General features: G+C 50.6%; 1 protein-coding gene and 1 non-coding gene across 4 annotated transcripts; both read right to left on the reverse strand.

Annotated features, from left to right (window-relative positions):
* Positions 1 to 4090: 4090 nt before the first annotated feature.
* GRK5 (G protein-coupled receptor kinase 5) lies at positions 4091 to 224166 on the reverse strand. 3 transcript variants are annotated; one of them, XM_061189544.1, is made up of 17 exons: positions 223902 to 224166; positions 121646 to 121741; positions 70661 to 70720; positions 69342 to 69454; positions 57370 to 57447; positions 33520 to 33620; positions 31676 to 31768; positions 26419 to 26482; positions 25378 to 25518; positions 23618 to 23808; positions 20829 to 20866; positions 18980 to 19069; positions 17184 to 17392; positions 12568 to 12705; positions 11610 to 11747; positions 10867 to 10998; positions 4091 to 8610 (listed from the first exon to the last, which is right to left on the reverse strand). In XM_061189544.1, the coding sequence occupies exons 1-17, from the start codon at positions 223951 to 223953 to the stop codon at positions 8512 to 8514; spliced, it is 1833 nt and encodes a 610-aa protein (XP_061045527.1). In that variant the 5' UTR covers positions 223954 to 224166; the 3' UTR covers positions 4091 to 8511. The 3 variants fall into 3 exon arrangements, with proteins under 3 accessions (XP_061045527.1, XP_061045617.1, XP_061045700.1); XM_061189634.1 differs by lacking the exon at positions 70661 to 70720; XM_061189717.1 differs by lacking the exons at positions 69342 to 69454; positions 70661 to 70720; positions 223902 to 224166 and having other exon boundaries at positions 121646 to 121720.
* Positions 194109 to 194181, reverse strand: TRNAR-UCG (transfer RNA arginine (anticodon UCG)). The gene has a single exon. It is a non-coding gene; the product is annotated as a tRNA-Arg (tRNA).
* Positions 224167 to 237719: the final 13553 nt, after the last annotated feature.

The raw sequence follows: 237719 nt of genomic DNA on the forward strand, positions 1-237719 counted from the left end.
CCAGAAGCCCTGGGTCCTTTTAGTGGGAAATGGTGTATGGAGGCCACAGTCTGGGTCCCACAGGACTCCCTGCTGTGGTCAAACCCAAGTTTGTGTGCCTGACACACAGTGAGGCCAAACAACCAAAAAGTCAGAGTCTGGAACAGAAAGGTTTACTTCAGGGCCAAGCAAAGAGAACAGGTGGCTGGTGCTCAAAAAACCCAAATTCCCTGATGGCTTTTAGGGAAGACTTTTTAAAGGCAAAATTTGGGGTGAGGGCTGCAGGGCGTGTGACTTTCTTCTGATTGGTTGGTGGTAACAGGGTGATGTCCCCGGAATCTCAACCTTCTGGCTCCTACCAGTCTGGGGTCTGCGTGCTTGTGGTCAGCATGTGGTCACCATCCTCCCCCTGGGTGGGTGTCTTAGTTTCTGCAGAACAACTCAAATATGTTCTAGATTGTTATCTCCATCCCTTCAGGGGAACCCAAAGTCCTGTGACTCTGTCCTATTAACTGCCTGAGCCTGCTCTCTGGAACTTGGGGAAGGCCTAGGAGACTAAAGCCTTTTTTCTGCGAACAGGGGACATGGAGGGGCTTTTGTAGCTGGGAGGGCCCCACGGGGTCCTGTTCAGTTTCAAAGTCACTTAGGAATGTTCTCTGTGTGATTACTCCACCAACTGCGTACCCAGATAGGTTTGTTTTGTCTTTTGATTTTTAGGGAATGCTTTTAAAGACGTTAGTTTTGTTTTATAATCATCTAAAGCGTTTACAGGTGACAGTGTGGAATTTTACCTGAGCCCCTGGGCTCTTGCAAAACAGTGACTTTAAAGAAACACCCCTCACCCTTTTGAGTTCCGAAAGAAAAACAAAACAGCTCACTGCAAAGAACCTCCCTTTCCATATGACTTGGATAAGACCCATGGATGTCCCCCTCGTTTGCCTAGGACAAGGCCAGATACAGACCCTCCAAATTCCCATCCTTTGCCTCCTAAATGAATAGCTGAACTGTCGGTCCTCACTGGCCCATCGGAACAAAATGCTTGTCAACCCAGCTTTGGTTACGTTTCTCTCCTTCCTCCAGACCCTGAACTCTGTCCCACCCTCAGCCTGAGCCAGCACACAGCCCCTTGGACAATACGCTGGCCTCTAAAGCGTTCTCTTCTGGAAAGAACGAGGGAGGGGAAGTGGGATGAGAGGCGGCTTGTTTACTCTCCTCCAGAACGAAAACCCCTGAGCCCTTGCAGATCTTAGGGTCAAAGCGGCCTCTCTTCTGCGATATTCTCCATCCCCCTGTTGGCAATAACCCCTTCTTTCCTCCTTTGCAAGAATCCTTTTGAATAAAAATCTCCCCTAAGTTCAGATGTATTTTGTATTTGACCCATAGCTTTCAAAGTCAAATCTACAAGACAGGCACATTCAGAGAAGTCTGGCTTTTACATCTGTTCTCCCACCCCACTTCCCTGTTGGCTACTTCTCCCTCTAGGTAATTTTTTCTCTTTTAGTGTTCGGCTTATCCTTTCATTTTTAAAAATATAAGGCAACACGACCACATGTTACATCCTCGCTCTCGTTTTTGAGGAACAAGGGCAGCCAACCACACTCACCTTCTCCCATTTATAGGTATGAACCTCACCCACGTGAACCCTCCACCATCTCAGCTTAACAAGCTGTCCACGGGGAGACCGTGGGCTTCAACGAGATTTTAAGGAGATGAAAGCACTTTGTAAATCAGTGTCCCGCAAATTTGAGTGTGCCCCCGAATCACCTGGAGGGCCTGTTACCAGGTCCCACCCAGAGTTTCTGATTCAGTGGGCCTGGGGTCGGGATGAGGATTTGCACGAGCTCCCAGGGAGGCTCCTGCTGCTGGTCCGGGGACCAGACATTGAGAACCACTAGCTTGAGCCCCTCTGAGGGCAGGGCCGACATACCCGAGTATTCCTAAGACATCTATACCTCTGAACGCAGGGCCTGAAGGGGACAGCGGTGGGAATGTAGGCCCTGGCTTGGCCACAGACCTTGGCCTGACTTCCCAGTTTGAGGTTCTCTCCTCAAAGATAGCCCGCGGACCAGCAGCTGCCCCAGGGAGCTTGTTAGGAGTGCAGACCCTGACCCAGGCCTAGTGAATCAGAATCTGTAGTTTACAAAGCTCCAGGTGAGGCTATGCTCCTTAAGTGTGAGAGGCACCGGCCTGAGTCTCCATCCCCCCTGGTTTATCTACGGGGTTGGGGGACTGATGCCACCTAGAATACAAGCTGGAGAGGCAGGGGCTTTATCTGATTTATGGCTGAGAGGGGGGAGCACTCACCCTCGAGCCAAGTGAACGGCCTCCTTCCTATGGTTCCCTCCACCCCGTCTCCCCCGACAGCCAACCCGGCCAGGCAGTGCTTGGCTTGAGGGACAGCTGGCCAAAGTGGTGCCAGGAGCCCTGACCTGCTGCAGCTTGAGTGCCCGTCCCCGAGGGTCGCTTGTTTCCTTCCTCTTCACAGTCTCCAGGGGTGGCAAGTAGATCCCGCCACCCCGATAGACCCCCTCCCAGAGGGATAGCTGCCTGAGGCTCCTTGGTGCCCTGGGGGTGCCCACTCTGAGCCTTGCTGAAAATGAATCAGTTGGAGGCCATTTCGGCCCCCACTTGCCATGTCTACGGCTGTCCGGAGTGAGAGGAGGTCAGGCAGGGGCCGTCTGCCCCCGGCCCGCCCCTTCTGCCCGGGAAGGGGCCCAGCGGTATCAGGGGCGGGGCGGCCGGTGTGCGGGGCTGGAGTTTCTCCCTCAGCCCCTCTGTCCCAGGAGGATGGAGGCTCTGCCTGCCTGGGGGGCCGGCTCAGGCGGGGAAGGTTCCCGGGACGGTGGGAGAAGGTCCCAGAGGAAGCGCCAGGGCCGCGGAGATAACAGCCCCTGTAAGGAGGGCGCTCCCCGCCCTGTGATGGGACCCCTGTCCAGAGGCTCAGAGCACTCCTGCCACCCCTCCTTTTTCTCCAGGAGACGCCCCCTCGGGCCCTCAGCCAGCCAGGTCCCCACGCCATCCCCACTGCTCACCAGCCCCCCTCTCTCGAGCCCCTCAGTGAGCAGAATCTCCTCGGTCCTCCTCCATCGTGAGGAAAGACACCTGCTCCGGGAGCCATGGGGCAATACGATTCCAGTTCCTACCTTCCCTGTGAGGCGGGCGCTCGAGCCTCGACTCCCGGCTCAGGGCCTCCCTCGCCAGGGGCCGGGACTGCCGCCAGCTCCCGGGCTGGGCCCAGGGGCCGATGTGTGTGGGTCTAGGGCCCCTGCCCTGTCCTGAGGTCAAGGCTCAAAAGGGGTCCAAAGACAGCCAGGGCGACAGTGGCAAAGACCTCCACGGCAAAGGCCTCTGTGCTGGGCATCACACGTGTCCCCCTGAATCTTCCAGGAGAACCTGCACCCCAGCAGGTGTTACCCCATTTTACACACGAAGCCACTGAGGCTCCGGGTTAAGTGGCTGCTCAAAGTCATACTGACTGTCAGTAAGGGGTTGTTCGAGCCCAAAGCCCTGCTCATTGTCCTACTAAGCCAAGCAGGTGAAGGGGGACTGGCGGGGTCTCCGGTCCCAGATTGGGACTCCAGGTCCTAAGGCCATCCCGCTGTGCTGGTGAGCAGTTCTAACGCGCGGCTCCGTGAAGGCTGAACAGCCAGAAGAGGCCCTCTCTGTGGAGCCCACATCCGAGTTACGGCCTCTGTCAGGTAAAACCTGCCAGGTGGAGGTGCCCCATCTGACATCTGGGTGCCAGCACCAACTCAGGCCCTCTCACCCCACTCCTGCATGGTACTATGTGGCAGGAACACTTCTGGAGCCATCTGCTGGGTCTGGGATCAGAAGCCAATCAACCTGGAAAGGGCTCAGGTGGTCTCCTTAGACCCTGCCCCCTGGAGCTGGGCCAGGGCAGGTCGGGTGGTCAGCATGGGGGGCCAGCATTGGGTGGGGCTGAACCGTCCACCTGAGGAAAGGTTAACTCACAGACTGAAGTGGCACGTCCTGGCATCTTGGGGGCAGCTAGCATTGGCAGAAGAAATAGAAGAGCTCAGCAGAAGGGAAGAAATGCAGCTGTATTTTCATTAAGGAATTTATTTCTCTTAAAAAAACAACAACAGTGGTTCGATCTAGATACAGCAGCACAGTGACATACTCGAGGGGACATACAAATGTTCAAGAGCAGCAGGAGAACAAAAGCCGTCTCTTCAGGAATGACCTCCAAAATGGAACTATTTTTATTCACCAATGTTAAAATTTCCCTGAAAAAAAAATTAGAAACCTTTGGATACTAGAAGGATTATTACTTTAACACTAATTATTTTAACAGCCATTAAGCTCTTCTAATTGAGAACATTTGCTTTTGATCTATTACAAAAAATGACTTAGTGATGGACCAGGGAAAGACATCTAGATTCTTCTTTTGGGGAGTGTCTTTCCCTCCTAAGGAGAGCTAGTGTTTCAAAGGTTTTAGCCACTGTCCACAGCACAAGCCTTTAAAGTTAGACCAGACGAGGTACCTACACCTGAGCAGGGTCTGACCCCTACACGTTGGAGCTTCAAAAGCTGGGCTGGTTGGTCCTAAAAGTGGGTACAGAAGGTGCCTAGGGGGACGAGGTGTCACCACCGTGGTCTGTTGTGATCAGAAAGCGAGCTCTCTGCCGTTCATGACTCACAGTTCTGCGCTTGGAAATGCACAAAGATTTCACACTCTTTCCATACAAAGGCTAAAAAGTTAGGAGGCCCTCCCTCAGAGTGCGGAGCTCGAGAACAGGAGACAACCAGAGGGGTTGTCCTTGGATACGCAAGCACACAGCAGCCCCAGAGGAGAGCTGGGTGTCACCCCGACTGGCGCTTCCTCTTCATCTCGGGGGACTTCTGGTGGTCCGCAAGGCCGCTGTTCCCTTTGGCAAGGCCTGGGCCACCAGGCTCAAGGAGGCTGCAGTGTTCCCTCTGTATTGAGGTCTGGGTCAGCAGTTCGCATGAGAAAGTTGGTGGGAAAACTTTGGGGGAAAGGACACGGGTGTAGAAGGATAAGGAGGCGCTTCCACGGAGGGCTGGGCTCCTTGACCCCGGCCTCTCGGAGGCCAGGCCCTCAGCATCACCAAGGATTGCTAGGTTCAAGGGCAGGCAGCCGCATCTCACTTGTGCTTTCAATGCCAAGGCCACGTCCACATACGTGTCCCCAGAACTCACTGCCATTTGCCCCCGTGGGCTGCCTGAGAAGCGTGCACACCCCCGGCCACACCGCTTGCTTCCGTGCAGCATGGCCTCCGAGACTGAGCACTCCCCTTTCTTAAGAGCAGTGCATTTCGGGAAACAAGCCCTCCTGGGGCGGCTCAGGACGGAGCAACCCTTGGCTACTGTGCAAGTCAGCCGCCCTCGCAAGCAGCCTCGTGGTTTAAAGAGTGATGTTCCCGGCCTAGAAAGATCAGAGGATGAGTTGATGTGGGAGGTGGTGCCATCCCCCGTGAAGGTGGGGCTGGGTCTTTGTGATCTTGTGGGTGAGTATCATGGGAGCCGCCCAGGGGGCTTGAGAAACACTCACAGGTCATGGTGATCATGGCAGAGATCACCCCTGTCCCACTGGGGACAGCGGCTTGGCTCCTGAAAAGGGGAAGCAGAGGTGCTTCTGTAAGACCCTGCGTCTCACCTCAAAGGCACGAAGTCAGAGAAGGTCCGGTGAGAAAAACGTGATGCTCGGAGGAAGAAAGTCTCTTCCGTGAAGAGCTCAAATGCAGTAAAAAGATTTAAATCCACTTGCTGCCCAAATATGCCTCCTCCCGGACAGGTAGATGGTGGGAAGGTTTTTTTTTTTTTTAGTTAAAAAATCTTTTTAAAAATGCAGCCATAGAAAACAAGCTGGAGTAGAGGTTGGCGGTGGGTCGGGTCGGGGGGTCCAGGGACAGGACCTGTGGTAACTGGGGACCCAGAGGGGAGGGGGCTGGCTTTCAGGCACTGTTCTAAATGAAGACGCCCCTTCTCTGTACAAAGCAATGGACCGAAAGGAAGAGGAGGATTGCAAAGGCCAGTGACTCTGACCCTGTGCACTTCGGGGCACTCAGGGGACAGGCGGCGAGGGTGAAGGAAGACTCCCGTTATTCTAAGAGCCACGCAAAGTTCTGTGCTTTAGCCTCCGTGCTCTCACAATGTAGAAACACACCGAGCAGATTTATGTTTTCTTTCTTGCTCCTTGAGGATTCTCTACCGCAAACGGGCAGTGCGTTGGCTTTAAGATGTAAAGAGACTGGCTGCTCCACACCAGTCCATGTGGAAAGGTTTGAGCTGCTGTGAATCGGGAAAAATGAATGACATTTCTGGACAGGAGGGTGGTGGCGTGGGCTACTGACTGTCCCAGGAAGATGACTGTCCTTCTTTTCGCTGAGAAGGGTCAGTGAGAGCTTGAGGATCTTAACATACTGGTCAAAGAGCTTTCCACTTCCTCAGCAAAAACTGAATACGGCTGTTTGTATTAATCTTGTACTCAGCTCAAGAAAGGTAACGGAAGCAGCCTCGGAGACAAGAGCTGGTCTTGAAGAAAATTATACTGCACATTAAAGGGATCTAAGGGAGGCCCAACTGTTTCTTTTCTTCTCTTTGCTTGTAAAATGACCTCAAAATGGTCAGTTTCAACGGTCAGGCCCCTGTCTAGCCTCAGGACCCAATGGCAAAGTTTGGGGAAGGAGCATGGAAATTGGGACGCAAGGCTGACACGCTGGCTTCTCTCTCCTCACTAAAAGCTCAGGCTCCAAAGTTGCCTGGTCACCTAGAGAAATAAGTTTGGGAGGATCCCATCAAAAGCCCCACCGATGGCCTAAGGCAGTGGTTCTCACACTCCAGGGTGCATCAGAATGACCTGGCGAGCTTTTTAAAGATGCAGATTCCTGGGCCCTACTCCCAGGGAATCCCATTCCGTAGGTTTGGGGTGGAGCCCAGAATCTGTATTTTAACAGGAGATGCTGCTGCAGGAAGTGCAGGGCCCACGCCGGGAGAAACCCTGGCAGCTGCCCGGTGGCTGAGGCCAGGTCTGACTGAGGGTGACCTGGCAGGCAGGGCAGCAGGGAATTCAACCGTTCACCCTGTCCCGGAGGGGAGGCAAAGACAGATTTGCTCCCTATCACCTTGTGAAGGCAGCAGGTGGGAGGCTGGCCACTCCCTGGGGTTGGACAGCCCTGCTCAAAGGGCCTGGGGGCTGCCTTTAGAGACCCTGGTCTGGCAAAGCCACCAAGTTCTCCTGGGGCTACTTGTGCCTGGAGCTTTGAGATGCCCGATGAGAGCTCGCCTCTGCTTCACCTCTCCCGGAAGGGACAGTGAGTTTTTCTTGAGCTTCTGTGGGTGGCCCGGCCTCTCCCATTTGCTTGGAGAGCCAACCTCATGCATCCATGCCACCTGAGCCAATGAATCTGCGGGGCCCCAGGAAGCTCTCAAGGCCCTATGACCCCATAAACACTCAAGGGACATGCCCAGAGATCCTGGGAGAGCCACCTTCTCCTCTACAAGCCCAAGACCTCCGCTCCCTGACGCTTCTATGGGCCGTAAGCGTTTGGGACTCTTGGGGTTCCATGACTACTCCTTATCGTTGCTATGCGTCTCTTAAAACTAGAATAAAACAGTCCCCACATGCAAGCCTCTTGAAAACATACTGGCTTTAGCAGTCAGAACCTACTCAGAAAGAAAGAGGCCTAGACACTCTTGTGCTGAGGACCCTCAGCTCCACGTACCGGCCGCCTTCCAGAAGGAAGAGGAGGCCGAGGCCAAAGCAACAGTGGCATCGTGTTCCCCCGAAGGAAAAGTGCACATCTTGACGGAGCCGGGCCCAGGCAACTCCACGGACCCCAATGGAAGACACCCTGGCTGGGGGTAAAGTCCCAGTGGGTCTTTGAGCATTTAATTCAGATTGTTACAAGCCAACAGAATGGTGATACCAATGCGAGGGAGGGAAAGGTTATAGAGATGGATACAATCAATCCTTTAAAGGTGAAATGGGAATCATTTTCTACATTTAATAAAAACATTTTCTCATTTGAGGCTCTGGAAGTCTTAAGTCACATTTTTTTTTTTTACACCCTTCCCCGCCCGCCACCCCTCTAAAATGTCTTAAAACACATGGCTTAACAGTGGCTGCACAGAAAATATACACCCTCAAAGTCTGACTTTCATTTAAATACAAATATACAAAATGTAAACTGAAACAATAGAGAAATTTACAAAACTTTTCTTTAAAAATAATAAAGACAAAATTCAGTTCTAGTTATGACGCTGTTAAAATACGTGCAAGTTGTATCCAACTGGATTTCTATTGCAATGTTCGACAGAGACACAGCCAATCCACCTTGGCTTGAGGGCCGCCTCCGAACACAGACCTGAGTGGAAATCTCTTTGAGGAACCTGGAGGCTCCCCATCTCGGGGCTGGACGGCCTCCTTCCCTGGCTCCTGGAGGGCTCCCCCGCCCGCCCGCCAGGGCGGAAGCTCCACCGGTCACAAGTCCGCTTCTAAGGAGAAGGGTCTAGGCTGGTCCCACCGTGGACTTCAGGCCAGAGCTGCAGCTAGCTGCTTCCGGTGGAGTTTGAACTGACATGGTTTGAATTTATGTGATGGTTAAAACTGGTCTTGGAACTGGGTGAACTCTTGGAATTGTTCTGATGCTGGGAGGGGGGTGAGCAGGGAGGAGAGAAAGAAGGAGAGAGAAGGTCAGTCATCGCAGAGTCGAGCCTGGGGGACCTTGCATCACAGGGGCCTCTGAATCTGAACTGGAGAGGAGCTCAGCTGACCAGCTCCCCGTCTTGCTTTCTGCTGCCTTCTGTTCTCCCCCTGCAGACCCAGGTCCAGAGGCCACCCCTTGGGGCAGAGGGCTTTACCTGATTAACAGACACCCAAGGCAGAGAGGAGGTGGTCCCTCCTATAATATCTATCTACATGGTTAGGCCTGCAGGCCCAGAGTTAGGCTGCCGGGTTCGAATCCTAAATCTGCCACTTCTTAGCTGAGTGACCTCGAGAAAGTGTCTGACTCCCTTGGTTGCCTGGCCTGTGATGTGGGTTAGGAGCCACTTCTGCGCAGGGCTGTTGGGAGAAGGAAACAAGGCTGTGTGTGCAAAGGGCTCTAGCAGGTGCCCGGCTTGGGAACCACGAGCTGCTCGCCCTCAGTATCCCTGGCACCCTCTTGGCACCCCCGTGGGCGCGGGCCCCTCACGTTGCAGAAGAGAGCCGGCGTGTCTGCTCCCCTGGTGGCAGTCGTGGTGCCAGGCACTGTGCTGAGGTCACCGTCCTCCACCTCACTCACCCTGGGCAGCCGGCATTTCCATCCTGATTTTTCAGGTGGGCAAACAGAGGCCTGGAGGTGGGGGGGGGGCGGTGCAATACGCTGCCACCCAACCGAGAAGGGTCAGGGCTGGATTTGAACCTGGGCCGTGAGCTTCCACAGCAAATGCTTGTCCCAGGATCCCGGGGCATCCTGGGGGGCTCGGCCACTTCGGGGATGGAGGTCATTTCTTTCTGGAACTTCAATTTTATTTGATGGAAGCATTCGAAAATTATATTTTTATAGTAGATGGATATGAGTATATTATGGAATAGGAGGTGAAACTCACATGAAGTTTTTAGATAAAACTGCAAACTCAGGCCTCAGTCTGCATTTTCTCTCAGTGTGCCTGATCCGTGCTGCCCGCCCTGTTATCCGGGATCCTCCGCAAGGGCTCACTGGCTGTGTGACCTTGAGCAAGTTCCTTAACGCCTCTCAGCCTCAGTTTCCTCATCTGTGAAATGGGCTAATGGGAGCACATCCTGGGCTCACACTTCACTAAGATGCCCCAAAGGAAGGAGGCAGTTTTGCTTGCTGATGCATCTTAAGTCCTCAGGTAACAGTCTAGCATGGAGTAGGTGCTCAATACATATTGGTGGAATGAATAGTTGGATGAAGGCCTGGGGTTTTGTGAAGATTAAATAAAAGACGCCTTCAAAAAGTGCCCAGCACAGCGCCTGGCCCACAGTGGAGTGCCTCGAACAGCCACCTCTTCCCTGTTATCTAAGCGGGAGGGAGCTGGGATGCCCGGGGCCTGGGTACAGACCTGCTGCTGCTCTCTTGGGGGGAGGAGGAAAGTAAGGAACCAGGGGCCTCCCAGGCCTCAGGATGGGGCCCTGCCTTCTTGAAGGGCCAGGCCAGGAGGCGGCGCTATTGTGGCCATCTTCTTGGTGGCAGGGATGAGGTTAGGGGTCTCTCACTCTAGAAAGCCTGCTGGGTCCTTCCTGGTACATTTCTCCCATGTGGCCCACACCAACCCTTGATCCAGGGACAGGCTCTGAGGGAAGAATACCTTTTCCTGAGGGACAAAGTCTCCTCTGGCTGCCAGCTGCAGGGCACAGCATCAAACTACGGGAGCCCCACCTCAGGAGCCATGAGGGTCTTCGGGGATCACCTCTCCAGCACCAGCTCCCCCTGTTCTTTGTCAAATCTTTACCTACATAACTTGCGTCGTCTTTACAATGGCTCTCAACCAGGGGCGTTTTGTCCCCAGGGCCATTAGGCAGCATCTGGAGACATTTTTGATTGACACACGGGAGTGGGTGCTACTGCCATCTACTGGGTGGAGGCTAGGATGCTGCTAAGCACCCTCGATGCGTAAGTCCCCGCGACAATGAACTAACCCAAAGCATCAACAGCGCCAAGTCTGAGGAACCCTGATGACCGGTTAACTTTGGGCTGGCCCTGCCCCTTCTGCTCTGGGGACCCCATCAGCCAGTGGGTCTCAAGGCACTTCAGACAGGCTGCCCGTCCCTTCCAGGCTGCTGCTGCCCCCAGTCTTCCCAGCCTGCAAGTTGGCCTCAGTTGTCTGCAAGGCTCAGATCTGGGGGTTCCCAGGGCTGAGGCCAGGACAGCAGGGTTGAGGTGGGAGTGAGGGTCTCACCTGACGCTTGAAGAGCCTCTGGAGCAGCCCTTTCTTTGGCGGTTCCGGAGGGTGGCTTCTGTTCAGGTCCGGTGAGAGGGTACCGTTAGGTCCAAACACATTCAGTTCCTTGAAGCACTCTGTTTCTATCATCTGGAGAAGCGGTCAAAACACGGGTGGTGTGAGGGGCTGCGCTGGTCATCCTGGGTGGATAGGAATCCCAGCAGCCCAGCCCTGGGCGACACTGTCCCGAGCCTGGTCCTGCCAGGCTCTCCGCCCGCCCTCCATCTCACAGGGCTGAGACCCAGGCAGCAAGGCCCGACCCCCGCCTCTCCCTGACGGCCTTGCAAGCCGCCCTCTCTGAGAAGCCAGTAGCCGGCCATGAGGGCAGCGGCAGGGAAGCGCTCATCTTCCAGCCACGGAACTCACCCCCCAGCTTCTCCTCTACCCCAGCGCTCTGGACCCTCCCCCTTCCAGGGCTGCAGGCCCACTGCCCCATCACTGCCATCTCACTCGAACCAGCTCGAACTTGCCCCACCTCCAGCCCCCTTGTGCCTCCCGCTGCTGCCCCATTTCTCTTGTTTCCCAGCCACGCTTCTCCAGAGAGGCATCGAGACAGGCCTCCTCTTCCCCGCCCAGCCAGCTCCCGACCCAGCACCACACCACGCCCCAGTCTGCCCACAGGGACGCCCACCCAGCTGTCCCTCTTCTGCCCTCGTTGCACCCTCCCCTCGGGGTGAAGCTGAGGGCCCCGCCGTGCTCACCTCGCTTTGCCAAGGGATGGGTACGGAGCCCGTGGAGAACTTGGAGTAGAAGTCGTCGTCTGTGTGGTCCAGGTTGACGCCCTTCACGGTGGAGAACTGCTCGATGTCCAGCACGTCCTTGCAGTACACGGCCCGGGGCTGGGAGGGCAGGGTGCTGGTCACCAGGAGCCCTGCCTGTGGCTCTGGCGGCCCCCAGCCAGGCCCAGAGGGTTTTGATGGGGAGCAGGGGGGTCTCCCAGGGCCACCCCCGCCCCGGGAACCCGGGCTGCCCTTCGCTCAGAGGGGCCAAGGGGCCCCCAGCTGGGGTGACGAGAGCTCAGGGCCCCTTCCTGCCATCACTGCCCCACACAGGATGCAACGGGGGTATGTCCCAGGAGGACCTCCCTGGCCCTTCTCGCATTGGAGGCCAGTCGGGGGTGGTAGGTCAGCACGCAGGCTCGGCAGCCACACAGACCTGGGCTGGGGTCCCAGCTGTAGTGCTTAGGTGCTTTGTTAAAGTTACGTATCCCCTGGAGGCCTCAGTTTCCTCACCTGCAAAATGGGGCAGTCAAGGCACCAGGCCATGGGGCTGTCGTCAGTGCTGCTATGGCCCCGGCACCGTAAACCACAGTGATCTCTTTTATCTCACTCATCCACCAAACAGGCTCTGGGGCTGCCGTGCAGGGACTCACAGAGACAAACCCGGGCCCTGCCCTCTGGGAGCTCGAGGTCAGTGCGGGAGGCCTCCCAGGGGCTCTGGGAGCCTGGGATTCTGGAGATGAGGACTTTATAGAGGTGATGATGCCAGGGTGGGTACGGAGAGACCCCCAGACCGGGCAACACCCTGCTACTGGAAGACAGGGGCCACCCCTTGCCCACAGGTCTCAGCCTCTGACCTGGGGCCCAGCACAGATGTTTAGTGAAGTCGAAGGTCATAAATCAATGCACAGGCTCAATCTAGGCTGGGGAGGCTACTTACATCTGGAATAAAGGGAGGGTCCAACATCCCGGCTTCTAAGCGCTTGAAATTCATGTTCCTGAAGAAGGGGTGTCTCTTGACCTCTGCTGCCCCTTCCTCCTGGCAGCCCAGCCTCTGCTTTGCATCTTTGGTGAGTAGCTGTGACAGGAGAGCCCCATGAGGACTTGTCTGGGGGGCCTTTCCTCCTGCCCAGAGGCCCGAGGGGCAGAGGGGCTTCAGAGAGCTTGTGGTCACCTCCCTTTCACACGAGTGTCCCTGAGCCCTCCCGAACGTCCCTCCTCTCTCCTCCACAGTGCCTGCGCCACCCCAGGTACCCAGCGGACACTGCCTGCTCAGGCCTCGATTCAGGGTGGCCTCCTGAGCCACAGTGTGCTTTGTGGTCCCATGTTCCCAGCATGCTCAGATGCCTGGAACCCCCAGGAGAGCAGGAATCCTGTCTGTTTCTCCAACGACTACACATCGCTGCCTGGTGAGTACCCAGCATGCACTAATGTTTGTTGAATTGGTGTTAACTCTTCTGTTCCAGGTAAGCTACAAAGGGCAAGGACTGGCCAGTAGGTTCTTTCATTCGTTTACTCAGTTCATAAGTACATTGTAGACTTGTACCCAGTAGGTGCCGAGAGAGGATGCTAAGGGTCTGGCCTCAGAAAAATCATGTTCAGAGGACCCATCAAGGCAATGCAGATATGACACCACGGTGGCAGAGGAACAAGAACTGGCTGCCAGCTGAGGCATCGGGAGGTGTCCTGGGGAAAGGGGGTCTGAGACAGGTTTTCAAAGGTGGGAGCAGGCATCGGAGGGACCTGTGGCATCAGGAGCAGGGCGGCAGGGACACTCACGGCGTGTCTGGGGAACACCTGTCCTTGAGTCTGAGTGAAGGATGAGGGAGATGGGTCAGGGGGAAGGGGACTGGTTGGGGAGAGTGATGGAGGGTCCTGAAGGCCAGGTCCAGAGGTAGGATTTTAATACAGATGTAGTGGGGAGACAAGGATGGTTGGGGTAGAGGAGTGTCCTCATCACAACCAAAAGGCAGGATGGTTAATAGGAGAGGAAGGGGCTGCAGGAGCAGAGACAGCTGGACGGGAGGAAGGTGTGAATGAAAGAGAGGAAGGGGGGAAGGTGAGGGGCAGGCCTCGGCTGAAGATGGGGCAGGGCCGCCACGTGACCGCAGGGCATCAGTCCCTCCCCGCAGTCCCAGTGTCCCTGGCTGTGCTTCTCTCTCGTCCCCGCCTCACTGAGCACTGCACCATGTACACAGCTGGAATCTACTAAGTGTCCGCTTTGAGACTAAGATCAAAGTGGGTGGTCTGCACCTTGGAGGGAGTCCAGCCCTTTCTTTTACCAACACCCTGGCGCCCTCTGCATGTGCTCATTTAACACACATTTACGGCTGCCCTGAGAGCCAGCAGGCAGGGGGCCTCCTGGGGCCCAGAGTCTGGAGGGGAGGCTTGCTGGGACTGCCCCCCCCAAAACTGAGGAATGAAAGGTGGCAGTGGGGCAAGCACCAGGTCACAGCCTTGAAGGGACTAAGCCATGACATAGCCACTCACAATGTCACCCTGTGGTCCACCAACCACCCAAGAGTGTTTTGCCCAGTGGGCTGGCGGCTCGGAGCCCCAGCTGCTCTTCTCCTGGGGCTTTGCTCTGCTCTGCGTAATCCCAAGAGGCTGCAGAGCCCAAAGCCTGCAGGGGCTGGCCAGACAGATGGCACAAATGAGAGCAATAAGGTGAGGGGTGGGCGGGGTGGGCTGTGCCAGGCTGCCCGTCAGCTCCTGCCAGGCAGGGATGCTGGCCAGTGTCCAGGGCTTCTGCTTTTTTTCGAGAAGCCAGAAAATCCGGGTTTTTATGTGAATTTGCCCCATTTAAAAATCTTGGCAATTAACCCACCATTCACCTCTCTCTAAGACACTGTGCAGGCTGAAATAAACACCCACCTACATGCTGCCTGTCTGCAACCTGGGCATCAGGTAAAGAATTTACACATGTAATATCAGTATAAACCAGGAGAAGTGAGAGGGAGAGACGGTGTGAGCTGAGGTGGATGGGGCAGGCAGAGAGGGCTTCCTGGAGGAGGAAGACTAGAGATGGGCTGGAAGGACCGGTGAGACTGAGAGGGCTACAGGGCCAGTGGGGAAGAACCAGTGCTGGGACTCAGTAGGGGCCTGAGAAAGGTGGGGGCTGAGGTCTGGGCCTAGGGACGACTGGACCCAGGGGACAAGGCAATGAGATGCATGCATTTCTGGACACCAGGGGCAGTGGAGAGGGCCTTGTGGCTGCCAAGATGGAACGAGGAATAGAATCTGGGGGCCAGGGACCAGCTTCCTTGCTGTTTGTAGAGAGACCTTCCTCGGCAGGTGGCGCTGGAGCTGCCCCGGGGCCTCCATGGTCTCCTTACAGTCAGGCCCTGCTGTGTCCTGAGCTGGTGTCCCTCGGTGGTGACAGCCTGGCTGCCAGACCAGATGGGCTGTGGTTAAGGGCACAGAAGAAGCCCAAGACCAGAATTCCAAGACCCCAGGGTAAGGAGGCAGAGGAAGGCCAGAGACCTCCAAAGGTTCTTCTAGCTGAGAAAGACAGGGGACCTTGGTTTGACACCTACGGACCCAGGTCTGCCTGGAGCCCCAGGCTCAGATGCCACCTTTCCTTCAGTGGCCACCAGGGGACAGCAGAGGAACAGCAGTGCCCCCGGTCCTGGGGCCCCAAACCCGGGCGCCAAAGCCGATGACTGTGGGCAGGGAGGGGGCGCTCTGTGCCTCTCTGTCCTCTCAGCACATCCCATGTTGCTGCTGGGCGTTTCCCAAGACCTGCTTCTCTGAATTCCCTGACCTGGGACATTTGGTGATGCTCTGACCTCCTTCTTCCCTTGTCCAGTTAGGTCCCTCTGGACAGATACCTGACTGTGACACAACCAAGTATTCTTGGCACCTCCCCAGCCCCCGGTTTTCAAACATCCCTAGGACCCCACATTTCCATGTACCTGCCTTTTGCTGCCTTGCTCCTCTTGTTCCCCGACCCCAGCTCTGGCTGCCGTGACTACCTGTTTTCTTGGAGGTCTCCCAGCTGCAGGCTGGCCCAGGCATGTGGTCCGGGCGTGTGTTTGCTTGTGTATACACCACACCTCCCTCACTGTCTCTCACACATGCCAATGGCAGATCTACGGTTCCTCTTCCTTTGGAAGTGGTCAGATGGCAGCTCTAGCCCAAATCCTTCTTCCCATGTCTCTGTGACGTCAGACCGAGGCTGGTAAGAGGAAGCGGTCAGGCAGCAGGCGGACGGCTCCAGGAGCGTGGCCTTCTGGGGGTGGGAACTATGCCAGATGGTTTCTGGGCCCCTAGCAGTGCAGCCTCAGGTTTTCTAGAGGCAGAAACTCTGCTACTTTTCATCAGCTCTCCGGGCCTGCCCTTCTCTGCACTCTAGCCTGGTTTACGCTCATGATTCAGATCCTGAGGGCCAGCCGGCCTGTCCGCTGCTCCAGGTGCAGCGTGCTCCAGGGAGAGGAAGGGGATCTGTGGATCCCCAGTGCCCAGAGCCAAGCGCTCAGGCCCCTCCTGTCCCCGAGGGGCTGGAATAAGAGGGCAGCTGCCTGCGGTGGAGGTGCTAGCACAGCTGGGCTAGCACCAGAGGGAGGAGGGCCCTGGGGGGCACAGGTGGGCCTTGGGAGCCTAAGAGCCAAGCAGGAAAGGAAGCGGGCCCACCTGGGCCGAGAGGAAGGGCCGCGGTCCAGGGGCGGACTCTCTCCAGCTCCACTTTTTTTTTTTTAAGATTTTTTTTTTGATGTGGACCATTTTTGAAGTCTTCATTGAATTTGTTACAACATTGTTTCTGTTTCATGTTTTGGTTTTCTGGCCGTGAGGCATGTGGGATCCTAGCTCCCCGACCAGGGATCGAACCCGCAACCCCTGCATGGGAAGGCAAAGTCTTAACCACTGGACCACCAGGGAAGTCCCCCAGCTCCACTTTTGATGGCTCCTGTCACTCCTTCCTCTATCTGGCTTCCAGCCCCCCAGTCTGGCCCCGCCCACCCAGCCTGTCTAAAGGTCATTCCCCGAGTGCGCCCCGCCTGTGGCCGGGTCAAGTTCACTATCCATGGATGCTGTCACGCAGGCCCCCAGCAAGTGTGACCAACATTCCATATAGTGGGTGGAAAACTCGAGTATAAGATGTTCGAAGACTGAAACTATCACCACCCACCACCTGCAGCCCCTGGCCTCAAGCCAGCACCCAGGGGTCCAGAGCTGGAGAGAGCAGGAGGCCCAAGGTCAAGGGTAGGGGCTGCCTGGATCCCTCTGTGTCTTGGGGACGAGCCAGGATCATCCCCTTTCTCCCCCATGCTGGCTTCCCCCACAGAGCTGGACGTGAGGGTGTCTCCCATTGCTCACCACAGCCCCCCTCCCTTATCACAGAGCCGCCCTGCTCCACCCCAGGCTCCCTCCTGGAAGCCTTCACCGCCCACCCCCGTCCACAGCCTGCTCCTCCAGCCTGGTGGCTGCATCGCCCACACCCTAGCGGGCCCCGACCCTGTCCCCTTCAGCCCGTTTGCTGTTCTCAGCTAAGGGCCGGGAGGGGAGCCAGCACTGGACACCAGCCCCGGGGCAGCGTCTGGCTCGCTGGGAGCTCACCATTTTGCAGATGGACTTGGCCTCCTCGGAGAACTTGTGCGAATATACCTCCTCGGTCTCCAGGACCCGGCGGTCCACCTCCTCCCTCTTCACCTTCTCCTTGCGGCCGCGGAAGGGCGACTGGCCCTCGATCATCTCGTAGATGAGGCAGCCCAGACCCCAGTAGTCGGGGCTCAGGCCGTACCTCTGGTTGTTCAGGACCTCTGGAGCTGGGGGCAGAGCAGGGAAGCGAGGAGAGGTGAGAGACAGCTGGTGGCAGGTCAGAGCCCGGGCAGACGGGGCCAGGACTGTGACGTCAACGGGGCCTCAGGGCGTCCTGCAGCCAGGAGTGATGGTGCTGCTCACAGAAGGCCTGGAGCTTGATGGCTGAGACCTCTTCCCTCTGCCGACTCTGGCCCACCAACTGCTGTAAATACCACCTCTTCCTGGGAGCCTGCCCTGGTTGCTCTTTGCTGTGCTCCCAGGACTCTGACTGTGGCTTCAGAAGCCTGACCACAGTGGATGGAAACAACCTGTTCCCTTGATGTCTCCCCCACTAGACTGTGAGCCACCTTATTCCCTGCTGTGCCCAGTAACAGGTACGACGCCTGACACACAGTAGGTGCTGCACACATATTCGTTTCAATGAATGGTGTGTCCACCCAAAGTAAAATGATTTTAAATTTAGCTGGAATTCAAATAGCTTCTCTAACATTTTGATAAAATGAATTATAGATTCACCATAGAAATGCAAAAAAGATAGTTTCAGGTCATCAGGCAGGCCACATACATCCAGGGAGGCAAATGCATCCACACATGTGCTGGTATGTGCTGTGCAGACACCCTGTGCAAGAGGAGAAGGCGCAGATGCACAGGCAGACACACACAAAGGTGCACAGATGGATCTATCTATCCACCACCCATCTATCATGCATCCACCCATTTATCTATCCACCCATCCATCCATCTATCCACCCATGTATTAATCCATCCATCCATCATCCATCCATCTGTCACCTATCTATCTATTTATCTATCTATCTATCATCGGTCCATTCATCCCTCAGCATTCACATGGGTATACATACCCCCAACATACACACAGACACACACCCCAGAGGTCCTCCAATGTCGTGCAACCTGAAAAGGACCCTCGAGCACTAGAGACCAAGTCTAGAACCCTAAGCATGTGTTGCTGGCACAAGCCCCGTCGAGGAAAACAAGGTCCCCACCCCCCAGAGCTTTCAGGAGTCCTCTGCCTCCTGGTGTGAGTGGGCTTGTGAGTGTGAGGTGTGCAGAAGGAAGCCCAGGGAATATCCCTTATCGGAAGGAGCATTCCAGGGGTCAGTGTAGCTCTGGGGCTCTTCCCCGTAGCTCCCGGGATGATGGTCTCAGAGAAGGCTCAAGGAATGCAGCGCAGGGAGCCCGAGGCTGGTCTCTCCTTAGAATGGTACTTTGTGACACAGTAGGTGATGTGCTCCTCTCCTTTCTGGGCCCTTCCTAATGATCTCCCCCCTCTCGAGGTCACCCTGAAAGGCTGTCTGCCAACTCAGCAGACCCCTACTCCACCCACCCCCAGGCAGCGCTGTTTGTCAGCTCTGCCATTGACCTTGGGAGGGGCTTGCCCTTGAGATATAGCTGGGGCTAGGAGTGGGAGCTGCAGAGCTCAGTGAAGTCAAGTCGCACCCTGGGGCCCCAAGGCTCCCCCAACCCTGGCGAAGACCTCCCATCTCCCAGCATGACTACTTCTTCTAGTTGCACAAAGAGGCCAGTGGCTCTGAGGGTGGGGCTTGGTGAGAAGCCGCGCCTACACTTACCCATGTAGCCGACAGTGCCCACCCGGCCGCGGATCAGGTCTCCCTCCGGGATCTTCACGGCCAGGCCCAGGTCCGAGATCCTAATGTGGCCTGAGGGAGGACAACAGAGTCAATAGGTCCCTGGGATGGTCATGTGGACATCTGGTCTACCCTGGGCAGGGCCCCAGACTTGCCATGGGCCCCGGGCATTTCATCTGTCCTAGAAAGAGTGGTACCCAACCTGCCATGGCAGGGTGACTGCAGACCCTTGGGAGAGTCCAGGTGTCAGAGGACAGGGGTAAAGTATTACTTTTTAGGAGAAAAACTTAACAATGAAAAGGATGCCTGGATTTGGGTGGACGATGGCAGACCTGCCTCATAAAATGCCCTAATGGGCTTCTTGGAAGGCTGATGTCACAAAATTGAAAATGCCTTGGCCTGATTCTGGGATTGCTTCATGGGAAAATGTAAGATTCTCCTGACATTTTGCAACAATTTGCTTAAGGGGAAAAATCATAAAGCAATTTGGGAAGCAACTCCCTATTCTGCCTTGTTGGTCTTTGGGGGTTGTTTTCTCCCTTTGGAGACACTGCCACCCAGGCTTAGCAGAGACTGGGAGGAGGCATTGGAGCTCCTGGACCAGGACTGACCCCCAAAGGCAGAGACGACGTGGTGCTGAGAGCTCGCCTCAGTGCTGTCTCTCCTAGCAGCCCACTGGCAGGGTTGTGGCCTCATCTGACCCTGCAGGGAGGAACACTGCCCTCCTTCCCAGCCTGGACCTCAGCAAGGCCCAACGCCAGAGACCCTGCTAGGCTGCAGCTGAGTGGATTCCCCTGGCTCAGTGGCCCCTGACAAAGGCAGGAACGGTGGGGGGCGGGGGTGAGAGCACACAGATTCCAGCCATTGGGCGACAAATCAGTGGTGGGCACAGTCCTGGGACCAGCAGGGAACAAGAACCCCTCCGGGCACTGGGCGCATCCAGAGAGGGGCAGTGGGCCCTGAGCCCTCTGCCTGCGCCGCCACACGACAGTATCACAATCAAACCTCTTCTCTTGGTCACGAACGACCTCCCTCCTTCCCTCCCTCTCTCTCTCCTGTCAGCCTGGGGCTGCCTGATGTCTGGGGCATGCTGGCAGGGAGACCTGGTTTCTGGTCTCAACTCCCCACTGATATTGCTGGGTGAGTGACCTTGGCAGGTTGACTCCTCTGAGTCTCAATCTTATCATCTGTAAAATGGGCACAGGGGTGCCAGCCCTGTCCCCTCTGTAGAGATGAGAAGATCTAGTTAGATAGAAGATGTGACAACCCCTTCCCAGGCATGAGTGGCTAAACAGTCATGAGGGGCTACTGTGGTGGCTCCTGTTATCCGTGCGTGTGTGCACAAACACATAAACACACAAGAAAATAACAATGGTGATAGACAAGTAATAACGCCTAACACATTTATAGCTGGCTATAGTTGACAAAACAACTTCTCCTCAAGCTATCTTGTCAGAACCTCACCACCACCCTCCACCATCTGAAGCAGGCAGGGCAGGACCCACTGTTTCTATTTCACAAACAAGGAAGATGAGGTGCAGGGAAGTTGTGTGAGAGTTAAGTACTGGCCCAGAGTCTCTGGAATTCTCGACTCCTCATTCACCGCTCTCTCTCTCGCGTGCGTGCTCTCTCTCTCTCCCTGTCCTCCCTCTCAGCTGAGCCACACTGCTTCTTTGCCGGGTAGGAGCTTTGTCCATGCCCTCTGCCCTCCTGTGGACCCCGGGTCAGTGTCTCTGAGTCTCTGCTGGGGGGCCCGCTGCTCCCTTTGGGTTGCGACGCTCACCTCAGCTGCAGAGCAGGAGAGGGATCCCCAGGCCGATGCCTGACTTACCGTAATCGTCTAACAGGATATTTTCAGGTTTCAAGTCTCTGAAAGGGAAAGATCACCAGCATGTGAGTGTGGCTGTTCTGGGAGGCAAGGGCACACCAGCATCTGGGTGGACCCCCTTGGGCCAACCCGGCCTGAGTGTTTCCTTCCTGACTCTGGGCTCAGGAGGTCTGGTCTCTCCCTGGGTCAAGACAATCTTGTGCTAACTTCTCTCCCTCCAGTAATTTAAAACAAATGCTGCTTTTTGCCATAGGTGCCTTCCTGACCCTGGAGAGTGACTGAAAAGGAAGTTAGGCAAAGGTTAGTCCTGGCACCTGTCCACACACTGATGGCCCCAGGGCTAGGAATACTTCTGGCTGGAGTGGTGACCGACTCCTCCAGGGCTGAGAAGACCCTGAGGTCTCAGGATGCCTTGAAGGCAGAGCAGGGTCTGGGAATGAAAGAAGAGAAGTTACTGAGGACAAAGAACCAGCTGCAGAATTGGGGCAGAGAATTGTAAGGGAGAGAATGGTAACCTCCAGGGCAAAGACCCCCTTTGGGAGAGGGCCCCCAGGAGCCCGGCACATCTCCCAACTCCAGCTGAGCCACAGCCTGGGAGAAAGCACAGCCAGAAGGCACGGCTGTAGATGCAGCCACCTCCTTCTGTCCCTAACGTCTCTCTTCTCTTTGATGAAATGATCATGCTCATGAGAAAGGGAACCTCTCCACTCCCACTGGGGGGGGAGGCAGCAGAAGTGTCTCGTTTTATTTTATTAGTTAATGTATTAATTAATTAAGTTTTGGCTGAGTTGGGTCTTCGCTGCTGCTCGCAGGCTTTCTCTAGTTGTGGCGAGCGGGGGCCACTCTTCGTTGCGGTGCGCGGGCTTCTCATTGCAATGGCTTCTCTTGTTGCGGAGCACAGGCTCTAGGTGCACAGGCTTCAGTAGTTGTGGCACGTGGGCTCAGTAGTTGTGGCTCGCGGGCTCTAGAGCGCAGGCTCAGTAGTTGTGGCGCACGGGCTTAGTTGCTCTGCGGCATGTGGGATCTTCCCGGACCAGGGCTCGAACCCGTGTCCCCTGCATTGGCAGGCGGATTCTTAACCACTGCGCCACCAGGGAAGCCCTGGTTTTATTAATAAAAGGTTTTCTCCACGAGTTAAAGAATAACAGGATAGTGTGTGCAACTCAGTTAAGCCATCGGGCAGACGATACATGGCTTCTAGATTGAGGATTCGGTTCTCACCAACTGGCTTTGTTCATCAAACGGAGGGCAGCTCTCCTCATGGGGAGCAGTTCCTGTGCCCAAATCCAGTGGTGTAGCCTCACAAAGTGATAACTGGTGTTTGCATGTAGTTATTTATTACAACATACTTTTGTTGCTGTTGTTAACTTGCATGCTTTTGGTGTGTTAACCATTCCAAATAGGGGCAGGAGTCATCACTGCAATTAATCAGCCACCACTGACCACCGGGTTGGAAAGACAGCTGGCTAGTGGGCACAAACCCACACCCCTAGAGAGGCTCTGGCAAGTGGTCGGGGCCGGGGAGGCACCATGGCTCTCTTCCTCCATAGAGGAAGGGCTAGAATTTGGAGGGATGCCTTTTTTCTTTTTTTAAGAGAAAAGCAATCAAGTGGAGGATTCTTTTTTCAACCCTCAGGGAAAATTTTCGGACTCTCTTCTCACTTGAATGAAAACAAAACAAAAGCATAAATTGGGAGATGGTGTGGGGGGAAGGGCATGTCATCAAGACCATTCCTCTTGCTTTCAAAACCTTCTCAGGCTCCCAAGATAATCTCCGACAAAAGCCCCATGGCAAAGGTCTTCAAACTGGGGTGTGTGTCCCCAGCGGCTTGGGGGGGGGTCCCCCACGTGCTGGTGGCTTCGGTTGACAGAAGAAGAGCAGGTTCCTCCCCACTCCTAAATGTGACTATGGTGACTGGCTCCAGAGTCCCAATTAGAGGTGGGATCTAGTAATCATAATTACACGGTCAACTCAACGGAAGAAATTATTTTAACACTTAGAGCCTTATGGTCAAAGGAAATTTTAAAAAAATCTTATATACATCCACTTATTTCAGAGTGGAATGCTAATCGATAACTTTTATGCAAAAAAATATTACATTATAATAACTATTCTATCGGGGTGGAGGGGAGTAGAGAAGAAAATGATAGAAAACTCCTCACCATTAAGGAGTTTTCATGCATTTTTTTAGCTGCATGATGGTGGAAATCAATTTGCTACAGCAATTAGATTCCACTGGATACCTTTAGAAATGTGATGTCACTTTAGTTCTATTTCAAAATATCAATATTAGCCACTCTTTTAACATATGATGGACAATTTCAGATGTCTACTTAAAATGTATGAGGGCACACAGATTTTCAAAATTCTGTGAGGAGGCCTGTGAGAAGAGTCTGAAGGTCACTGCTCACAGAATCTGGACACCTGGTCCTAAAACGCTGGACGGTGTGGGAGGGAACGGGGTCCATTCTGATGCCTGCTGCGGTGGTGATCCTACTAAAGTCTTCCTGGAGTTTGCTCCGGATCAGGCCAGCAGGCTCCACTGAGCTTCGCAGGCGCTGGTTGGGAAGGGAACAGTGGCCCGACCTCATCACCTCTGAGGGAACACTTGGCCTCCCTCCCTTCCTCGGTTCCTGGGTGGGAGCCTGTCTGACTCAAGGGCAGTGCCCGGGCCTCGACTCCCAGGGTGGGGATGAGCGTCCAGTCCAGGGCATGGAAGGGTCAGCCTCACCTGCTCAGACTCAGACGAGGGGACCGGGGTTGGGGGGCGCTGGGAGGGCAGCCCGCTCACCTGTAGACGATGTCCTCACGGTGGAGGTCTTCCAGGCCGCACAGGATCTCTGCCGCATAGAACAGGGCACGTTCCTCCTCGAAGCCAGGGTTCCCCATGTTGTAGATGTGGAACTTCAGGTCCCCCCCGTTCATGATTGTCAGGACCAAGCACAGCGCATCCTTGGTCTCGTAGGCGTAGGCCAGGTTGACCTGGGAGCACAAGACAGCCCTGCGGTGGGGTTCCGGGGACCCCCTGACCATGTCTGCTCCTCCTCCCGGGCCCTGAAGCTGGGCGGGAGGGCTAGGGTGCGGGAGCTGCAGCAGCTTCACGCCACCCCCTGCGCCCTGACAGCCTCCTGGTGCCCCTGCCGCTGCCCCTCTATCAGATTCGGTGGCTCTAGGTGAGGAGGCAAAGCCAGAAGGGGCAGGCCAGCACCTTTCAGGGGTCCCGACAGGACGGTGTCTGCGTTTTTATGTCACAAAAGCATGTATGTGCATCAGGTGATTAAAACTTCTGCCCCCTTTGGGTATCACCTTGTAAAGCCAGGCCCACTCTGGGGAATGACAGCGGCACCACGTGGATGGCGTGGCCCGCCCTCACGCACAGCTGGTGGGAGTGAAACTGGGGGACGTGCACACACCCTCTGACACAGCAATTCCTCCACCAGGAATCCATCCCACGCACACCCTCACAGAAATATGCCAAAGGGATGCTGAAGGATGGACACGGTGGCCTTATTTGTTGTGGAGGCTCCAAAACCAGAAACAACTTCTATCATTGTTGTGACTGGCTGCACAGGTCGTGGCCTAGCTCTTCCCTGTGCATCTGGGGAATGGTGCACAGCTTTAGAAAAGAGGTGCAGCTGTTGGTCTGGTTGTAGAAAAAGCTCTACAATTTAAGGGAAAAACATTGCAGCCTAAGATTTGTAGTAAGATCCCGTTGGCTAAAAGTAATAAAATCTGTACATGAATCAAACACGTCTGGAATGGTTACTCAAAGAGGGAGGCTTTTATGTTTACTTTGCGTCCATCTGTGCTGTTTGACTTTTTACTGGAGCATATATTATTTTTTATAATAACAAGTGGCAGTGACACTGAGAGCTGGCCGAATACCCACGTCCTCCTCCACATTTCCCAGCCTCCCCTGCGGTTGGCTGGTCCCTGGCCATGACTGGTTCTGGCCGAGGACTGTGGGTGGAAGTGAGGGGTGTCACTGCAGCCGAGGCAGTGCCGAGCCCCCAGCATTCACTCTCCACACTCCCGGGGAGGGAGGCGTGCGTGGCTGGAAGATGAAGGAAGGTGGCCTGATCTGATGGGATTTTGGGTGAGAAACAGGACAGCCTTTGCCATTTTCAGCTACTTCAAGTTGGGGTTGATTTGTTACCGCAGCAAAGTCTAGCCTGGATGGAGTAACACACGAATATAAACCAGATGGGCCTCTCTAGGATCCTGACACTTCGGTCTCCTGTGATGAAACCAGCCTACAGAGGTCTGTGGAAACAAAGCTCCTTGGCTGGGCCCCGCGTGGGCCTCTTTTGTCCATGGAGGCGTCCAGAGAAGCCTGGTCTCACGCCCAGAGGGGAGCCAGGCTAGCTCGGTGACCAATGTCAGCCCCAACTGACCCCCAGGTGCCTCGTGATGGAGGGAGTGTCGGGCTCCTTTCTGAAGCCCACTCCCCTCACTGCATCCCATGCCCTGGGGGATGAGGACCTGTCACACTTAAGGGACAGAAGTCCCAGTCACCAGGAGGGGGCCTGTCCCTGGGGCCCTGACACTCACCACAAACTGACTGTTGACCTTCTCTAGGATCTGCTTCTCATTCAGTGCCATGGACTCCCCTTTCCTCTTTTTGATCCTCTTCTTCTCCAAGCGCTTGCAGGCATACATTTTACCCGTGGCCCGAACCTGGCAGGCACAGACCTGAGGGGCAAGAAAGAAGCCAAGGGCACACGGCACGTGAAACAAGGCCAGTGTGAAGCTCCCTCAAGGCCAGGATGCTGTGTCTCCGGGGCTTGGATGATGCCTGGCCGTGGACCCACTGCTCCCAGGGCCCTGCCCTTGAGATCTGGCTTTGGTGGCACCTTAGGCAAATCCTAGCCCTTGGAGGTGCAGAATCAGCCATTTACACCAATGTTTAGATGGCTGGCCGAGGCCAGTTCCTCTCTCAGGGGCAACTAGATTTTCCCTGTCCCAAGCTTCCAGCCAGATGCAGCCATTGATAACTGGGGACTTTCAAGCACCAGCTGCTGGTAGGAGAGGCTTGTTTCAGGGGGAGTGATGGGAGACCCCTGCGAACCCTGACTGTATAATTCAGAGGAATGGAAACCAGGGCATTTGGGTCTGGTCTTAGTTCTGCCCCTATTCAGCTGTGTGACCTTGCCTGGGTCACCTAACCATTGTGAACTTCAGCTTTCCTCATCTCTAAAATGGGAATAACAAGGCTTGGGAAGATCAGATTAAGTACAACGGTGCATACTAACAGCATGGTGTGGCCAGGATGCTTAAGCCCCTCACGCCCTCGCTTCTCCCTCCAAACACAATCAAGAGTGCCCATTTCTCCTCTCCAGACTTGACTCCTGCCTGAGGCTGGCTCCAAGAGCACCTCCAGCTCACCTGCCCTGCCACAGACACCCTCCTTCCCCACCTCAGACACAGCAGACCTTCCCAAGGCCCTGGCCTCACCCTCCTTCTCCATCGGGGGCGCATGACCAAGCCATTCGCTCGGAAGCCATGCTTAGAACACTTCAGGCCAAGCCAGAAGGGACAGAAAAGGTGACAAGAGTCCAGAAACTTTTCATGAATACGTGGATGTTCACTTACCTCCCCAAAGCCCCCTTTTCCTAGTACTCGGTACTGCCTGAAAGTGTTTTTGGTTACCGGTTGCCTGGAAAAAAGCAAAAATCCAACATGGGGCTTGTAGTATTAAGATGCAGAATCCAGAAGAAATAGACAAGGGCAGCATTGAAAAGAGCCAGTGCCAGGCGCAAACCACCAGACCAGGCCCCGGGGAACCCCTGGAACCATCGCTGCAGATGGGACCCTCGAGGACTTGCTCTGGGGCTGGGTGTTCAAATCCCAGGCTGCCGCCCTCAGGCCTGCACTGGGAGGGAAGAACAGGAGGCCCGAAAAATGTGAGCGGAGGCTGTTTCACCACACTTTCCCTGTGGTTCCCCTCTCTCTCCCAAATGCAAATCATGCGGCTAAACTCAGGAGGAAGCTGTGTCCTCGGTGCAGGGAGAGGGGAGGGGGCCAGGAGCCACAGAGGCTTGGTGTCCCACGGAGGCCACAAAGGAAACCGCAGCCCTCCCTCCCACACCTGCCAGCAGGACGGCAGGCCGGCAGGCGGCTGCACCTCCCGTCCCGGGGCGCCGGAGCTATTCCTTCCTGCAGACTCGCCCCAGGAAGACCCGGCCTCCTGGGGCCAGAGACTGCTGGTCCCCAGGTCCAGTCTGGTTACTCTCTCACGGCGGTTCCCAGGCTTCCCGCCACCGAGGGCACTGTGTTATATGTAACCCCAGAAACCCAGAACACGAGAAGATCCTGTCTGCCAAAAGCCGTATTTATGACTAATCTTTTTGTGTCTCCCGACTCCCCATTTTAATTAGCCAAAGCCATTTTAAAAAAAATATTTATTTATTTATTTTTGGCTGCGTTGGGTCTTCACTGCTGCGCACGGGCTTTCCCTAGTTGCGGCGAGCGGGGGGCTACTCTTCGTTGCGGTGCGCGGGCTTCTCTTGTTGCAGAGCACGGGCTCTAGGCGCGTGGACTTCAGTAGTTGTGGCACGCGGGCTCAGTACTTGTGGCTCGCGGGCTCTAGATCGCAGGCTCAGTAGTTGTGGCGTATGGGCTTAGTTGCTCCGCGGCATGTGGGATCTTTCCCGACCAGGGCTCGAACCCGTGTCCCCTGCATTGGCAGGCGGATTCTCAACCACTGCACCACCAGGGAAGTCCCACCAAAGCCATTTATAATGTCTAATGAGACAAGCCTCTGATCAGGAGCCAAGGATGGGACTTGTGGAGTAAATAAATAAATGGCCATTTAGTTGCAGCAAAGGACTCCACCTTGCAGATAGCTTGTGCTTTTTCATCGCTGGCCTGTTTGGCTAAGGAAAATCAGGTTTTCCCCCTCTTCTTTCTGGCTTTAGTGAGGTATAATTACAAAGAGTGTACAACTTGATGTTTTGATATATGTATACGTTGTGAAATGAATACCCAATCAAGCTAATTAACATTCTGCCACCTCACAAAATTAACATTCCCCACCCATCCCTTTTTTCCGTCCTTTCTTCCTTCCTTCCTTTCTTCCAAGAACACTTAAGATCTACCCACTTAGCAAATTTTAAGTAAGTAATACAGTACCGTTAACTACTGTCCCCATGTTGTACAGGAGATCCCCAGAACTTTTTCACCTTGCATAACTGAAACCTTGTGCCCTGGACCAACCTCTCCCATTTCTCCAAGCCCTCCGCACCCCTGACAGCCACCACTCTACTCTCTACTTCTATGAGTCTGCATATGTTAGATCCCACATGTAAGTGAGGTCATGCAGTACTCATTTTTTGTGTCTGGCTTATTTCACTTTAGCACAACGACCTCCAGGTCCATCCATGTTGTCATAAATGGCAGGACTTCCTTCTTCTTTTTTAGGCTGAGTAATGGTCCATTTATAAACATTAAATATTTTACTCCTGCATTCATTGCAGAATTATTCACAATAGCCAAGACATGGAAACAACCTAAATGTCCATCAGTTGATTCATGGATAAGAACAAGCAGCTTTTACGACGTTAAAATTGGTTCTTGGCTCTCTAGGACTATTTTTGAGCATCCCCCAACCCCACCCCAAGAGTCTTAACCAGGGCGGGGATTGGTGTGAGACTGAATTGGGCCAAAGAACTGGGTCAGCTCGAGAAAGAGCAGTGAGCCTCTGGTCACCCAGCAGCTGTTGAATGACTCTTCTGTGGAAACTCTTCTCGCTGCTGGGTCCTGAAGAGGATTTGGGTTTCACCGGAAATCACAGCTTCGGCACCACGCTGTTCTCTTAGGACAGCCCTGAAACCTCCGGAGCGCTCCCTGGCACGCCTGTCTCGAATTCATGTGCTGTGACTCACTCTCTCTTCTCCGGTGTTTCTTTAGGAAGCGGGGCCCAGGCTGCCCCTGGGCAGGACTCCCCCTTGCTCTGCATCTTACACATGAGTGGCCGGCCTAGAGCAAACCTGCCATGCGCCTGCATCCGCCATGTGGCCCTGGGAAGCGTTTCTTCCAGCTGCCCTCGAAACCACATGAAGGCGTCCAGGCCTAACAGTTTACGATACATGGAGAACAAACAGTCGGTCGACATTACCGCAGAGCTCCTCTGCTGGGGGAAATGAGTGTAATACAATTTCCGAGGAATTTCTTGGTTAACCTTGGGAGGGAAAAGAAACCCCTTTAATATTTCAACAGTACAGCACCAACAGGCCATGATCTTTTTAGCAAGAAAAAAAAGGGAGGTGGGGGGGGAAGGCAGGGTGCTGTCAGTCATTTAGGGCATTTCTAGGCCAGGGTCCTGCCCTGCTGGCTTCAACAGCTTAACGCCCTCAAAAGGGCATAACTCCTTTGAAGTCAGCACACAGATTTTAAAAGTCCATTTCTCCATCTCATGTGTTTGGTACTGACAAAGTGAAAGCCAGTGGCCACGGTTAAAGACTTCCATTGGAACAGGAGTGCTGGGTGGACCAAGAGTGAAGGACTTGAGTGAAGGACCTGGGCTTCAGGTTCCACCCTTGACAGGCCATTGCTGTGTGACCCAGGGCCAACCCATCCACCTCTCTGAGCCTTGCATCTTCAGTGAAATGGTATATGCATCTGAAGGCTTTTTGTAAGCTGCTGAATGTCAGATGTCATTATTAGAACTCTTGGGATAAAGGACACAGCCCCTTCTGGGGGTCTCTATGGTAACAATCCCCATTGCTCGAAGCAGCTTATACATAGACTCATGTAATCCTCACATCAGCCTCAGGAGGTGAGACTATTACTGTCCTCATTCTGCAGATGAGAACGCTTAGGCTTTGAGAGGTGAAATGAGATGCCCAAGGTCACGGCTGGTAAGTAGTTGGGTTGGAAGTGGAGTCCAGGAAGCCTACTGCAGAGCCCACTTTCAGTGTCCTGACTCTGCCACCCCAGGAAGGTGGGGTTGTGTTACACAGCCCAGGGCTCCAGAGTGGCAGGTGGGGCAAGATGAATACCTACCCACCAGACTGTCCTCCGCAAGGGTCAGCTGCTCCCTCCAATATCAGAAGGGGGAGGTGACGGCCATGGTGATGCCGATGTGCTCAGTGACGACTCATCCCAACAATTACATTCAGCAGTTTACTTCCCAAGGCCCAAAGGCTGGCTTTGTTGATGTGTGCTGTGCTATCTCACCTCACCCTCACCCCATGCCCATAAGGCAGGCAGTGTTATTATTCCCACGTTACAGGTGAGAAAACCAAGACGTGGAGAGCATCCCTCCCCCAGCCCCTAGGGAGGAGGCAGAGCTGGGACTCAGACCCAGGCTGTGGGCTCCTGGTGGCCCACGCTTGGCTTTTCCATCTCCTGGAGGCATGACGGGCACGGGCAAGGCGGCCAGTGGCAGGCAGTGCACCAACAGAGAAGACCGTCCACTGCTCGCTCCGTCACCCCCATGGGTCAGGGTGGAGAGAGACGTCCCCCAGAGGCTACAGGGCAGGGTGTTTCCTCAGGGCTTCCTGAAGTGGGCAGGGAGTGCCGTGAATTCGGCTTTTCGGGGGTTCCTGTCCCGCAGGTGTGTGTCCTAAGCGTCTGCAGGGGACTTGGCCAGCACAGATGCCGATATACATGCAGGAGCAGGAGGGCTCCTTGCTTTCTGACCACGGCCCAGATGCCCAGATGGCAGTAAGTGCCAGGCCCCCGGGGCACAGGAACCCTGGGCGGTGGGAGGGGAAACTCCCACCCTCACCTACCAGCTAAACCAGCATGGATTTAATGTAAGCATTGCCCTATCCTGCAAATCCTGGGACACTGTGGTGGGCAGAGTACCGCTCTGGGGGTCCTGGGCCAGGGTCCCCTCCTTGGCTGCACTAATCCCTGCTGGGTGACCCAGCAAGCCACATCCTCCCTGCCTCTCCTTCCTTGTCAGTCACACGGAGGTCACCTCTGCCCGGCCAAGTCATCACCGTGTGTGTGAGAGCACTTTGCAGAGAATAAGGTGGCAAATGAAACACATGAAAAGATGCTCGGTCTCACCCGTGATTAGAGATGAAAAGACAAACAAGAAGGAAACCCGGCTCTCACGCACCAAGAAGAGTGTTGCTGAATCCGAGGACAAGTGGGCGCCCGGGCCCTGGCAGGACCGGGAATCGGGCAGCAGTTTGGGAGGGCAATCTAGCAGCCCCTCACCGTGCAAAACCTTGCCCCTGGAATTCCTCTGTTAGGAATTTTTCTTTCTTTCTTTTTTTTTTTTCTTTTGTGGCCACGCTGAGTGGCTTGTGGGATCTTAGTTCCCTGACCAGGGCTTGAACCCAGACCCCGGCAGTGAAAGCACCGAGTCCTAACCACTGGACCGCCAGGGAATTCCCATCTGCTAGGAATTTCTATGGATGTATTTGCAAAAATACATAAAGATGTATGTACAAAGTTATTCACTACTTCGGGAAAGCTGCACACAAAATTGAGGGCAACCTCCATGTCCATCAATAGGGGGCTGGGTTACATGAGGGATGCGCACATCTTTCTAAGAATACGGCAGCTCTTTATTTGCTGGTAGAGAAAGAATTCCTGAAGACGGTGAACCCAAAAAGTACGAACAAGAGGCTGAGTGTATGCGTGTGTGTGCATGAGTGTGTGTGTGTGTGTGATGTTAATAAGCATAGAGCATTTCTAGAATACACAAGAACTTAATTAACAGGCGGAGAACGCTGAATTTTATCTGAACCATGGCCCATGGGAGGTAAGTGACTTCTACACGACTTAGGTGAAAAACCAATACCCCCGCGCGCCCGCACACACACACACACACACACACACACACACATTGGCACACACTCGTGTGTGTGGGCTGTGCCCAGGGAGCACTCACCTTTCCAACCACTTCCACTGGAGAAACCGATCAAAATACATGCCGTCCAGGTACTCGTGGAAGGGTTCTCCCCTCAGGTAGTCGTGGACAGACCTAGCTCAGAGGGAACAAACAGATGAACGTTTTACAACCCTGACCTTGGAGCAGGTGGGCAGAGCCATCCAGCAGATTATAGCCCGGCTGCATCCACTTCCAGACTTTGGAAATGCAAATACACAGGGGCCTCCAACAGAGGCAGCAGGAGTGGAGAGAGGCTCCACCATTATACAAAGGTTGTTTGAGATTGACTGACTGACCCTGCAAACATTTAGTAAGTAGTTGTCGTGGGGGTTTGCTCTAGTTCTGGGATACAGCAGGGAGCATGATGGGGGACACACACACGGCAAATAACAAACAAATAAACGACCCCAGGGGCATGTTATCGTGAATTGGGGTAAGCGAGGTCCCGGGGGGTGTCAGGGAGATCTGTCTGAAGAAGGGACGGGCTGAGATGAGAACAGAGGAATATTTAACTATGCGCAGTGGAGGGATTGGGTGTCTTGGGAAGGGGCAGAGGGGCGCACGCCCTAGATTTGGTCGGGACCAGTGAAGGCCCTGGGAGGTTTTCAACCCTGCAGCAGAATTTACTGGTCACCTGCTGTGGGCCAGGCTCTAGGCCAGGCCCTGGAGGGCTCTGAACTTGGCTGCAGGCAGAGCTGGGCTTCTTCCCTTTAAAAAGCGGCCACGCTGACCAATCGAGCCCAGACGCTTGGGACCCAGGGAAGGCGGGGGCGGGGGGGGGGGGCGGACACGCAGAGTTGGGGCTCGCTGGAGGCTGTATCCTGCCAGACCCGAGAACAGGGGCTGGCGTCGGGGGCCAGGATGGCCACTCCCTCAAGGTCGGGGGGCAGCCCAGGGACCTCACCCGCCGTCAGAGCCGACCCTCGGCCATCTTCAGGAGGGCAGCAACCACAGGCTTGTTTCTGCTCACGGTGGGCTCTCTCCAGCACCTACCACAGGGCTGGGCCCCAAGCTGGCGCCCCTGAATGTCCCAGCTCTTCCCACGGCGAGCGCATGGGGCACTGGCAATAAGCCGTGGAAGCAGGACTGGGTTCTCGCCCACAAGGCCTCCCCCACGCAGCATCGTGCCAGGCACACAGCAGGCGCTCAACTAATGTCTGGGGTGCAGAGTCTGAACACGGGTGCAGTCACGCCAGCTGTGATCTTGGCACGTACGTATGTTCGTGTGGCTGCACGTCAGCTTACAGGGAGGGTGCGTGAGTGGGCGCAGGAACGGGTGTGAGCCTAGCTGCTCAAGCCTTCACGGCACGTGTGTGCACGATGACGGCGCTTAATTGGTGCACGGCTCACCCCACACCCACCGACTTGTCTCACGTCCCATTATGGTTGCCGTACAGCCTGCAACGAGGTGATGGGGTGTGGCTGAGAGGGCAGCCTGCAGCCCAGCTCTTGCAGCAGCGCTGATGGGTGGCAGTGATGGGGCAGGAGTGGGCGGGGGGGGGGACCTGGGAAGGATTTCCAAACCACCCAGACTGGGTCAGATCTGTGCACATTCCTCTGTCTCCACAGCCTGGAGAGCTACTTGCTTTCGACACCATCTGAAGCAGATGTTCTCTTTGGACTTGGCACCCTGGTATCTTTTCCCTTCACAAGAAGTGTACAAGCGCTGGGTGGCTTGGCTGGGCCCTCAGGCACTGAAGACCTGCCCCGGCTGCCCAGCACTCAGGTGGAGGCTAGAGGCAGCCCCTTGCCGGGTGACTGTGTGGCAGCCCGAGGGGAGGTGGAGGGGCCTGACGCCCTGGGGCCGGGAAGGAGGGAGGGAGGCCAGCGGCCGGAGCACTTACTGCACACAGGCAGAAAAGAGTTCTTTGCAGGGTTTCTGAAAGAGCTTCTCCTCCGTCTGGGAGACCAGGTCCCGGCCAACTTGGGCGATGAAAATTGGGGACTGCAGGGGGGAAGAGGAGAGGAGGCATCAGTGAGGGAGGGGGCAGGGCGCCGGGCGGCCTCGGGGGCCCCTCCTACCCGCACCTGGTCCTGGGCCCCTGCACCGTGGTAGGCGGTCTGGCGAGGCGGCTGGGCTGGAAGGTGGTGAACCAGCCGGGACTCAGGGTCAGATTTCGGGCTCTGCCACGGACACCGCGTGTGACCTCGTAAGGCTACGTGGCTCCTCTGAGCCCCGCTCTGCAGACCATGGGTCACGACATGCCCGCGTCCTGGACTGCGGTCAGAACCGAGTGGGAGGTGTGAGCCTCACAGTGTAGGGAGCCCCTCGGAGCTGCCCCGGTCCCTTAGCCACTGGGGTGGGGGGCTGCGTCCCCAGAGGGCAGACGTGAGACGGACCCCTGCCCGGCCTCGAGGCCGTGTGTGAAAGGGTCTGGACTAGGCAAAGGGGCAGGTGGATCAACGGCTCAGCGGCGAGGGGAGGGTTGTGACACGGGCACGGCCTCGGCGTTGGCAGGTCTGCGTGCCACTCCCACATCTGCCGCTGTAGCTCTGGGACCCTGGTCCTGGTACAGCCTGGCTGGTATCAGGAGGATGGTCAGTAATGTTTCTCCAGGAATGAACCAATGAAGCCTTTGGGTCAAGCATTTGGCCCGGATCCTGGCAGGTAGCAGAAAGCATGCAATAAATGTCAGCACTGTCATTTCGTCCTCCTTCCAGTAAAGCTGCTGCCTGGCCTGAATATTTCAAGTTTGAAGGGACAGTTCCAAGAGGTTCTGGTCCTACCCAGGAGCAGCAGCCCCCCTGGGAAGGTGCGGAGACAGCCAGAGGCAGCCCGGCCACCCCTTCCCCTCCCCCCGTCATTCACCCTCTGCCGGCTCTTTACTCACCAGGTGGGTCTTTAATAAACTACAGGGATAACAGAGAAAACTGCCAGGAGTGGGCTCCAAAGGACAGGGTGTAGACACATCTTTCTCCCCCCAAAGATGCTGAAATCTGAAAGGCTTGCTTTCTCTTCCCAGCTATCGAACTGTAACTTGGGGGCTGATTAAGCCCACTGGGTGGTGTCTCTGGGGGGGTTTGATCCTGGGGCTGGAGGGGGTGCCCGCAGCAGCCTGGCATGGCCCTGGTGAATGAAATCTCCCCAGTGTTCTGAATGCCCAACATTCCTGAGTTCTTTCCTTCTTTCTTTCTCCCCTAGCCTGGCCCTCTCCTCTCTGGTCCTCTCTGCAGGCTCTGCCCTAGCCCCTGCGTGGGGGAGGCCTCAGGTGTGTGTGTTGGGGGCGGCCGCTGTGCCAGTACATACCGCCTGCACACCCAAGCACAGGCAAAGCCCGTTACACGATCCCGCAGACTCAGAGCGCATCTCCCCAGGGCTGCTGTCGCCAATCCTGGGTGGCGGCACCTTCGCCCCACCTTCCATCCCACTTTGCCCTGGACCATCCCCCGCTCCCCACACTAAAAACTCAATGAACGAGACAACAGAAGAACAACAAGTAGAGCGCTGGCTTCTGGAGCAACTGCTGCTCGTTTTGCAGAAAAGACGCTCACTGCTGGGGAAGAAGTCCTGAGCTCTGGTCTGACCTCTGCCCTTGGCCATTTCATGCCTCCATCTCCTCCTCTGTAGCAGGAGGGAACAGCTCCAGAGATGCCCTACAGGCTCTTCAAGATTTGACAGTTGGGGGTTGGTCATTTTTGCTTCTGAGACGTGGGGAACTTGCTTCGAATCCTGGCAGCTGTCTCTTGGGGATCAATGATTCCAGGCTACTTCAAAGCAATCAAATATCAGGACAAGCCACCGAGGCCATGGGTGAACTGGCTTCAGGAAGAGACCTGACGGCTGGGGCAGTTTTGGTTTGAAGGGCCCCGTGCCTGGCACAGAATTGGTGCCCGGCATATATTTGTTAGTGAGCAAGATGAAACACAGTGTGCCAGGGTGTGGCCTTAACCCTGCCGTGAGTCAGCAAAGAGCAGAGACGCTGGGTGGGCGTGCCACGGGGAGAAACAGAACCATTTCTGGGACCTCAGAAAGGCACCCGAGTTGCCACCTGTAGGCACTCAGACGCACACTTTGTCATGGAGTTCAGCCAGGGAGGACCCACCCTCACGCGCAGTGGCCCGGCCTGGTGTTGGGCACATGCACAGGGAGGGGTGCTAAAAGGTGAAGCCAGGGTGGTTCTTGACCTCAAAGCACTTTTTCTCCAGTAAGACATAAATAAGGTCATATCCACACAGAAAAGTTCCTTTGCCTCTCTTGGCTACAGGTGATGTATAAAATGAGCTGGATGGAACTCAATGGCTCTCAAACTTTTTTATCAGCAAATTTCTTTTCTCCTCCACCAAATGAAATGTTTCTATAGGCCCATTTAAAACCAATATAAGTAATATAATAGGTAGCAATGGTTCCCTTCTATTGAGGCCAACTCTCAGGCCAACACATTCTTTCATTCAATCTTCCTTCTGGCTCTATGAGGTGGATACTATTATGATGTTCATTTCACAGATGAGGAAACTGAGGTTCAGCAAGGTTAAGACATTTGCCCAAGGTCACCCAGCCAACAAGCGGCAGAGAGGGGATTTACACCAGGTTGGGTGGGTCTAGAGTAAGTCTGGTTGGACGTGGTGGGGTGTCTGGGCCACCTGTGCTGCTGTCACCCACCCCCATCTCCCAGGAGGCCCCTGAGGTGTGACCCTAGCCGTGGGCTGACCTGGCACCAAGACCCTCCAGCAGAGGCAGCTAGAACTTATATAGGAGATTTTGCAGCTCAGGGCAGTGAGCCACTGGGCTCAGAGAGGGGGTGGGGATCATTGCGGGGCGGCAGGGGTCATCTGGGAAAGCTTCCCAGAGGATGGGGTCAGAGGCAAAGCAGAACGTGGCCTCAGACCACCCACCCTTTCTGGGCCCTCCCATCAGTCAGCCACACTCCTAAGCAGATGGGAGGGGCTTCCAGGGTCTGGGGGCGGCCCAGCTGTGCATGAAGTCACAGCACTCTCATTCCTTGGGGCTGGCTGGCAGGAGGGCTCTGGGGAAGCTGCCCACACTCAAAGCCCTGAGGGGAGTCAACAGCGGGTAATAACGCGTTTGGTTTAATGACCACGGGTTTAAACTCAGTCTTTGGCTCGACATGAAGAGACTAAGTGATTCCAACCAAACCTTCTCTCAAGTGACTCCGGGGAGTGACACCTTTGCCAATAAGAAGGGAATAAGAAGCTGTTGTCTCGTTTAAGTTGGGAACTGAAACCCAAACCTGCCAGGAGGGTGGGCGGAGCCGCTGCTCAAATGGACATTTGCTATTTGCATCAGTGGAATCTGAGGGTATTGGTCCGTCCCCTCCAGTTCAGAGAAGTCGATGGCAAAGGCAGACCCCCAGAGAAGGCTCTCCCCAGTCCACAGGTAAGGTCTGATGCGTCACGTAAGAAAAAGGGCCCTCAGACACTGAGAAGGCTCTGGGGTCCCGGTAACCACAGTCCGTCCTCTGTGGCTTGAAGGCAGAAGAATTCCACAGTTTCAGATCTCTTTCCAGGAAGCTAATCCCTTCTGGTCCCAGGAGGCCTGTGAGGCCGGCTGGGGAAGGGAGAGGGGTGTATCCTACAGGCCAGGTGGGCTCTGGTCAGGAATGTCACCCTCGCTGCACTGAAGCCTCAGAAATGCCAGGAGAGCTATGGTGGGCAGTGCTGTGGCTCTTTCTAGCAGGGACTGTCCCTCTGGGATGAAGCTGAGGGTCAGGTTGGGGAGGAAGGATTGGGGGTCATTCTCCTCCATGTCAAAGATGTTCCCCTAATTTCTAACCAAACAGAAAGGACCTCAAGGCCCTCAGATATTTGCAGGACTGAAAGCAGCCCGGAGAAGGGGTGTTGGTGGAGGGAGAAGGGGTGTTGGTGGAGGTCGCCGGTAAAATTCCCCCTGGGGCCTCGGAATCCCTCAGGCCAGCCGTGGTTTGAAGCGACACTTAATTTCTTTGGTCACCAGGTGGTCTCTTCAAGTAGCTCCAGCCTGCAGGCCCAGACTTTAACACAAGAGTGTGAATTTAGGCACCAAGTTTCCTTTGAAATGTGTGCTGGTGTTGCTTCGGAGGACTGGGGACAGGGTTTCTCTGCTGGAGGCCCCACCGGGAACACTTGGCCTCCTGATGGTCTAGGGCAGCTGAAGCCAATGGCTGGTCAACCTCGATGTGACCAGCCTGCCTGGCCCCGCCAAGAAGTCCACTCTGCTGGCAGTCAGGATGAGCCCCAACTGCCCTTAAGGAGGGTTCTACGGCCAACTCCAGGAGAGCTTAAAACAGCAAGACATGCCTCTGGGACACGGCTATGTACGCCCTGGGCCGCTAACCACAGAGCTCTCTCCCCCCCAGCCTGATGAGACGGGACTTGGTTCCCTGAGGAACTGTAGGCTCAGGGCCACCTGTCCTGCCCCTGAAATCACACATGGAGCAAGGGAATAAACCTCCCCCTCCTCTTTGGCTAAGACTCCTCTCCATTTCTTCTCCCTCAAGGCTGGCAGTGGGAACAGACGTGGCATTAAAGCTTGGGTGTGCTTTATCCACTCTCTGTGGGTCTGTGCCTCTGGATAAAAGCCCCTGTCACCAGAGGGAAAAGAACGGGCCCCAACCTTCCCTGTGGAATGTGAAATTGACCTTGAATCTGGTACCAGAAGAACTTGGGGCTGCACTTGGATGGGGCCAGGCGGCCAGCAGGCCCAGATGGTAGGACAGACTCAGCACACTTGCCCCTTTGTACCTCCAGCCCCGCTACGGCCCAGACTCACTCTCTGCTGTTCCTGATGCGTATGCCACAGGCTCTAGGCATCCTGCTGCGTGTTAGCCAGAAGGCACATTTCAGGCAGCGAGAGGTGAAGGCTGCATGGGTGCCCTGAGCACACTGAGAAGAGCCCCGTGTGTTGCTTTGAATGTGAATGGGGCAGGCCAGTGACCTGGGTGTAGGGGCCCAGTGGGCTTTGCACCTTCACACCTCCCTAAGCCCTCTCCTCCCTTTTGTCCCCACTCCCCTGTTAAATTCTCAGTGCCCTCATGCTGCCTCACTGCCTGTGACCCTCAACTTCAACATGTGGCCTAGGCCAGACCTCTCATCCTCTGCTTCATCAACACGGAGACCTCTACAATATTCAGGCATGGACGGTATTGATGGCCAGTAATGATTCAGGGCACTGGGGTTTCTAAAGAGGAGAGAGTTGGCGGGAGGATTGGGGGTGGGAGGGCGTCTGCTTAGTTAGAAGAGCTAGGACTTGTCCTGAAGCTGCATTTGCATGGCAATGGATTAAGAGGGAGCATGTGCTGGGTCTGGGGTGACATACAGGCTAACAGAGATAACCGGGGTGCTTCAGGGACTAAGGCTGGGGAGCAAGGGACGGTGGTGGGGAAGGCATGGGCCTGGTCTGGGCATGAAGCCTCCCGTGGGTGCTTAACTCAGCACTCAACCCAGGCAGCCTGTGCTGATCATCCACCACGCCCAGGCTCTGCCTGCCCCAGAGAACTCCAGCGAGAGGGACAGAGCCCCAGAGGCAGGCCGACAGCCCAAGCCCAGCTCGGCCTCCACAGGTCATCCAGCCTGGGCCGGGCCAGCCGTTGGTCCACCAGGTGGCACTATGGAGCCCCTTGCTGCAGACACCCCACAGAAGACCAGCCTCCCCGGCCTCTAGAGTCGGGAGCGATTGATTACCACGTGCTGCATCTCAGACCTGAGGAGGGCGGCCTCTTCAATAAGAATTTAGGGGAGAAATGAGAGAGCAGGTTGGGAGGGAGCCCTGGGGAGGGAAGACTGGAACTGGACCTTGAGGGAGAGGTAGGATTTACACCAGGGGAGGGGCACCGCGCGGGCAAAGGCCTAGAGGCTGGAGCAAGCAGGGAGCAGTCAGGGCGCTGCTCCGAGTGCAGAGGACTCATCCAGATAAGGTTAAATAAGCGGGGCGGCTGACAGGATCAGGTCTTGCCAGGCTGGTTCTCACTGGCTGCTGAGTCACCAGCCCGACGGTGGCATCGTGAGGGTGAGGGCGGCTGCCTTGCTCTCCCTGGCGCCGCTGCTGCGAGGTGACCAGCAGGATGAAGGGACCTCATTTCCTGCATCGGAGAGAAACTCCACGTGTCTGAGGACCTTATTCCCGAAGCATCTCCTGGCTTCCAAGTCCCTTGTTTCAAGATGTCAGAGTGGAAATGGGATCCACTGTATGTGGCCAGCGTCCCTGGCAGCGCCCAGGGATAGAGGCAAGGTTGGGCCATGAAACAACCCTCCACACCTCCTCAGTAGCCAAGACTCCCGAAGCAAGCGCCTCTGCTGTCGCCCTTGGAGCCTCCTGGAAACACACGCCCTGCACTTGCTCAGAGGTTCAGGACCGAGACGGAGCAGGAGGAGGAGGAGAACACAGAGGGCTCTTCTGGGAACACCCCCAGGGCCTCACTGACTCAGCCCACTCCTGGCACCGATGGGCAACCGAGAGAACGGACCCCTCCGAGTCAGTGCTGGCCAGGGTCGAGCCGGACCAACACCGGAGGGGCTCCGTAGCGGGCAGAGTTCGGGGAGTGGATCTGAGCTGCACGGGCTCTAACCAGGTGTCCTGAGCCAGCTCCAGGGAAAGGACACAGCCTTGGCCTCCCTGGCCCCACTCGAAACCAGCTTTTCCCCACTTCACAGACGGGGACAGGCACACACGGCAATCTTAGCCCTGGTATGTCATCCACCCAACCCCTCTCCGTCCCACTGCCCTGGTTTCAAGAATTCTCTTCTATCACCTGGACTAGCCAGTAGGCCCCTCACGAATCTCTGCAACCACTTGCTCTTATGTGGACACAACGGCCGCCAAGGGAGTTTTCCGATACCACACAGTGGAAATGATCTCCTTGGCCAGAGGACCAGAATCCAGCGCCTTCTCGGCCTTGGTTCCAAATGCCCTTCTCGACCTGCTTCCTCATCATGCCCTCTGCTCGCCAGGGCTTTCACCCCATACTTGTTATTTCCTGGGCGAGCTCTGGCTTTCCAGCTGCTGAGCCTTTGCTACTGGAAGGAGCCCTTTTGGCCCCCTCACGGCACGTTGTCCAAACCCTACCCCCTCTTCAGGACCTGTTTCCAATACAACCTCATCCAAGATGATTCTTTTGAGCAGGCAGGGTCTTCCACCCAATCCCACCTCCCAGTGACAATTGTGGTCACCATCGCTACTTCTTGAGCACCTAATATACGTTAAGTCCTAGGAGCTTTACGTGGGGTTATCTTTTTTAATCCTCTCAAAGTAGGTTTTATTATCTCCATCTTATAGATGCAGAAATAGGCCCGGAGAAGTTAAGTAACTTGCCCAAGATCACACAGCGAGCGTGGGAGCAGAGACAGGATTCAAACCCAGGCAATCCGGTCAGAGAGCCTTATCCCTAAGCATCATCAGGTCCTCCAAGGATGCCATAGTCTTTCTCGAATAGTGAAGAGGATGTGACTTTGGCCTTGGAGAGCAAGCCCTCTTTGGAGGCTGGATAATGAGGTGCAGCGGACTCTGCATGTTTTGGCAAGTGCTATTTGTATAGCACTGTCATATGTATCTCACACACACACACACACACACACACACACAGGCTAATGTCCAGCTTATGTTTCGCTTCAACATATGAAAACATCCCTCCGAGGAGCTCCGCACTCATTAGTAGCAGTTCCATCAGTGAACAAAAGGTCAGCCCAGGTGACTGTCCGCTCTATCTCCAGACGCAAGCACTTAGGGCTTAATGATGTGTATATTTTCATACGTGGGCAGTTGACATTCCCCATGTAAACTATTTGCAATTTCTCAGTGTGGACAGACTAGGCTCAGGAAAAGCTGAGCAGGAGAGAGGCAAGACACTCTGGAAGATAGGGGTTTTAGGGGGTCTCCTTCCTTCCAAACAAGGGGCTTCCTGGGGGTTTGCCTGTCCCACCCATACCAGGGTGGAGGCAGCTGTTTCTTGGGGGGCAACGCCATTTCTCCTCCAGGACAGGAACCGGGAGGGGCACTCCCACAGCGGTACCCTGGCCGCCCTTTGACCCTTAGTGAGGGGATCTGTGTCAGCTGCGGGAAGCTCTGCACACGGGGCTGCCAAGGCCTGGCCGTGGGCAGGGGCAGGGGTGGGAATCAGCCTCCAGCAGGATCCAGGGCCAGAGGCATCGTGGGACCCTGGGAGAGGGGCTGGCTGATAGTCACTGGCCCCTCCATGTGAGTTTTCCTACAAATTCATACTTCTGTCGCTCCCTGGAACGATGCCATAGGTGGGGCTTGTTCCAAGGTCACAAATGTAGACGCTGAGCCTTAGAGAGCTCTTTGAGGGGCAGGAATGTTGTTCATTCCTGTCTCATCAGAACTGAGTGCAGCGCTTGGTGAGCAGCTAGTACTCCGGACATGCCCCTAGACACAATAATTAGTAAACACAGGACCTGAGATTCAAATCCAGGCCTGCCCGGCTCCAAAACCTGTAATCTCTCTACTCTGCTTGGCTGATATGAACTTACAATGTGCCCTGCATGTAGTAGGTGCTCAATATATTTGTTGAACAAATGTGTGTGCACATGCCTGTTCATAGCAGAAGTAGCTTCAGGAGGTCATCTGGTCTACCCCCTGCCTTTGGGACATCTGGGCCAATCAGTTCTTTGGGATTTTCTTAGTTACAACTAGTTGGAGTGCTTGTCTGGGGCAGAAACTGTAGGCTGGAGGCTTGGGGGCGGCTGGGGGAGAACCCGGAGCTGCCTTGGGTAAAGCGTCCTGGTGCCAGGGGTTCCTGAGCCCACGTACAGCCGTGTCTCTCTCATGGTTTCATTTAATCGTATCCCCCACGCCTCCAATACATTCCTCCTTTGTTTGAGCAACTGGGAGTTAAGTATCTGCCACTTGCTGCCAAGAATCCAGACAAATTCACCATCTGTAAACTCAGGAGTTGGGCCAGGTGGTGAGGGGGACCCTCTAAAGCCTTCCCCTCCCCTCGCTTTTCTCTCCCCCCGCTCAAGTTTGCTGGTTCCGAGTTCCGTAAACTAACTCAGCCCAGTCCGCTGGACTCTAGGAACAGGAACTGGGTGAAGAAAGCAGGACGGGCAGGAGGTGGGCAAAGGAGGGTGCTCATTCCAACCCCAAATCCTGGCTTGAAATTAAACCTGCTTGTACAATCACAACTGGCAGACAAAGGAGAGCATTTACTGAACGGCAGCTTTGGAGAGCATTTACTGAACGGCAGCTTTGGACAGCATTTCCTCACTCCAGGGTTGATTTAAGGTCTGGCTGACAGGAAGAAAAAGCGCCATTCTTCCACCTTTTAATCAAAACCTTCAGTGCCATGTGGAAAAGCCACGGCCACGCAGCCTGGGTCCATCTGGAGTAGCTCGTCTTCCACATCAGCCAGGCAGCAGGCACAATCCATGAGCCCCAGACAAGAACAGAACCAGAGGAAAAGCAGGGTTTTGTTATCTTGGTCACTGGGGAAAAGTCAATCAGCCAAGCCAAGTGCTCGCGAGCGAAGGGGCTCTGGCCCCTGCTACTCTGGGCCTGATGTCTGTCCCCTGCAGCTCTCGGCCCAAACACCAACTCCTCCCTCAGTGTCCACGTGGTCAGCAAGGCTGCTGGACTGCATGGCCTGAGCACAGTGCCAGATGCAGCCCCCTTGGGCAGAGACATGCTGGACAGGCAGCTGGTTGCTGGAGGTCCTTGGGGTAGAAGCTGGGAAAACGACAAGTCTCATGGCACCTCTCTCAAGCTCTAAGGAAATGTGATGCTCACCTCTGGCCATCAGGTGGGCAGGGTCTCCAATCAGAAGCAATTCACCCTGAAGCAGAGGAAGCTGAAGCTTTGGGGCCCTTTACTTGCAGTCCTAGGAGCTACAGAGTTTTCTAGGTGAGAGAGGAAGTATTTCTGCCCAAGCACTTCTGGTAAATTGAGATCTCAGGTGAAAAGGACGGAATCTCCAAGCCTCCAGGCAGTGGTTGTGGTTTCTTCTCTCATTCTCAGGAAACACTTTTGTACCTAATGTTCTGTTCGTTCTTCTTAAAGAGCATACTTCACATGCTACTTAAGCTTCAGCCCCTACAAAACCTGGATCTTCCCTTGTCTCTGATAGACAGCACTCGGTCTTGAAGGGCCCTTCTCTAGGGGGACATCCATGGGTCCACCTCCTGCCCGACTGCCACTCTGCACTTTTATCTTTTTGTGATGAACAGCCAAAGACCCAGAGTCCAAGGGGCTCCCGGGGCTCTCTGGGGCTTCTCATGGTAGGAGAAGGTGAGGAAGGCCGTTGCCCTGACACTGTGCTGGGAAGCAGCCTGGTGTCCTACGTAAGGCCCACGGTTCCATTATGATGCAGACACACGCGGCCACCCTGGTGATCTCCTTAAGTCTTTGGGCAACGATCTCTTACACCAGTTCGGGGGTGACCCTGGGGATAGCGGGTTACTCTGCCAGGCCAGGAAGACATCGCAGGGCACGGAGCTGCCTTTGTGAGCAGACCCAGAGGTGGTGCCACTGCTGTGACCAGTCAGAAAGCAAGGAGCCTGCTGCTTCTCCCGCTGGGGTCCGAGCTGATTCAGTCTGTCAGCTACAACAGGGTCCCTGAGTGTCCATTCTGTGCCCAGGTCATGAGCTCCACCCCAATGACCTCATAAACCGACTCACTTGGCCAATGGCAGGAGTTCAAGGCTGGTGGGGACTGAGGGTGGCGGAGTGTGGAGCTGCCTTTCAGCCCCTAGAAGGGTGAGCTCAGAGCGGTGGCCTCATGGCTGAGGTGAGGTCTGATCAAGGCTCAGAGGACGAAGGGCATTTGGCTAGGCAATGAGGAGGACCCTCCAGGTATCTGTACCCTGGGAAGTATTCTGAGAAGGCCAGGGCTCTGAAAGAATCAACTTTATCCTATGGCAAAATCGACACTTGTCTGGACAAATTTAAGATGGCAGAGAGCAGGTTCACAGAGACCATCAACTGCGTGAGGGGCCACGGGGCCAGGTGGTCTTCTGAGCAAGGCTGCTCTACAGGGGGTTCCAGCCCTTTCCGAGGGTGCCCCTGCTGACTGGGCCGCCCCAGGTCATAAGGTATCACATTCCCTGGGTCAGCAAAGTGGAGAAACACAGCCCTTGAGACATAGCCACGACCCTCCAAGAAGGGAAAAGCAGATAGGGACTGAAAGGGTCTTGTCCCTTACTTCCTTTGCTGTTCAAGTGGCTTCGCAGAAATCAGGATGAAGGATTTTTAGGGGTCAGGAAGTGAGAGAGAACATTTTTAAACACTAGCAGAATTTAGCCAGAGGCCCTGAGAGCTGGGCAACTTGAATGAGAAAGAAAGGAAAACATACAAGTGGCCCTGACCCAGACCATGACTTTTTACGTCAAAAGCAAAAAAGGATGATTAACAAAACGAAATCTGCCTGGACGTGGAGTGAGAGGCCAGCCGGGCTCTGTCAACTTGATAATCTCCGGTCAAAACCTGTGGGCCCAGGGTGTGCGATGGGAGAAGACTCGCTGTTTACACAGGCGGTCCTGGCTCTCAGGACCCAGAGAAGCGGGGTTTTTCCTGGCGAGCGGTTTGAATTCGGCCACCTCTGCTCTGGGTCAGGGCGGCCACGTGCAGGTAATTCACGGGTAGAACTTGGGTCCTAAGGGGCTGAGGTGCAGAACGCTCACGGCCGGGAGTGTCTCTCGTTCCTTGTGCATGAGAGGTGAGGGCACAGCAAGCCGACTCTCCACCTCCCAGAACACCCTCCCAGTCCACAGCCTCCAGACCGGCTTCAATTTGAAGCTGTGTTGGAAATACCTTGGCCCGGGAAGATTTTTCTGCAGTCAAGATTTCATTCCACGCGGCTTGGGAATGAAGGAGGGGCAGGAATCTCCTAAGATCCAGGGAATTCGACTGAAACCCCCATGATGTCATTTCTCTGCCCAAGGCCCACGGTCAGGGAGGGCCGGTCAGGGAGGGTCTGTCAGGCCACACGGATGCGGCCGAGCACAGGCATCGCAGAGACCAGCGTCGCTGCCTACCCAGGGCAAGGCTGAGGGGAGGTTGTCCTCAGGAAGCCTGTGGCTGGTTTCTCTGTCTCCAGACACTCTAAAAAGAGGAATTCTGGTCAGGAAACACTATACACACACACACACACACAAAGGAATGGGGGTCAGAGATAGCGCCGGCTCCACTGGCATCAAAGGAACATCCAACTTTCCGACCTGGAAGGTCACAAGAAAGGAAGAGGGACCCCGATGGGCATGCTCTGGCCTGCTGTGAGAAGCCCCGGCTGGCAGAGCAGCCTCAACGATGTCGAGAGGGGCCCAAAGACATCAGGCAAAGAGGATGTGTTTTCCAGGAAAGGTTGGGGGAGAGAAATAAATGTATCTATTTGAAGGACAATTACACAGTCTTTAAAAATGTTGTGCAGGGAGATTGTGACATGAGAAAAAGCTAATGACACAGCGCAAAGGTTCAGAGCCAGAAGGTGGACCCGGCGCAGGAGGGACCAGCCAGTGTGCACATCCTCCAATCCACCTGCCCTCCCGGACTTGCTACTTCGTGCAGCAGCTGGGAAGCTGATTCGGGGGGATTTTGTCTTTGGTTAACCTCTGAGAAGACGACACAGTGGAAAAGAAAGATCCCAGGTTCTAGAATCGGACAGACTGGGGTTATATCTCATCATCACCTTTTTTCTGTTGTTGTTCTTTTTCTTTTATTGTGGTAAAATAGACATAACAGAAAAATTGCCATTTTAACCACTTGTAAGCGGACGATTCCACAGCATTAATTACATTCATAATGTCGACTATCACCACCATCTTTTTCCACATTTTTTTCCATCATCCCAAACAGAAACTCTATACCCATTAAGCAATAACTCCCCATCCCTCCCTCCAACGAGTCCCTGGTAAGCTCTAATTTACTTTCTGTCTCAATGAATTTGCCTATTCTAGACATTTCATATAAGTGGAATCACACAGTATGTGGCCTTTTATGTCTGGCTTCTTTCACTTAGCATAATGTTTTCAAGATTCATTCATGCCGTAGTATGTGTCAAGACTTATTCCTATTTATGGCTGAATAATATTCCACTGTGTGGACACACTACATTTTGCTTATCCATTCATCCGTCAATGGACACTTGAGTTGCTTCTACTTTTCGGCTATTGTGAATAATGCTGCTATGGATATTTGCATACAAGTTATCTGTGTCAGTCCCTGTTTTCAACTCTCCCAGCTTTCACTCTTAATAGCTAAAGGCCTTTACCCAAGGTAGAACAGGGACAAATGTGTCTATTACAAATGAATGTCATGAAGACAGGATGCGATAAAGATGTAAAGCACACAGCATACAGTAGGTGCTAAAATAATGTCACTTTGCCCCACCTCCCCCTTTAACACCCACCCTTAGTAAAGGAGTGTGAGAGGGTTAGATTCAGTGATGCCCCTCAAGGGCATCTCCATTTAAAAAGTGTGGATACTTAAATGGTGGAACTTTCGGCACCAGCAGCCTTCTCTGCTTTGTTGGCACACTACAAATGTCTCAGCATTTAGACAAGTACTGACGCAAAGAATAATAGCCTCAGGGGAATTCAGGCCCAGTTGCAGGCCAACCAGGGTGGGAGGTGGTAAATGAAGTCAGGAAGCATTCCTTTTCGTGCCTTTGCGCCATACTTGGAGCACAGGGGTGTGGAAAGCCCAGTGAGGAATGTTCCATTCTCCTCCTCCAGCTGTATGACCCTTCAGGGGTCCAGCTCCTCTTTGAGCCTCAGTTCCCTCATCTAGGAAATGAGGAGTTTGGCTTAGCCCAGTAGTTTTAAAACTGGGTTCCAAGGAGCCACAAGTGTTCTTCTCAAAGCCAGGGCCCAGGACGGGGAAGGGAGCAAAAGGGGGCCCAGTCCTAGGCTGGTCAACCACAGCAGATCCACGTGTCTTCGCATCTGGAAATCTACAGCTAAAACTGCATGCAAAGCCTTGGACCAGGTGGCCCCTGAGATCCCCTGGGTGCTGTAGCCTACTCTAGGTGGTGTCCTCTTTCCCCTTGGGATGAACTAGAGGAACAGTCCCTGAGGGTGGGCTATGGAGTCATCTCCCAATGTACCAGGATTGCTGGCTCAAGCAGCAGGGGCACTCCATGGGGAACCATGTAGTGCTGGGTGCTGGGGCAAACTTGAAATGACCCAGGAGCCCTGCTGCTCTCCAAACGGCACTGGTTTGCCAGTCTCCAAAGGACTGGTCATTAACAGTCCTTCAATCAAGAAGAGATGTGAGTGGAGCTCAAGGCAGGGAGCCAGGTTAGGTTATCTTAGGAGAGCAGGATGGGGAAGGGTCAAGAGCACAGACTCCGAAGTCTCAGCTTCCTCCATCCCAGCTGTGTGACCTTGAGCAAGTTACTTAACCTCTCTGTGTCTTCACCTCCTCATCTTTAAAATGGAGATAATAATCTATGGGGTAGATATGAGGATTAAGTGAGTTATTTAAAGCCCTGAGAACAGTGTTTGGCACACAGTAAGAGCTGTTCCCAGGAAGTTCCTTTCTCAAGTTTTCTTTTCAACCCTCTTCCAGCCTTGAGTCTTCTTGCAGTGCTGTGGCAGAAAGTGGGAAAACCTGGGGTGCATGCCCCACAGGTCCTTCCAGCTGGACCCTTCCAGCCAGACCCTGCCCAGGAGGGGTTCAAGCAAAGGTGGATTCTGAGCTCACCAGATTCACTGACAACAGGATGGAGATGCCGTTCGGGCTGCAGGGAGGCAGACAAGAGCCAGGTGATCTTAGCAGAGATGAACAGCTGGCTCTGGGGCCAGAAGCAGGGAGCTCAAACCCCTGGAGGGCAGGCCGGGCACGTGGAAGGGAGGCATTTACCCGAGCCACCCGTATTCCATGGCCTTGGGTCCCTGGAGACTAAGTGTTGGTTAGATGGTTAGGTGGATGCTAAGCTAGCTCCTCAAGGCCCCAGATCCCAGGAAGGGAGATCCAGGAGCGAGCCTCAGCCCTAGTGCCCTTTGCTTTAGGTCATGCTGTCTCTTCCAGCAACAAACCAGCATTTCTAAAATGCATCATAGCTGGGAAGTAGACAGCCCAGCATTTTCCAAAGATGATGAAGTGGTCTTAGCCTCGAGGTACAGGGACACAATTAAATAATACTGAATCACTCAGTGAAAAAAGTGTTCCCTTTTCAATTTTCTTTCAAGTCTCCCATCGTCAAGAAGAAAGTCTCAGTGTGATGCTACCTACCATCTTGCTAACCTGTCTCTAATACTCGCTACTTGCCCTTCAGAAACAAAGAGAAAGGAGGCTCCGAGCGTTAGGTAAGCGAAAGAGTATCCAGCTAGGATAACTTTTCCAGTTATCTTTATGTACAGCAAATCAATACTGGCTTTCCAGGTAATTCCTGATAACAAAGTTTCCTTTTGAAACTCATTTATTTCAAGTTAAAAGATGAGTTGATTTAACGAAAAATGAGCCCATTTGGGCACCACTGTTATCATCCCCATACTCAGATGGGGAAACTGAGGCTCCAAACATGCCCCACTGGAAAGTGGCAGAACTGGGTTCCATGTGCCCCTGAAGACAAAGATTGAAGCCTCTGACTGCCCCAGAGGCCGAGGAGCTGTCCCCTTTCGGGAAGCCAGCTGTTTGGGTTAGCTCAGATCCTATGCTACTGCCTGGTGGGGTAGGGGGAGGCGCCAGTGAAGGGAGGCTGTGAGCCGGGGGCCAGAGAAAGAGGAACTTGGAATAATTATTATTTCCTTTCATTCAAGCTCCTTACTTTTTGAAAAGTAGATGTTTTCCGGAGAACCAAACGAGCACTAGGAATAGATTTCTTTTGTGCAGAAACTCAGACTGATAGGTAGTTTCCCCCTTAACAAGAACAAACTTCCCTGCCTTAGCCTACCATTGTTTTCAGAAACAAAGAGGCCCGCATCTCTGGAGGGCCCAGAGAACGCCATCCTGCCAGTGGACCTCCCGCAAGAAATGCCCTCCAAGAGCTGCCTGCTCTGGGGCATTCCCAGGATCCCACAGAGGATGCCAAGCGGGTTCACGTCAGAAGCCTGTCCCAACCTACCTGCCCACCTCATTGTCGGAGGAAGCCCACGCAGGCCCTTTCAACAGGACCCTCTGCCAGGTCTGAGCTTCCACCTGGCATCCACTGACACTTCCTAGCAAAACCACATTGAAACTGGGTGCCACCTGCCAGGCCTTAGTGATTGGAGTGGAGACCTGGCACAGTTGCTGATGGGCACAATTAAAATGCACAGAGCAAGATGTCCTACAAACCACACTGCCGAAGCAGGACATTAAGAAGCTCCTTTTAAGCCCTGCTTCCGCTATTCTAAGCCAGCCTCTTCCCTTCCCAAACCTCAGGTGCCTGATCTGTAAAATAGACGCACTAATACCCATCTTGGGGAGTTGCTAGGAAGATCCAAAGCAGGTCATTGCAGTGCTAGACTCAGGGAGCCTAAAGAATATGGTCATGTCAACCAGGAGAAGGCGTGGAATATTGGTGAAGGACCAGACCTGGCCCTGCTCCTTACAACAGGCGATGGGGCTTTGGTTTTGCAGAGGAAGAGAGATTTATGGGCCTAACGTTTCTCCATATACACCCTGTTCCTCAAAAAACTGAGGCCTTCTTACAGGGACAGATAAGACAACATGAAGACAAGTCATTTAAAAGCAAGTAACAAAAATAAATCTGAATGTCATCAAAATGAAAAATCTTTGTGTTTCAAAGGACACCATCAAGAAAGTAAAAAGACAACCCACAGACTGGGAGAAAATATCTGCAAATCATATATCTGGTAAAGGACTTGTACCTAGAACATAAAAAGAACGCTTGGGGCTTCCCTGGTGGCGCAGTGGATAAGAATCTGCCTGCCAATGCAGGGGACACGGGTTCGATCCCTGGTCCGGGAAGATCCCACATGCCGCAGAGCAGCTAAGCCCGTGCACCACAACTACTGAGCCTGCGCTCTAGAGCCCGCGAGCCACAACTACTGAAGCCCGCGCGCCTAGAGCCCGTGCTCTGCAACAAGAGAAGCCACTGCAATGAGAAGCCTGCGCACCGCAACGAAGACCCAACATGGCCAAAAAAAACAAAAAACAAAAAAAAAAAGAACCCTTAGGATTCAACATTAATAAGATAAACGACCCAATTTAAAAATGGGCAAAGGATTTGAATAGACTTTTCTCCAAAGACGATATACAAATGGCCAATAAGCACATGAAAAGGTGCTCAACATCATTAGTCATTAGGGAAATGCAAATCAAAACCACAATGAGATACCACTTCACACCCACTAGGATGGAAAAAGAAGACGGAATATGCCAAGCGCTGGAGAGGATGTGGAGAGATTGGAACCTTCATACACTGCTGGTGGGAATGTCAAATGGTGCCGCCACTTTGAAAACAGCCTGGCCATTCCTCAACTGATTAAATATCAAGTTACCATGTGACCCAGCAATTCCACTCCTAAGTATATACCCAAGAGAAATTTAAAAACATGTCCATGCAAAAACTTGTGCATGGATGTTCATAGCAGCATTATTCATAAGAGCCCAAAAGCGGAAACATCCAAGTGTCTATCAGTTGATGAGAAGATAAATAAAATGTGGTTTATCCATAAAAATGGAATTTTATCCAGCCATAAAAAGGAATGAAATACTGATACCTGCTACAACATGGATGAACCTTTAAAACATGCTAAGTGAAAGAAGTCAGTCACAAAAGTCCACATATTGTATGATTCTACTTATATGAAATGCCCAGAACAGGTAAATCCATAGAGACAGAAAGTAGATTAGCAGTTGCCTGGGGTGGGAAGAAAAGGAAATAGGGAGTGATGGTGATGAGTACAGGGTTTCTACTCAGGGAGATAAAAATGTCCTGGAATCAGATAGTGGTGATAGTTGCACAATTCTGTGACTATTTTAAAAACCATTGAACTGTGGACTTTAAAAGAGTAAATTTTATGATATGTGAATTATATCTCCATAAGTTAACATTTTATTTTATTTTTTTTTAACTTTTTTTTTTTTTAATTTGTTGACTGCATTGGGTCTTAGTTGCAGTGCTCGCGCTTCTCTCTAGCTGTGGCACGCGGGCTTAGTTGCCCCGCGGCATGTGGGATCTTAGTTCCCCGACCAGGGATCGAACTGGCGTCCCCTGCATTGCAAGACGGATTCTCAACCACTGGACCACCAGGGAAGTCCCCATAAGCTAGTATTTTAAAAATGATGTCTGTAGTGCTGAATGATATATAATACTGTTTTCAGGATCATCCATTATTATTATTTATTATTACAATTAGGAATATTTCCTGGTCCATCTTCAGCTCAGAGCAATCCTGCACCTGAATACCTGCCACCTGTATCACCTCTGATCTGTAGGTACCTGGAAAGTGAGCTGCCCAGATCTCTACAGAGCCCAGCACATATGTCTGATTCGACCAGCTTCTGGGCAGCTTCTCTGAGCTGTCTCACCAGCACTAGAAATTAGCCTGCCAAACAGACAATGTTTTCAGTTTGGGGGTTGGGGAAACGCAGGCGGGAAGCAATTTTCCATATGCTCCCCTGAATCCCCCAGCCTTCCTTGCTGGTCGGTGGACTGAGAGAGAAAGTGATGTGTCACATCGGGACCAAGGCAGTTAAAGCTCATGTGCCTCTTTCACTCCTCTCTTCCCCCTTGGTGGTGGAGACAAAAAAGCAGCCAGGACCCCTGATCTTCATCCAGAAGAGACCCAGGCAGAGCATGCATGAGAAAGAAAGAAATTTCTGGTGTGTGAAGCCCCTGAGATTTGGGGTTTGTTTGTTGTGGCAGCTAGCATTAATCATCCTGACCAATGCACTGCTGTTGGCCAGTCTCTCTGGCCAGCCCTCTGAGGCTGAGGACCCTGCGGACCCCTCCTTGGCCTCTCACAACTCCACAGCTGGAGTTCGTGTCTGAATGATTTCCTCATTCAACGGCCTGAATTTGAAAACACAGACTAGGAAGGGGAAAGTCAGATGAGAGCCACTGCTTAGGGAGAGTCTTATTCGTACCAGCTCCTGGGCTCTGTCCTGCTGGTATTTATGACCCTCGCCCACTGGACAGAGCAGCAGCCTGAGGCTCTGGGAGGTTAAGTAACTTTCCCAAGGCCACACAGCTGAAAGAGGCCAAGCCTGGCTTCCAACCCAGGTCTACCAGGTTCTAAAACTCGCCTCCTCACAGCACTCTGCTGCCTTTGCGTCAGATCTCAACAGCTTTCAGCCCATCCCAAAGCCCACCCCGGGCTGGTGTCCTCTAACTGCCCCCAGAGCAAGGCTGGCCGTGTATGGGCAACTGACACAGGATTCTGGGCAGCGTCCAAAGAGAGGACTTGGCCTCTGAGATGGATGCCTTCAAGTCAGGGTTTGGAGAGCATCATCGCACGGGGAGAGAGAATCCGGCTCCGGGCATGAGCTTTGACTTTGAGCAGGGATTTTCAGCCAGACTCTCAGCAAACACACTCCGTCAGACACTGGGGGACACAGGCCAGCCAAGTGTCAGCTCGCCAGAAAAAGACTTGAGGCGGGAGAGGGAAGGGGCCCATAGAGGGAAGCTTCCCAGGGCCCCTCATTGTCTCATTCAAACCAACTCACAATGGATGAGAGCCATGTGTCCAACACTGTGCACGGGGCAGGGGACACAGAGAACAGATGCCATCATATCTGCCCAGTGAGCTACTAGCCTGGCCACCTACAGCAATGGCCCTCATCCTGGGTACCCTGCCTTTCCTGGGGGCACCTGCACCCACTCAGTGACTTGAGATGGAAACCAGAGAGTCACTTGGGACTCCCCTTGCTCCCCTTCCTCATGCCCCACACCTGCCATCCCCCGAGAGCTCCTTCCCCCAACATTTCCCAAGGCCCTTGTGTCGTCCCACCCTCCCTCCCCCCTCCTGCCCCAGCTGCAGCAGCAGCTCCCAGGATGGCCTCCTGCCTCCAGCCCTCCCCCTCCCCTTTCTCATCTGCGTTGGGGGAGAGACCATCCTAAACTGCAAATGGCATTCAGAGCCCTAGGGGCTCCCTTAGGATGGTGTCAAACTCCCCACCATGGTTTTCCAGGTCCTGCTACCCAGAGGGCCCCTGTAACACTGACCTCTCCCCCGCACACACACCCTTTCCCACCTCTGCACCAAGGCCGCTGACCCTCAGCGCTACTGACATTTGGGGCCAGATAACTCCCCTGCCCATGTGCGTTAGATGCCAGTAGCACATACCCCCAGTTGTGTCAATCAAAATTATCTCCAGACACTGCCAAATGTCCCCGGGGCGGGGCGGGGGGGAGGGCAAAACGTCCCCAGGTGAGAGCCCCTGCGCTAGACCTTTGCGCATGAAAGGCCCTTCTCCTTTTCTTTCATTCGCACCTGGCTTCCCCTCATCATCACATTGAAATTTGATTCCGCTGCATCAACTCCCAGAAGGCTCCCTGGCTCGCCCAGGCCGGTCTAGGACAGCGTCCCCAGACCTTCCCACCCTCACACTTCCCTGTGCACCGTCCGCCACTGCTCCCATCACACTGCATTCCACCGATCTGTTGACGCCCCGTCACCCTCTCTGGAAGGCGGGCTCCTCAGAAGCCACCTCCTCCGGGGCGTGGAAGCACTGACCCCATGGACCTACAGAGGCACAACAGAGCAGCGAGCTCGGAGACCACCCAGGTGGGAGCGATGGCTTCTGACCAGAGGCAGAAAAGGCTCTGTGCGGAGGAGCAGAGACACAGCGGGAGAAAGACGGAGGGGGGGCAGCCCCTTCCGGGTGCGGGGCCTTGCAGGGAACAGACGGCCAAGGGCGACGAGACGGGGACATCAAGATGAGGCTGGGAGGTGGCGTCGCTGGAGCCCAGCGTGGGGCCTTTGGGAGAGGAAACTGGAGGCCAGGTCCTGAAGACCCCTGCATGTGTTCTGCAGCCCAAGATGTATTCAGCAGGATGTGAAATTGAGAAAAAAAAAAAAAAAGTTTGGGAAATGCTTTATTAGCAGTTAAACAGGTTTCTTTACTGAGGGACTTCTCAGAGCCTTTAATCTGCTCACAGGCCGGGTGAATCTTTACAAGGGAGAGACACGGCGAGCAGTGCTGCCCACAAGTAATTGTCCACAGAGGTGTTTTTTTCCCAGAGCCTCTCGAATGGTCAGTGTCGCACAGTCTACCCTTTGGAAAACGCTGCCTGGAGCCGAGACACGTGAGCTGCACCTTGAGGAGGGGGTACAAGGTGAGGACGACCTGGGTTTGGGGACAAGCGTCCTGGGGGCCGTTCGAAGGCCTCAGAGCCAGTGCTGGGGCCTCAGCCACGTGGCTCCTCTCCCAGTGCTCGCTCCCCAGCACCCGGGGCATCTGCAGCGCTGAGAAGTAACACAGCCTCCTGGGAGGGCGAGTGCAGGAAGGACTGGGAAGGCAGCGCAAAACTTATTATCAGAAAACAGTCAACCCACGGGACCGCTTCGACCACCTTCCCCAGGCCCCTGGGCCATAACGTATGCTGTGGTTTACATTTTTTTAATTGAGGAGTACTTAAGGAAAAAATGCTGGCAAGCTCTGAGGCACCTGTGAAACGGTCTGAGCTGATGGGGGAGGCTGGGCCCCATCCCTGCAGGAGACAGAGGCGGCGCTGAGCAGGGGTAGCGAGGTCCGGAGGGCCCCGACTGGGGTCCGTGAGAAGAGGCTTCTGGTCCAGGTTGGCCAGTGGGGGAGAGAGGGAAGTGGCCCCTGCAGCAGCCCTTGGATAGGCCAAGCGAGCCAGCAAGGCCAGGCAAAGGGACGACCTCGTGCTCACCACAGATCATGGCCAGGCCGGCAGATGCGCGGGGGCGGGCGGGTGTGCGGTGGGCACAGTGCAGCACAGGGGCAAAGCCAAAGGCTCTGGGATCACCGCGACCTGGGCCCAACTCCCAGCTGTCACCTGGGACAGTGACGGCACCTCCTAAGCCTCCCTGCCCTCGTAAGATGCAGCCACCTCACACGGCGACAGTAAGACTAGGTGAGACTGCGCCTGCACACACTGGGTCCTCAGTACAGGTTAGCTGCCACCGTTTGAGGGGGAACCCCAGCAGGTGGGCAGCCCGAAAGGGGGGCGCAGATGGAGAGCTAGACGGACAAAGCTGAGCCACTGTGGAAACCACCTTGGCCGAGGGCAGCAAGCGTCTGTCAGCTGCGCGGCCGTAGCAGGTCACTCCCTGCTCTGGGCCCTGGCAGCCGCCTGTAAACGGGGCTGTCTATCCACCTCTCATCTCATGAAGGCCGGAAGCGTCACAGACAGTGTCTAGCTGGTGTCTGGCTTGCTTTAGGTGCTCAGCAGTGAGCTGTTCTCTTCCCCCGGGGCTGTTTACGCCCCTCAGGCCTGTCATGCCCGGAGTGGACTCCCTGGGTCAAGTGGTGGCCAGGAAAACATCCACCTGCAGCCTCTCAACAGGTCAGCGGCTGCAACTGCGGGCAAAGGGGGACACTGCTCAGACACGTCTCCTCCTTGACCATTTTCAACCTAAAGACTTTCAGGCCCGTATCTGGAACAAAGCGAGGCCACGCAGCCTGGTGGCCCTGCAGATGGAGAGGGCAGCCAGGTGTGCCCAGGGCCACGCCTTGTGCAGAGCGAGCCAGCCCTGTCCAGCGTCTGGAGGAGTTTATGAACATGAATCCACTCGCTTCTGAAAAGTGCAAAGGCCCTGGGGTTGCTTGCCATTCCATTAAGAGGTGTGTATGATTACGACGGAAGCGGAAGCAGAAAAGGGAAGGAACCGGGGGTGGTGGCTCAGCAGGAGCAGGAGAAAGGGACACGGAGACACCTCTGGGGTAAGGCTGGGCTGGCCGCCGGCGGGCGCTGGAGGCGAGCACACCTGCTCCGGAGCAAGGGCTCAGTGTGGCATGCGCGGTCCTCATCACGCACTCAGGCCCCTGGGACCTCCCGAACATCCCAGGGGGCAGCGAGGGTGTGAGGTGGGAGCAGAGCTGCCAAGGACCCCTGTGACCCCTGCTGAGAACGACAAGGTGACTCAAGGGACTTTCATGCCATGTGAATAAAACATATAAAACTGTGCAGAAACCATCCATACGTACAGGGAGAGGAGGAGGCCTGGCTGTAGACTCGGAAGGAGCTACTGTGGGTTTAACCCCCTCGTGTCACCCTGGATGCCTTCACCAGGGGCTTTCAGCAGCCCACCTGTTGCTGGAGGAGCTGGTGTGTGTGAGCTGGATTCCTTGTGTCCACAGTCCTGCCTCTGATTCCTGAGTGGAACGCAGCCTGGGTAGCTGCAGCATCCATGTTTAACTGCATCCAGCGTCTGTGCCACCATGAATGCACCCAGGCCATGGGGGTGACCCAGCCCTGAGGCCCTTCAGCATACTCCAGAACACTTCAGAATACTCTGCATTCTGCTGTGTGTTCAACTGACTTTGCCTCTGCCAGCACAGCTTCAGCCAGCTGCTTTCCTTCCCATCACCCCTGGACCCTTCCCGTCACACTGACCTCTCAGAGCCACCCCTGCCGTGCCCTTTCTTCTGGGCACTCTGACCCCTGCCTCAGCCGAGCCTCTACCTGTCCTGTCACAAACGCCTGGGTGTGAACAGTGGGAAGTATGAGGGCCCCTGGAGGGCACTGGGCCCCCAAGAAGCAGGCCTCCCCACCCCAGGCCTGGTGTGGCCTGGACCACTGCCTTGGCCTTGCCAGGCTTGGGCGCCTCTGGAGGAGGATGAGAATTCTGGATCTGGAGACCAACGGCACCACCGGCTGGGCACTCCTCACATGGCCTGGCACAGACCTGGGGGCCCATATTCCTCCTGCTTTGGGGTTTGGGCAGCCTCTTACCTTTGGGGTGAGGTACTTGGTCATAATTTCCTTCCCTTTTTCTCCCAGTTTTTCATCTGGAGTAACTTCATATTCTGCCTAAAACAGAAGAAGGAAAAGAACAATAATAGATTTGTTCACGAGCTTCTCATAGTTGTAGAACCTTAGAGGCCCCTGGAGAAGACACCCTGGAGGTCACATGATCAATCCCCTCCTTCTACAGGGCAGGGAGTGAGGCCCAGAGAGGGGAGGAGCCCTGACGTCCAGTCCAGCCCACCGTGATCCACCGCGGACACATGCTCAGAACTGGGGCGGCACATAAGAATCACGGGGGAGCCAACGATGGTGCTCGGGCCCCGCCCCATGCCCATGGAGTCAGACCCTCTGGCGATGGGGGCCAGGCACCCAGGCAGCTGGGGTTGAGAACCACCAGCTTAGGAAAATAAAGGAAGCTGCTGGCAAATAACAGGAGCCACCAACCTGGAAGATCCTCGAGAGAGGCTGCCTGAGGTCACACACCTTACAAGCTGTGTGACCTTGGACAGTTTCCTCAACCTCTATAAAGTGCAGATGGAAAAAGCACCTACGTGTAGGGTGATTGTGCAGAGAGAACGTGACAAAGACAGGCACATAATAAATACTCATTGTAATTACTACACCTTGCAAGAGAAGACAATAATATGCATTCTGTACCTTTTACAGCTTTTCAGTTTACAAAGGGAACATACAGAGATATTTCAGATGCTCGTATATGAACCTGAAAAGGGCCCAGGTAGCGACACAGGAGGGCAGGGGCTGCTGTCATACCCCTTCATCTGCAAACGAAGAGCAGGAGGCTCAGCAGAGCTGCCCCGGGTCCCTGGGAGGTGGGTGGGGTCGGGGGGGCTGCAGCGAGGCGGCAGGGCTGGGACTTGGACCTCCAGGCCCAGACCTCCTTCTCAACAACACCAAGGAATTTAGGACCCTGATGGCTGGCCAAGCCAGTGGGACCCGGGCTCTAAAGAAAGAAGTGAGGCCTTCACTGGAGTGAAGCTTGGGTGAGCTTGCCTTTCTCATTTACACAAGGGAACTAATTGCAAATTGTTTATAACCATTTCAAAATCCACCACCCAAGGACTTGTCAGCCTCCGTCCAAAAGTACAGCTATTTCAAAAGAGACAGGAAATGACATCAGCACAGAGGGACTGAAACTCCTTCCCCAGCCACCTCGCTGTGAAGTTAGACCCCAACCTCCACCCCCCACCCCCTGGCCTGGTTCAAAGCAACCTCTCAACCCAGTGTCTAGGGTCCAATTTCTCCCCAGGCCAGCCCGGAAGACCCTCCTGGGCTGGAGCTGCATCTCCAAAGGGGCTGAGGGTTCTAGAGTACAACTGCGCCCCTATTTTCCAGGGGGAGAAGACAAGCTCCCAGTGTCCAGCCACCCTGGAAACCCCTCCTGGTGGTCTGGCACTATGGGAATTTACCCAGACTGCTTTGCAGGGCCCAGGCCACAGGCAAATGCCCGACTACCTTTTGGGGGTAACTCAATCCCACGCAGAACCCTGGATTTGCACTGTCCCAAAACACATCTGTGAAGGCGGCTCTATTTAACCAAATGGAGGCCTAAGGCTCACTAATCAGCCTCAATAACCAGCTGAAAATATTATTGCTCTGGGTACTAAAACCCACGTTAAAAAAATAACATCCCTTTCAGGTCAGCTCCCTCTCAGCAGAGGCCCGGCTGGGCGGCTGGGCGCCACAGTTCCACAGGGCGGCAGCCGGGAGCACGCGGGGACAGGCATCCCCAGCCCGGCATCAAAAGGCCTTTCTTTGAGAGTCCATGTCAGGTCGCCACCACTTGAAGAGCATTTGTGTTGGGAGGCAGAAAACCAACAGAAGGCTTCCAGCTGGGCTTTCCACACCGATTAAGTCACCTGGAGTGACAGGCCAAGTCTCCACGGTGACCCCCGAGAGGGGCTCATGAGGGACCCGTCCTGAGAGGCCACCTACAGAGAAAAAGCACCATGGCAGCTCGGCTGGGCAGAGCTCAGGCCGATCACACGACCAGAGGCGGGGGACCACCCGGGAACCCGCTGCTACGGGAACACCCTTGCCCAGGTAGCGGGCCAAAGCTGCTGAAATCAGCTTCAACCAGAAAACACAGGCAGCAAATAAGAGGCTGGGCTGGGCCAACAGCCTAGAATTTTACTATTAGAGTGGGCTCTGGAAATGGCAGCCAGACAATGACTTCAACGAACAGAGAGGTAAACCACATGCCAGGATGCCCCCGCGACCTCCACCCGTAAGAATTCCCTCCAACCAGGGAGGGTGGTGGGCTTGTCCCCTCCTCCCAACAGAGGGGACACACACTGTCCTCCCTGCTGTGTTGCCCATTTGAAAGCTTCTCCTGCCCAGAGCTCAACCCTAACAGCCAGAGCGCCAAAGAGCTGCTGTGTCAGTCCACGCGGAGGGCATTTCTCTTCCCCAGATACATCCATGGTGCCAACGGAGGGAGGCATTTAATGAGCCTTCTCTCTGCACGGTGGTTTATGCCAAACACAGGAATGGCCTTTGGGGAGGAGATGCTGTAACACAAAGAGCAGAATACTACATTGAGTTTAAGGCGAAAAGAATTATTTACGTATCCGTACTTGCCAAAGAGTATAAACATCTGTGTACATCCTAGTTTATAAACCTAATATTTCATTCTCTTGGCTGGCTCTAATTGCATCATCCATCTCAGAAAATGCTAATAAAAATATGTCCTCTATTAAAACACATTTCCCTCAGATGAGTTTTTAAAAACATGAAGACTGCAAACCGGTACAAGGGGCCCTGCCACGTTTTCACAGAAGCCGGCACTGGTTTACAGAGCAGAGTCTGAGCTGAATTCCTCTCGGCCTCTGACCAACTTGAGATGTCACCTCCTCCTCCCAGGAGCCCTTCTCCTGCCCTGGCAGGAAGATGAAGTCAGAGAGGCTCTGAGGTCTCGCCACCTCCGGCTTCTGTAATTACCGATCTGGTCAGCTTTTCCAGAGTCCTCGCAGCAGGGACAAGTGACACGCCCGGCTGGCAGGGCTGCTCCCCGGGGCTCTTTCTGGAGAAACACCCGGCTCCTCCCACCTTGGCCTCAGCGTCTTGCTGGTGCCCGACCATGGGGGTGGGGGTCTCCGTTTGCCCCTCTGGAGTCACTCCCCACCCTGCTGCGGGGCAGGTTGACAGTGAGGGTGGGGAGTTCCCTGCGGGCTCCCTCCCTGCCTGGGCACCCGGGTTCCTGGACCCACTTCTGAAGACCCAGCTCCTGCAGCTGCCTTCTCCCACTCCTTCCTGTATCGGCCCCTCCCCTGTCCCTGCAGAGCTGCAGGTGTGTACATCGGCCAGGACTGCTTTCCCTGCCCTGCCCAGCACTCTGTCAACTGTCCTCCATTAAACTCTACTTCATTCACACATGAGCGAGCCATCCATCTCCGGCCAGGCCCCTCACTGATGCCTGAACAATCTTTCAGATGGCTGGCATCGCCAGCCCCCTCCCAGCCCCCCAGCTAGAATGAAGAAGCACTGCAGATGGGGGTGTCCCCCCGGGGCCCCAGGATCAGATGGGCCTGGTCAGCTCCACAGCCTGTGCCCACCTGGGCAGACAGAGTGTTCTCTGGTCTCTGGCTGCCATGTGAGGAGCCCTCGGGCCTGGGTCAGGAAGGGATTCCGTGGTCCAGGTTTCAATGGGATAGGCCCCGAGAAAGAAGGGAGGGAGAAGAGGACCCCTGGCCACGCGGGGTACAGACAGAATGGTAGGAGTGACCCCAAGGTGGCGGCACCACGGCCACCAGCTTGAGAGACACATCTTGGTGGAGGCAAACTCAGAAAAGAAGTTAGGAGGAAAGGGTGCTGACCCTGTCTTGGGGCAGGGGTGGGGGGGAGGTGACAGATTTACCAGCCGCTGTCAGAGAGCACAGAGGGGCTGTGCTCTCACCTGCTGTCTGCCCATCATTCAGAGAGCCTCCGCCCTGAGTGTCTCTCTGCCACCCCTGCACGGCCTAGCTGCTCCTCCTCCTCCTCCAGCCCCTGGAATTATTTCTCTGTCCTCACTCCCCCCAGCGCTCACAAGGCCACCGTGCAAAGGTCTTTGACTCTCCCTGTTATTCTTTCAATTCTAAGTGAAAAGAATCCCAACCTAGCCTAATTCAGGCAAAACCGTAATCTCTGGGCTCCTGGAATCCAAGGATGGGTTGAACAACCAAATTGTGGGGAAAATGGAAATGCAGCCTGGCCCAGAGCACCAGGAACCAGGGACATGAGCACTTCTGGAACCCACTCTCACCTGGGTGTGTGTGTGTGTGTGTGTGTGTGTGTGTGTGTGTGTGTGTGTGTGTGTTGGCCTCATTCTCCCTCAGTGCTGCCTGGCTTGCTCCAGTGGTAGGAAACATGGCAGCCAGGTTTTTTATTCTAAGCCTCGTCTACCAGAGAAGGACTTCCCCTCAAGTCTATAAACCCCAGAGAAAGGACTCATTGACCTGCACTGGCTCACAGACTCATCCCTGCTCCAATCAGCTGTGGTTTTCAGGTGACATCATTAAGAACATGGCAGCTTCTACGAGAGCCATGTTGTTTGGGAGTATAGGTGGGACACCCAGGAGACTGGACAATCCCACAGATGTCCAGTATATGAACCTACATTATAAGTGGTACTTTTTCAAGATGATCCTGCTCCCAGGCTTTACCAACTGCTCTGAGGGTCTTTATGTCCACCTGAAGAATGATTACCATTCTCCCAAGAATGATTGGGAGATCACAGCAGTGATAGAAAGACAAAAATAAATACTGGGTATGATTCAAAAATAAGAGAAGCAGAATATTTAGTTCCACTGGTGAGGCATTTCAGTTCATTTTACAACAAAATTCCAGGATAACCAGACATATCTGAAACCAGGTGATAGCCCACTAATTTCACGTGCCATAGTTCTGAGCTAGAGTGACTTTTAGCATTTCCTGATATGAGATTCCATTTGTAGTCATATTTGTAGTCGCCAGTCTCCAAAATGCACACTTTAATAATCCTCACGTCCTGCTATTCATGTTCTTGAGAAGGCTCTTTCCATACTGAACAGGGCTAACCCATGTAACCACTACAGTATCAGGGATATGGCAGCATGGAACCTCTGAGACCAGGTTATAAAAGACATTGCAGCTTCTACCATGCTCTCTTGGATCACTTGCTCTGGGGAAAGCCAGCCATGTTGTGAGGACACTCAAGCAGTCCATGGAGAGGCTCACATGGAAGACAGCTGAGGCCTCCAGCCAACAACCAGCACCAACCTGCCAGCCATGTGTGCAAGCCTGGAAACAGATCAAGCCTTCAGATGACTGCAGCCCCAGCCAATATCTTGATGTAACCTTTAGAGAGACCATAAGCCAGTAGCACCTCAGTTAACCGCTTCCAAATCCTTGACCCATAGAAACTATGAGATGATAAATGTTTATTGTTGCTTCAAGCTGTTAAGTTTTAGGTAATTTCTTACCCAACAATAGATAAGAATACTTGACAGGTGTCTGAACTTATAGCTAGTATCTCTTAGTTCATTAAAAAATGCTCTTTCTTTCTTTTTTCAATCTTGGGTTTAATCAGAAAGCAAGCTCTGTGAGGGCAGGAACTTACTTCTCCTGCTCACTCTATAGTTTCCAACTGCTAGAACAGAGTGTGACACATTGGAGACATCTCATAAATGTGTGTTGAGTAAATCTGGTTGAGTATCTGCCAAACATCCCCTAATCCCAAAGAGAAGAGACCTGAAAACTTTAAGTTGCACCCATGCTTGGGGACAGGAGGGTTTCATATGAGCTGAGATGCCATCAAGGCTCCCAGAAAACAATTTAGAGAAGAAGTACACCAGTCTTTAAGAGGTCCATGGCCAGACCCTATTGGCCTGTGGAGGTTGACATGAGCCTGGAAGCCCTTCCAATCCCCTGACCAGCTAGGCAAATCTTCTTGGCCCTCCAGAAGCCAAATCTACTCAAGGCCTTGACTTGGGTCACTGACTCCATTTCCCTGGAGGGGAGGGCAATGGGGGAGTCCTTCTCAGGCTCCCAGAAGCTGCTCGACAACCAAGACTAAGGGCCGAATTGCCCCTGCAGTCTGATGAATGATGCACAAACAGTTCTGCTGCCCCCAAATCACCCAGGCCCCATTTTAAAACAGCCGATGGGGCTTCCCTGGTGGCGCAGTGGTTGGGAATCTCCCTGCCGATGCAGGAGACACGGGTTCGGGCCCTGGTCTGGGAGGATCCCACATGCCGCGGAGCAACTAGGCCCGTGAGCCACGATTACTGAGCCTGCGCGTCTGGAGCCTGTGCTCCGCAACAAGAGAGGCCACGATAGTGAGAGGCCCGCGCACCGCCATGAAGAGTGGCCCCCGCTTGCCGCAACTGGAGAAAGCCCTCGCGCAGAAACGAAGACCCAACACAGCCATAAATAAATAAATAAATAAATAAAGAGTTCCTTTAAAAAAAAAAAAAAAAAAACAGCCGATGTCTTCTGCTTGACTCGAGAATCTCAGTCTTTAGGACTGTGCAGGGGAGCAGCCTTTCCTGGGGGCTACGTCAGAGCCGACAAAGACAGGTTAGTTTTAAAAAACTCCACTTGGTAGAAATTCAACACAGAGGTGGGAACGGCGCGTATGGCTCTGACTGAGCCAGGGGCGCCGGAGCGGCGCGCAACACCAAGGACACCGCCACCTCTTCCCTCCTCAGAGTTCCAGTCAGGATGGAAGAAAAAAGGTATTTCAGACGAGCATTGCGCCAGCCCTGGAAAACTCAGTAAAGTCTTCATGCGTAAAAGAGGTGTTCCAAAGGCTGTTCATTTGACACGTCAGGATGGGCGATGAAAGGCCTTGCTAATTCCCAGAGATGCAGACAAAAACGCCAGGGGATGGGGTGAGCCTCTCGTGAGGGGCGGCAGCGTTAAGGCATACGTAAGGAGCATTTGACGCGTCAACACAGGGAGCCAGACTCACATTTCCTTTCCAAAAGAGAGATCTTGGTACAGGCCCAGCAAAAGAGAACGTCTGCACGACCAGAATGAAAATAGGCATCCACTGGATTTATTTTCCTTCTTCTTCTCAAACTGACTATAAACATCTAATAAGACACGTGGCTGGAAAATTCCACTGGCTCCTGGGTTTAGCCTTGCCCTGCTCTGCCTCATCAACTCTCCAGACAGGTCCCAAAGCTGCCGATGCCTCATCTTTTCCAAATGGGGAGGAGCCTTTGTCCGGGGCTCAGACTTTGGTCCTCAGCTCCTGCATCCACGTTCATCTCCTTGGTGAGCTCATCCAGCCCATGGCTCTAAGTACCAGCTCTATGTTGACAACTCCCAATTTGCTATTTCCAGCCCAGACCGTTCTCACAAACTCCGGATTCTGACACCCACCTCCACATGGACATCTCCACTGGGCCGTCTGGTAGACATCGGAAGCTGAGTGTGCCCCAGATGAAGATCCTGACCTCCCCCCAAACAAACCTCCCACAGCCTTACCCTCATTCCATCCTTCCACTGGTTCAGGTCAACACTTTGAAGTCACCGCCAACTCTTCTCTCTCACCCCCAGGGCATCAGAAAATACTGTGAGCTCTGGTTCAAAACATGCCCCCAATCCTACCACTTGTCACGACGGCCGGCTGCTTCCACCCTGGCTTGAGCAACTACCCGCTCTCACCCATCAGAGCTCCCCACTCTGACCCTTGCCCCCCATAGCCTTTTCCCAACACAGGAGCCAGAGGGATCCTTTAAAAACCTAAATCAGACCATGGCATTGCTCTGCTCAGAACCCTCCAGTGGCTCCCCTGCTTCACTCAAAGTCAGAGTTCTTTAATGGCACAAGGTCTTGGATGATTGTCATCTCTCCTAGACCCCTCTGCCCTAGCTCCCTCCACTCCAGCCATGGACACCAGCTCCCAGTGAGTCCTGAGCATTGATCACCTGTCAGGTTCAGTGTTGTGAGGATTCAGAGATGATGAGCGATGTCTGTGCCACCCATAGACTTCCAGTTAGTGGAGGAGAAAGGCACACAAATAGAGCCCTACTGGCTACATTCATCAGGCGTCTGTGACATGCCAGACACTGCCCTGAGTGGCATGAACTCATTCAGTCTCTCCTCAACACATCCAACACCATCAGGTACAACTACGGCCCCGCTTACAGATGAGACATGGGGCACACAGGGGTCAAGCACCTGCCCACGGTCTCCCTGGCAGCTGAGGTGGCGCCAGCATTGCCTCAAGGTCTGTCTCAGGGGCCTGCACCCCCCCGACGCACCATTCTGCCAGCACCGCGCAGTAATGAGGCTCAGGTGCGTGAGGCTCAGGTGTGTGTCGAGGCCTGGAGCAGAGGGCACATGGGGAGAGAGGGCGGATGGGGAAGGCTTCTGAGAGCAGAGTGCAGGGGGATGAGCTGGCATTCACCAGGCAGAGGGGGCCTGGGAGGCATTTCGAGTAGTGAGAGGGAGGGAGTCAGGGCTGAGAGGCTTTAACCAGCCTGGCCAGTCAAAGCCACCAGAAGCAGATGGGGGCCAGAATGCAGGGCTCAAGAAAGACCCCGTGAAGCTCAAGGATGAAAGGGTGGGCAGGGGCCTGCTGGTGGAAGGTCTAGTAGGTCAGCCTCAGAACTTGGACTTTGTTCTGGACGTCAGTGTTTCCCAACCCTGGACATACACACAGTACAGTCCTGGGAGATGTGAAAACTGCCAATGTCTGCTACAAACAGTGGCCAATCCAGTGGGAGGTAATGAGCACCCCTAGTGCCAAACTGTAGTCTCTAAGTACCACTGCCCAGTAAAAGGAACCAGGGCTCCTTGGAGAAATGACGAACTCTAGGTGGAGGGCAGGAAACATACAAGATGAGCCCGGAACACTGCATCACACCAGACAGCAAGGAGGCTGCCAGTGACCACTGGGGTCCTCTCAAGGGCCCAGAAGCCAACCTGAAGGGCTCCCACAGACCAACAATGAAACCATGGAGCACCAATGCATCAAAATGCCCCACGTTTATCATTGGAGGATGCTAGTGAACCAATTTGGTACTCTGAAAACATAAACATGGGGAAAGAATCAAGCAATTCCTATATGAACTTTACCATTGGGTAACCAAACAGTAATTGGAAGGAAGTGTTTCCCAGTTAGCAAATGAAGAAGGAATGACAGAATGTCGCCATGTCACAACCCCTAATTAATCAATAGATTTGGGTATTGAATATCAATGGCTGCTGCCATCTCAAACAGACACCAAATATTATAAGTCCCCTAGCAGGGACTTCCCTGGTGGCGCAGTGGTTAAGAATCCATCTTCCAATGCAGGGGACACGGGTTGGATCCCTGGTCTGGGAACTAAGATCCCACATGCGGCGAGGCAACTAAGCCCGCGTGCCGCTACTAGAGAGAAGCCAGCGCACCGCAACGAGGAGCCCACACGCCACAATGAAGGATCCCGTGTGCCGCAGCTAAGACCCAACACAGCCAAAAATAAAATAAATAAATATATTTTTTAAAAAGTCCCCTAGCAGAAGAGCCTGAAACCATTTATGAAGTCAGTCCCCTACCACCACCAGATTGAAACTGAATCTGACCAAGTTTCTAGATTCAATGAGCAATTTACAAGAAATACAGAGGAACTTATTAAATGACACATGGGGGTGAGAACACAACATTCAGACTATGGGATGCTCTTGGAGATGGTTATAAACCGTTAAGACATGCATTTACAAAAAGCATGAGAAAATCAGAAATTTGAACACTGATGATATTTGATTATTAACATTGATTATGTGATGATAGCAAAGAATTATTTTTTTTAGCTGTGATAATGGTATTGTGGGTTTTTGGTTGAAGAGCCCTCATCATTTAGATATACATCCTGACATGTTCACAGATAAAATGACATAAGTGAGATCAGCTGCAAAATGCGCCCGAGGGGAGGATGTGGGTGAAACAAGGTTGGCCTTGAATCCATAATTGTTGAAGCAGGGTGAAGGGTGCATGGGGGTTCATTATGCTATTCTGTAGACTTTTACTTTTTATAGTTTGAAACTTTCCATAATAAAAAGTTATGAAAATACCAGGCCCCATCCCCAGAGATTGAAATTAATGAGTCTGGGCTTCAGCTCAGGCATTGGTATTTTTTTTAAGGCTCCCCAGGTGTTTCTACTGCTCGGCTGAGGTTGAGAACTATGGTAATCACTTGTACGCGTCATGCGAGAGCCTGCATGGAGACCAGGAGAGAGGTTGTAGAGGGAAGGGAACTGGGCTAGGAGAAGTCAAGGAGCCAGGCACATGGTCCTTGATCGGGCTGGGTGCGGAATGACGAGAGGGAGGGGTCAAGAACAATGCAAATATTTCGGGGGTGGGTGATGGAGGGGTGCTGGTCACTGGAATAGGGACCATGTCAGGGCTGGTAGCCGTGGGGAGCTGGGGGAGGGTGCTGAGTTTGTTAAGGATGTGTTGACTTCAAGGGGCCCATGTGACTTCCGGTGGAGAAGTTCAGGGGACAGTTTGGCCAGTGGGTCTAGAGATCCACCTTGAGACCCTGAAGCAGACGCAGAAAGTTGGGCCCCATAGGGCTGTCCCCCACACCAAGCCAGAGGTCAGGATGGCTGCAGCCAATGATGGCATTAGGGCCTCTAGGAAACAACAGCACCTTGGCCCCCTGCCTTGGAAAGGGGGGCCCAAATGACCCCATTCCTTTCATGACTGACCATGATTCACCTTTCACCTCCCCACTCCTTGCCCACCTTCCTTGGATAGACACCCAAAGGGCAGCAGGCCAGGCTGAGGTGCCCTGTCCTCCCAAGCAAGTGTTGAGGGACTCCTGTGTGTTCCTACATCCTGTCCTAAAAGCCCACACAGATCAATCAGCATTTGTTTTTTGTTTTTTTTTTTAAATTGAAGTATAGGCGATTTATGTTTCAGGTATATAGCAAAGTGATTCAGTTATATTTACGCACACATATATATTCTTTTTCAGATTCTTTTCCACTATAGGTTATTACAAGATATTAAATATAGTTCCCTGTGCTATACAGTAGGCCCTTGTTGTTATCTGTTTTATATATAGTACTGTGTATCTGTTAATCCCAAATTCCCAATTTATCCCTTCCCCTCCCTTTCCCCTTCGGTAACCTTAAGTTTGTTTTCTATGTCTGCGAGTCTATTTTTGTTTTGTAAATAAGTTCATTTGTATTATTTTTTTACATCCCACATATAAGTGATATCATATGATATTTATCTTTCTCTGACCTACTTCACTTAGTATGATCATCTCTAGGTCCATCCATGTTGCTGCAAATGGCATTATTTCATTCTTTTTTATGGGTGAGTAATACAGCATTTGTTAAACAGATGAATGACCAGCACATCTGAAGGAAGTCCCTGTGGCGTCAGTCACAGCTGTGTATGCCAGCAGCCAGCGCAGCCAGCAGCTGTCAGATTGCCTTGAAATGGTCAACACATGTTCCTGCCACAAACGTTTACTGAATGCCTGTATGGGCTAGGCACAATGCCAGGCAGAGATGAACTGGAAGTCCAGGGCCCTGGCCTCAGGGAGCTTGCATTCTAGTGGCGAAGCAGACAGTAAACAAGCACACAAAGAAACACAGGCTTTGGAATTTTAGGAAACGGGTTCTCAGCTGGAAGAAGGGGCCTGGGAATCCAACACCTTGGGGTGTTGGGAAAACCATCCAACTTCCTAGGTACTACTGCACAATAATCCAGGCTCCCAGAATCAGAGAACTGACAGAACCTCGTGTTAAAGCAGCAGCAACCGAGGCCCAGAGTGGGAGGTGGCCCCCCACGGTCATGCAGCAGGTGATGACCTGGAGACAAGTCTGCATTCTCAGAGTCTGCATTGGCAGTTTCTTAAGCGACAAGTTTATTCTTTATCCACATAAGCCATGTGGTTTATCTTTTCCTCTGGACAAAAACGATCGCTGATCATAAAGGACCAAAGGGCTCTCCCCCCAGTGACGGGACTTACCACTGAGTCCAGGAACTGAATGTAAGACTCCAGCCCAGGTCTGGTTTCGCAGAACTGCCGGAAAAGCAGCCTCCCAATTGGCTGCTTGTCACATAAACTGCAGTAATCTCTGTCTAGAGATAAGAAAAGAAGAATATGGTGAGACTCAGAAAGGGCCAGACAGAGCCATCAACCCACACCTGGGTTCTTGCCTCAGATAGATGGAGCAAGGTGATTGGCAAACTCTCAGGACCCTTTATCCACCTCCAGGCTCAGCGGACTCAGAAGAGTCAAGGTCAGTGTAGAAAGAGGGGCCAGTTATGACCTTGCCTCTATTCCCCAGCCCACTCCCTTTCCAATGTCCTGATTTCTGTATGGAGATGCTAGCAGTTCTGGGGACTATCTATCACTCTGCCCCTGACTGCCTGATCAGCATGTCACATTCCTCGGTTACAGTGACTGGATAAGTGCGATGGGCATGTAACCCAAGCCAGGAAAATCAGCGTGAACCACAGACGTTGCCTGCGCACACTAAGCCAAGGTACTCCCTCTTCCTCTGGTGCTGGGGTGCATGGGTGTGAGGCCAGGGTCTGCTGCAGTGTTCTTGATACTGCAAAACAAGCTGCTGTTGAGGATAAGGTTGACATACAGAGGAAGTCAGAGCTGGGAAAATTACAAGTAGGTGCTCTGGTGAAGTTATGAATCTCTGGATCACACTATGCCTGCAGTCCAAACCACATCTGAGAAGCTTATTTATGAGCATTATTTAGGGCAATTTGAAAAAACTTTAAAATGACTTGTAATTCAAATATTCTAATGAATACAGTAAACAAAATTTCATATTTGCCCAACTGGAGCAAAGCCCAGTCTTAGAATGCTTCAAACTATGAAAACCCTGTATTTTCCAGCTGAGGAGCTAGAGGCACAGAGACAGGATGTGACCAGACCTCAGCCACTCAGTAGCCAAGAGAATTCTGAAGAGGAAATACAGTGCAAGACTCAAAGCACAGAGGCCTAGAGACCAGGGTTCTAGCCAATGACTTGCTGTGTGACTTCAAGCAACACACTTGCCCTCTCTGGGCCTTAGTCTTCCTCTTGAAAATGAAGATGCATGTTGGAGGTAAGATGGGAGGGTCCCTTCTGGTTCTTCCTGCAATGACTCTGCAAGAGGCTTTCTCTGGGCAGAAAGATGCTCAAAGGTCTAGCTGAGACTTGTTGCCTCAGACCCTCCAGAGCACTGAAAATTAGCCCTTTGATTTTGTGGCTGCACCAGGAAAACTCAGGTGACTTCGTGGGGAAACCAGGAAGAGGGTGAGGTAGACCTCAGTTAGAAGAGCTACCTGGGAGGATGGAATGACTGTGTCCTTGCCAACTGTAGAGGAGGAGCCAGGAACCGCCCCCTGGAGATATGGAAAACAACAAGGAGACAGGAACAGAACCATCATGCCCACTCATTTTCATACCCAAAGAGTTTATCCACAGGAGGTACAGCCATTACTTGTAGGGAGGGTGGTGGCTGTGAGCAAGGGCTCTGGAGCTAAACCCAAGTTCAGATCCCAGCCTCACTACTCACTGCCTGTGTGCCCCAGGGCAACTGACCTGACACTTTATCCCTCAGTTTCCTCATCTGTAAACTGGGAACAGTCATCGTACTATCTCTTAGGAGCAGTGAGAGCCTGGCACAAAGGAATCGCTTAATAAACACCGTCTGTTATCATCGTGGAAGTGGGGGTTTTGGTCTGTTCCATCTCCCTTCCTTTGGGGAAACCTCCTCTCTGTGAGTCTGTAAAATACCATCATAGGGTCCTAAGGGAGCAACTCCTCCCAAGCCTCAGGGATGGGCACGTGACTCAGTCCTGGCCAATCAGAGCCCTCTGTTTCATGGCCACAATGATCGGTTCAGGGCATGTGACCCAGGGGGCCTTGGAGTCCTTCCAGGGTTTTTGGTAGAACTTCCAGAAAAGACACTTGTTCCTCTCTGGGATGACAAGGCCTTAGGACTGGTCAGCCAACAGTTGCCACAACTGTCTTTCCCACCAGCGAGAGCCCATGGAGAATGAAGCCAGCGCAAGGGAAGGACAGCTGAGTGAGGAAGAGAAGCCTGGAGCTGTGAATATCACAGGAGTCCCCGAAAGGCAGCCTACTGAGGCCCGCCCAGCGCCTGCACCTTTAGCCATCTGTCTTTGCTTAAGCCAGTCGGTGTTGGGTTTTTGTCTCCTGCAACTGAAAGAACAACTGACTGGGGCTGGAGAGTTTTATAGCCCATTTCTCCTTTCACGGGTAAACTGCTTGAGGGCAAGAATGGTTTATGTAGGAATCCACCAGTTCTAAGTACACCTTGTATCAGAAGGCACTCACAAATTTCTCATTCTCTCGAGAGGATACTTTGGTCAAGTGGATGAGCCACCTTGCAAGTCTCCCCTTGGCCCCCTCCTCAACTGGTTTGGGGGCTGAAACTAGCCTTGAACTATTGCCTTAACTCAGCTTACCTTTCCATGCACAGATGGTTCAGGAATAGCCACTCCAACAAACATTTAACTCACCTCATCGTGTGCCAGGATTGGTGGGGGTCGGGAGTTGGGGGAATGGGACATGGTCCCAGCCCTCAGCGATCTTGGATTCTGTTGGAAAGGGGGTGTGTGTGTGGGGGTGAGCAGACAAGATCCCAAGTGACAGTAATAAAATGTCAAGTTATCATCAGCCACAGGAGGGAGTCTGGGTTGGAGGGAGCCAGGAGGGTGACAGGTCGGGAGCCCGCACCTGTTAGCACGATGCCCTACAGACACAGCCTGCGTTCTCACCACCTCCCACTCAGCCTGATCCCCCAAGGAGAGGAAAACAAACTTCCCTGTCCTTCCCGAGTCAGCTGAGCTTCCCCAGCACAAACACAGCACAAAGGAAATTACCTTGTGTGAAACTCCCGTTTTATTCAATTATGGCAGAGAGCGCCACATTGCTTATGTGATTTGAGCAAGGGGCCCTCCCCCATTTCCAAAAGCAATTATGAGATTTCATGTACCATATTGTGATTCCTCAAGGGTTCATCTGACAGGATTTTTTCTCTCCATATGGCGTGTGCTGTCAGTATGGAAACAAAGCCGTTATAAACTCACAGCACAGTAAACACCATGTGATTCCAACACAAGCTGTCAGCACCTCCGTTCCATGCCTCTCCCAGCTGTACAGAGGATCCCAGGCAAGAAAGCCATGCGTTGGAAGCCCAGGAAGAAAGAAGAGGATCAGTAATCATCTATTTGGATGTTTTCTCAGCTTTAAATAAAGATAAATGGGCTTATCCTCTGAGGAAGCACCACCACCACTAAAATCAAAGTGCAAAGTCTGCAATTCCTTTAGAAATGGAGAACGAGGCCACAGAAGGAAGAATGTGCATTTGGGATTTGATCAAGGTAACAGGAAGAGGCGCAGATCAAAGTTCTTAATGTGTCAAGGGCAAGTCCGAGGGGCAGGTCACTTCGAGAAAGTCAGAGGACACTGAAGTTGAAAGCACAAGTTGCTCTGTAATGCATCTTCAGAGCGGGTCCTTTCTAGTCGGTTTCTACGGAAGCCAGCCATGCTGTAGAAATACAGCTTGGAAGGGCCCTGCCCACAGCCCTTCTCCCAAGGGTGTCCTGTTTGGGTTAGTGGGGAGGAGTACCCAGCACAGAGGGGCAGGGTTCTCCCTGTCTCTGAATCTCTCTCTCAGGCTGGGAGGCCCCTGGGATGCTGTGTACACAGGCACACATGCACGGTCTACACACAAACATACACACCAGCTCTTCTGAATGTGAAAATCCTGCTTTTGGCCACGTCCTTCTTTGATCTTGCCTTCCAAGCCAGAAAGAGTCTGTCGTTACGTAAGATATGAGGGGCATCAGGCTCCCTGCCCCCAAAGTATTCACCAATCATCTAATCATTCTAGCCTTATTCTTTTGGTTCCTTCATTCATTCAACAAACTCTCTTCCAAGGTCTCTTGCTTTTTGATACTAGAAGGTTCCTTCAATTTTCAGACTCTCTTATTGAACACCTGGGGGGGGGGGGTGGATGAGTGGGTGGGAGGAGACACACCTCATACCCATTGGCAGGTTAATGATCCAGAAACAGGCTTGGAGTTAACAGCTGGCGGTCAGCTGAGACCAAGAATAGGGGTGTGGTCTTTGTGATGTGACATTTGACCTCGGCTGCAGGAACATTGGTCTGGTGGACACAAAACTGAAGCATGTCCAGAGGAAGGTGATGGAAAAGGGGTTCCAGAAAGCCCATTATAAGCTCTGAACTTATAGTGCCCTGGATCAAGGGGCAGACTGCCCCAGGGAAGGCTAGGGCCCACCAGCACCCAGGAGGATGGGGGGCAGATGTGCTGGAAAGGCAGCTGGGCTCAGACAGGAAAGGGCTGGACTCCAAGGCCAAGGAGACTGGAATGGATTCACTGTCCCACTGGGGCATCAATGATTTTAGAGCACAAATGATTCAAGTGCAGTGCATGGGAAGGTGGACAAAAATGGGGTGGGAGCCACGAGCCTGAGACATTTACGGAGGAGGTCGCTGGTTTGGGAGCCATTCCCACCTGTGGTTCAAGCCCTGGTCTTTAGGCAGGGAGGGCGCAGCCCCTGTGGTTAGGATCCTGCTTTGGTGAGAAGCCGAACTGAATTGGCTTTAAGGAAACCACATGTCATTTGCTTCTTCGAGGGCTTGACGCCTCCCAAGCACGCCCACGGCTGGCCCAGGAAGACAGGACTGCCACTCCTTCCCACAGCACACCGAACTCCTGCCATGCCTCAGACAGAACCAACGTTCCCTTAGCAAGTTCACAGACACTGGCTGAGCCCCTTCTGGGCACTTCATTCCAGGCCCTGTCGCAGTGGGGTGTGGGGAGCACCCCTTAAAGGAGACAGGCTCCGCAGGCTTTGTCTTTGTCCCAGCAGTTTGCTTACCAGCCCAGGCAGGAGGGAGGCACATTCACAGACAGGGCTGGGCAGGGCAGCCACAAACAAAGCTGCACACGCAGGGCTGCCGGAAATGCCCCGGCTGCAGGGGCACACACACTGCTCTCCTGGTTTGGATGGGTTTCAGGGGAGGTGCCCAGGGGAGGGCTCGCTGGAGCATGGGAATGGGAGTGATGGGCTCGCCAAAGTCAATGCAAATTGTCAGCAGGGGAGAGGCTGAGTGCTGGGGAAGGAAGAGAAGGTCAAAGCTTGAGAAATAGGGCCAGAGGCTGGGAGGAGGGGCAGGGAGAAGCCACAGGGCAGGGACAAGCCTGGGACAAGTGTGTTAGGGCAAGAATTCAGGGCTAGATCTGTGACCACTGCAGGGAGGCTTCAAGAACGGCTTCAAGTGTATGGAGGTTCCTCAAAAAATTAATATGATCCAGCAATTCCACTGCTGGGTATTTATCCAAAAGAATTAAAATCAGTATTTCAAAGAGGTATTTGTACTCCCATGTTCACTGCGACACTATTCATAACAGCCAAGATGTGGAAACAAACGTAAATGTCCATCGACCAATGAATGGATTTTTAAAATGTGGTATATACATACAGTGGAATATTATTCAGTCTTAAAAAGGAAGGAAATCATGTCACGTGACAACATGGGTTAGTCTTGATGACACTATGCTAATTGAAATAAGCCTGTCACAGAAGGGCAAATTCTGCATGATGCCACCTTTATGAGGTATCTAAAAGAGTCAAACGTGGACTTCCCTGGTAGCCTAGTGGTCAGGATTCCGGGCTTTCACTGTAGTGGCATGGGTTTAAACCCTGGTCGGGGAATATCCCGCAAGCCGCGTGTTGTGGCCAAAAAAAAAAAAAGAAAAAAATTTTTAAATAAAATAGTCAAACTCATAGAAACAGTAAAACAGTGGTTGCCAGGGATTGGGGGAGGGGGAAATGGGACGCTACTGTCCAATGGATATAGAGTTTCAGTTATGCAAGATGATTAAGTTCTAGACATCTGCTGTACAACACTGTGTCTGTAGTTAACAACACTGTATTGTGCACTTAAAAATTTATTAAGAGGGTAGATCGCATGTTAAATGTTCTTACCACAGTAATTTTTAAAAAAGAGAATGGCTTATAAAACACGATGAAATATTGCCACTTGCAGCAACGTGGATGGACCTAGAGAATATTATACGTAGTGAAGTAAGTCAGACAGAAAGACAAATACTGTATGATATCACTTGTATGTGGACTCTAAAAAATAATACAAATGAATCTATATACAAAACAGAAACAGATTCACAGACATAGTGTAACAGCGAAGAGCTAAATCGGACTCCATGTCTGATCTGTTTCTTTGACTTTAACCTTGGCTTTCCGTTGCTTTTGTTATTATAATCATACATAATGGCCTGCCTCAGGGAACCCTGCCCCTCTGCCTGAAATGTTAAACCAAAGTGCCTCTGTTCAGCTCACAGGGAGACAATCTGACCCCGCCCACCTGTGGATGGCTGCAAGAAAGAAGAAATTAACACATCCCCTCCCCCTCCCCCTCCCCACCCCCCCCCCGCCCCCACCCCCAGGCTGGCCATTCCAGGGGATATTTGCAAAACTTATGGCCTTTTTACTTTCCTACCCCGTCTCCTCCCCCTCTCTGTGCTATAAAAGAAACTGGCATGCAAACCCTGAGAAGATTGTTTATCGGAGACCCTAGTCTGCCATCTTCTTGGTCTGTCGGCTTTCCGAATAAAGTCGTATTCCTTGTCTCAACACCTCGTCTCTGATTCATTGGCCTGTGGTGCGGTGAGCAGAGCGAGCTTGGACTCGTTAACAATAGGAAACAAATTTATGGTTACCAAAGGGGAGAGGGAGAGAGGGAGGGACAAATTAGGAGTATGGGATTAACAGATACAAACTACTACACATAAAATAGATCAGCAACAAGGATGTACTGTAGAGCACAGGGAGTTATATTCAATAGCTTGTAATAACCTATAATGGAATATAATCTGAAAAAATATATGTAACTGAATCACTTTGCTGTATACCTGAAACTAACATAATATTGCAAATCAGTTATACTTCAATTTAAAAAAAAAAAAGAGAGAGAGAACGGCTTAAAGAAAATGGACAGAAGTGATAGCTTGCTTGGGGATAGGAGGTGAGGCACAAGGGGACACGAATCAGCACAGTGTTATCTGAGGGGTTGGCAAGTAAATTTACTTGGTAATGAAGGTAACTGCCTGAGAGTACATGTGCAAAGCATGCCAACATATGCATTTTTGCAACAAACATGTCCTGAAGTTTTTAGGCACAGCCAAGCCTACCTTAAAGGTCGGGCATGACACTTAACAAGTTGTCAACCAACAGAGGGCACAAGAAGACAAGGGGCCCTGTCCTTACCACCACCTTGTGATGTTTGGGTGTTTGCCAAGAGCTTCCTCTTGTCTCCTAGCCTGTTCTTGTAATAAGCCATTGACAGTACCCACACCTCAGGACCATTGTGAAGGACACCTGCTATACACTAAATGTGTCCCCCCACAAATTCATACATAGAAACCTAATGCCCATTGTGATGGTATTAGGAGGAGAGCCCTGGGAAGTGATTAGATCATGAGGGTGGAGCCCTTGTGTATGGGATTAGTGCCCTTTTAGAAGAGGCCCCAGAGAGCTCTCTTGCCCTTTCTGCCATGTGAGGACACAGAGAGAAGATGGTCGTTTATGAAGTGGCACCTGGACTTTCAGCACCCAGAACTGTGAGAAATAAATTTCTGTTACTTTTAAAAAAATAAATTTATTTATTTTTGGCTGTGTTGGGTCTTCGTTGCTGTGCATGGGCTTTCTCTAGTTGTGGTGAGTGGGGGCTACTCTTTGTTGTGGTGTGTGGGCTTCTCATTGCGGTGGCTTCTCTTGCTGCGGAGCATGGGCCCTAGGTACATGGGCTTCAGTAGTTGCGGCACACGGGCTCAGTAGTTGTTGCTCGCGGGCTCTAGAGCGCAGGCTTAGTAGTTGTGGCGCATGGGCTTAGTTGCTCTGCGGCATGTGGGATCTTCCCGGACCAGGGCTCGAACCCGTGTCCCCTGCATTGGTAGGTGGATGCTTAACCACTGAGACACCAGGGAAGCCCCAGTTTCTGTTATTTATAAATCCACCCAGGCTGTGGTATCCTCTTGCAGCAACCCAAATGGACTAACATGTTATCTAGTCTTGGGCACATCCCATAACCTGAGGCCCAGGTCCTCACGCATCACACGGGCAATCAGAGGATCAGCAACACACGTGAGTGCCCAGGCCAGTGTCAGCACATAGTGGGTCCTCACAAATGGTAGCCATTTGGCCATCACCTCTCCTCTATAAGATTCAAGAAGTGGTGGCTTTTACTTCTCTGAAGATTCAGAAAGGAAATGGGATGTAGCTGGTGAAAGGGGGACAACTGTATCAGCACCAAAGAAGGCAAAGCAAAGGCCACTCCTCCCGGCGAGAGCCATTGGTTCTGAGCTCCAGGAGGGCAGAGGCCAGGGCTCTGCGGCCCTTCTCCTCCTCGCTCTGAGCCTCCCTCTCAGAGAGAAGACACATGTATCCCCACAGCACATGGCTGGGGTTAAAATCTCACAACCCACAGTCAGTTCCTTCAAGACTCATAACCCCCAGTGGAATTAGAAACAGGAATGATATTGATAGTGAAGATAAATAAATGCTGTCACTGTTTTCATTCTTTTCGAGTGACATGAAATGGGAACATACTTTCTTAATTAAGAGCCTTTGGTATGCGGATGCTTGGAGGGTCACCAGATTTTCCCAACTGAAAGCCAGAACTCAGGCAGTGGGGACAGCATGGCTCCCCTCATGGTTACAAACCCAAGTGAGGGAGGTCGCCACCCCTCCCTCCCTACCCCTCCCTCCCCATCTGGCGTCAATCCCCAGAGGATGGGGAGCAAGAAGTCACGGCTCTGGGGGAGGGGGTGTCCTCTGGGGGAGGGGGTGTCGACCACCGACCACGGAGACCTGCTTGGGACCAGTTTTTCATTGTTGCCCCTAGGCACTCCTTGAACTTGGGCCAATGAAAATGCACATTCCATTTCAGAAGTAGGAGGAAGAAAGGCAGCTTCCTGAGGAAATGGAAATGCTAACACGGGAGCCCTTGTTTATTGTACACGGAGCGGGGGTGGGAGAGCTAATCCAAAAGTGATTCCTGATTCCTGGAGCCATCTCTCTACCAACTGGAGCTTTCTTTTCTTTTCTTTCATTTTATCTTCTTTAACACCGTTTCACCAAAATACCAGGTTTTGTTGTTTTTTCTTGTTGGGGGCAGGGGTGCTTATAGGTCCTGAGGCAACTGAGGAAAACAGATTGGAGGAGACAGGATTAGACTGAGGCCTGGAGCCCCTCCCTTTGCCGTACTCCAGGTCTAAGACAGAGACAGAAAAGGGATTCGAAAACAGCTTTCTCTCAAAAATTCCTGCCAAAGCTGGAAGAAACATCCGGGCGTTTGCTCTGAGGAAAAGGCTCTCTGAAAGGCAAGATAGCATCACGGATAATGGCAATTCTTCACAGCCCGCCTCTTGGAAGGAGCAGGAGAGGAAAAAGGAAACATTTGGTATTTGGTTAGCAACAGCCGAGTGGGTTCCTATTGCTTCAAGAAAGATGTTTTTATGTGAATAAAAATGACATATGGCACATTACACAAACACACCCAAACCGAGCCCCATCTTCCTGTGCTTTTTGTTGCCCTCCTGCTGGTCTCGAGTTTTACTGAATGTCTTGTACTTGTCACGTGTCTCTGTAGGATCAAAACTATTAAGGCTGAGTCTTATAAAGGTTAGTGACACCTGGACAAGTCACATGTAAAAACCACTGAGCTGTAGGGTGTTTGGGCCTGGGCTGCCAGGTGGGGGAAGTGGGGACGGGGGTGGGGAAGGGGGAGGAAAGGAGGGTCTGGTCTGTGGATCTGTGAAAGGAAGAGGGGTGGGTGGAAGTGTACTTGTCGGGGGACCCATGCAGCCGCCCAAACGAGCCCCACCTCTTTGTGAGGGTTCAGGTCTCTGCCCTGAATCCACTGGGTGCAGTCAAAGCCCAGGAGATACCTGGAGCCTAGGAACGGCCTGGGGGCTGAGCTGGAAAGGATGTCAAGCCTCTGTTGTCACCACAGGGCCCTCTGGGCAGTGATGGGGCCCCAGAGTCAGGCAGTGACCTCTCTCTTATCCTCACAGCCAAGAAAAGCGAAGAATTTAGATATTCCCTTGCAGTGAGAATGGGACGAAGAATCGGGTGGGTAAATGGAGGGGTGGGGTGGCGGAGGTGGACCCAGGGAATGGCCAGGGAGGCACGGACACTGTGTGGCAGTGGCTGGGATGCCCGGCATGGTGGAAGAGCTGGGGACAGAACTGGGACCTGGGTTCCAGGCCTGGCTCTTTTACTGGCCATCTCTACGTGAGAGGCCCAGACCACTGGGCTCTCAGCCCTCTCCCGGGCTGAAAGCCCCCACTCTGTGACTGTGAGCATTCCTTCCACGCGAGCACGGGAGGAGCGTGAGAGCCACGAGGCATCCGTAGAAAAGGCGCCTGGTTCATCAGCAGTGGAGGCTCTTGAAAATGCCAGGCAAAAAGGAGACAACTGATGTGTGTGACCTGTGGTGGTTTCTATTTCTGAAGATTTTAAATCTTTACAGATGAGGGGAAAACAACTATTCTAAAAAGCTGGCTGTAGGATCACTGAGATTAAGAAGGCCCTGGCAAGCAAAGGAGCTGTGGCCGCCAGACATGTCCCCCTTGGGGTGCAGGGCCTGGGTCACAGGCGGGTGCTCAGAACCCCGTTTCACCCTGCTGGGCTTGCGGCAGAGCCTTCCGGGAGCTGGGACCGGGCCCACTGTGGTGCCGGCACCTGGGAAAGCCTGGTGGATGGTGAACGACCCGGGGCCTCCCTTCACTCGGGCTCTGCTCACAACCATCCGCTTAGAGCCACATCCTTTCTACAAGCTTTTTTCCTCCTTGAAAAGAAATTTCCATGTGGATACAGGCAATTTTAGAAATTGAAACACGCAGGCCACACCCAGGCCAACTGTATCAAATTTCTGGAGATGGCGTCAGTAGTGTTTAAAGCTCCCCAGGAGATTCCAAGGTCTAGTTCATCATTTTATCCCCAGCATCTGGAACAGTGCCTGGCCAAGCAAGAGCGCAGGTGTATATGTAAAACAAATGAAGATAAAACAAAACAAATGAACAAATCAGTGTGAAGTGGAGGCCATAAGCCTCCAAGTTGGGGAGTAGAAATCCCAGGCCCACACCCCCCTCAACACCTCCCCCCGCCACCGAGTGGTTAATCTGCCAGAAATGAAGGTCTCCCCGAAAACACTAGATGATGAAGAGCTGTCCCTAGCAGGACTTCCATCTAAGGTTAACAAAAGAACCCGTGAGGCTTGCAGGGCTCTGGGTACCCAGGCCGAGGCGAGGCTGGGCCAAGCTGTCTGCTGCAGCTGTAGTGGGCCTCGCCCCCAGAAGCGAGGCGGGCGTGAACACAGGCCCTGCCTGACTCACTGTCTTCCAGAAAGCTCAGCCAGGGCCATGGGGCTGGGGCCAGGGGACTGGACTCTGCCTCCAGCTTCTCCTCTGACCCCTGTATGACTTCAGACCCATCATTCTGCTCTCTGGACCTCGGTTTCCCCTTTTACAAAATGAAGCTGATGAACTAGGGGAGCGTAAATGTCCCCGCCTCCCAGTTGGGTGCGTCCACAGGCAGGAGCCTGGTGGGGATGGAGATACCAGAGGGCACGGCCTTTCTCCAGCATCAGAGCCGCAAGCAGAGTTCACGACTGTTGAGGTCTTTAAGGCCACCCGGCTGCGGCCCCTCCTGCACCTGCGCTGTGGCCAGAGCGGGAGCACAGCGAGCTGGAGCTTAACAGCAGCGTTTCCCGAAGGCCGGGGGAGTGTGCTGCTCCGTGGGCCGGTCCCCGGCTTCCACTGCAGCCCTGCCGGTTTGCTGCGGGACCCCGGGGCCGTGACCCCCGCTCTCTAGGCGTCAGTCTTTCTCGAGTGTTTTTCCAGTTTAAGCCTGGATGACAACGCCTGACGCACCCTTACTGTGGGCTGCCCTAGCCTGCCCGGGAGGAGAGCAGGGAGGCGTGCAGGCTCTGCAGCTTTGGAGGCTGTGCCCACTGTGCCATCCAGGGCCCCGGGGCCTGGCTTTACCTGGGGCTCTGAGCTAATGAAGCAAAAGCCACAGGAGGGCAGGGCCAGGAAGTGGCTGGGCAAGCAGGGGCCAAGGCAAACAGCAACCTCCATGCAGAGGCAGTCCTGCTTCTTCCTGGGCCAGTGGCCAGGGCCTAGCGAGGCTCACGGCTGTGCTGGCCAAAAGCGGCTTAAGAAGTGAATGCCTGGGAAGGTGGAAGCAACTGATGGTCTCCCCAAAGTCCTGATGTCTCAGGTTCCAAAGACACCCCCCACCCCCCATCCTCTGGATATGATCCCCATTAGTGGCTTAGCCAACCTTAACTTGTGCCCTTCCGGGGACAGTAAGCACTTCACCTACAAGGTGTCCAGTACTCTTTATCAGCACCATGTTAAAACTCGTTCTTATTTTGAGACCAAACCTGTCTTTCTGTAATACCCGCCCCTTAGTCCTTATTCCTGAGACAGAGAGGGCAAATATTTGGTGGCAGTTATTCTGTGCTCCTGGAGGTCTCTCTCAGATACACGTCCAGTTCCGCCAGCTGCCCCGTCACGGCTCCTACAAGACCAGCCGTGTGATACACCTGCACTCTGCTTCCCCAAGGAACAGCGTACGGACGGCTTGGCCCACTGGTACCCGATCTAGGTCTCTGGTAATGAAATATAACACCATGCCAACTCCTTCCTTCAAGCCACCTTTGCTTAGCTTAGCCCCAGACCCAAGAGGGGCTAGAGTCGGGAAGAGACGAACATATTCCCAGGCGCACAGTTTACCCGGTACCCATGCTGCAGATGAGAAACAGGGGAGAGGTGTGTTGCTTCAGCAGAAACCAACAGAGAGAGGTGGAGCCTCAATTCAGACTTCACTTAGCTGAGTTACAGCCCAGGGTGGGTCGGGATTTTAGACATGAATTTTCATAGAGTTCAGCTAAGCTAGTTTTCAGAAAGACATGACTTTTGGATCAGACGGTAACCTTCCGACTTCGCCACCTGATGTGTCATAATAATAACTGAACGATAGCAGTTAACAAGAATGGGGCGCCTGCTGTATACCAGGCACCACGCGACACACTTCGCCTGCTTTTCTCTTGCATCTACGAAATAGATGCTATTATCAGCCTATTTTTCAGATGTCAAAAAATGAGGCACTGAGAAGGAATTAGCATAAGGTCCCAGAGCTAGCAAGAGGTGGAGATGAGATCTGAACTCAGCTCTTCCTGAAAAGACAACAGATCTTCTGCATTTCTTAGCGTCCAGGGAATCCGCAGCAGCAGCAGGCGGGGAACGGGAACACTGAAAGGTGGATGGCGTCACACCAGCGGCATCATTTCGCAGACTCCGGGGGTCCACGGGGGAGAGAGGCACCCTGGTAACCTGGACGCACCCATGACCTGTCATACCATTCCCACGGGCCCAGGACTGCTCTGCATACTGAGTCCAGGGCTCAGACTCCAGAGACTAAGGCCTGGGAAAACCGTGGCAGCTCAGGGGCTGGCTATCAGCCGGACAGCTACGCTCCACCAGCCGGGCCAGCAAAGGAGAACTACGTAGAATACCCTTCTCTCCCCTCCTTCTCCGGAACGCCCCCTCCCTGGAGCTCCTTCAGCTCTGCGGCCAGCACCACACCTGTGATCAAGTAACGTTCGTAGTTGCAAGAGGGAAGAGATATGGGAACATATGTATATGTATAACTGATTCACTTTGTTATAAAGCAGAAAGTAACACACCATTGTAAAGCAATTATACTTCAATAAAGATGTTAAAAAAAAAAAAAAAAAGTAACGTTCGTGCTGTGTCATTCCCTCGGCCACTGTCCTCAGAGTTGGCCTTCACGCTCACTCACACTCACACACACACACACACACACACACACATCCATCCATCCCCAGCTGAGCTGTAAATTCTCTGCATCCCCGGCAGAGCCTGGGACAGTCTGGACACTTATGAGATCACCAATAAATATACAATTGATTAAAGCAGGAGCAGCCATGAGAAATATTATTCACTAGAATCCTGTTTACACTTCCTTTGTCAAAACAAATCCCTTGCTCTTTGAAGGTAGAAATCTTAAAGGCCTGGGTGTCCAAAAGTAAATGCTTGGCTTTAAATAGGCTGTTAGAACTGCACTTCACAGCACATTCCTGTGCTAGGACTGACATAGAGGCAAGTCCTTAAGCCAACAGGAGGGGAATCCAGACAGGACTGGACCCCACCTGGAGCAGGCAGGGCCCAGGCTGCCTTGTTCCCTGCACACCCAGCTCCCCATTCAGAGCCTGGCATAGAGCTGACACAGTAATATTTGAGTGCACAAGTATGAATGAATGAATGGATTAACGACCTATCTCATCAATTTGCTAGCTGTTGGCTACATTCTAATTTGTCCCTGGGCTGGGTCAAGTGAATGAATGGATCTGCCACATGGGAAAGGGAGCCTCTTCCCAACGCTGGCATCCTCATTCTTTATAACACAATCATAGGGCAGAGGAAGGGCGTGCTGGAGGGAGCAGGGACACAGACCCTGAAGAAAACCCGAAGGAAAGCCAGTGCGGTGCCCTCATTGCTCAGACGGGGAAACTGAGGCCCGGGTAGGGGAAGGTCTGGTTTTGTTCATCAGCGCAGGGCTTGCTTAGCCGCTCAGCTGCTCTAAGGCCCTGGCTCAGCGTGAACAGGGAGGGGAAGTTCTTGATTAAAATTCAAAGACCCTCACCCTAGGGTCCCACCCAGGTCTGGCACAGAGACTCCCGGTCCAGCCTGTCAAAACTCCCTCCCAGGACCTGGCACTTTGAACACCGTGCAGGGTAGCTGCTTCTGTCAGCCTGAAGGCTGGTGGTGGATGCCACACAGGTGTCTCATATAAATCTTCAGGGGCCATCTCTGCGTGGAGCCAAGTAGATGCTTTTAATCATCAAGAGGGAAAAAAAGCAAAATGCCTCCTGCATTTTCATCTCAGTAAAAGAGCACAATCAATTTGTCAGCAGGCAGTAACACTTCTTGCCAAATACCACTTATTTTAAACTAAAGCTTTCTCAGCTATACAAATACAGAATAGAAGCACGCAGAACCCAAAACACATGTTTTTCTTTCTTCCCTTCTTTCTTTTTTAAGAGTTCCACATATCTTATAACTGTCTAGACCTCGTAAGCTCCGTCTCAGCCTGAACACCGCTCTCTGGGAACACTTTTTCTCTTCCTTCTGACTGCCAGGCTCTGAACAGACGTTTTGACAGATATTTAACTGATGCCGAGACTAATCGGTATCCTCTTCAGTTACTCAGCACAAGAAAGAGAACTGCGAAAAAGACCAAAAAACCACTGGGATGATCAAAGAATACCATTGTGGTGAAACCTCTGTTTCTAAATGGTCTAAGAACGTAACCTATAATGGCTGTTCGTTTTCAATCATTCCTTGCCAAGAACAAGGTTCAAATGATTGAAAAATCCCACCCTGGAACCTCAGACGCTCACTGATTTTCCCTTCTGAGCACCTGCATGGAGAGAAGCTCTGTTCAGAAGGTGTAACTAATAACGGGGACCGGAGAGCTCTCAGCTCCTCACATTCAGTGTGTCGTCTCAGAAAGCCCTCCAAGGACTTCGGAACGGGGCCTGGGTTCTGAGAGGTTGTTCTAGCTGAGTCAGGGCCAGTTCGAGCAGGCAGCTGGAGCACAGAGGGAGAGAGGCAGAGACCCTTCCTCACAAACCAGGGGCCAGCAGCTGACAAACCCAGACCTCCGTGTGGCCAGAAAAGAATCAGGAACGTACAGGGCACAGCCCAAGAGACCACCGCTAGGGGAGAAGCCACTCAAAGCAGCCAGTTCCTCCCAAAGCGGGCATGGAGTCGAATTTCCAGTCTGGAAGCACAGCTCATAGATGTCTTCAAAGTTGGGGTTAAGCCAGGGCAGCCAACAGGATACCCTGAACCTCTCTGTGGTCCCAACCAAAGCAGCTGGGAGCTCCACCCTGCAAGGGAATCCTTCTAGGCCCAGCTGCCTCCTGGCAGTTGGTCACTGCAGTTTCCAGCCCCCTTATAATTCACATCCAGATGTGCTCATCATATTTAGCTGGGGCTGGATCTGGTAGGTCAGGTCCCTCTCTACTGCTCTCCCTTTAAGATTGATTTACTGAGCACCTACTTGTTGCCCTGCGCTGTGCTCGCCCAGAGGATCAAGGGATCGGCAGAAACACCCACCACCGTAAGCACCCAAGGAGCTGACAGTCCAGCTCTGGGCTCCTTGCCTTGGAGCTGACCTTGAACTCCTCGGGGATGAGAGGTGGTGGACAGGTAAGGGACATGAACTCTGTACACCACCTAGACTCATCCCAGTCATCCAATGTCCATTCATCGTGTTTTCTGTTGTAATAGATCTCCCACTTTTAGCCGGGCACATGGCCACCCAAAAGAAAGACTACAGGGCTTCCCTGGTGGCGCAGTGGTTGAGAATCTGCCTGCCAATGCAGGGGACACGGGTTCGAGCCCTGGTCTGGGAGGATCCCACATGCCGCGGAGCAACTAGGCCCGTGAGCCACAACTACTGAGCCTGCGCGTCTGGAGCCTGTGCTCCGCAACAAGAGAGGCCGCGATAGTGAGAGGCCCGCACACCGCGATGAGGAGTGGCCCCCGCTCGCCGCAACTAGAGAAAGCCCTCGCACGGAAACGAAGACCCAACACAGCCAAAAATAAATAAATAAAAATTAATTAATTAGAAGAAAAAAAATTAAAAAAAAGAAAGACTACATTTCCCAACAACCTTTGCAGCTGGGTGTGGCTATATGACCAAGTTTTGGCCAATAGAACATGAGCAGAAAGGTCCAAGTTATCTGGGTTATGTCTTTAGGAGAAAGGGCATGTCCCCCTTCCCGTAGACTAGAATGCAGACATGTGCGGTGCCATCTTGGACCATGTAGATGCAGGCAACATCCTAAGGACAGAAGAGACTGGGAACTAAATAGCCACAGAGATAGAACTTCCACAGCAGCCCCAAACCTCTACCCAAGCAGTGTTCCATGAGAGAGAAATAAGCTTCTACCTTGTTTAAACCAGCATTCGGGTGGGTCTTTGTTACAGCAGCCGAACCTATACTCTGCTTGATCCAACCACATAGTAGCTGTGTGAGCTTTCCTGAGACTCACTTTCTTGGACCTAAAATAGAGATAATAACAATACGACCTACCTCATAGGTACGGATCAACCAAGATGCTTATTAGCGCAGTGCCTGTCAGGTGGAAGGCCCTCAGTAAGTATCAATACTGTCTATCCATCATTATTATAAGCAGCAGTCACTGGAGATTCCTGCCAATTCCCCAAACCCACCCCCTTCACTGCCCAACCAGGGGAGAGCTGAGCACACACAGCCAATGAGGGATTAATTGTGGAACTGATGTTCACCCACCTGAACCTCATCTATTAAATCAGGCAGTTTCAGATGTTCCTTTGCCACTGAGAGGGAGGCCGAGGTGTCCCTTCAAATGCGATGTACCCACCCGACCTCCCTTGGCATGACCCACGGTGCTGTAATAAGGCTCCAAGGGTCCCATGGTCCTCTAGCAGCCCTTGGACTTAAGCAAATAGAGAACTGTTTCCCTGGTGGAATTAAGGTACCCAAATCTCAAAAAGCATGTGTTCAGTTCTAAAAATGGTGACCTGGGGGCTTCCCTGGTGGCGCAGTGGTTAAGAATCCGCCTGCCAATGCAGGGGACATGGGTTCAAAGCCCTGGTCCGGGAAGATCCCACATGCCGTGGAGCAACTAAGCCCGTGCACCACAACTACTGAGCCTGCGTGCCACAACTACTGAAACCCGCGCGCCTACAGCCCGTGCTCCGCAACAAGAGAAGCCACTGCAATGAGAAGCCCGTGCACCGCAACAAAGAGTAGCCCCCGCTCACCACAACTAAAGAAAGCCCGTGTGCAGCAACGAAGACCCAACGCCGCCAAAAATAAATAAATAGATTTTTTTAAAAAAATCCCCTTAAAAATGGTGACTTGTACAATGGGTATCATCAGAAAATCTACAAACAACAAGGCTGGAGAGGGTGTGGAGAAAAGGGAACCCTCTTGCACTGTTGGTGGGAATGTAAATTGATACAGCCACTATGGAGAACAGTATGGAGGTTCCTTAAAAAACTAAAAATAGAATTAGCATATGACCCAGCAATCCCACTACTGGGCATATACCCAGAGAAAACCGTAATTCAAAAAGACACATGCACCCCAATGTTCACTGCAGCACTATTTACAATAGCCAGGACATGGAAGCAACCTAAATGTCCATTGACAGATGAATGGATAAAGAAGATGTGGTACATATATACAATGGAATATTACTCAGCCATAAAAAGGAACGAAATTGGGTCATTTGTAGAGACGTGCATGCATTTAGAGACTGTCATACAGAGTGAAGTAAGTCATAAAGAGAAAAACAAATATCGTATATTAACACATATACGTGGAACCTGGAAAATGGTACAGATGAACCGGTTCGCAGAGCAGAAATTGAGACACAGAAGTAGAGAAAAAAACGTATGGACACCAAGGGGGGAAAGCGGCGGGGTGGGGTGGGGTGGTGGTGTGATGAATTGGGAGATTGGGATTGACATGTATACACTGATGTGTATTAAATGGATGACTAATAAGAACCTGCTGTATAAAAAAATAAATAATATTTTTTAAAAAAATGGTGACCTGAAATGGAGAGCATTTTCTCTCCCTGTCAAACACAATTTAGCTTTCTGTGCCTGTGATATCCTGGGTAATCCACATTTTATCCACTGGATAAAAAATCCAGTATTTTAATAAGTTATAGTTTGGAGGCTGCAAGGTTCTGAAGTCAATAGAACTGTTTTTGCTGTATATTACATAAAACAAACACTCTGGTTCCAGGAACTCAAGGCAGCACACTGGGAACCACATTTGTTTCCCCAAGATACAGGCGCTGTGCGAACTGCCTCGTCCCGGCCACATCAGGCTCAAGTGTCTCTGGGGTTCCTGAAGGGCATGGGCAAGGAGCAACCCCCAGATGGCCATGCCAGCACCTGGGATGGCACCGCCTCTCTTACAAGGGCCAGGAAGGTGGGTGATGTCCATGCACTCAAGGGGCAGACATCCAGGTGGCCTCTGGCCCCCGGCTACAAGTAAGTGGCTAAACACAAGATTGTATACAGGGTTACTAAGGGCTTCCTAAGAACTGACGTTCCTTTTTTTTAAATATTGACTTTGACCTTGCAGTCTGATTGCCTCTGAGGGTCACAGAGCCCAGAGTGGGAACAGCCAGCCTACAGCTGGTGCCCACACTTCCTAAAGGCAAGGGCTGCCTTGCAACTCTGAATCCCCTCAAGCCTCACCCAGAGCTGGGCCTCTGTCACCCCTCCTCTCTGGCACTCAATACATGTGACCTTTAAAATCTCCTTGGGGGACTTCCCTGGCTGTCCAGTGGTTAAGACTCCACACTCCCAATGCAGGGGGCGCGGGTTCGATCCCTGGTCAGGGAACTAAGATCCCATATGCCGCAGGCGCAGCCAAAAAAAAAAAGAAAAATCTGCTTGGGTGATGGCTTGGTTAGTGTCCCTCCCCAGCTTCGTCTGGAAATAAGGAGCCAGCCCTGCTATCTTATTCCTGGCTGCGCTCCCCAGTACTCAGAGCAAGGCCTGGTACAGGGCAGGTTCTCAGAACCAGGAGAATGGATGAATGAACGAATGGACGAGGGCTGGGGCTTGCTAAATAAGGGATTTTTTTTTTTTTTTTTTTTTTAATTTGGTTGTGCCAGGTCTTAGTTGCAGCAGGCGGGCTCCTTAGTTGCGGCTTGCTGGCTCCTAATTGTGGCATGCGAACTCTTAATTGTGGCATGCATGTGGGATCTAGTTCCCTGACCAGGGATCAAACCCGGGCCCCCTGCATTGGGAGCATGGAGTCTTACCCACTGCGCCACCAGGGAAGTCCCCAAGGGAATGGTTTTAATCATGATGATGAGGCCTCCCCACCTAGGCAGTCAGAGAGCAGCCAAGGCCAGAGTGATAAATGGGAGGGGGGGCATCAGCTCACATCCCCTACCTGGGCAGGGACCACTCACACGGGAGCTCTTGCACATGTGCTCAGCACCCACAGAGCCCCAGGCTTGAAGACTCCATTCTCGCTCTTAATGCCACCCTGGGGGATGGAGACTTCCCCGCCAGTGCTGAACAGAAAGCCACACACCGCTGGTCTAAGGAACTCGCTGAGGTTATACAGCGGCAGTGGGGGAACTGGGGCCTGAGTCCAGGTCTTTTTGGTTCCTAAGGCCCTATGCTCCCAGTGAGCGCTGGGGGGAAGGAGGCTTCCCAGGAGGCCCCTCTGCTGTCCCAGAGAGACTCACCCTTGGGAATCGGAGGAAGGGAGGACAGCAACTTGCTCCACCCTCAAGAGGAAGCCACCACTTCCCACCCTCAAGAGGAAGCCACCACTTCCCACCAGAGAAGCGATGGGCCTCCCTCAGGGAGGAAGGGAGGGGAGCGTCACCCAAGCAAAGGTCCCTGCGCCAGGTGCAGGGGAAGGAGAGAAGGGGTGGGAGACAGGGGAGGGTAGATACTCCATCTTCTTAATTAACGGGGCTGCGAAAGCTTCAAGCACTTTCACATGGAGCTGCAAGAGGGGCCTCTTCCCTCTCAGACGGGCTGTGGCTTAAGCTCCAAGAAGCAACTCAACACCTTCAGAGCCCAGCAAGGGCCAAGGTGTGCTAAGCCGAGGCACAGACGTAAGAGAATCCAAAGACACCCAAAATGGACAGGCTCACACTCTGCTTTGGGGCAGGGCTGGCACTGTGGTCTTTACAGAGGAAACGTGAGAAACAGGAAGTTCCACTGAAAGAGCAGAGTCCCTCAGCCTCCTCAGCCTCCCTCGGCCTCCCTCGGCCTCCTCAGCACTCTTTCCAGCCTCCTGACTGAGTACCTACTACAACCCCACACAGAACCCATATCTGCTCCGGACTCCACACAGGACCTGGTGCATGAGCCCAAGCCTCTGTCCTGGGAACCGCGCCCTCATTCCAGAAACACAGACACTGCAGAAAGTTAACATTTCTAAACCTGGCAGTGAGGATTTCCTTCATCAGCCACATCTGGCCTGAGTCTAAGAAGAGAAGGGAGGACAGACACTGGGTGAGGAAGGCCAGAGAATTTACAGCAGGGGCTCCTGCAGGTGATGACATCCTAACAAGGCTCCTCTTTATAGAAAGATCACACTCCCCAGCAGCTGGGACCACAGCAGCTGGGGCTGGCTGCCACATGCAGCAGCCAATCTGCAGATGTCTCTCTCTGCTGAAGGAGGGCTTCCCAGGTTCTCAGCTCGACTTCTGCCCTTCTTTGCCCACCTGGAATTCCATCCCCTTCCACATTAAAGACCTGGAAATGCTACCTTATGGGCTGCATCAAGCTACAGTTGCCTTGCTGGACCAAGCAAGGACCAGATGCTTCCCCTCTTGCCACATCCATGGAGAGAAAGTTGCTCCTGGAAAATAGCCAAGCTCTTCTGAATCACGGGGGGGGTGGGGGTGGGGGAAGGGGCGGACTACCTGCGGGGTTGCCCTGAAATGAGGCAGATTCCCAAATGGGCCAGCTACTCAAGCCCAGTGTATACACACACAAAAACACACCCAGAGGGGCTTCCCTGGTGGCGCAGTGGTTGAGAATCTGCCTGCCAATGCAGGGGACACGGGTTCGAGCCCTGGTCTGGGAGCATCCCACATGCCGCGGAGCAACCAGGCACGTGAGCCACAACTACTGAGCCTGCGCGTCTGGAGCCTGTGCTCCGCAACGAGAGAGGCTGCGATAGTGAGAGGCCTGCGCACCGCGATGAAGAGTGGCCCCCACTTGCCGCAACTAGAGAAAGCCCTCCCACAGAAACGAAGACCCAACACAGCCAAAAAAATAAATAATTAAATAAATAATTAAAATAATAATAATAATAATAATTAAACCTGATCTTCGTCATGCAAGTGTTCACAGTGCTTTAAAAAAAAAAAAAACACACACCCAGAGACACACACACACACACCTCCTTCAGGAAGCCTTCTCAGATTGCCCCTGTCCTCTCCCAGGGCTCCTGCACAATCAGTCGCTCCAAATGACTCCTTTGATGTGCAGTAGCAGCCATTTCCTGGTGTGATCTGGGGGCCCCACAAGAGTGGAAGGGGTTCAGGGTATGTTACAGACTGAACTGTGCCCACCCCCAAATTCATATGTTGAAGCCCTAACCTTCAGTGTGGCTGTATTAGAGACAGGGCCTTTAGTGGGGTAATTAAAGTTAAATGCAGTCATAAGGGTGAGGTCCTAATCCGAGGACTGGTGTCCTCAGAAGAAGATGAAGAGACACCAGAGATTGCACGCGCTCTCTCTCTCTGCACAGAGGAAAGGCCATGTGAGGACACAGCGAGAAGGCAGCCGTCTACAAGCCAGGAAGGAAGCCCTCATCAGAAATCAACCCTGTCACTACCCTGACCTCGGACGTCTAGCCACCAGAACTGTGAGAAAATACATTTCTGTTGTTTAAGCCACTCAGCCTTATTTTGTCGTGGCACTCAGTGGCATTTTGTCATGGTCCGAGCGGACTAATACAAGGTGTACGAGCAAAAGAGCGAGGTTTGAAGCTCAGTTCTGCCAATGCCAGGCTCAGTGATCTCTGACGAATCACCGGGCCTCAGTTTCCTGGTCTGTAAAATGGGGTACTAACTCTCTCTGCCCTGCCTGGCTCACTGAGAGGTCAGGAGAAGATGGCCAGGCTACAGGGCAGGAGGGCTGGGCTGGGGTGGGAGATGGACATGGGTTCAGTCCTGGCCCCGCCACTCGCCACCTGGGTGACCCCAGACAAACCACATGGTCAGAGCAGCTACTGTCCGCAGAGCATCTGCTGCAGACCCGGGCCCGGCACCATCAGTCAGTTTTCCCAGCTGAGCGATGGGGACGAGGTTCCTGCTGCATGTGGGAGTGACGGCCAGATGCTAAGGTGGGCGCAGCATCCCGGCCAGGGCCAGCCATGCCCCCTGGGCGGCCACCCCAGAATGCTCCCAGCCCTTGCCACACCCCTGGCCCGGCGACACTCATTGGTGCTCCAGGAACTGGGACGCGCTGGCCCTTTGCTCCCTCTCCTCCACACAATAGGGAAATCAGCTGTAGCCTTGGGAAGGAGAGGCCAAGCCATTCCAGGCCATCCGTGGCATCGTCCAAGGCTTGCATACTTTCCACACTGAGGCCTCAGCCCTTGGGGTGTTGATTGACGCAGTCACCCCAAGAGGACCAGAATCTGCTCAGTAGACGCTGCCCAGCCGCTCAGGAGGCTGCCTCAACACCTTATCCAAAATCCAGTCCCCGTGGGACCGAGGTAGCCGAGTTAAGAAGTGTGCCCCCCACCAGCCCATCACTCTGCTGATGGCGTGGTTACTAACCATGGAGAAGGCCTGATATACAAAGGAGGAGCAAGGGCCATCACAGGGCCGTGAGGGCTGCAGGGGGGAGAGGGGTGGAGAGAGAACGTGGAAAGAAACGCGTGCAGAGCGGTAAATGGTGGGGGCCAGCGGGGGTGCTGAGTTTGCACGGGGATTGCTAGCGTTGAATGAACTTTAGTCAGAATTTTCATGGCACATGGGGACGCAGGTCGCTGGAGAGCTACCAAGCCAACGTCAATCCAGACTCTGATGTTGTCCCCCAAGGGGCAGGAATCCAGGAGGCAGTGGTCAAGGTGTGCAGCAGAATGGAACATTCCCCCCCGCCATTCCCCATTTGCAGCCATGGCCTTTCCAAACATCCCTCTGACCCCAAGCACGAACCGGCACAGTGGGACGCTCCCAGGTCCCACCTCAGCCTCTATCTCCCAGGGGACAGATATGCGGACTCCACACAGGTCCCTTTGAAGGCACCTCTTTGTTGTGCTGAGATGGTCTCGAGCTGGGCTCCAGGGAATTTGCCCAGAGTAAGCAGAAGGCCACAGCCCACCCTGTATCCCATTTGTTGCTTTCTCTTTGGAGCATAAATACGCTTCACCTGCATTTATGGTCAAAATGGCCAAATCGCTATTCCTTACCCAGCCCTGCTCTGTCATTTAAAAGGAAAAAAAAAAAAAAAAATCACTTATAGATCACTTTCATTGCCTTAGACACGGCAAGGCATCTCACATCACACCGCTCTGCCTGGGCTCCAGGCTCTGTTTGGCCCCTTTCACACCTCACTCGTTGTTAAGAATGCTTCCTCCCCTGGCCTGGCCTCCCCCACAAGCTGTTCTTCGGCGGGGGGTGGAAGCTCCCTGTCCCGGGCTGGGTCTTCTCTGACGGTGCCTTAGAGGTACCATGAGACAGCCCAACACTGGTACATTGCAAAAGAGAGAGCTGGCAGAGCAAGTTTCGGTCAAGCAAAGCCTTTCTCCTTTTGTCAATTGTGAGAAGCGTTCCCACACGAGAAGACAAATCCTCCCATAGACTGTGTTGAAAACTTGTGAGAAAAGGGACCAACGGTGGCTGGGGTGGGTCTGCCAGATGCTGAAGCATATAGAGGGTTGTGGTTATGCTTTGTTGTTTGCTTTTTATTTTTGATAGTTTTCTCTATTCTTGGCTCTTTTCTCTTGATGGTCCTGAGACACAAATGGAAATAATCCTGGGATCAAAGAAGAAAGATAGAGCTGGAAGAGCCCAAAGGCTGTCTGAAGTTGGATTCAGGCAATGCGGGGAGTAGAAATCCAGGCATGGTTAAGGGGCTGATCTGCAGGGCATCAGGAAGGTAGGCACACAGGGCTCCAGCTAGCCCAACCTCGGAAATCAGACAGGACCCCAGAAAATCAAGAAGGCATGAGCCATGAACATGGTCTAAAGTCCAGGGCTCAGAGCCTCAAACCTGGGCGTTGACAGCAGTGGAAGGAACAGGGCACCGACCAGTGGAAGAGCTGGGGGCCGGCACTGGCATAGATGAGACTCAAAGCTCAACTTTCCAGCCCTATATGGTTCCTATAAGGCAGAAACCACCCTAGCAGGGCCATTTTTGACCAGATATTGTCTAAAATGACCATGTTCCCTGGAGAACTTTTTCAAAATATAAAATTCTGGGCCCAGACACTCTGATTCTATAAAGCCTTGGAACTATTTATTTCTTTTTTTTTTTTTTTTTTTTTAATTATTTTTTTTAAATTTATTTTTATTTATTTATTTATTTATTTATGTTTGGCTGTGTTGGGTCTTCGTTTCTGTGCGAGGGCTTTCTCCAGCTGCGGCGAGCGGGGGCCACTCTTCATCGCGGTGCGCGGGCCTCTCACTATCGCGGCCTCTCCTGTTGCGGAGCACAGGCTCCAGACACGCAGGCTCAGTAGTTGTGGCTCACGGCCCATTTGCTCCGCGGCATGTGGGATCTTCCCAGACCAGGGCTCGAACCCGTGTCCCCTGCATTGGCAGGCAGATTCTCAACCACTGCGCCACCAGGGAAGCCCGGAACTATTTATTTCTTAAAAGCTCCAAGGTGATTGTGATGCTAGCCTCTGCCCTAGGCTCCCTGATTTTCCATCTAACTGCAGAAGACGGTGTGTAGGCAAAGCAACTGTCATTATGTCCTTTCTGAGTTGCCCTCTGCATCCTGAGAATTTCTGTTTTGTCTAAGCTGATTATAATGTCATACCCTGCCTGACAGAATTTGCTCTTTTCTAGGTCCTTTTCAGTCTGAATACAGCATTTACTCTTGCTGGTTCTAGGTCCCATAGAGCTGGGTTGTAACGCCCCCAGTGTTCAGTAGGTGTCGCTGTAACACAGGATGCGCATGACCCAGTCTTGAAATTCTTCCAGATCAACGTTTTCAAGTCCTGCAGAATATATTAGTACCTTACTTTATCAGTTCTCTCAATTTAAAAGTTTCTATCTTGAGTTATCTAAGAATGAAGGATAACTATATAGCACCAATTGTTTCTCAGGGCTCAGAAAATGCTATTTCACGAGAATTGTCTTTTTAAAAATATATATATATATCCATATTGGAGTGTAATTGCTTTACACTGTTGTGTTAGTTTCTGCTGTACAACAAAGTGAATCAGCTATATGTATACGTATATCCCCATATCCCCTCCCTCTTAAGCCTCCCTCCCACCCTCCCTATCCCACCCCTCTAGGTCATCACAAAGCACTGAGCTGATCTCCCTGTGCTATGCAGCAGCTTCTCACTGGCCATCCATTTTACATTTGGTAGTATATATATGTCAATGCTACACAAGAATTGTCTTTCATGTTTCACTGTTTCTATCTTCCTTTTTTTCCCCCTCTACCACAGTGGTTCTCAAGTTTTATAGACTCAGAACACTGTTACACCTCTAAAAATGTTGAGGACCCCAAACAGCTTTTGTTTATGTGGGTTGTATCTATTCATAGTTTCCATATTAGAAAATAAAATTGAGAAAAATTTAAAACACAAGAATATACAGGCATACATTTCATTAACAGAGTGATGATAGGCTCTAGAAAACTCTACACTCACAAAAGAATAAGAGTAAAAAGGACAAATAACATTATCATGGATTATGTATCATTATGGAAATAGTTTTGACCTTGCTGAAAGGCTCTCTTTGGTCTTAACAAATCTGAAGTAAATGAACATCTAAAATTTCCTTCTGAAAAAGATATGAGAAGTTTGAATGCTTTGATTCTGATCATCCCCTCCCAGCTTACATGTTCTGGTTGCCCAGTATTTTAGTTCTATTTTGTTTTGTTTTGTTTTAATCTCTCAATTGAGACATTATTTTATACAACCAGCATTTGTTTAAATATAGCCAAATATTTACCAAAATTTTTGCACATCATTCCATCTTGCACCTTAGACCTTCCACCTGGTATATTCTTTTGCCTGAAATACATTCTTCAGAATGTCCTATTATGAAATAAATCTGTGGGAAATTATCCAAGCTTTGTCCTCTATCTCTAACTTTGCTCTTACTCTTTCACTGGGTATAGAATTCTAGGCTAACAATTGCTTTCCCTCAGCACATTGAGGTTATTTTACCGTTTTCTGGCTCCCATAAACTGTTGTTGAGAAGTCATCTGATAGACTCATCACTGCTCCTAGACAGGAAATCTTGCTCTTCTCTCTGGTTGCTTTTAAAATCATCTCTTTGTCTTAGGTAGACACAGGTTTACACTGATGTGTCAAAGGAGAAGGCTTATTTTTATTTATCATGCTTTATTTCTCATGTTTGGAACTCACTGAATTTCCTAGATTTGAGGTTTCATATCTGTCAAAGACTACAAAATTCTCAGTCATTGTCTCTTAAAATATTGCCTTTTCCCATTTTCTGTATTATTGCCTTCTGAAAACCCAATTGGGTGTGTATTAGACCTTCTCACTCTATCCTGTATGTCTCTTACTGTCTTTTATTATTTCCATTTCGTATGTCTCTGGGCTGCATTCTAGTTTACTTATTTGAATATATCTTCCACTTTTCTAATTTTTTTTTTATCCACTAAGTCTAATCTGCTATTTAATATGTCCCTTGAGTTTTAACTTTAATTTATTAAATTTTCATTTTTAAAAGTTCTCTTTCTTTTTATTTTGCTTTTTTTAATAGCCTCTTCTTCCTTGCTCATATTTTCGAAACTCTTATACTTCTTGAAATATACATTCATCCCATATGCTCTTCAGGCAATGTGACTGACATCCCTCCCACTAACAGGTGGGGTCTTTGTTCCTTCCCCTTGAATCCATGTATGGACTTGTTACTACCTCAACCAACAGAACACGGTGAGGGCGATGCTTTGTGACTTCTGGCATTAGGTCACAAAAAGGACGTAGCTTCTGCTCAGCTCTCCATCTCTGAGATGCTCATCCTTGGAACCAGCCATCACATTGTGAGGAAGCCCAGGCCACATGGTGAAGCCACATGGAGAGGAAGAGAGGACCCATCAACAGTCACATCAACTGCCAGACATGTAAGTGGATTAGTCATCCAAACTGCAAGTCCTACACTGAGGCCTTGAACAACGTGGGGCAGAAATAAGCCACCCCCGCTTTACCCTCTTTGAATTCCAGACCCACAGAATCCGTGAGCATAGTAAATGGTTGTTTTGTGTCACTACATCACTCAGCCATGGTAAGTGGAACATTCCCCAATGTATTTCCAGTGCCTAGTTTAGATCTGGCACATAGTGGGTGCTTAAATATGTGTTAGGTTTATAACACATTAGCTAACGTATTATTACTCTTCTAGAACCTACAGCCTACTCTTCGGAAAAGTCTTATGCCCTTCATCGGGTATCTTTGATCCCTGACCGGAACAAAGGCTCACTCTCCTGTTTGCCAGTGAATGAAAGCACCCAGTTCAGAGAGGGCTCCTGCCTTACTTAGTTCCTCAGAAAGCTAAGGGGTGTGGATTCCCTGGGATCCACCCTCAAAGCAAATAAGGCACTCATCCCCTCTGTTTCCCAGATAAATATTTATATTGCCCTTGGCTGAGTGGCTGCCATTTTGTTTTTCTCATAAACCAGGTACTTCCCAGACAAAAGTGATGTAGGGAGAAAAAGACATTTCCAAAGAGCACCTGCATCATCCAGTCTAAAAATAAAGTCAGTAGAATTGGTTTAGGAGTGAGTGATGTCACTGCTAAAAATGCTTAGATGTATAACGACATTAGCGGGTAACTGGCCTAGGACCTGCGGGCCCCAGCATCCACTGACGTGGCATCTCTGAGGAGCTGCCTGCTTTCCGAACTGCGTCAATTCCTTCTCACCCAACCTCACCCAGCCTTCATTTCGGGAAGCCAGGGCTGGACCTACTAAATCCAAGAAAAAGGGCTGGCTGAACATAGGGAAAGCCTGGATTTAGAGCTTTCATTAAACAGTAATATGGACTTTCTATTTCAAGAACAGAATGTCTAACAGTGTTGCCAAGGAGAAGCTCTCCAGGACTTGCTTAAATGGTAAATATAAAACCATTGTAATTAGCATATTAATAGCGGTTTGATTTCTAACGCCATGTGAAAGCATCTCTCCAGTCTCTTTATAATATTATTTGCTTGGCGGTAACTACAGAGCAAAGACACAGCACTGGCGTGCAGAAGATTGCTCTCCCCAGTTCTGCCTCATACTGGCTGCAGCAAAGTCTCCTGATCACGAAAATGGAGGCATGGGGGCTAATCCCACCTCTTGTGCCCATTTTAGCTCTAACATTCTTTCCACGATCTGATAAAAAGTGAAAGTTTCCCCCAAAGTAAAAGGGGAGCATTTCAGACCCAAAAGAACCCAAATCCCTGCAGAGGGGGCTTCACCCAAACAAGGATTGATCTTCTATGAATGGGTCCCCAGAACAACTTCTGGAACTCAGAAAAGCATCACTGATATTAAAGAACTCTCCAAACTTGACATTCCTGGCAACTAGCCGACATGCACCCCCTGAGAGTTGAGAAGTGCAAGGCACGCTTACGTCCCCACGGCCGGGAGGCAGGGCAAGAGAGAGGATGGAGACCAGGCGGTGAGCAGTTTCCCGCGAGCTTCACAGAACCCCACACTCACCTCGGGGCTCTGCACCCCATGCAGGGCTCTAAATGACAGCCCAGGGTTCAGTTCCAGGCTGCAGTGAAAAGCTGGCTCTGCAGCTCCTGCTCTAATTGCACTGGAGGATGAAAGGTTGGGAAGCTGGTTTGTTTTGCACTCAAGAGTGGCTCTTGTCTTCTCAGAGGGGCTGATGGGACGGTGAGCAGGGGCTGCCTGGGGCAGCCTAATTGCTGCAACTCTACACTGCAATTAAACAACAAACCAACACGCAGAACAGTGCAAAAAAGACCATGCTTGTTGGGACCACTCCAGAAGCAGGTCCCAGTTCAGAGGAGGCTTTTTTCTCTCCACTCAACTGCTGCCCTCTCCACACCTTCAACCAAAAGCAGCTCACTCTACTGGAAGCACCTTGAGGACAGGACTTTTGTTTTCTATGCACATATGCCTAGCACACAGTAGGCAGCCTCCCCTATAACCAGGGCTGGCCAACGAGATGAGGAGAAGCTGGGTTAGGGTCAGCTTCCGGAAAACTCCTTAAAGGTAGATGACTCATTGAAAGAAATGTATATTTACCCTTTTCCTCCCTTTCTTTTTTCTACTGCCTGGAACAAGAATGTGATGGCTGGAGCTGCATTAGCCATTTTGGACCATGAGATATCTGGTGGAGATGAGAGATGGAAGGAGCCTGGGTCCCTAATGGCACAGAAGAGCCAACCCATAGCCTAACCTCGAGACTTCATTTATATGAGGAAAAAACATGTTGTTCAAACCATCCAGCCAATGATCATAGGTATCTGATCGATGGGATACTCTGCCTTGCCACCCAAACTTCCCTTGCTAAATCCTGCCCCTCAGTCAAGGCCTCCTTCTCTAGGAAATTTCTTGGATTATACCCTAGGGAGGAAATAATCACTTCTTCATTTGACCAACTGCAGTACTTTGTCATATAGCATAGTGACGAAGAGTTCACAATCAGGAGTCAGACCAGGGTTCAATTCAAGTTCTTCCACTTACTAGTCATGTGGCCTTGGGCAAATCACTTCCCCTCCTTGACCCTCAGTTTCATCAGCTGTCAGTTGGGATGGTAACACTACCATCTCCCAGAGCTTCCTGAAGCTTGGATGGTGGTACAAGTAAAGCCCCTGGCATCCCATCAGCATGCAACAAACCTGCACTGAACTTTTCCAGACATCAGCCATTCGTGAGCCACTGTCACGACTTTTTAACGATAACTTTTACCATAATCTACCACCTGTAATCGTTACTACCATTACAGTATTTACTTGGTATTTTTCTTTAACTTGGGTTTTAATTGACTCTCCCTCCTACCTTTTTTCAACTTTTTTTCCTAATCAATAACATATGGGAAATTACTGTAGTAGTTACTGTTTTTTTTTTTTTAATGGCATACATCAAAATAAATGCATAACCCAGTTCATCCATGTCTCACCTGAAATCACCTCACAACACTAACAGACGTGCCTGCTGCCCTTCCTAATATGGTCCTGAAGTATTTAGTAATGAAATGTACCTGCATCTCTTAGTCCCCATCAACTAGGCTCCTTGAGGATGGGGCCCGGGTGGCACTTATCTCTGATTAGCCCAGAATCTGGGACATAGAAGGAGCTCATTGAATATTTGCTTACTGAGCAGGCGAACATTCTCTCACAGCCATATCAGAGACCTGGACCGAGAGCACAGCTAAATTCCATTCCAGCACATTCCAAGGGCTGGCCAAATTCTTCTGCTGTGCTGGGTGCATGTTCTATCAAAAATTACACAAAAGGAGTGGGCTGTCAGCAGAGGAGTCTGCAATTGTTTCCACAAACATTTCCATGAACCTTCAATGGCTTTGGCTGTAAGGGGACTTGATCCATTTCGTGGTGCCCTGGCAAGACCCATCCTGGCCAGTGAAACGTGGCAGGAGCTCTACAGAAAAGGGATTCTTCTCTGAGCTGGACAAAGAAAACCTTCTGAAGGAGTTTTATGCCACCTTGACAATGAAAAACATTCTTGCAAAATATTTCCATCAGGGAGTTCAGTCCTCACGCAAAGCAAGAGGTGGTGACATTCTGAAAACACTGGATCCCAAATAAAATGTGAGCTGTGACAAGGATGCAGCAGGACCCAGCTTCTGTGTCAGAGACACTTTCTGAACGATGGAAATGTTTTGATGGAAAATAGTGCACTAGGCCTGTTAAGAAGTAACCAAGTGAAATGATTTTTGGCATACGTAAATGTTTTAGTTGGCAAACTCATACCAACTCAGACTGAAAGAAAATACTTCTCCCACCACCTCACCTTTCTGTGGCCAAATGGAGTACTGAGAAAATGAGACAGGTGTAGGCAGCAGGCTGCTTGGGACCACAGAGCCAAAGACCTAGATGCAAAAGGCTCTCGAGCTGGAGGGTCCCCGTCGAAGAGGCGGCCGCCGCTGGTGGAAAGCTTATCTAGCAGGAATGGGCTTGACCCTCCAGGCCCATCTGCACGGTGTCCTCAGCCCATCCTGGGGCAAGCTGTGTGGCACAACCATGACTGAGCCCCAAGAAGCAGCAGAGAGCAGCCACAGGCCAGGCCTTGCTGGGCAATGGAGGCAACTTCTAGGAGCCTGGTCTGTAAAAGGAGAATGGAAATACCACTTACCCGCAGGATTGCTGGGGGATTACATGAGCTCAGGGAGTGTGAAAAGAGCTTTGCAAGCTGCATGGCAGCCCCACAGCCTCCATGGAGAGTGAAGACAGGCACGTTCAGAGCAACAGTCAGCGGCATGTGGCGGTTTTGAGGATCATAAGAATCCCTGGAACTCAGAGGACTAGGAGGTGACGGCAGCTGAATCAGTGCCAGGCAGGAGAGCTGGCTTTCACCATTCCGGCCTCACTGGGAAAATAACCTGGCTGCTGGCCAATGACCCCAGAAAGGCTGTCTCCAGGACTGCAGAGACAGACCACACACCGACCCCCAAGGACCATCTCGGCCCCAGTGAGAATTGTTCCACACCAGCAGGTGCCAGCGCTGAGTACAGGGCCCTCCCACTCGTGTCTCAGTTGATGTGCGTGGAGACCCCGGGAGGTGTCCTGTATTTTACCCCATGGTCCGAGTGAAGAACTGCTTCCAGAAGGTGAGAGGCTTGCCCAAGACTATCCAGTGAGTAAATGGAAGAGCAAAGAACTGAACTTGTTTGGCTTTTAAAGATACTGCTTTCCTTCCAGAACCATCGGAAATATAGTCTGACGCAGCATCACCTTGGCCCACCTCCCAAAGCCATGCCGCCACCTCGAGCTGCTGTCCTGCCTTTTGTCTGCATCTTTGTAACCTTGAAGCCCAGTGAGGACCAGGCTTGGTCCACTGCTACTCCAGCCCCATCATCTCCTCACCGGCCCCACCTCCTTCCAGCACAGACCACAAGCACCCTCCATCCTCCCTCCTCTCCTCCCTCTGGTCTCAAGCCACAAGTTCTATTCTGAACACAGCAAATGGGCCACCTAGAGCTCATTCTCCCAAACTCTCTCTTATGATGTGATGGCCAGGGAAGAGGGTGCAGGATGATGGGAGATTACTCAACCCTCATCTCTCGCCAACATCTCAGAAAATCTGTCTCCTGCTGGTGGCCAGGACCTCAAGAGCAGCCCTCCGGTGGTGGTGGAGGGGGTGAGCAGAGCAGCCCTGTCATCCGGCCACCCCCCAGCCCCGCACTCCTATTTATACCTCTCAGTCGTGCTCTTTCCTTTTTTGGACAATGTCACCGTCTTGGCTCACTGTGGATGCCCTGTCACTGTACCTCTTTACCAGGGACAGAGGAGCAAAGCAAAGCAACACACGAAGTTGGCCTGCCACCAGTGCTGTAACTTGGGATGTCTAATTCCCCTCCAGGGCACTTTCCAATGGCCAGTCTAGCCAAGGTCTCAGCCAGTTTCTTCGAAATAGGGAGCTGGCCAGCTGCGCCCAGCCGGGCAAGCTCTGGCCCCTCCAGGCTGGTTGTTCCACAGCCAATTCCACGGAGGCCCGTGGCATCTTCCTGCCCAGGTGGCCTCATCTTCTAGAGCCCCGGGGCAGGCACTGGCCTGGTACTGCCCAGCACCCTGGCCTGTCAAAATACATTCTGCCCATACCCTCCTCGAAGTCAGCAGGGCAGGTGCTAATCTGCCCTCTCTCCAGAGAGGCGGAACAGAGCTCAGACACACCTACTTCCCAGGTGGAGGAGGGGGGCCTTTTCTCCTTTTTACTTCTAATGACTGGTGTATTTGCTGCTTGCGCAAGTCTCAAAAGGATCCACACCATTTTCCAATAAAAGCACATGTTCAATCGTTCAATGAAAGGCAAAGAAGAGGAAATAATCAGCAACGAGGGAGGGGGAAGAAAACAACCTCCCCCCAGGGCATCTGACAAAGGAGAGCTATGCTTCTGGCACAAAACTGGGCTGTGGGCTTCCCAGCAGTTTGAACAAAGAGGGATGCAGATGGGTGGGTAGTGGCAAAGCATAAACTAAAACCAGGCCTCAGGACTCCTCGTTAATCAAACACACAACAAGCACCTACTGGGTGCCGGCGCTGTGATACACGCCGGGGGCACAGGGAACTGAGGTACAGCCCCTGTCCAGGGGTCAGGTGGGTGAGAGAAGAGCTCACCCGTGGGGTATCACTCTGCCCTCCCTCATGGAGAAGAGAAGGGTGGATGCTGGAACACAACAGGACAGACAGCGCCACCTGGCACCACCTGGCTGTACCCATGGGTACCGGTGAGGCTGACCTCTTTGCTTGCCAAGCTGCCCGGCTCCTAGGGAAGGGCCGGGATCCTGGGAGAAAGCCCTTTCCTAATTCGGAGGCTGCCCTTGAGCGTGGCAGCCCCACGACCTGCCCAGCAAGTGATTACTCAGCTCTACGGCAGGATGGGACGAGACCAGGAGCCAAGGACGGGTCCCTTGTTGCCACAGACCCAGAACTGCTCCTCCCCGGCTCAGATCCCACCCCTCCCCGCACAGGATGCCGCGGCTGGGCTTGCCAGGCTCCTCGACTAAGGCACCTCCTGGGCCCATGGTGCCTGGCCATCGAGCCAGCAGACCCAGGCCCCTCCTCGTTTCCTGCCGTCCTCAGCCTCCAGCCTGCCCGTCCGTCCCTCTGTGGGGCCTCAGTTTCCCCACCTGCAGAGTGAGGGGTGCGGCTAGAATGGGACTGAGGTCTCCCAGCTCTGATATTCCGGGAGGAATCTTGTTAGCTCGAAAACGACTACAACTCGGATCTCCAGCACCCGGCACTGGCGCCGCACCTGGTCGGCACTCAAGGACTCACTGAACAAATGAATGAAGGGGCCCCCGGAGGGATGCGTGAGCTCGGTGGCCACTGGGAGGCACTGCGCTTTCCTCCCTGCTGCAAACCAAGGCGGCGGAGATCAGAGCTGCTCCTGGGGAGACTCTCCACCCCCCTGAGAAGGCCTTACAAGCCGAAGGTCCCACTCAGCTCGTCCCTCCCCTGCCCACTCACTGCCTGCTTGGACCCCCGCAGTTAGGCTCTCACACTCCCCAGCCAGTGGTCCTGAACAGGCCCCTTGTCTCTGAGCCTCAGCCGTGTCATCCATAAAATGGGGGCAAGGGGAGGGGTGGTTTCTATACAACCCCCCAGCACAGTAAGAACAAGGTGGGTGTCCATCCCCATTTGACAGGTGAGAAAACTGAGGCTTAGGCAGGGGCTCTATGGGAACTCTTTGTACTTTCTGCTCAATATTTCCACCAGACTAAAACTGCTCTAAAAAATAAAGCCTGTTCATTGAAAACAAAACAAAAACCGAGGCTTGGAGAGGTGGGTGATTGGCTTAAGGCACAGAGCTGGTAAGTGGGAACCGTGCAGAATTTGGAACTTCTATCTCCTGGCCCAGAACTCTCTCCACTGCCTTCCCTTGCCGGTGTTGTCTCCAGGTCAGAGTCACTCCACCTGATATCTGTTCAGGCAAAAGGGATACAAGACAGCCCACAGCTTGCCTTCAGGGCACGTGGTCTGGTGATGGACACACACGCAAACGCATGCAGATAGTACAGCGCTGGGTCACAAAGGCCAGGCCGAGGACAATCCCCTCAGCAAGAGGGAACCCCTGCAGACTCTTCCAGAAAGCTGGAGGGCAACAGACAGCACAAGCCTGGTCTCCCCTCAGATGAGCCAGGTGCCAGCTGTACCTCAGCCCTCAGGACTGAGCGTCAAAGCAAAGAGATGGAGAAGAGGGGGGTAGATCCAACCAACTGGGGACAGAAATTCTGAGGTTTCTACCTAGTAAAGTCATTGCAGGAAACAGAAATCCAGGAGGGGTGCAGGCTGGGGATGAGTGGGAAGTTAACACAGCAGCAGGCAAGCACAGCTGAGAACTAGTCCTTTCACGTTAAAGCCAAACACGGACAGAGGGTGGCAAAAGCCCCAGGAGAATGAGTCCCTTGGCTGACTGGCCAGGGGAGGAGGCCAGAGGACTGTCAAGGGCAGAGAGCTCCCTCTGCACCCAAACCCACATTCTGACGCCCAGTCGGCTCAGGTCTGCAAGCCGCACCTGGACCGTGCCCGAGGTGATCTCCCAACCGGACCCCAGGCACATCCCGGGCAAAGACGGCCAGTGTAACATTCCTGCCCATCTGCCACCTTCTAAAAGGCCCAGTGGGGGAGGAGGGAGAGAGGACAGACAGCAGGGGAACAAGAAATCACCCCCGAGAAGAAGGGGAGAGACAGGTGGGCGGCGGGAACAGCTGCCGGCTCGGAGACCTCACAGGTGATGTGAAAGGCAGCCCATGACCCCGCAACACAAAGAGAAACCTGCTCCCAGACTGACGCTGCGGGTGAGGAAGCTCCAGCCACTCCTGCCCCCTGTGGCATCACCTGAGCCACGGCGTACTGCCATCAGAAGTGGTGGCCATTTCTGGGACATTCCAGGTGCTGGGCTGGGTACTTGAGAAACACTGTCTCATTTCTCCCTGGCACACAGTAGGTAAAGGATAAATATCTGGAGGAGTGAATGAATCTCATATCACCCAGGAAGCCCTGCCTGCTTCCCTTTGCTCTCTGCTCTCACTGAGAATGGCTGCAGGGGCTGTCAGAGATGGACATTCAATGGTTCCCTACTACCTGCAGGACAAAGACCTAACCTTCCAGGCTGGAGGCATGGATGGTGTCTCTGGCTCGACCCAGCCTCTCTTAGCCTCTTCTCACTCCTGACTTCTCTGCACAAAGCTCACCAAAGCAGTGCACCATCACCTTCCAAATGTGCCCCATGCTGTCCCACCCCTGTGGGGAAACCATGGCCAACATGGTGGAAATCACAGCCAGCATGGCCTTGACTCAGGCCCAGGTTTGAATGTGGGCTCTGCTTCTTCCAGAGCTCTGTAACTTTGAGCAGTTTATTAATCTCTCTGAATCTCTGCATCCTCATCCATAAAATAGGAGGACTTCCCTGGTGGTCCAGTGGTTAAGACTCCGCGCCTCCACTGCAGGGGGCACGGGTTTGATACCTGGTTGGGGAACTAAGATCCCACATGCCACACAGCGTGGCCAAAAAAAAAAAAGAAAGAAAAATAGGGGTGGGGAAAACAGCCCCTGACCCATAGGGTTCTGTAATACTTCGATGAGTGTGTGTCTATTAGGCAAGCAGCCTGATGCCTGGCCATAGTAAGTGCCCAGGACATGCTTGCTGGTTGGATGAGGCTGAATCTGCTGACCCCAAAAGTCTTCCCTTTCTCCCACGACTCAGCTGGCTCCTTCCCGTCCCACATAGACGTCTCTGTCCCCCTTCTCCCCCCACCTCTCGGCACTTGGTACTAAGGACAGACATTTGACAGCTGCCCACATTCACGTGGCTGTTACCCAGCATCATGTGTGTGCTTTCTGCCCTGTCTCCCCAACTAGGGACAGCTCTTTAAGGGATGGAGCTGGCCTCACATGCCCCCTGGGGACCCTCTGCTGGGCCTTCAGAGTGAAAGCTGAACAGGGGTTTGCGGATGAACTGGCTCTCACTCCATGTGTCTGAGCTGGTTGAGACCCCTCCTGCCTGGAGCCAGAGGGATGGATGAGATGGCCTTTAAGAAAGGAGGGGTGGAGGGTAGCCATCTGGAACCTCTAAGCCTGCTGAGAGTTAGTAAATAGAGATTTGAGGGCTAAGGGAAAAGGGTTATATTCAGGTTACGTAAAGGAAATACACGGCCCAGCCCATGCTACCGAGAGCCACTCCGGAAAGCAGCTCCCTACCACCTGGCAGCTCCCCAGATCCCTGGCACAGAGTAAAGACTTAACAGATGAATGAATGAATGAATGAACAGATAAACTTAAAACCAGCAGGACCTGGCAACCACCACTCAGGGAACCAAGAAGCAAAGCTCTGAACTGCACGAACTGTTGACAACAGTGATAAGGAAGAGGAAGGGGATGAAGCGGTCACCCGTGAGCACCCACTGTGAGCCTAGCCCTGTGCAGAGCTCTCCCCACGCCCGTCCCCAGCTAACCCTCCCAACACTCCTATTCCCATTTTGCAGATAGAGAGACTGAGGATTAGGAAAGTTACATCACTAGCCCAAAGTCATAGCCAGTAAGGAACAGAGCCTCAAAACCAGGTCCCTCACACTCTTCATTGTTGTCTCTGTACCAAATTGACAGAGCTGGGTTAGCCCCTCAAAAGCTTTGTCCCAGTTGACCTGCCTGAGGCATATGCACAGTGCCTACAGCTGCCAGGTACTTGCAGAGTTGCTGACACCCAAGCCTGATGATGGCGTCTTTTGGCAAAGCCATTCTCGGCACCTTGCTCTGCCTCAAGCTGGTCTCAGCTAAAGGCCTGGAGCGGCATCACCTCTGTGTCCATCTCTGCCCACCAACCAGAGGGGGCTGGCGTGACAGTGGGCCTGGCAGCACACACCCCTTCCTCCAACTCTCCCACGCTGCCCCTTGAGTCAGAAAGGGAGAGAAAAGTGGGGTCACTGCCCCTGGGGGGGTACAGTTGGACACCTCTGTCCTGAACCATTTGTGATCAAAGCAGCTACTTCAGAACTGACAAGGTGAAAGCCGTTCTCTATCCACATTTCCAGAGCCTTTTAAAAGAACTCATAGAGAAAAATTAGACCCATCAGCAATCATTCCAGGATTTGGGAAGATTAAGGCAAAAATATCCCAGCAAGGAAAGAAAATTAAGATTCTAAAAGGGCACGGTGCAGGGTAGACACTCGTGTTGGATGCTGGGGAAACAGTGCCAGGCAAATCCAAGCTCTACCCTGTGGTCAAGGGGAGGAAGAGGCCAGTCATCAGACTGCCACAGGGTGAGGACCAAACCCAGACTAGGTAAGGTCACCAGGGAAAGCTTCCTGGGGGAAGTGACCTGCAAGGTAGAAGACCAAGGTTGAGTCAATTACCAGGCAGAGTTAGCGATGTGTGCCGGGCAAAGGCCTGGAGAAGGGAGGAAATAAGAAGGAAAGGCTGGGGACCTCCCTGGTGGTCCAGTGGGTAAGACTCTGTGCTGCCAATGCAGGCGGCCTGGGTTTCATCCCTGGTCAGGGAACTAGATCCCACATGCATGCCGCAACTAAGACCTGGCACAGCCAAAATAAATAAATAATAAAATAAATAAATAAATATTAAAAAAAAAAAAGGAAAGGCTGAGTCGGGGCACAGTAGGAGGGGTGAAGCTGGGAGCGGTAAGGAAGGGCAGGTAAGGCAGGGCCTGGACAGCTTTGATAAGACCTTTGGAGACCTTTGGGCTCCATCCTGACCACCGTGGAAAGCTATTGAAGCAGCAGGTGGTAGCGTGATCGATGGATGTTTTAGAAAGAGCCTCCTGGCTGTTGCGTAGAGCTTGGTAGGAAACACGTGAGCCTGGAAGGAGTTGGCAGCAACACAGGAGTTCAGGCAGGAGAAGGTAGTGGTCGGGACGAAGGCAACGGTGGGGATGGGGAGAGAGGGACTGCCCCAAGAGAGACTGTGGAGGCAGTTACCTGGACTTGGAAGGGACTGGCTATGTACACAGGACAGGGACGGGGTGGCAAGTCAGAGGGAAAGGGGGGATCCCAGGTCTCTGGGCAGCCAGAGGGAGGGTGGTGATTGTCATCAGGATCAGACACAGGGGTGGCTTTAGAAGAAAGGGTCACACGACCACATTGAAAATGGCCAGCATCAATCTGCAGAGCTCACTATAAAGCCTTTCTACCAGTAACTCCACTGGCCACTTGATCATCCAGTACAGTAAGAAAGATTACCGGATCCCCATTTTAAAGATGGGCAAATTGAGGTTAAGCGACTTTCCCAAGGCCACAGAACCAAGAGAGTAGCACAGGAAGCTGGGTCTTCTGCCTCCCAGTCCATTGGGGATTCTACAACCATATTTCTCAATTTAAGATAATACCTGACTTTTGGGCAGGGCAACAAAAGACAGCTGGCACAATTCTCTCTCTCTAAGCAGAACAAACTATGAAAGGGCCACAGACCGGAATGTCAACAGTGGTTATCTCATTGACAATTTTTATTTTCTTCTTTTTAGATTCTATTTTGGAAATGTCATCAATGGGTTTATATTATTTTTGTAAAGACAAAAAGAACTAAAAGATAATTTTAAAAATAATTTTTAGTAAATTCCCTGGCAGTTCAGTGGTTAGGACTCTGTGCTTCCACTGCCGTGGCCCAGGTTGAATCCCCTGGTCGTGGAACTAAGTTCTCGCAAGCTGCGAGGCCAAAAACTAATAATAATAAAAATAATAATAATTTTAAAAGACAGTGCAAGGACAGCACAACCGTGAAACAGAAAAAACGAGCAAATGAAAAGCCGCGCTCGATTTGCATGTTTCTTGATTTTGCATTTTCCTTCCTAACACTGGCTGGAAGGGGCCGCAGAGAGAAGTCAGTAGGAGCTCATGCCCACAGGAGCCCTTTAGGGGATACATTTTTTTGGTGTTGTTCTTTTTTTTTTTTTTTTTTTAATTTGAAAGTTTATATTGGCTCCAAATATCCCTCCGTCCACATTTTTTTCTTCTCACTCTCCCTTGGGTGCTAGCTCTGGGGTACTCGGAACAAGGGGTGTTTAATACGCTGAGGCAGAGGCTGGGGCAATACTGCCAAGGTGCTGCTGAACAGACAGAGCCCGGGAAATAAAGTCTGTAAATAGTCTGGGCAGAGACCATCAGGAGTGCTGTCCTAGTGTCTCTTTATGGGGCAGAACTCTGTCATGCTCAGGCTGCTGCGGGTCGGCTGGCCTCTTGTGCTGGTCTGAGGTCCCCATTGCTGCATAAACCAGCTTGTTTTTCCCCCGTTTTCAGCAACAGGCCTTAAAACAGACAGAAAAGCCCTTCTCATGCCTGCGACTGCAGTGAATTGGGGCTGGCAAGCGGGGCCGAGGTGCTCACCAAACCTCGCTGGCTTTGTCCATCAGAGGCACATTTTAGGTTAATGGCATCTGCGGACGCAAGCACGAGCGGGAAACAGAACATTCCAGAGGAAGCAAGGGAGGCAGAGGTCACGGCGCAGGCTACTCGGGTTTAGCTACACGCGTCTGCCTTCAAAAAAGACAGCGTGAGGATTTTCCTGGTGGCGCAGTGGTTAAGAATCCGCCTGCCAATGCAGGGGACATGGGTTCGAGCCCTGGTCCAGGAAGATCCCACATGCCGCGGAGCAACTAAGCCCGTGTGCCACAACTACTGAGCCTGCGCTCTAGAGCCCGCGAGCCACAACTACTGAGCCCGCGCACCACAACTACTGAAGCCTGCGCACCTAGAGCCCGTGCTCCACAACAAGAGAAGCCAGCGCAATGGGACGCCCGCGCACCACAACGAAGAGTAGCCCCCGCTCATCGCAACTAGAGAAAGTCCACGCGCAGCAATGAAGACCCCACGCAGCCAAAAATAAATTAATAAATTAAAAAAAAAAAGACAGTGTGGGCTTTCACACCTCTGAGCAATGTCACAATGAAGTACAAAGATGCTCATCTGAACGCTAACTGTAATGGCAAAAACTAGAGGGAAAAACCCCCAAAAGTACAATATATACATGGGATAGATAGGAAGCCTTGAAAAATCAGGTTCATTGGAGGCTAATGGGAGAGGGCTTCTTTTCTTCTCTTCCTTTCTTTTTTCAAAAAATTATTTATTTATTTGGCTACAGCGGGTCTTAGTTGTGGTGTGCGGGCTCTTCAGTTGCATCACGTGGGCTCTTTTAGTTGTGGCATGCAGGATTTAGTTCCCTGACCAGGGATCAAACCTGTGCCCCCTGCATTGGGAGAGCAGAGTCTTAACCACTGGACCACCAGGGAAGTCCCGACAGGGCTTATTTTCAAGATAACTTAAAGGAAGAATCCGCCCTCAGGAAATAAATAAGCCACAGGTGGGGAAAGATCGGGGTCCTGGACCAACGCTGGGAGGAGGGCAATAGGCTACTTCCCCACTGTCCACTGGTGTAGACACTCACCCCTCTGGATGGCCCAAGAGAACAGGAATTTTGTGTTTTGTTCACTGATGTATCCCCAATGCCTGACACTCAATAAATACGCGCCAAATGGAAAAATATAAATCACGTTTATGGAGGTTTTCAATGATGTGGGAAAATATTTTTGAAATTATATTAAGAAAAAGATTAAGAAACAAAACCATGGTATGTACACAGGGAAAAAAAGCTAGAAGGAATTACATGAAAGTATTAACTAGCTATAGCTGAGTGGTAAAATTATGGGTGGACTTTCTTATGTTTTTTAGCAAAGTAATTTACCAATTACAATTACTTGAACAATAACAACAACAATAATAAAAAAGAGGGAACAAAAAAGCACCAAGCAGCATGGTTTGGAAAGCAGTTAATTGTCTTGTAGACATTCCTGTGGCCTGTGGGAAGAAGTCAGCCTGGGCCTGCAGGGGTTAACCCCAAGCTGGGGTCAGGAAGGAGGGAAGGATCCACCCTCAGACTTGGTCAGATTTGGGGTCCTCTAGCCCCTTGAACTTGAACTCCAGAGACCATGTGAGAAGGTGGTACCAGGGGTTGGATTGTGACCCCCAAAGAAGACATGTTGGAGTCCTAACCCCTAGTACTTCAGAATGTGATCTTATTTGAAAATAGGGTCTTTACAGAGGTAACTGAGTTAAAATCAGGTCATTATGGTAAACTCTAGTCCAATATGACACCAATATAACTGGTGCCCTTATAAAACGGGGAAATCTGGACAGACACAGACACACAGACACGAACAAGAATGCCATGTTAAAGTGAAGATGAGATTAGGGTGATGCTTCTACAAGCCAAGGAATGTTGAAAATTGCCAACAACCATGAGAAGCAAGGAGGAAAGCCTGGAGCAGATTCTCCCTCATGGGCTCAGAAGCAAACAATACTGTCGACACCTTAATCTTAGACCTCCAGCTTCTAGAACTGTGAGACAATAAATTTCTGTTGTTTAAGCCCCCATAAATGTCTGTGGCATTTTGCTCTGGCAGCCTGAGTCAACTAACACAGTGAGGGAAAGCCTGCCTTGGAGTCAGGTCACAGGGAGACCTCGGCATGTCACTTGTCTCTCTGGGACTCAGTTTACTTACCTGGAAAATGGGAGACCTGGGCTAAAGCGGTGGGTTTCAAACTTGATTTTCACTCTGGAATAAAATCTTACACAGGTAAAACCTTCACTCTGGAATAAAATCTTACCAAATATAAAAGGTAAAAAGAAACCCTGTTCAGATAGAAGTCTGCTCTGGATCCCTCATGCTCCCTGCAGGGCAGCCTTTGAAAACCACAGTCTCAGATCATCTGTAAAATCCCTATCAGTGCTCCATTCTAAGAATCTCCAAACACAAAACCCACTGAGCATCTTGCTTGCCCCCAAGTCCAGGCCTGGCACCGAGGATCCAGCCCTTGCTTTCCAGTGGCTGTTCATCTTGGTGTAGAGGTGAGACTAACACCCAGCAAACTAGCCAGGCCGCCCTCTCCCTCGTAAGAGCTACAGCTGCAAACAGGTCACCTGATGTTCTAAATCCGCCACATCTAAATTTATCTTGCCCTCCAAGGACAAGCAGATGCTGTGCCTTATCGGAGCATGGCAAGTGGCAGAACGATAGACATGACGTGCCCTTATCACCCCAAGGACGAGAATGACGTCTGTAGAAAGACTTGGCTTACCTGGCGATGAAACCAAGAGTTTGCGTGCCAGCCTGGCAGGCCTGAAGGGGACCAGGTCATGCAGACCCTTGGGTGGGGTGAGACCTGTCCCAGGAGCCCATACTCCTTTCCAGACACTGATGCGTGCCTGGCAATGCCAGAGAACCTGTAGCCCTTGAACAGGGATGAGCAGAAAAGGAGGCTGTCTGCAGCACGGCACGGACTAGCCCCTGTCACATCTCTGGGAAAGGACCCCGGCTGCCCATTCCACTCAGTGGACATCGACGATGTGCAGGCAGGAGACCACCGTGGGCTGGATGAGGGGGACCCCGCCAGTCAGAGCGCAGAGCTGAGCAGCCCAGGAGGAGGCTGGAGCCAGGGATGGGGTCCAGGGTCAGGCTGTGCTGATCCAGGCTTGGGCTTCCTCCAAAGCCTTGCAGGATTGAAGGCCCTGAGACCCTACCTGCTGAAGGCAACAGGGTGCCTCCTGCCTGCCAGCATCCCAGCAGAACCAGGCAGGAGCCACACTGCCACAGTCCTGCTGGATCTGCAAAGACGGAGAGACTCTGACCATCTTCTCGGAGCCCACAGACTCATCAGGGGACCCAAAATCAACTAGGAAAGAGGGCAATGGTGTCACCAATCCCACTGCCCCACTGTGGAACCAGGCAGCAAATCCCATATTTATTCATCCAACTTTCACTTACACAAATAACTCGCCAATTCATTCTCCTTAAACAAAAAAAATCACCTTACAGATAAAGCTAAGATCCCCTCTGACCTCTATGCCTTCCCCAAGGGTAACCTTTATTAGGGCTCTGGGGTGCAACCTTCCATATGTCCCTGCAAAGAAACCTACAAGGCCAGGGATCTGGGCACAGTGTGATGCCATCGGCTTCCACAGGTATGCTGTGGGGCTGAGGGGAAAGAGGAGGGCTGAGGGCTGCAGGGATATCAGGGTGGCCTCCAGGAAGGGGAGGCCAGAGGCAGGGGCTCAAGGAAGGGTAGGATTCAAATGATCCCAAGGCTGGAGTCCCTGGGGCACTAGACCCACAAGATGTCAGCGCAGAAGCAGCTAGCCACATTCATCGTTTGCAGCCAATTCGGCTTCTTTGGGAAACTCTAAAGCCCTCCCCAAGGGCCTTCAGCCTTTGCCACGCACCACTAGCACCATGATGACGATGTTGACAAGGATGGCTTCTTCTAGGCACTCTGCTGGCCCTCCCAATGGTTCTACCAGCTTGGTAATGGTGTCTCCCATTTGATAGACAAAGAAACGACCACCCAGAGAAATTAAGCAACCTGCCCCATGTCACACGTCTGGGAGCAGCAGAGCCACCGTTTGACCTTAATGCCAATGACTTTCCACAGGACGACCCTGCTTCTGCGGCCAATGGTACAGCCCCTGGGCCTGCAACAATGCCCAGCACCCAGCAGGAGCTCAACAAATATTTGTAGGCTGACTTCTTGTTTAAAGACCATGAGCAATGCTGGGTGAATAGTCAAAACTAGGCTAGTTCAAGGCAGTCTTCACATTATCACAGTATTTTGGTTTTTCTTCTTTAGGGTTAAAAGTCTCCATTTTCTTCCAGGAATCCCCCACAGCCTAGAGCTTCTGCTCCTGGAAAGAGTTAAGACTTTGGCAAGAGGCTGTCCCACAAGGCAAACGAAATCTCTCCCATCCCGTCCGTCGGTGAGTGTACAGGGCACCGCGGCAGCTACTTTCTGTGAACAGCCTCCTAGTAAACGTCAGCCTCACCAGGGGGTGGGGAGGGGCCTTGATTTATTATATAGCTTTTGGACAGTTCCTACAGAAATATTGCCAAACAGTGGAATAATCAACTCTTTCACTCATACTCTTTTTTTTTTTAATGAAAGAAAAAAGCATGCAATGAGCCTGAGCTAAATAAATAAAAATGCCACACTTTTTTTTTTTTTTTCACACTTCTTGCTCAACAGAATTTTCTGCGTCACTGAGAAATATTTGCAGACCTCAACAATCTTTTATCTTCACAATGACGTTCCAGCCTTCCAAGTTTTGGACATTCTGAGAACTTCTTTGATTTGGACCCTCTAATTATCTTACAATTAGCTTACTAACGAATGCCACTATTTGATGTTTCATCAAGCAGATATCAAAGAACCCTCCTTCTCTCATGATCTGTCTGCCCCCCTCCAGGACTGTCTAAAATCAGTTACTCATGTCTGGGGCTCACACTGGAAGTAGATACATGTGGCAAGGACTCTCTGTCTTAATACTCGTTACTGCCAATCCCAGTTACGGTTTCCAGGCTGGGGAGGAGGGCAGCATCCATCCATTCAGTCACTTCATCCATCCATCACCCACCCATCCATCCATCCACCTACTCACTGTGCCAGCGATGGAGACCCCAAGATGGAGAGCACGTGGTCCATGCCCCCAGGGAGCTCACACAAAGAGATGCCCTGGGAGGCTCAGAGTGACGTCACTTCCTCCAGGGAAGTTCCTGACGGGTGGAAGACCCTCCACACTATTCTCCAGCTCGGCAACCTGTCCCTCCATCATGGACGTTTCTCAGAATTTGTTATCACCTCTTTATTTCTGCCAGTCTCTTGGGTTCAGCCATGAATGAGCTCGGGGGGAGGGGGGCAGGAATCAGGCCTGTTTCCCCAGTGCACAGCATATCATAAGTGCTCAGTAAACACTTGTTGAATAAGCAAATGAACATGCTACCCATACTTAGAAGATAAAAGAAAGAAAAAAGAGACAGATAGAAATGTCTATCCCTCCGAGTACCTACTGAGTTTCTCTGCTGTGGGTACTGGCTCGGGGCTGATGCCAAAATGTTTATAAAGTCAATATGATCTTGGGGAGTGGAGAGCTGCAGCTCAGGACCAGGGGCCTGGACTGTCCTGGGCAGGTCACTTCTCCTCTTGGAGCCTAACAGGCTCTGAAATTCAGACTCAGGTCTGAAATGGGTGGCTAGACGAGATGCTCTCCAGTTCCTTGAGTCGAGAATTCTGTAAAAGCCTAACATCACTGTGAGAATTACTCCAGTTGCAGCCTCAGGGGAAACGGGCCTGGGCCAGGAGCCACCAGGTCACCTGCCCCTCTGACTTGCTCATCTATCTAGTAGGGAGTGGGGGAAGGGAGACTTAAAGCAGATGCTTTCTAAGGTGCCGCCTAAGTCTGAACTTTTATGACTATAAACCACTGGCTAAATTAACTGTGGGTGTGGCAAGCATATGTCACAGAATTTTTAAACAGAGCCCTCATTTCCAGTATTTCACTTCATTCACTCTCCCAACATTTCGTGAACCCCTACTGTGTGCCAGACACTGTTCTAGCGGTGACCCACACAAGACACAGTCAGTATTGTCATGGGACACCCAGTCCAGTAAGGGAGAGAGAAAATACACAGGTCAACAACTAAACAAAGGATGACTGCAGCTGGGGGCGCAGGCCAAGAACATTACTAAACAGCACAGTGTGAAAGACAGCAATTAGAGGGCGAGTATAGTTCCTTTCTAAAGGCTGGTTGGGAAGGCTTTTCTATGGAGGTGATATCTGAACTGAGACCTAAAGGCCCCCTAGAAGAAGTGTGGGGAAGAGCATTCCAGACAGAGAACAGCAGGGGCAAAGGCTCCAGGCTACAGACAAGCTTGGGATAGTCAAGGAACTAAAGGGCAACCAGCACAGCAAAGTGAATGGAGGAGGAGGGAGTGACTGAGACAAAGGTGAGGGCCGGCTCACGTAGGACAGGGTAGGAAGGGCATTGCCAAGAGGTCCATGGATAGGATTCAGGGGGTCTGTGAACTTGGACGGAGAAAAATGTCATCTTTCTCTTCACCAGCCTCTAACTGGAAATGAGCACTTCACTGAGTCACAAATGTTGATAACAACCCACAGTAATGTTAGCAGTGCCTGGGACTTGTCAACGACAGAAATCTCAGACCCATTCATATCACCATCATTGCAGGTATCTGGAAATATCACTTATGCTCCTCACTAATTCAAAATTACAGTAACTATTAGACCAGCTGCTGGGCCTTATTAAAGTATTAACAAAAAAGCACATATACTTCAAGATCATAAAATTTTAAAGTATCTAATAACTATTTGAAAAGAACTGGTTTCCTTTGCAACCCTGCGTATTTTATTTTCTGTATGTAAAAGCATTATTCTGAGAAGGGATCCCTAGGCTTCACGCAACAACCAAAGAGCTCATAAGCCACGGTGAGAAGTTTGTCTTTTATTACAGGTGGGAGGAGATGCTGCAGCGGTTTCAGCAGGGGATCCAAGGGGTGCCGTTTTCATTTCTCAGAATCCCGCTGGCTGCTGGGGGAGATGGCCTGTGGTTGTCAGGGCAGTGCTGGGGGCCAGAGAGGGTGTGGCTTTAACAGACCACTGTTCTGGCCAGTCAACGGGGTCCTTGTGGTCTCCGTCCTCCCCTCTGATCAAGAGCCTTCCCACGTGGCCCTCTGGGCCCATAAGGGCCTCATCACCCTGGCCCAAAGCCTGCTCTGGGACATCCTCCCAAAGAGCTTCAGAAAGTGAGCTCATGTGTCCACAAGAAAAATAAATGCGGCATTTGCCACTGTTTGGTTTGTATATTGGTCTAGAAAAGAAATGAGATTTTTATTTAAGAAAGCCTTCCAGCAAGACCCCAGCAGAGGCTGGGCAAACACCAGGGCGACGGACTGTAAACACGCAGGAAGGCCCGAGCCCTGGGGCCGGTCGCCGCGAGCTGCAGCCCCTCGGTTTATGGCGGCCTTCCTGTTTTCCCGGCCTCTCTTCACACTGCACTCATACATAGAGTCTTTTCAATCCCTCTAGGAGAACAGAAGAATTCATTTTCACACGCCAGCATGCACGTTTCTCTCACCCTCCCAGGGGAGTGGACCCTGACAAGAGGCCCGTTTATGGACCTTGATGGACAGATGGGGATGGGGCCCATGGGGTGAAATCCACGGACAGAGAAAAGCTCAGAGGCGAATCCTAGGCTCCAGGGGGTTCCCCATGCCGGAAGTGAAAAGGGTGCGGCCGGGCCAACTGGAAGGTGAGGGGCATTTGGGGCACTTCTGGGGCAATGCCTGGAGGCCCCATGGGGAGCAGGGCTAGAGTGGGGGACACTGAGAGTTGGTGTCGGGGACTGAACCTCAGCAGAACCCGCTCACCTCCAAGTATCAGGATCTGTGTGTCAGAGAGGAGAGACGTGGAGAGGGAGGGAGCCCTGGGTCTCTGAGTCTGGCACTAGGATAAGTGAAAAGAAAGGTAGACAGTGAGGCGTCCACGTTGCTGGAGTGAACTGTGGCCGAAGTGTGACCGTCCTGGAGGGGCCAGCTCAGCTCAGCTGTCCTTTTCCCAGGCCGTTGGCTAGAGAGAACAGGATTTTTTTTTTTTTTGGGGGGGGGGGGTCTTTTCTGTTGCACCCATTGGCATCTCCGGTAGTGAGTTCCTCCAGCACCTGGTCCCTGGGATTTAAGGGAGGCAAAAAAGAAAAGCCAGGAATTCACTGGCACATCACTCCTCACATCCTGAGGTCCCAGCCAGTCTGCCTCTTCCTCCATTTTTAGGAATCTTCTTCTTCTTTTTTTTAAATGCTTCTTTTGTTTTGTTTTGGTTTTATTTTATTTATTTATTTATTTTTGGCTGCGTTGGGTCTTCGTTGCTGCGCACGGGCTTTCTCTAGTTGCGGCAAGCGGGGGCTACTCTTCGTTGCGGTGCGCGGGCTTCTCACTGCGGTGGCTTCTCTTTGTTGCAGAGCATGGGCTCTAGGCGCACGGGCTTCAGTAGTTGTTGCACGAGGGCTCAGTAGTTGTGGCTCACGGGCTTAGTTGCTCCGTAGCATGTGTGATCTTCCCAGACCAGGGCTCGAACCCGTGTCCCCTGCATTGGCAGGCAGATTCTTAACCACTGTGCCACCAGAGAAGTCCCTTTAGGAATCTTCTTATATTTTTTTATATGTGATGTCCAGAGCTCTGGACTGCCCATGGTGGGGGTGGATAGGAAACAACGCATCTACTCCATGTTGTCTGGAACTGGAAGTCCTATAGGTTGATGTTTCTGTTTTCCATTTTCAAGAGACACATGAATCAAATATAGCAAAATATTAAAATTTCTTTAATCCAGGTGGCAGGTACACAAATGTTCCTCAAATGACTCTCAACACTCTTCCATTTATTTAAAACACTGCAGAAGCTCAGTGTTCACTCCTTCATACCACTTCATTCATTCTTTCCTTCACTCGTTCATCCAACTATTGTGCTCCTCCTGTAAGCAGGCACCAGGCACATGGTGGTGAATTTAAAAGATCCTTCTCGAGGAGACTTTCGCACTTGAGGGGCAAACAGACGTCCAATAATAACTGGGGGTGGGAGGTGGGGAGGTGGGAGGTGCCCTGACAAAAGGGCAGGATGCTTTGAAGGACCCTGGCCAGGAGCTAATTTAAATTCTCTGAGGAGGTGGCCTTCAGAGCTGGCTGGGCCCTGTGGACCATTCCGGACACCACCACCTGCAGGCAGTTAACCCAAAGGCAGAGAAGCAAATGGGCTCCACCTGCTGGGCCCCTCCCAGGTGATACTGGCCCTCACGCAGTTACCCTGCCTCTCTACACAGCTCCCCCCTTTGGAGGGTCCTTTCCTCCTATTTCAAGCTCTCTCTTCCAAATCAACACCTCAGAAGGGTCTCTTGGATCAGCCCTATGGCTCCGAGGTTGACTGGGAGCCATTCCTGGGCCTGTTGAGAAAAAGCTGGGCTCAGCACCCAGGAAAGGCATGTGGTAGCTAGTGAACTTGCTCGCCCTGGACGAAGAGGATGGAGAAGAAGGTCTGGCTCCCCATGGGTGTGCGGAGACCATGGCATCTAAGGTCCCCACCCCTCCCCACCCCTAGGCCCTACTCTCTCCAGGCCTAAAGAACCAGATGGCCCCGGGAGGGTAGCGGCAGATTCCAGGGACTCTCCTTCCTCTCCCCTCTCTGAAGGCTACTTGTGAGTTGTCAGTGGCAAAACCCTCCCCGACATTCTCCCAGCCCCAGAAGAAGAGCCCATCTTCTCTTCCCCCACTGCCCCACGTACCTCCAGATCAAGGGCGAACTTGGGCACCCCCAACACAAGTGGCCCAGCAGAGTGGGAGCTGTTGTGTATTCCAGGAAGAAAGTCAAATGCTAAGGGGAGTGGTCCCGGGCTCCAGCGAAGCCCTTCACACACCTGGTCTCATTGGACTGGGTTCATGAGCACTGTTTTCAGCTGAGGAAACTGAGGCTCAGCAAGATTAAGTAGCTTGTCAGGTGGCTGGAGAGCGGGTGGGGTTTGAACCCAAGTCTGCCTGGACCCAGAGGCCCTGATCTCTTAGGCCAACTGCACTCTCAGCCCCAAGAACACCGTGGGGACTCCGACCTGAGGTTTTAAGGACGGAAGGTGGGTCTGAGGTCATTTCCCCACCACTTAGCACCCTACTTCTTCCCTGCTCACATCTGCCTTCGTGGGATGCACGTGGCTTCCTTTCACTTCATAAACACCAATTAAGGGAGCTCCTCCTCCGTGCTGGGCATGTGGGGAGCACAGAGAGAACAGGTCACCTGCTGTCACAGCACAACTGAAGAATCTGGAGAGGGGGGGCCCGGCGAGAGGACTGAGCAGACCTGGGACGGCATGTGAGTCCCACCTGGCCTGGGGAGCTGGTGGAGGCCAGGCCACGTGGAGAAGCCATTCAGAAAAGCTAAAGGGCCACGAGTGGCCTCACGTTCCACGGCAGGCGCAGGGCAGTTCACCCAGTGCCCCGGGCAGAAGTCTCAAGAGCAGCTGGGCCTGCGGAGTTCTGGGTAACAGCATCATCCTATATCCACGCTCAAAGGATCTGAGTGTAATAAACACAGTATGGCACATCCGTGACCTCTAGCAGTCAGGAGCAGATAAGATGCCTTCATGCAGCAAGGGGGAGTGCCCCACCCCGGGCACACAGGGGAGAAGGGCCAGGGCTCCCACCACCACAGAGAGTCCTCGTCCAGTCCCCCAGCCTCCTCACCACAGCCGTGTTCGGAGCGGGGCCGGGGACAGACCGCCCTTGTGCATTTGGCTGTGCCAGCCCCTCAGGAGACAAGCGCCCTCTGCTCTTGGAGCTGCCTGGCCGTGTGGGTGCTGGATAAAGAGGACAGGGCTGTGTACTGAGCAGGGCAGCTCCTCGGTGAGAACCCACATGTCCCAGTGCCTGGCCACTGGGTGAGAACCCACATCCCCGGCAGCAGGGAAGGGGAGCCCAGAGGCTCACCACTCCGCCTCAGCTCCCAAAGCCTGGGGCTGCTTCCCAAGGGCAGGCCCCACGGGCCCCAGGAAGGAAGGGCGGAAAGCTACAAGGGAGGGCTCAGGGCCAGGTGTGGCCCACCTCCACCGCCCTCCCACAAGCTGTGCAACTTTGGTCCAATTACAGAATCTCTCTGTGCCTTGGTTTCCCCAGCTGAAAAGTGGAGTAAAATAACAGCCTCAAAGGGTAATTGGGAGATAATCCTGACCGGCACACACCAAATACTCGACGAATGTTGGTTGCATCTTTATACCAATTAGCAAAGGCATCAGCTTGGAGCTCCTACCTGGCATCACTTTACTGCATTAATCGATTTGTACCTGACTCACCGTTCAGACGGCTCCGGTTAACAGGCCCCTTGCTCCCCTCCCCGTCCCTCCCCACGCCCCCTCGAGGCAGGACAGCTTACCTATGGTCCTTCGGAGGTCTTCACACTGGCTAATGTGAGGGAACTTCAGGATTTCCTTCCACTTCTTGCTTTTCCCTTTGCGCTTTCCTCCGCCCCCTGCAGAGATGGGGGAGAAAGAAGGGGAGCTGATGCTGGTGTTGTCCAAGGCTCCAGAGCCTGTGTCCCAGCCCAGTGAGCCTGTGCACGGCTTCCTGGCTGGGAGACAGGGACGCGCCCCCTCCCCGGCCGGCATCGAGCCTGTGTGTTCTTCCTGCAGGCTCGCTCGGGCCTGGGCCCCCGCCACCACCAGCAGCAGTGGTCCCTCCCATCCTCCACGCCTGCACCCACACCAGGCGCCCTGTTCTTCCTCGGCGTCTCCCACGGCTGTGCAGCCCTGCTGGGTGCCTGGTATTCGCCCCAGACTCGACCACAACCCTCCGACGGCAGGGGTCAGGCCTTTCGGCCTGGGAAATCCCGGTGAAATGGATTCACAAGCGGGTGGACTGCGGCCCCCTCACCACCTCATTTTATCCTCTTGTTTCCTTGGGACAGTCCCCATCCCCAGCTGGAGGCCAGGTGTTGGGAACAAGGACTTCACCTCCCACTTGTCCTGGGTACCCCCTTCTTCTCCCGCCTCACAAACCCCAGGGTCTCAGGGGATGCATTTCTCAAGGCTGGAAGGACTCCTGAAGGACCCCGTCAGGCCTCGCATCCTGCCCAGTGTGCACATGTAATGAACACGCACACGCTAGGGACACACACGCAATGGATATGCACACGATAGACATACAAACACAATGAACACACGTGTAACAAACACACACAATGAACATGTACATGCAATGAACACACGGAGCTACCTAAGGTGCACACACAGGTGTTCCCATCATCCCTGCCACACCTTATCCGTGGACAGATGTCAGAACGCTCAGGTGTGCAAACGGCAAGGGGGGGCCGACTCCAGCCTACGTGTCCCTGAGCCCACCACCATTTGGAACTTGGACCTGGAGGCACCTCTGTGTCACGTGGCCAGGACCCCGCCAAGAACCTGAGATGCCATCGTCTGCCCACTGCCCCCAGAGTGGCCCTTAAATTCCACTGGTCAGTGACTCACCAAAGGTCACATAGTCCTTTAGGCCCCTCAGCGTCTCGGAATTCTAAGGGCTTCTTATCCCCCTTCATGTGATCACCACCCCAAGTACCCGCGAAGTTTGGGGCCAGTTAAAGAGACGCCGGATCTTGGCCAGGCCCTCAGCACCCTGGGCTGCTCCCCCCAGCCTCTGACCCCCAGAGAGGGTCTGGGCAGGGCAAGGCCCCTTCCTCCAGCCAGCCAACCCAGGGACACCCGGAGGAGCTCGGCTCTGGGCCCGCCCCCGGCCCAGTGTGTTCCGGGGCTGGCACTGAGCTGATCTCAATAAAGGGAGATTCCCAACTCATCCAACTGCCCTGCAAAGCTGAGGCCATCTTCCTGAACAGCAAGTGGGTGGGCTTCTGAGGATGGGACCAGGACCCCCACCTGGGGGGCCAGGAAGGAGGAGAGGGAGCTGATGGCAGAGGGGCAGGACACGGTCCATTTCCCAGCTCTCTGCTCGTTCTGTCTTCAGCCCAGACAACCAGCCCCAGCTCCCTCTGCTGAAGTCTCCACAAGGGTCAAAGGCCCCAGCCTCCAAGGAACAAAACAAATGTGTATGGGGCTCATGTTGTGGCCAGACACTGTTTGAACATTATCTTACTTAATCCTCAGAATGACTCGTGGAGGAGGAAATCACTGGGCATATCACAGATGTAGAAACAGACGTCCGATGTTGCGTAACTCACCAGCTGATGGCCTGTCCGACTCCACTGCGCTCTTTGCTCCAGCCGGCGCCAACACACCATCACACGTCCGCACACACCTCAGAGCCCTTCTGCTGGCCCTGCCCTGGTCCCCGCTCTAACTCTCCCAGGCAGAACTATTACTATTCCCACTTGACAGACAAGGAAACTGAGGCGCGGGGAAGAAAGAAGCAAGTCACCTATAGCCCCACAGCTCACAAACGGCAGGGCCAAGACCCCAGCCTGAGCAGAATCCAGACCCTAGGCATTCACGCTCACTCTTCTGTCTATAAAGCTCCCTTTCGGGAGCACCGAAAGCAAAGGAAACTCGCAGGTATCAAAGAGGAAGCTGGCATCGGACCTCAGAAGTGATACAGCATCCGGTAGGAGGAAACAGAACTCAGATCTCTCCAGCTGAGGCCCAAGCCACCGAGAAAAGACGCCACCCCGGGCCCGAGGCCTGAAGAGCTGCTCTGTTGGACCCACATGTGGCTTGTTGGTTTGTTTGCCTGTTCATTGAACCCGGTGTCAAGATTTAAACATGGAGATGTTACATATGAATCCAGATTTGGGACTTCTCTCCCATAACCAGACACCCCACATGGCGAGAATCAGCTGGAGCTGGGCAGCAGCTGCCCCTGTGGACAGGACAAGTGGCCTCCATTCGGCAGCTGGCCCGGCCCCTGTAAAGGTTAGTTATGTGCATCCCCCAGGGAAGGGCCGCCATCTCGGGAAATCAGCCAAGTCCGATGCTCCCATCCCCATCAGCTCCGGCTCCGAGGCTTAAAAGGGCCATTAGAACTCATCCAGTCCGCACCCCCCGTGCCCCCATTGATTCCCACACTATTTGTTCCCAGATCTGGCCGGGATTAAGCACTTTTGTGTGTGTGGTAAAATATACATAACAGAAAATGTACCATTTTAACCATTTGTAGGTATGCAATTCAGTGGCATTAAGTACATTCACATTGTCGTGCAACCGTCACCACCATCCACTTCCAGAGCTTCTTCATCATCCCAAATGGAAACTCTGTACCCATCAAACACCAGCTTCCACTCCCCTCTACCCCTGGCAACCACCTTTCGACTTTCTGTCTCTCTGATTTGACTACTCTAGGGACCTCACGAGTGACATCATACAAGATGTGCTCTTTTGTGACTGGCTGATTTCACTTAGCATGATGCCTTCAAGGTACATCCATGTTGTAGCATGTGTCAGATTTCACTCCAGTTTAAGGCTGAATAATACTCCATTGTGTGTATACAGCACATTTTGTTTATTCATTTGTCTGTTGATGGATACTTGGGTTGTTTCCACCTTTTGGCTATCGTGAATACTGCTGCTCTGAATATCTGCGTCCCTGCTTTCAATTCCTTTGGGTATATGCCTAGGAGCAGAATTGGTGGATCATATGGTAATTCTATGTTTACCTTTTTGAGGAACTGGTGAAGCCCTCTTGACAATACAGACTCCCAGGCTGCACCCCATCAGCCGGAGCCCCAACTCTCTGTGATCGGAACCCAGGAGTCGGGCTACGTAAAAGGCTCCCCAGGCGATTCTTAGGTAGCCAGTCTATGGCAACAGGAGTCTATTTAAGACACACACACACACACTTTTTTAGAGATTAATTTATCCATTAAGAAAATTAACACCAAAAAATTTAAAAATAAAGAAAATTAACAAAATTCATTAATTCATTAAACCTATATGTGTAGAGCATCTAGTAAATGACGAGCACTACGCAGGTGCTGGGGACATGGGGACGGGCAAGACAGATGGGGTGTCACCCTCTTGGGGCTTCCTTCTTTGGGTGCCCGATCTAGTAAGGAAGACAAACATCAAAGGCTTGATTTCAGTGGTTCTCAACCCCTGGGCAATTTGTCCTCCAGGGGACATTCGGCAGTGTCTAGAGATATTTGGAGTTGTCACAACTGGATGAGGGTGCTACCAGCATGTAGCAGGTAGAGGCCAGAGATACAGTTAAACCTTGTACCGTGAGCAGGACAGCACCCCACAACAGAGAACAACGTGCTCGAAGTGTCAACAGTGCTGAAATGGAGAAATGCTGCTTTATTTAATGACCATTATGACCAACACCCAGGAGAAGTGCGAGGTTTGGGAGAGACTTGCTAGTAATGGGGCAACAGTGGTGGTAGTAGGGAGGTGGCAAAGGTGAGTCAAGGCTGGAGGATGTGACACAGAGGCTGGCGTTATGAAGGGCCGGTGGGTACCACACAGCCACCTGGGGCTTCCTTCTTCCTCCTCCTTACCTCCTCATTCCCCAGAACAGGGCAGGGACTAGGGCAGGCCAGGTAATGCTCCCCCAAAGTATCCCTTAATCCCTGGCGCCTGTGAATATGTTAGGTTATGTGGCAAAGGGAATGAAGGTTGCAGATTGAATTTAGGATAATGACAGGGACATTATCCTGGATGATTTGGGTGGACCCGATGTAACCAGAGTCCTTAATTGTGGAAGCAAAGGCGGGAGAGTCAGCTCAGAGTGATGTGATGTGAGAAAGACAAGACCAGCTGTTGCTGGCTTTGAAGAAGGAAGGGGCCACGAGCCAAGGAATGCAGGCAACCGCTAGAAGCTGGACAAGGCAAGAACACAGATTCTCCCCTAGAGCCCCCAGAAAGGAAAGAGCCCTGCCAACACCCTAGTTTTAACCCAGTGAGACCCAGGTCAGACTTCTGACCTCCAGAATTGACCCCTCTGCCTGTTGAAGCCCTGCTCTTTCTTCAAGCCCCAACGTTATCCCCCTTCTAGGGCTGCCCTTGAGAGGCAGATCCCTTGTCTGCCCACAACCCTCTCCCAGCTCAGCCCAGACCTGCTCCATATCCTTCCAGAGGGTAGGGCAGCTAACACAACTGGCCTGGACAATTGCAAGCTTTTGTTAAGTTATGTTGACTGACTGGTTAAGTGAATATTTGCTTAGCACTGAACTAGGTGCTACACGCTTGGTACTCAATAAGGCAGTTACTAGCCCCATTTCACAGATGAGAAACCTGAGGCTCAGGGAGAGGAATTAATGGGGCCAATGAATGAACCACACATGCAAACAGGAGCATGTATCTTCTCCAGCCCACACTGACTGGCAGCCACTTCCTGTCTTGAGCATCCTTGGGCTTTAGTTTCTTTACCAACCAGCCTACTGCTGCTCACAGTTTACCTTCCACATGCTAAAAATGAGACGGCCAAGAGCACAGAGTGCCTACCTTCGTGGACGTCCAGCTCATTCCATGCTTAAAAGAGCAGAGCTGAGTGAGACCACTGGGGGTGTGGCTAGGCAGATGGCGGGCTGCATGGAGGAAGGGGGCCCCAGCCAGGGAGGGGATGCCAGCAACACAGGCCAGGAGCCAGACAGGAGGGCTCCTATCAGAAGTGAGAAGAGGCCAAGATGTCGGGCTTGTGGACATGGGCTGAACTCCACCCACTCATGGCTCTGGGGAAGGCACCAAAGGACCAGGGCAGCAGGTCTCTCTCCTGGGTGGGCAAGAGTCCAAGCGAAACCTGGAGAAAGGTGGGTGACAGGAAGACGCAGCCTCCAGAGAGGAAGTTGCTTACCGAATCACTTCTGCTTTCTCTAGCCCCCAGGGTCTCCCTTGGCTGCCAGCAATGGCCTCGTGCACGTACACCCCAGATGGGCCGAGGGAAGTGTGATAAGGGGGTGGCAGGGCAGGAGGAGGGAGAGTGGCCAGCAGGAGGGCAAGTCCTAGCGGGGATGGAGCGCAGGACTTGGGAAAAAAGCAAAGTAATAAAGAGCTACCGTGTCTTAAGCACGGGCCAAGTGCTCATAACAGGGTGAGCTACTGAGAAACTAACTGGCATTTCTTTTGCTCCTGTGGATGCACCCAGGGAAGAATGAAAAGATCATGCCAAAAAACTGCCATGAGAAAACTGTCACTGTGGGGGAAGAAACTGGCTCTTATTCTTGTTGCTTTTACTGTTTTCCAGGGAGGTGTTCGTGCTTTGAAGGCTGAGGACTGAAATGAGAACGAGAGGGAGACAGTATGGTGGGGAGGCCTGTGCCCCTGCTGGATCCCAGTGACGAAGGGCTCTGAGCTGTGAGGGACCCGGGACCAGCCTGGCACAGGGGAGTGGAAATGCGCTCTCCTCCAAAGGACACTGACAAAATCGGCAACAGCAGTGACCCCGATGGTGTGAGGTCTTATTTGCTGGATTCCTTTGAGCCCTGGGGCTTCTCGTGCCATCCATGGAAGGGAGTGGGACAGAGCTTTGCAAAACAATTGACCTTGAACTTCTCATCAATCTTACAGTATATTTGATTTGGAAGTTAAAGAAATGTGGCATTTCCTGTACTAACCAGAGTCAGGGAGCTGTTTGTTAAGACACCTTCTCATTTAATCCTCACATCAACCACACAAGGTAAGTCCTCTTACTGGACCCATTTGACACGTGAGGAAATACAGCCTCAGAAAGGCAAGAACCTTGCCTCAAATCACTCAAGCGGTTTGTGTCACACACCCAGGCATCCTGACTCCTAGTCTAATGTTCTCTTCCTCCCTGGTCAGAGAAAGGTTCCTTGGGGGAAGCTGAGAAAGACTCTCTGCATTTGTTGGAAAGACCTTCCTTCACACCCTTGAATCAGTGGTTCCCAATGTGGTCCTTGGACCAGTTGCACCAGCATCACTGGGGAATTTGTGAGAAATGCAACATCTTGGGCCCCACCTTAGATCTACTGAGTCAGAAACTCTGGGAGGGGGCCCAGTGGTCTGTTTTAATGAGCCTCCCAGGTTGATTCTGATGCACAGTCAAGTTTGAGAAAGTCCTTGAGCATCACGTGGGAAATGGGACAACGATGGGACCACTCTTTCTGGAAATTTCTCTCTCTGACTTATTATTTCTGCCCTGCCTACTTCTTTTTTACATCTGAAAAAATTCACAGCAGTTTGGACCAGTTCGGTAATCCTGGGATCTGACTCTGACAAGAACCCCGGTCCCTGTCCCCTGCCTGGCTTGAGCATTCTTCTCACACGACGCCCATAAAAGCACTTACCCGGCCACTCGCCGGGGTAGGAAGGCAAACCGGATGCGGACCCAACTGTTTCCAGAAATCCAGAGGGAGACACTGGAGAGAAGCTCACCAATGGCCATGGTGGGAACAGGTTGGTGAGATGGCCTCAGGGGCCCACCACACCCGGCACCAGGCCCAGGTCTGGCTCCCTACGGAGCGGGCAGGACCCACCTCAAACCCCGCCCAAATCATCAGTGCACACACCGTATACTTCCTGGGTACCTCTTCCCATTCTGACCTCTTCCCTTTGGACCTTTATTGTTCTCTGGAACCCAGAGAGAAGAGCATCATCCCTGGAGATAAGCACACTGGGATCCGGAGAGGACCTGATTCGTTTTGTGGGCCCTGAGGAAGTGGAAGCCGGTCTTCCCATGGACCACATCCTCCAGGACAGACTTGTCAACTCACATTGGAAAACCGTGTTGGTGAGTGCGGTTCTAACCAAGGTGAGCAGGAAGAGAGAATCACTTAAGCTGACCCACAAAGACAGGGATTATTACCAGGATCACTGGAGCCTCTAGGAATCCAAGGAGAGGCAGCCAAGAGCAGCTGGGTTTGTGGGAACAGGAAGGCTGTGGAGACACGGAGAACCCAGGGCTGGGGTGTCTCTGCCTCTCACTCTGCCATGCGCCTCTCTGCAGACCACGCCAGGCTTACTCACCTCTTTGCATGGAACCCAACTGGCTGTTGTTGTATAACGAAGAAACTGACTTTGTCCCTGGTTCCTGGTAGGTGACCTCCCAGTCCTGGGAATTTTCCGAGAGATGGGGGTGTGGGTTTTATTCATGGTGGGCCCCCGGAACCATACCCGAGCTCATGCTAAGGAGACGACTCAAGCTAGGGCTGGCCATGCCAGAATGACCAACCATGGGCTTAGAGAGTTGGGGCTTTGAGACAAATGATGGTGTCCAAACTTCAGGGAGGGGAAGGGGGCTGGAGACTGGGTTCAAACACGTGGCTAATGATTCAATCAATCACGCCTAAGTAATGAAAAGTCCAATAAAAACTCTGGGCACTGGGCTTGGGTGAACTTCCTGGCTGGTGATCATACACTGGTGCCGGGAGGGTGACGTGTCCCTAGCAGACCTTGCCCTATGCATCTCCCCCTTTCGCTGGTTCAGATTTGTATCTTTTTGCTCTAATAAAATTGTAAATATAGCACTCTCCTGAGCTCTGTGAGTCGTCCTAGTGAATCATCAAACCTGAGAGGGGTTGGGGGAATCCCCAAATTTGTAGCCAATTAGTCAGAAGTTTGTGTGGCCTGGGGACCCTCAAACCGGTGGCTGCGGTCTGAAGTGAGGGTGGTCCTGTGGGGACTGCACTTCCTCTGTGGCGTCTTTGCTCACCCAGGGTAGTCAGTCTCAGAATGGTGTTGCAGCCAGCAGGCCCCAAAGCCCCCTCCCTGCCCATCTGCCAGAATCCTGAGTCTAGAGTCCCAAGGAGCAGATCTGATTGGCCAACTCACCTTTTCTCTCCAGGCACACCACATGTCGTGGGCCAGCCTAGGCTCTGAAATTACCCAGTCAGCTCTGGCCCTTGTGGATGGGGCGAGACCGAGGGGCTGAGTGAGCTTTGCCCGTTCAGTGCAGAGGCCCCCAGGTGGGGCCAGATGTAACTAGAGGCAGCACAGGCGAAACCACAGAAACAGCTGCCCTCCCTTCCAAAATGGTTTAGGGCACTGCTGGTTAAAGGCACAAGGACACAGGATGGAGGGGGGCCCGGGCTACAGGGGCCCCAGGATTCCCAGCAGGGCCTCTTCCTCCTGCCACCTCAGAGCCCCTTCCTCGGAATGGCTTGTGGGTCACCAAGCTTCCAGGAGGCTTGGAAAGGTCATGCTAATGCCAGGGACCAAATCTGTTAGAAATTCAAATTGTGTTGTAAAGCAGGTCTTTAGAATACACATCTGGGGGCTGGGGGGTGAGAACCCTGAAAACTGGAGGAGCTCTCAGCGCATTTGGATCAAGGTCTGGGAGGGTCTCAAGCATCCTGGTGACTGTACATGGGAAGGATCGCTCTCTGCGTTCCCAGCCACAGAAGCTGACGACTCAGCCACTCCAGCCGGTCAAGTGGAAGGCACTGTGACAATTTTGCCTGGGACATCTGTGGAGCTAAAGAGTCTGTTCAATTCCTTTCTATCCAGGTGAGTTCTCAGGACTCAGTTTCCACAGCACTGCCAGCAGGGCTGGTTTTCCAGAAAACGTCACCACGGGGAGGCCGTGGGTGTTCTCAAAGGCCACAGGCCACGCGGAGGAGGCCAGTTTTCCTGCTGGGGTAGGTGACCCCGGTGTCTGCCTGTTTCTATGCTCGCCCTCCCTGCCACCAGTACTTCTGTCCCATCCACCTGGGCTCTGTCCCCTTTGCCATTGCCAGAGTGGCACCCGCAGCTGAAGCTGATGAGGAGGGTGTGGGCATCCCACTGGTTCAGAGTCTCTTTTCATACAGCCCCAAACAAGGCAAGATCCCAATTATAGGGCCATTCGGGACTGCGTCACTGAGTGACTCAAGCCTTTTCCAAAGGGACATGACTCCAGCCAAATGTACTTGAGGTGACCTCAGCCTGCAGGGGACTTTCTCCAACCCAATGCACTTGGCAACCACTGTGAAAGGGAGACGGGCCCACCCCTCTGGTCTCAGTTTCCCCTCTGGCCTCAATTTCCTCAGTTTCCTCAGACGGGCCCACCCCTCTGGCCTCAGCTGATCGGTGTGTGGGGCAAGGGGGATGGAGCTTGCAAACCCAGGGCCAGGGGCCTCGTTCTATTTCTGTAGGTCTCACTTTCTAGAAATATCCAGTACTCACAGGGTCTCTGCCTCAGGACACCCTCTTCTGTGACGTGTCCTGGACGCCCCCTGCATCTAGGTGACTCCCCCCTCCATCCTCCCCTGTCCTCCACTCCTCCGTTACCCCACTGTCCCAAAGCGCTGGAGCTAGGAGGTCAGGATCTGGTGGCGCCAAGTGGAGACGCCCCAGAACTACCCGCTGATGGAAATGTTTGGAATAAAACACAACACGAGGGGCTGCCAAAGGCACCTCTGGCCCAGAATCTCCTGTGATGGGAACTGTGCCATTTACGCAGGGCAGCCGAGTCCACGGTTCCCCGGGGCAGGAAGCATCCGGCAGCCCTGGTGTCTTCAAGTGCGTCCAGCGCCTTCCTAGCTGGCATAGGACCCCAGGGGTGGGCGAGAGAGGGAGGAGGGCAGGGCTCGGAGCACAGAGCCTCTTCCCACCCAGAGGGGCTAGCCACCTTCACACCACCACCACCTGAATTCATCAGAATTCAGGATGAAGCCCTGGGCTCCAGTCAAAAGGCTGACACTGGTGCAGGCGCAGCCAGGCCGGGGAGCACGCACCCTGCCCAAACTCAGCGAAGCAAGGAGGATGGGACAGGAGCAGAGGCCTTTCCAGGGCCTGTCTACCCGCCTGGGAGCTGAACTCCGCAGCTTAGTTGGGGCTTCCATTGTTCACAGGGACCCCACCAGGAGGGTGGGCAAAAACCATGGTGGGCAAACAGTGCATTCCCACACCCCAGGCCTCAAGGCCGGCTGCACCCTCCATGGGACCAGACATGGTGAGGCAAAGACACACAGGGATCCTGACCATGGAACATTTCGTGGTGCCACAGCTGTCAGCTACAAGAACCTAAAACCTCCAGTATGTTCTTCAAAGGAAGTGCGGTACTGAAGCGGCGGGAGGTAGCGGTGGTGAGCGGCATGGGGCATGTGCGGCCTGCGGGCAGGTCCCAGCACCTCCAGGCCCCACCCCATGGCCACGCAGCAGTCGGGTTTCCAGGGCAGAAGAACCTCAGCCACAACCAGAAGAATCCCACAACCTCAATTAGGAAAACCCAAACCAACACCAGGCCTGGTGACTGGTTGCCATGGGGCTGGGGGGATGCGGCCCCTCCCCATCACACTGAGCCTGAGAGACAGGAGGCCTCTGGTGTGGCTTTGGGGTGGGAGTGGGAGGGCAGGGAGGCCCGGGGACGGTCCCTTCCAGGAAACCCTTGCTGGCAAGGGCAGCGCTAAGACTGGGCCACCTTGACCAGAGGCTGCTGCCCTTGAGTGATGGCTGCGCTGTTTACCAGGGCTTCTCACACCCACTGCCTCCGGGTCTCTTCGCTGGAATATGATAAGTGGCTATCACAGCATGTTATCTGAGCCCTGCCACACACATGGTCTTCCCCAAGTCACTCAGTGTTTTCTCTTGCAAAGGAAGATGCTGCTACCCAATCTGCACTGCTGCGATAAGAGTTAGAGTCAAGTGTGCAAGTACCTAGCACAGAGTAGGGGCTCACTGAATGTAGCCATTATCAACACCACCACCATCATCACCACTGCCACCCCATCACCACCATTCCCACCGCCACCAACCTCACCATCAACATCACTGCCACCCCCCCATCATCCCCACCACCATCACTGCTGTCAACATCATCCCCACTACCACGATCATCCTCACCACCACCACCACCACCATCACCATCCCTACCAACACCACTACCACCATCATCACCACCCATCACCACCATCACCATCACGACTCTTGTAAATGAGATAACTGAGGACACAGAGCTGGCGAGGGACAGACAGCAGGTCTAAAGCCCAGGTCTTAGGACTCCCAAGTTCAGCCATCTCTCCACCCTACCACTGCCCCCACCCAACACACACACACACACACACACACACACACACACACACACACACACTTCCCCATCAGCATGATGTCAGCCTCTGTCCTGACATTTACCAGAGGTGCCACAGGAAAGCCATGCAGGAGGGTTACATGATTTGGTCCCCGTGACTTCTCTGACCTCACCTGCTTCTACTCCTTCCTTCACTCACTCCAGCCATTCTCTCCTCCTCATGTTCCTCACATACCCCATGTACCTTCCCACCTGACGACCTATGTATGCTCTACCTCAGGAGTCAGGAACTTATTCTGTAAAGACCCAGGTGAAGTGCCTGAGTCACAGACAATGTAATACGTAAACAAATGAACATGGCTTTATTCCAATAAAACTTTATTACAAAAACAGACAGCAGGCTGTTGGCCCGGGGGTCATAGTTCACCTGAGTTCATCTGTTCTTGTTATTCCCTCTGCCCGGAGCCTTCCTCTTTCTCCTTGGGAGAAAACATCCCAAGTGTTAACACCTCCCCCTCCTTTAGCCTTTTGCACAAATATCACTTTCTCCATGAAGCTGACCCTGACCACCTTTTTTTCCCTAATAAATAATTTTTCCCTAATAAATAAAATTAATTATTGATACTTTAAAGTGAGCAATTCAGTGGCATTTAGGACATTCACGATGCTGTGCTACCACCACCTCTGCCTAGTTCCAGAGCATTTCCACCCCTCCAAGGCAACACCTGCTGCTCACCTGTTCTAACACTACAGGCTGTACCCACCCACTGCCTGCCTCTCTGGACCCCTCTACCCTTCTTTTACCTTGCAGGTTTAATTTCGACTGCACATATCACTTTGTAACATTCCACGTGGCTTATTGCCTGTGTCCACCCCTCCTTCCATTAGAATGCAGGCTTCACGAGGGCAGGGATCTTTGTTTTGTTCCCTGCTGTCTCCCAAACACCCAGAACCGTGCTTGGCACATAGTAAATGCTCAATAACTCGTTGACAAATAGTTTGATAAACAGATGGAGAGGCAGGACCACGATGGAAGAGATGGTTTCCAAATGAACTTTATTTTTTTATTTTTTATGTTTTGGCCGCACCACACGGCATGCAGGATCTTAGTTCCCCGACCAGGGATCGAACCCGTGCCCCCTGCAGTGGAAGCTCGGAGTCTTAACCGCTGGACCGCCAGGGAAGTCCCCCAAATGGACTTTAAAACAATAAAACCACATCACACACCGTAGTCTTTCCTGAGGCTGCATTTTTTTCCCTGAAAATGGGAACACAACACCTTCTATGGGAGGGACAGGGCACACACCACCTCCCCAGCCCTTCCCCTCAGGTGTGTCTCCTCCCATCTTACCGTGTCAGTTATCCTGACCCTGGACCAAGAGCCCTTTCTCCTAGGGCAGCATGGAAAGAGAGGGGGCTCTATCAGACGGGCAGGGTTGGACTTCTGAGTCCTCTGTCCACCAGCTGAGTGACCACAGGACACCTCCCCAATCTCTCTGAGCCACAGTTTCCTAACAGGTGTAATAACCAAATGTCCTTTGTAAGGGTCAGACAGAGAGTGTGCTTAGCACAGCACCAGGCACCGGGCGGGTGCGAACACGATTTTAAGCCGTCCTATTCCCCATCCCGGCTCCCCAAGCATCCCCTCCCCATGGCTTTCCCCGTTTCCCTCTCCTCCTCTCTGTCTCTTTACGAGGTGAGTGAACATTTCCTTCAGGAGAAAACAGATGCCCCTGCCCTCTTGCAAACACTAATGACCTTCTTAAAAATGTCCTTTTCAAGGAAAATCATTTTCCAAACGTACTTTCAGGCTTACTATGCTTTTGCCCACACTGGTTTTCACAGTTGAGAAAGTCTGCCCACAAAAATTAACTTTTCACTGCAAAAGTAATCCCCTTCTCTCAGCAAAGCCCAAATTTGGTCACTTTTGTCTTCACTATGTTTTCTCTAGGTTAAAGAAAGTGTGGGGGGACTGGGGAGTAGGAGGGAGGTGAGCTGACCCCTGAGAAAAGCCACTGGCATTGAAAGTTGGCCCCTGCAGCACAATTGTGGCTATTTTGTTAGAGAAATAAACAGGACTGTTTGCTCATGAAAAAATGCCTCAATTTTTCAGAAGATACTCATAAAAATACTTGCATTTCCCTGTGAGTAATAATTACTTCTGCTGTCCCCAGAATTTTTGCATCATCTATTTAAAAGAAGCTGAACAGACACTTTAGAAATCCTTCCCAATCAAATCCACCTAGCGACCTGGGTATGTTATGATGTAGCTATGACTGTGCACACAGAAGGGATGGGAATCTAAGGTGTAAAGAGGCCAGGGCGAGCCAGGCCCCAGCCTGAGCGCTACAGCAACATAATTTCTGAGTCTCATGCTACCACAACAAAGTGGATTTGTTTTGCAGATGCGGAAACAAGCCCAGAGAGGCCAAGTATCTGGCCCAGGGTCACACAGCCACTAAGTGGCTAAGCTGGAATTTGAACCTAAGAATGCCTAGTTCTTAATTCCTGGTCCTTGAGGCTGACATGGGATTAGTTCAAGGGACAGATGAGAACTAGGCCCTGAGAAAGTTCCCCCCAGGTCTGAGGCTATGGAAGCCCAAAACCAGCACAGCACAGCAGCACCTATAGACAGAAGTTTCCAGTGCAGAGGTGAAGTCTCCCAAACTGGGGTCCAGAAGAGAGTTCTTGATTCCCACCTACCTTCCCCCAAGCATGCGCTTCTACCTCTCAGTAAATGGCACCACCATTCACCCAGCCACTTAGGCCAAAAGCCTAGTGTCATCCCTGATCTCACCCTCTTCATGGCCCCTGTGGTAAACAGCCTCCATGATGGCCCAGTGATTCTTGCCCCCTGGGATTCACAGCCTGTGCAGTCCCCTCCCACACTGAACCTGTGTAACCAAAGGGATGTGGTGGAAATGACAGTATGACTCCAAGGCGAGGTCGTGAAAGTCACTGTGGCCTCTGCCCTGCCCTCTCTTGGATCACTTGCTCTGAGGACACCTATGGAGAGGCCCACGTGGGCAAGAGCTGAGACCTCCAGGAAGCAGCCGGCGTTGATTTGCCAGCCATGTGCAGGAGCCACCTTGGAAGTGGGCCTTCCGGCCCCAGTCAAGCCTTCAGGTGATGGCAGCTCCAGCTAACATCGTGACTGCAACCTGAGACCGTAAGCCAGCACCACCCAGCTAAGCCACTCCCCAACTCCTGACTCACAAAAACCATGAGTTAACAAATGTTGATTGTTGTTTTAAGCTGCTAAGTAACCTCTTACACAGCAACAACTAACTGTCTTTCACCTGCAACCATCCATCAAGTCCTACAGGTTCTTTCCAAATGACATTTTGACTCTGCTATCTCCCTGCCCCTCCAAAGTGGGCCACCGCCCTGGTCCAGGCCACCATCACATTTCACAGGACGGCTGCAGCAGCCTCCTGACTGGCCTCCCTGCCTCCATCTGGTTCCCGTCCAATGCACTGTCCATCTTGCAGCCTGTGTCATTCTACAGAAGCAAACCACTTCCAGTCTCTCCAACGGCTCCCCATGGTCCTTGGGATGAAACCTGAACCCTTCGCCATGACCTACAAGGCCTGCAGGCTGAAGCCCACCTGCCTCCCCACCCTACCTCATCTCCTGGTTCACTCCGTGCCAGTCGCACTGGGCTGCCTTTGGTTTCCCAAATACACCAGTTCCTCCCCTCCCCCACCAAGTCCAAGTCCGTGTGCCCGCTGTTTCTTCTGCCTGAAACACGCTTCCCATGACTCTTTCTTTGGTTTCCAGCTGAGAGATCACCTCCTCCGAGAGGCCTTCGCTGATTCCCTTGTCTAGCAGATACTCCCCATCACATCTTTATTCCCCTTATAAACTGTAATGACCTTAAATTATTTTATTCATTTATCTTTTAAGCTTGCTTATTGTCACCCACCCACCCCACCCATTAGAAGGTTACTCCTCAAAAGCTGGCATCATGACTATACCTAGTGCCTGGCACCGAGCAGGTACACAATAAAATGTTCTTAAATGAATGAGTGAATGACTCCCCTGTCTTAATGTGACCCCAGGAAAAATCGCTATCATTTCAGAGCTTGGAATTCCCAACAAGGAAACTATTAACTAACTTCCTGTGTGACCCTGGGGAGTCCCTTCCCCTCTCTGGGCCTCAGTTTCTTCAGATGAGGAGTTGGGCCCATGAGCTCTCAGGGCCCATGGGTCCTTGCAATAGACCCAAGAGCAGTTAAGCCACACTCTGGGAAACGTAAAAAGAACCCCATTTTTTGTGCTACTGGACTGGACCAGAGGACCTCACCTTGGGTTCTACAGAGCCGGTACATTGTCCTTAAAGATCAGCTCAAAATAGCATCTCTACAGAAAGAACTGCTTTCTTTAAGGACTGTCTAAATTCCTGACCCAGTAAAGCCCACAGGCTACTTCTACCATGAGCACAGGTACCTGAGGATGAACCAGAGCACCTGTGTTCTCTGCAGGGACCTGGGGAGAAGCCCACCACTCGCTGCCACAGACCTTGGCCCTGACCTTGGTGTTCAGCCCACAGAGATGTGCTGGGCATCTGGTGCAGACCCCACTGCAGGCGATCACTCACAGGAGACCAAAGACGGTGCCTGGAGAGGTGGAGCGTCCAGCTGGGGACTTACAGAGGCAGAGTCTATGCTGGGGTCCCATGACCCTTTCCCTCTGTACCTTCCCCTCCTAATTCCCATTACACAGCAGAGAAAACAGGAGCAAGGCGGTTGGCCTTACAAAGTCTTTGTCTAAAATGCTTCTTTAGTTGTAAAATGGCCAAGGAGAGCTCTATTTGGCAGATTAGATTTCTACCCGTAGGAATTCAGGATCAAACTTGAATACAGAAAGGAGAGCTAGCTGCAAGTAAGTAGGACATAGTTGTTTTAATTTCCTATTGATGCTATAACAAATTACCACAAATTTAGTGGCTTAAAATAACATGAATTTATTATCTTACAGTTCTGGAAGTCAGAAGTCCGAAATCAGATTCACTGGGCTAAAACCAAGGTGTTGGCAGGGCTGATTCCTTCTGGAGGTTCTAAGGAAGAATCTGTTCCCATGCCTTTTCCAGCTCCGAGAGGCTGCCCGCATTCCTTGGCTCGTGGTCTCTTCCTCCATCTTCAAAGCCAGCAACCACTGGTTGAGTCTTTCTCAAGCTGCATCACTCTGACCTCCTTTTCTGTAGTCAAATCTCCCTCTGCCTCCCTCTTTTTTTTTTTTTTTTAAGAGGGATTCCATTTTTACAGCTGTTGATACTTTTTTTTTTAACTTTTTAAAAATTTATTTATTTATTTTTGGCTGTGTTGGGTCTTCGTTTCTGCGCGAGGGCTTTCTCTAGTTGCGGCGAGCGGGGGCCACTCTTCATCGCGGTGCGCGGGCCTCTCACTGTCGCGGCCTCTCTTGTGGCGGAGCACAAGCTCCAGACGCGCAGGCTCAGTAGCTGTGGCTCACGGGCCTAGTTGCTCCGCGGCATGTGGGATCTTCCCAGACCAGGACTCGAGCCCGTGTCCCCTGCATTGGCAGGCAGACTCTCAACCACTGCGCCACCAGGGAAGCCCCTGCCTCCCTCTTACAAGGACCCTTGCGATTACATCGGGCCCACCAGGATAATCCAGGCAAACCTCCCCAACTCAAGATCCTTTAATTAGTGTAACTGAGCCAAAAAATCCCTTTACCAGGTAGGTAACATATTCACAAGTTGCAGGGATTTGGATGTTGACATCTTTGGGGGCCCTTATTCAGTTTGCCACAGTGGTGATTAAGATGACACGTTCCAGGGTCAGACTGCCTGGGTTCACATCCCAGCTGTGTCCTTTATTAGCTGTGTGACTGACTCTGGGCAAGTACTCAACCTCTCTGAGCTTCAACTGACTCTTTTCTGACCTCATAGACACAGGAGTCATGAGTTGATGCATGTAAAGCATTTAGCACAGTGAAGAAAGCTCAATGAGAAAGGGCTGTAATTATTCCCTCCTCTCCACCAGACTCAGAACTAATGGACGCCAGATCTGGGAGGGGCCTTGGTGATCACACAGCCCTGCCCCTCAATGAATAGCTGCGGATACAGAGGCCCAGAGAGAAGTGAGTCATGCAGGGCACACAGCATTTTCTCAGGCAAAGCCCCAATACCCTCTAAAAACCACCTGGCACAGACTAGCCAGAACAAGGGTCCAGCAGGGCGGAGGCCATGGCCCCTCTGCACCCAGCACACTGCCCTGCACCCAGTAGATGCTGGCGGATGCTGCAGCCAGAGAGTCGCACGGAAGGGGGAGGGAAGTGCTCCCTAGCAGAACGCCAGCAGGAAGCACCTGCAGGTGCAGTGCCCTGGCCAGAATCTCACACCCGTGGTTCCCACCCTACCCACCAGGCTCAGGAGCCAGGGTCAGACACAACGCATCTCCCCAGGAGAGGTCAGCAGGACTCATCTCAGCTAGGGACATCGAGACCCATGTTCTGGGCCAAGAGAAAGCTCTGGACTGCAAACATCAGCCGGGCCCCTTGTTTCCTTCCCCCTCAGCATGACCTCAGATAGGACACCTCCCCTCTTTGGGCCTCTGTTTCCGCATCAGAAAAGAGAGGTCCTGGACCAGATTAGTGATCCTCAATCTGCAATCCCTGCTTCCATGGATTTCAGAGAGTTCTAGAAGAGCCGTCCATGGACATAAAGCTGAAGCACACGCCCAGCTTGCTCGTCCAGATGTCCAAGTTCATCAGTGTATGCAGTTCAGACTAAACGGACGTGTTTGGAGGTGTCTGCGATCAACAAAGTGGGGAAAACAGTGACTCACCTCACACAGATGCCCTGGTTAGCAGGCAAGTTCCTCCACAAAAGGAGAGAAGAATCACCAAGGGCCCTTGGCAGAAGCTCAGCTAGGCTCTGCTGCATCCAACCAAAGAAGGCTGACTCACCCCAAAGGTTTCCCTTCCCACTAATCTAGCTTATGCAGGCACTGCCCCCGATGGTCCAATTTCCCCCACCATCACACTGTCTTCCAGCTGATACCCAGGACTCCTAGAACGTCTTTCCAAGGACCTTTCCCTTGGTCTCGGGGGCAGCTGAAAGCAGATTTTCAAACAGAGAGCTAGTGGGGTGGCCTCCAGGGCAAAAGCCAGGCCTTCACTTGCTTCCTCACTGGGGAAGAGTTCCTGCCTCAGGGCCTTTGCACATGTCATTCCCCCTGCCAGATACACACTTCCAGTATCTTTTTTTTTAATGAAATATTTCAAGCTTAAAGAGAATAAAAAATTTTTAAACATATATCCACAGGTTTTGTGAAAATAATTCATTCATCCACTCTTTGTTGAGAGACGTGGGTTATTTCCAGATTTTTACCATCACAAGTAATGCTGCTCTGAGCGCTCTGACACACGTCACCCCCACTTCCCCAGACAAGCGTTCAGGTCTCAGCGTCATGTCATTCCCTGAACCCCCTCCCCATCAATCCAAGAGTTATGTCTCCATGTTTCTCTCCCACTGCTGCCCCGTCCTTCCTTCAAAGACCTATAATTTATGTCTTTATTAGGTCCCATCCGAGGCCATGTCCCTTTTGCTTACCAGCACTCAGGGACTAGGACACACTTCCAGGCCCACAGCAGACCTCAGTTAGTGTCTGCAAATGAGTGAGGGAATGAATGAATGAGTGAGCAGAGGCATCGCCCCAGAAGCAGGCTATGCTGTGCTCCTTTCTACCCGGGGCTCTGAGAGGTGACCCTGGCACATCTTCTGCCTGCCCCTTGCTCTGCCCTCAAAGGGATGGGAAGGGGCCAAGAATCCCCTGGGGACCTTGGGTTCCTGAAGCTTCTGAGAGCCCTGAGCCCTGAAGCAGGGAGCCCTGGGAGCTGGAGGGTCAGAGGCTCTAGGCCAGGCCCTCCGTGCCAAGCTCAATGTGAGGTTCAGGAGACCTTCACCTGGGCTTTCCCAGGGCTCCTCGCAGCCAGGCACCTGGTCCTGCTCCACCTCGGCAGGTCTGGGGAACACACTCCCATGGCCATGCCCAGCCGTGGGAGGCAGCTGCTCTGGGAACCTGATAGCTGGGCCAGGGGCCGCACCTCACTCCTGGCATCCCTGCGCAGCTGAAACAGACCAGCCCCCACCTGCTGGCCACACCTGACCTTGGGTCAGGCCAAGGAGCAGGGCTGGGCAATGCACCTTCACTTGCTATCAATCACTTAGGATCTCTGTTTCCAAAGCTTCAAGAGGAAGTGCTGGAAATAGGAAACTGCGTGGCAGTCAAGGAAACAGTAATAATAACACCCGCGAGCTGCTGTTACTGAGCAGCAATCTCTATAGGCTGACCTCTCTCAATCCTCCCCCTCCACTCAGCGAGGAAGGTCCAGCTGTGACAGATGAGGAAACTGAGGAATGGTGAATCATTCTCCTCTTGCTTCGGGAGGTGCCGGGGCCTTAAGCAAGCAGGCTTAGGGACCAGCCCGTGAAGCAGACTGGAGACAGAGAGACAGACAGGCCGTGACACTGTGAATGGTGATATTCTAAAAAGACGAGCAGCACAAGCCTCCCTGCCAGTCCAACCCGGCCCCTTCTGCTGCAGATTTCTGGGCGCTCTGTCCGAAGTCCACCCTCCAAGCACCCAGCGCAGACCCACGTTCAGCTCCTGGCCGCCCACCTCTTCTTAGGCGTGTGGCCTTTGACGAGTTGCTTCCCTTCCCAGCCTCCATTTTCTTCTCTGTGAAATGGGCTACTGCTCGCTGGATTGGGAGGAACAGCTGAGGAAATGCATGGGAAGCACTCAGCACCGCATGAATCCTGGTAGCTTCCCAGGTGGCCAAGGGAGTGAGGGTGTGGGGCTCGGAAACTCCCTCCTGGTCCTGAACCTGCCCCACCCCGTTCAAGGGACGGACACCGAACCCTGGGGATGGGGGTGAAAGGAGTAACCGCCACACACACACACACACACACACACACACAACTGGCCTTGTTCTGAACACAGAGGCTACTGAAAGGCACCGGTGCACCCCAGCACCACGGAGGGCGCAGGCCATGACTGCCTGGGGTGGAGAGCGCCCCAGGGCCCCAGAGTCGGGGTGACAATCACGGCCTGCCCCCTGCTCCCTGAGCTCTCTGCCCTGGGGCTCAGGGGTCCTGAGAGGAAGCCTGCCTGCCTTCCTTTCTCCATCCTTCTGACATTTCTGCTTCCTCGGGACGCAGTGATTTTCTGGACACAGTGATTTTCTTTTTCTTTTATTTCACTCTTCTCCAACTCAGCATCACAGCCTGTATTCTGAGTCCCAGGAGCAGGGCCCAGTCGTGGCCTGGCCCCAAACCCCCAAATCAGAGCCGCCTCCTTGAGAGGTGGAGGGAGCCGAAACACCCGGGGCCCCATACACAAGGCACTGCTGTCTCCTCCTGCTAATTCTGACCGTGAGGTTTCACTCAGCATCCCCATTTCAGAGGTGAGGAAACTGAGACTCAGAGCCCTGCACTGGTAACACCGGCAGGAATGGGAGACTCGGGATTCCAGCCCAGGTCTCTTGGCCTTTCAAAGACAAATACCTCAGCCGAGGCCAGCGCCGTCCAAGTGGAATAGAACATGGGCCACACAGGCAAACTTAAACTATCTGGCAGCCACATCAAAAAAAAAAAAAAAAAGAAAAGGAAAAACATGTCTATATAAATATTTGTACATGTATATTCATAGTATTTTTATTTCTAATAGTCAAAAGCTTGAAACAACCCAAATATCCATTGACATGAAAATGGTTAAACAAAGTATGTTATATCCATAAAACAGAACACTACTCAGCTATAAAACAATGACATGGATGAATTAATTATGCTAAGTGAAAGAAGGAAGACAGAAAATATATTTACTGCATGATTTCATTTATATAAACATCTAGAAAATGGAAATAAATTTATAGTGATTGGAAATTTAAAAAAAAAGAGGAAAAAGAAATGAGTGAAATTAACTTTAATAACATTTCATATTTAACTCAATATATCAAATATCAATTCATCACATACTCAGTATAAAAAATTATTAATGAGACATTTCACTGCTTTTGGTCATACTTAGTCTTTGAAATATTATATACGCTTACAGCACAACTCAGTTCAGACTGGCCACATTTCAGGGGCTCCATGGCCACATGTGGCGAGTGGCTACCAGCTTGGACAGCGCAGGTCTAGAGCAACAGAGAAGCACTGAAGACCAGGGGCAACCCATTCATTCATTCACTCAACCTACCAACCAACATTTACTGGGTGCTTACAGTGGGCCAGGCGGGGGGCTAGGGGTAAGGACACAATTTGAATGAGGAGGAATCAAGCCCTACCCCACGGGTTCACACTGGGGAGCAGGCGGACATGGAGAAGGGAAGCCAGCCAGGGCAAGCCACACCCCACTGGCTCAGTCCCCAGAGTCCCAGGCCCCGTGCCCATGAGGACACACACGGACGGTCACCTGCCAGGCCAGGGCATCTGACGTGAGGTTTGGGAAATGTGGGCACATCACACCCTCTTCTTCTGGACATCGGAGTAACAGCCCCTCCCCCTCCCTGCTAAAGAAAACTTGGCACAATAATGTCCTGGTATGACTTCCATCCTCAGACCCCGAGGGAGTCCTTCGGATTCGTCCAAACCTGATGGAGGAGCTTCGCTCCCCACCCACTGGCAGGGCCAGGCGGCGGCAGATCAAGTGCAAGCGGGTCAGGTGTGCCCCTGCAGGTGCCGGGGTGGAGGCGGGCGGGGCCCAGGCAGCTGTGGTAGCTGTCCCAAAAGACGAGGCTGACAGCCCCTGCCCGGGCCCAAGGCTGCTCTGCCTGAAGCTCCCACCTGGCCTGAGCCCCGGCAGCCAGCGGCAGTGAGCCCTCTTGGGAAGGAAGGGAAGGAAAGAGAAAGGGAGACGGGGTGGGAGGGGCTGCTCTTTCTGCAAACTCCCTGCGGTCCTGTCCCGCATGCGCAGAGGAGCAGGGGTTCTCCATCCCCCAGGCCTAGACAGGGATGGGCAAAGAGCGGGCCCTCGGTACACAACTGGTGAGGGGACGGCGTGGCTCACTGGCGACAGAGCTGGGTGCTGGTAAAGGACTTAATACCTGGAGTCAGGGGCCTGTCAGTGAGCTGGGCCGCTCACTACCTGGGTGACCTTGGACCAAACACTCTGAGCCCCAATCTCCGCATCTACAAAATGGGGATAAGATCGTCCACCCTGCTGGGTTGTGAGGAATACCTGAGAGAAATGCATGCAGAGCTCTCGGCACACGGCAGGGCAAGCACGCCATCAGTAGTAGCTCTCTATGGTGTCCTGAAGTTGCCGTCACCGGGGACCAAACACAGCCCCCTGGCCACATCAGCCAGGGCTGCCCAGGGCTGCTTCTCGGGCATTAAACCCTGAGTTTTCCAACTTCCCCAGACTCTGGGTAACATCACACCGTCCAGCCTTCTGGCTCCAGAAAGGCAGGTGGAGTCAACCCTTCCAGGCATGGTAATGGATGCCTGCAGGAGCCAGGTACTGCGTGGCACTTTCAGGTAAGCAAGGACCCTGGCTCTGCCGGGGGAGGAACCGCAGACCATGCAACCCTAGGTGGTGAGTGGATCGGAGGAGCCCTACTGAGTCCCAAACCCAGGAGACACCCAGGATTCTTCACTTTCGCTCCCCCACTTTATATTCCACACTGGGTCCATCCCCAAATCTGTGGTTTCTACAGCAAAACACACACCTGTCCCCTCCCTGTCTCCACAGCTGCCACCTTGGACCAGGCCAGCATCAGCTCTTGTCACTCGACTGGACCAGCCTCCTCCTTGCTCTCCCACCTCTGTTGTCACCCGCTTCAAACCATCTCGGCCCAGCAGCCAGAGCTATACCAACCCAAATCCAATCCTGGAATTCTCTCACATAAAGTCCTCCAATGACTTACAACGAGCTTGGAATGATGTCCAAGGGCCTCGCACAGCTGGCCCCCACCACGCCTCAGGCCTGCACTCCCCTCCAGACAGCCTGCCCTCCTCTGGTTCCCACGGAGACTTTCCAGTTGGTTCCCACCTCTGGGCCTTTGCTCCAGCTGTGCCCCCTGCCTGACCATCCCATGCGGGCCCCTTTCTGACACCTCTGAGTCACGTGAGCCCCGTGGCGGCTCCGTGGGCCCCCCTCTACAGTAACACTTCCACCCGCAGAGTCTGTCTCATTCTCTCATCTAATCCTGCTTCATCTCACTGACTCCACAGTGCTCATCACCATCGGAAATTACTACTGTTTATGTATTTATAGATTATTTCTATCTGACATGATCTTGTTTGCTTCCTGGTTTACTGTCGGGCCACCACCCCAACCTGAGGGCAGGGATGGCGTCTGCCTTGGTCACTGCTGACCTGTGGAGTTCAGAACAATGCCGGACACACAGCCCTCCATCAATGCATGTGACTGTCCTCCTACTCACTGAGCAACCTCGGGAGAGCCAGAGACCCCCCTCTGGGGAATGCCACTGACTCTGAGGGGTTGTTGAGGCAGGGGCGGGGGGGACCAGGGAAGGAGGACGCAGACGCTCTTTCCTCCTGAACAACCTTTGCCCCATTGACAGCGTCTACAAGCAGCGGTGGGGCAGGTGGGGCACTGTCACCCTGGGGACAGCGGATCCTCCAGAGACTCCTAGCAGGGGCCCCAGGGAACCCCCGGCCTCAGTGTGGAAGGAGCCCGACAGGCCCCGCCCCCTTCTCAGGCTCCTGGCTCTCCAGCCTCTGCTCAAACACCTGGAGGGACCTGCTTTCTGGCCCTAAGAAGTGTTTACATTTTGATTAAGTCTGGTTTTAAACCACCAGGTAGGCTGGCCTGAGGCCGATACACCCTAGCCAGTCCCGCTGTAATAACAGCGCACTGGGGGGCAGGTAAGAAATGTGGGCCCGAGGGAGGACTTGCCCCTGCTCCCAGGGGCCCCCTAACCCCGCTCTCCGCCTTAAGCTGCCTGCCAGAGACAGGGAACCACCGGCTCCGTGAACAGAGGCAGTAAGCAGTCTGGGGAGCCCCGAAGTCCTGCCTGGGAAATAAACACGCGGGGCAAGGAGCAGGGGCACCCTGACCAAGCTAGGCTGCGAGGAGAGTGGCCCTCGGGCTGCCCTGCCCACAGCCAGGGCCTCCCTCCTGCCAGGTGGTGTCTCACCCAGGAAGCAGGAAGTGAGTCTATTCCTAAGAAGGGACTTGCACAAGTTACATTTTTATCCTGTTGGATGTACTCTGAGGACTCTAGCAACAACCAACCACCGTGAGACCTCAGGAGGCTGGAGGAGAGTCCAGTTATTTATTTACAACCTTCAAGTCTCCTTGAAAGTGTGATTCTGGAAGCAGCAAATGACACCCTAAAGGAATGTGGACTCCTGAATTCAAAATATCCACTGGGCAAGACATGCCACCACACCTACTCCCTGCCACCCCACCTGCAAAGGGAAAAGGTCTAGGCAACTAACGAATGCCTCAAAAAGGCGATTTCCTTCATTTCTGGCCCCTTTCATAGGAAATCAAGCTTCCTTGGCAGAAAGCAGGATTCTGCTTGTACCACCTGGAGCTGTAATGGCAAAAAGATTTTAAGCCTGTGAGCTCCAAACAGATGGAAGTGGCTGCCTGGAGTTCCAGGACTCAAGACAGGGTTCAGGCTCAGTGGACAGGAGTGCAACAATTGATTAGCAATGTCTGCTACTGGCACGAGCAGGGGGAATAATGCTATACATGCTACATGTTTGCAGTTTAGGGCTTAGCTAAAAAGCAAAACCAGCGGTGGGAATTCAGAAAACCGGGGATTCAACTGGTAAGGAAACACGGTCAAAGTAACTCAAAAGGAGAGCCAGAAGCTTTCGAAGGACCATAGAGAGAGCCAGTGGTAATTTCTAGGGCAAAGGAACAAATCACTCCCAGAAAGATCAAGTCACTTCCTCAGCAGCTGTCATGCAGATGGGACATGTCCCAGAGCCACCCCCATCTGAGCTGTCAACCCACGATCCACTCCCAGCTCCTCAGTCAATTCCAGACTTCTCACGAGGCAGGAGGGTGTTTGACCTCTAGGGTGCAGAAATAAATACCCAGAGTTATGAACAGGGTTTGCTGCTCCGTGGGGAGGTGGGGGGGGGGGTGTCTCCCTGATGACAGGCGTCCATTTAAAAACAAGGGGAAAGAAAGAGCTGGAGCACAGAATGTTCCATCACTAGGCTTCCCTCAGGCAGGGCTGTGCAGGAGTGGGGTTTACAGCGGGGGGTAAAAGGACAGGCCTACCTAGCAGAGCACCGTGGGCATTTTTTCAGAACAAAGTCTGCACCTCTGCCTGTATGTTTCTACCTCAACACGAGGCCAGAGGAAAAGGCTCCCAGCCTCAGGCTGACTGCCTGAGGAACCTTCCCAGGAGGGCCAAACCCCACTGGGGGTTGCTAGCTGGGTTCCCGGTTTGAGAATCACAGCTAAGGAGCGGCTTATAGGCGAGTAACCCAGATAATTACAGGGTTGGGAAGAGGGTGAGTTCAAGGAGGCCACATGCCTCAGCCGGCCGTCCAAGGGTGACTTCCAGGGAATGCGAGTTATTTCCCAGAGGAGCAAAGGAGAGAGTGAGTGTCCATTTCTACAGAACACAAGAAGATGTGGGAAGGAACTTCTGTTGCAGCACAGAGGATTGATGTGAAACTGGAGGGGAAAGTTCCAGAACACGTTACACTAACTGGGAGGCAGAGGCTCAGTGCAGTGCTGTGGGGTCTGGGGTGTGGGGATCCAGGGCAGAGCTCTCGGGGGACCCCCGGCCCACCTCTGCCGACCTGTGTGACCTCGCAGGCCGCCTCCCCTCCCTGACTCTGGGCTTCCTTCCCCATCAGGCGGGAGGAACGGTCCCCAACCCGCATACCTCGCGGGGCTGCCATGACCGTCAAATGTGTGTGGGAGATAGTGGAAGACCGTGCGAAGGAGCCGACTACAAGTGCCTGCAACCACGTGGCTGAACCTTGAACGTGGTGGTGAGTCAAAGAGGCCAGACGCAAAGAAGCAGGTAGCATGTGATTCCGCGCATCCAGAGTTCGAAGGTGGGCAAAACCAACCCCTGGTGTTAGCACCACCTTGGGGCAGGTGGACACTGGAGGGGGGTCCCAGAGGGCTTCTGGGGCATTGGCTCTGCAATGTGTGCACTTTGCAAAATCCCATCCAGCACGTCGTTGATTGTTTCTGCTTTTTCTACATGAACAGTACACCTCAATAAAAAGCTTACCCGCCCCCGCCAAAAATGTCTGGAAGTCTTTTGTAAACTTCTAGGTCACAGTATCAATATAAGGGGGCGTGCTCTAGAACACACATGCTATCTATCCCCTAGAAATGAAAGGCAGTTGAGACAATTTCCCAACGTCTCGGTTCACCCTGTGACTGGGGGGAAACTGAGGGAACCTTGTCCTCTTTCCAGGCCAATGAGCTTCTAAATTGGGCCACTATATAGGTGACAGTGGGGACAACTCCTGCCCTTGGCCAGCGGCACACTGGCATCTTTCTCCAGACGGGATGGCCCCCACCCCTCCCTCTTCCCATCCCCGCAGTATACAGAACCCTGTGGCTCATCCTTTGGAAGCTAACACACTACTCTTCGAATAAACCAAACGTCAATTTTGCACCCTACAAAAGGGAATATTTATAGGCTCCTTCCTTGCAGGCTCCCTTCCTGTGCACCTCTCAATTTTAAAACACAGTTGCCAACTCCTAGAAACTTGTGGTGCAGTGGCACCCAGGCTCAGCGGGTATGCATATTTTTCCACTCTTCAGCAGCATTTTTCTTTAGGGAGAACACCTGATGCTTAAAGAAAAATCTTAGCAACTGAGCTTCTGCAAAGCTCAGTACCAATGGACCTCACGTTGCATCATGAGGATAAAGGGCTGCTCCCCCTTAGAACGTCTGCTTGAACGGGGGACTCGGCGGCACACCGGAAAGGGCTCTGTCACTAGCCACCATGAAGCTGGAAGCACCTTCAACCCACCCCTTCTCTTCTCCAATCCTCACTGATACCTGAGAGCTTGGCTAGACCAGTGACTTTCAAACTGTTTCACTAGGACCCTGCAGGGTGCCCTGGGGACCTCCTCAGGAACCATTAGAGAGTGGAGCAATTTCATCTGAACAGGTTTCTAAGACATCTAAACAAGTTTGGAAACTACAGAATTAGATGAGCTTAAGGCTTCTTAAAGGAGAACAGGATTCTGTCTATCATGGTATGAAGGATACTCCCAAGATGGACATCTCTGTCAGAGATCTAATATTCATCTACTTAGCACATTGGTCAATAAACACCTACCATTCTGGGCACTGAAGATGAAAAAGGAGATGTGGCCTGCTCCCTGCACCCCAGGAGGCCCCAGGGTGGTAGGAGGTGGACAGGCCAGCCTTTAGAAGGTCAGACTGGAGCCGTGGAATGTCCTAACCGCAGGAGGCATGGGGACAGGCACACGTGAGTCTGCCAGGAGAATCAGGGAAGGCTCCACAAAGGGCGTGTTTGAGCAAAGACTGGACTTTGCCAGGAGCGGGGAGTGTGCCTGAGGGTAAACGGTGTTCCTGGCAGCAGGAACAGCATGTGCAAAGGCACAGTAACAGGAAAGCAAGGCTGAACAGGTCAAAGCTGGAAACAGTGTGGGGCTGAACCACGGCAGGGGCAGTGGGTATGGGGTCCTGGAAGCACAACACAGAAGCTGATCTGACTGTTCTTGGTAACAGGATCTGGGGACTTAGAGAGGGGAGTCTGGACAGGCTCCCATTTGTTGAGGTAAGAGAAGCATGTTAGGAGAGACCAAAAACCACAAGGCCCATTGGAAATGTGAAGTTTGCAGTACCTGGGACATCCAGACAGAGACAATGGTGTCAGAGAGAGATCTGGGCTGGAGGTGGAGAGTGATGTGGTCAGGGTGGGGGACAAGGAACAGGGCGTTCAGAAGCACAGGCCTGGAGGTGGCTCCTCTGCTCCCCAGGGCTGTGAGCTGCGTAAGAAACCCCAGCTCTCTGCTGCTTTCTGCTACACCCGATGCCTCTCACTAGGGTGTAAGCTCCCGGAAGCAGGACTTTGTCTGCCTTGTTTGGCACCTGGAATCGCACCTGGTACACAGGAGGAGCTCAATCATCTTGATGAATGAGTAAGGGAACAAACGAGCAAACAGTACTGACCTCAGAGACCTGCGCTGAGGACCGAACACGACCTCACAGGTACAGTGCTAAGTGGAGCACATGCGTGCAGTAAGTGCTCAATAAATGCTAGCTGGGATGCGAACTTGGGTCTGTGCAATGTTCTCCCACCACCATACAGGCATCTCTCCCAGAGCCAGGTGCCCTTTTCTCCCCGCGGGAAGGGTCAGGAGTAAGTACAAACGCATCTTCTCAAACCATGAAGCCCGAGTCCCCGTCCCCTCCCCACCCCGATTCTGCTGCTTCCCCGCCCTACAGAGTGAAGCGGAGGGTGAAGATACAGCTGCTTCCAGACCCCAGGGGATTAGCAGGTGATTGTCAAGCATCTGAAAAGACAGAGTGCTCTTGTCATCACTAAACCATAATAGACGCATCTCACCCCCTCCAACCAAAGGTGTCTATTTCAGGTTTAACATAACAATAGAGTATTGTTCCCACTCCCTGACTTGGGTACCACCCTGCAGAGACGGTTAAGTGAGTGAGGGATCGGGCAGCACCTGCACCACCCCCTCCTGGCACTGACTGCTGCCAGAGCTTCTAGGCACCACCCACTCCTCCCATCTACTGTATCACCAGGGGCAGGGAGGAGCCGGCAGGGCAGAAGGAAGCCTGCCTTGTGCCTGGCACCCGGAAGGTCGACATAAACGGATCTGCTGTCACCCATCGTCCAGAGCCACTGGAGTGACAGCCCCGTGGGCGGTGCTCTGGGACGGTGAGGGGTGGACAGGAACAAAGCCACTTACCACACGGAGCATTTTCTGGGTACCCTCCTGCTGCTCCCCTGAGGGCAACCCCGCACTGGAGCTTTACAACCACCCCATGGGAGAGCAGCATCTGTCAGCTAAATAAAGAATACAGCAGCATGGCCAGAAGCAAGCGCACTGGATCACAAGTCAGGAGCCTGGGTGCAGGCTGGATGTGCCTCTGTATGTCTCTCCGGGCCTCTATTTTCTCATCTGTTAAATGGGAGATAAAAATACTTCCCCCGCCTGGGTTCACAAGATGGCTGTAAGAATCAAAGGAGAGTGTAAGCAAGTCCCACACGCGGCCTCTTGACCTTAAACTATTATACAAGTGATACCTAATTTCTCTAGGCCTTCTTTATCTATAAAATGAGACAATTCTTGCCCATAGGCTGTCGGAAGGATGACATGGGCTGATGCCCCCAGGCACTTGGTTCAGGGCCTGACCCAGAGCTAGTGCTCAGTGTCACCAGGATTAAGTTATTAAAGGCACTTTGTAAAGTCAATATGATTGGAGAGCCCCACCCTGTCTCAGCTGGCAAAAGGCATCCTTAAGTTTGTGTACGACTTCAAACGTACTTATTCCCTGAGGGTAAGAACTAAGTTTGGGGCTTATTTACTTTTTTTAGAATTCTCTGGAAGACCCCCAAAATAGCCACCAGTCTACGGCAGCAACCCAGAAACAATGAGCGGATAAGCACCAGGCAAAGGCACCAGGCGACTGTGAAGGCTGACGAGGAGGCCCGAGGAGGCAGTTCCTTCCTGGCTCTGGCAGGCAGCTCTACACCCGCCAGCGCCCCCGTGCTCACGCCCGCCACAGCAGACGCTGCTGGGTCCACGCATCCATCCACAACCCCAACAAATGGCCCCAAGGGGAGCCTGGGCTCACATGCCTGCTTCTCCAAGGACACCAGGCTGAACCCGCTACCTTGGCGTGTAGCTAAAAGGGCAGCACAGATTTCACCGAGTTTCCTGCTGATTTGTGTTACTTTGGAAACCCAAGGAACCCTCCTTTGCCGCTGATGCCAGCTTCCAGAAAGTGGAAGAGATTAAGCCACAAGAAACTTGAAGGTCATAGAGGAAGACCCCCCCCGCCTCCGTAGGATCACCCCCAGCCCTCAATGCCCACCTGCCCACAGCCGGCTCCGGGGGCCTCCACCACGTTGTTTCCAATGCCTAAGACCTCCCCTCAACCTAATGTCTATCACCCCTCAAGGGCCAACTCAAGGCTCACTCCTCGGCAAAGCTTCTCCTACTACTCACCCCAGGCCCGCCTCTCCTGTCCCTCTTGCTTTCCCCTGATCCTCCCCACTCTATCCTGGGTGCATTTACTGAATAAACAGGCTCCCATCTCTGACTTGTACTGCACTGGGCTTGCCGCTGGGAATACAGGGATGACAGCCCCCTCCTTAGGGGAACCCGCAGTCCAGAAGACAAGACAGGCCAGGAAGCAGATGATTATGCCCAACACCAGGGACTACAGGACCCAAGTGAACAGAAGGCTGTAGAAGCACAGAAGGGGAAAACCAAGCCCAAGGAATCTAGAAGGTCCTCCAGAGGAGGGATGTTTCATCATGCCCTGGAAGGACAAGTAGGTGCCCTCCAAGCAGAGGCGGGTGAGAGGGCATTCCAGGCAGAGAGGCTCCAGAGGGTCAGGGGTCCCTGGCAATGGCTGGATCATGGGGCCTAGGACAGGACGGGAGTCTGGGGAGAGAAGTTAGAGCCAGTCTGTGGGAGGAAAGCCATGATCAGACTCAAGTCTGAGAGTCGTCATGATGTTGGCAAGACCAGGAGGTATTTCAGGGGCTACTGCAAAAGTCCAGGCAAGAGAAGGAATGAGTCTCTGAACCAGGATAGTAGCGGTAGAGGTGACAGCAAAGGACGGAGGTGATGAGAAGGGCCACAGGTGGAAAGAAGCGAGGGACAGAGGCATCTTCCAGAAGCCGCTCAGCACTTGGGGGTTCTTATGCTTCAACCTCCCCTGCTAAATAAGCAAGTGCTCCTTTTGAGCAGCAGCCAGCTTTTCTACTTTTCTTGAGCACAGAGCAGCCTCCCAATCGGTAAGTACTTGCTGAACTAAACGTTTTAAATTCTAGAAGGATCCCTGAAATGTAGGTATTTGACATGCCTGACCCTGATCTGAGCAGAACAAAGAGCACGGCTGTACAAACTGGAAAAAAGAGAACCATATCCCAATCAGGCCAAAGACAGTTCAGCTGGAGCTTAATGAAACTGCCTCCAGGAAGTCCATCAACAAACTGCTGCTGGGTCATGGGGAGACTCGGGCACGGGGGGCACCTGGTACAAAGACCAAGACACAGGGAAGACACTCTTTTCCAGGCCTCCACTCATCACTATCCGGGAGGCTGTGTGACCATGGCCAAGTCACCAACCCTCTCTGGGCCTCAGATCCTACATCCACCAGATGAAAATTCAGAGGCTACAAATATGCCCACAGGCTGCTGCCATCCTTGACCCCCACAGTGGGAGAAAGCCACAAGCAGAGCAGGCCCCGCCTCCCATCCTATCCCACACTCTGCCCAGAATACCAGCTCCTCAAAGCAAAGACATATTAAAGGACTTCCTGCTGTGGAGGGAGATGCTTGTTTACAGCCCTCAGTGGGTCCAGTCCTAGGTCTTCAGAAGGAGAGGAAAAGGTGCTCAGAAATCCTTGATCACAACAATGACCAAAATAGCTGCAAGCTCAGTTTTCAAAAACCTTTCCGAATCTTTGAGTAGGGGCCACATACACATGGTTCTGGGCAGAAAATAGCTCCAAGTAGCCTCCACAGCACCAAAAACAAAAAAACACCTTACTCTCCCCATTCCTCAACCCCTTTTTTTAAATTAAAAAACTCTTTTAAAATGACAGTTCTGAAAAGAAAATATGCTCCCTTACCATATTTTCTCATGCAGTTAAAAATACAAGTGTTGCAGGGGAAAACGTTTTGTTTGAGGTCAGAGGGGGAAAAAAAGGCATGTTTTTTGAAATCTTGGAAAATAAACAGACCCAGCCCTCATCTGCAGGCTCTCTGGGAATGTGACCTGAAGTGCTGCTGGGGGTCGGAGAGCTGTTTAAAGGAAAGTTCAAGGGCACGCCGGGGGCCAGGGATTAGTAGCTTGGACACTGTGTCCCCCTCTCCAGATGACCAGCCTGCTAGCCAGTCGGGATATGAGTGTCCAGGAGATGAGACGCTGTGTGAGCGGGTGAGAAGGCAGGGAAACAAGGGCGCCGCGGGAGGGTCCTCATCTGACCGGGCCAGGCTGTGGGGATGCACTGCAGGCGGGCAGGAGCAGTGACACCAGTGAGGGGTGGTAGAGCTGCTGTCTACTCAGGGGACAGGGTCATACCAGCTGCCCCCTCGGCCTGGCCCACCCACTCTCAGCAGTAGCTCAAGAACCCACAACAAAGCCAGCCCTGGGGAAGGCCAGGAAGCAGGGCTCGGAGGTGACTCTTGCTTTCGATACGTACTTATTAAGCACCTACTATGTGCTCAGACCGAGCAACAGATGCTGCAACTACCACTAGCAAGACAGCCAAGGCCCTTGTCTGCATGGAGCTTACACTCGGGTGCTCAGAGCCCCTCTACTCTCTCCTCCCCATTCCCCACCCTGGCAAGCCCACATCAACAAGGATGGAGTGAGCCACGCCCCTGCCCTCAAGGCTCACAAACTCCTGGTGGGGGGGGGGATCTGCAGGCAGTCAGGATGGGGAGAACAGACCCCGCACCCAGGGTGGCCAGCCAGAGAGATGTGCCCCCAAAGGAGCTGCACACCTCCCACGTCCCCAGCTCTGAGCTAACCCTGGGAGCAAGGGACACAGGCACAGGCTCCATTCCTACCTGTGCGGACCACCCAGCCCAGAAAGGCAGAACCGAAAGCCAAGGATTCAGATGCACCCGGGAGCAGCAGGGCTCCGAGCAGAGCTTTGGACTCAGACAAGGCTCAGTCTGGATGTAAGGCTCACCGTTCACAAGCTGTGTCTACCTGGAGAGTCCCTTTGCCTCTCTGAACCTGAGTCCTCTCTGGTGATGTGGACATGACAGTGCCAACCTCCCAGTGACCAGCGTGCCACTGGCACCTGACAAAGCAGACCCATCCTCCTATCTGGGCTTTAATGGAGGTGTGAACAGCAGTGTGGGTGACAGCAGAGGTGGCCATGGATTTTGCCAGAGAAAGTCCAAAACATTTTAAAAGATGAAATGTCATCTGAGCTAAGCCTGAGATTAGAATACAATCTCTACAAGAAGAAAAAGTAGAAAAGGCATTCGAAGCCCAGAGGAAACAGGCATTTTTTTTCCTGGGGGCCTTCTAATGACATTTCTTTGTCCTGAAATGAAAGATTTGCGATGAATTATTAATAATAGATGGATGGATGTAACTTTTCCTTCCCTCCTCCCTTCCTTCCTTCCTTCCCTCCCTCCTGATTGTCAACATAAATTTACTGAGCACGTACTATGTGCCAAATACTGTTTTAGGTACAAGGGACAGATTAGTGAGCTAGACAGACGTGACATCGGGAGCTGACATTTGACCCTCACAACCACCCAGAGGTGGTTTGGCCAAGTTAAGAAGCTTGAATTACACATAGCAGCTTTGAGCAGAAACAGATCAAAGGAAGCCCAATCAGCCTTCACCCCCGACTCCCCCCCTCCCCACCTTTCCCACCGAAACCGCCACACGGGAATGGGTGACCGTGTGCGTGGCGGGCTGAAATGAGCAGAGACAACAGACTTCCCGGCCCCCTCAAAACCCCTGTCAACCACTCCCCAGCTCCTCGTGTAAATAATCATTTAGACTCCAGAACAAGCTTTTCCCTTCAAATTATAGCAAGTTGAAAAGCAGAGTCCACAGAGGCCCGCAAACTCCTGAAAGAATTGATCTTGCCCTCGTGGCTTAAGGAAGGGTGAGGGGGCCACAGAGGCCCCAGGTGGGATTCCACACTGTCCACTGATTAGACGTTGCTGAAAAGCCAATCACTTGCTGCGGCAAGCATGTTAGGCCAAAACGCCTAATACACAAACACACTCTTTCTCCCAAGCGAGAGGGCAGATTTTACTTCAAAGGACTTAAAGCACTTCGGGAACTCGATTAATGCAAGAAATTATTCGGTGAGCTCAAAATCGCCCTGATGAAATATTAAGAATTGTTGAAGCGGGCTGAAGGGCACAGGGCCCTCAGTATGCCATCCTCTCTATGTCTGAGTACACCTGAAATTTTTCAAAATGAAGTTTTAAAAATTCAGATGGGGCTTCCCTGGTGGCGCAGTGGTTGAGAATCTGCCTGCCAATGCAGGGGACACGGGTTCGAGCCCTGGTCTGGGAAGATCCCACATGCCACGGAGCAGCTGGGCCCGTGAGCCACAATTAGTGAGCCTGCGCGTCTGGAGCCTGTGCTCCGCAACAAGAGAGGCCGCGATAGTGAGAGGCACGCGCACCGCGATGAAGAGTGGCCCCCACTTGCCACAACTAGAGAAAGCCCTCGCACAGAAACGAAGACCCAACACAGCCATAAATAAATAAATAAATAAAATTAAAAAAAAAAAAAATTCAGATGAAACAACAACACGATACCTAAAGGCTGTAAGATAAATAAAAATGAAATATCCGCAGTAGGGTTAATAAAAATAATAACCTCTGGATTCCTGCGGTGCTTGGCTTTACAAACTGCTTCTGCATGTACAGCATCTAATTTGAACTTGCAGGGAAAGTAGGGATGGTTAGACCCATTTTGCAGCCGGGGAAGCTGAGACAGCCTTGCCTGAGGGCTTTCCACCAAGAAGCTGTAGGTGAGGTGAGAACTTGTTGCCTGGACTTCATCCCCAGTTCTGGTGTAGCCCTAGCGGCTCCCGGCTCCTCCACTCCTGCCTCAGGGGATGTGGACTTATCGACCAGTTGTTGTTACTTTTTTTTTTTTATTATTCTTTTTTTTTGGCCGCACCACTTGGCATGCGGGATCTTAGTTCCCTGACCAGGGATCGAACCCGTGCCCCCTGCATTGGAAGCGCGCAGTCTTAACCACTGGACCGCCAGGGAAGTCCCATTGTTATTTTTTTAATGTTAAAATATTTTGCCTGCCATCACTCCTTTTCCCAGGCCACCTAGTCCTATTCCTGAATCACAGGGCAGGATTTTAAGAACTGTGCCATGGCCACCTTGCCTGGCGGGGAGACTGGCCCACAGAGCCCTCTCCTCGCCACCGACCCTCCTCTCGCTACACCTTAGGACCATCCAGGAAATGTTTTAAGTGACAGTCTTAACCCCTTTCATTCAAGACCCATTTGAGAAAACACTAGTGCATTACTGTCTCCCCTTCCGTTTACACACCCTTCCCCACTCCCCGGGTCTGTAATTTCTAGTCTCCCCTGATACAGGCCGCCTCCAAGCCCAAGGTGCCCTAAATGCGTCAGCCAGCGCCGACCCCATGATGTATGGGTCTGATGACTTCACTCTTGACACTGGCCTGAAGACATCCTCTATTTGTATACTCAGAACCTCTGTTATGTCTGAAACCTCGTAACCTTTCCTGAAGAACACATCGTACCTGTTCTGAGCTCCGGGAGTTTTGCAACTGCCTTTGGCCAAAAGCAACACAGCTCAGAGCCAGATCCCCACGCAGACTAGCAGGGCTTCCCCGCAGCTCAGGGCTGGAAGCGCAGGGTGTCTGCGCTCTGCACAACCCTGCCCATGCCCCGTCCCAGAACGTGGGCGAGATGCTCCATTCTCAGGGGCAGCCCCTAGTGGGATATCCCTTTTCGAGGTGACAGCTTTCACCCAGCACACACACCTGGGGAGAGACCCAGCGAGTGCTTTCCGGAACCCAAAACACATGCTCAGGCCTGCCATGCCCCCTCTATCTGTTATTCCCTTTGACCACTTCCTCATGCTTCCTCAGCTCCAAATGGCAACAAATCCCAATATTCATTCATTGATGAGCAGAGTGGTCCAGAGCAGCAATGCCCAACACAGAAACCACCGGACGCGAATAGCTACTGAGCACTCGAGATGTGGCCAATCCAAAGTGAGACGTTAAAATACACACTGGATTTTGAACACTCAGCATGAAAAAAACCTGCAAAATATCTTAGTAATAATATTTACGTAGATGACATGTTAAAATTATAATATTTTGCTTATAGTGGATTAAATAAAATATATTATAAATGTAATTTCAGGTGTTTCCCTTTTGCTTTTTTTTTTTTCTTTTACTTTTTTTAATGGGATGACTAGAAATTTTCAATTTCACAGGAGGCTCACATGAATTTCCTATTGGACAGCAATGGTCTCGACAGTGGCTCTGACCCACAACCTGAGTCCAAACCTCAGCTCCATTTACTAGTTATTTGACGTTGGGCAGGTTTCTTTTCCCATCTGCATTCCAGCTTTCCCACCTGCACACAGGGGATAAAAGTACCTACTGCCCAGAGCTGGAGGAGGATTCGATGAAATCACATAGATTTGCAGTTACCATAATTCCTGGCATTCAATAAATGTTGGCTGCTATTACTCATTCAACAAAGATTTGCTGACCTCCTGACATGCCAGGCTCCACACTAAGCCCTGGGGACAAAAAGAGGAACCTTGAAACATTCTCCTGCTGGAGGCATTCCCCCTCCCACCCCCCCAGCCCCAAGTCAGGCCTTAAAGAATCAGGTTTACCTCTCAGCTTTGCTACTAACTGTGTGACCTTGAGTTATGTATGCTGCAAGGAGGGGGACTCATGGTCCCATCTGCAGAGTGAGGGGTAGGATGGGCAGCTCAGACAGACACTTGATGACTCTGAGATCTCACGGAAACCACCAGCACAGGCGGCCACAGAGCAGGCCCGTCCCCAGAGGGCGGTCATAGAGCTCACTCCACCCAAGGAACAAGCCTCCCTGGGTAATAGCATTTGTGCCCCAGGCCCCACTGGCACTTGGCCAGGGAGCCCAGAGATGGAGCATTCCAGAAACTGGCAACTCACAGCCCCAGGAATGTGTGTGAGTTGCTCCCTCCCCCAGGCCCTAGCCCATGTCCTCATTTCCCAGCCTTGGAGAAGGACTTGCAGGGCCTGGGGGTGGGAGTGGGAAGGTGGGGAGGGGGAGTGGGGGGGGGAGTGGGAAGGGTGGGTGGGGCTTGGCCTCACTTTCATAGAAGCTTCAAGATCAAATATTTTATATCATCTTCAAATGAGACTATGCTCAGCCCCAGGGAGAGGGGACACTTCTGTTTGATCCCAGCTCCACCCCACCTGCAGCGCACTATGAATCAGTATTTCTTCTACGTCCTCTCATTACTTTGTACCTAGAGTTGCTGGCAGTTTTTGTTTTAAAAGCACCATCTTAATAAAGGTAAATCATTTTAAATACCATAATGTTTGTAACCTTTTTGTGGAATTTTAAAATTCTGGGGGACTTCCCTGGTGGCACAGTGGTTAAGAATCCGCCTGCCAATGCAGAGGACACGGGTTTGAGCCCTGGTTCAGGAAGATCCCACATGCCGCAGAGCAACTAAGCCTGTGCACCACAACTACTGAGCCTGTGCTCTAGAGCCCGCGAGCCACAACTACTGAGCCCGCAAGCCACAACTACTGAAGCCTGCGAGCCTAGAGCCTGTGCTCTGCAACGAGAGGCCACTGCAATGAGAAGCACGCGCACCGCAACGAAGAGCAGCCCCCGCTCACCGCAACTAGAGAAAGCCCGTGCGCAGCAACGAACACCCAACACAGCCAAAAATAAATAAATAAAATAAGAAATAAGAAAAAGCCAATTCTTTAAAAAAAATTTTTTTTAATGAACTCGTAGCCTCAGAACGAAACAAAAAATCAGAAGCAGGCCAAGCCTCTTGCCACCTTTGAGAGGCCCTGAAATGCACCCACCTTTGCAGAAGGACCAGTCTCCATGTGCACTTGTGACTGTCCAGGCTTACAGGAGGGATTGGACCCTGGTCAGCAGCCTGCTCATGCCCACCAGACCCTGCCAACTGGAGTAACTGCAGGCTCCCCCTGGCCCCATAGACCTGCCTTCTTAAAAGAACTTGCCTTGAAGATTAGACACTCAATCTTGTTTGCTCAGGAGATAGCAGCTCAAATGCTTCTAGAAAGCCTCCTCAAAGCCTCCAGGGCCTCCACCAATGCTGGACCCTACTGACAACTCCCGGAGCACTTGTCTCTACTCCAGTTAGTTCTGGGCCCGACCACTGGACGTGACAGCAGGAAGCTGTCCCAGACCCCAGGGCCAAACTTTCCTGCTCCTGGTGAGAAACCTGGACCCCCAGAGGGCCTCAGTCCAGCCTCCCGGGGGTCTGTCCTACCCCACGACCCACATTTCTCCAGCAGCCTCCGTGCCCAGGCCCTGGTCGAAGGAGCTGGGGACACAGTGGCATGAGACGTGGCTGAGTTGGTGAGGGGGACAGGTAAGGAGACCAGACCATGCTAAGGCTGGTGAGCACAGGTGGAGGAGGGGAGTGGGTGAGCAAACTGTGGGGACGATCGAGCTGGGGTCAGAGGAGTGTCTCCCAGGGAGCAACGTCAGGGCCGAAGCCTGAAGCACGAGTGGGACCTGCCCTGGCGAAGAGCTGGAAGAATGTTCCAGGGCCAGGGAACTGCACACGTGAGACAAGACAGTGAGAAGGAGGGCCTGTGCACACCCAGGGAACTAAAGTAGTGCGGGGGCCCGAAATCCATGCGGGGAGGGGCTGTTGGTCACTCACCAGGGTGGCGGGTGCAGCTCGATTTGAACTCTAGGAAGGCTGCGCTGCATAAACAGGCAGACCGGAGTGGGGGACAAACCGGAAGTGGGGGAACCGCGTAGGAAGCCACAGCGATCCTCTAAGCCAGAGACGTGGACAGAGTTCAGAGGGAGAATCGCCAGGGTTAATGAGAAGTAGGACGGGCTTGAGAGTCCACACCGGGTTTCTGGCTTGGGTGACAGGCCACTCAGGCTGTGTCTGTGCGACGAGACGGCCCCTAAGAAATCAGAGGCTCCACCAAATCCGCCCACCAAGTTCAGTAAGTGGCTGCTTGCTTCTCTGTCACTAACTCACAGTCGTAGTGTTCAGCCAGGCTTCCTGGCCCCCCTGGGGGATCGGATGACCTGATGGCCTGGTTCAGGGATGGCGGTGCTCGAGGGCGTGCTTCCAAATGGGCAGGGGCCCAAGAGGGAAGGCAGCCAGGCAGCGCCCCGGAAACCCGAGGCAGCCTGCCGGCATGGAAGGCTCAGCACGCTCATGCCAGGGACCAGCCAGATCCCTCCCTGTGAAGAGGATATGCCACGTGGAGGCTGGTTGCAGAGCACCAGCTCGCCCGCAGGCTGGCAGTCACAGGCCGGACATACAAGCATGGGCCGAGCCACAACGAACGGTCTGTGGTTGCCTTCGGTATGCTTGACACCTAGTGGGAGCTAAGGAGCAAGAGGAAGGGGGCAAAAGAGTAATCTCAGGGCACAGACTACCAACCCAAAATTAGTCTGTAAACTGGGATCTGGATCACCGAGTCAGACCCACAAGAACTGCCTTGGGAGCAGCAGGGAGGGGTGAATTTTTTTCCAAAGGAGGTGTTGAAGGCAGGATTTGCAGTAAATCTGAGAGGGAGGTGAAGGGGTATCCTAGGTGAAAGGAATGATCCAGCCCAGGCGTGGACACAGGACATGACGGCAAATCAGTCTGGTCAGAGCAGATCTTTGTAGTGAGGCAGAATGATCAAAGTCCTGAATGCAAGAGGCGGGCATTGGGCTTTATCCTGCAGGCAGTGGGAAATCACTGCCTCCAAAGCATTCTGCGAGGAAAGCAGTTTTAGCAGCTCCTCAAAACATTAAACACAGAATTTCGTTACCATCCAGCAATTCCACTTCTAGGTGTATACCCCAGAGAATTGAAAACAGGGACTCAGACAGATACTTGTACACCAGTGTCCACAGCAGCACTATTCACAATAGCCAAAAGGTGAAAACCACCCAAATGTCCATCGACAGATGAGTGGCTAAACAAAATATGGTATATCCATACAATGGGATATTATATGCATGCCACAATATGGATGAACCTTAAAAAGATTATGCTAAGTAAGATAAGCCAGATACAAAAGGACAAATACCATATGATTCCACTAACATGAGGCACCTAGAGTAGGCAAATCCATAGAGGGAGAAAGCAGAACAAAGGTGACCAGGAGCTGAGGGGAAGAAGGAATGGGAAGTTATTGTTTAATGGGTTTAGAGTTTCTGTTTGGGATGATGAAAGAGTTCTGGAAATGGTTCGTGGTAATGGTTGCACAACATTGTGAATGTAACTAAGACCACTCAGTTGCACACCTTTAAATGGTTAAAATGGTAAATTCTATGCTCTGTGTTTGTCCAACACCTGGAGAGACCTGGTTCACTCCCGGGCAAGCATGGCGGAGCTGAACACAACACGTTTACTCCCTCTCCTTCCTGAGACCCCTAAAATGACAAGGAATAAGACGGGTATCAACCTACAAAGGCAGAGGGAACTGGAGAGCGGATGACAGCGGACCAGAGCTGTTAGAACCACTTTTGAATGATGACAGAGGGATGGATGGGAGGGCACCGGCCTGGCAGGCCACAGAAACCTGACGTTCACATCCCTGCAGGTAGCAAAGCCAACAAGAAAAAATCCCATTTGTAAGCTGGGGGCAACGAGTGTGCTGGCCCACAGGCTTGGAGTATTGATTCTGTGTACGTCCTAGCACGAACTGTTACCAGCACTCAGACAGAGCACGCTTGGGATATTTCATTACCAAACATAACTTGTTCCCGCACCAGTATTTTTAAGTCACTCTTCTTCACCTTAAGTACAGCTGCTCTGCACAGACAGGGAAAAGCCTCTAGTCAAAGGCGCTAAGGCCTCCAACTCCCTGGGCACAGCGCAGGGGCGTCCCACTGCCTACAGGTAAAGTCCCAACACTGCTCTTGCATTCAGGGCTTTTCCCATCCTGGCCCCAGTGCAACTCAGACATGGGACTTGTGGGGTCAGGACAGCAGGAATCCAAGTGAAAAGGAGGCCACAGGATCAAAACAGCCTGCGTGGCCAGGTGGTGGGATTCGTGCCCCTCCATCACCACCAGCCCAAGGAGTGTGCAAACTGACCACAGCCTCTCCAGCAGCAGAACCAGGACTTCACAGTCTCCCGAGGTTGCTCTATTTTTCACATGCTTCCCTTCCACTTCACTGCCCCCCAGAAAATGGTGTGAGTGCCCCCAGCGAGAGCACGTGCTGCACACCAAGCAGCTATGACGTGCACGAGCCTGGGCCCTGGCCCGCAGCCCGGAACACCTCGTCTCCTCCTCACCCGGCAGGGCTCGAGGCGGCCTTAGCCACAGAATGCCAGGGGGCGGCGGGCCATCGCCACTCACTCCCCAAGAGCCCTCAAGAGTCGGCTGTGCCGTGAAGGGACACGAGGCCCTTGCTGTCGCCATCGGAGTGAAGTCTGGCTTAACCACGCCCCGGCCCCTTGCCCACCCAGGAATAGCGAGCCTGCCCCCTCCCAGGCCTGCTGTCATCAGAAAATCTGCCCCTCCTGCCCTTTCTCCTGGATGTGGAGTCTAGCAGGCACAGAACTACCCTGGTTCATCTTTCTGTGATGGGCACCTAGCTCATGGCTTGGTGCCTAAGGGGGCCCGTAAATGCCGGGCGATGGGCGGAAGGGCCGGGAGGAGGCAGGCAGGAGCTCTGATTCACTGCTCAGTCATGCCAGATTCCAGGCTGTCTCTTCAGTGGGCTCATGTCAATCCAGGGGTCAGCCGACAAGTGACCCCCGAGGCATCCAAGCATTCACGAGGGGGTCACGGGAGCGTCCACCTCTTTAAGGCCTCTGGGTGGGACACTGTGGCACTGGATAAGGCGGTTCCTTGCCACGTGGCTTGTCGACCCTAGAGAAAGTCAGGGCACCTGCTGCGGCTTGCGTGGGTGGGAGGCATGTATGCACGGAAGGAGTCTGAGCTTCCCCTCTGCTCCCCAGGGGCGGCTTGCAGAGAGATGCCAAGTCTAAGCCGGCCATGAGAGAACAAGTGGAGGTGACTGGCTCACGAGGCCTGTCACTCAGGACCAACCACAGGCCATTAGGTGATCGCAGGAAGGAAAAGGCTATGGGAGGATCGTTGGGGAGGCTTATTTAAAAATATAGATTCCTAGTACGGTGGTACTAGGAACTGACAGCTTGTCAATTTCCAGAAAAGTTAAACCTGTACCCACCATATCCAGCCATGCCATGCTAGGTGTTTACTTCTTGGTGTTGACCCAAGAGAAAAGGAAAAATATATGTCCATAGAAAGACTTACACACAATGTTTCCAGCCGCTTTATTTGTAACAGCAAAAAAAACTGGAAACAATCCAAATGTCCAAACAGGTGAGTAGATAAACAAGGAAGGAACTATTGATACATACAACAGTGTGGAGGAATCTCAAAATACTTACACTGTGTGAAAGAAGCCAGACAAAAAAGAGTGCTAATTATATGTGATTCCATTTACAGAAATCTCTAAAAACTGTCAACTCATCCATAGTGACAGAAAGCAGGATGAGTGGTTGCTTGGGGTTGGGGGGAAGGCAGGGAGGGACGAGAGGGAGGGATTATAAAGGGGCATCTGGAAACAGGCAGGGGTGACAGACAGGCTCACTAACTTGTTTGTGGCAGTGGGTTCACAGGTGTGGGGATAAGCCCAAACTTTTCCAATGGCGTGCGTATTATATATACGCATAGTTTACTGCCTGTCAATTATACCTCAATGAAGTGGCTTTAAAAAGAATATAGGTTCCTAGGTGGCAGTCTGGAGAGTGAAGGCCGGCCGTGTCATGGAGGGGGTGTTACAGAGAAGAGAAAAGGGAGTATGGTTCAGGCCTTCCCTGACACCCCGGAGCAGAGCAATGAGGGCCAGCCCCAGGGACCCCAGGCTGCCATCTTCCACTTGCCACTGCTGTCCGTTTACAGGATATATACAGGGACCATGTCTCAACAGCATCAATTATCCCTCCAGGGAAAGTGTGTGGACATTATTATTTCTATTTTGACATCTAGAAATCCCTTCATGGCCCCCAGAACTAGTTTGGAGAACCATTGGGAAGCGAAAAGTGCACATAAGTCAGCCAGTTGTGTGGTCTCTACGCCCCAGCGTGGCGGTCTGTGAGTTCTCTTGTGGGTCTGGCTGAACTGATCCAGGTGTCAGTAACCCAGGCTCAGTGTCTAGCAAGAGGATTCCAAACAAGCTACCTTCTGGACTATCACCACCTAATTCTTCACTTGAGAACATTTAGGTTAAAAATTTACTCACCCAGGTGAGGCTAAAACCTGGTCATGTTATCCAGAGATTTGGCCAAGGAATCATAAATTTTCCCAAGTCACAAGGACAAGCGATGGAAATATGGCCATCAGGGGACTCCAACTCAATTTCTAATAAACTTCAAAGTCAGGCTAAATGATAAATCTGACATTATTACAATTATTTCTGCTTGTGTATTTACTTTGTGGGTCTTTCTTTTTCTTTCTCTCCTCACTCACATGCTCAGGCACAAATGAAGACAGGAAAGAATTATGCCAAAACATTAATGGTTGATGGACTTTGTTCCTTGGAGAAATTTTTCCACAGTATGATCACATCACTTTTTAAAAAAGAACACATCGTAAAATATAAACTTCATCTGCCAAAGTAAGTTGGTACAGAAGTGACAAACAGCGTCTTCACAATCGGCCACTGTACAGGACTTGTGAACTGCAACAAGCATGGGCCAACCACAGAGGAGCCCCAGATTAGAAGTTAAGACGTGGGTTCAGGTCTCAACTTGGCCCTAACTAGCTGTGTGCTGTTCGGCCTTCCACTCACCCTCTCTGGGCCTTTTCTCATAAGTAAAAGGAGCACTTCATCCTCCCCAAAGTCCCTCCTCTCTTTGAGGTCTAGGACTCCTCCCACATCCTGTTGGATCTCAAATCCTATTGGAGCCTTCTACCCTGATCTGCTAGCTGTGTTGCTAAAATGTCAAAGGCGACTTCAAGAAAACCAAAAACGCCCCCTGATTTCACTCAAAACCTCATCCGTTACAGCGGAATCTCAGCTGCACGTCTCTCCAGCAAAAGCTCAGCATATCCCACCTCTGGGGCTAAATGTGTGGAAACGTTAATCTGGCAAATAGAGGAGGAAAGACAGACTTCCTTCAAACCTCAAGCAGAGAATCCTCAAAACCCACTGCGGTGCTGGGACAGCCGTGGACAATTGCATCTCTGTCTGCATCTTTAGTATTGCCCAGCAAGACGGTCCCCAGCTCCTGCAGCCCTTCTTTTCTTGTCTGATGTTGACACTAAGTACCTAATACTCATTTTTATAATGCTCGGCCCTCTCCCTGAACAAATGTTGCCTTTTTACTCCAATGAGTAATATCTGAATGCCTTCCAAAGGCACCTATCTCATTTATTGGCATCTCGATCAGACCATCAGGCAGAAAGAGCAGCAGCCAAAAGCACAGCATGTCGTGACTATAAAACCACAGCAGCAAAAGATAATTCTGCCTTGGAGAATTCAGACTTGACCCCAGTTCCAAAGGTCATCATTTATCACAGGAAATAAAGGGTTCACCGTATGTTTTTCTTCCTCTGTATCAAGTCTCCATCACAGGAAAGTTTACATAAAACTGAAAGGACTGCCTGTCTCCAGGAAGTGGTAACACGATCCATGGTCACAGATCCAATCCTGCCCAGTGTAAAGGAAGCTCTCTCAGGTTGCCCTCATCTGTTTCTAACAAGTCAAGTGCGGGTCGCAGTCACACAACCGGTCCAGGTCACTGCTTGGAGAAAAGAAACCAAAGATGCTGATCAACCGTATGCCCTCCTCACTTCACTCTGGGTGCTTATCTGGGCTGTAACCCCAGCAGGAGTCAGGAAACTTGCTCCCCACCCTGTGTGAGGGTCACACCCGTGATGACGGTGATATGAAGTACTAGCTGCCACCTACTGAGTCTTACCAATGTACCAGTGACTATACTCCGGTGTCTATCTCATTTCATCTTCCCCAGAAGCAGCGAGATAGGGACCATCATTAGCCCATTTTACAAGTGAGGAAGCTGAGAGCCTTAGGAAGCTAGCATGTGGCCAAACCATAATTCAAATCCCAGGTTCTGAACCACTTTCCAATATTGCTCTCTGAGAAACTTTACATTAAAAGGGTCTTTGCATTTCCACAGCAACTCCCATGTAACAGTAGGAACCTGCAGCCCACAGAGGCCAGGAGATTTGCCTATGACCACCTAGTGAGGAGCTGGATCCGAGGCAGGAACCCTGGCGTGCTGATTCCCCTCTGACAGCGTTTTTGGGGCTGCAGTCCGGGCCTCAGAGCCCACCCAGAGGGCACCAGCTCTGTTAAAGGATGCGAGGGACAATCAGCCAAGGGGATAGAGAAACCTAAACTATAACTTTCCTTCAACAGGCAAAGATGCAACCCCCTGTCTCCAGATGCAGACAGTGGGCTGGAGAGGAACACACCCAGCCTTGCTTTAGGAGACACCGAAGGAAACAGAACCACCAAAAACGGCCACATAAAGAGACCTGTGCTGAGTCTCCCAGGTTTCCGACCAACCAGACACCGCTTACAACACCAGGGTGACACGCGGAGTCAATGGGCTGATCACCTTCTGAAGTCAGCGTGGTGGGTAAGTGCATGAGGAAGCCGCACAATGAATGTTACCCCTGGGATCTCTCCGAGCATCTCCTGCTCTCCTGCTTTCCCTTCCACGTCGTGTGCGGCCCCAACCAGAACTTTCACCACTCGATGCCTCATCTCTTCCAGCCTTGTCAGGGTCAGACATCTCAAAGATAAGTGTAGTGTAGTGTAGTGTTCCTGTGCCCCAGGGGAAACCCCTGGCATCCCTGGGTCAGTGTTATCATCTCGTGTCGGCCAGTCAGTCCCGCCTCTCAGCTCCTCAACGGGATGGCTGGGTTGGAACCCGTCCCCGATCACATGCCAAAGGCCAGCCAAGCTTTGCTATAAACCAGGCACCACAGGGCTCTTTCATTCATGACATAAACCCAGCTCTAACTAGCTAAAGAAAAAGAGAACACATAGGATCAAGGGAAGGCTACCCAAAAATCTCAACAAGAGATGACAGTGACACCACTGAAAAGTCCTAGGCATTAGAAGATAACATAGGAGAAAATCTAGATGACTTCAGGTTTGTCAATGACACTTTAGATACAATAGCAAAGACTTGATCCAAGAAAGAAAGAATAGATAAGCTGGACTTCATGAAAATTTAAAACTTCTGCTCTGCGAAAGACAACGTCACGAGAATGAGAAGACAAGCCATGGACTGGGAGAAAATATATGCAAAAGACACATCTGATGAAGGACTGTTATCTAAAATATACAAAGAACTCTTGGGAATTCCCTGGAGGTCCAGTGGTTAAGACTCTGCGCTTTCACTGCTGGGGGCGCGGGTTCAATACCTGGTTGGGGAACTGGGATCCCACATGTTGCGAGGCCAAAATAAAAATTAAAAATAAAATAAAGGGGCTTTCGTGGTGGCGCAGTGGTTGAGAATCTGCCTGCCAATGCAGGGGACACGGGTTCGAGCCCTGGTCTGGGAAGATCCCACATGCCGCGGAGCAACTAGGCCCATGTGCCACAACTACTGAGCCTGCGCGTCTGGAGCCTGTGCCCCACAACAAAAGAGGCCACGACAGTGAAAGGCCCGCGCACTACGATGAAGAGTGGTCCCTGCTTGCCACAACTAGAGAAAGCCTTTGCACAGAAACGAAGACCCAACACAGCCAAAAATAAATAAATAAAAAAAAATAAATTTATAAAAAAAATAAAAAATAAAAAAATAAAATAAAATAAAATAAAATTATACAAAGAACTCTTAAAACTCAACAGTAAGAAAACAAACTACCTGATTAGAAAATAGGCCAAAAACCCTAACAGTTACCTCGTCAAAGAAGGTATACAGATGGCAAATAAGCCAATGAAAATATGTTCCCGATTCTAAGCCATTAGGAAAATGCAGATTAAAACAACGAGATACCTCTACATACCTATTAGAATGGCCATAACCTGGAACACTGCCAACACCGCATGCTGATGAGGATGTGGGGCAATGGAAACTCTCATCCACTGCTGGTGGAAATGCAAAATGGTACAGCCACTTTGCAAGACAGTTTGGCAGTTTCTTATAAAACTAAACATACTCTGATAGTATCATCTAGCTAGTTGCACTCCTTGGTATTGACCCAAAGGAGGTGAAAACTTTTGTCCACACAGACACCTGCACACAGATATTTATAGCAGCTTTATTCATAATTGCCAAAACTTGGATGCAACCAAGACGTCCTTCAGAAGGTGAATGGATATAGAAACTGTGGTGTACCTTCAGACAATGGAATATTAGTGCTAAAAAGAAATGAGCTATCAAGCCATGCAAAGACTTGGAGGAAAGTTAAATGTCTATTACTAAGTGAAAAAGGCCAATCTGAGAAGGCTACATACTGTATGATTCCAACCATATGACATTCTAGAAAAAGCAAAACTACTGAGACAGTAAAAAGGTCAGTGGTTGCCAAGGGTTTGGGGTAGGGAGAGACGAACAGGCAGACCGTGGAGGATTTTTAGGGCAATGAAACTATTCTATATGATATTATCATGGTGGATACATTTGTCTAAAGCCACAGAATGCACACCACCAAAGGTGAACCCTAATGTAAACTATGGACTTTGTATAATTATGAGGTGTCACGTAGGTTCATCAGTTGTAACAAAGGTACCACTTTGGTGGGGGATGCTGATAAAGGAGGAGGCTGTGCATATTTGGGGGCAGGGGGGATATGGGAGTTCTCTGTAGTTTCCTTTTAATTTTGTTGTGAAGGTAAAACTGTTCTAAAAAAATAAAATCTTTAAAAAAGATTAAGTATATGGCTCAGCCACTTTCCCACCATCAAACAAACCCCAAAACCACAGTCAAAAAGTCGGTGGCCAATGTGAACAAAGCCTGGGGAAATAAGTCCTGCCCTGTGGGTCAGAGCAGTGGTCCACCTGCACCTGTGGTCTGAGGTACCAATGCCTAGGGCGCCCTGGACGAGCTTGAGAAAGCCTGGGCCCAGAGTGTTGAGGCTGGCACCCTGCCCCCGACATCCAGTAATGACCACCATGGATTGCTCATGGATAAATACACTGAAAATCTTTTTTTAAACGGTCACGTGGAGTCTGTACACTCTTGACGTCACCCTCTCCTGATCTTTACAACCTGCTGTACCAAGGCAGACAGCGGAATCCCACAATGGAGCTCCATCTGGAAGAGACCACATCAAAGTCCCCTTCATGCCAATGGTGTCCAGCACGGCCTCCAACACTACTGGCCTCAGAACAGGTGCCAGTGGATGCATCTCAAAATCACTTTCTTTGAGCTTGAAGTGGAGCTGCCAAGGCCCCCTTCTGGAAATCCACGGTCTACCCATGACCTGGTGTAATCTCCTCTCTGACTGGGCCTTTAAAACTGGTTAAAGGTGCCCCATTAATCCATTAGTTGCCCTCATATTCTGAGGCGGGGGAATGACACGTGCGTGGTATTGAAGCGGAGCATTATGTCTGGTTCTGTGCAAGAATCCTAGAATATCCAGGGTGGAAAGGACTTTGAAGGCTATCAAGATGGACCACCACATCCCTGTCCCTCCCAGTCACCATCCAGCTTCTGCCTGAAGCCCTCTGAGAACAGGAATCCACTCTCTCTGGGGCCGCTCAGGTCCCTCCGCAATGGTCTTGCCTCCTGTCACTCCAGTTCTATGAGCTGGGCCACAAATGACCTAGACAATCTGATGGGGTAAAGCCTTGAGAAGTTTAAAGGCTGTGATCACCTCCTCTGCTCCCCACTCCCCACCACTCCACTTTCTTCAAGATTCTCTTGTATTTCCAATGCCCTTTCTAAGGATACCGAACGCTGGCCTTTTCAGATGCAGCTCATCCGTCAGGGCAAACCCCCGACCCACCGTGTGCTGGCTCTGTGCCACCTAAGCACCTTACAGACACAGGCACAGTTCAAGCTCACGGCCACCCTGTGAAAGAGGATCTCACAGGCTCAATTTCACAGCTGAGAAATGCTCAGAGAAGATAAGCAGCACATCCAAGGTCACACGGCAGTTAAGAGCATCACAGGGGTGCAAACCCAGGGCTGTTCCCATTCAGCATCTGTGTATCCTGTACAAGGTAGAAGTTCAGAACATTCTGAACCATTTCTGATGAACAGACCATCACCATCACATCCAGGAGATCACATCAACCTACAGTGATAAACGCCTCGATTCCACTTCTAAGTGAAGTGAGTCCGCTCGAAAGCCTTTCCCAACAGGATTTCTGGGGAAAGTCCAGTAACGGGGCCCAACAGACAAATAACAAGAGCAGCTAGCATGTATTAGCCCCAGGCCCTGCACCAGATGGTTTCCAAATATTAACTCCTTTAAGCCTCCCACCAAGGTAGGTACTATTTTCACAGATGAGGAAACACACAGATCAGGTAAGCAACTTCCCCAAAGTCACACAGCTGCTGAAAGTGCTGGAGCTGGGACTCAACCCTGACTAACCTAGTTCTCAAACATAGGTTTCCTCCTGACTAGTCAGAGGCCCGATACTGCCCTCCACCACCGCAGCCAGCAACTGAACCTCCGCACACGGGCCAGCGCTGACAGTATGAGTCATTTACGAGTTCTGGACCAGCCAAGGTCTTCAGACTCAAAGAGTCAGTGACTCAGTGCAGCCACCCGGTCCAGGCCTCCAGATTTCTCTTTGTCAAGTGCAGAGATCTGTATATGCTAAATGGCTGTTTACTAGAGCAAAACAAAGAAGTCAACGCAGGCAAACAAAATCTGTAGGAAACACATGGTTTCAGCAAGTCACTGGGGCAGCAAACAATAGAAGGGAAAGGCCACAGCAGAATCTCTGCAGAGAGAAACTGCCTTGCACGTCCCAAACCTGCAGACCCCCTAACTTGTGCCAGCAGCTCGGGGTGGTGGGAGGTGGGAGCAGAAAAGCCTCTGAAGAGGCAAGGCCAGCGTCTGAGAGGCCACGGGCCTCCACGGCGTCTCTCCGAATGACCAGAGCCCCAGAGGGCGTGGAGGATGTGGCAGAACACGTGTGACCAGGGTGGAGCTTCCGGCTGAAATCGCGATCCCTCCCAGTGGTGTCAGCGGAACCACCGCCTCCCCAGAGTCCACAGTTCTGTCTGACGGTGAGCTTAGGAAAGCGCCTGTCTGCTATTATTCAGCAACTTCTAGGCGGGTCCTGTTATTATTATTAACAAAGATAAGATTACAACTAATAATAACGCATGACATTTAAATGCATTTTGTCCTATCGCTCCAGCCTTGCTCTCTGAGGCAGGGTAGAGTTCAAATTCCACATTTGTATTGCTCCAGAGGCCTTGCGTGCCAATTCGCCCAAACGCAGATGAAATTTCCAGAGCCTTCTTAAGAACTAAGTGATTTTTTTTTTCCTTTGAACGAGTGTGCCAGGTACTCTGCAGTTGGTGCTGCTGGAGAGAAAATGCCTATTGTCTTACTTACAAAAACTGGACTTAACTCTCTCCTTCACACCTCTCAGAAGAAACCTCTGAAAATCTCCTCGAGACCCCCCAGCACACACACACTAAGCCGCGCCTTCACCCAGCGTTTGAAGGTCTCTGAGAAGGTCTGGCTCATGCTGCGGACTCACTCGATTCCACTGTGGGCAGCACGAGCCAGACCTGCACCAACCAGCTCACGGTCCAGTCACGGAGGGGACAACACACAAGTAAACCAACCAATGCACAGTTACAAATTTTGGTGAGCACTGGGAAAGGAAGAAACGAACAGGGGGCGGTAGTTGAGAACAACGTGGATGGCGTGGTCCGCAAAGGAGCCCAGCTAGTCAGGACGGCCAACGAAGGCCTCCCTGAGAAGGTGAGGTTTATGCCAAACCCTGAAGGTCAGTGAAGAATCGAATGGGTGAAGGGCAGGGAGAGGAGGGAAGGGGCTCCAGGCAGCGGGACCGGCACACAGGAAGGTCCACTGAAGGAACTAACAGGAGGCCAAACGGCAGAAGTAGACCAGACAAGGAAATTGGTGCGAGGGGCCACTGGCAGGGCGGGCCGGGCAGGGCAAGCCAGGCCCCCTCTCTCCCGAAGCTCAACATCCCTGGCGTGGAGCTGGCGAGCCCCTTCCAAGATGGTTCCAGGGAAGAGGCCTGGACAGCAGCATTCGGCACCTCCATCAGTCCTCATCACCTCCTCTGGATCATGCATTCAAGTGTGTGAGGTCTCAGAACAGGGCCCGCCTACGGGCACCCTCAATAACGTCAGCCCTGACGGCTCTCATTACAGGGCCAACGTGTTAAGGGGCTACAGGATGCTCTCAGGAAATCCCTTCCTCCGGACCCCCACCTGTGCCCATTCTTTGCTTCTCACAGGAAGCAGGCCACGACTATTGTCTATTGTTCTCAAGCAAGTCACACACCAATTGTCAGTGAAGAGGCCACGCGCCACAGCAAGCAAGAAGGTGTCAGGTCTGCAAGCTTCCTGTGAAAAGTCCCTCTTTGTTTAGAAATGATGCCGGCTCATTTCTACCATTTCCATTAAAGAACACACAGAAACTTGCCCGGAAGAGTGTGGCAGGAGGTACAGTTAGGATCCGCCCGTGACCAAGGCCCCAGCTCTACCCTGAGGAGGGGCCAGAACACCCTCCCGCTCTGGAGGGGGCCTCCAGGCCCACAGGGACTCAGCTGCCAGGTGGGGACTCCCCCTCTCTCATCCACTCCCAAATCACCCAGGAGTGAGGCCAGCTGGGGCCCAGGCCTCTGGAGATGACTGACGAACCCCACCTTCAACCAGGCCTGGAGACAGGGCCAGGACAGCATTCTCTAGGGACTAAAGAGACAGTACGCCCCATCCATCCCCTACTCTACTCCACGTCCTGAGATGATGAGGATGATGACGACCAAGATGACAAGGACAACACTTAGCATTTATCATGTGCCATTTGTCAAGGACTTAAATGTCAACAACCCTATTATTATCCCTGTTTTACAGATGAAAATACAGAGGTTCAGGGAAATTAAATAAATTAGGTCACATCCTAATTGGTAGAAGAGCTAGGATTCAAGCCTAGGCCACTTGACTTATTCCAACCTCGAAATCATGCCCCCTCTATGCAACGAAAGTCACCAAGGGGGTCTAGCTCACTGATGGGGCTGCACTAATTGAGGCAGGTCCTCAGACATCAGGACCAACTGCTGACGCCCACACATGGGGGTCTGCCCAGAGACGGAAGGAAGCTACGTTGGGACTTCCTCTATAGTATTATAAAATCGCTTCTTTGCACGGAAAAACAGTACATCCAAAAATCAGAAATATGCTGCGTTGGATTTTGTTTTTAAATAATCTAACTATTTCTACTTAATTAACACAAAGGTTGTTTGAAAGCTGACTTTGCTAATTCCGTTTTCCCATCTGCTGCTTCAGAAGCAGGTAAGAGATAAATGACAAATACAAAGAATTTCTCCATCTGGGAGCACACAGGCAGGTGTGGGTGAGGCCAGTGCACAGAACAGGAGTGGGATTGGTACCAGTTGTCTCTACTTTGTCCTTTGCCACCTGGTGACACACCCTGCAGGTACCAAACCTGGTGGGCTTTAGAAAGGACACTCATGTGGGCATCAGCACAAACAAGGGCACCCCGTCCTCTTCCTCGTGTCTGCAGAAATTCCATTGGCTTTTATTCCCGTCCTCAGCGGACCCTGTTTCCTGTGAGGCAGCATCTAGGGTTTTGGACCTGGCTGGGCAGAGGACTGGGGAGGATGCATTTTCTGATGCCCGAGCAGCCCCCCAGTCCCACGTCACCATCTGTGTGGCTGAGCCGAGGCAAAGCTCCATCAAACCCATCGCTTTGAAAACACTCCCAGAAGCCTCTAACTGGACCCCTTCATTTCATGGAAGACAAAACTCAGGTTCACAGCAGGCACTGGAGCTACTTGCTGTAGAATCCAAGAGTGGTCAAGGGCTTTTTTTTCCTATACTGCCACAAGCACCTTCTAAGAGCCGCAGGATGAGTTCCAAGTGGTTCTACCAAATAGCTGAATGACCATGAGCCGCTTCTCCTGGATGGGAAGGGGGGTGCCTAAGCCATCCCGCCTTACCCTCGCCTCCACTCCTGCCCATCTTGATTTGTCAGTTACAAGTGCCAATCATGTGCCTACTTGGACAGGAATGGACGCCTGACCCAAGAGACTCCCATCCCTCGGCTGGCTGGTTCCTGTAGCCTGGAGAGGACAGATGGGCTCTCTGTCCCAGGGACCCCAAGAACTCGGGGCATTCAGCTGTGGGGACAGGAGACCAATGGGATCACACAGCCTGGGAGATGAGGCTGCCCTGTTGGGTCCGGTGCTAAGTCAGCAAGCAGCTCCTGAAATATGGAAAGAACAGCCTTCATTCCTTATTTTATGGTCCATTTCGAGTCCTCATGGGGCCTGTCTTGAGATGTCTGTTGTATCTGTACAATAAACCCCCCTTTATTGGAAATGGCTTCTCTCCCTAAGACCAAATCAGCCTAAATAGAACTCACTTATTCCACATCGGTGCATAAAAACCTATGGGTGAGTTCCACGCAGTGAGCAAAACAGAGAGGCAAGTTGAAAAGAGCACATGCAGTCCCTGTAGGTCAGAGTCACATCCCAAGTACAGCCCCTTCCGAAGTAATCACCAACAAGAGGGTCTAGAGCACTGTCACTGTACCTAGACCTGTACTGGGGGGTGGGGGGCGAAAAGTTGAGATGTGCTGAAATCAGAGCAGCATGCCACAAAAAGGAAGAAAAAGGCTGCCTCATGGTTTGCAGCGTGTGGGTCCAACCCCTTGCAGTCCCTGAAATTACCTGGGACTACCAGTCAGCTTTCTAAACCACCAGTTGCTCCTGCATCAGCTCCTTCTATGGCTCCCTAGTGCTAAAGCCCTCCCACCTCCTCACTAAGGCACCCAGGCCCTGGGCTGAGTCTTCAGCCAACTCACTTCCTTCTTTGCCACCTGGCACCACGCCCCACCTCCACCAGCAGCTGGAAGATCCCTGAACAGCCTCGCTCTTTCACACCACAGCTACAAAGAGAGGGCACAAAGGCCACCCACTGGTGACCTGGTCTAAGACTTTGCCTCTCAACTTACCACCATCCTCAATCCCTAACTCAGGACACAGTCAGCTCGGCCTCGGGCACCTGACAGCCTAGGAATCCCTTGTCTGGCCAAGATGAGAATGCTTGCAGCCCAAGGCCCAGCTTACAGGGCAACCATAACCTCCCCCCGCCCCACCCCCGCCCCAGACTGGTAAGCTGGCAGAAGAGGCCGTCCAAACCAGCACCAGATAATAAAACACAGCTCCCTTCCCTACTCCAACCCCGCCAAACTGGCCAAATCCAGGTCCCATGGGAAAGCAGCAGCACAGGCCCTCTGGTTTCTCAACCAGCTGCCCAATAGGAAAAAGCAGCTAGGCCTCTTTGGCTCCAGGTAGAATCCACTTTCCCTGTTTCCTATCCTAGCCACAAGGATTAGAGAGCACGTTCCCTTGGCTGACCCTACGGCTTTACCATTTAAACTTCCTCACCTTTAAAAACACACAAGTTATGAAAGGGAAAGAGAAGCTCATTGGATGGTGGCTGGGCACTTGGGAAGGGCTCTCCTGGGTAAAAACAACCAGCATTGTTTCTAAAAGTAGGTTAAGAATCCAGATTGCTCAGGCGCACAGCAGCCTCAAATAAACCTCCCTAAGACGGTGCGCACAGCTGTTCCACCTCAGGACATCCTCCTAGGAGAAGCCAGGGAGGCCCTCTGTCTCCAGGGGGTCCCCAGCTCAGCTAAGGACACAATTTCATCATGGGGCCCCACTCCCAGGACCTTATTTAGTTATTTGTTGTTTGTTTCTTTTTTTCAAATAACAGGATTTTTTTTGTTGTTTTATTCTTTTGGGCCCGCACAAGGCATGCGGAATCTTAGCTCCCCAACCAGGGATCGAACCCACACCCCCTGCAGTAGAAGCGCGGAGTTTTAACCACTGGACTGCCGGGGAAGTCCTTCAGGACTTCATTTAAATCTAATCCCCTCCCAAAGGCTCACCTCCTAAATATCACTGCACTGGAAGTTAGAGCTTCAACATATGAACTCTGGAGGACACAAACATTCAGTCCACAACGCCCGCTTTGGATTAAAATCCTTGCTCTTTCCCTCACCTGCCCAGGAGCCTCGGCAAAGGCCTGCTCTACCCTGAGCCTCAGTTTCCTCATCTGTAAAACAAGGCTGGTGATGCCTGGCTCATAGAGGAGTTAAGAAGATTAAGGAAACTAAGGAATAGAAAACAGAGAGGACAGAGCCCGACATATGAGCAGGGCCCCAAAAATTACGGGCAGGAGGGGAGTACTTTGAGACCAGACACATGTGCTTGATTCACAGAGGGAAGGCTTCCTGGTTCCCAGTAGAGGGGGTAACATGGGTAAAGGCTGCCGCTTGTCCCAAGTGGTTGCTGTGAGCCCCCACTAGCCCAGCACAGAGTAGCACAAAGGGATGGAAGGCATCTTGGAGTCTGCCTCCCAGCTAGACACGGAGCGCCCTAGGACAGGTCTGCACCTTCCTCTTTGGACCCTAAGATCCTATACAAATTATTGTTTGTGGTCAGTAATAGCAACAATTTTTTTTTAAATAAATTTATTTATTTATTTATTTATTTTTGGCTGCGTTGGGTCCTCATTGCTGTGCGTGGGCTTTCTTTAGTTGCAGCGAGCGGGGGCTACTCTTTGTGGTGGTGCGCGGGCTTCTCATTGCGGTGGCTTCTCTTGTTGTGGCGCACGGGCTCTAGGCACACGGGCCTCAGTAGTTGTGGCACGCGGGCTCGGTAGTTGTGGTTCACGGGCTCTAGAGCACGGGCCACAGTAGTTGTGGAGCACGGGCTTAGTTGCTCCGCGGCATGTGGGATCTTCCCACACCAGGGTTCAAACCGGTGTCCCCTGCACTGGCAGGCGGATTCTTAACCACTGCGGCACCAGGGAAGTCCCAACAATTAATATTTAAGTGCTTGGTAGGGGCTAGGCCCTGTGTGCAACACATCCCATGCATCATCTCAATGGAGCCTCAATATTCTTCCCATTTTGCAGATGAGGAAACTGAGTACATAGTGGTGAAGGGAACTACTCAAGGTCAGACAGCTCTTAAGTGGCGGGTGGAAATTCAAACCCAGGTCATTTGACTCCAAAAAGGACCCCAGCCTCCACTCTTGACCTCCACTCAACCGCTTGCCAAAGGCATATTGTTCTGCTTTCATCTCTTTTTGGTCCTGTTCTATCTTTACCCTCAACAGCCCAAGCTACGAATCTGATAACCTCTCCCAGGCTTCCAGTCTTCCTGGTAGACCTCACACCATGTTGTGGAGCTGGCTTACATGGGCACATGCCAATTACAAACATCTTTTCCCATCTCCCTGTTGAGTGATGTCAGGTTGATAGCTTGAAATCAGCTATGGAGGGAATATTCACACCATGGAAACACAAATGCTACAAATCACGACATTCTTCTTTCCAAAGAGCTGGTTGTTAAATGTTTACCAGCACACGTCTGGCCTCACAGCTACACAGGTGGTCGAGCTCTGTCTGGCCTCTTGTTCAAGAGGCCTCCATTTAAGTTGTAGCCTCAAACCTAAAATCGCTCTTTCTGTCTGATCAGGTTTTGAATTCCAAAACCCAACTGTGAAAACTGAAGATCAATGAGACACATCACACCATGACGACTCAGGGTAGCCCCGGCCACCAGGAAAAGGGAGTAGGCACTGTGAGTGGATAACTGTCGTTTCAGTCCACCCAGGGCCCCTCTCTCTGCTGAAAAATTGTCCTGCCCCCACTTACTATGCTATGCTGCCAATCAGTGCCCTGCCACCTGCATATGACTCATAGGACCCCAACCCCTGTTCACAAGTGTGGACACAAAACCCAAGCAAGGCTGATCAGAATGTTTTAATGACATCTGATATATTGGTGCTGGCACAGGAAGTCTTTCTTTAGGGGGATGGCAAATCTTAAGGCCAAAGAGCAGCTGGCCATCTTTCCCATGATGGCGAAAGAGATGAGCTGTGTCAGGAAAGAAAGAGGCCAACACACCAAGAGAAGCAGAGCCAAGAGCTTTGGAAGGCGGGGAGACAGCAAACAGAGAGGGACCATCACCAGATGACATCATTTGAGCCCCGCCCAGAATTAAACCAAACTAAACTAAGTTCCCTAGGATTGATTTGTTTGTTGTTTGTTTCACTTAAGCTAGTTGGAGTTGAGCTTCTGTCACTTGAAATGGAAAGAGACATACCTAATCACAGTCATCTTGCTGAAATTCAGAAGAACCAGGCTGCAAAATGACAAAGGAACAAGTTGAAAATGCCAATGACAGCACCCAAGGCAGCATGTGAGCAGCACATTTTGATAACAAACATAGAGCCTCTTGGGGCACGTGGCATTTGAGAAAAGCAACGCTGTGATTCTCTGATGTGTCCGGCCATCTCTCTCAGAATGTGTGTTACAGAAAAAGTCCCACAATTAGTAATCAACCAGGTTTTTAATACTTGGGGGACAGAGGGGAAGAGAAGGGGACAAGAAGTAAAGATTGTAGAGGAAAAGCTAAGAGCATAATGGAAAAGAGAATTTCCTTCTTAGCCAAGCGCTCAGACTTTTAAGCTGGAAAAGTTTAAGAATTGCCTATTCCTGTTTCCTAAACTAAGGGGTCTACAGACCAGTATCCTAGGAAATGCCAAAAAAGAAATGGCCCATTAAAAAAAAAAAAGTGGATTTCATGTCCAAATAATTTTGGAAAACCTGATTTATACAGTGAAAAAGAATATTTTATTCCTCTGCAGGACTTCTCAGAGCCTTTGATATAAGAATGTGCATTAAGAATATCCAAGGAACCCTCCTACGCTGTGGGTGGGAATGTAAATTGGTACAGCCACTATGGAAAACAGTATGGAGGCTCCTCAGGAAACTAAAAATAGAATTACCATATGACCCAGCAGTCCCACTCCTGGGCATATAGCTAGATGAAACTCTAATCCAAAAAGATACATGCACCCCTATGTTCACAGCAGCACTATTCACAATAGCCAAGACATGGAAACAACCTAAGTGTCCATCAACAGATGAATGGATAAAGAAGATGTGATACATATATACAATGGAATACTACTCAGCCATAAAAAAGAACGAAATAATGCCATTTACAGCAACATGGATGCAACTAGAGATTGTCAATATTGAGTGAAATAAGCCAGAAAGAGAAAGACAAATACCATATGATACCACTTATATGTGGAATCTAAAATATGACACAAATGAACCTATCTACAAAACAGAAACAGACTCATGGACATAGAGAACAGACTTGTGGTTGCCAAGGGGGAGGGGGTTGGGGGAGGGATGGAGTGGGAGGATGAGGTTAGCAGACGTAAGCTATAATATATATAATGGATAAACAACAAGGCCCTGCTGTATAGCACAGAGAACTATATTCATTATCCTATGATAAACCATAATGGAAAAGAATTCTTAAAAAAAGAATATCCAAGAAAAAGCTATAGTAAGCAATATTTCCCAAAATATTTGACCATAGAACCTTTTTTCTTGGATATACCTATTAACATTTCCTGTAATGGTGTTTCACGAACACTTGTCCTAATTTGGTTCTGATTTAGAAATGCACACTGAAGCTGCCATCAGGAACGCAACTTGTACTTCCAAGTTCCAAGAGACAACTTCAGCCCTACTCCCTGGTGGGTCAACCACCTGCCAAGTGTCTCCATGTGTGAGGGGGGAAATCAGTAACTCACACGCAGACATCTGACAACACAAAATAGGGGTAGTACAAAGGTCAGAGTGAGTTACAGAATTAAAGGGAACTTCTGAGGATAAAATGTAAATATATCAAAGGAGGTTCATAACAGAATCATACCCCCCAAAAAATCACTGGGTCAATTTTAACTTCATTGCCTAAAATGATGGTACTTCCCATTCTTGAAGCAGATGGGGAAAAAAAGAGTTTAAAAGATTCAGAATCAGAATCACACAGATTCTGGATCAGATATTAATTAGCTTTTTAAAAAACTGACCTCTAGAAAAGGTTATATCACATATCACATTATATGCTAGAGAAGAAGGTCAAGGCCACTTCATGGCCCATGGTCTAGAACTGTGCTGTCCAGTATACTAGCCACTATTTGAAGTTGAATATTAATTAAAATTAAGCTAAATTAAAAATTCAATTCCTCAGTGGCACCAGCCACATTTCCAGTGCTCAATAGCCCCCTGTGACTAGTGGCTACCACATTGGGTAGCACAGATACAGAACATTTCCATCATCACGGAAGGTTCTATTGGACAGCGCTTCTCCAAACTCTCTGACTCACCTCCCTGGGTCACAGCTGAGTGGCCCAGACCAGGCCACCTAACCCAAGGGCAGTCGAAGGATGGCCAGAAGGTCTATAGGATGATCTAAATTGAGGACTTGGCCCAGTAGAAAGGCAGTGACTAACTCGCCAACCAGTTTCTCTCTTTGGGGAGTCTGAACTCAACAGTCAGTGAGTTGCAGTGGGAACATAAGAAAAGACACAACAGCAGAATTACAAAGCAGAGAGGGAAGCTACCAGTGGCGAGAGCCACCAGTGGAGAGAGCCGTGCTGAGAGAGGGAGATGGGGAGCAGCTGGAAGGAAATGTTTACTATCTGAGGAGAGCACACCTTGACTGTCACAGGTTGGCCTGACTTCCAAATACCCTTCACCTGTGACTCTGTCTGCCAAAGCCAGCTGTCCCTGCACACGGGGCAGCTGCAAGTGCCACGAACAAGACCCTGGAAGCAGCCTTCAGCCCGTGACATGAGAGATGGTTTGCAGAACCCAGCTGTCTCGCCCCTCGTGTGGGAGAAACCTCAGGCGTGTGTTCTGTACTGGTTCTCAGAGTTCCTAGTGGGATAGAGCATGAGCTGCCCCAAATGGTAAACTGCTCGATGGAACATCCTTTTTTGGCTTCCTTTGTTCTCCTCTCACCTCTCCACTGCCCTGCTGGTGTTTCCTGGGACCATCCCCCAAGTAAACCCCTTATACTCGAATCACTGCCTCAGAAGCTACTTCTGGGAGAATCTGACCTAAAACAGGTAAGGTAAACAGAGTAGGTCTTTGTACCTTGCAACGAAAAAAGCCAAGCATATATTGGCTCTGATCAATTTGGAGACTAGAATGTAATAAAAGACAATGCACGTTCACACATCACTGGTGAGAATGCAAAATCCTACAGCTCTTTGGGAAACAGCTTGGAAGTTTCTTATAAAGTTAAACATACACTTACCATATGACCCAGCAATCCCACTCCTAGATATTTACCCAAGGGAAATGAAAACTTATGTTCACACAAAAAGCAGTTCATGAATGTTTATAGTGGCTTTATTCATAGTCACCAAAAATTGGAAACAACTCAAATGTCCTTCAAATGGGGAACAGATAAACAAACAATGTAATACTACTCAGAAATAAAAGGGAACTTATACACATGGCAACACGGTGAATCCAAATACATTATGCGAAGTGAAAGAAGCCAGACTCAAAAGGCTACATTCTGTGTGATTTTATGTGATATTCTTGTAACGACAAGACATAGGGACAGAAAATAAATCTGAGGTTGCCAGAAGCTGGGGCTGGGGGAGGAGATGACTATAAAGGAATCTGGGGTAAGTTCAGAGGGTGATGAAAATGTTCTTGATTGCGGTAGTACTTATATGACTATATGTATTTGTTAAAATGTACAGAACCATGCGATTTTAAAAGGTGAATTTTATATCTTAATGAAATAAATGGGGAAAATAAAAGATAATAAAGACAATAGTCTAAGCAAGGGCCCCAAACATGCTCTTGGACTAGTTGTGCCATAACCCGTCACGGCAGCTCAGGTGAGATGTAAATAAAGACTTGCAGGCCAGTCGGTCAGGCAGCCCAGCCCATCTACAGCATCCCTTCATCCATGGTCTCAGCCACTCTGCCCCAACACTCTCGAGATATGATGTACTCCCACCTGTAACAGTGCCCCCGAGGGAGTCATGTCAGATTTGGGGAGCTGGGGGAGAGGACATTCCCCTTCCCAATTCAGAATCACTGCTTTAGCTTTTCCTTAGGCCAGTACAGCCAGCCTACCAAGGGGAGAATGTTGACCAAAGTTTCCATTAGACAAATTAGAAACAACTTCCAAACACTCACCAGAGAACACAAGCAGACATTGGAGGCTGTGATTAGAGTTAAAATGAAAGGGGCATCAACAGATACGTAAACGAAATGTGATACACCCACCCAACGGAATATTACTCGGCCACCAAAAGGAATGCAGTCCTGACACCTGCTACCACATGGATGAACCTTGAAAATGTCAAACTAAGTGAAAGAAGCCCAACACAAAAGGCCACATATTGTATGATCGATTTATGTGAAATGTCCATCAAGAGAGGACACAGATTGCCAGGAGCTGCAACAGGGGCAAATGGCGAGTGACTACTCACAGGTGTAGGGCTTCTTTTTGGGATGAAACTGTTTTGGAATGTGAATACACTGAAATTCACTGAAATGTACACTTTAAATGGTGAATTTTGTGGTATGTGAATTATATCTCAATCTTTCTAAAAAAGGAAAGAAATATGCTCAAAGGCCAAACACTCATTACCAGAGACATAGCCACTAGCCCAGGGTCCAAGGAAAGTGGCTCAGAAGGCTAGGGAACGGGTCGGGGTGGGAGTGGGGAGGAGAGGGGTGTGCTGTGGCCCGGTGTCACCTCCCCAGACCCACAGGCCTCGACCCGGCCATGCCGACCTCAGGTAAGTTCCCTAAATTCTCTGATACTAAGAGCCTTTTTGCAAAGAGCAGAGAGGGCCCGGAGGATGGAGGGTGGGGTCTGGGGGGTGACGGGTGATTCCTGGAGCTGGGGCTCTGCTCCTGCTCGCATCCCACTCGTGGTGTCTTGTTCACAGCCGTTTTCCCCGTTAGACTGGGAACCCCCTGAGCACAAGGGCCAGGTCCGCCTTGCTCACCTCTATGTCCCCAGTCCCTGGAGCATGTGTGACGCTCAGAGTGACTGAACAAATGAGACCAGAGTGGAAATTAAAATCCTGTCTAAAACTTGTCACAATATATGTCTGAAGACTCAAGTAGCACAGGATAGACACAACCTTCTTCTGGGTTTCAAGAGACAGGATTCAAGCTCTAGTTGTGCAACCCTGGGTGGGTCGTAGGTCTTCCCTGGCCTTCAGTTTCCTCTTCCTTTAAAAAGAGTTATTTGGCCAAGATGACCTTTCAGCACCTCCCCCAAACGCAAGCACTGTGTGATTCTGAAAGCATTTTTCCAAGGAGCTTAGAATTAAGACAGTGCCATTGCAGAGGGACGGTCACCAGCCCAGAAGGCTCCATGTGTGCCTCATCCTTTCTGGCTGAGGTTTGGTTTAGTCTAAAGGCAAGAGTCAGAGGAGACACATCAGCTCCATTGACTAAGGCATAATATTTTCCATCAGGTGTCACAGCATTCTGTACTTTTTCCTTTTCCCCAGGGGACTCCCAAAAACTGTCCACACAAGCATCTGAAAATAATGTGTCCTGTGAAAAAGCATGCACACATGCACACACACACATCCCCCCTGGGGCAAAGAACCGCCAAGAGCCCAAACACGAAAAACCCTCCAGGCCCCCCTCCCCAGGCCAAGCTCCAGAAGCTGTATCCGGGAGATGCTGCATTTTTCTGGAATTGTGTCATTATTCATAAAGAAGTTCACTCTCAGGCCTCACATCCACCCTAAAGCTGGGTTGGGCTGCCCAGAGCCACAGTGAAGAAAGAGCTGGCCACTCACACCATTTTTATGGTGAGCTATATGACCTCCAAACAAGCTGGGTGTGTGCCAGGGACGGAGCCGGGATGCTGGTCCAGCCTTGGAGAGGCCACACATCACACATCAGGGACCAGGCTCACGCAGAGCTTGGACTCAGTCAATGGGACGCATAAAACAGAGCAGCTGCATCGAGGACTCCAAGCTTCCAGTTAAAGGGGGAACACAGAGTGCAGGCTTGTCCCGCTCCTCCACAGGCCTCCAAAGGCAGGGTCCAGGGGGCTGTGGAGACCACGACGCCGAGAGAAGCAGACATCAGCGACCTGGTGTGGCGGGTTTTCTGATGCAACCCAGAACCTGAGATAGTTCATGGTTGCCCCAACCCCCCATGCTCTTCCTTGGAATTTGGGAATTCCACCAAGGGCCAATGTAATCTACTCTACTGCTGAGCTCTACCACTGAGCGCAGAGGGGCACTAGGTGGTGTGGACACCACTGCGCCGTCCCTGGGCTGTCACCACTGAGCTGTCTCCAGGCTCAGAAGGACATGGCAGCAGTACTCCCTCACCAGCAGGTCAGGACAGCCAGGGTCTGAAACCAGCCTGGAGCAATGAGATGGTCAAGGAAAGCCAGGCCAGCATCCCCTACCGGGCATAGGACAGGGCCTTCACAGTCCACACTGACCATGACCCTTGCCCTCCAGTGTCCATCACTTTCCCCAAAAACTCCTGGCCTTTGGGACACTTGATTTACTGGCTCCAGGGGAAGAAGAAGACTTACTTGATAAATAAATCTGGACAAGTTCCAAAGTTCAAACCTGCAACCAGGGTCTCATCTCTCAATTTCTTCAGGAAAGAGAAATGCTATTTATTGGGCTCTCCTCTAAGACCCCATAAACATGAGGCAAAAACCAATGAATGAGCCCCCCCAAGCCCCTCACTGAACCCCACTAGTCAGGAACTCACAACTAAAAGCAAATTCAAGAAGGCCACAATTCCACCTGTTAACAATCCCACCTTTGCCTGTAAGTCAGGAGAAAACAGAAGTGAAGAATGTCCGACAGGAACACAGGAAGGTGGCTTTATGGGAAACATGAGGACAGAGGGAGGACTCTATTTGCCTAAGGTCACACTGCTACTCGGGGTAGAATGGAAACCAAACTCAGGCCGCGTGACTCCTGGACCAGTGCTCTTCCCCCAGCGCCCCAGTGTAGCCACTGCACCCAGGTGTCGGTGCTCTGGGGGCCGGTGGAGCCACACGTCCCAGAGAGAGGCACTCATAGAACCTCCCATCCCTCGGCCCTGGGAAAGGGCTGTGTTCCCGCTCACTGGGATCCAGCTGAGCCTCTCCCAGGAGTTTTCACCATCTCTGCCCTCAGATTCCAAAAGGGGAAACAGCAGGGCAGCTCTCTGTCTATCACAGGCCTGGGCTGCCAGGGATCAGAGCGTGGTGATCCATCAGTTGCCCCCGCCATCAGGACCAGAAGCTGGGGCTGCCAGGCTCCACCCCACACCGACCAGATGGTTTCCCTTCCACACACCTGTCTCCAAGACGGTCTTCCCACTGACACACCTGCCCATCAGCACACCTTGCAACACAAGCAGCGACAGGGACCTGCCAGGGAGAGTGAAATGCCTTATTCCAGGTTCCCGGGCCTGGGCTGAGCTTGGCACACCTGTCCAGGTGTAGCACTATCTCAAGGCGGTAAGGGTAGGATGAAGAAAAGAAAACAGGTCCCTGTGCATGGGAGAGCTGCAAGTGGGAGATGCACAGGGCAAAGGAACAGGATGCAAGTTCAAGACCACCAAGATCAAGGCCGGTGGCTCTCAACACTGGGACACCTGGCAGTGTCTGGAGTCATTTTTGGCTCTCGTAACTACAGGGGTGTTACTGGCATCTAGGGATGCTCTTAGACACCCTCCAATGCACAGGACAACCCCACAACAAAGGATTATCTGGCCCCAAATGTCAATACTGATAAGGCTGACAAACCCTGCTTTAGGCACATACCTTCCGGAAGGCTTTTTCTTTTACTTTTCCCCAGGCCCCTTTCATCATCGCTGTATAAGACAGCAAGAAAATAACACGGGAGCCTGACAATTACAACTTCAGATAAACGTTCACAGCCTGTCAGAATGGAAGTTTGGGCTTTTCAGCTATTACCATGACTATCAGTCACTGGGATGCAGGAAGGAAGGCCAGCCTTTGCGAAAATAACTCAGAGCAGAGACAGCTTTAAGAGGAAGTTCTCAGTATGTTCTTAAAAAGTTTAAGCATCACAGAAAGGCCTTGGTGATGCCATAAACATCCAACTTGTGCTACCTTTTTCATTTGATTAAATAAGCAGCCCTCTGACAGGGGCTTTCGGATATGGCCTGCTTTTTGTTTTAACGTGGTTTTAATCAGGGGATTGTGGCTCTTCATTCCTTCAGGAAATTCTGTCAAATGTTTCACATTCCTCATAGAGAACAACTGTCCGTACAGGTTAAGATCCCAAGTTTTAAATTGTGGGGCAAGTGGCGTTTTGTTGTTTCTTAATGTCAGTGTGAGAAAAAAAAAAAAAAAAGTGAAGAAGGAAAGAATGCAAATGTTCGTCAGTGAAAACACACAAAACCAGAAACATTCTTCCCCTCATGTACAAGGTCAACAATATCTGGGTAAATTTGCTTCATGTTTTGCAGACCGCTGATGGAACATGAGAAATGCTATTGCAAAGGCCCCTGACAGGAGCGCCGGGAGACGCCTAAAAATAGACATTTTACCCAAAGGGGGGTTATCTATTAGAACTGCACCATTCCCAGCATGACTGAGCTGCACAAACTGTGACACTGGGGCATGAAAAATATAGTAACATATGCTATGACAAATTCTCTTTACTTAGAACGGGAGGAGATAAACTCGGCCGTGATTAAGCCACTCCCTTTGAAGCTCACTGCCAATTTTCCACGTAGCTCGTACCCAGTTATCAAGATGCTGATTTGGGAAAGTGAGGGGAGAGGATGGAGAGTCTGACATCTCCTTATCCCTTCCTGGAAGTAAGGGAGTGGCATCAAAAGTTTTGTGGACCTTGTGCAAGTTAATTTTTCTGAGCCCCTCGGTTTTCATCTGGAAAATAGAGGTGGCTGTGAAAACTTACAATGAGAATGTACAGGCCCAGGGCTCAGCACAGAGGAGGCCCTCACTCAACAACTGTGAGTTCATGCTGATTGGAGGGGACACCTTTCCAGGCACGGTCGACCCACAGATCTGGGCACAGCACTCGGAGGGGCAATTCTGCCCCTCAAGAGTGTGTTTGGAGCCCAAAAGGACCCAACTCTTCGCAGACTCAGCTTTCTTTTATCTACTCCATGAGTCCCTATCCAGCTGGTCAGAAATGTGGGACTCCTGGGAGCAAAAATTGGTAAAGCTGTTCTAGAAAGCAATTCGGTAGCACTTACCAACATCCCTCCACCATCAAGTCCACTTCCGGTGTCTGCAATGTCCCTGCACACGTGCACAGAGTTACGAAAATGATAATAACGATGGTATAATAGTAGCCAACCTTTACGAAGCATTTAAAGAGTTCTAAATGTTTTACATGTAATTTATACACATACATTTGACGTATTATAATCTGGTATAATCTACATGTGATATTTATTTGATATAGGTAAGTAACTTCACCCTACAAAGTAGGTCTTGTTTTTTTTTTTGTTTTTTTTTTAACTATATTTGAACAAAGTAGGTTTTATTATTATCTCTATTTTACGGTATAGAAAGTGGAGACATGGAGAGCTTAGTAATTTGCCCTAGGTCAGGGGTCAACAAACGTTTTCAGTAAGAGGCCAGATGGTAAATATTTTAGGTGGACCAGATGGTTGCTGTCACAACTATTCAACTCTGCTGTTGCATCATGAAAGCAGCCCCAGACAACAGTAAACACCAGCCATGAGCATGGCTGTATTCCAACAAAACTTTATTTATGGACACTGAATTTTGAATCTCATATAATTTTCATATTTCAGGAAACATTTATCTTTTGATTTTCTTTTTCAACCATTTGAAAATAAGAAAATCATTCTTGCCTCATGGGCCATACAAAAACATGAGGAGGGTAGATTTGGCCAGAGGGCTGCAGTTTGCCAACCCCGCCCTGGGTCGTACACCCTGTCCCCCGACCCCTCCAGTGAAGTCCCATTTCAAAGCCAGGCAGTCTAGCTCCAGGAGGCAGTCGTGATGTCATGTCTTCATTACTTCATTTAACAGCAAAAGGAAGGATATATAAATAGTTCAGTAAATTACACATGCATATTATGAGATGTGTTGCAGCATTAAAAGTCATGCACACATGGACTGACCAGCAGCAGATCTGGACACGTGACGTGAAAAAAGCAAGTTGTCCGTCAATATATACATCATGACCCCATACGTGTATTAAAAATAAAAGTAATTGTGTATATTATGTACACATAAATACGCACTTATTGGTGGACATATAAACAGTGAACATAAAGAAACAGGTCTAGAAAGAACAGGAAACCTCATGGGCAGTAAGGGCGGCGGGTTGGTGGCAGTGAGGGGAGTTTTGAGCTCTCCTGTGAATATATGCTGCTCTATAATTTGAACCTATTACATCCCAAATGCATCCTTCTATTTCTTGTATAATAAAAGGAAAAAAAAAATTGAGCAGTTTCCATGCACTTGGATCTAAACAAAAGCTGGTTATAATTAATTACCGAAGGACAAAGACATTCTTTCCAGAAGGGAAAACAAACAAGCCAACAAAGGTGGCATAAACTATAGTAAGTAAACACAGCTATGTCTCTCTCTATCAATAGTGATTTTTTTAATTGCACATGTGTACAACCTAACCTTCTCTAGACACCATTAACCTTCAAACCAAGGATGTCGGTTGTAAACAAAGCCGTCAAGGTTTTCATTTGGTGTGTGACAGTCCAGGCCTAGCTTTCTTCCCTGCATAAACTTTAATTTATGAAGTTATTTTGGTTTGCTCCACTGGCATGAGCACAGCTAAAGGGGGAGTCGTCGACTGGGGAAATGAGATTTCCCCCAGTGCCAATTTTTAAATCCAGCCTCCAGGTCATCTTATTTTTTGGATGCTTCCCACAGTCACATTTTTTGTTTGTTTTACATGAAAGAGCACATTCCCTTTCCCCAAGCCAGGTTTACCATTTTCCGTTGCTCTTATTAAACGCATCTTATTCAAATGGAATGTTCTCAGAGTTTCCGCCTTTCACTGGCCTGGGTAGGAGGCGTGGAGTGGATACCCCAGGACGGTCACACGGACTCTGCACTCCAGGTTGCCTCTGCGCGCCATGCAATCACATCTGCAGAACGTAAGAAGGTCCAAGATCCCACTCTGACCCCAGGACTCCAGACTTTTCTCATCTGGAACAGACCCCCATGAGGCCCTCAGCCAGTCCCTCTGTGCCCATTAAAACAGCAGCTGCCAAAGCAGAGTCTGATGGTGCTAAAATGCAAACCTGGGAGGAGCCCAGTCCTTCGCAGGTGACATTCTCATCAGAGCTGTGAGGGCCTTCTGTTGACCAAACAATGAATGGTTTTAATCCTGAGCAACACCTGGCTTGGAGGGTCCAGGAGGGAGCTTTAAACCTCAACTAGGCATGCCATGCTAGTCTCAAATCCGTGACACAACTGTATGAATTGCTAAAACTGGCAAGACAAAGCCATCCTAGCCAGCATTTGAACCCAGCCAGCTGTCTTGCAGCCTTCAGACGTCATCTCTTCCGATGTGGCCATGACTGATTTCCTCAGCTGGTTGATCTGTGATGGATCATCACTTGCCCCTTTGAACAGGGCAATTCTAATTCCTTGCTTTTGTGATGGGATCAATTTTACGTTTTCCAAATGTTCTCCCACCACATGAGGAACAGAAAGTAAACTGTTATACAATCTACTTTAGATATATAGTATTTTTTTTATGACGTTTACCCTCTTACACTTTTTTTTTTTAAAGACACATTCACCCCAACCTTCATTGTGGCACTATTTTTTTTTTTTTAAATTTGGCTGCGCCAGGTCTTAGCTGCGGCACACAGGATCATCGTTGCCACGTGCGGGATATTTAGTTGCGGCATGTGAACTCTTAGTTGCCGCATGTGGGATCTAGTTCCCTGACCAGGGATCGAACCCGGGCCCCCTGCATTGGGAGCGCAGAGTCTTAGCCACTGGACCACTAGGGAAGTCCCTACCCTCTTACACTTTTAAGTGCACGATACAGTATGGTTAACTACAGGCACAATGTGTACAGCAGATCTCTAGAATTATTCTTCTTGCATAACTGAAACGCTATACCTATTAAACAGCAACTCCGCATTGCCCTCCTCCCTCCAGCTCCTGGTAACCATTCTACTTTCTGCTTCTATCAGTTTGACTATTTCAGCTTCCTCATATAAGTGGAATCATACAGTGTTTGTCCTTCTGTGAAGGGCTTATTTCACTTAGCATAACATTCTCAAGATTCATCCATGTTGTCTGTCGCATGTGGCAGGATTTCCTTCTTTTTTAAGGCTGAATAATATACCATTGTGTGTGTGTGTGTGTGTGTGTGTGCGCGCACGCACCACATTTTCTTAATCCACTCATCTGTCAAAGGACATTTAGGTTGTTTCCATCTCTTCGCTATCGTGAATAATGTTGCAATGAACATGGGTGTGCAAACATCTCTTTGAGATCCTGATTTCAATTCTTTTTGATAAATACCCAGAAGTGGAATTGCTATCATATGGTAGTTCTATTTTTAAGTTTTTGAGGACCCTCCATACTGTTTCCCACAGCAGCTGCACAGTTTTACATTCCCATCAACAGGGCACAGGGGTTCCAATTTCTCCACATCCTTGCCAACACTTTTTATTTTTTGTTTTTTGATAACGGCCATCCTAACGGGTGTGAAGTATTATCTCACTGTGGCTCTGATTTGCACTCCCCTGATGATTAGAGATGTTGAGTATCTTTTCATATACCTGTCAGCCATTTGTATGTCTTCTTTGGAGAAATGTCTATTCAAGTCCTTTGCCTTTTTTTAAATTGGGTTATTTGGTTTTTTGCTATTGGGTTCTAGGAGTCCCTTATTTTGGGGGGATATTAATCCCTTATCAGATATGTGGTTTGCAAACATACAGTTTACTTTAGAGCAGTGTTTTATGGCCTATTTGAATACAAGATTTTCAGACATCTATATCAGGAGTCAGCAAGATAACGCCTGTGGGCCAAATGTGGCCCACGTCCATTTGTTTAGGTATAGGCTATGGCTGCTTTCAAGCTACCATGGTCAAGTTCAGTAGTACCACAGAGGCCACCCAGGCCACAAGCCTAAAATATTTACTATCTGCCCTTTTCAGAAAAGGTTTGCTAAACCCTGGTATATAGGATCAAGTCTTAAACACAAATGTCTATTTTGGCCCCAATCATAATGTAACAGGAAGGACAATTCTGAGTCAGACTATTCTCTTTAAACACTGATTTTTGTGACTGGAAACAACTTTAAAACCCAAGCTCCTACCACCCAGGACTATAAGTTACTGAGGAGTCTCTGGCACTACCAGGAGGTGCCTATTCTTACACAGTTGGGGTGGACAGTCGTGGTTTTCACTTTGTGGCCCTCCTTCCTCCCCTTCTCCAACAGCCATGCAACCTGACCCCTTGCCATCATTCCTTCCCTCCACTCCAGGCATCAGGCAGGCAAGAGATATCGTGCTACCAAAAAGTGTATTTTCCAGGACTTTCCGGCTGGTTTTCCAAAAAGATGCTCTCTTTGCACTGGGGTTGCTAAGAGGGCTGCTATGGGACCCCCTGAGCAGCCAAGAATGAAGTGGAGGAGAGACCAGCAGAGCTGCGAGGGACAGAAAGAACCCCAGGGACATTGTTTGAATCCTGGACCCAGAAATCCAACAATACCCTAGATTCCCAGACACATGAGGCCACAAATTCTCATTTTTGTTTAAGCTAGTTAGATTTGCATTTCTGTCACTTGCTACCCAAGGATTTCTGAGTACTGGAGTTGTGATCTTTTCACGTTCTACTCCTTGCAGTTAAGAGTTCACAGATTATTTTCCATGTTTCTGCATTATCTTAATAATTTTCACCTTTAATGGGTATATAACCCATTAGATGGGACAAACCTGACCTGGCTACCCAGCCTACTGCTACAACACAGACCCCACTGGGTGCCATAACCCAGACTCGGCAAATCTTGCACACGGCACAAGACACAACCGGCAGGGTACCATGATGCCATAGGCAGCCCTTGTCATGCAGGAGACCACCTCCGATCAGCCAGGTGCCCACCTAACCAACAAGCCCAGGCATTGCCTGGGCACCAGTGCTAGCAAGACTATCTTCCTAGTGTCAATGAGTTACAGCCTGTGGGTGTTTAGCTATGAAAGCCTGACAGCAACCCTTCCCCTGCCTAGACCTCGTCCCCCCATCCAAGACTCCACGCTGTCGGATTCCCCACTAAGCAGTAAAACTTTCCCACTTAGTGCTCAATCTTTGGTCTCTTAGTCTTTATTTTTTTCTTTAACAGAGGGTTAAGTTACTTGTGTTATTTGCAAGCTTTTCCCTCAAGGAGGCAAGTTCCAGATCAAGGCAGAGACCATGTCTGCCAGGCTACCCCAGTCGCCCCAGTGCCTGGGACCAGAGCAGGGCTCAGTGCCTGTTTGTTGGGTGGGTAAATTAAATGAATGAATGAATATATCCTAAGTGCCAGTCACTACACCATTTTTCACAATCATATATATATAACACTGCCTCTGTCTACAGTTACGCCAGCTTCATTCTGGCAAAAGACGTTCCCAGAGAAGTTTGTGGTCAGCAGTGTAGGACAGAATTTGAAGAAAGACCCGTGTTAGGAAAAGCTACATTTTGGCGAAGCCTCATTGGATCTGTCAGCTGCTGACAGGGCTGGGAAGAGAGTGCACTGTAGGCCATCTGTCACGTGTCCCTGACGCGAAGTTGCTCGAGGGTTACTACTCCCTTTTGCCCACAGGAAAGAGCCCTCCTTGTGACCACAAACGGACCACAGGCCAACCCCTCACGTTGGCATGGCCCAGCCCAGCTTTGCCCTCCTCCATTTGTTCTCACAGAAGCCCTGGAAATAGGTAGTGGTACCATCCCTAGTTTATAGGTGAGGAAACCAAGAGAATGATTTGCTATAGGTCACCCCGCCTAGGAAGTGCTGCATTAATTTTTTTTTTTTTTTTTTTTGGCCACGCTGCGCGTCATGCGGGATCTTATTTCCCTGACCAGGGATCGAACCTGTGCCCCCTGCAGTCGAAGTGCAGAGTCCTAACCACTGGACCTCCAGGGAAGTCCCTTTTGTTTTTTTTGGTGTTGCATTAATTAAAGAAGGAGGTGGTTAGGCTGAGGCAGCCTACACAAGCCAAACAAAATCTAAGCCTGTAAGTGCCTCGAGGTTACGAAATTAAAAGGCTAAGGACAACCAATCACAAAGAGCCAACTGGGCTTTAAGCTTCAGTCAACTGAATAATTTCCTTTCTTTGCTTTCGCAGTTTCTCTATATAAGTCCCCCCACCCCCCAGTCAGTGGAGCACTCCTAACTGCTTCTGGTTTGGCACTGCCCAATGGGAACTGATTTTTGCTCCAATAAACCCTTAAAAAAAATTTTTTTTTAATATATTTTTTTAATATTTATTTATTTATTTATTTGGTTGCACCGGGTCTTAGTTGCGGCAGGCAGGCTCCTCAGCTGTGGCATAAGAACTCTTAGTTGCGGCATGCACGTGGGATCTAGTTCCCCGACCAGGGATTGAACCCCGGCCCCCTGCATTGGGAGCGCGGAGTCTCATCCACTGCGCCACAAGGGAAGTCCCCTTAAAATTTTTAATATCCCTCAGTTTATCTTTTAACAGAAGTGACTAGAGCCCAGATGTTTTTCAACCCCTAACCCACACTCTTGCAATCAACCATGGTCACAGATGGACCAATGGCCCCAGCAAAGGACTGAGAGCCTGGCACCAGCCTGCTCCCTCTGACCTCAGGGCCCTGTGGCCTGGGCATCTGCATCCTGGATGTTCCAGCTGGCCAGCATCAAGTCATGAACCTCTCTGCATCCTCTTTCCTTTCAAAACCCTGCTTCCGAGGGGTCTTCCCACGTGGACAGAAGGCCCTGCTTCCGGGGGGTCTGCCCACGTGGACAGAAGGCTGCTACAAGCCCCCTTTCAGCCCCCGCAGCCCCTGCATGGTTCGGGACTCTGATGAGGAAGCTCCGGGTTCGTTTACTTCATTCTCCTTGGGGTTTTTTGTTTTTTGTTTGTTTTTCTGTTTGGTTTTAGTTAATGAGCTTTCTCAATAACAAAACTTCCTTCCTCTCTTTCGAGCAAGAAGTCAGGCTCTGAAGGTTGCAGACGTCATTTAGATTACAAAAAAGAAATATATATATATATATTTTTTTTTTTTGGGGGGGGGCGGCGTTGGGTCTTCGTTGCTGCGCGCAGGCTTTCTCTAGTTGCGGCAAGCGGGGCTACTCTTCGTTGCGGTTTGCGGGCTTCTCATTGGGTGGCTTCTCTTGTTGTGGAGCACAGGCTCTAGGCACACGGGCTCAGTAGTTGTGGCTCACAGGCTCTAGAGCGCAGGCTCAGTAGTTGTGGCGCGTGGGCTGAGTTGCTCCACAGCATGTGGGATCTTCCCGGACCAGGGCTCGAACCCGTGTCCCCTGCACTGGCAGGCGGATTCTTAACCACTGCGCCACCAGGGAAGCCCTATATATATTTTTAAGTGGAAAATCATGTTTTACGAATGGCTTGGTTTCAACACTGCCTCCCCAAAGTTTTCTACTGAGTGTCTTCTGCTCTTCCACGGTAAAGCGACTATGTAACTTACTGTCCAAACAGGGACCCTTTTAAGAATGAAAGGGGACACTATGAACCCTAACACTGGCCATATGATCACCCTTCTTTGCGGGGGTCACCACTTCTCGACGGGGCCCAGGAGAACGTGGCGAAGCACTTCCAGACAGCAAACTGCATTCGGTTATTTAATGTCGGGCCCTGGAATAGTCAACAGCCACGCAGTCCACTTTTAAGCTTTTTTTTTTTTTTTAATTTATTTATTTATGGCTGTGTTGGGTCTTCGTTTCTGTGCGAGGGCTTTCTCTAGTTGCGGCAAGCGGGGGCCACTCTTCATCGCGGTGCGCGGGCCTCTCACTATCGCGGCCTCTCTTGTTGCGGAGCACAGGCTCCAGACGCGCAGGCTCAGTAACTGTGGCTCACGGGCCCAGTTGCTCCGCGGCATGCGCAGTACACTTTTAAATAAAGAAGAGGATTCTCTTCACTCTGCTCTGTGACACCGGAGCTTGAGTGTCTAACAGAAGGGAGGTGTTTCTCTGTTTGCTGCCCAAGAAGCCGAAGGATCCAGCTTTAAGGATCTTTATTTTCTAGCAGTAATTCTAATGTGCTGAGACTAAACCTTTGTAGTCCCCTAATTTTCTCAGGCGGTGAGGAGTGGGGTGTCTAGTCCCAGAACAAAGAGGGCTGGGAAGATCATTGTGTCCATCCCAGCCGCCAGGCATGGCCACACCCATCATTCCAGATGGAATCGAATCTCTGCCCTCTTTTTTAAAACTTCATAGGAAATCGTGCCACCTCCCCAGGGTGAGCTAGTCCAAAGTTTAACTGTGATCTTCAGGGCTAGGCACCCCTCCTTCCAGACCACACTCCACCCAGGAAAGCAATAACATCTGATCTTCCAGCCTGTCATCTGGGCAGCCTCCATCCACTATAAGGGGTATCCTCTCCTCTGCAGACCAGAAAGCCCTCTCTTAACCCAGAAAATAGGACATGAAAAAGAAACACACACACACACACACACACACACACACACACACACACACATATATACATACGCGCGTGCGCGCGCGCACAGATCCCCCTTCCTCCCCAGCTCAGCAGGCTCCCCTCCTGGCCTTTTAATCCCCAGATTGTAAATGGAAAGACAGGAAATGCAAGATTCAGTGCTTGAGCCATTTCCATCTTAACTCCAGCCCTCCCCCACCCCAGCCTCTCTTCCCTTGACAGACAGACAACCCATTAAGAGCTCGCCCATAACAGTCTTTCCTGTAAGAACTTGTAAACAGCATCCTTGGAGCTTCAGCTTGGGTATTTCCCAGCTCACTTGCTTCCATTTCCTTTGTCGTGGAATGTTGGCATGGGGAGTGGGGAAAGCTGATGGGAGGGTCTCTCCCCCTCCAGCTGCCTTCCCCGGCTCCCCACCTCCTTCAGTATCCCAGAAGTTTAAGGGTCTTCCCCTTGAACACTGCTGCTGTCACTTAGCTTTGTATGTTACTTTTTGTTTCCTTGAAGGAAGCCCTTCCATTCAGTATACTGGCGACTCCAGATAATGCCTGCCATGGCCTTCACTCCAACACATGCCGACTGCTAAGTATTCAGACAGGGTTCTCGCCAGTTCTCAGCATTAAATGAACAATATCTGTGCCTGCTGAAATTACGTTTTAAGTAAACCCTGTGCCTGCAAAACTGCTTTTTTCTTAAAAAGGAGAACTTGTTTTTATTTTATAACTTAAAGTTTTCAAGGCAAATATATTATGGAAAAGGACAGGGGCCCCAAACCCGGGGTTGGTCAGGTGACATAATTGAGTAGAGGGGACTTGGTATGACGCAAGAGGGAATAGTGGGGTCTGTGGTGAAATGTAGAGCCTGAAACCTTGCCCCAAAATAGACAACCAATATGCAACTGTAGACAGATGTTGCTACGTAAAAACTCTTATTTCATATTGCCAGAACTTCCAGTTGTTTTTTTTTTTTAATTTTTGAATTTTATTTTATTTTTTTATACAGCAGGTCCTTATTAGTCATCAATTTTATACACATCAGTGTATACAGGTCAATCCCAATCGCCCAATTCATCACACCACCACCACCACCCCCCCACCACTTTCCCCCCTTGGTGTCCATACGTTTGTTCTCTACATCTGTGTCTCAATTTCTGCCCTGCAAACCGGTTCATCTGTACCATTTTTCTAGGTTCCACATATATGCGCTAACATACGATATTTGTTTTTCTCTTTCTGACTTACTTCACTCTGTATGACAGTCTCTAGATGCATGCATGGCTCTACAAATGACCCAATTTCGTTCCTTTTTATAACTGAGTAATATTCCATTGTATATATGTACCACATCTTCTTTATCCATTCGTCTGTCAGTGGGCATGTAGGTTGTTTCCATGACCTGGCTATTGTAAATAGTGCTGCAATGAACATTGGGGTGCATGTGTCTTTTTGAATTATGGTTTTCTCTGGGTATATGCCTGGTATTGGGATTGCTGGATCATATGGTAATTCAACTTTTAGTTTTTGAAGGAACCTCCATACTGTTCTCCATAGTGGCTGTATCAATTTACATATTTACATTCCCACCAACAGTGCAAGAGGGTTCCCTTTTCTCCACACCCTCTCCAGCATTTGTTGTTCATAGATTTTCTGATGATGCCCATTCTAACTGGTGTGACGTGATAACTCATTGTAGTTTTGATTTGCATTTCTCTAATAATTAGTGATGTTGAGCAGCTTTTCATGTGCTTCTTGGCCATCTGTATGTTTTCTTTGCAGAAATGTCTATTTAGGTCTTCTGCCCATTTTTGGATTGGGTTGCTTGTTTTTTTAATATTGAGCTGCATGAGCTGTTTATATATTTTGGAGATTAATCCTTTGTCCGTTGATTCGTTTGCAAATATTTTCTCCCATTCTGAGGGTTGTCTTTTCGTCTTGTTTATGGTTTCCTTTGCTGTGCAAAAGCTTTTAAGTTTCATTAGGTCCCATTTGTTTATTTTTGTTTTTATTTCCATTACTCTAAGAGGTGGATCAAAAAAGATCTTGCTGTGATTTATGTCAAAGAGTGTTCTTCCTATGTTTTCCTCTAAGAGTTTTATAGTGTCTGGTCTTACATTTAGGTCTGTAATCCATTTTGAGTTTATTTTTGTGTATGGTGTTAGGGAGTGTTCTAATTTCATTCTTTTACATGTAGCTGTCCAGTTTTCCCAGCACCACTTATTGAAGAGACTGTCTTTTCTCCACTGCATATCCTTGCCTCCTTTGTCATAGATTAGTTGACCATAGGTGCGTGGGTTTATCTCTGGGCTTTCTATCTTGTTCCATTGATCTATGTTTCTGTTTTTGTGCCAGTACCATATTGTCTTGATTACTGTAGCTTTGTAGTATAGTCTGAAGTCAGGGAGTCTGATTCCTCCAGTTCCGTTTTTTTCCCTCAAGACTGCTTTGGCTATTTGGGGTCTTTTGTGTCTCCATACAAATTTTAAGATTTTTTGTTCTAGTTCCATAAAACATGCCATTGGTAATTTGATAGGGATTGCATTGAATCTGTAAATTGCTTTGGGTAGTATAGTCATTTTCACAATATTGATTCTTCCAATCCAAGAACAAGGTATATCTCTCCATATGTTGGTATCATCTTTAATTTCTTTCATCAGTGTCTTATAGTTTTCTGCATACAGGTCTTTTATCTCCCTAGGTAGGTTTATTCCTAGGTATTTTATTCTTTTTGTTGCAATGGTAAATGGGAGTGTTTCCTTAATTACTTTTTCAAATTTTTCATCATTAGTGTATAGAAATGCAAGAGATTTCTGGGCATTAATTTGGTATCCTGCAACTTTACCAAATTCATTGATTAGCTCTAGTAGTTTTCTGGTGGCATCTTTAGGATTCTCTATGTATAGTATCATGTCATCTGCAAACAGTGACAGTTTTACTTCTTCTTTTCCAATTTGGATTCCTTTTATTTCTTTTTCTTCTCTGATTGCCATGGCTAGGACTTCCAAAACTATGTTGAATAATAGTGGTGAGAGTGGACATCCTTGTCTTGTTCCTGATAGAGGAAATGCTTTCAGTTTTTCACCATTGAGAATGATGTTTGCTGTGGGTTTGTCATATATGGCCTTTATTATGTTGAGGTAGGTTCCCTCTATGCCCACTTTCTGGAGAGTTTTTATCATAAAAGGGGGTTGAATTTTGTCAAAAGCTTTTTCTGCATCTATTGAGATGATCATATGGTTGTTATTCTTCAATTTGTTAATATGGTTTATCACATTGATTGATTTACGTATATTGAAGAATCCTTGCATCCCTAGGATAAATTCCACTTGATCATGGTGTATGATCTTTTTAATGTGCTGCTGGATTCTGTGTGCTAGTATTTTGTTGAGGATTTTTGCATCTATATTCATCAGTGATATTGGTCTGTAATTTTCTTTTTTTGTAGTATCTTTGTCCGGTTTTGGTATCAGGGTGATGGTGGCCTCATAGAATGAGTTTGGGAGTGTTCCTTCCTCTGCAATTTTTTGGAAGAGTTTGAGAAGGATGGGTGTTAACTCTTCTCTAAATGTTTGATAGAATTCACCTGTGAAGCCACCTGATTCTGGACTTTGGTTTGTTGGAAGATTTTTAATCACAGTTTCAATTTTATTACTTGTGATTGGTCTGTTCATATTTTCTATTTCTTCCTGGTTCAGTCTTGGCGGTTATACCTTTCTAAGAATTTGTCCATTTCTTCCAGGTTGTCCATTTTATTGGCATAGAGTTGCTTGTAGTAGTCTCTTAGGATGCTTTGTATTTCTGCAGTTTCTGTTGTAACTTCTTTTTCATTTCTAATTTTATTGATTTGAGTCCTCTCCCTCTTTTTCTTGATGAGTCTGGCTAATGGTTTATCTATTTTGTTTATCTTCTCAAAGAACCAGCTTTTAGTTTTATTGATCCTTGTTATTGTTTTCTTTGTTTCTATTTCATTTATTTCTGCTTTGATCTTTATGATTTCTTTCCTTCTGCTAACTTTGGGTTTTGTGTGTTCTTCTTTCTCTAGTTCCTTTCAGTGTAAGGTTAGATTGTTTATTTGAGATTTTTCTTGTTTCTTGAGGTAGGCTTGTATAGCTATAAACTTCCCTCTTAGAACTGCTTTTGCTGCATCCCATAGGTTTTGGATTGCCGTGTTTTCATTGTCATTTGTCACTAGGTATTTTTTGATTTCCTCTTTGATTTCTTCAATGATCTCTTGGTTATTTAGTAACGTATTGTTTAGCCTCCATGTGTTTGTGTTTTTTACGTTTTTTTCCCTGTAATTCATTTCTAATCTCACAGCGTTGTGGTCAGAAAAGATGCTTGATATGATTTCAATTTTCTTAAATTTACTGTGGCTTGATTTGTGACCCAAGATGTGATCTATCCTGGAGAATGTCCCGTGCGCACTTGAGAAGAAAGTGTAATCTGCTGTTTCTGGATGGAATGTCCTATAAATATCAATTAAATCTATCTGGTCTATGGTGTCATTTAAAGCTTCTGTTTCCTTATTTATTTTCGTTTTGGATGATCTGTCCATGGGTGTAAGTGGTGTTAAAGTCCCCCACTATGACTGTGTTACTGTCGATTTCCTCTTTTATAGCTGTTAGCAGTTGCCTTTTGTATTGAGGTGCTCCTATGTTGGGTGCATATATATTTATAATTGTTATGTCTTCTTCTTGGATTGATCCCTTGATCATTATGTAATGTCCTTCCTTGTCTCTTGTAACATTCTTTATTTTAAAGTCTATTTTATCTGATATGAGTATTGCTACTCCAGCTTTCTTTTGATTTCCACTGGCATGGAATATCTTTATCCATTCCCTCACTTTCAGTCTGTATGTGTCCCTAGGTCTGAAGTGGGTCTCTTGTAGACAGCATATAGATGGGTCTTGTTTTTGTATCCATTCCGCAGTCCTGTGTCTTTTGGTTGGAGCATTTAATCCATTCACGTTTAAGGTAATTATCGATATGTATGTTCCTATGACCATTTTCTTAATTGTTTTGGGTTTCTTTTTGTAGGTCCTTTTCTTCTCTTGTGTTTCCCACTTAGAGAAGTTCCTTCAGCATTTGTTGTAGAGCTGTTTTGGTGGTGCTGAATTCTTTTAGCTTTTGCTTGTCTGTAAAGCTTTTGATTTCTCCATCGAATCTGAATGAGATCCTTGCCGGGTAGAGTAATCTTGGTTGTAGGTTCTTCCCTTTCATCACTTTAAGTATATCATGCCACTCCCTTCTGGCTTGTAGAGTTTCTGCTGAGAAATCAGCTGTTAACCTTATGGGAGTTCCCTTGCATGTTATTTGTCGTTTTTCCCTTGCTGCTTTCAATAATTTTTCTTTGTCTTTAATTTTTGCCAGTTTGATTACTATGTGTCTTGGCATGTTTTTCCTTGGGTTTATCCTGTACGGGACTCTCTGCGCTTCCTGGACTTGGGTGGCTATTTCCTTTCCCATGTTAGGAAAGTTTTCGACTATAATCTCTTCAAATATTTTCTCGGGTCCTTTCTCTCTCTCTTCTCCTTCTGGGACCCCTATCATGCGAATGTTGTTGCATTTAATGTTGTCCCAGAGGTCTCTTAGGCTGTCTTCATTTCTTTTCATTCTTTTTTCTTTATTCTGTTCCACAGCAGTGAATTCCACCATTCTGTCTTCCAGGTCACTTACCCGTTCTTCTGCCTCAGCTATTCTGCTATTGATTCCTTCTAGTGTAGTTTTCATTTCAGTTATTGTATTGTTCATCTCTGTTTGTTTGTTCTTTAATTCTTCTAGGTCTTTGTTAAACATTTCTTGCCTCTTCTCGATCTTTGCCTCCATTCTTTTTCCGAGGTCCTGGACCATCTTCACTATCATTATTCTGAATTCTTTTTCTGGAAGGTTGCCTATCTCCATTTCATTTAGCTGTTTTTCTGGGGTTTTATCTTGTTCCTTCATCTGGTACATAGCCCTGTGCCTTTTCATCTTGTCTATCTTTCTGTGAATGTGGTTTTTGTTCCACAGGCTGCAGGATTGCAGTTCTTCTTGCTTCTCGACACAGAACTTTTAAATTCTGCCAGTAGAAGCAGCCCTCAACAGATGTTGCTATGTAAAAACTCTTATTTCATATTGCCAGAACTTCCAGTTTTCTAAGAGAAGTCTTAAGTCAGGAATGTTATGTGAAATATTCTGATTTTTAAAATAGTGTGTGGGCTGAACAGTTTGCAACCCCTGGACTAAATGATAAATAGCCCCTGCTACAACCTGGGCCCCAGCACTACTGGGCACTGCGACCATCTGCACAAAAGAACACAACACCGGGAGCGGCACCCATGGCCTATGCAGTAGGGGAGAGCCTGGCATGGGGATGGGCATGTGGCCAAAGGCAGATCCCAAACCCCTACTCCTCAAAGCCCAGCTCCTCTGGAGGCTGTGGCCTTCTGGGACACTTTCTGGGAACGATCTTATTTTTTAGGAAGGAAACAAGGAAACAAGGAACTAGGATTCACTCTTGTGTAATTCACTTTACTCAAGTTCACTTTACAGAAATTCACTTTACAGCCAGTTTTGCTGAAACAGATCTATAAGAGATATGATGGGCGGCGGCCTTTTCTCAATAAAAATATACAAGATACACTGAGAATAAAGCCCTTAACTAGCTTGCAGGCCCCTGTGATGGAGCAGAAACCAGTAACTCAAATAAATAATCCTACAAAACAAACGCCTATACCTTCCTTCCCAAACTCAAAGCAGGGGAGTGGGCCCTAGACCCAACAGAGCAGAAAAGTGCGTGTAAGAATCATCTTCGCTTGCTTGGTTTAAACAACTGAGAAGACACAGAATGCTGGGAAGTTATTTATCCTCTTTAAGCCTCAATTTCCTCATCTGTGAAATGGAGGTAACAATAGCACAATCCTAATAGGATCCCTGGAAGGACCGAAACTGTTCATCAGCCTTTGGCCAACAGCCAGCCTCAGGAGCTTCCTGGTGCTCCTGGGTTCATATTTCATCCCAAAAGTATTTATTGAGCACCTTCTGTATACAGGTACACAACAAAGAGCAATAAATAGGCACAGGCCCTGGCCTCCCCAAATCCACTTTTATTTCTAACAGTAAATCCTAAATATAACACATTTTCAAAAAGAAAAAAAAAAGTGTCAGAAATTACTCAAGCGGATGTCCTTGCACCGTCATATTAAAATGATCCATACGTTTTGTTATTGAACCAATTCACGAGTTTGGGGGAGTTTAAGCAGCCCGAGTGTGTCTCCTAATGGGCCCTCAATTTAAAAAAAAATTGTCACATACTCCTACTCCACAGCATTTGTAACACGTCTAGCTGGCCCACAAACAGTAGTACATTGGGTTTTTTCTTCACCGAGGAACTAATTTACATAGACTTAATGGTGTGATTTTGTTTTTAAACCTTACTCTTTTGCTTTAACATTTTCCAACTAGTTACACATTAGTGAATCCCAGGATACGGTTTTCCAACAATAAGAGACAAATCAAGTCACTATTATTCTCTGTCCACGATGTTCGTTCTCCTGATTTATTTCTTTAAATAAATGAAGAACATCACAGTCGATGAAAGCCAGATTTAGGAAATAGTTATCACCCATCCTGGGCTTCCAAATTAAATTTAAGGCATACTAGCATTTCAAATCCATCTGAAAAAAGCAACCTCAAAATATATTTCTGCCTCCTACTGACTGTGGGACGTGGCTAGGGTTCCTAAATGGTCTGTGCCTCAGTTTCCTCGTTTATAAAATGGGGTTAACCAGCTGTACCTACCTCATAGATTTGTGGTAGGGACTCAAGGAAATAAGACATGCAAAGTAAGTATTAGCTACTTTTATTAATATTTTTTTCAACACCAAGGTGGGCTAGTGGAACATGGTGATTGAAAGGGAACAGACCCTGGGACCTGGGTTCAAATCCCAACTTTTCCATTAATAGCTGTGACCTTGGACAAGTTGAGAAATCTCTGTGAGCCTCACCTGTGGAACTGGGATTAAAAACAGTATCTACCTCAAAAGGCAGTTGTAAGGAGGGCCCTGGCAGGCATAAGCACTGTATTAAGTTTATAGCTATTTTAATGATGATAAAACAAAGGCTTATCGGAGATGTTACCCTCTCCAGGGAAGAGCTTGCTATATAATGAGTTTATGGACATTTCCAGGCTCCCACAAGGAAACCGATTTGGGATCAAACCAATGTCTGTGTAGACAAATCCACTTCCGGACTCACACACAGCTATTGTTCCCAACACCTTGGATTCACATTTCCATGGTGACCAGCATGTTTGTTTACTTGTTTCCTGATTTTTTTTTCTACAACTGGAGTCCCATAAGGGCAGTCAGGTGGGAGACTGTATTGTTTGTGGCAAACATCAAATGCACCTGCCCCTATGCTCAGGCAAAGCCTGGGTCAAATGTTCACCCAGCCTTCCTTGACTCAGAGGATCCTCCTGACCCATGCCCCATCCCTCTGGCCATGCCTTCTAGGGTTAGGTATCCCCTAAACACATGGCTTCTAACCCTGAGTCAGGACCCTTTGACTGTTAGTGTCAAGTCATGGGTCACCCAAACAGGAAGCCTAGGGTATACATCTGGCTCCCAGGATGGCTGGAGACCAACATCAAATAAATGTGATGAGGAATCAATCTCTCTCTCTCTCTCTCTCCCTCTCAGGTTGGCTTTATTCTCAGGCAGCCTGTGGCAACAGCCACCAGCAGCTTCAGGCTTCCCTTCCACCAGCTCCGCAACCCCAGCGACAGAAGGGTAGCCCTTTCTGGACCATGAATCACAGCCTTATCTCTGGTCCCTGAGGTAGAGAGAGAAGCAGTGCTCTGATTGGCCAGGGTTGGGTCACATGCTCACCAACAGAGCCAATGAGAAGTCACTACCACCCAACCTCATGGATTGAATATGAGGGAGGAGTGGTCCCCGAGAAAAATGGAGGCACAGTTACCAGAAGAGGGAATGGGTGCTGGGCAAGGAAAAACAACAGAGCCACCTGCTCCCATGTCTCTTCAAAGCTGCTGCTTGCCGGCACCTCACCAAACCTCACCTCTGGCCTGGAGGCTCCTACAAACTTCAAGGCTCCATCCCGGCCATTCCTCCACTCAGTGAGGCCCAAACCATACCTGCATCTTTTCCCAGAACCAGCAACATCTTCCCAGCTGCTCTGCAATGTCGCCTGGGTTCAAACTTAATAGTTTTGTCCTTCCACACACCTCCATATCCCATCAGGTGCCGAGTTCTATAGATTCAGCCTCCAAGGCCGTGCCTATCCACCCCATCCCCTCTTTTGGGGAGGACCCTGGTCAGCCCCTACATACTTCTCAGAACTACTGGGCATTTGGCCTCACAGCCTCTGCCGCCAGATCCAGGGTCTTCCAGCTCAGCCAGCATTAGCCTACTCTGTTCAAAAACTCAGTAACTCCAAATGTAACTCCAGACCTCTCAGCCTGGCATTCAGAGACCTCCTCATTCCCCATAGGACTGTCCACTCTTCCGGCCTTCCTGCCCGCTGCTACCTTGCAACTATTCCAGGCGCCAGGCAAACAACCACCTGGTGCCATTCCCCCCGGTCACCACCATTTGGCTCTGCCCTCCCCACTGCCAGGAACCTCCGTCTCCACCCTGTAACCTCATGAGGTGGAATTCTTCCCACAACACTGCTTTTAGGGTCAGATCCAAGCTACAATGCTTACCGGCTGCAAGACTCTGGACAGTAGCCTTTCTGTCAGATTTGTCATATGCAAATGACAATGACACCTAACGCACTGGATTGAAAACTACATCTCTATAAAGCCCCCTTCACAAAGCCTGGCACCCGGCAGGGGCTCTGTGAATGGTGGCTTCACACTATCAGCCACCAGCCTCCATGGTCCAGCCAAACACCAAATCTCTGTGAAGCCTTTACTGAACGCCCCCATCGAGACCGCCTTTGTACTTATAGTCTACCTTGTCATGTAGTTGGCCATGTATCTGTCCTTCCCCAACTATACTGGAACATCCTGAAGACGAAAACAGTCTCTTTCATCTCGACATTCCTAAAGCGCCTCACCTGGCCTTTCACACCTGGGAGGTGCTAGAATCACAGCAGTGAAACTGACTCCAATTGTGTGCATCCCAAAGTATTCCTGCTCATTAGCTGGTCATTGGTTCGCTAGATAGAGCTGACAGGACGCCAGAGCCCTGGGCACATCCCTGGTTACAAGATTCCAGACAGTCACAGTGTCTATTCATCAGTTCCCCAGCTTGTCACACAAGAATTCAGGTGCTCACCTCCCACCAACTGTCACATGAGGATAAAATAAGCAAATTGCCTTACTGTTGAGGCAAACACAAAGTGCCTGCACACCCAGAAGAACCCAGCCTAACAAAGCAAGTACCCTGGGGGGGATTTAGATAAACCCCAACCCTGCCCAGGGTACTGGGAAGAGTCCCGTTCTCCGCTCTTGCCTCCTACTCCTCACCTCCAAAATTGCCACCCAGAGGGGCTGCTTGCCCTAATGCACCAAACCCAACAGTAAGAATGTAAGCTTTTCCTAAAAATCAAATTCATATTTGCGAGACAAAGATGCTTCCCCACCCAAAAAAGTGTTCTAGATGCACTAAGGCATTTATTCACAGATTCAATCAAGCTAGTCAGTCAACTGATGGGTCCAAGGGGAAATTTCTAGAATCATTTGAGCAAGATGGCTGGAATAATCTTACGACTTACCATGGTGAAATGCTAAGAAGGACAACCCTTGGTGAGACCCAGAGGGCCTGGCATGTTTTGTTTTGTTTTTTATGGATTTTATTTCTTTATGTTCCCATCAAAGAACATAAATTGTGCCTTACAAGGCACAAATTGTCATCCCCCCTCTCCAAATGGAAATGTCTTTGTTTTTCTAAGTATAATGAACACTCACTGTACAAAATCCAGGTTTTCCTAACTTCCACCCACTATGTTATGACCATCTCTCCATGTCAATAAGAATTGATCTCCATAATTCTTCATGGCTACGTATGTGTCCATTTTTTGAATACGCCAAAATTCATTTTATCAAGCCTCTACTGAAGGTCACTGAAATTGTTTCCAATTCCTCTCTATTACAAACACCCTCTACTGAACAACCTCCTGCATAGCACTTGTGCACGGATTTTTCCTTTTTCCTTAAACTAAAAAAATATTTTAGAAATAGAATTTCAAGGCCAAGGGTTACACAATTTTAAGCCTTTTGAGACACACACACACACATATATATATATAGCCAAGCTGTCCTTAAGAAAGACTTATTAATTTACACTCCTATCAGCAGTGGAGGTATAATGTTTGAAAGAACTTATTTACCCACACTTCCTTAAAGAGGCATTATCAATGTTTAAAATTTTTGCCAATGTAAGATTATGCATGTATATAAGATTCTGCTTACTAGTGAGATTGAGGATATTTTCTTGTACAGCAAATCCCTACATACTGCCTGTCTGACCATGACCCTCTTTTTTATTCCCCCCTATAAATGACCTCCCCACTTACAACCCCCGTCCTCTCTGGCTGCAACCAGAGCCACCATGTTCTTACAACTTCACCCCAATGGCCTGCAACCTAAGAGTCTAAGAATTGATGCCTGCGATCTATGTTAATTGTTCCAGAGAGATCCATTGACAGAAGGCAGGCCAATGGGAGTCATTCCTTAGGATTTTTCGAATCAGAATTGGGGAGGGAAATACCAGTCTTGCTGGAATCTAACATGCCTTCCCCAATGACTAGTGAGCTAGTTACCTCAACATCGTTTCCTGAGTAAGCTGTTCTTTACCCATTGATGCGAATGCTTCCTTTACTATATACTAAATTTTTGCATATACTTGGGTCTGTATCTGAACTTTGTATTTTATTTATATCCTCTCTTTGGTCTCTGTAATCATTAGGGCATTATGTAATGATAAAGATACAGAAAGGCTAAGTTACTAGCTTTGTGACCTCAGACAAACTAACAACAAAGCAAGAACAGAACCCAAATTACCAGTCTCCACCTTGTACCAATTCCAGCTGTAGAAACCTTACACAGAAGAGGACCACCAACCCTCTCAGCATCACCCTAGTCTATGAAATCTGTGTCACCAGTCGAGATAAGGCAGACGTCTAGACCGCACGTTGCAGGGGAATGAAGAAGTGAGTCAGGATTTGCCAGGAACCCACAAGAGTGCTTGGCAGGGCCCATTCCCGTCTGAGTCTCTGACCTCTTTCCCTGCGGGTGACAACAATGTCCCCAACCACAGCCCTGGAAAGTAGGTAATGCCTATCAATCTCTGACTCCTTGCGGGATGTCACCAAGTCCACATGAAAATGTTTCCATCACTCATGTCTAGATGGAAAATTCTTACATTTTCTCAACACTATTTACTTATTGTTTTTTTTGGCCAGACAGAGCACTGTGTCTTTTTAAACTTTCCAGGAAGACTGTTTATTAAGATAATACAGTGCAGAACAATCAAACTGTTTATTTTTTACTTTTGATTTAATTTGCCTTTCTATAATCCACTAAAGAAAATACTAGAATCATGCATTTGCCTTTCTTAGATTGCAGGCTTCAGTTAAATTAGCAGTGATGGGTTTTCTGTTTTTTGTTTGTTTCTATTATACACATAACCCCTCCCAGCTCCAATTCTTTCCTTGGGGTAATTTTCATTTTAATATGTAATGCCCGCTCTTGAAATTAACATCGAATCTTATCATGAAGTACCCACAGATGAATTCCTATCAGTGAAACATACACCAGCAAATTCTCAAAATCCAAAGGGTGAGAAGAGCTCTGGAAATCACCTGGGCCGAGGTACACATTTACACAGCTGAGGAAAGTTTGGCTCAGAGAGGTCAAGCAATGTGTCTAAGCTCACGCAGCCAGGGTGTCGGCGGCACATTCTCCCTTCCCTTCAGCCTTTTCACTAGAGGCATTAATAGCGCTTTCAACAGAAACTGCACATCTTGGCTTGGTGCACTTAACAGCAAGAGAAGATACCATATTACCTTGAAAAGCAAAAAAGTGGGTGTCTCGACCCCGCCTCTAGGAATTTATTAAACAGCTTTTCCTTGAGCTGTGCCAGGTGTAAGCAACACCACAGCCCCATCTGCTAGCAGATTCTGACCCTTGGTTGAATGTGTCTGTTATTCGAACGTGGTGTACAATGAAAGCACAGGCCTGGGAATCTAGAGGCTGGGGTTCTGGCGCCAGTTCTACAGTGGGCATTACAGCTGTCTTCTAACACCAGAAGGGCCCCCTCAGCAAAGGGTGGTGCATTGATTCTGGATGCCTCTAAAGAGCAGAACCAGGACCTGGTGGGTTAGCACTGCACCAGGCACACCTGGGCTTGACTGCAGACTTGGGTTTACCATTAGCATTTGGTGAGGCCCAGGGAGATACAGGAAAGAAAACACCTAGTCCCCGCCCTCAGGGGAGTTTACTGTTTAGTGGATAAAGCAAAAAGCCTATCATTCTTATATACATGAGTTCCTCTGTGAGTTCCTCAACACTAGAAGATTTGAGCAGAGGGCAGAAACCTACTGCTAGGGAAGCTGCAGAGGGTACCGCTCGGGGAGCCAGGTTGGAGTTGAATCTCCAAGATCACCTCAGAAGAGAGTGAGAAACCTTTTAGAGCAGCGGTTCCCAAACCTGGCTGATCCTGGGGAGTTTTCAAAATACAGATGCTCAGGTGCTCCCCAGGAGCTTCTGATTTAGAATATCAGGGGCAGGGCTTTGTGTTACAGGTTGCATTGTGCCCTGCCCCACCAAAAAAAAGATGGTGAAGCCATAACCCTCAGAATGGGACCTATTTGGAAACAGGGTCTTTATAGAGGTAATTAAGTGAAAATGAGGTCACTAGGGTGGGCCTCAATCTAATATGACCGGTGTCCTTATAAAAGGGGGAAGTTTGGACCCCGAGACAGACAGATACAGAGGGAAAACCACATAAAGAGACATAATAAAGAGAAGACAACCATCTATGAGCCAAGGAACGCCTGAGGCTACCAGAAGCTAGGAGAGAGGTCTGGAAAAGATCCTTCCCTAGCACCTTCAGAGGGAGCGTGGCCTGCCCACAACTTGATTTTGGCCTCCAGAACTGTGAGACAATAAATTTTTGTGGTTCTAAGCCGCCCATTTTGTGGTACTTTGTAGCCCTAAGTGGCCTTAGGGAGCTAATGCAGCCTGGGAATCAGTATTAGAGCAGAACTGCCTCGGAGGCGGGCCGGTCCTCCTTTGGAGGCTGCTTCTGCTCCGGCCCTGCACTCCGCGCACACGTGGGCTTCCTTCGGTCCTGAGACCCCTCCTCTGGGGAAGGTAGGAGCAGGCTCTGGTTGCTGGAGCTCCTTCCTGCACTCGGAGATGACAGTGAGCCCACAGCCATGTGCAGACTCATCCAATTAAGGGGCAGCCTTTCTCCTTTCCCTGCGCTTCCAGGCACAGTGAGTCTCCACCGGGCGAGCCAAGAACCCACAAACGCTTCCAGGAAGAAAATGCCACTCTCTCCTCCAACTGTTACAAAAATATTGAAGACCCAGGACCTTGGACTATGCCCTGGAGCCAAGCTTATCTCAGAGGGATATAGAGCGGAGAGGCAGGGCCAGGGGTTTGTTTTGTTTTGTACTGTTTTTACCTGAGCGCTGGATTCTCAAGGTGGGACTCACAGAACCCTCACCCAGGTAAATCACATGTAAACCTGCAGTCAAAGCAGTTACCCATGGAAAAACCCCCAGAATTCCACAGAGGAGAAAGCTATACCAGCTAAGAGACAGGAGGCAAAGGACACTATGTGGAACCAACAGCAGCACATGTGGCACCTTTGAAAGAATTAGGAAAGGGTGCCCCTTCCCCAAGATACATTTATAACTCTACTCCCTCTGAACAATGAACTCCGAACTCCAGGTCAGATGCCTCCCTAGAGTTACACAACATACAAACAAATGTGGAAGTCCTTAGAGATGGGAAAAGATGCAGTGAGTTAGCACCAGAGGAGGAAGGGGGAGAAGTGGGTCCTTGCCGTGTGACCTTGGAAAATCACATCCCCTCTCTGAGCTTGATTTTTTTCTTTCTCAAATTGAAATAACAATAATAATACCTGCCAACTCTGGCTTGTGGTGATGATCAAAAGAGAGAAATATATGGGACTTCCCTTGCGGTCCAGTGGTTAGGGCTCCGCACTTCCACTGCAGGGGGCATGTGTGTTCGATCCCTGGTCGGGAACTAAGATCCCACAAGCCACACAGGGCAGCCAAAACAAACAAACAAACAAACAAAAGAAAACAGAGAGAGAGAGAGAAATATGGGCTGTTATCTGAGCCTGTGTTCCCTGCCGGATTCACACATGCAAAACTCAGGGGGCAATTATAAAGTCATCGCCAAGCAAAGTCTTTGACTGAACTTGATTTCCCCAATCCAAGCTTTGAATAGCACAGAAAAGATGACTGAACACTCAGAGGTGCGGGTGTTAAACCCCAAAGGTTTCAAAAATATCGCATCACATGTCCTCACGTGTATCATGCTTCTTTCTCATAAGAAAATGTACTTTGTACATCCCTAGGATCACTTAACTCCATTTCAGAAATCATCACTCTTCTTCCCAAAGTGGGGAGTGAGGGATGGTATCTATTAGGCAGATACCACCATGGGGAGTGGGGGGGACTAAGTCTTTAAATAAATGTATAAAGATGTTATAGAATGGGTAGACGATTCCCACACTGTTTACAATATACTTAAAAATTGGAAAACCTAAATGGCCCACTATAGGGGCTTGGTTAAATACATTAATAATGTAATAATGTAGCTACTCCAAAACAATCAAAGACACAGACCCGTTTGCAGCCCGATAGCCCTTCAGGGTCTGCTAGAAAACACCCAGCATTCCACTGCAACAACACTCCATTTCCAAAGTCTTTCACAATTTTTCCTAACACACCTTCGTTTCATGGGAAACTATAAACAGAGATATGGGAAGGCACTACAACTTATTGTTGACTGAAAACAGCTGCAGAAGTACGTGGATACTAGGATCCCATTTGTGTCAAATGTATCTGTATGTTCATGAGTGCATATACACAGAGATCTGGGAAAATGTGCATCTAAATGCTGACAGTAACTATCTCTGAGGGATGGAACGGTAGCAAGGGCACATGGGAGGAGGGAGATTTTGACTTTCTTCTTGATGTTGTGCGCTGTTGTCTGCATTTTCTTTAGCAAGCAAGTATGGTCTGTGCAAATGTTTGAAAACCTTCAAATTTAGATAGAATGACTCCTATTGAATTGTGAGTCACCGCGGCACACTTGATTCTTTTGCAAATGTCTCATGCACGTTAGTATTGATGTTCCCACTAGCTGGTAAGATTATTGAGGGCAGCAGCCATGATGGAGCAGAAAGAATGTCAGAGTAGAGACTGGGCTTGGCGCTGGGTCCGGGCTGTGGACCTAGCAGGATGCTCCAGGATAAGGCATTTATTGGGTTGGCCAAAAGGTTCGTTCTGGTTTTTCTGTAGGAAGTTACAGAAGAGCCCGAACGAACCTTTTGGCCAACCCAATACCTCTCGGAGCCTTCAATTCTTCACCTATAAAATGGGGAAGAATAAAACATACCTCACAGGACTGTAAAGAGCAAATGAAACCATGGGTGCCAAGGACTCTATAATTCCTAAACAATTCTGTTAAAAGGAAGAAGGGGGGAACTCCCCGGCGGTCCAGTGGTTAAGACTGAGCTTTCACTGACGAGGGCATGGGTTCAATCTCTAGTCGGCGAGCTAGTCCAACAAGCCGAGAGGCGTGGCCAAATAAACAAAATAAAAATAAAAATATCTTTATTAAAAAAAAGAAAGAAGAAGGGAAGTTCCATTGCTTCCTGTTCTCCGTTCAGAGCCTAGCATGGTGCCTAGCACATAAGAAGACCTAACTAAATACTGGATTTATGACCCTAGGGAAGATGCAGAAGCCAATCTAGGGCTATTGCCCTCGGAATTCTGCTGGCAGGGATCCCCAAAGCTCTATATTTGAGGAAGACATTTAGAATGCAGAGGCCCACCGTAGAAGAATGAAATTATAAGCAGACATAGGTCCACTTCTCTGAATAGGCCTCTCAAATCCTCGATCCCCTCAGTCACTCCTGAAATGTTGGTAAGCTGCCCAAAAAGACTAGCGAAAGCACCAGGCACCAGGACGTAAAACAATTAGCCACCCAATAGTTACCAAAACGTAAACTGAGATGTGTCCTTGAAGGGAACCTGAAGACTAACCCTCACCTTAGTCACCCATTGAACTGTTGAGGAAATCAGGTTTGTTCTTCTTTAATTTGTATTCTGCTATATGTTATAAGAGAATTAAGCTTTAATTTTCAAAAGCCCTCTAATTGGATACTATCGATGGGAAGACATCTGGGGCAAATATCTAGGCCTGGTGCATTCCACCCCAAGCGATGGTTAGTGGTTTGGGGAATGAGTGTGAGGCAGAATAACCAGTGGTTACTAATTATTATATAGCACAGGGTTTGGCATCATCCATAAAGCCCCGTCATGTCGACCCCTTCCTCTTCAGAGAGGATTACAGGATTGACTGTTTAGAAATTTTTTCTCTGGGTTAACATACGTTTTCCTTGTCTTAATTGGATCCAGCCTCTTTGCCCATGAGCAAACAGGCAATTTTTCTATAAAGATTCTATCCTTCAAATGCCAGGTCATCAGCCATTCCTGGACCTGGAAGGATCCGTGTTTGGCTTCCTATATTCTTTCCATTTGCTCAGCCTCGTTCTAGCAGTGATGTGAAAAGCATGTGAAGATTGTGTCCTAAGCTACCTTCGATTTAGCCAAAAAAGGTATGAGTGTTATCAGCATGAAACATCTCCAACCCACACAGAGCCTCAGAATTGGGGAGAACTGTTTGCCCCGAATGTTTGGACTAATGCAAATATTTATTTCTTCCAAAACAAGTAAAAACAAACCACTTCCAATTTGGGGGTCGGGGTGGGGAAGTCTGCCAGACATTTTTCACAGTTAAGACAAACATTTGGAAAACATTTTCCAATTTCCCCTATACCCTTAGTTAATCTTTCTTAACCATGTTGAATCATCTCCTAATTTACCATCTACTGCGACATCAAGGCCACTTCTTGAGGACCTTAGTTTCTTGGCTCTTCCCCCTCCTCCACAAAACTTAGATATACGTCAGTCAATCATTCCCAAATCAAGGTTTGTTGAACACCTACTACGTTCCAGGCACACACTCATCTGACTGACAGCCTCCCTAATCTGTGACTGTAGGCTTAGTGGAATCAACCCACAACAGCACTCGGCTTGAGAATAGTGGGATTTTGAGACATCTTTGCTATTCAAGCCTGCAGCCCAATTCTTTGTCCCCATCTCACCCCCTATTTTTCCTAGAGCTTGGGGTTCCTTCTCGGGGGATGTTATCTAAGCATACTAACAAGCTCTTCCTGAGCGCCCAGACACTGTTAGGACGGAGCAGAGTGCGTTCCTGCTCCTGCACCAGCCATCAGAAAGCTGTTTTTCATGGCCCATTTGTTGACCCTCCTCCAGCTTGTTTCCATTTCACAAGTGGTGCTAAGACCCGTGCCAAGATGGAATTCCATTTTCAAATGAGGTTTCATAAGACCTTTTATCAGATATGCAGACCAATTATACTGGCTGGGTTCTCTCCACCCTGTAGTGGGTCATTCTATCCTTCACCCCCCACTTCCCTTCCTAAAGCGGTTAAGTTCGGAGCTTCACCTTCTCTGCAGGAGCAGATCAAAGGCTTGACTCCCTGTCCCCTTATTCGTGCTGCCTCCTCTCCAGCAGGATGTCTCAAGTTTGACAGCAACCCCCAAGGAAGAGACTCTCAGCTCCCAAAGATCCTTGAAAAGTGAAGTTGCTAAGTTAATGCAAAATGCACCCACGCGTGCATGGTCTGGTTTCTAAATGCAAATACCTACAAGGTTACCCTTGCGACATGGAAAGGGTTAACCCTGAGAGAGCTTTTCTGGGGAAAAAAGGCTGCTTCACACATTCTCTTTGGGAGGAAGAGGGGGTGTGCCCTGCGATGTGGCCGAGAAACCACTCCAGTAGGTATCCCCCATCCCAGCCCCCTACTTTTTTATTAGTAAAGAAAGCTGCAGAGACATGAGCAGATACCTAAGGTGCATCAGGCAGAGGTGCATGGGGGCAAGGATCTCCCAAGGGGTAGCAAGCACCCAAGGAAGGGGAGCTCGGGCAGACGTGACCTGCACGTGTCAAGCCAACATCAGCAGGAACTGGCCTGCCCAGTGCCCATGTCTTGGCCCTGCCAAGGAAAGGGAGCAGCGCTGCCACCACTGACATGTCCCTACCACCGCCCATCTTGTTGGGGCAATTCTTTGGCTACTCAAGATTCTCCCCAAGCCCTGCCAGGAAGAAGAAGAATGCCAAGAGGCTGACCTTGCTCTTTGGGTGTGCTGGTATGTGTAAGGGAGGGGGGAACGCAGGTAGGAGAACACAGGTGACGGGGCTTCAGAACGGATCGCAGCCATGTGTGCACACACGCACAGGTGCAGGCACGTTTGTATATGTCTCCCCCTCGTCAATCACAGATTCATTCGAGCTGATAAACAGTTCTACTTTTAAAATGGAAACACCGACTGTGAGGACTCACCTTATGGTAGTCATTCACAGCCTAGTAGGAATTACTTTATCCAACTGCTCTAAAATTGGCATTTAGCTGAAGTCAGGGTCTGGAGGGCAATTAGATTCCCATTTTGCCCCTTTTCCCCAGGAAATCTGTCAGATACCCTCCTTCTCTTCCACAAGTGCAACCTCAGGGCATTTACATTTAGAAACCATACCACCCAGAGAAATGGGTTTGGTTTTTCGGTTTTCGGTTTTTGTGGGAGTTTGGGGCTTATGTTATTACAGGGGAGGGGAAAGATTTCTTTTGGAACGTTAAAGGATTTTGGAAGGCTTCTCCAGAAAAGTCTGCAATTCAAGTAACCTTGGACAAGTGACTCCCTTTCTTTCCTCTCGCTTTTCCTCATCTGAAAAGCAGGGGTGACCTCTATTCTGGAAAGCGGAGAACAGATCAGTAGACCCACCGAGAAGCCTTGGGGCAGCCCAGGCCCTGGCCGGACTGTGGACCTCTGCCCCTTCTCAACCTACAAATGTTCTTATCTGTTTATCTCCGTTTCTTGTACTTTCTGCCCAGGCCCCAGAAGTTGTCCTTTGAGGTTTATTTCATCATTGCCTTTTAAAAAAATACTGATACTCCACCGACCACAAATTCCTAGAGACAAAACAGGCCCTATGGAAATGAGCCTAATTTATTGCTGACTTCTGCCAGGAGGAGGTTACCAGTCGACTCCCTGGCACAACTTCAGACAGGGCTCTGTGCTTCCGACCCCAAAGAACAGCAGCGCACTGTTTCATTGTTTCAAATAATCATGTTGCTTTCTAAGTGTGTTCTAACTGGGTTGTCATTAAAAGGTTTCAAATCTCACAGGAAACAGTTTTTAAAGAGAAATCATTTTAAACTGGGTACAGGAATAGTGTGTTCTTGACATCTTTCTCCATGATCTTCTTTCAATCTGGCGTGTTCAAAAGAAAACAGAAACCCTTAAAATTGTTTTACCTATTTTCCCGCTCATTTTAGACCGCCTTTTTGAAATCCATAGAAAGAGAGTTTTTTTTTTTTCCTTCTTTCTGCGGATTTACTGTACACACAACTTTTTGTTTTTATTAATAAAATGATGGTTTTAAAATATCCTCACCTCAGGAGTTTCGAGAAGGAACATGGGGCCCTGTGCGCATCTATAACATGCACTTAATTTAAATCAGGACAGTCAGTTGGTCAATCTAGGCAAATTTCCCAACAAGATATGAAAAAAAAGGGGGGGAGGAATATGGGTGGCTTACTATCACCACCAACATCTATGATTGTCCTTGAACTGCATTTTTCTCTGAAGTGACTCAGTCCTAATCCCTGATCCCCCAGCCCCACAGCCCCTCCTGTTTCTCCCCCTCCTTCCCCTCCCTCTCTCCTTCTCCTCCTGCCTCATTTCCCTCTCCTCCCCTCCCTTACCTTCTCCCAGTTTTCATGTCAGAAGTTATGGGGTTATCACACTCATTTAATTCAAGGTGTAGAACTCCAGAGAAGCTCTGTCCAAGTGAACTTTCTGCAGTGCTGGGAATGTTCTACATCTGCACCGTCCAACAGGGTAGCCACTAGCCACATGTGACTGCTGAGCACTTGAAATGTGGTTGGCACGCTTAAGGAATGGAGTGTTTCACTTTAATTAATTTAAATGTAAATAGCCACATGCAGCTAGTAGCTACCATGTTGGACAGCACATCTTTAGAGTACTAGACAGACGCCTTTAACACTTTCAGGTCATTCCAGGCTCCACCAGAGGACATGCTCAAACCAATTCCAAGAAAAAGCCAGAAAGGAAGGCGGCCTCCAACATCTTTACTCCTGAACTGCAGCCCATCAGCCCTGCCCAGGCTGCTGCCCTAGGAAGACCACCAAGGTTCCACCTGGAAGGCACCTCTGCACACCACCTTCCTCTTGGATCTTCTCATTCCTCAACCAAAGGGTCCTCTTGCTATTGTTTTGAGTGGTTTCCATATGTAGGAACTGACCGTCATAAGAACACAGTATCTTGGAAAATTAGCAATTGTCTTCCAGATTCGGGCCTATCCCTCAAGTATGACCTCTGAATTATCCTTAAATCGTGTTTTGGTCCCTCAGGCTAGTGTCCAAGTTCTAGGCACAGCAGAGTCAACAGAGAGTTCCCAGCTAAGCGGGTCACACCACAGACAGCTTCAGCTCTTTGGGGGAAAAATCGGGTTCTACTCAGATCTGATTTATCAGTTTAAAAGCCTAAGAAGATAAAGATGATGCCCAATTCCATCTCTTCACCCACCTCCAGCTGCATCTCATCAAGGGCTGAACATCCAAAATGTCACCTCCAACAGGGTCCTTCAACAATCAAATGCTGAATGAATGAATGAATGAATGATTTTTACCCTTGTAAGAACTTCAGAAGACAATTTAAGAATGGTTAACCCAAAATGAGAAACTGGGGGAGGGGGCAAGGTCTAGTCAGGACATAACTGCTTTCTCTTTAAAAGGCAGCACAATTTATACCAAATGGGGTGCTTCCTCCAGTGTCTGAATGGTACCAGATGGAACAATATTGTCTTTACCCCCAAAAGATAAAATTTTAAGCTTTACTTATGGATTAAAATCTTTTCAATGTTTAGGATATTTTTAAATAAAAATTTTCACTGAAATGTAATAGGATGTGTTTCAAAGTAGAAATCACTCCTATTATTTAAGCCCACATAATCTATTTTAATCATTTAAAATCACATCTTAACACCCTTTATCTTCACTATTCTATTTTGAAGTGAGGTGTAGGGGCTAGGGGTTGTAAGACTGAAGAAATTCCTGATTTCCTTTTCTATGTGTCACCTGTTTTTAGTCACTTTCTATTGTTTTCTCACATTTCACCTCTGAATTGCATGATCTACTGCAGTGAAATCTTTTTGCAACCATAAGCCTTTTTTATTTCAAAAATGACTAGATACTATAATACTTTACCTTGAGCTACAAATATACTGGCAACAAATATTAACGTTAAATATTACCCGCAGTCCTGGAACCATTTCATTAGAACACTGTAAGTTCCCAGGTCTGGGTTGAATGGCCCTTGGTAAAGGTGAATTTGGTCCCATATTGAGCTCTTTCCTGAAATTCACTTGGATGTTACCGAAGTCTTCAGCCCACACCCAAAGGGTATCATTTGGCAAGCCACTACAAGAGTTATGGCTGCTGAAGACATAATTTAAACAAGGATTAGTTTGGAGACTGGAAGAATCAAGCGTTTTGGAGTGTAGAATCTGACAAGAAGCGGCTAAGCTATCGGAAGACGAGAGTCTTATGGGCATTTATCTGATGGTTTTAAAAACAGGCAGCTAGATTAAGTGAAAGCATCACTGGAAATCTTTCTGTAGGAAAGCAAGGCCTCTGAAAACAATTGCTTTTGGTTTCTCCACCTCCAAGTTGTCAGTACTGAAAAGAAACTCAGAAAAAGTAAAAGGCAATTTCATTTAATGACAGCTTTGTACTTAACAGGCCCAGCAGCTTTTACACACGCTGAGCAGCCCGCACCCAGGACGCAAAGCTGCCGCTCTTCTGTGCGGGCAGATTGAAGTGAGAAGCCACGGGGTGGATTAAGTACGGCTGCCGACAGCAGTAGGAGGGCTGCGGGCTTCAGAGACATCCCAATGTTCTAATAACGGAATACAATGATGTTTCGGTTTTGTCATCGTGAACTAGGGTGCAAGGGAAAGAGGGAAGAGAGGCAACAAGGGCTTTCAGCCCCACTGTGGAATGCTGAGTCTGTCTGGGCAGAGCCTGCCCCTCACCGGCTGCATGCGGGTCCCCTCTCCTCTCCAGCCCTCCCCAGCCTCTGCTGTCACCTTTCCCCAGGTCCCCAATCTTAATCATCAGAAAGATCCGGGCCAACAAATTTACAGAGATATCTGAGTCAAAGGCTCTGGCATATTCTGGTTTTTGACATCCTGACCAAAGGCAAAGTCATTATGTTTTTGACTTCTCAGTTCCCGTACTCAGTGCCTGCTACTATCACGCTCAGGAAAATGTGATCAATACTCCCTCTCTGTCGTCTTTATTGATCAACTATGGCTACTGCTGGCCTGTGAAGAAAGGAAAGGTGGGCCTTTACAAAATTTCTGCTCCACACCATTCACTCAGGAGTGAGGCAACAGATCTAGAATATGACAAAAACACAAAAACCCTTACTGCAACAATAAAACCAAAAGGAAACACACAAAAGGGCCTCTGCAAACACTCTTTCTCACTACTATTATTTCAGCACTAGCATGCTTGCCAATTTTCTGAGACTCTGAAATGTAAATAGATAGACAGATAAAGTTAGTCTGGGTCTCTTTTCATTAAATGCTTAATCACTTAGCTCATTTCCATAAATTGGCATGAATTCAGTCTCAACTTCTTTCTTTTTTTCCTAACCACCCACTTTTTAGGAGAATAAGCTGAAGTTCCTAAGAGTGATCAAGCTGATGTTTTCTCATGAGACCAGAACAAAATACATTTGGGCGGTTTAAAATTTTGAACCCAGATCTCTATCTTATTTCAAAACAACTGTCACAAAGGTGCAATTTGCCTTCCTATGTTTTCTAATTACTAACAATGAATCATTTTTACTCTAATTCACTTATAGATTTTCTATCTTATTGCTATATTCATTTTTTCACTTTATACATGTATTATTATGGTAAGAATCTGAACTTACAATGAATTTAGAAGACATCTGCCTTTAAGAATGCGTAACAATAACAAAGACAGGCCCCAAAATTACCCACCAACATGGACAACTACAAATTCCTTTATAGCATTTGCAAAGTATGTCTGTCTTTCTTCAAGGCCTGTTTCTCTATTGTTTGGGACAAATGTGACTTTTACTTGAAAGCCACATTTTAAATTGTTTACAATGGATTTTGTTAAGTGAACTAAATTAAATTTCGCATTTACCAACCATATTTCTCATCTAAAACTATTCACAAGAATCTTCAAGAAGTGATTTTAAACATTCTAAACAACTCAGATTTTTAAAGATACTATAAATTTTATGTTAGATCTTTCACTAAACTGACTAGAACTTTCATTTCTGAATATTTGGGTAATATGATTATTAGGAGAATTACTTAATTGAAAAGAATGACTTTGACTACATGAGAATCGAAAAGAGAAAAATAAATTGCCTTTATTTCTAAAAGCTTCTACATTAATTAGAATATACGTACTCAAATCTTTAATAAAGATCCAGCAAGAAGAAAATGGAAGCACTTAAAATCATGGATTCTCTTTAGACATATGAGAGAAAGAGGGGGAGAAACGCAAATTTCAAAATGAAGTTTCCATGTAAGCGATTAATTTTTCTCATTCACGTGTCAGTTTCTCCGTATCCTTAGAGGCAAGGCCCCCTCCGTTTCAAAGGCGTCATCAGGAGCCTATTTTCTCACCATGAGATGACTACCAAACTCTCAAAGAGAAATTGAAAAGACTTTAAAAGGAAAAGGAAGTGAAAGGCACATTCTTGGGAACTTTTAATCACTGTAATTCGGTCATTCCATATAAGCCTCCAGACTGTAGCCCTCTTTCCTAAAGCTCTGAAAAAACCGATTTGTTAACCAGACAGACAAAATTATCAAGCGGTGAATTCATTTTGGTGAGAAAAAAAAAAAAAAAACTGGGGAGACCAAACTGGGGGAGAAAATTGATAATACTTTGCCCACTCCAAGCAAAACATTTTAAAAGAAGCAACCAAATGCTGAGAGAAGAAAAAAGCAAGCTCCAGGCAAACCAATGTGTAGAGCAGCAAATCTAGGCAGCACAACTCCCCAGGCAACAGGAGAAACCAGTGAAACTTGCAAAGCCTCTAGTACCATCATATCCAGTGATTTCCCAGGAAAAAATTTCAGAATGGAGAGAGGGTGAAAACTTTCCCAGCCCCCGAGCCCTGAGATGTACAACCATATTCCACCACTAGGTGGCGGCTGCTAAGGCTGGGAGCGGGGGAGGGGGACTGTTTTGTCCGCTTTTCCCCCTCCAGGACTCACTGCCCCGTTCAGGAGAGAGCCCACCAGACCCCACCTTGATCCAATTTGCTAAAATGTCCCGTTAGGAAAACAGAAAACACTCATGCTTTAGAACCTGAAGTCACCAAGTAACAGCCTCTCTTAAAAGTCTGTTCACACCAAAGCTGAGCAATGGGAGGGACAGACCTGCACATTTTCAACTCTGCTGGAGTTTTCAAAGCAAATCTTCCAGGCTGCTGCTTTAGAGACAAGTGACGCCGAAATTACGACGTGAGTTGCTGAGCTGTGCATCACCTACTCACACATCGTGTACAGTGCCACAAGGTGATGGAACCGTCTGGATAAACATGAATCGTTTTATTGTTGGCCAGAAAGTCTTCCTTCATTCATTAAAGTGGGTGAATGAAACTATTAAGAAGTAAATAAGGCGTTTTCGTGGGCTGCTCCCCGAGTATCCTTCTGAAGTCAAGACCTTACGTAGACTGCCTACTACCTTGGGTGTCAAATAAAGCCTCCTCCCAAGAAAGGGAAAACCACTTCCCCTTTCATAAAAAGACTGCATCCAGAGCTCAAATCCTGGCAAAAGAGATGTTACATAAATTCCAGGTGTTCCTAAATATGTATGTTTACACGCACGCAATCATTTTAGGAAGCATGTAAGTTTCTGGGCCACTTTCTCTCTTTTTCTTTTCTTTCTTTCTTTTTTTTTTTTCCCAACTCAAGGAAGAGTCAGAAAGTGTGTTTATAGTCTCGACTTCGGTTCTTACCCACTCCATTTAGACGATATTTCCTGATAGCCTAACACAGAAAATCTAATGATTTGCATCCAAAACGCATCTAAACACTTGGCACACTTACCTTTCTTTCCTTAATTGAGCCCAAAACCAAAAAATTCATTTACCTCTCCTCCTCCACAAAGTGGGGGGGGTGGGGGGGTGGGGGGGGGAACCCAGGGGGGAACCCACCCCTGAAATCCTGAATTATTTTCTAGATGAGTTGTACAGCCATCCTCTCGTTACTCTATGAACAGGCTAATTCCTCAACATCTTACTTTGCCTTTAAAAGGCTTCCTTCCACATGACGGGATTTCCCTAAGAGACATTCCCAGCGGATGGTTTCCAGCAATAGCCTATATCAACTCAGCCTGCGCAAGCAAAGACTGGCTTCTAATAATTCCCCCCCTACCCCCCGCCCCCCCCCCCGAATTCACTCACAGAACCATCCCGGGCCGACTCGGGAAAGCTATTTTATTTGCATGTTTGCCCATCTCTTCCTGAATGAAAGCCTTTCCAACTGACCTTTCAACAGCTGCCGAGATGGCACTATCTGTAAGGTTAGAGCTGGAAACTAGAGGATATTTTAGCATCTTAATCCCTGCAACCTCGACGTTTCTCCTTCTCTGCCCAAGTCCAGATTCCCTGAGCACAAGGGCAGGAACCCTGAAACGTTTGCAGAGCAGCTCTCCGAGGTGTCCTGCTCCCGACCAACTCACTGCGGGCATCCTGCACACGCACAGCCCCAGCCCACACGCCGCCCGACACCGGCACCCCGGCCCGCGGCGAATGCGCCAGGCTCGCACCAGCCCTGCCTCTTACCTTCCCTGGCTTTCAGCAAGACCGTGTTGGCCACGATGTTTTCCAGCTCCATTGACAGTCGGCGGTCAGCGAGGGAGCCGGCCGGCGGGGCTGTCAGCGCCTGAGGTGCTGCCGCTGCTGCTGCCGCTGCTCGGGCTGCTGCCGCTGCTGCCGGAGCCGGGAGCGAGCAGCCCGCCTAGCCTACCGCATTATTCCTGCTCTTATCCCTCGGAGTTTCCACCTCTGCAAAGAGGAGCCGCCGCCGCCGCTTCTTCCTCCCTCTGTGTCCCCCCCTCCCCCCTCCCTCAACAGTCTCCCCCCCACCCCCCACCCTCCGTGTTTCTCTGTCACTCCATTCTCCTCCCCTCGGGCTCCCTCGGATGCTTTAATGCCTCGGATGCTTCTGCCTCCCCTCGGTCCCTCCCGGGGGTGTGGTACTAGCAGGCTCGGGCGGCCGCACTGCGCAGGCGTCAGGCCGGGCCGCGCCTCCCGCTTCGGCGCTCGCGGCGCGGGGCCTGCTGGGACTTGTAGTACGCCCAGCGCCCTGCGCTGGGGCCGGGCTGGCGCGCAGCTACCAGAGTCCCAGAGCCGCCCCAGGACGTGGCCTCGGAGTGAAGGCGGGGGTGCCCCAGGGCTGCTAGGGGTGGCGGGCGAATCAAAGGCGGCCCGGCCGAGCCGAAGCCCCCAGTCCTGGGGCCCGGACTCGCACGTCCACGCCTGGGGCTCCCGCTCGCCCGCTTCCCGCCCTGCCGAAAACCCAGAAAGCGAAGTGCACAGGCCACGGCGGCGGCGGGCAAAGCGCCGCGGCCGGGCAGGAGTCGGTGCGAGTTCTGGCCTCCCCTCGTGGCCTGCTCGGGGGTGGGAGGGAGGTCAGGCCGGCCCGACCGCACGCCGCAGCCCGCTTCCTCCGGGGCACGCCGGGCCCACGCAGGGGCTGCCGCCCAGAGGCGGCGAGGCGCGCCCGCGGGCCCCGCACGCGGCGGCCGGCCACTGTGCGCCGTAGCACACGCACACACGCTCGGTGGCTGACAAAGGTGTACTTTGTTTCCTCCGAGGGCGCGAAGGGGTCTGCAAGTCGGCGGTGACCCGGCGCTGGCGGCCGCGGCGGTGGCCGCGCAGTCCGAGCGCCCCCTGGCGGCCGCGGGGTGGAGGCGCGGCGGCTGGTCCAGGCGGACGACGGCCCCACCCCCCACCCACCCCCACACCCCCACCCCCACCCCCACCCCCACCCCCCCACCGCCTCTGCGCCCGGGACGCCCGGCTGCGACTCGGGGGATCCGGGCGTGGGAAGTGGTTGGTTCTGCACATAACCTGCCTTCCAGCACGCGGGGCCCGCAAATCAACAATCCTCATTACCACCAAACTCATTCAGATTAATAAAAATGCAGACGGAATCGCAGGAGTCAGGAACGTTAATAAGTAACAGCACCCAGTCAGTGTTGGAAATTCGTTTTCAAATTCCGGGATTATTTATCTTGGAGCTCTTAGTGCCTTTCCACTGTACCCTAAGAACATCAGACCCCAGATCTGCACTCAGCGTTGCTTCCTTGCTTCCTCTGAAGGCCCCACTCCTGGGAAATGGGCCCTGGGACACCCAGGGTCTGCGACAAGTGTCCTCCGATCTGGGGGAGGGGCGGGCTGACCCCAAGGAACAATGAGGCCTTTGCCTCATGCGCATCTTGCTTGCCGGATATCCGTTCAGAAGCCGGCTCTGGGCCTTCTCTGTCCAAAAGGAGGAAACCTTACATCCCTAGGGCTGCCAGGAAGTGGCAGGGAGGTGCCGAGAGAAACGGAGAACAATTATTATGCATTGGAGAATATAAAGAAATGAATAGACTTTCCAGGCCTTGGAAACCAGGATGGTCGCCGATTCTAACAGCACAGGATTGTCGTTTTCTGATGGAGTGTATCCATCACCACCACTTCTAGTGTCTGGATTTGGATCAGTGGGTCTCCCTGTGCCTCACTTATCTTGTCTGCAAAGTGGAGAGGGACAATAACAATTTACCTGTCAGAAGGCAGAGAGCTGAGCAGATGATTTCTTAAGCATCTTCCACTCCAGGAATTACTATTCTAAGCATCCCGGGCTTCGGTTGGGCGCCCAAACTTACAATGAAAGAGTCTAGAGAGATGGAGACTCCTAGAGCTGGCAGCATCTCAGAGCTCACCAACTACGGTGGGCCCTTGGCACTTGCTGGCAGCCTAAGGCCTGATGCAGCCCAAAGTTTACTTATTTGACTGACAAAAACAAAAAAAAAACTAACTAAAATTGAACGCCTTTAAATGGCTTGTGCTCCACAACAGCCTTCTCAAGCTTTCATGTGCGCACATCACCTAAGGGATCTTGTTAAAATACAGGTGGTTTTGCTTACGCTAAGGAGGATCCTGCGAGTCAGCTATTTCTAACCAACTCCAAGTTTCTGTCAATCCTGCTGGTCCGTGGACCACAGTTTGAGTAACTAAACTCTACAATTAACCGTAATCCCCACCATTCTTTATTGTCTTATACTCAGCCCCAGTCACCACTGATTTTACCTATCTGGCCTCTACAGACTATTGAGTTTGCAATCCTGGAAAATTCCTGCCTTTCCTTCCCCCCTCCTCACTTTACAGTTGCAAAAAAGACCCTTAGAGAATAAATGGGTTCAGCATGGTCATTCAGCAAGTGAAAGTCTATCTACTTCTCTCTCTGCTACAAGGCAATATGTCCTGCCTACAAAATAAATAGCTGTACTTCAAGTACCTGTGCCTCTATGAAGAAATTAGGACATTCCAATGCAAGAATGAAACGATAATGGCTAGCTTTACTGGATACCAGCTGTGGGTCAGGTGCTGTGCTAAGTGCTTTATGATTAATTTCAGTAAACACAACATCCAGATGAGGTAGAGAACACAGCTCCATTTTATAAATAAAGTCACCAGCTTAGGAGAGGTTTTATAACTTGCCTAAGGTCACGCAACTAATAAGCAGAAGACCTAAGATTTGAACCTAGCAGTCGGACTCAGAGTCTATGCACTTAATTTCTGGCTAGCAGGCTGGCTGGCAGAGCTGGGTTGCAATTGTTCTGTTTGGCTGCCAGAGTGAATTTAAATTGTACTGTAAGAGGCAAAGCAGGCAGTTGGCTAAATGCTTAAGACTTAAGGGGGGGGGGGGAGTCCATTCCAGTCCATAACACCACCATTATTGCTTCATTCCTTTCCATGAACTGCACTAATGACTCACAGCGCTCTTGAAAGACGGGTTTGATTCAGGAAGAGTTTAAATATCAGTAGGTAAGCTGGGAATCTTGCTGGCTGAGAGGAAGAAGAGAAATCCAAATGGAGGGTGGTGAGTTTGAGAGGGATGGGAATATGCCATAGACTAATGCTGACTTCCCAATCCACTCAAGGTCAGCTGAGCTGGAAAAGCCAAAGAAACAGGGTATCTTCTTGTTCTTCTGTCAGCACCTGTATTGTGTGGATAAAGCTGCTCTGTCAGAGTTCTTGTAAATAGAAATCAACTATTCTGAAAGTCACAAACCTATCTTTGTCCCCAAATATGGATTGCTTTGCTTGAATAATCAAACTGGCTTTTTCAATAGTGCTGGAGCTGGAGTTTCCATCCCTTTCCTTGCCTCACAGCTTTCTAATCATCAGGAAACAGCTGGAGAGACAGTGCTTTCATTCTCCCACTTCTTCTCTCCATCTTCAAAGTTCACCTTTATATGCCGAGCACGGCAGGGAATACAAAGCTGATTTCCCAGGAGAGCTCACACTAGGAAAGCAAGCAAACTGGGAGGAAAAGCACTGAGATAAAATGGAATAAGAGCCACTGTGGACACAGACACAAAGGACTTTGGAAACAGAGAGGAAGTGATTTCAGGCACCTAGGAAGATTCTAGGAGAGGAGAAATGAGAGCTGACAGTGGGATTGGAGGCACGGGGTTTCCTGTTATGTTCCCGCCCCTCTGAGAAGTCCTTTCATCCATGGACCCAGTGGTGACCAAATTTGACATTAAAAACTTTGCAATGCTGTAGACCCCTACTCTTCTTCTCTTTACTTAATATTTTTCTTTAAAGTCAAGTTGCTTTAAAAAAAACTTTTTTTATTATCCTAACCAAAACATTTTTGAAATGTGAGTAGTAGTAGAAATATCACACTTTGGAAAAAACTGACCTCCAAGCAACTCATGGGACCGTAGCAGCCTTTGGTTTCAAGATAAACTGGCTGATCGTAATAAGTCTGTTGGGAGGCTTCACCCTGGTGTTGCCAGATAATTATGATCTATAGACATCTAAACGCCCAGCTTGGTAACAAGACTTTACAGGGTCATCAGTGGGGGTCTCAACTGCAAGTTCAGAAAAAACATTCCAGCCACACGTGATCTCTGTGCTCCTGACACTATAGCAGTTTAACATGATCTTCTTTAGTGAGAAGGAAAGGCCTCTTTCCTGGTGCTATGTTCTGTTAGGAGGGTCCCCACAGTAGACTTACTTGGGCCCTGAGTTGTTACAAAGTTGTTGCCTCCACTGCATGGAAAGGAAACTGAGCCTGGGAGAATTAGGTCAGTTGATAAGTGGATGGCAAGGCTAGTTTTTTAGGTAAGTGTCTGCCTTCCCTACTCAAAGGCCTGAAATGTGTCTTTTTCATCTTTTGATTCCATTCTCTATAGAACCTAGTAAGTACCTTACGCACAGTATTTGGCAATGTTTGCTGACTCAGAGCACATACGCCATGACACAGCCCCAACCTAGGCCTCTGGGGTGCTAGTTATTCTGTACTAGTTAACTATCAAAATTCCTACATCACTGCCACATCAAAGATTAAGAGGGAAAAGTAGGGGAGACTGGCCTCCTGGTATCAGAGGTCAGCATCTTAGAAAGCCATGACACTCAGTCCCTGGAATGATTCCATCCGTCTGACTGTACCTCCATCCTCAAATCCAGCTGTCTCCTGCAATCAGCCCAGTAGTTAAACCAATCACACAATTTTAAGGAAAACTAAGCAGACAAATTTCAACTCACTTTTCAGACTTGAATAAAACACAAGCTATTTACCCCCAAAATGGCAGATGGAAAGCTGGGTATTTTTGTTTGGTTCAGTGCCGAGCAATCAGATAGATTTAGATGGTGGAAAAATGCTCAAATTGGTAAGGAAATTACACAACAAAAGCATAAAAATTAATTCGGAGTGGGAGGAGGAAAAACAGACTCTTTTCTCGTAATCTACTTAAAAGCCAATGATTTTCTGTTAATATGGATAAGGAAAGAATCCAAGCCATCACTGATGGTCTTTATATGACCAGCATCTATCAGGCAATGACATGACCGAAGCCAGGTTCATTTGTTTGAGCGTGGTAGCCTACAGTGAAAATGTGGATAAAATCTTGACAACGAGGGTAGAATTGCTTCTTAAAGAGAAAAAGGAGGTGAGCTGAGTTAAATGCAATGTTAGGAGCCTTTAAAACCAGATGACTCATAGGTGAGAGGGCTCCAGCAATTTCGACATTAATGCTGCAATAACAAACTTTCTCTTGCTCCAGAGACCCTGAGCCTAATTATCTTTGAGACCTTAATATGAAGCTTTTACTGTCCTAAGATAGGCCACTGTGGGTAGGTGAATATTTAATTGACCCAATAAAAGGAGGGCATACTTGCTCCTTCCTTGAAGTCTTAGCTAGTCAGTTGTATGCTAAATGGAATCTAACAAATACTCAGAGTTTAAAAAATGTAATGCTCTGCACAGATCTCTTTTTTTTAATATATACTTTTTTAAAAAATTTATTTTGGCTGCATTGAGTCTTCGTTGCGGGCTCTTCATTGCAGCAAGTGGGCTTCTCTAGTCGTAGTGCGAGGGCTTAGTGGCAGTAGGTGGGATCTTAGTTCCCTAACTAGGGATCGAACCCAGGCCCCCTGCATTGGGAGCATGGAGTCTTAACCACTGGACCACCAGGGAGGTCCCCAGATCACTTTTTTGACAATTACATAAAATAGAATATAGTATCTCATTTGGAGCAGCTTAATCCCCTCCTGTAGGAGCAAAGGTGTGGGTTCCCTGCCATAGAAATGAGCTTGTGCGGGAACCTGAGAGGTTGGAGCACTCATTCCGCTTAGCTGTCATCGTCCCCTCCATAGAGAGAGGATGCCATCTAGCATGAACTCTGGAGAGCTGCAGCCAGCCCCCACATGGGAAAAGTAAGCCTCAGGTTCCACATTTATGGGCTAAAATGAGGCCATGAGTGTGCTAGGCCACTCAATGCAACGCAAACAGTCCCCACGTGCTGCAAAGGGAATTCTGCTCATGAAGTGGTTATTGGGTCATAGAACGTTTCTATTACTTGTGTCTCAAGCTCCACAACCCTCGTGTGCTCCAGGATCCGACTGGGATTCCAAAGAATTCCCTCCTGTCCAGGCTGAATCTGGCCTCTCTGTGTTTTGGGGGGAAGGGGCGGGGGGGACGGTTCGCTTGTTTTTATTAAGGACTCAGGATATTCATTCCATTAAATGGCTGGACCGTAACTCCTTTCACTAGTTGTTCACTGATGAACATTTTTTATTATTACCCATCTTTTGCCATAACAAGGAGATGATGTTTTAAAAAGTTGATGAGTATCTTTTTTCCTTTTGTCATCTACCTTTTAAATTTACATACAGTAAAATAAAATTCACTCTTTTTGGTGTTTAGGTCTATGAATTTAGACAAATGCATATACTTGTGTAACACCAACACAGCCAAAATATAGAACAGTTCCATCACTCCTGATTTTTTTAACGTTCTTGTTTTCTTTCCTAAAAAAAATACTGAGTTCCTGAAAAAGTTAAACAGAATTAACACATGATCCAGCAATTCCACTCCTAGGTATATACCCCAAGGACTGAAAACTTGTACACAAACGTTCATAACAGCACTATCACAACAGTCAAAAGGTGGAAACAGCGGACTTCCCTGGCAGTCCAGTGGTTAAGACTCTGTGCTTCCACTGCAGGGGGCACAGGTTCGATCCCTTGTCGGGGAACTAAGATCTCCCATGCCTCGCGGCCGAAAAAAAAAAAAAAAAAGGTGGAAACAATTCAGATGTCCACCAACAGATTAATGGATAAGCAAATTGCGGTGTATCCATACAATGGAATATTATTCAGCCACAAAAAGGAATGAAATATTGATACATGTTACAAAGTAGATGAACCTTGAAAACATTTTGCTAAGTGAAAGGAGCCAGACATAAAAGGACAAATGCTTTGTGATTCCATTTATATGAAATATCCATAATTCATAGACACAGGAACACAGATTGGTTATCAAGGGTGGGGATAGGGTGAATGGGGGAGGAACTGCTTAATGGGTCTGGGGGTTTATTTTGGGGTGATGAAAATGTTTAGGAACTAAAGGCGGTCGTTCCCCAACATTGTGAATGTACTAAATGTCACTGACCCATTCCCTTTAAAATGGTTAATTTTATGTTGTGTTAATTTTCTCTCAATAAAAATAAAATTTTTAAATTCAAGTAATAGTTGAGGAATACTTGGATTAGACCTAGTGATTAATAATATTAATATGCTAAACAACAAATTACAGTTTATAAAGTGCTTTCACCTACCTAACGAGTAGGTAGGTATTATAATTCCAATTTTATAAACAAGGAAATTAAAGAGCTATAAAAGGCTGGAGAAATAAAGGATGCATAACCAGCAAGTTGTAGGATTGGGACTCCAAGACCAGTCCCTGGTTCTACGTGCAGCGTTGTTTCCATTCTACTGCATGATCTTCTAGAATGATAGGAAAGTTGCAGCATTTTTACCATGTGCACTGATCTTGCAGGAAAGAGAGAATATTGGCAGGAGACCTAGAGTCCAGAGAATAGTTGAATGGACAGAGGGAGCGGCAGAGGAGAGGAGGAAGAAATTAACAAACAGAGGACCAGAACACTGGCGTGCTGAACAAAATTACAAGGGGTGGCGGGCAACAGGCAGGCTGTCTCGTGTCGGGGTGGAGTGTGGCTCCTCTGAAGGAAAGAGGCTTTGAGCCATGATAAGCACTCCCGGTTAGGAAGTTGCAGATTAGGAGCTTCACTGCCCTGCTGACCTGGAGGGGCTGCTCCACTGCTCCCCTCCACTACCCCTCTCATCCTCCCTCCTCTCTGAGATGTCAGTTTCCCATTTGGGAAGGACCAGAGACGAGACAAAAACAAAAGCATCTTTATTTTCAGCACAACCTCTTGTCCCACCTCTACTCAACCTCTCCCCCTCTGGCCCCCAGCATCCCAAACCCTTGGGAAAATTAAAAGCAGCTTCTCCTTGCACAAGACTTGGGGCCTGTCCCCTAAGTAGCCGTAACAGAGCAGGGAATTGGAGCCCATAATAATACTTTGAAACCGGTGAGGTTGAGTGTAAATGTTCCATGCTTCATGACGAAGCACCAATATTTCTGAAATGAGGATGAGTAAAGGGAGTCACAGACTATTTAGGCAAACAGTATTTTGTTGTGGTTGTGGTAGAGGTGGAGGGAAAATTCATCTGAAAGGGAAGAAGGCTCTTTTATTTTGGGAAAACACTTTCAGCGGCTTTTAGTTATTTTGAAAATCAAGCCACTTCTCACTCTGGAATGGGAATACAGAGGAGTTGAACTGTGCTGCATATTCTCTAAAAAGATGTCTTCATCAGGGGAGGCTGATCACTGGGGATTCTTTCTGGGAGAAGCAAGGTGAGGGTGGGGGAGGGCTGGGATGGGAAAAAGAGGCAAGATCAAGGGTGCTCCATATGATATTCTCCCAAGTGAGCAGATCCCTGAAACATGGGGGAAGAAGGGGTATTGCAAAGGAGAAAATCGTCCCTCAGGGGTGCCTATGGAGCTGGGAAGGTGACAGAGTGTATGAACAGGATAGCTCACACCCTGCTTTATGTTTGCCTTGTCTGCATTGTAATTCCCGTCTGTTATCCCCAAGCCTTCAATTTAAAATGATCGCTCATCTCTGCTGGCATCCAGGAATTGAGAGAAAGGCATGTGACCACCCTGGGACCCAGAAGTATATACAGGAAGACTGGCAGCAGCCCAGAGAAGCTTCTGGAGCAAGGGCAAGAGGGGAGCTGAGAAACCCAGAGCAGTTGTTGCAGTGCTGATACATGAGGTGAAGAACATGCCTGGGATCAAAATGGACAAGACGTAAAGATTCTTTGGGACTCCCAAGAGGTCCTGGGAATGGGGACTGGTAAAAAGCTGGACTGCTTTCTAATCTAGGCTAGTAGGGACTCTGGTTCTTGGACTCTGAGATGCTAATGTTAATGACATTTTTAGTAACCCAACATGTCAGAGCAGAATCTAACAATCATATAAGGTGTCAAAATTATCATTTGTTACTTCCTTCCTTTGACATTTATTGATCCACTGATAAGTAGGAAGCATAGTTAGGCACCATGGGATGAGCAAGACCACAAAGATGAGTAAGGCACACAAGTCCTACCTATAAACAGCTTCTAGGTGCTTTGCACCAACCAGTCATATGCAAGAAACTGGAGTAGAAGATAGATCAATGTGAGAAGTACAGACTGCTGCAGGAAGGATGCTTTAAACTGTTTGGATTCAGTGTTGGCAAAACGTCCTAGAAACTGCCACTTTCACTCATTGTGGAGGGAGTGTAAACTGGCACAGCCCCTCTAGAAGGCAATTTGGCAACACGTAACAAAAATTATAAACACACACACAACCCTTAAAGCAGTTCCACTTCCAGAAATATACCCTAAAGAAATATGTAAGAATGTGTGCAAAGATTTGGCTACTATGATATATAAAGATCACAATATTAGTTATAATATGAAGAAAATTTTGAAACAACACAAATCTCCAACAATATCAGTTTGGTTTAAGTAAATTATGGATCAACACTTCAGTGGTCTTCCTGTCAAAAATGTTTAACCTGACTTGAATGATGAGGAAATATCAAACAAGTGAACTGAGGGACATTCTACAAAAGAGCTAGCCAGTGTCTCTTAAAACGGTGAAGGTCAAGGAAGATCAAGAAAGACTGAGGAACTATTCCAGCCTAAAGGAGGCTAAAAAAACAAGACAACTAAATGTGATGTGATGAGTAATTCTGGATTGGATCATGGAGGGGTGAGGGGGGCTAGCTCTTGATGTAAAGAACACTGTTGGGACAGTTGATGACATTTGAATATGGACAGTGGATTCAATAATAGTGGGTCAATGTTAACACCCCTGATTTTTTTTTTTTTTTTTACTTTTTTTTAATTTACTTTTGGCTGCTTTGCTTCTTCGTTGCTGCACGCGGCCTTCTCTAGTTGCGTCGAGTGGGGTTACTCCTCATTGTGGTGCGCGGGCTTCTCATTGCAGTGGCCTCTCCCGTTGCAGAGCATGGGCTCTAGGCACGCGGGCTTCAGTAGTTGTGGCACATGGGCTCAGTAGTTGTGGCTCACAGGCTCTAGAGCACAGGCTCAGTAGTCGTGGCGCATGGGCCTAGATGCTCTGCAGCATGTGGGATCCTCCCGGACCAGGGCTCGAACCCATGTCCCCCGCACCGGCAGGCAGATTCTCAACAACTGCGCCACCAGGGAAGCCCAACACCCCTGATTTTGATCATTGTAATATGGTCATTGTATAAGAGAATGTCCTTATTCTTAGAAAATATACCCTCAAGTATTGAGGGGCTTTTATTTATTTATTTATCTTATTTTTTTCAAAAAATTTTTTCTCTTTATTAATTTTATTTGTTTATTTATTTTGGCTGTGTTGGGTCTTCGTTGCTCCACGCAGGCTTTCTCTAGTTGCGGCGAGCAGGGGCTACTCTTTGCTGCGGTGTGCAGGCTTCTGATTGCGGTGGCTTCTCTTGTTGCAGACCACGGGCTCTAGGAGCACAGGCTTCAATAGTTGCAGCACACAGGCTCAGTAGTTGTGGCTTGCAGGCTCTAGAGCGCAGGCTCAGTAGTTGTGGCCCATGGGCTTAGTTGCTCCGCGGCATGTGGGATCTTCCTGGCCCAGGGCTCGAACCCATGTCCCTTGCATTGGCAGGCGGATTCTTAACCACTGCGCCACCAGGGAAGCCCTTGAGGGGCTTTTAAAAAGTGAATTAGCCAGTTATTCAAGCTGCAAGCCAGGAGAGCCACCAGAAATGATTAAGAAAGGAAACATGAGTCAAGTAACAGTTCAAGGCAACAGTAAAAGGTTTGTGATAAAACACAGAGGATTGATCGCCAAGAGAATTATGTTGATGATAACTGTCAAAGGCATTCAGGGAAAGGAGATGTCAGCTGGGATGGGGAGATGTGTAATCAGAAGTGGCTGCATATGGTGAGTTTTTAGCTAGATCTTCAACCAGATTCATCTAAATTTGCCAGGAGCCTGCCATGTGCCAGGCACGGTGCTAGAGTCTGGGCATGTAACAGTGAGCAAGATGGGCATGGTCCTTGCCCTGTTGGGGCTTTTATCTCGGGAGGGAACCCAACAAATACCCAGTAAACAGACAAAGTAATTGTAATTTCCAATCAAAGGAAACAAACAAGGGCCAAGCAGGTAATAACAGACAAGGTCATTAGGGAAGTCCTCTTGGTGAGGACCACAGCTAAGCCATGACCTAAATAAGGAGGAGGAGGGAGCCAGACATGAGCGGAGAGCAGTCCAGTCAAAGAGCACAGCAGGTGCCAAGGTGCGGGCTGGGCGTTGGGGGAAGGAGGAGTAAACCAGCATGGTTGGAGCAGGAATGGGGTGGGATGGGCCCCAGATGAGTGGTCTGGGAGGAAGCCGGGGCACAGACTGTCTAGGGCCCTCTATGAATTGGGGTTTTACTCTAATGAAACGGGAAGCCATTGAAGAGTTTTATGCAGGAGATGAAATGACCTGGCTGGTGTTTGAAGAAGAACCACGGCTGCTGCTGAGGATGGATTGGAAGGAGGCGGTGAAAGCAGAGAGACCAGGTAGGAAGCTGCAGGGCCCATCACGGGAGGGGGAGGGGAAGCAGGCAGACCAGGGGTAAAGGGGTGGGCCTCGGGCCTGTACTTTTGCAACGTCTCCAAATAGAGTTCTACGGGCCACTACAGAGAGGCTGACGGGACTGAGAAGGGTGGCATTCATCCTCTACCTGACAACCTGGTTCCCAAGACCAGCTCTCCCAGCATGGAGTGAATTACGAATAAATATTTCTACCTAAATCCTGTAATCAGCTTGTGGATAGCATTCTGTATTACAGTTTTTGTAGTGCCGTGTCTGAGTTTGGGTCCTCCTAGACCTTGAGACTAGGATTCAATGCAAGGAGCTTGTTTGGGAGGTGCCGGAAGTGCAGGAGAGGTGGGGGAAGTCATACAGGAAAGCAGCCAGTAAAGATGTGTTAAGAAACCTCGATGAGGGACCAGCTTAATCCCTGTGGAAACGCTGGGAAACGCACCTCAGCTTGTCTACCCAGGAGCAGGGGAGCTGGGCTATTTTTACACCAACTCTCTCCACCTGGCCACTGTGAGGGCTGCTGGGCAGGGGTTAATTCTCCTAAATTTCTGTCTTTCCACAGGGATGGGTGGTCCGGCCTTCCCCAGTTCTGAAAGGCCTTAACACAGAGATGCAGGTAAGGGCAGTTGGGAATCTCCGGAGTCCAAAGAAGTAGCAGGGCCTGAGGGACACAGAGACGTGGGACAGAATTGTGTGGACTTTGTGTTGTGTTTTCTTTCCCTTTTAACATAGACCTCACATCATGGAAGTGACCTAAGCCTTTTTGATCACCAAGAGGCCCTAAGAAGCTGTGAAAATTCCAGGGGAGAAATGATGGTGGCCTGGGCTGAGGTGGTGGCAGTGGAGGTGGAGAGAAGACCGCGTATCCTTTGGGTGCTGGTCGGCTGGGATGGTGGGGAGGGCGCCGTGAGGCATAGGTTTGAGGAGAGAAAGCAAGAGTTTGGTCTTGTGTTTGGTAAGTCTGGGCTGAGTAAGAGCTATCTGAGTGGAGATGTTGGCAGGCTGGACGGGAGACACAGCTCTAAAAAGGGGATAGGTGGCCGAGGGTATGGGGAGGAAGGGATGACTGGGGGAAGCACAGAGGATTTTTAGGGCAGTGGACTATTCTGTATGATGCTATAGTAGTGGATACACGTCACCACATTTGTCCAGACTCATAGGATGTACAACACCAGAGTGAACCCTAATGTAAACTAAGGGTGACAATGACATTATCAATGTAGGTTCATGGATTGTAACAAATGCACCACCTTGGTGTGGGATGTAGATATGGGAGAGGCTGTGCAGGAGTGGGGACGGGGAGTAAATGGGAAGTCTTCTGTACTTTCACTAAATTTTGCTGTGAACCTGAAACTGCTCTAAAAAATATGGTCTACTGAATAAAGGTGGGGGGAGAGGGAATAGGCGGGGAATAGGCAATAAAGACAGGAGGGGAAAGGCTCAGAAGGAAGCCGAGGTGTGTCGGGGTGGCAGGAAGGGAGCTGCCCCGTGAGTGAACACGAAATGACCAGGGGCCTACAGTGGGCAGGCCCTCCCAACCCAGCCTCACAAGAAGCTTCACAAGAAGCCTGTGAGGTGCGGGTTCCTGCATGGAGACTCTCAGACTTGGGAAGGTGAAACAATCTGTGGGTCCGTGGGGTTTTTTTTTTTTTTTTTGGCTACACCACGTGGCTTGCAGGATCTTAGTTCCCCGACCAGGGATCGAACCCACACCCTCGACAATGAAAGCACAGAGTCCTAACCACTGGACTGCCAGGGAATTCCCCATGGTGTTTCGAACTGAGGACAAGTCGACTCCACCCACTACTCCGCTGCCTGCCCTTGAGGAGCTCACCGTGCAGCAGCACGAGGCCATGCAGTGAGAATCCGGGGGATAACGTTCTCAAGAGAGGCCTTTGCTAGCAGACATGGCT

This window comes from Eubalaena glacialis, chromosome 1 (genome assembly GCF_028564815.1).
Source record: "Eubalaena glacialis isolate mEubGla1 chromosome 1, mEubGla1.1.hap2.+ XY, whole genome shotgun sequence".
Taxonomy (NCBI): Eukaryota; Metazoa; Chordata; class Mammalia; order Artiodactyla; family Balaenidae; genus Eubalaena; species Eubalaena glacialis.

Excerpts from the sequence above, each read along its gene's own strand:
- GRK5 (XM_061189544.1), bottom strand. The coding sequence starts at position 223,953 with ATGGAGCTGGAAAACATCGTGGCCAACACGGTCTTGCTGAAAGCCAGG. Across the intron at positions 20,867-23,617 it reads CGTGAGGACATCGTCTACAG|AGACTTGAAACCTGAAAATA; the intron begins GTGAGCGGGCTG and ends TTTCCCTTTCAG. Across the intron at positions 12,706-17,183 it reads CCAAGTCCATCTGCAAAATG|CTACTCACCAAAGATGCAAA; the intron begins GTGAGCTCCCAG and ends CTCCTGTCACAG.